Source organism: Lepidothrix coronata, unplaced genomic scaffold (genome assembly GCF_001604755.1).
Source record: "Lepidothrix coronata isolate B3197 unplaced genomic scaffold, Lepidothrix_coronata-1.0 Scaffold8, whole genome shotgun sequence".
In the NCBI taxonomy this organism is placed as follows: Eukaryota; Metazoa; Chordata; class Aves; order Passeriformes; family Pipridae; genus Lepidothrix; species Lepidothrix coronata.
The window spans coordinates 387856-614389 of record NW_016690188.1 but is presented as its reverse complement, the minus strand read 5'-3'; the positions used below and the strand labels follow the sequence as shown (position 1 = coordinate 614389).

General features: G+C 43.3%; 4 protein-coding genes across 24 annotated transcripts in view; 2 read left to right on the top strand and 2 right to left on the bottom strand.

Annotated features, from left to right (window-relative positions):
• The first annotated feature begins 7785 nt into the window (after positions 1 to 7785).
• Positions 7786 to 27965, top strand: TDRD1 (tudor domain containing 1). 4 transcript variants are annotated; one of them, XM_017804227.1, is made up of 21 exons: positions 7786 to 8018; positions 10292 to 10356; positions 10525 to 10672; positions 11061 to 11166; positions 12273 to 12312; positions 13217 to 13265; positions 14788 to 14871; positions 15216 to 15392; positions 16586 to 16693; positions 17205 to 17375; positions 18105 to 18353; positions 19519 to 19641; positions 20915 to 21025; positions 21222 to 21389; positions 22319 to 22564; positions 23084 to 23200; positions 23422 to 23532; positions 24644 to 24811; positions 25147 to 25368; positions 25541 to 25587; positions 27070 to 27965. In XM_017804227.1, the coding sequence occupies exons 2-21, from the start codon at positions 10300 to 10302 to the stop codon at positions 27160 to 27162; spliced, it is 2595 nt and encodes an 864-aa protein (XP_017659716.1). In that variant the 5' UTR covers positions 7786 to 8018; positions 10292 to 10299; the 3' UTR covers positions 27163 to 27965. The 4 variants fall into 4 exon arrangements, with proteins under 4 accessions (XP_017659716.1, XP_017659715.1, XP_017659717.1 ...); XM_017804226.1 differs by having other exon boundaries at positions 21219 to 21389; XM_017804228.1 differs by lacking the exon at positions 23084 to 23200 and having other exon boundaries at positions 21219 to 21389.
• An 8184-nt stretch (positions 27966 to 36149) lies between these two features.
• VWA2 (von Willebrand factor A domain containing 2) lies at positions 36150 to 54040 on the top strand. The gene is made up of 13 exons (XM_017839338.1): positions 36150 to 36198; positions 36822 to 36896; positions 38803 to 38936; positions 40399 to 40508; positions 44599 to 44793; positions 45150 to 45280; positions 45945 to 46077; positions 46726 to 46781; positions 47592 to 47699; positions 48533 to 49114; positions 49430 to 49981; positions 53086 to 53208; positions 53907 to 54040. Exons 1-13 carry the CDS (start codon positions 36150 to 36152, stop codon positions 54038 to 54040), a joined length of 2382 nt encoding a protein of 793 aa, XP_017694827.1.
• A 4301-nt stretch (positions 54041 to 58341) lies between these two features.
• AFAP1L2 (actin filament associated protein 1 like 2) lies at positions 58342 to 129569 on the bottom strand. 5 transcript variants are annotated; one of them, XM_017804189.1, is made up of 20 exons: positions 129428 to 129569; positions 86090 to 86218; positions 85510 to 85587; positions 80875 to 80966; positions 77025 to 77115; positions 73246 to 73329; positions 70783 to 70988; positions 70041 to 70220; positions 69406 to 69495; positions 68532 to 68616; positions 67227 to 67331; positions 66373 to 66584; positions 64582 to 64727; positions 63872 to 63983; positions 62961 to 63200; positions 62695 to 62872; positions 62290 to 62457; positions 61837 to 62018; positions 61085 to 61207; positions 58342 to 60728 (listed from the first exon to the last, which is right to left on the bottom strand). In XM_017804189.1, the coding sequence occupies exons 1-20, from the start codon at positions 129441 to 129443 to the stop codon at positions 60702 to 60704; spliced, it is 2544 nt and encodes an 847-aa protein (XP_017659678.1). In that variant the 5' UTR covers positions 129444 to 129569; the 3' UTR covers positions 58342 to 60701. The 5 variants fall into 5 exon arrangements, with proteins under 5 accessions (XP_017659678.1, XP_017659680.1, XP_017659679.1 ...); XM_017804191.1 differs by having other exon boundaries at positions 62290 to 62454; XM_017804190.1 differs by having other exon boundaries at positions 70783 to 70985.
• Positions 129570 to 150582: 21013 nt separating this feature from the next.
• The window catches only part of ABLIM1 (actin binding LIM protein 1), a 146462-nt gene continuing 70510 nt past the window's right edge, over positions 150583 to 226534 (bottom strand). For 2 of the 14 annotated variants that reach the window (XM_017803807.1, XM_017803760.1), the window contains exons 5-24: positions 221510 to 221636; positions 220262 to 220355; positions 197706 to 197793; positions 193072 to 193130; positions 190614 to 190676; positions 183926 to 184003; positions 181708 to 181863; positions 176966 to 177001; positions 175566 to 175695; positions 166893 to 166997; positions 164602 to 164649; positions 162164 to 162304; positions 160412 to 160503; positions 160182 to 160278; positions 158117 to 158178; positions 157752 to 157812; positions 156785 to 156792; positions 155441 to 155515; positions 152397 to 152477; positions 150583 to 151164 (exon numbers count right to left, since the gene is read on the bottom strand). In XM_017803807.1, coding sequence (XP_017659296.1) covers positions 151051 to 151164; positions 152397 to 152477; positions 155441 to 155515; positions 156785 to 156792; positions 157752 to 157812; positions 158117 to 158178; positions 160182 to 160278; positions 160412 to 160503; positions 162164 to 162304; positions 164602 to 164649; positions 166893 to 166997; positions 175566 to 175695; positions 176966 to 177001; positions 181708 to 181863; positions 183926 to 184003; positions 190614 to 190676; positions 193072 to 193130; positions 197706 to 197793; positions 220262 to 220355; positions 221510 to 221636 — 1715 coding nt within the window. In that variant the 3' untranslated portion in view covers positions 150583 to 151050. Of the gene's footprint in view, positions 151165 to 152396; positions 152478 to 153837; positions 155516 to 156784; positions 156793 to 157751; positions 157813 to 158116; positions 158179 to 160181; positions 160279 to 160411; positions 160504 to 162163; positions 162335 to 164601; positions 164650 to 166892; positions 166998 to 175565; positions 175696 to 176965; positions 177002 to 181707; positions 181864 to 183925; positions 184004 to 190613; positions 190677 to 193071; positions 193131 to 197705; positions 197794 to 220261; positions 220356 to 221509; positions 221637 to 226534 lie in introns of those variants that run through there. The other 12 variants (XM_017803747.1, XM_017803755.1, XM_017803787.1 and 9 more) reach the window with 12 other exon arrangements.

The following is a 226534-nucleotide window of genomic DNA, read 5'->3' as shown; positions in this document are numbered from 1 at the left end:
CACAAGTAAGGACTAATAGAATCTCTTCACCCTTAAGTAAACAGCACCTCATTCTCCAGAACCAACCCCTACACATGACATCAAAACCCTCTGCACCTGCGTGCCACTAAGAGTCAGTCCAGTGATGTTAATAAACGGAGCCCAGCTTCACTTAACACCTGCTGGGACTTCATTCCTTATTCTGACTGGATTTAAAAAAAAAAAAAAAGTGAAAAATTTGCTAGGCATCAAAAACTGCATTTCAGAGATGGGAGCAGCAATTTTTCAGTGGCACACAAAGCTTTTTGGAATCTAGAGCAAGGCATAAATGCCATTCTATTTAATACAAAATAAATTGAAAAAAATACCTTAGCAGACAAGCTGTTAAGTGAAAGCAGTTGTATTTACTATAGCAGCTCAGTTAAAATAAGCACTGGCATCTCTCCTGCAGTAAGTTCTTAAACATAACAATAGAAAAGCAAGTTAAAATCATCGAATAATTCCGGTTGGAAAGGACCTCAGAAACTTACCTAGTACAATCCCCTACTCATAGCAAGCCTAACTTTGATGTTAGATCAGACTGTTCCTTTATTTTGGCTAATTTATTTTTATATACATAAAAAAACCATGCACATACCTGCATATATGAAATCATCACACAACAGTAATGATTTTTTCCGTTCCTACTGTGGATGACCTTGAAAACAGAATGTGCTGCATAACTTTACTTGCAAACATTAATTAGGAGACTTATTTTAGAGCAAGTTATTTTTCTCCATATTCTTTCTAGGTATTTGGAATTTCAGAGCTGCAAATGCAAATTTTAGGCTCCTAGAAAATGCTCCCTTGAAACCTGTCATTTAACCCCAGCCAGCAACTGAGCCCCACACAGCTGCTGGCTCGTGTCCCTCCCCAGCAAGATGGGGGAGAAAACTGGAAGACTCAAACTCGTGGGTTGAGATAAAGACAGTTTAATGTGACAGAAAAGAAAATAATAATTATATTAATAATAATGATGATAAAAGAATTAGAATGTACAAAACCAGTGATGCACAATGCACTTGCTTACCACGCGCTGATCAATGCCCAGAGAGTTCCCAAATAGCAGACCCTGGTCAGCTTTTCCCTCTGTTTATGTACTGAGGATGACACCATTTGGTGTGGAATATCCCTTTGGCCAGCTGGGGTCAGCTGTCCAAGCCATCTCCCTCCCAGCCTCTTGTTCCCTCCCTTCTTGCTGGCAGGGCATGAGAATTTGAAAAGTCCTTGACATAGTGTAAACACTACTTAGAAACAACTAAAAATGTTAGTTTGTTATCAACATTATTTTCGTTGGAAATCCAAAACACAGCTCTGTACCAGCTACTGGGAAGAAAATTAACTCTATCCCAGCCAAAACCTTTTTACAGATCCTTAAAAAGAACAATGGGATTTTAGAGAAAATCAATCTGCAAACTGTTCAGTGCTATCATAACTGTAATTTTTATTTTGGGAAAGATAATACTCCTTCAGGTAACTAAACAAAGTCCTAGCCATCACTTCTAAAGCCGTGAAGGAGTCAGTCATATGCAGGCATATGTCTTTAAGAGCATTATTAAGTTTAGATCATAAATGAAAGTAGGTTGCAGAGACAACTTGTGCCCTCAGCTTTAACCTCCAAATACCATTTTAAAGGCAAATGTCTATCCCTTGCTTTGTTCATAATATGCTGTGCATTCCATCTCATTAAAAAATACAAAAAAGATCAGGTGTGGAATAGGGATAAGTAAAAATTGTCCCTTTTCAGAAAGCAGTGCCATGCAAAACTCACTTGCTAATTGCCATACAGTCCAAATCTAAGCTTAGCTTTCAGAAAGGCTTCTTTGCCTCTCCTGCTCCTGTTCTGCAGCTGAGCCACAAAGTTCACACAGCCCTGCTGCTCTGTAACACAGTCATTTCAGTCCCCAAATGCTTCTTATTTGGTTTTCTAGTTATTTAAAGGCAACTTCAGAGACATCAATGTACTCTGTCCCCGTCCTTCTAAGATCTGCACTTCTGCCTTGCTAAACACTTTGTAGTCTCACTGATGCTAATTGTGTGTGGTTCAGTGTGTTCCACCAGACGGCAGAATTTCAGATGATTTTTACCTTTTATTCTGGACATTTTTTTTTTCAGCAGGATTGAAATCAGGTTAAGAAAATAGAGCCTGGTTAGTGGAGTTCTTTAAAGGCAGGAGAAAAGGGGGTTTTTGTACTCAGCTAGACTCCTCATAGCTCTAGTATCAGAACTGATGTTGACAGTTCTGACTCCTGTAATACCTGTGCTTAGGCCACATTTTCATCTAAAGAGTATTTTATCCCCAGGAGACAGCCACAGATACTTAAGAAATGATAATGACATGTCACAGAGAGAGCCCCTCCCCAAACTGCTTGCGTTCATATTAAATAAGAATGAATTACTGTACCTCTTAATTAGCCAGTCATAGCTGTCATTTGGCATGTACAAATGCTGAGGAAAACAATTCCTGAGTGAGAGAACTAACCATCTGAAAGACAGACAGTCCTACACAAAGACTTCTCTTCTGCTGCAGACAAGCTCTGCATTGCAGAGGCAGAAGCTGAATTTGGCCCACATATTCAAAAGGTTGTAGTTCTAACTTTTGGCTCATGCTTTGTTATGTAAGAAAAAGAAAAGTAAGTGTTCATGTAATTGCTCAAAGTCCAGTTGACGTTTGTCAATTATACAGAGCATTTTTATAGCTATGCCTGCTGAAAGTGCTTACAAACATATGTTGTCTTCTTCAGCTAAAAAAGTGTTTGCAACTCCACTTTAAGGGAAAACAATGAGATGGCTGAAACAGCAGATGAAGAGCCATATCTGGCACTGCCAAGGAGGAGTTGGGAGCACAGTCCAGCTTGTTCAACTCCCATCTTCTGTATTTGTCAGAACACTGGTCTGTTATACTGTAATTACAGATGGCTGACTCGATTCTTACATTTCACATCATGTTAAGATTACATGAAGAGTTATTATTTTCTTCATTAGGAATGACTTTCATTGTCTAACCATTTTATTCTGAGCAAGCACAGTTTGCCAGGGGTTGTCAGGGAGCCCCATCCACAAAGCCCCGGGAACCCCATCTTCCCTCCCTGTGTCAGGTAAGGACAGCACCTCTGCTGAAGCTGCTTGCCACCACTGTTGTGTCTGATCTATGCATGGTAAATCCTAAGCATGCCTGTGATCACTCAAGTGCTCTAAGTTATAACTGGAAAAAACTATTTTCATTATATGTTGCGTGGGCTGTCCTTTGTTCAGCATGTAGCCCAGTGGTGTCCCACCTAATTCCCAGGCACTTAGATCCTACAGCTAATGACACACTGGCACAGTTATTACAGAACCTACATGTAGGATAGCCCGAAGCTCTTGCTAACAACTGCAGGCAAGCTACATCAACATCCTGCAGCTCCTGTGATGTCGCTTCTGATCAGGCTCCATGCTAACAGTACTGTGCTCAGTTACCTCTGACACTCATTTATATTTCACTTTGGAAGGGAGAGCTACCCTGCAGGAAGACATGGATAGGCTGGAGGAATGAGCTAAGAAGAACCTTATGAAATTCAACAAGATCAAGTGTAAGGTCTTGCACCTGGGACAACATAAACCAGGATGCTGCTGTGGCAAAGAAAGCCAACAGGATGTTAGGCTGCATGAACAAGGACATCACCAGCACAGATAGAGAAGTATTTGTCCCACTCAGTGTTTGCCAGGCTACACATGGAATACTGTGTTCAGTTTTGGTCCCTGCTGTACAAAAGAGAGGTAGACAGGCTGGAGAGGGGAAAGAGAAGGGCCACAAAGATGATCAAAGGTCTGAGAAGCTTGCTATAGGAGGAACAGCTGAGAGAAGTGGTTTCTTCTGCCATCAGAAAAGAAGGCTCAGGGGAGACCTTATCCATGTTCCAGTATTTAAAGGGTGGCTACAAAGAAGATGGAGACTCAAGGAGTCCCATGGAAAAGACAAAAGGTAATGGATACCAGTCACTTATGGGGAGATTCCAATTAGATACAAGAGTAAAATGTTTCACAATAAGAATAATCAGGCATTGGAATAATCTCCCCAGGGAAGTGGTAGATTCCCCAACGCTGGACAATTTTAAGATTCACCTGAACAGGGTGCTGGGCCATCTTGTCTAGTGTGCGCTTTTGCCACTAGATGACCAGATGATACTTGTATTCTGGTATTCATAGTATACCTGACCTGGGATTCTACAGTTCTATTATTTTTTTCCATTGCTGCAGCCAGACCTGTTATTTTTCCTTTTTAGAATGAATTTTACTGCTGTCATTTCCTGCCCTTTCTTGTTGCACTATCCTGAGGCATGGAAAGTTCCAAATGACTGACACTTAAAAAACAAAAACAAAACATTGGCCTTAACTGCAAGAAAACTTTGTGCTTATTCACATGCTGATAAAGTTCTGTCTCCAGTGGGATTCTTGACTTGCCTTTTCATCATAATCTGTCAATATACTTCCAGAACAGTCTATAGTGTTAATTAGTGTAATTTCAAAAGACTGTTGTGACTGGCAGCACTGTTTGCTTCAGTAGGCACTGGGGATTGAAATGACCAGCCAGCTAAATGTACTAGAAACATGGATGTTTTAAGCCACAAAGTCTTCTTCTTCTTCTTTTTTTTTTTTTTTTTTTGAGAGAGAGAGAGGGGGAGACAAAGAAAGAGAGAAGTCTGAATGACAGAGTTCTTTTTAGGCATGAGGACTGGTGAGCTAACCTTAGGGACAGAGGAGCAAGGTGCAGGGAGGCAATGAAGGCTGTATGATCATGATTACCCTGTTTCCCAGCAACCTCCCAATGTACAACTGTGCCTACTCTGATATGCAATGCTGGGCAATTTGGCAGATGGATTTCCTGAAATCCCACATAATCCCACCTAATTTCCCCTCTTGCTTTCAGAGCAGCCTCTGACACAGTCAGCTTCTGCTCAGGTTGCAGCTGAGGGCTGGTGGTTCATTGGAGCCCAGAAGAGTCTCTCCTCTGGCTTTGGTAGGTGGTATCTAAACCACCCAGAGAAAACTTAGCAGCCCTTAGATGTGTTCTGCACTTTGAGAATGCTTAGAACAATGGTTTGGCAGACAAGATCCTAGACTTAAACACAGAAGATTTAGACTGAAATGCTGTCATAGCCAGACTCTAAATGTCTTTAAGGCAGAATAGCTGTGCCTCAGTTACTTCTCTGTGAACAGAGATCATTATTCCCTGCTGTACAGAACATGTAAGAATAAAATCCATCACTGATTTTATACACTTTAATAATAAGTACAACAATGTAGGCACTAAAATAGACCAGACTAATTTATTTTTGTTGAAAGTTTAATTGCACAGCACTGGGAACACCTGAGATCATATCGGAGTAGTAGCATAACTGCAGCAGTCTTGAGGATGAAGTATGTTTTCCCATGTAGATAGAAACATGACAATGGGAAACAAAAGTTAAAAGAAGAAAAGGGGAAAACACCTTGTATAGAAAAGAAAGAGGAGAAAGGACAAATGAAAGCAAGGTTGGAAAAAAGGAGATGAAGTAATGTATTTTCTAGGCTGCAAGGCACAATGCAAATATTTTAAAATACAAATGCATCCATTTTATGTATCAAATTTCATCCTTTTGCATAGATCTCACACATTTCTGAATTTGTATGAAATAAGGCTGCCTAACTGATGTCATGAGAGAATTTTCATTTTATCAGAGAAAATACAGCAAGCAGCTGTACACATTGTCTGCTATGGACACCTGGCCTAAGACGTGGGTGTGCCTGCTGCTGGGAAGCACTGAGAGGCCAAGTCAGGAGAAGACCAAGGCTGCTCAGGCACAGAGCTGTGAGTATAACATGAAGGTTTTTCTGATATTAACAGCTAAGGAAAGTGCTGTAGCTCCCTGTAGCTAGTATTTTGTAACTCTTAATTATTCTTTCATCTTTTTGCAGCAGTAAGAGCAGCACACTACAGGGATCACTAAGGAATGCATGGGATTACTGGGACAGGCATGGGTAATGATGGCCATGAAGATGCTCACAGAGCTGGAGCACTTCTGCTATGAAGACAGGCTGAGAGTCTGAGTGTTCATCTTGGAGAAGAGAAGGCTGTGGGAAGACCTTGTACCTAAAGGTACCTAACAGTACAAGAGAGCTGGAGAGGGACTTTTTACAAGGGTATGTAGTGATAGGACAAGGGAGAATGGCTTCAAACTGACAGAGGGCAGATTTACATTACATATTAGTAAGAAATCGTTTCCTGTGAGTGTGGTGAGGCACTGGCCCAGGTTGCCCAGAGAAGTTGTGGATGGCCCATTGTCACTGAAATTGGAGAATAAAACTCCTTAACACCAATGCAGTATTAAGGAGCAGGCATTAGTCTATTACAGCACAGATGTACAGGGGATAACTCAGCCTAAGGTGCACACCTGGCTCAAGATGGTACATATTTATTAGCCAGGGATATACATATTCATCAGAGTACATGTTTCTGAACAATTTGTTACTTTAGAAGGCCACAGAGTCCCTTAACTGGCTTGGGCCGACTTGACTTGTTACCGAGCTCTCACCCTTCATGACATTTCATTAACTGCCACCTTGTAATTTGCAACACCATCCCTAAGGGTGTTCAAGGCCAGGCTGGATGGGGCTCTGAGAAACCTGGTCTACTGGAAGCTGTCCCTGTCCATTCTAGGGGAATTGGAACTAGATGATTTTTAAGGTCCTTTCCAACCCAAATCATTTTACGATACTGTAATACTTCACTGTCCCTCAGCGAATTTTGTTGAAGACAGAGTGAGAAAATTATTGGAGCTTTTGAGTAATAAAATCAAACCCGTCACTTGCCACACACTGGGTGTAATACAATTTATGACTAATGTATTTTTGACCACGGCTCTGACAACCACACCACAGTCCATGTGAAAACCACACAGCCACAGCTACCAGGTCCTGGGACAGGGGACACTGACAAGGAGGCACCAGTTGTGGTGGCCAGCTGAGGGGTCTGACCCAGCACTCTGCTGCAGCAGTAATCTCAGAATCACAGAATCAACTAGGTTGGAAAAGACCTCTGAGATTATTGAGCCCATGACCCAACACCACCCTGTCTACTAAACCACGGCACCAAGTACCACGTCCAGTCTCCTCTTAAACACCTCCGGGGCACTGACTCCACCACCTCCCTGGTCAGCCCATTCCAGTGCCCAATCATTCTCTCTGTGAAGAACTTCTTCCTAATGTCTAACCTAAACCTCCCCTGGTGCAGTTTAAGACTGTATCCTTGTGTCCTACTGCTGGCTGCCTGGGAGAAGAGACCGACCCCACGTGGCTACAACCTCCTGTCAGTGAGTTGTAGAGAGTGATGAGGTCTCCCCTGAAACTCCTCTTCTCCAGGCTAAACAACCCCAGCTCCCCCAGCTGCTCCTCATAGGACTTGTGCTCCAGTCCCTTCACCAGCCTCGTTGCCCTTCTCTGGACCTGCTCCAGCACCTCAGTATCCTTCTTGAACTGAGGGGCCCAGAACTGGACACAGCACTCCAGGTGCGGCCTCACCAGCGCCAAGGACAGGGGATGAATCACTCTCCTGGTCCTCCCGTCCACACAATTCCTGACACAGGCCGGCTGTGCCTCGTGGGCGGCCCCGCATGTGCCGCTATAGGCCCGCGGTGCCCGGGGCTGCTCCGCCCGCCCTGCCCGAGCTGAGATGGCGCCACCGCCGGCTCCCTTCGCGCGCGCGGCACGTGCGGCGCCCCGCCCCGAGAGAGCGCGGGCCCGGCCGGGCGGGGCGGCGGGAGCGGGAGCGGGAGCGGGACCGGGACCGGGACCACACGGCCTGGGACGGGAGCGCCGGGGACCGTCCCTGCGCTCCGGGGGCTGGTACTCCTTCTCCGGCTGCCGTCAGTCCTCGAGTGAGCCACCGCGCCGTCCGCCCACGTGGGGCAGCTCGGGCGGCAGGGAAGCGGCCCGAGGTGTGCGCTGCCCTGAGGAGGAAACCGCGCCGGAGGCGGTCGGAGGTGAGTGCTGCCCTGAGGGGGGCAAAGGGGTCGGAGGCAGCCGAGGATGAGCGCTGCCTCGATGGGGAGAAGAGGGCAGGGGGCGGCCCAGGGGGTTAGTGCTGCCCTGAGTGGGGAGAGGGGCCGGGGCTGTCGGGGGGGAAAGGCGCCGGGCGGCTGCGAGCGGGGCTGGAGGCCGTGGGGCGGGGGTGTCTAATTTTATTCTTAGTTGAATTAGCTTAATTAAAATAGCACCTAACACTGCTGTTCAGGTGCGGAAGTGCATTTCTGGTTGAGTGGGTTGCAGTGTCGCTTCGAAAACTGCTCTGCTTTATCTGCAAGTTCGTTTTAATTTGATTTCACCTATATACTACAGCAAGACTTTTACATTTAAAATAATTATATCGAGTGTTAACGTTTGGAAAGCAGGTGCCAGAAGTTCATCTCAGCAGAGCCCGGTCCGTGGTTCCTCTCAGGCAGCCCGTGTTTGTCCCAGAGCTCCTGGTCATGAGGAACCCAGGAGTGCAGCCTTCCTTTTTATTACTACAAACTTTTTGTACCCAAACTACAGTGAGGTCTCCTCCAGAGAGTCACGTCTCTTGTGGATCCATCGAGCTTCACGTGCAGTTGGTGATGGCCACTCCTGCTTGTAGTGTGTTCCTCTCCTGAAGGAATTTTTGTTGTTTAATCTGCAGTGTTTGTTTATTGTCAAGGTCTGTAACTTAGAAAGCTTTTTGTTGTGCAGACTAAAGAAACAAATGGTAGAGAATGAGCCTTCCAAAATGGATGCTGAAATATGGCTTCAGAACATGACCCAAAAATACTTTAATTCGTGAGCCTGCCTGAATTAATCTTTAAATCCATGCTTTTGCAGTTACCTGGCCCACTGCCGTCTTTGGTCATACTCTGATGTGACATAATGGTGGAACACCTTATCTCCAACATAATGAAGTTGCAGGTGCAGATTTAAGCATCAGTGCCAACTTCCTGTTAAAAGACTTCCAGTTTTGAGTCTGAGTTTTTCATTATCTAACCAAAATCAGTATTTTGTAAGCAAACAATGCGCAATATTTTTTACAAGTGTAGAAACAGTACAGTAGAAAGTTTTAACTGCAGCACAAGTGCAATAAGAGAGACTTTGTCTGAAGCTTAACACAGGTATCTTGACTTTGTTCTTCCGTTATTGTGTATATGCTTGATTATTGATGAACATCATCAGTACGAGTATGGCTTATAAATGCAACTAGCTCCTAATTATCCAAACCTGTGCAGGCTGAAATGCCTTAGATAATTGGGAAAAAAACAGGATAATTGGAGTACTAGGGAATTTGGGACAGATATCCACACTGGGAGTTGGAGTTCCTTCAGCAGTGTTTCTTGCCTCATCAGAGGTACTGTCTGATCCATGTTCTCTTACTCCAAGCTGAGGAGCGGGAAAGGCTTGGTATACAACCATCATGGGTCTGGAGAGTTCATGAAATTTGATTTCATGTTAGGCCAGAGTTCAGGCAAAGTTTACAAGATTAACTTGCTTACAGGTGGGGATAAAAAGGCCACATAAGCTTTATGATGGCTCAGTGGAGACCTCGGGTTAATAGTCCTGCCAGACTGGAACAAGCTCCGAATGGCATGTGTAGCCTACAACTGAAACAAATTCTTTGTGGGCGAATGAGTTGCACACTTATAAAAACAGAGTTCCTAGTGTGTTGGTATGCAGGCTTAGCTGAATGTCTTGTAAGAGTTGTTTCATAGACAAAAAACTCCCGGGAAAGGCTACAAGGTTTATAAGGCACTCACTAGAAAGTCAGAATCTCTTGTTTCGGAGATTTTGTTTCTGAATACTTGCTGATGTGACAAAACTATGCAGAGGTATAACATAGGCCACATTTTCAACAGTAATGAGGAAACTCGTACTGTTTCAGCTACTGTAAAGTTGCCTGTTCTGACTATCGCAAATTATGTAATTTTTTTTTCTTCCTGCTAAACAACTTTAATTGAAGCAAATTCATGGGTGGAGGACATTATGGGCATTATATTGAGTGGTAAGCACAGAACAGTTAAAACTGTTGCTTTAATAATACCACTGATGGTATTATTGAATAAATGTAGTATCAGAGTGAAAACAAGAAGTGACTTCCAGAGTGTGTCATGTTCCTAGCATCCCCATGTGCTCAAATGTGCTGGCAGAATAGTAGGAGTAGCCAAGATCCTTGTTTCTTCCTGCAAATACTCCATAACATAGACATACATTAGTGTTGTTAATCGGATCCCTTTGCAAAAACTTCTGCTTCTAGGAAGTTCCATGGAAGACAGAACTTGTAGAGGAAACTTGACAGCTGCAGCTGATGAAGAAAATACTGTGAGTTATTTCACGCTCCAAGTATTCTGAGCATTTCTGGATAGCAGAAATGATCAGCATATGTGGCTCATTCTAGAACTCTGAAGTTTCGGCTCTTTTTGTTGTCATGTTTTTGTAAATCAGAATACATTTTTCTAGTAAGAATAACTTCAGGTTTTTCTTCCACAGGACTCACATTCTAACTCAATTAATGGGAAGCCAAAGAAATTGCAATGTTTCTCTAAGAATGCTTTTTCTGTTTGCTGTGATGAGAGTCTCTTGAGTTTGTTAGTACCACCCCCTAAAGGTGGGACTTGCCATCATTGTGGTCTGTATGGTAAGTGCCTGTTGTCCTGTAGTCTATGACATACAGTGTATTTGTCAGTGAAAGCGGATCAGGCTTGCTCAGAAGTTTCTTAAAGTGAATGTATATTTTTGACTCTGAGACGCAAATATAGACTATTCAGAACATAGCTGGAGTAGTAGAACTGATAAACAGGAGATGGCATCTCCTTATCAAAAGTGGTGGGGTTTTTGCCTTAAATGTGGAAGTAATTTGGGACATTTTGGCATTAATGTCTAACAGCTGTGTGTGAATACAAATACCTCTTTGTAGGTGCTTAGAATAGTAGTGGAGCTGTTTTGTAAAGCAATTATCTTAACAGCTCTTGTCCATTCCAATATATGTTTCTCTCAGACTTCTCTTTTCTGTCTTTTTTCTTTAGGAACTCTCAGGTGTTCACAATGTATGCAAACATACTATTGCTCTGCAGATTGTCAGAAAAAAGATTGGCCAACACATAGGGTTGTATGTGATCCCATTAAACAGAAGTAAGTTTGTTAAAATAACTGCCATATAATCTGCACAGAAAGACAATATCCCTCCCAAAACAACAGAAATGACCATTGGAAGGCACTGTTACAGTAAAATATGTTGCTTGTTCTTAGGCTAGTACTGCATTATCTTATACCTGACAGAAAACTCAGCTCTGCTGCTTCAGAAGGGTTACTTGAAAGATAGTTTTGGAGTTTTTAAGGCATACTGTAGTGTGATTTAAAACAAAAGCATTAATTTTACCAGGTGAGGATGCAGTAAGGATACCAGTTTGTCTCATGACTTTGTTATTGCTGTTCTTAACATAGGGAAAGGAGAAACAAGACTCTGCTCTCAGCAGTGTCATGGTTAAGGGATTGCAGGTTCTGAGGAGCACCCTTTGAATCTGGCTGTAATGTCAGTGAAATTCCTGGATATTTATCTTTGATGAGCACAGTTGCAATTAGAAGTAGTTGTTTGAGCCAGACCATTCTCTGGTGCTCATTGTTTTTTACCATGCTGGTTTGGATGCTCAATAGATCACTCACTAATCTGTTTCAATTAAAGTAAGCACCATTAGTTTATGACAGAGTACAGATTGACTGGCTGGCTTTGGAACAGCTTAGGGGGTGATCTGAGCATTTTAACTGACAGTCTCTAGCAAGGAGTGATGATTGCAGTTCAGTGAATCTGCAGCCAGGTGTACACAAAGGAGATTGTTTTTTTGGACAAGTTTTGCTGCAGTGATGAATGTGGAGGGGAACATGGGGACAGTCTGGCATGTATGTTACCTGAATATTACTTTTGTATTCTACTGAAATAGCAATTTTTTTTTCAATTTTATAGTTCTTGAGGTTGGCTTGGGATTAAGGTGTTAGCAGAACTCCACAACAGTGTCAGATATCTCAATTTTAATAAAAATCAGTTTGTCAGGAAAAACACACCAGGTGTTGCTTAATAGGGAACTAACATATAGTTCATTTTCTTGGATGAGGAATAAGGGTTGACAAAAAACACATATTACGAACACAGCCTTTTATTTCTATTTGCAAGTAGACTGTATTATTAATGCTACTTGTCAGTCTTTAGTTCTTCAGAATTAACATTTTTTCTTTGATTACAGTGCAAGTAAGAACAAAACCAAGGAGGGAGTTTGTCTTAAGGTATGGAATACAATTTCGACTATATCTTGAATGGATCTGCTGTGAGCGAGATTTAACCTGTACAGGAAAGGAACAAGTTTCTCCTTTTAGAAAGATCAGTGCTTCAAATGAAAAGCATTCAGAAATAGTTACATCTAGAGCCCTTAAAGGCACTGGTATTGTTTGAAAAAGCATATGTGAAAAAGTTAAAAATCAAGACATGCATGATGTTGCTGGAGGAATTATAGAAAGGAAACAGATGTAGTGTGTCCAGTTCAGAAAACTTCTGGTGCTTTGTTTTCTGTATAGATCATGAGGTGATGCTTGAAGCCTTGGCAGTTTATTAGAGAAGTAAATTTAATGTAATATTGAACAGTAACAACTGCAGATAAGCTGTTGTTTCTTTGCTGTACCAGGAATTAAAGATGACACAGTTCTCCTTTGTAATATTTTGAAGCCTCTCTTGATCTTACTTCGAGCCTATGAACTCTTCTGCAGGAGTTGATTTTTTTGTCTTCGTTGTTTCTTGGGATTGTATTTGTGGAAGGGAATAAACATGCATGCCTCCAACTAGTCTCATGTTTGCACTGTACAGAGAACTCCTCTGTCATGTACTCTTTGAAGCTACAGCTGAACAACTGCAGTTTAAACATAACTTATACCTGTTTTAAGTAGAGTAATTCAGCTTCTGTGGATTCTCTTTTTACTTAATTGCCAAATTCTTTAGAAGAGAGTTAAGAAGTTAGTAGAATTGATAGCACTTCAAATCCCAACAGCAGCTTTACCTTTTATAGGGAAGGTGATATTTCTGAAGGCCTCAATTATTTAGTTGCTTAGATAGGGGGCAAACAGTCCTCTACCCATCTTGTTCTAGTTGTAATTCTTTCCAGGCCACTGTTCAGTAACTGTTGTTGATATATTACAGGAGGAAGTGATGTTGAGTTTTGCTGTAGATGTTGTTCTTCCAGAGTCTGGTAAGTACTTAGTTGAGTGTGGGGAAAAAACCCAATACAATTCAGGCTTTTATGTTCACACCCCTCCCCAACACCCTTAAAAGACGAGTGTTTTCTTTTGTTCTCCTTTTGTCACTGTTCCAACTTGCTTTGTTTTACCTTTCCATACAGAGGTATTCTTAAAATGTCAGTGCTCAAAATACCTTGTTAGGCTTAATAACCTTAAATTTTGGTAAGGTTACTTTTCCAGTAGAATAGCAAAAAATTCAGTGGGTTCTAGACTAACTTGTTTATTTTTTTCTTTGTTTTAATAGATGCATGAAAATTTGGTACTGTTTTGTTACTGTATCTCATCCCTTTTTAACTCTTTAAAAATTAAAGTATCATTCTCTAGTTCCACCTAGGATTTTACCAGCTTTTTTATATTTCATACATGCTCACTAAAGTATCCCAAAGAAAGTGCAGTCACTGGATGTTGCTGTATCTAGTTGGAGAACTCTGTAAGAATGTTTGTATTTCTGACTTTGCAAGCCTCAGTGGATAGAAACAAGCCAAGCACCAGACCTTTGAGGAGTCAGAATTCAGATTTTCAGTTGAGCTGGGTGGCTTTGATTGTCAGACAAGATCAATACACACAAGGTGTACCTTTTGTCATTATTTGGAGGGCTGTATTGTTTAGGTTTTCTTCTGCCTGCAGAGCAAGAACAATATAGTGCTGAGAGCACATTCATTTCATTGATCTACAGCCCACAGAAACTTTGAAGGAGTGATGGTCGATCCTCTTAGCTTGCTAAAATTCCTCATGTGCAGGAAGCTTATTCTCTGTGTCACACTCTCTGCAGTCTCTAAAAGGATGGTTCTGCTTAGTCCCATGTATATTCAACTGATTCAGGATTGTGCTGGGCATATTTCCCATTTGATTGCTTTACAGCACACTAATGGCAAAGCAATATATACCTTGCCAACCTTTTGGAGGGAACATCACATAAATATCACTGCATTCTTGAAATGTTCCATGCATTTATCCCATGACTTCACAAGCAACTTAAACACCTGTATTAAGGTTTTCATTTGAAAATAATGATATTGAAAGCTTGGAATACTGTTCTCATGCATCAGAAAAAGAATATGTAATAGCTAAGAAACTCAAGATTTCTTTATAATTCTTAGTAACTCATTATATAATCAGTGTTTTAAATACTGAGGTAAGTTATGAACCTTTGTGTCTGAAAAGCTCTAAGCAGTTTTTCAGTTAACAGTAGTGACTGCAAACAAATGTTGATTGTTACTGCTTTGCTCATTTTATTTTGTCAAACAGTCTTGGAGCTGTGAATGTGTTCAGAAAACTCAAGTAGTTGAGCTACTCTGAAATTACTTTTATTTTGCATTTTAAACATATTAAGTGCTGAGCAAATAAGTCAAACATGCTCACCTTGTGATAAGGATATAGGGGATATAGGTCAGGCTCAGAGCAGAGTTCTGAAATGAAACTAACTGATGGCTGTCTTACATGGTAAATCGCTTTCTCACGTCTGTATTTTAGGCGACTGCCTAAATAAGGTTCCCTTAGAAATGAAGTCTCACTTAATTCCAGAAAGTGATGCCAACGGAGGAGATTCTCCAAGAGGTAAGCAAGCAAATCAAACTAAACTTGGGGAATTTTAGGTCCTCCCATATTGCACCATATTCAAGCTGTTCAGCAGCATCCCCTCACACTTAAAAATATATGCTAGTGAAGCTTCCTTCAGGTCACTAGTGACAGTAGCTCATACACTTCTTAATAGTATAAAATATTAGTGATAATAGTATAAAATTTTTGTGATTATTATGTGAGCATCAGTTTTGTGGATTAGGTGACAGGAGCCTTCAAAGTCTAAAGCGTCAACAAAAAGAATAAACTGTTTCAGTATGTTTATATTTTCAAAGTCATCTAGCTTTTTATCAGCAACCTTTTTTCTTTTTTATGTACAGTGTCAGAAAACCATTCAAAGGGAAGTGAAAAGAAAGTACCTGAAGATGAAGACTCTCTTCACTGTGCTAATTCAGTTGCAAAGTGTGTCTCTTTAAGCATCGGAGACAAATTTTCTGGTGTGGTTTCCCACATTCAAAATCCAGACACCTTCTTCTGTCAGCAGTTGGACAATGCCTGTAAGTGACGTGTTGGGAACAGAATGTAGGATGCCTAATATGGCATTTTTCTCTTCATTAGAAAGTGGCTGGAGGGAGGTGTTGCTGGTCTTGCAGTTTTACCTGAAATAGTGATTCCCTGTAGCTTAAGGCCATGCTTCAGTCAGTTAAGAGCCACAGTATTGTAGAGGATAGTTTTTGGCAGTGTTAGCTGTTAATATCACTTACTAACTGCTCTTGTGTTAATTTGTGGGCAGTCTGAGTAGTGCAAAGTACAAAGGTGATATGGCTTGGATTTTAGCAATCTGAAGTCAATTTGTATCACAAATATTTAGTGTTAAATGTGTTCACTCAGGTGTTCTAGAAATGTGTTTTGAGTTTGTAATTACTTTTTTTACTTCTATAATACTTTGTTATTCCCTTTAACAGTGGAGGGAAGTGTTTCCTTAAGACTGGGTGTGTGGACTGAACGTCTTTGTTATGTAGTATGAGTAGAATATCTGAGTATGATATCTGAGGAAATATCTGAGTATGAGGAGGCCAGGTAATAGTGCTTTGGTGCTTCCTGACAGAGTAAAACCTAAGACTGTGACACTGTAGAGGCCAGAGCGTGAGGCTGCAGGGCCTTCAGGTGCATCTTCCACAATGCCCATAAACAGATGGCTGGGGGACAATGAAAAGCAGAATAAGTTGGTGAGATGTGTCCCTCTCCCAGTGTTGACTGAGCCAGTGGGCTTTTTTCAGCTAAAATGGCTTTGGCAGCTGGATGTGATCTGGTGTATCTCCTGCAGTGGATTTTTCTTTTGTGTATATATGCAGCCTTTTAATTCTGGGTAGTCCAATAGCACAGCATGTCCTTCGGCAAGAAGTGACCTACCTCATCGTCCGCCTGTTGTTTAAAGAGCTGCCTTCCTTATTTCTTTCTGGCACACCTCCACTAACTTGCTTTCAATTTCCACTGGCTTCAGTTTTGTTCCTCTGTTCAAAAACTGGTTTTCTATATTCCTTCTCTTTACTGCTGATTCCTCACACTTGCATGAGGACCCTCTTCAGTCTTACTGATTGAAGAGTTCTAGTCTCTCTCTATTTAAACTCTTTAAATAATCTCCATTAGACTACAAGATGTTCTTCCAGGCTTTGAGGTTAATATTCGTGTACTTTTGTAATAATTGCAAGACAGACTATGTTCCAAAACTTATATATTTTAACATTAGGTCAACTTGCTGAGCTTGAAGTGTCTCTTAATGAATATTGTGGCAGATTTCCCAGTAGTCCATCTTTCCATCCTGCTGTTGGAAGTGTGTGCTGTGCCCAGTTCACAGGTAAAAACAGAGTGAAAATACTAATTCACGTTACTTTAAAATTGCATTCTATAATTATGTTTAAAAACGTTTCACATAGAGTTTATTTTATTTCTGTCTGGTTTTTAGCTGCGGATAATGCTTGGTAATGATTGAAGAAATTATATCTATAAAATACTTATTTAAGAATGACCCTTCATTGAGCAAACTCTTAACACTGGATTTAGATTATTTAGAATAGCTTTTTATGAGGTCACGAAGGAATTTGGGGTTTTGTACATTGCTAAGTATTATCTCCCCATGGCTTATATATATATATACTTGAAATTTCAGATCCCACAAAAGGGACAGAAGAAATGGGATTATATATAATGATGATGCTCTGATAGGCTGCTTCTCAAAACGTTATTTAGCCAACACCTGGTAGTCCCGAATTGTATTGAGACAGATGTATTTTTTATGTCAAAAAAAAATCATTCTGTTCTCAGAATTTACAAGTAAATACATTGAACATCTGTGTCTTCCTTTCTAGAAGACAATCTTTGGTATCGTGCTGCTGTCACAGCATATGCTTCTGAAGATACTGTTTTGGTGGACTATGTGGATTATGGTAATTCTGACTCTGTTCCGCTGATGAAACTTCGTCCTGTGATTCCAGCGTTAATGGACTTGCCAGCTCAAGCCATAAGGTGTTCCTTGGCAGGTAGGAAATAAATTATAAGGTGTTTCAAACTACCTAGAGGCAAAATAAGTGGGATTACATAGCCATCACACCTGTAGTATCTTACATGGAAATATGGGGATGGATGCAGGTTTCAGTAGGCATTATTTCCAGAATTCTTAACTGTAGAGGCATATCTACAAAATGTGACAAATCTATCATAATGTACCTGGTGACTTGAGTTGTATGTCTGGAAAACTGTTATATGAACATGACCATTAGATTTTGCATATGCTTTTGTTCTAAGCACAATCAGTAATTTACTGGATATGTGGAATTCTTAAATCTGTTGTGGTTCTAATACTGCAGGGGAAGGTAGATTTCGTTTTATATTTCCAAATTCAGAGCTGTATTGGTCCCACTCCCCTATGGCAAATCTAGTAAAAGTACTGATAGATTCCTCACCATAGGCTTGTGGAATCTGTGAAGCTGGAAAGGGCATTGACAGTTCCTAGTTCACTTTTCTGTCTCAAGCCAGGATCAATCAATTTATGCTTGTCTTTGTGTAATTTTTAATTATTAAACTAATTAAGAAGTTCAGAATCAAAGTAACTGGTTTTGAAATCTTGTTATGGGCAACAGGAGTAAGGGTGAGTTACCTGGTGTATCTGCTGCTTTATCTGTTGCTTTACATAGCCTTGTTTTGCTTTTCCACACATTGGTGAGACTTGGACTGACCTCAAAACCTTTCCATACTGTGTCACTTTTTAGGTGTGAAGCCACCACTGGGAACTTGGACCTCAGAAGGTACTTCTTTTATGAAAAATCTGGTGAAAGACAAAGTGTTCACAGTAAAAGTAGTAGATAAAGAAGGTTCTACATCTGTGGTGGAGCTTGTGGACGCATCAGTTACTCCGGCGATAAATATATCAAGCCTTCTCATAGAGGAAGGCTGTGCAGCTGAGGAGTCAAGGGTGGCCTTACCAGCAGTCACAATGAGTGATGTTAAGCAAGCAAATGGTGAGTATGAGCATGTCCTGCTGAGCTGGCATTATGTAATCTCCCACTGGAGTGGGTACAGAGAATGCAAGCTCTTTGCTGGTCAGAGCTTTCCAGTCTGGCTCATGACGTGTAGGCTTCACAGCTCAAAGGTTTAGCCATGGCAACTTTGCCATGAAGAAATCGTGTGTCTTATGTGTCTGTGCATACATAACAAAGTTTGAATTGCCTACTTTTGGAAGTTGGTACTGACTCTGGTTAGACAGTTTCTAGTTGGATATGACTAGCTAGTAGCTGCTTGTTCTTATGCCCTTATCCATTAGTGCAAAAAGTATTTTCTCTATTTTCATCTTCATTGTCCTATATTTTACACATAAACCCACCTAACTCACTCCTTGAAAATTTGACAGTAGCCTACAGAGCTTCCAGGCTATGCCTAAATTGCCTTTTTTGCATTTAGTGACCAAAGCTTCTGTCTGAGACATTTGCAAAAGTTATATTGGATTTCTTTGAAATCTGGGGGAAGATTCCTAGCTTCTCTCTTATGAAGCATGTTAAATCCTTCTTTTCCATCCTGTGTCTGGTAAATGTATGTGTTCCCTCCTGATCCATTGGTTCTGAAAACTGGTGGGAAGTCTTTTTGTCAAGTCTATGTTCAAATCCCTTAATTTTGATCTTCCCTGCTAGACACTTTGTGGCCAAGACATGATTATTGTTCAGAAGGCTTTGTTCAGAAGCGTAAGGAATGTTACATAAAATTCAAATGAACAGTAACTCCCGTGGCTGCATCCAAACACATTTTGATATGTTGCCCTCATGTCAGACATGATATTGGGCAGATGAAACAGCATCTCAGCATGACCATTCTCGAAGCTCAAGTTCCCCAGGGACCAAGGTTCCCCAGTGTCCCTCTTGCCTAGGCTGTTGCCACGCAGTCTGTACCTCGTCGTATGATTACTCTTCCCTGTTCATCTGTGGCTCACTCCTTTTGGTAGTGAAGAAATACATTAAGCAACTGGCATGTTCCTCTTACTTGATTTTACTCTGCAAAAAAGGCTCTCACTATAAATAGTCTGTCAGGCTATTTATAACAAGAATTTCAAGGATATGAATGAACATTCAAGATGTATAATTTTTTTCCTGTAAAAACGTCTTTTCATTCTCTCCTTTTCTCTGTCTTCTCTAGAGGACACGATAAACAAAAGAAAATGCAAGTGGGTTAAATTAACTCCTAAGCAAACAGTCAGTGTCACAGTGTGTACAGTGTACTCTCCTGGCGAATTTTATTGCCAGATTTCAAATACCCATGGTAAGTTTATTCTGCTTTTTTTCTTCTAGTTTCTTTGCTTCCTGATTTGTCATTTTTTGTAGTTCTAATGAATTACTGTTTGAAGGGAGCTTATAGCACGAAGGCTTACCTCTGAGTTTTTTATCTAAGAATATGAGTGGAATGGCAAAGAAATTGGATCATGTTATTTAGTGACTCCAGTTTGAAATCTGAAAATGTTGATGGTAAGCAGTTGAATAAAAATCCAAGAATGTAGAGGAAAGTGAAAAGAAGTACCATAACTAGCCAAAGGACATCTAAAATTTTTTTTTCACAGGAGTGGTCAGGCATTGGAATAAGTTGCCCAGGGAGGTGGTGGAGTCTGACTGTGGCACTTGGGGATGTGGTTTAGGCGTGATTATGGCAGTGCTGTGTTGACAGTCGGACTCAGATAATCTTGAAGCTCTCTTCCAGCCCTGATGATTCTGTAAATAAGAGACATGTTCCCTGTGCACAAACAATATTTACCAGAGCTATCCTCTAGTACTCTCTTCTGATTTATAAAAACTTACAAAGAGATGATAACTGTAACATGAAAATGAGTAAATGCAGCTTTTGAGACTTGACTTCCTCTTGGATAAGCTAAAAAATAAAAAGTCTTGGTTCTCTATCAGAAGTCTCTATAAAGGCTTTTTAACCTGCTAGAAAAAGAACATGACAAAAGTCAGTGCTGACGTGGAAGCTAAAGGCATTCAAACAGAAAATACGGGGCAGATCTTAAAAAGTGACAGATGTTTATTCTTTGACTTATCTAGGGATAGTGTAAATTCCTCATGGTTTATAGACTTCAAATGACCAAAATCCTCCCTAAAAGTGATGTGTATAGAGCAGGCTGAAGGTCTCAGTATAAAAAATAAACGAGTAGGGTAAGATCCCATAACTTGTCATATGCACTGGCTGAACTAGGTAGTTTCCATGGTGTTATCTAACTGTAAAATATACTTTAGATTTTACAAGAAAGTGTGGGTTTTTTTGGTTAGCAGGAAGAATTACTGGTCACTTTGTTATCATACTGAACTAATGTGTCAGGAAATACCAGCTGTCTCATCATTTCTTGCTAATAAGCCTGTGTAGTGAGTTAAATAGTTAATTTGGTGTCAACAGTGTCCTCATTTTTTCTTTTTATGAAATTCTAAAATTCACAGAAATCTCCCGTGAAATGTTTTACAAATAAGCTATACAGTGGACAGTATTGATAAAGTTCAAGTCAGCTTATTTAGTTGATCTCATTTTTTTTTTTCTTTCTAATTTTCAGAATTGCGTGCTCTAAACTCACTTAACAAATCCATGTCTGAATACTGTCAGAAAACTCCACCAGATGTTTTCAAGCCTGAGAATGGAGAACCTTGCTGTGCTTTTTTCTCTGGCAAGTAACAGCCTGAAATATTTTTGTTTTTACAGGGTGAACACAAAGAAAAAAAAATTAGCTGATAGTTTTCTATCCGGTACAGAGGATAGAAAAGAATTGGATTTATTTACTGAAAAATGAAAGCTGGTAGACCTACCAAATGTGTGAAGTAATTATTAATTTATTTTTTAAAAAACTTTTTTAAAATTAGAAGATGGTAACTGGTACCGTGCTGTGGTGCAAAACATCACTTCAGGTGGAACTGTTCAAGTGAGCTTTGTGGACTATGGAAATTTTGAGGAAGTACCATTGGATAAAATACGGAAGATCTCACCGTCATTCCTAAAACTTCCATTTCAAGCAATTAAATGCTGGCTCTCAGGTGTGTCTTATGGGTTCTTTCTCTTAGGAGAGCTATTGCATTTAGAGACTTGCTGCTGGGGGGGGAAGGAGGTGATGAAAGCAAATACTGTACAGAATTTTGTTCTTTTGGGGTTTGTTTTGTCTTCCCTGAGCTCCTCCCAGTGCTGTGGAGTGATCTGCATGGACTTCATTTACTGATTTACTGGTCAAAGAGAACTTGTTGTTTAGTTCTGTGTAGTGCTTACTGGCTTTGGGTTGCTGCCTTGAAACACAAGTAAATGTGCTTTTGTGCAACTTTATTACTCAAAATTTTTGCAGGCAAAGGAGCTAACCTGTTTTAATGAAGCAAGTCGGCCTTTCAGTTCTCTGAAATAGGATGTTTCATTTGATTGCTGTAGAGTTTGGCACCATAGTTCTGTTTCTCAGTCTTATAAAAATTCCCTTTCTACAGCAAATCACTCAAAATTCTGCATAGTTATCATTTCTTTCTAATGTAGTCTACTTGGTTTAAAAATGAAAAATGTGGAAACAGGAAAAAGCTCAAACTCACATTTCACTGAAGTGTCTTTTGCTGGTGTCCCCCCCGCCCTTAAAACACTTTGCGGTTTTTCTGCTCTTTTGATAAAAAGGCCATATTATACTAATGTATAAACAGTCTTAGTTGTGTTTTCTGTGCAAAGGCACAAGGATATACTTAATAGAATCACAAAATATAGAAAACAAAACTTGGGAGTCCTGAGGAAATGTGTTCATTTCAAAGAAAGGAGGAATAGGGAGACCACTTAAGAGGATGAAGAGCAATGTGTTTCCCTAAGGTAGTAAAACAGCCTTGATATTTCAAGTTATGCTTTAAAAAAAAAAAAAAAGGCTTTTCTAAAGGAAATTATAATGTTGAAGACAGTCAGCATTACTGAATGGAGATATTTTAACAGTTATTTTACTTCCTAGGTATAAAGCCTCACAATAACAAATGGAATAAAGAAGCTGCAATAAGATTTCATATGTGCACTTCAGGATTAGAGCTTCAAGCCACCGTAACCTCCCTGTCCAGAGATGGGGCAGGTGTGGTGCTTACGGACAATTCCACAGTTCGTCCAAAAGTGATCAATGACATACTAACTTCTGAAAATTTGGCTGTAAAGGAAGTTCTACAAGATAAAAATAACTTTCCAAACAAGTCTGTTGACCAAAAAGGTAATTAAAGGAATGTTAACTTTTAGATTTTCAGTATTGAAGCTTTTGACTGTGATCTTGTTGTTTCGCTGTAGTTTGATGTCAATAACAAACATGTATAGTTTTTGTTATGTTGTCGGTTTTTACAGCTGAACACAAGCTGCCCTGCAGGTGGTATTACAGACAAAAAGAGAAAGATAAAAATTTGTGTCTGTCTTAAATGAATGCTGTTTGACTCTTTGAGAGTTAGAGAATAAGAAATTTTTTATGACTGAAACTTTTCTCATGTTTATTTTCCAATATCTTATTTTTTCTGAGGTGTTTTTTTAACTTTAGCTACTTTTATATGCCAATAGTTTGTGAACAGCAAATTAAGCATCAGTTATCTTGGTTTAGATTTGTCTTCCTGAAGGAAAGACATATAGTTGTCTTTGAAATTCAAAAAGATATTATAAATATCAAATAAAGTAACAGTTACTTATAATATGTATATGCATGGAGGATAGTGGTAACACTTCATTTTCTTACAATTTCTATTAGTAACCTCACTTGGGCACTGGAAGTCATTTAAATTGGCTGTAGGTGAAACCATAATGGTCTTTGTAACAGAAATTGTAAGCCCAGACTTGTTCTACGCTGTACCAGTTCTAAATGAAGGTAAGAAAAAGTGTTCACTGTTCCTAATACCAGTAAGAAGACACTGTTGCAACCTAGTTAATAAAATGAATGCCTATAGTGAACTGGACCATGTGGAAATGTACCTCAGAGAATAGGAAAATATAAAATATGCCAAAGGTGGGATCAGGGGAGCATAAAACTGAAGTATGCTCTTCATTGTACCCAAATGTGTTTAACTACCAAGTGGTTTTTTTCTGTAGTTCAAAAGAAGGAGTATAGGGAGCTGGCTGCACTAGGAACCTATTGCAGATCTTGTAAGAAAGAGCCCTTCCAACCAAAACTGGGTGAAGCTTGTTGTGCCCAGTTTTCAGGTGAGACAATTGTTTGTTCTTGTATTTCCTTGACCAGGGTAAAACAGAGCTTTCATTTTTACTTTAGAAAAAGGAAAAACACCAACTTGAAAGTGCTTACAGATCTCTTAATGGTGTTACAAAGGATAGTCTGGCTGCATCTTCAGGGCAAAGAAACTGCCTGACAGTCAGGGAGAGGAAATAAGGAATAGGTTGTGCCCAACAAAATGTATGGAGCTTTAAGTGGGAAGAAAACTAATTACTGTTTAGATTGCCATGAAAGTCATGGCAGAGCAGTGCAGACCCACTTCTGGATTGTGGGTGCCTGAGTAGTTTTTCACTGTTGCTTTGTGTGAGCGTGGGGCAGTGACACTGGTTATGATCAGCCTTGTTAGGCTAACAAGTTGTCCAGGCTTAGTGACCTCTTAATTCAAGTCAGAAATATTCTTAACAGCGAGGGAATTTTGATTTATTATTTTAGTCTTTCAGAAGAGGGGATACTCTCCTGGTACCTAGCTCACTATTTAAAAAAAAAAAAAAAAAGTGTTGATTCAAATAAATGTTGACTGCATGTGGCTTGTTACAAGCAACCTGGCAAGTGCTGAAAATTAACTTGGGTGCTAGATCAGGTAACAGTTCATGGAAAACAAGATAGATGAATTTTAAAAAATGCGAGAATACAAGAGTACAGAGTATACCTAAGTGTTTGACAGTTGTCTTTAACTTCTGATGATGAGTTGTTGTTACTGCTTGTTGCCTTTCAGGATAATTGAGGAAATGAGATTTTTTTAAGTTTTTTATTTTAGTTATGTTTTGAGAGGGAGTGTGTGTTGAAAAACAAAGGTAAGGAGCTAGAAACAGAGTGTGCAGACATCCTTAAAACAGTCTTGTAGTAAAAATCTTACCTGTACAAGTTGAAGCAATATTCTCAAAGCAAAACTTGTATCTTTATGAATACAGCAGTCAGAAACTATTCCCTTGTTTTGTGAGCCTGCTTCTTGTCAAGTGGTCTTATATATGTGCCAGAGGGTTTAAAAATTTCTGTAGAACTCTATAGATTCTTGTTCTTGGAATAAATTGTGTTTTTAAGATGATACTTCACATGTGACTATTCTTGTCCCAATCTTTTCAGGTAATGGCCGGTGGTACAGAGCTCTTGTTCTAGAAGCTTCCCAGTCTGCAGTGAAAGTACTGTATGCAGACTATGGGAACACAGAAACTTTACCACTTTCAAGGGTGCTGCCAATCAGTGATTCCTTTTTAAAGCTGCCTTTTCAGACAATTAAATGTTCACTTGCAGGTAAAAAAGGTCCCAAAAATAAGCAAAACAAAAACATCCCAAAAAACCCTGACTTGTTTTCTTGAACGTTAGAAATCTGTACCTGTTCTGGTGGTAGAGTTCATTCCTTAATACTGGTAAACAACATGATGATCCCACTGAAACAGTACACTGGTTAACATTGCAAAAGCTGTTTTAGAAAACATGTTTTTAGTTCATTATCTGTAGCATTTAAGCTATTTATACTTGGAAAATTTAGCATCATATTTCCAAAAACATGCATGTAAGATTCAAGTCATATCATAAAGGAATTATTTAGATGACAAACTGGATTGTATTTTTTTTTTTTTTTGCAGGAATAGAGAAAGTTGAGTGGTCTCCACTACTGCTTAACAAGTTGAAAGAAATGGTATTGAAGCAATTTGTCGCAATTACAGTGAAAGGGTTTAACGGAGATGTTAAGTTAGTAACGGTAGAGAAACACTGTGAAAATGGTGATCTGAATGTAGCTGACAAACTTGTAGAGCAAAGTTTGATCAAATCCTGCAGTGCTGAAAACTCACATAGTGAATGTCAAGGTACGTACTCTCACTTAATTACTTCAGTTTACTTATTTTGAAGAACTTGTAAACACATTGGGGTGTCTAAGTAACTTCCTTCTAAAAATCTTGAATTCCACATGTCACCTCTTAATTTGGGAAGCAGTGCCCATGTGTATTTTACTCATTCACTTTGCTTGGGTTTTTGTAGGTAATGGAGGTGAGACCAAATGCTGCTGCACGGAATTAAAAGAGCAAGTAAGATCCAATCCAAGCAATACTTCCTTATGTTTCTAGAGTTTAAAAGAAACCATATGTGGGGAAGCAAATGGGAGTAGGGAGACAGTAGCTAACTGGAACATGGAAGATATGCAAAGTGTATCCTAACACTTTTTTTCAGTTTTCTATAGGTGCTGATAATTAAAGCACCCTGAGACTGAGGGAGGATAGTGTATAGATCACACAGACTTCATTAGTCTGTACTTTGACCCACATATGGTTCTTACTTTATTTTTCTATAGTGTGAAGTCTCAGGAGTGTTACTTTGTTGTCTAAAGATAGTTCTGGTGTTTTGCATCACCTGTGTCATTTGGACAAAGGGCAGCTGGATTTTTTTCAGTAATATGGCTCTGTTTTGCTGTGTACACAACTTGGCAGACAGTTGCATATGTAAGAAAATTCTTAACCATGTGTATTTCAGATAGAGATTAATATTAATATGTGCCACAGTTTCAGTCATGGAGCTAGGCTGAGAATCTGAGTGCAGTAGAAGACTGGAATATGTAACAGGGTTTGCCAGTTGCAAGATTATTTTTTTCCTTTTAGAAAAAATTGAAATGTCTTACAGATATAGCATATTCACATAATTTTTGAAAGTTTTCTGGTTTTAAGCTTTCTCCTTTGCTATTTTAATTTAGGCTACTTATTAAAAGTTTAGAACTTTAGATAAAGTGTAAAAAAAGTACACCAGAAAAGATGCATCGGCCTTTGTCAAAGTGATGTTCTTTGTCAGAGGAATAAGCAAACGTAATTTTAAAGACAGAAACCCCTTTCAAGGGTGTTTCAAACTTTCCTGTCTTCCCCCAACCACAAGGCAGCAAGATGAAAAGCAAAAATGGTATTTTAGAGGTAGGAAAAGAACATTTCTGTTCAAAGTCTCACTGCTTCAGAGTTAGTGTCGTTACTGGGAGTTCACTGGCAGAAAGGCAGTAATGTTCCTCCGTGTAGTTGGTTTCTCTGTCCCATTGTAGGCTGTTGAGCCCCCTTTCCCATTCCCCCTCTGTGTCTCTTTGATCTTCCAGTTTGATCTAGCTAATATGTTTTCTGACTTCAGTTTGATCATCTTCTGTTACACTTCCTTACTGGTTTTGCTCAAAGTCTCATGAGAGATGAAGAGAAGACAGATGATTATATTATAAACTGAAAACATAAGAAAATAGACATGTGTGAATAACCAAATTTAAGATTGTGATCTCAGTCCTGATTTGAGCATTTAATCAATTAGGTTTGGGGAAGCTGCTTCAGCAAAAAAAAAAGTGGGGAAAGGGACACATTGACATGGACAGGGAAAGTCAGCTAAAATTCTGCTGGATTTTCCCCCCTCCAGAAGATTTTACAACAGAAAGGAACCAATATGGGTTTTTGCTGAGTTAGTAGTGTCAGGATCTACCCTGATCTGAAACCAGCAATTAAAAAAACACCAGAATTGTGCATATCTAATTCTTTCTGCTTATTCCATAGCTTAAAAAGCATGAACAGGTCCTGCTCTTCCTTTTAAACAAGTATGGGAATACAGATGGATTCACTGAAATGAAAAATCTGTTGCAGCCTTAAGTCTGACAGGCACCAATTCATTTGTATGTAACCAGTTCCTTTTTTTGGAAGAGGAAGAGCATCCACCAGCTTAAAAAATGAGTCACTTTGTAGAGATTCTGCTGTTTAAGTACCTATATTTATCTGTATGCTTGGGTTGTTATTGTGACATAAGTATGTAACTTGAAGAATTGCAAAGTGGCAAGCTAAAAATTCTATTCTGTTTTTGTTTTATTCTACCATGTCCTGCTAAACTTCTTGCTTTTATTTTCCTGTTGAATGCACAGAAGTTTATGAAATGGCCACTACATTGTAAGTCTGTTTTGTAAACTTGCATTGGAAATTATTGTAATCATAAAGCTTACTTAATTTTGATACCATTAATGTTACTTGAAAAACTGTATCTAACCTTGATTACTCTTCTTTCAGCTTAATTTCTGGTCTCAAGTTTGACAGAATTGTTCTTTATAAACTTCGTTTCAGTATCATTAAAGGTTGAATGTTGTCTTGGACTACATACAGGTAGTTCTCTCTAAAATCAGTAAACACTTTAATGTGCACTGTTCTTTATTTACACCTATGCTATCTATTATGCATCTGTGAATATTGAAGTGAATTGTATTAGAGCTGTTCTGTGTGTAGCAGGATTTCTACCCTATCAAGTTTTCACATCGTAACAGAAAAGACCCATTCTGGGTTATGACAAAAATACTGAGTCAGATTATTAAGATGTTCAGTATTTCTGTAGTTGAGTACCTAGTTGTCCTTTCTGACTAATCTAGGAATGTCACATTACTGTTTGTGGAACCTAATAAACATTTGCTCATGAAACTGCAGTCAGCCTTTTTTGTCCACTTGAACTATATATTTTAAGCTTGCAAACTGGACGAATCTTGAGATTAAGCACTTGTTGTGCAAGTGAAATATTTTTGTTTGAGTTCATGTTTTATTACCCTTAAATTGCCTCAGATTTTTTTCCCTGCCTCTTAGTTTTTGTTGCATCATATTCTTGCAGTAACTAATAATTAGATGAATGCTTGCACTTGGGTTTCTAGAGTTCTGTTTGTGCCCCTGGTTCTGAACCAAAATTGTAGTTGTGTCAAGTGTCCTTTGATCCTGTCATGTAAGCCAGAAATGTTTTGTCCAAAGCTGGACCATCCTGTATTTTAAATTAATTGCTTGGGTAATGCTTTCTTCCTTGGCTTTTATTGTGGGAGCTGCTTTTTGGTGGCAGGTGGGATCTACCCCAGTTCTGTATCCTTTAGCTCCGAATCAGACCTGTGCAGAAGAGAGAACAGCTGGGCAGGGCCTGGGTGCTGCACACACAGCTCCTCTTGTGTCCTTTTCTTGCTGGGGAATTCTTGCATTGCTCAGCTTTCAGGGGTAGGGATTCGTTACAGCATGTGTGAGTGGCACCACGTGTCCTGACAGAGAACAGAAGTGAAAAGCAGGATAAGGAAAGTTGATCTAGGAATGGGATCCTACTTCAGTATAGCTTCTGTTAGTGAAATAATCTTATTATGTGAATTCCACTTTATTCCTAAAAAATGTAGCTATTTATAACTCCAAAGTATTTGAAGTTAACGCTTTTCAAAAAATACTGACTTGCAGAGAGTTTTTGTCTGCTCCTGCGGTTGCACATCTTCACTTACACAACAAAACATCCCCCCAGTTAAACAAAAGACTCCAAACAAACAAACCCACCAAACAGCCAACCAAACAAAACAAAAACAACTCCAAGCAACAAAACATTTTTGAAACAGACCCCCTACATCATTCCTCTAGGTGTAGTATGTGTAAACATAGAACTTTTACTCACCAGTAGAGTGTTTTCTGTGGACAAACAAGCATTAGGAAAAACAGTCTCAAAAAAAAAAAAAAAAAAAAAAAGGAAGTTGAATCCTACGTGAAGCTACTTTAGAGCTGTTAGGAGGCAGAGTAACCCGGAGCCTCTGGCTGTACTTGTGCTCTGTGCTGCTGCCAGGCTTGCTGGCTGTGCTCCACGAGCGCTGACATTCTCAGCTGTGCGAAGTCCGTGTAAATGAGCGGATACAACAGTGTTGCTCTTAAATCTAACCTACGGCAATGTGGGTGTTCCTGGTGCTGCTTCCCCCGCCCCAATTCGAGGTTGCAGGTGGCAGGATGTGATGGATGGGGAGGAGAGGCTGTCACAGCTGAGTATGGTATAAATTCAAGAGGGGAGGAGGCTGTTCGTGAATTCCGTAGGCATACGAGAGCTGCACAGAGTCTGCAGAAAAAAGGTAAAGTGCACCTCGGACAGGCTTTTTTCCCTTATATGCATATATATACATTATTATTTTCCTTTTTTATTTGATAACATCTTAAACCTTACCTTGGAGGGCAGAGCCCGCGTGAGGAGGCAGAGGTGCTGGGGGTTCGCTCGCCCAGCGGGGCCGGGTGGGCTGCAGTCTGCGCCGGCCCTGGGGCGGGGGGCGAGGGCAGCCCCGGCCCGGCCCCTCCGGGCGCCCTGGCGGGGAGCGGAGCCGGGCTGGATCAGGAGGTGATGGAGCCAGGGTGAGCCTTCCCGAGAAGGGCTTGGGCTGGTCCCCAGCGGGGCGGGCCGGTCCCAACAACGAAACCTCTCCGGCCCCTCGGAGGGGTGCGCGGGCAGCGGGATGCGGCCGGCGGGTCGGAGCCCCTGGGCCAGCCGGGGTCAGGGAAGTGGTGGTGGCAGGAGCACTCAAAGGAGCCGGTTGCACAGCTGAGGTCCTGCTCCGGGTCGGGAGGAGCCTGGCCACCGGTGAGCCCCGGCGGGTGTGTGCCTGTGGTCCCGCCCAGGGCACAGCTCTGCCCCTGCGCTCAGTCGCGGGGATTTGGGCAGGCTCCACTGCAACACGTGGTGAATCTGTTCTCTGTAACGAATGAATAGTGCCGTGCTACCTTATTAAAATAACAAAACCCCCCATCACCCAGAAAAGCAGACCCAGCGCACGCTCTAGTGCTTGAATGGATTTGTTTCTAGCTCTTCTAGGGTGCGGCCAGGGGAAAGTGCTGAACCTGCCAGGGCAGGCTTTCCAACAGGTTGTGTCCCATGTCCTTAATAAAAATCTTTCTGCAGAAGACGCAAAACCAACTTGATTAAATCTTGATGATCAAGGAAGGACTAAAGGACCTGGAATTATACAGGTAATATGTTTGGACGTTTGTACTTCATAGAGAAACGAGAGCGGCTGTTGTCTTTGAACACAGCAACAGCAGCTTTTCCTGCTATGGTGCAATGGGTAGAGGAGGACTCAGGCTGGTTCCTAGTTGTGATACAAATTCATGCACCTGTGAGCAAGTCACTTTGTCTCTTCTTACCTTGGTTTCTGTGTATGTTAAAGAGGGATGAAGATGCCTTCCCCAGTGGCCTGGACTGGAAAGAAAATGGAGATGGCTGGACCCTCCTTCCGAGTTATCTGGGAAAATGTGAACAGACATTAAAATGTGACCTAGTAATTGTGAAAATTATTTCATGGGGACTTTTGCTAAGTTGACTTCCACTTTGTTTGTTTATTTTGCATAGTAAAGATGAGGCATTACCGTGAGACAAGTCCCACATATAACCACATTTTCCCACTTCATTCAGAGAGGGCTGTGCTGTACAGGCAGTGTGTGTGCTGAGCCATTCTTCATCTTCTGTGTGCTGAGCTATCGACCACATCATCTCCCGTGTGTGTTTCTAAAGATATCTGGGTCTTCCAGGAAGACTCTAAAAGGAATAAGTAGATGGAATGACTTAAAAAGTAGGTCTTTTTTGACCCTACTGCAGTTTCGGAAACAAACAAAAAAACATGCGGAAGATTCCTATTTTCTAGAGTAGGGCCTTTAGGAAGAGCCCACAGGCTGCTGTTCTGAAAATGCATGCAGGTATCAGTTTGTACATGTTTGTGGGAGTGACACCATGGAGATAATTCCCAGGTTTGTGGTTTGTCTTTGGGGCTCACAGAGATGCAGCAGGAAGATAAGGTGTGCATCAGGGTTAGTTTTGTAAAAGGGGCCAGGTGAGATAACCTCAGCATGTCTCATATTCTGAGAGTTGAATTGAATACCAGAGATGTTCAAAAAGGATGTTTCCTCTCTCCCTTCAGCCTCTGCTTTAGGTAATCACTGCAGCTGACAGGCTTGGAAAAAGTACAGTTCCTCATTTTTGGCAGTATCAAGTGTCTTGGGAAGGGCAGACCAGAATTCTGTTTCCTCGAGAGAGATTCATCACAGCAATCTCCAAGTCGTTACTCCTGCTTGGGGTTATTACGAGGTTTGTCCTTCCAAGCTGGTGCCTGTGGTTCGAGGCTTGACTTCTTCATCTACCAGCTTGATGCTCTTTAGCCAGTAGTTTGATTCTGCTGCAGACAGCAAACCCCTTCAGCACTGCTGGGAACACAGGCAGGGGAGACTCTTGGGACAGCAATACTGACAAGTGAAATAATAATAGAGGTCTTATGTCTTGTAAGATGAGGTGACAAACCTAAGGTCTTCTTGTCCCTCTGGGAAGCTCTTGGACAAAGGCATCTGGTGGTGTGGTGGTACATTTAAGGAATAAAGCAGAGATATGTTGTTTTGCTGATATGCACAAGACAGCTGCCTGCTGCAAGAGCATGGGGAGCATGATCCTCTCCCTCTTGGTTCTTTGGGAACCATTCACACCTGCTTGTGGCATAGGTAGATCAGTAGTTGATCCACTTCAGGTGTGAAAGTTTTTGGCTGATGTAAGGCAGTGCAGGTCAGGCCAGACACCCAGCTGCAGATTCCCTTTCCAGATTTGCACAGCTCCAGGCAGGGGGTGACAAAAATAATTACAGTAATTGCACTGGAACCCATAGCCTTGAATTAGTTCTCAGTAGGTTAAGTTGTCTGTATGCTCTTATAACCTCACTATAAATTAAATTGTTTGGTTGTTTGTTTTCTTATGCTGCCTTTGGTTTGTCCTAAGATACTAAATTTCCCCAGATCCCCATTCCACTTTTCTCAGCCACTCCATAAAACATTTCTTCCCAGCACCCGCACTGGATGCCCGCTGCTGCAAGCAAGTGCAGAGTGCTTGCAGTGCTGAGGCAGCTCTGCCTCCTTTGGGTGGTCTTGCATGTGGCATCCAGCAAAAGATAAAAAAGGTGAGGCATTCATGGAGACACTCCTGCTGCTCTAGCCACAGGCAAAGTCAGTAGCATGAGTTTTTCTGTTAGAACAAACTACACAGTAAGTTTGGCTCAAGCTCTTGGGTCAGAAAAGTGTCTTTTATTCTGTAACTTGTGGGTCACACAGGACCTGATCTGCAGTATGTTGATTTTGAAGTAGCCCCTGTGAGCAGTGCTGCAAGTCTTTTTTATGTACAGGAGCCCTTATTGCACAGACAAAACCAGCCTATCAAATCTCACTTGCTGTAGAACAGGGGGAGAAGAATAAATAAGCTGGTTTTGCAGAGCATCTTATGGAAATTTAATAATGTTTATAGCCTGGAGAAAAACATTGTCAAAACTTTTAGACTGAAATTTGTGATGTTTGTTTTAAGGAGAAGTTAAACATTTCCCTGTTGTCTTCCCCCCTTCAGTTTCAGCTCCCACTGTTAGTTGCCCCCAGTCCTCAGGCCATGCCTGTGGCTGGGCAGAGGGGGTGCCTGGAGCTCCTAAGAGACATGGCGGCCTGCCTCCAAACCTCAGTCAAAAGAATAAAGTACAATTTACATACGGAAAACAAGCTGAAAGAGACTAAAATAGAGGGCAGCAAGATTGGCCTGAACATCAGATGAGCCCACAGCAGGAGGTTGCCCTCTGCAAGCCAGGCTGGTCCTCCCCAGTGGAATGCTGAAAGGTGTAACACCACAGGGTTGTAATGGCAGTGACAGGAGGTCGCTTGGCTTGTTAAGAACATGTCCTAATGAATATGCAGTGTAATCTTTCCTGCTTCCTCCGCTATTGAAGGCGGACAGTTTGAAAAATGAGCTGGAGATACCTTTTGTTGCAAGCCGGGTCTCTGAGAAGAGGTGGTAATTAATTAAAGCATCTGACTGGTAGCTTTAAGTGTCTCCTGCTTATCCCGGTAAAAGAGTAACATTTGCCCCAAAGTGGTGTTTGTGACATTAATGTTCTGGTAAGGGCCTGTAGAAATAGGGTACTTTCATATGGATACACAGAGGATAGCTGCTCGTAGTTGTGTTTCACGTCCAGCAAGTTTAGCAAGGTACATGAGACCAGTTGCAACCCTTTTTTTCCCCCTTTTCTTACAGAGACACCAGTCCCTTCTCAGGCAGGTGCTTGGCTCATTGTAGGTGCAGTTGTGCACCTGCAGGTAGCACAGGTGACCATAGTAGCCCATGGTGCTGGGTTCACTGTGTCTTCAGACCACAGTTTGATTTTGTCTCATCAGTAAGAATAAGCAAGCCTGGATATTTGGCAGATGCTGAAAGACATGTTGGGAAGGTACTTGTCAAGAAGATCTCTTCTCCCCTCTACCTCTCTCTCCGCTCTCGTTTCACTCCTCCAAATAAGGTACGTGTGGTTATACTCTTACTTCGCTTTGCATAAGTTGTCATCATATTTAAATGGCCTGAGTAAGAATCTGGGTACAAAAGTAGGAGTTTTGACTGACTGGCTGTGGTTTGGAAAAGAAAAATAAATTATTTTTGACTCTGTGCTGAGGTAAACATTTTTGAGATTCCCTTCCTTAATGGCCACTAAGATAAACTGAAAAGGACCTTCACTCACCACCCCATCCCCCAGCAAAGCTGCTGTCTAAAGTTGCTGCTGCTAATCCTGGGCTAATGCTGATGTGCAGCAGGTGATGATGAAGCTTTCTTTCAATTCCTGCTGCTGAGAGTCTACCTGGACTGAAAGCAAAGAATTCATCGTGCAGATTAGTTGATTTAAATCTAAGATAAGACCAAGTTGTAGAAACATCTTGACCTGTCAATGTTTTGTATGAAAAGAACCTGAAATCCCCCCCTCACATACACCTGTCACATCTGGTTGCAAGCAGAGGCTTGTCCTCTGTTGGGTGATGTGAGCTCTGGAAATAGCTCCTAGAAGGAATGTCCTTGGGGCGTGGCAAAAGAATGACCTTCCCTCTGTGGCATGTGCCAGGGCTTGGAGCTTCTGGGGGACATAAGGGCTCCCTTGGTGAACTCATGTTTTCTGTTGACCTCCCTTTACTTAACCAAGCTTGGGTTAGTTTGATGAAGTCTGGTGGGGGTGTGAAAGGATGTGATGAAGGGTGATGCTTGTAAAGCACCTGGTACTGCAAGACACAGTGTTACTGTGTTAATAATCCTTGGTGACACTTAATCCCCTCTTCATTGTGGACCTGGGCAGGTAACTGATCATGGCCTGCTGCAGATATCTTACCTTGTCTGATGAGAGGGGTGTGAGGTGCAAGCAGCTGCATGGGCTTAATGAGCCCTTACTCTGAGTGGTGTGTCTGGGATGGGTGCTACAGGTTCCCCTGGCAGAGGGAAGGATCAGAGACTGATGCTCTACTGTAAGACAAGCCCATCACTTCAGGTATCTCTCCCACTCTCCTGAGGAGCTGGCCCAGAAGAGAAGTTTCTGATGCTTAAAGCTCAGCTTGTGTCCTGGGGTTTAAAGTTTTACATATCCCTGGGAGCACACCTGTCTCTTGATAAAGTCTTCCCATCTGTAGAAACACAAGGGATGCTGGCATCCAATCTGAAAAACTGGGGAAACTGAGGAACATTAAATCCAAGGTAAAACAACAAGACAGAAAAAGGATCCATCGCTCAGCTCCTTCCTCTGACTGAATACGTTCCTTTCTGTGCAAGCTAATATAGACAGATGTGTTCAAGGGCGGTGGTGGAAGGTTGGACCGGGACAGGCAGTGTGGAGACCCCATGGGACACCCAGGAGACTATTTGTTGACCCCCACTGCCTTGACTCGTAAGGTTTGCCATATTACACTTCCAAAGAATTGGCACCTGGAGTGATGGGAATGGGCCTATTTCGGTGATTTCCCCAACATGCCTCAGTTTTTCCCATCTGCTTATTAAATATATAATTTGCTGCAGACAAGTCTTTCCTGAGAAAAATCCCCCTCTGTTTTCTTGGAAAAACAATTGGTTAATAGAGCTGGTAATAAAATATGCTCTTATTTGTCTTTAACTACACAAAGAAAATCTGCTTTTGCAATGACAGAGGCAGAAACTCATTGGGAATCCGGTCATGGGTGTTCTAGTGAGTGCTTTTAGTCTGGAGAAAAAATAAATATATGTGTTTGAAACAGAAAGCCAAGGGCTCTGCCAGACAAACTTGGTCTAAATCTGAGCATGCTTGAAAGTGTCACTGAAGTCCTCCAATGATGTGATGGCAGCCTTGCTGATTTCAAAGGAAAAATGAGCAGAAAATTTACTTGCCTGGACAGTTATACATAAAAACATCTCCCCAGAAAGCTGGCCTTTGAAAAATGTAAGGCATGAAAGAGCCTGTGGTTGAATGTTGTTGAAGACCCATGATGAGGACATGCAGCAGTGCTGGCTGAGGCAGAATCCATGGGATGGGTCCCTGCTGTGTCAGGGGACACGGCTCTGCCCTGTGCTCAGTAAACCCCGAGAGTGGATGTGTTCAACTCTCCACCGGCTTCCTGAGGGACACAGAGGCCCTGGTGGGATTCAACTTCGAGAGGAAGGTGCAATGAAGAGGAGGGATATGGAGTAAGGAGAGAAGAGGTCTGGGTGGGCATGGAGGGGAGGAGAGGAGGGCAGGCTAGGCTAGGCAGTCCCTCCCTCCCTCCCCTGCAAAGCCTGCTCTCCCTGCTTGTGATAGTAAAGGAGATGAGTAGGGAGATTTTCTTTTCTATCTTTCCCTCATTTTCATGTTTTGTCCTTTTGTTTCCCACCCTTCTCCCCAGGGCAGGAGTTACTTTTGCCCCTCAGACAAAATGTTTCTGAGCCCATCACCTGAGATGCCCAGCAAGGAGATGATCAGCTGCAGGTAAAGAAACTGGCTTTAGGAACTGGATTCTTATTGCTCTCTTTTTTTTTCCCCCCTCCCAGATTTGACACCATGAGCCTCTTGTCACTTCCATCCATCTGCATTTTCCTGCTTTCCCAAGGTATGTTTAAATTCATCATTTTACATTAGTGGTTTTTGTCTCAGGTGCTTCCCCACCTCTGGCCAGAGTTCTTCATTCTGAAGAATGAGAACCAAGTCAGTGCCCCTCCCGGAGGTTTAGGAATAAACTTCTGAAACATAGTTTCACACAGAAGGAGAGAAAATAATATACCTGGAGAAACAGCTTTTCTGAGAATTCAAACATATGTGACTGATCTGTGGGTGAAGTGTCTAATTGATATGGGAAAAGCTGAAGTTGTTATCATACTAAAAGTGCATAAATTTCTCCAGTGCTTATGACTGAAATCTCAGAAGCCTAAGCTTGGTCTAGCTCTCATTCTTGCACTGTCCCCACACACAGTGAGCATAGGGACTGTCCTGTGTGCTGGAGTCATGTCCTTGGCATTTTTCATCCTTTCTCTGTCCCTGCTAGGAGGAATTTCCTGTCATAGGTAAGCTGCTGTGTCACCAAATTATTTTTTTGCAAATGTGAAAAGTATACAGCAAACCAGAATTTTTGCTATTATAGATTAAAGCAGGTGTGGGTTTTTTTGGGTTTGTTTTTTTTTTTATTTGTAAAGCAGTTTGTAGCGTTCATGGGTGATTATTTGTTTAATCCCACAGTTTTGCTGGTGTTGGGTGTACTAGAAATCCATGTTGACCAGGAGACGGTCGGCAAGATCTCAGCTGCTGTCAAGTGTAAGTTTGCTTTATAAAGCAAGTCCTTTCTACTTCTGTTTTTCTCCTTCCTTTGCTTTTTTTTTTTTTTTTTTTTTTTTTTCATTTGTTGCACCCATTCAGTCCATAAAGTCCCCAGCAATGATCTGGCAAGCACAGCACAGTGGCTGCTCTTCTGGGATGCAACCTACTCTGTTTTTCCCAAATTGGCTATTTGCCAGCTGGCTGGTGTTTCTGTCAGTTCCTTCAGAGCTGACTTCAAGCAATCCTGATTTAGAGAGCTGTGTTTAATTACAGACTTGATCAGACATCCCACGTGGGTAGTTTTTTCAGGCTGTAAAGCCAGCAGCAGTCACGATGCTGTGAGTAGGGGTGACAGAGCTCTGGCTGGCTGGCAAACCATGTTCACCTGCAGCTCCCCGGATGTACTTGCAATCACTGATAAACTGTATTGTATGTTCTCCTGCTAACCATTATTTTCTGTTGGCTGTCACGTGATAAATTACTTTTTTTTCTATGCTGGGAATGCCCTCCAGCCCCATCCTACAGCACCATGTGTTCAGTTCAGATATCCCATCTTGAGGTGCTGTGTTTGGGTATTCCTCACTGCTGCACATCACCACAAGTCTTTGGGTGGGCTGCAGACATCCTACTTACAAGTCCCAGGAAGAAAACTGCATGGCTGCAGCTGGAGCCCCCTCCTTGTACTGCTTGACTCCAGAGCAACCTGAGGAGCATTTCTCCATGCTGAGTCCAGTCCGAGGTGGAGGCACAGCAGATTTCTCTGTGCATGCTTAGGCAGGCAGCTTGGGGCAGGGACAAAAAACTGGGTTCTTGCATCTCCACGTTCAGCCCGGCTCAGAGGACAAGGCTGACAGGCCGGGAAGGCGCTGGAAGAGGGGCTGCGCTCCAGCTTGTCCTCAACACAGTGCTCCAGGGCAAGGCTGGGTGCCCTCTTAGAAGAACCAGTGACCCAGAAGGGAATGCTTTACAACTTTCAATCCCTATAATCTGGTATGAGAAAACCATAATTATAACTTCAGGTTTTGGCTAGCAGAAATGATTTGGAAAAAGTGGTGATAATAAAGAGATTATAATAATGGGGATAGAGTAATGTCACTGGCCAAAATGGTTCAAAGGTTTGGTGTGCTTGCTCTCTGTATTGAGCTTCTGGATTCAGTTTCCCTTGAAGTTGGTTCTGGTAAATGCTGCTGAGGAGACTTTAAAATTTCCATTTAAATGCTTTGAAAATGACTCTTCAGCTTCTGCAAACTGCCATTTATTTATTTATGTCAGTGAAATTATCAAAAGCATAAGCACCTCAGAAACTTGTACTTGGGAGCAGTTGTGTTCATGCAGGCAGGGGTGATACAAGGACACATCTCTGAAGACGAGATAAAAGGCAGATTTTTGTGAGAAGTGTTTCTGTCAGTATCTGGGAGCTGTTCAGAGAGTTCATGTTTAGAAAAATAAGAGCGTGTTTTGAAAGATGTGCTGCAGATGAAACACTTTGGTCTCCAAGGGACTCTGCACTTTGCAAGTGCCTCCTGTGTTCCCATCTGTGCCCTGGGCTGGGAGAGCCTGCAGGTCCCACCAGCACGGCCACCTCTCCCTGCTGCTCACCCCTGCAAGTCCTCACAGCAAGAGCAGCTCTCCCTGCGGTTGGTGATGCTGCTCCCGTGCTTTCACTGAGCTGGGAAACCAGGCTGGGGACCTGGACTCTAAGGTGAAAGCCTGGCAGACTGTGAGAGCTGAGCTGCTGCAGGCCAGAGCATGATTGCCTGTGGGCGATGGGATATCAGCACTGGGCTGCCCCCCTGTCTGCAAGTCCATTTGTCTGTCTGGATTTTCACCTCTTGGCTGTCTACTTTCAGAGAGTGGGACTAACAAAGTGCAGTTTCACAGTGTATATATTTTTTTCTCCCAGTGATGCAGTGCTCTGCTTCCTTAGATGTCCTTTTCCTCTTGGATGGCTCCTACAGCATTGGCAAAGGAAGCTTTGAAAGGTCCAAGCACTTTGCAGGCAAGCTCTGTGATGCTTTGGACATCCATCCAGACAGAGTGAGTGTCAGGAATGTCTCATCTAAGTTTCAAGCAGGTTGGCAATGTGTGGAAAGGCCAGTGGTAACATGCTGAGTGAAATTGCAAAATCCAACCTACCAGCTGTCATGAGGTCAGAGTATTTATCCAAAAGCCAAACAGGCTGCGGTTCCTGGTGTGCATCAGTCCCACAACACTACCCTGGTTGAGGGCCTTGGGGTGGGCTAGGGTGGTGATTGTACTTGATTCCCTGCCAATACCTTTCCAAATAAATGTCGGGTCTTTGGGAAGGTTGTGTCAGAGACATGAGGTCTCTGTGTAGCAGGAAGAGGAACCTGATGCTGGACAGCCTGTGGCTTTGAGGACTCCTGATCCACGTCCGATTCTCCAGAGAGATCTGGGAGCAAGGCAACAGAGGCAGGTCTTGTGTTTGCTCCTGGTTCCCACAGCTGGGATGCTTAGACTTGTACCCAAAAAACCTCCTCCAAATCAGATACCACTGCTGTTCCAGGTCCTACGATCGAAAGCTGCTGCTCTGCCCCTGTTGCAGAGGGGCTTTCAGCTTTGGAAGCTGAAGTCACCATTCCCTTCCATCATTTTTTCACCTAAAAAATCTTTCACCCTTCATGTCTCAGCTAATAGCCACACAGCACAGGAAGCTTTCTGCAGCCTGAACAGTGATGGAAAGGAACCACAATGCATGTGTGAGGCTTTGAGAGATGCTGGGGGGGCTCAGGTTGAAAGGGACATTTACTTCTTGTGGCGCAGACTAAATTGACTAAAAGACTTGCATCTAGGGACCAATTGCGATGTAGGCTTAGGCAAAAGAATGTAAACATTTAATGTTTGAAGATTTAGTGTTGTGTTTTGTCTTGGTTTTTAAATACCATCCTTCCCCTAGTCTTTCACTTAATCCTTGCATAGACTGGACTGAAAATCAGTAACCTTTTTGACTTCAAAGTTGTCACATTCCATAAAACTTCTTGTCAGACTTCAGTGAAATATTCTGGATCTACTGCCCAATACAGACAATTTAGTCCATTTGCATTTTCAACTATAGAAAATGGTTTTAGAGGAAGTAGTAGAAAAGTTATTTGTTTGTGTTGCCTACTGTGCTCAGTGCCAGAGGGAGCTGCTCCTAGTAATGGAAAGATTTCCTGCACAGTGTCTAAATGGGTTGGTATAGAAGGTGTTATTTATAAACTTACTGTCCCTGAGGCTACTAGGATCTAAATATAAATCCTAAGCTGCCTGTAACTGCAGCAAAGGCTCCTGTTGCCTGTAGATGAACTTTCTTGCCTTGTTTATAGTCTGTATAGATAATACTGGGGCTTCTGCTCTATTTTGAGTTCATTTAGAGTGCCAGTGGTTCAACAGGGAAATCAGTTTGCCTCTATACAATTTAGTCTTCCCAAATTTGTAAATTGATCAAAAGAGTAAACTTGCACAGACACCTTTCATAATCTTTAACCTTTTCTTTTAGGTCCGTGTGGGAATGATACAGTTTAGCTCAACTCCCCACCTTGAATTCCCACTGGATTCTTACCTAACCAAACAAGAAGTGAAAGAGAGAATCAAGAGGACTCTGTTCAGGTCAGCTTATTTTACAGCTCTTCTCTTTTTCTGGGCTCTGAATAATTTCTGGATTGAGAGTTTTGTGAGATTCAGACATCTGTTTTGCTGTCCAAACACAATGTGGTGCCCCCTGGGAGGGAGGTGAATGAACACTGTGGTCCATAATCCACAACCTGCTAAAAACATGCAACCTGGTCTGTCTTTGGCAGGGAAAGTTGATAGGGGAGAAAGTTTTCAGAGTCCTACTATAACATGGTAAATTCCAGATTTTTCTGGCCATTTGTGCCAGGCAGTGGGTTACACCCTCCATGGAAAAGCAGGCATGGTGTTCCCTCATGGCCAAGCAAAGGCAGGACAACGTTCTGCTTCATTTTTTGGCGGTTACAGTTTCCTATGTCCTGAGAGGTAGTGACAAATTGCTGGTCTGTAGATATCTGTGCATAAGTGCTTGCTGAATTCAAGAGGATCAGGTTTTCAGATGGAAACCTTTTTTCTTTCTGAATGTTAAGACTTGGATGTCTTCCCATGACCTCAGGAAATAGAGCCAAAAGTTTAAAGAAGCACTGTCCTTACAGCCTCTTAAAATCCAAACTTTTAATCTCAGAGAAATACATTTGGATCTACAAAGGATCTGACAATCACCCCAAAATAAAACTTGTTTTGGTGATAGACAAGGTACTGGTTATGGCCTGTGAGTGTCTATTCTTTTAGCTGATCCGCTTTAGGATTAAAGGTTATATCAGCATTCCTCATGGATGTCTTCTGCTCTCAGAATGATGTACATATTGCAAGTGAATGTGATCACTTTTGCATTTTTCAAGCAAAATCAATTGGCTGGTTTTGCTGTATTTCTTTTGATAAGTTTAGCCAATCAAGAAAACCTCTCGTGTACTGTTACAGGAAAAACTTTCCAGAAAACAAGATACATCCTCCTCTCTGGCTGTTGCTTGAAAGTCTGTGAGAGCAGAGAAAGTGAAGCAGTGTTTGGTGTCTGGCACTGAAATTCCTTCATGACAACAGATGGATGCTGACAGATCAAACAAAAATAATGACCTTGTGCTTGGCTGTTTCATCCAGTTTAAATGAAAAGCTGACATTTTGAAGTAGATAAAATGGTTATGGATGGATTCCAGTTGGCTTCTGAAAAAAAAAAAAAAAGGAGTGTTTGTCATCTTGGTTGAGAGGCTCCTTGATGTGCTTCTGATGAGCCTTTTGGCCAGTGAGGCATTTCCTGACTTCATCCCTGTGCTCCAGGCACAACGCTGACAGCACTTGGAAGGAGACAGCACTGGACTGAAGTGAAGCTTTTGTGATTTATTCAGAGACTGTTGGTCTCTCTCTGTGAATGCTGTCCAAAGAGCTTTGGAATTCATTGGCCAGTTTCAGCCATATTCAGTGGTAATCTCAGAAGCTAAATTTTATATGAATTTATTTCATATAAGTCAGCAGCTTGTTACAGGAGAGAAACCACCTTAGTGCTGTTCCTAAAGAAAAGCAGCAGGAAAAGTCCGGACCTCTTTTGGATTCAGAAAATCCTTATTGGACTAAAGGCTCAAGCATGCTTCCACTGTGTCAAAACCCAGCATACCTCCAAATGCAAATTGATAAGAAATTGAATTTAATGTGTTTTGGTACAGAGACTCTTTATAGACTTTTTCTAATCCTCAGGGCTCATATGGGCACAGTGTACTGAGTTCGTCAAGATTTAGTCATCACACTGACTACACACAATGTGTCTTCCCTCATGCATATCACTTCTCACTGAAATGTCTGATAGATACAGATATCTGGTCAGAAAAAGGCAGATTTGAACGTGCTATGAATACATGGTCACTGAGTATGCTTTGACATGATGGAGTGCAGAGGAAGAAGTACCTCAAGGAAGAAGCTCAAAGCAAAAAGGCCTGGCAGATACTGAATGAAAAAGGTTTCTATGAAAATCAGAGGATAGATGTTAAAATAATGAATTTGGGCATGATGAAATGCTTTTGTAGAACAAGCAAATCAGGAATCAGATGCTGAAGCAAAGGATGGATGTTCAGAAAGCAAATGAGGTGTGTTTGTGTCAATGTCGATGTAGGAGAACATGAATCCTCCAAGGAAGGAGTGACACTTCTGGTTTGGTTTCCCTGGCTCTCTCTGGGTGGCAATAAAAGCAGCCCTAAAGGGCAATCACAGAAAGTGATTTATAGCACAGCTCCTTGGACAGAACTAGAGGGCAGCTGGAAATGTCTCTTTTTTGATCTAGTGGCTGTATTATCACCAGATCTGTGCCATATTCCCAGTGAGCTGGAATCAAATATCCAGTTGAGGATTGCACATTACAGACTGCTTGCGTTATACAGATGGAGAACTAGCAAGAAAGGAAGAGGGAGACTCATGTCCATGCAGGACTTACCCCTTTGAGATAAGCAGAAATTTAGCCCTCCAACAACAAAAAGATGATGCCTTGTAGGCAGGGATTGAAGCTGGCTGAAGAACTTGCAGTGGAGGTTGCCCTCAGTTTTTCCAGGGGATGAAAAGCCTTTACCCAGCGTGTTGTGTTGTAGCAAGGCCTTTGGTGTTGGCTGGGTGGGGAAAAAAGGTGGTTGATGTGAGGCTTGAGTTGGTTGTGTCAGGTGGCCACAGCAGGGCCTGAGGTGCCTGGGCAGTCTGAGGCTCTTATTCTGGGAGGTAGGGAGGGAGTTGGGGCATCTGGGAATGATTTTACCCAGTCACCTTGGGATCCACCTGCATGGCCCACCAAACCTCACCCTGCAAGACAGAGGCGAGACTACCTCCTACCTCCTATCCAAGGTCTCTATCATGTTACTCATGGCTTTTACTTAAATAAAACTTCAGTGTTTGGCTCGAAATGTAATCATTCCTGCCTCAACCTGACAGAGATCATAGTTTTATATATAATTCTGATGACATTTCATGGGACATAGAACATGGAGTCCAGTCTTGACTAGGCATCTCTAACAGTCATTTAATGTTAAATCCTAAAAGCACAGGAGGACAGTCCCTGTCCATGGAGCTCACTAATAAGAATTAACAACTAGAGTAAATGTGCAGCCCATGAAAATAACCATACCCTGTCCTTCCCCTCCTAGATCTCTGTGCATGTATAGCACTCCCTTTTTTTATTCCCTTCTCCTTTATTTTTAGCACCCTCTGCAATGAGGAGCTCCTTGCCAGTTCACATCTAGTATGCCATCACCATGCACCTTGCTGTGCAGACACTGGCCATAGCCCTGCCTGCCTGCAGTCAGCATCCCTTCTCTCGGGTGCACTCTGCTGCCAGAGGGACCTCTCTTGTCCCTCCCCAGGCCTTGTGCCGATGTGCAGCACTACCTCCCAGACAGACAGCCGCAGTATCTACATGCTCAGCAGGGCAATCAGACTCTCAGGTTAAGGAGGCATCCAGGAGTTGGCAAATCTTATTTTTTAATAAAATCAGAAGAAATGAGTGTCAGTATTTCTAAAGCATCTTTGACTGAAGCTGTCCTCTGGCAAACTGTAGCTTATTTTCTACTTATACTGCATTCAAGATTGCTTTTCCTTGGGAGTTATTGCACAGCTGCGAGGCTTGATGTCTGCCCTTTCCTAGTGCTTAGCAGCAGCCCATTTTACCTGCTGATTTATGTCACTGCTGGAATGTGCCCCCTTTGGCACCTGAGTCCTGCTGTGGATTTAGTACTTTGCTACTGAGAGGATTGCTGAGTATTGAACTAATCAGCTTATACCTCAGGAACATTCCCTTCTCCAGGGAATATGGAATTTGCTAAAATATGCCAAAATATGAAGGTACGTGGTTCCTTGCACCACCAGAAACAGCTTTTGTGGGGCCAGGCAAGAGGGATTAGATGGTTTTGTGGAGAAGAACCTGGGATCAGTGCTCAAATCTGCCTCTATTGTCTTTGGTCCAAAATGACATTTAGTTTTCTTCCCTTCAGAGGTCAGCTTGAACACCCCTCTGTCTCTGTGGATGTGTTGTGTGGCAACAAGCAGAAATATGCTACATTTCCCATTACCAGAGGGGGGAAATTTGAAAACCAAATCGTAAACTCAGTAGCAGAAGAGCTTTGATTTCTGCTTTTCTGATTTTTATCTCCTTGCTTTGTAGAGGTGGGAGCACAGAGACAGGTCGGGCTCTGAAGTACATTCTCCGCAAGGGATTCCCTGGTGGCAGAAACTCAAGTGTCCCTGAAGTCCTGATCGTCATTTCAGATGGGAAGTCCCAGGGCAGCACTGCTATGCCTGCACTGGAGGTGAAGGAGAGACACATCACAGTTTTTGCAGTGGGAATCAAGTTTCCAAGGTAGGGAACTTTCCAGAGTGGGAAATGAAGGCGCAGCAGGTCCTAGTGAGTGAGGGGTGGTCTTGGGCTAGATATGAGTTTTGGGAAAAGAAAAGGGGAATTTGCAGATTAACACAGGCATGGAGGAAACACTGCTTTAGTGGCTGATGTAGAAGGAGGACCAGAGTTAGTGAGGGAAGCTTTTCCACTCAGGAGAGCTGTGCTACTGCCTGAGACTAAACAGAGGAGGACCTGGAAAACTATTTGATGAGTGTCATGGTTTTGTGTCAACTTTCTATTTGTTGCACAAGGGTTGGCCTTTGATACACAATTCTTTGGGGGCAGACTAAGCAGTTGAACCCTCCCTTGCCTGGCAGGTGGGAGGAGCTGCACGTGCTGGCCAGTGAGCCCCCCGAGCAGCACCTGCTCTTTGCTGGAGATGCTGATGATGCTGCCAATGGCCTGTACAGTGCCCTGACTGGCTCTGTCTGCAGTACCACTGCTCCAGGTAACCCCTCTCCTGGCTCTACCTTCGTGCCCATGCTTTGAGCTTGGACCATGTCACTGAGTGAGGAAGATGAGGCGGGATCAGGAAGTGTACAGGGGAATTAGCAGGTGTTGCACTTCAAGGTAACCTGCTTCTGGTGCCCAAACTGGATGATGTGCTTGCCAGCTACCTTTTCAAATGCTTCTAAGCTGCAGGACCTTAAATCTTTCTGTCTTGCAGCTCACCTTTGAAAATTACTATATCAGTCCCTGTGTATGTCATGGGGGATAGAGGGATAAATACAATTGTGTGACATTTTCTAATGGACTTGGCTGTGTGTTAAGGGGAAGCACCAGGGGCTTGCTGGAGATAGTAAAAAGATAAAACTAGAGTGGTCCAGAGGTAGAAGAAAATCAAATACATGAATGATAAAGGCAGCAAGGGGTCTGAAAAGCTGTAATTGAATCCTGAACTTAGCAGTGCGAGGTTTATAGCAAAGCAAAGGAGACTGAATAGTGAGCTCCCCAGAAAGTGGGCTAGGCTGGTGAGCTTGTCGACAGAAAATTTCCCTTCTGGGGTCTCATGGAGGCTCTTGGAAGCACTACTTGGTCTGCTGCTGGCAAGTAGTTGAAAATGGTTCTCTTTTCAGGCAATTGATGCTAGTTTGCATTTTTCTTTGCCACAGGCTGTAAAGTTGAATCCCACCCTTGTGAACGCAGGACCCTGGAAACTGTGAAAGAGCTGGCTGGGAACTACGTGTGTTGGAAAGGCTCAAAGCAGCCCAATGCAGTGCAGGCTTCACTGTGCCCCTTCATCAGGTGAGCTGGACACTCACACCTCTGCAAGTGAGTGGGGCTGAGAGAACATGAGAGATACAGTAATGAGGCTGTTGTCTGACCTTAACTCTATACTGGGATGAAGACTGATGCAAACATGGTCTCTAGTTGTAGGAATAGGCTCTGCTCTGACCCCACTGGCTGATCTGAGAAGCAAAGGGTAAGAGGAGGAACTGAGACAAGCAGAAGAAAATTAGCCCAAGATCACCATATATATTATAAATGGAATTTGGATTAGTTTCTGACCTATTGAACCAAGATCTTTTGAAGTTTACATCTCTGTAAATTTCTGTTTACATCTCTGTAGACTGTACTACAGAGGGTTTCTAGGTCCAGCTCCCTGTGCTGGTGCTGGTTCTGTTTTTGGCCACTCAGGCTTTCTTCTTTTCAGAGAAGACCCTTTTTCTTTGCTTGACTGCCCTGGGGGAGCTTAGGAAGGACTTTCCTATGGGGAAGTTCCAGTCACTGTCAGAAAACACTACTTAGAATGGATGTTTTCTTTGAAATACTTGTTTTGAAAAATTGTGTTTTCAAGGGAAAATTTGTTCCATTGAAAACACAGTAAGGTCAACCTTGAACACACCTTGTTAATTTTTCAATTCTTGATGAGTCTTATTCTTCCTGTTTCAGATGGAAGAGAGTCTTGATAAAATACCCATCCAGATGCTTCCGGACTGTATGTCCAGGTGGGACTTTGCCTTTCTAAAATTTTTATTTACGAAGCAGGAAAGAATAAAAAGACAGGGCTTTGCTTTCAATTCTAAAAATTTTGTTCTGAGTGAGAGATTATGATCCTTAGCAAGCAGTTGATAGTTCATCCAGTTTTTTTGTCTCATGAATATCTATGACCAGAGCTCTTCTGGATTAAAATGTCTTCTTGTCATTTCTTCTTCTACTTGAGAAGCCTGTGAATCCTCATCTACTCAAGTGCCTATGGAAGAGGTTTGTGCTTGCAGCGTGCCACTGCTCTCCAGCTAAGGGAGTATGCAGTGATGCCTCCAGCCATCGACCTGCTACCGTGAACAGCATCAGTTTAGCAGGGAACCTGAGCCATGATGATTGCCAGCCTTGTTTGTTGTGGCTGTTGAAATAGCAGTTCTATTTGCAAATTCAGGTGACAGCAGCTTTGTTTTCTTTGTCAGTACAACACTGTTCAAGCAGCAGACCAGACCAACTCATTCACTGCTGCTGTAAATCTGGCAGAGCAGCAGGACCTTTAGTAATTCTGTATTTATATGTATGAAGCTTCAATGGTGTTGTTCCAAAGCAAACAAAGTGAGGTCAGTCTGGTTTGCTTGCCTGCTGGAGAGCCATCCCAAAATGAAATTGCCATCGAGGTGAGGGTACACATGTCCCTGTGTTAGTTCAAACTCTACAGCAAGACGGGCAGAGCTGTGACCCCTTTTCCATTAATGGTGATGCTCACACTGGCAGAGGACGGGAAGGGGCAGGCTCCCTGTTGAGTCCTTGTCTTTCTCTCCCCTGGTCCCGTTTAGACCCTTGTGACTCCCAGCCATGCCAGAATGGTGGCACATGTGTCCCAGAGGGACTGGACAGATACCACTGCCTCTGCCTGGTGGGGTATGGAGGAGATTTCCACTGTGGTAGGTGTGAACTTGTGCTCTCCCTCCTTCCTTCTCAGCTGTGGTGGGCCTTTGTGGTGCCCTTTTGCACTGCCATGGGGATGACTGGGATTGGGCTGCAGTCTTTGGGCTTTTCTCCAGAAGACTGGCTAAGTTTATTCCCGTACTGATTACAATTGTGTCAGGCCCAGTGACTGAGTCCTGCTGTTCAGAAACCACGTGGATATGGAGAGCATCAATACTGACAGTCTCACCCTGGTGTGGCTGCCTTTGGGTGTAAATGGAGGTGCCATGTGATCAGGATAACAGAGAAACTGGGAGAGACACATTGATGTGTCTGTTGGTCCCCTCCCTGCACACACGAGCCCAGGAGGAAGTCCTGGTTTGGGGAGTTCAGTGTAAGGAAGCCAAGAAGGTCCTGTTCATTAGAAAATGCCTTGTACTTACTTTCCCCAGAACCAAGACTCCTACTTCAAAGTGTCTCAGGGTGTTATAGGTGAGAGTTTGGTGCTTGGACTCTCTCCTTTCTTCAGTGTGTGATTGTGTACACTCAGAGTGTTTTGCCCACTGTACTATGAGAGTGAAGTTGTCATTTCTGATTTGAAGTTTGCCACCCAAAAGTTCGTGAATTCCCCCAGACCCCTATAGGGTCTCTAAAGGCTTATGTGGCATCCAACCAAAATAAAGCTCACTCTTGGCACACTTGTCCTGCAGCTCACAACATGACTGGGTTTGGGTTACTGGACACAGTGTCCCTTCTCCACACCACAGGGCTCCCAGCAGGCCCCAGCTGAGGTGCCTGGCATGCTTGTCTTCTTGCCCTGTAAATGACTGATTGCTGTCTCTCTTTCCAGCAGCAAAGCTGAGCCTGGAGTGCGGCGTGGATCTCCTTTTCCTGCTGGACAGCTCAGTGGGGGTCACACTGGAAGGGTTCCTGCGCTACAAGGCTTTCCTCAAGAGATTCCTCCAGGCAGCAATGGGCCAGGACTCGCCAATGAACGTGGGGGTGGCCCAGTACGATGATGATGTCAGAATACCCATTGAATTGGGCCAACACAAGGATACACTCAGTCTCATGAAGAGCATTGATGCTTTGGATTTCAGTGGAGGAAGAACCCTTACAGGCAGAGCCCTGCAGTACATTGCAGAGCACGGTTTTAGGAGCACCCCAGTCTTTGCAGATGTGCAGGATGATCTCCCACGTGTGATTGTCTTGCTCACTGACTCGAAGTCCCAGGATTCAGTGGCAGAAGCCCCTCAGTACATGAAGGATCGAAATCTCTTCTTGATTGGTGTAGGCAGCAGCTTCATGAGAGCAGAGCTGACCAAGGTGACTGGCAATCCACAGCAGACAATTGTCTACTCTGACCCCCAGGACCTATTCAACAGGATCCCAGAGCTGCAGAGAAGAATCTGCAGTGTGGACAATGCTGAAGGTAAGGCTGTGGTATGGGCATTGTGGGATGAGTTTGCTAAGCCATGAAGAGGTGTTCTGAACTCCACTGGGGAAGAGGGAAGGACAGAATGATAATTATCCTTGTTTGGTTTGTGTCAGTCACAGATCCAGGGACTAACTTTCCATGAGTGATTGTTTGTGAGAAATCTCTACCTACTGGTGTGAGAGAGACATAGATCATTCTTCACAGTGCAGTGTTGAATTTTGCCCACAATTTCCTCCCACTGCTTTTTTTTGGTTAGAAAGGAGTACATGTATATTCTGAAAGATACCATGTTTGCACTCTTTTACCCAGGCTGCCAGGCACAGTCTCTTGATTTGACATTTGCTGTGGATGCCTCATCTGGAGTTGGCCTGAAGAACTTTCTGCGTCTGAGGCACTTTGTCAGGAGCAGCTGTTTCCACTTCACCATCAACCGAGATCTCACCCAAATTGCCCTTGTGATCTATGGCAGCAAAGCTCACACTGTGTTTGCTTTGGCCACCCACACAAGCAATTCTGCTGTCCTGCAAGCCATCGACCAGGTGCCTTTCCTTGGGGACTCAGCCTCTGCTGGCAATGCCTTGCTGCATATTTATGGTGACGTGATGACCGTGCAGAAGGGAGCAAGACCTGGTGTCAACAAGGTGGTGGTGCTGCTCACAAATGGGGGTGGACTGGAGGATGCAGCTGCCCCAGCTCAGCAGCTGAGGCACAGCGGCATCTTGGTGTTTGTGGTTGTCGTTGGGGACGCACAGACGGACACACTACTGAGAGTTGCTGGGTCTCCCAGCTACCTGGTCCACATCTCCTCCTATAAAGACCTGCAGTATTACCAAGGCTTTATCATTGAAAGAATCTGTGAAGGTAAGAGAACATCCAGTCCTTACTCTGTATGTTGGTGCCACCAGCTGCTGTTATTGTAGGTTTTCTGATTCTTTACCAAGTGAGCTCGATACTGTCTTTTGCGTTTTGTTGATGGGGAAACTACGACATAGAGATCTGGTGACTGTCCAAAGCAGTCCTACAGGAATGGTAAGCAACTAAGATTCAGTCCAGTGGGTGAGACTGGGCATAGTATGACTGGCTCTTTCTAGCCCTGCTAGATCTAGGTTCTGCTTTCCCTGAAAGAAAAAAAAGTTTGTTCTTTTTCTGATGTTGTTTTAAATCTGTAGAATTTTCTGTGAGTTATTGTACTACCTGTAGTGTTGCTGGGGGGGCTTAATGGCACATGTTTCTGTGCTGGTCCCTGAGTGTCTTGCTCAACAGGTTTGTGACCAGATGTTTCCAAAGTGGTGAATCTGCAACCTCATTACTCCTTTACTCCTTAGTGTCTCACTACTGAAGTTATGGTGTAGGCTTTCAAGAGTTTATATGTGTTGCACAGGATTTAATCTTAAAATCGGGATCTGCCCATTTTGAAGCCTGTGGACTGCTAAACTAGGCCTTCAGACAGCTTGTGATGAATTTTGTTTGCAGGACCAAATCCTTATCTTCAAAGTGGGAGGGAAGGATTTTCAAATATTCATGTAAAAACTCATGTTTGTGGGGGAAAGAAAAAAGAAAAAGGTGTGCTTCCTTCAAAACTTTGAGTCCTGAATGCCAGTCCCCAGCTGGGGAAAAAGAAGAGGCTCTGATACTAAGATTGAAACACTTGCATGCTGAGTGTGAGTGGCTGTGTTTGATGAAAATCAGCTTTTCAGAAAGGACAGCGACCTTCATTTTCACATCTTAATGGTGGTGAAAGTGTTTCTAGTTAAAATGCCATGCTTTGTTTCTCATTCAAAATAGCCCGAGTTTAACATCTAGTTATTTACTTTTGTTATGTTTTAACACGTTCATAAGACCAAAGGAAGAAGAAGAAGTATGTTTTGAGCTTCAGCACAACCAAAGGTCCTTTTCACCTCTGGGAATAGCTGTGTCTCCTTCAGGCTTAGAAAGAAATACAGCACCCTCTCTTTGGGGTGAAGAGCCGATCTCCCAGCAGGCTCTGCAGATGGTTTCTACCTGGAGCTTTTCAAAGGGTTTCTGTTGCAGTGGTACTTTCAGCTATGTTATTATAAAAACAATGTGCTGTACCATGAAATTATCTGAAACACTGCAGATGAAGGGGAAGAGACAGCAAGGTTCAATGAGTCAGGGTAAGAACTTATCATTTCCTGAGACTGAATTACTGCTTTCATTTTATGTGCAGGTAATCACTGTTTGTACTAGATAAGCCCTTCATTCATTCTTCTACTCCCAAGTCCAAGACTCAATAACAGAACCATGGTCTGTGAAAGGACTTAAAAAAATTTATGACTCATGATAAAAGTATTTGAGAAACAGACCCTGCCTCTGGATACCTGGAATATGGTATTTATTCTGAGGCTCAGCTGAGAAGTGTCCAGAAAAAAAGGACCCAGGGTCTAAGAGAAAAGATCCCGAGCATTAAATGTATACAAACCTGATTAATGGAAATAAAAATTCTTGGGATCATCAAAGGTTATAATCCTTGAAGTGCAAGAAGCTTATTTACTCAAATAATATGTTAACGGCAGGCTTGAGTTCAGAGAAAAGGTGTCCTGGTGGAATAGCATTATTCCCCCAGATAAGGGCTGTGAGGTTATGCTGTGGAGCAGCCATGGAGGGATGTGGTGGACACATGACATGTAGAGCAAGCAGCATGGAAAAGTTCTCTGGGGAACAGCAGTGCCTGGAAGATAAGTAGTGTGTCCAAGAGACCTAGCTTTCATTGCCAGTGGCTCTACCCGCCCGATGGAAGTGCTCTACACTGTCGGGTAGGAACCCATCTGAGATGTCCCATGGTGACAAAAATGTTTTTGAACCCAGCTTGGCTCCACATAAAATAAACCAGACCTAAAGATTGAGATGTCTCACGACAGTCAAAAAAAAAAAGAATTTCAATTACAATTTTGGCAGTGTTAGGTGTGGGTTGAGGCTTGATGTGCATGTATCATCATCGTCTGTACAGGGAGAACAAGCACCACGTGTGTTAAGCTGTAGAAAGCCCGCTGACAGATGGGGGATAATAGTTGTATTCTTTCCTTCTTCCCCATTTTCTATTTCCTCTGTGCTCCTCCTACTATGGAGCAAAGGGTAAAGCTAGCAGCTCTACACCACACAGTTGTTCAGCAGAGGAATTTCACACCGCTACCAACACGGTGGTGGTATTGCCAGCAGACTGGAAGCAAATCCCTCTGGGATGCTGCTACTTAATCTAATGTATTGGCAGCAAGGCAGCATGAAACACTGCCAGCCCTGCTGACAGCTGGGCTCTGTTGTGTTAAGAGGGTTGGGAAAGCTGTCACATACTTCATAACAACAGGGCTAATAACTTGGGCTGTGGTTGCAGGCTTCTCTCAAACCTCCTAGAAAAGAAGCCCAGAAATTTTTCCTGTGTTGTTTTCCATTCATGCCAGCCTTGCTTCCCAGCTGACTTCTTGTCCTTGTTCTTCTCTGGTAGAAACTTATATCCTCTCTGGGGCAAGGTGGGGTTTGAACTCCAGTGGCATCTGGGATTATAAACCTCTTGGAGCAGGGCATGTGTCTTGCTCTGCATTGTCAGTGTCTGGATGTGGGGAGCTTAGAAGTGCTCATGTGTTCAGTGCATAGCTCTGAAGATGCTCCATTTTGCTTTTCTGGGATATGCAGCCTAACATGATGTCACTCTTTTAAGCTTTATTAGGAATATTCTCTTCCAGATTACGATATCTAGGAAAGTTTTTCTGTTCTGTAGGTTAAACACAGAGGAGTTTGACACTTGGCACACAGTCCTCTGTATCAAGACAGGGTTGTGAATTTGCACCCTCTGACACGTTAATGTGTTTTTCCAGTCCCATTAGCCCTAGATGGCATTTTTTGATGCCTGGGATATATAGTTGCTTATCAGCACTCCTGATGGATGTGGGTCCTAGCTATTAATACTCTAGATGTGCCTGAGCCTGCTCTTCTCCTTGTGTTTGTTGCAGAAGCAAAAAGCCCCGTGAACCTCTGCAAACCCAACCCCTGCATGAACCAGGGTGTGTGCATCCTGGGGCCTGGGAGCTACCGCTGCGAGTGCCATGGCTGGGAAGGACCCCACTGTGAGAGCAGTAAGGATCAGCAGACAGCAACCACGGCACATGTCATCCCTTCTGAACAGATCCCACACCACCACCTCTCCTTCGAGCTGTTTGGTGCTGATGTGGTCTCCATCAAACAGAAAGTGGAGAGGTTTGGGCTAGTGAGGGGAACAAGGGCTTCTCTCACGAAGCTGTGTCCTGTTTTGTACGTTCACTGAGTTGGCTGCGAGGGGACCCTGAAAAGGTCTAAAAATTTTCATAATCTTCCGCTCTGTTCTGTTCCTCTTTTCCCTCTGCCCTGCTAGAAGAAACAATGTCTCCTAAACTACCCAGGTAGAAAGATCTGGCTCTCTTTTAATGGGAGGGAGCTATTTCTATTGGAGCATGACTCCCTCCCTATTGCTTTCACTGCTCTCCATGGTGCAAAAGCCTCCCCATTGCCTTCCTTCTCTTCAGCAGTGGAGCAATGGCCAGGAGGTTGGGAGTCACTGGCTCCCTAGAGGGGGCCCTGTGCCCACAGGGAGAAGTTCTCAGTTTAAGTGGGTTTCCCTCTTCTCCAGTATTTTGCTTTTTACCTGAGCTCAGCAGTTCTGAATTCCAGCCTGTGACCTCTAACACCTGTCAGCTAAGGCCAAGAGAATGCTTATTTGGTTGTCATGGACTGAGCGTAACCCTATCCCTTGGTCCTAAAGCCCTTATCCCACATCTGTGCTTCTCTTCTGCAACAGGAGTTCTCCGGGGTGATTCTCCAAGATCTCCAGTTCTTCCTCCGCACTCCCATGTGCAGTGGAGTCCAAGGGGCTTGCAGCACTTCTCCAGAGCCTTCTGGCACACTGAAAGGCACCTGGATCAGAGACACTGACACAGATGTGCCGAGTGCTCCAGTTCTCCCTCCAGGAACACTTATTGCCACTCACAGGCACAATCCAGCAAGCCACCACTGTCTTTGGCAGTGATGGAGCTGCTGCAGCACAGGGACTGTGCTGAGGCCATTCCCGGTTCCTGCATTGCACAAACTGGGCTTTCCAGTTCTCTCTTTCTTTTATAATTGAAGTAAATATTTGTGTTTCAGTATTTATTTCTGGAATTTTACATTTTTTCATCCAGGTCCTAGGGCCATGGGATTGGTTTTTTAAACAGATTTTGAGAGATCTTTGTGCTAGTTTCAAAATATGTAGAAGTTTGAGCAATTCTGGAGCTCCTGCTGAAGGGGTATAACACTCCAGGGCAGCCACGTGCTGGAGTGAATGGCTTGTTATATGCAGGAAGACAAAGAAGAGGAAGGAGAACTGATTACAAACCTCTGTTCTGTTTCAGAAGTTGTCCATTCTGCTTTCTTCTCTGAATTTATTTGGAGGGATCGAATATGGTTTATCTTCATGGGTATTTTGTAGCTGCATATTTTTCATAAGAAGAGGTTTTAAAGAGTGTTTAATGATTGATGCAACTCTAAAGCAGAGCTTTGGCACTCAGTGTGTGTTGCTGGGTTTTTAGTAGGTGTGTTGACTGCTTTTCTTTTAGATTTGACCCAGGTCAAATCCCGTTACCTGTGCTGCAAACACACCAAGTAAGGGCAATCCCCCAACCATCTGCAACAAAGGTCTGGTCTGTTTAGGCTCTGGATGGAGCCATGATTTGTACCATCCTTTTGGTCTTGGATCTTGGCCCACGGTTCCCAGTGTTGTGTTCCCGCTGCCTTTCCCATGGTGTCTGTCACATCAGGAGAGCAGGAGCAGGTCTGGAGGAGACTGAGGCAGAGGTAAAAACTGTGGCTGCCAGTGCTCATGAGAATACTGTCTGTTGTTCACAGAAGAAAAATCCCCTCACTCAGATGTCCTGGCCCCATGTTTGAATAGTAGTAACATTAGATGGACAAAGAGAGACACAAATTGCTCTGCAGGTTTGTTGTCAAAAGAAGAATGGTCCGAAAGCACTCTCAGGGATAAAAGCTGGCACTGAGACAGGAGCAGCACTGTCATGCCTTGTGGGAGAAACCAGGCTAGGAGAAAGGAGAATTTCCTTTCTTTTCACTGTCACTTTAGTAGGTTGTCTGTGTCCTAAGGTACAGCAGAATAGAGGCTTAGTTGAAGGACTGACATTTGGGATACAAAGAGAATCTAATCTATTAATGTTACTTAGGCATGGCTGTAGCTCAGCACTGCCTCTGTTGTTAAACTGTCAGTCTTCTCTTCTCGTGGGGAGAATGGGCTAGATCAGACCCTCAGCTGACACCAAAGATGTGGTTTATGTTTTATGGCACAGAGGGGTCTGTGGAGCTGCTATTCAGACTGCTCTGAAAAGTCTCCCCAGCCTCCCTGCACGTCCTATATTGTATGGAGGGTATGAGGGACCCCAGTTCTCACCCCTGCTGTCCTGGGGGGTTTGCAGCTCCCTGGGGGTTTCTCTGCCATTGTTTGTGTAACAGCATGGTTAGTTCTCTCCTCTCAGAGGCATTTGTCCTCTATGGGATCAGTCTGCTCTCTCAAACAACAGCACATTTGCCTTGTCCAGTATGCAGCTCTGGAGCTGGGATGTGCTTACCTGCCCTCGTACCAGTGCCCAAAGCCATTTCCTGCGGGATAGTTTGTACAGTGCTGCTGAGCACTTTGCCCTGTGGTAAATGTGTTGTGATGTAATCTTAGTTTGTGAGTTCTTTATTTTAATGCACAGCTAGTAAGTATGTTTTTGGTGTGTGGGGGCTTTCCTTGGGACAAAGTATGCTCGCTGGGGTCCTGACCCGGTGTTTTTACCATCCTGCTGTTTTAAGCACAGATGCACAAACACCTCTGTAGGATTCAGGAATCACAGACTGCAAAATCTCATGCTGGAGACAACATTTTAATGCTAGATGAGATACATCTAGCCATGTGCATCAGTTTCTCAAGCAGAAATGATATGAAAAATTGGAAACTCATGGAGCAGCTCAGGAAAGCTGGTTTCTAAATCCAGCCCTTGGGCTCTGGTCTGGCTGAGGTCTCAGTACCCAGCAGGCCCCAGGGATCCCCATGTGTCAGGGATCTACAGGTGCTGTGACTTTTCTCCTGAATGTGGCTGATCACTGAAGCCTTGGATGGATCCTCAGATGGATGCTCTGGCAGTGGCAGCGCCCACGAGCTCTCCTTTTTGTATGAGACAAAGCACTTTGCAAGGTAAGAAGGTGGTGGAGCTTTGGAGGAGATGGGATAAGCCAGGCTGATAACAGATTAAGATATATGGGATGGTCTTTGAGAGACCTGCTGATCCCACAGGCAAGCAGGACACCACTGAGCCGTTGTTGGAACTGTTTTTATTTTCTTTTTAAAAATTTGAGTTGAAGATCTTGGCTAATTTCTAGGCCCTTTCTCTTGCAAATTTTAATTAAGAGTAAGTAGGTAAGTGGCTTGGATCTCTGACATGATTCCTTATTAAATTCATTCTCTCAGACTAGCTTTGATTCAATCAGAAATATTTAATGAGACTTCACCTGATGGGAACTCATTCCCTTAAGGCTGGGTCAATGTTTGAGGCTGGCAAGGGCACTGAGGAGGTGGGGTCCCTGCAAAGCCAGCACAAATCCTGTCTGGCATCAGGGCAGTGCAGAGGATGCTGTCTGTGCCAGATCATCATTAGATGTCTGGGCTGCTGTGACTAACAGAGCCATGAATTATTCTCACTCTGTAGGACTGCTGGGTGAGCCTTGGCTGATCACGAGTCATGTGCTGGCTCCAGGAGAGAGCCTGTTTCTCCTTTAAAAAACTGGGATTTAAGTAAGTTTCATGGATGTCACCCCCTTTAGTCCCACCTCCCCTCAGCAAGCAAAATCATGCCAGTTTGGTGGTAAGTAAATGTGTGCGGCACCTGTACTGTAATGGCTGCAGCAGGGAACCTGGGATTTGGATCCCACTGTGCCACCCTCACTGGGTACTGAAGGCCCAGGTCATCCTGCAAGAGGTCTGCTGATGCTCCCCTTAAAGTTAATTGGCTTCTTCAGCTTGGAAAACCCCTGCAATCTTACTCTCTTCAATAGAAATAAATTAATTTGATTCATACCCAGGACAACTTACATAAATGTTCAGGCCAACTTCTCCACCAATATGAGATTTTTTTTTTTCTTCCTTTAAAAACTGGCACTTCTTAGTTGCAAATCAGTGTGCCCACTGGCAATCTTGATGTGCTAATCGGGAACCCCGGGGAGCTCTTATACGGTTGCTCCATGTATCCACAGCAAGAACTGTGGAGGTACTTAAGGGAGAAACTCGCTAAGAAAAATGGTTTGTAGCAGTAGTTTTCCCTCCAGAAGAATATGGGCTTCTGCATGAGACACACTGCAGGCCCCAAGTGGCCTGGCTGCATTGTGTACAGGTGAGAATTACACTGAGAGTGACTAACAAAGCAGTGACTTTATCAGCTGGAGCTCATACCCAGGTGTTCTGAATCAGCCACAGGTGATGGGCAGGGCTGCTGGGGAGGGAGGAACGCAACTGCTGCTGCTGCCGCCCATTGAGTGCACAAAACTAGCCACCCTAAATGGAGTTGTGCTTTGGGGATTCCTGGGCTCAGAGGCTGGCAGGACACTAACAGCCTTCACTGGCAGGTTTGTGTCAGTGGGTGGGCTAGGGGAGACCTTCCCCAGGATTTTGTGCCATAGCTTACAGTGCCTTCCGAAACTTTCTGCAGGAGTGCAACTAGTGGTCGTACAGCCACCAAAAGGTATTTCACAGAGGTGTCTGGTGTCCAAAGACTGGTCTCAACCACCTTCTTTAATAACTTTTTTCCTTCGTTTTCAGCTAAAGCTCATCCTGGTTCTCAGTGACTGCAGCAGGCGCTAAGCCTGCACACAGGTGCTATCTAGTGGCCAGAGGAAGGTAGTGGAAGCATTTTTCACGGCTGGTTCTGTGCAAGACGGCTGTCTACGGAGATACAGGCAGGAATCCATTACATATGTTCATACAAATTGTTGAGGTAACTGCTATTTTTCATTGTGTTAGATCTTTGAAAATTGTTTTGCTTCATGTTGCAATCACAGAGGAATAAATTATTTAAGCTATAGTCCAATGCAGTTGTAGGCTGCATAGCTGAGGAACTTCATAGGAACTAATAGTGTTGGGGTTTGATATACTTGAAATCTGCTGAAAAGTAGAGCAGGGACAAGCCACATTACAAAGAAAAACACTGATAACATAATATACTCAACATTTTATTATAAAACCCTCTAAAGCGCCACTTGATAGGTCACAGTTACAACAAAGGAAATGCCTTGAGTTAGGAAAACAATGGGGAGGCAGAGACATTGTTTAACATATCTTGTTTTGGGGAAGTGTGTTGTTCAGGCCTTGCCTATGTTTACCATCCCCTGATGGAGACATCCCAGCAGGATCACTGAAGCTGACTGGGCTGTGGAGGGGAAAGTGGAGCTGTTCTCCTCCATTGCTGTCTCAGTACCACTGTGAAATGTCTGGACAACTTCTGGAGGATGACAGCGGGTGTATGGTGAGGGCATGGTGCTACATGTATATTTAGTGTGTAGAGAGGGTCTCTTGCCAGTTCATCATGGGTCAAAACAAAGGCTTCATGTGTCTGTGGCCTTCCTGTGCTGTGGAAAGGGAAATCCCCAGGGTCCTGAACTAGAAGATTCAGTGGTTGATTTGTATGAATTTTTCCTACGTGCAAAACCTTTCACGGGGACAACCTGACAGCTGGGGCTGATACAACTACTCCTGAGGTCTGGAATTAGCAATTTCTCCATCTGCACCACAGTGGACACTTTTAAAGTAAAAAAAAACAAACATGTGAGCAAGTTCTCCTTTTTTGCTTCCAGGTACCCTGACCAAGTACTTTGTTGCACCCTGGCTCTATGGCCATGGCCAGCAAGTCCAGAACCCCTTCTGGGCACATTCTCACTCACCCCAGTGCCACCACCAGCTCTAGATGTCACAGCTCTGTGCAACCCCCGGCTGTTTGGCCTTTGTGCGGAGAAGGAACATCCCTTTAGAGGTTATCTCAAGCCTGTCAAAGATTTTCAAGGGTGAGGAAGGTAAAACATTTTTCCTGTCTGCCTTTACCCTGACTCTGGGTGCTGCTCACTGGTGTAGCTACAGGACTCCAGGAAGAACCCAGCCAGGGAACTGGTGCTGCTTTACCTTTGTAGGGTTGGAAAACACTTCCAGCCCTGTACAGCCAACCCAGTTACTGAGCCTCGGCTCCAGGGCTGAAGGACCATTAGAAGAGACAGGCAGAGGTGTCCCCAGGCCATCAGAGATGACAGCAGGCTACAGGGAGGATAGTGTGCACAGATTGGTGCCAACCTGCCCCCCACTTCAAATTTCACTGTCTCTAAGTTTAGCAGTTTCAAATATCCAACATTTTCATTAGAAAGCGTGGCTAGGGCAGAGAGGTGTGGGCTTTGTGGGCCACACTGCCAGGCCCCAGTGTTTAATAATTTGGAAATAAGGGTGATAGCACCAAGATGGCCAGCAGCTCACCAGAGATGTGGCAGTGTAGCCTCACTGCAGGGCAGGCTGCTCAGCCCTGCCTGTGTGGAGGGGCCCCTTCTGCACAGGGATGTCTTCAGCAGATTGTACAGCTGCAGCTCTGTGAGGATCAGAGACCATTACAGCAGGGGCAGGAGGATGGGGACAGCTTTACCTCCCCTCTCCTGGGAAAGGGCAAGCCCTGAAGGATACACTGAGATCCACCTTTCCAAGAAAAGAGCTGAGTAGGCCTTCAAATATGATTTCTCTTTTTTTTTTTTTTTTCCCCCAGACTAAACTCCTCAGGTGATGGAGACCAAGATCTTCAAGAAAATTAACCGAATCTGCTTCGCAGACCTTCTTTGCCCAGAGCTCTTGGTGCTGCCAGTCTGTAACACAACTTACAGCATGAGAAGGTGACCAGCTCAATACTCTGGCAAATCTGCAGCTGGTAGGAGTAAGCAAATGCTGGAATGCACCAGGACACTGATTAAAAGGCCCTGGACAGGCTTCTGTGTGCTTCTCATTTATGTTTCAAGCATTTCTCAGGTGTGGGAATCATCCTTGACTGAAGGCTGGATGAAATGCAGCTGAATGATGACTGGCAGCAAGGCAGGGGAGACTTTAGTTGACTGCAATTTGCTGGGATAGGTTGAAACCCACCAGGGTATAAAGAATAGCAGAGGCCCCTTCTGAACCCACTACAGTCACTAATATAGAAACCTTAATAACTCATTGATAAACCTTCAGAGTAGAAATACACAAAACACCCCTATGTACAGTAACATTCTTGTTTACATCAGCTGGGTTAGGACTTTGATGGAAGGATTGCCACTGGTTGTTATTGTTTTAGCTACGTGATTGGGATTTGTCTGAAAAAGAGCAAGATCATTTGGGATAACTTGTTTTGGCAGCTGTTGAGTCCATTGCTGCATCGGAGGAGTTGGCGCGATGTGGAGGAGGTGCCTGGTGTGTGGTTGTGTTGCACACCCAACCTCCACCTACAGATGGTTGAATCCTCTGGGCCATGCACGGGCAATTCGAGTCTTTAGTCCATCTCTGAAAAACATGCTTCTAACTAGCTCCCTTTTTCTCCCATTCCTGCCAAGGAATAAAGGCAAATTAGTCAAAATGCAAATCTGGCAAGCCACAGTAGCCATGATGCGCACAGGATCAACGTGATCGTCTGGTGCCTCAGTGGTTTTGGCTGCAGGATATCTCTTCATTATAAGTAATACACATATTTATTCATTTAAATTGCAGGCAAAGCAAACCCAGGTGAAAAGACTGGAGGAAAACCAGGCTGATGTGCTCTGAATGGTGCTTGGTCGGGGGGCTTCCCAAGATATGAGACTTCCCACAACCCCCTCCCACCACAGCCCATCTGCTCCACTGCAAGGAGGGAAAAGCAGTGGCTGTCCAAGATGGATTTTTCTCCTGTACAACTGATGTGTTACCTTAGCTTTCTGTAGGACTGTTCCCTTCCCCGTGACCATGACAGATAAAGGCCGGTTTTTTAAAGCCGTTGCTGAGTTGACGGGTGAGTTCTCTGCGCTGTTTGCTGGGCTGGCACTTTTTACCTGAATGTACAATAAAAATCAGAGAGATAATGATGACTACAAATTACTGAGAAAGATTGCTGCCTTTTCCCACTTCTCCCACCATTTCCTAGTTACAGTCTAATCTATGTACTGAGGCACATTGTTTCAGTGACATGCCAATTTCAAAACACCACCAGGATGTGTGTGTGTGGTGTGCTTGGGTGCTGAGGACTCAGGCAGAGGTCCAGAGCAAGGTTCAGGTGGTGAGCATCTCAATTTCATGGGAACCAAGTTCCCAAGAATGAATTTAAATGCCTGTAGCTCCTCCTGCAAAAATCACCCCTTAGCTCAGCTGAGTGCAGAAGGAGCTGCGTCCAGACCTGCACAGTCCTGGAGGGTGTTGCTCAAGGCCAACAAAATTAAGCCACTCTCCTGAGCCCCAACCACCTTTCATGACTCCAACACTGCTGTTACCTCATTAGATGATTATTACATTATGTATGTTATATATAACGTAATACTTAGATAATACATATATGCTATAACTTTATACAAGATTACATATTATAATACTGATTTATTATTAATTATTATTAAGCAGGCTCAGACAGTGTGGCTGCCTAGCTGCCAGAGAGCTGCTGTGCATCCCAGGGGTGCCCCCCACATACCCGTGGGGCTGCATTCTCCAGGTGTGTAGTGTCCACTGCGGTGCCCAGCGTTACTGGGCCAGACTCTGCTTTCTTCAGGTTCTCCTTCACCTCCACCAGGCTCAGCTCCAGGTCCACCCTCTGGCTCTCTTTCCTTTTGCATTCTTCGTCTATCTCCTTCAGCCTCTGCTCCAGGCTCTTGTCTGTGAAAGGAGGAGTATCGTGGTGCCTGCTGGGAACTTGGGGAGCTCATGAGGGGAGGAGGGACCAGGGCATGTCTTGTACATTTTCCTTATGTTTTGCCCTAAGAGAGACTGTGGCAGAGCAAGTTCTGGCTCTAGTGCAACCTGGGCTACATGGTTTGACTCAAAGCACCAAGTTCCCCCTCGCCCTTCTGGTCCCAGGTTCATTGCTCCCCTCTTTCTCTGTGGTCCCTTGGCCCATTTCCACACATCACACCTTGCCCTGCTCTACCTGTGCTGCTCCCAAGCATTTCCTTCAGCTCCCGTCTCTCCTTGCGTAGCTGGGTGAGCTGACCCCGGATTTCATCCTTCTCCTTCTCCAGTCGTTCCTTCTCCTCTGTGAACCGCTTCACCTCTGCCTCCGTCCTGTTCTTGCCCAGCTTGGTTTCCACTGCTGCTGCTGGAAACACAGCACATCAAAACAAACTCAGCCAGGGGGAAAAAAGCAGGAGGGAAAACCTTTTCAGGTGCTTGGAAACAACACACATGAGGGTCTGGAAAGTCAGCAACCAGGAAACTCATCAGCCCCTTGGGCACTGTAAAGCTGCTCTACAGCAGCAGCCAAACCACAGGATACCAACTCCCTCCAAGCCCCTGTTGCTGAGGCACTCCCTGGCCACTTGTGCAGCACACTCACCTGGCAGTGGCATCTTGGGCCGGTGTGCAGGCACCAGCTGGGGGCTGCCCGCTGGCACTGGGCCCGCTGGCACCTCGGGGGCTGGCTGGGGGAAGGCAATGCTCTGCTGCTGGGGCTGGATTTTGACAGCAGGCACTCGTGGCACCGCCTCCTCGGGCTCTGGCTTCTCTGGGTGTTTCTGGGGAGGGGAGATGAAGTGAGATGATGTGGTGGGGGGAGCTGGCTCACTGATTAAGCCTGGCCCTGCACCACAGTTTGGACAGTACCTGCTCCAAGGGCTCCATCGCCTTGGTACAGGGCTTGGCTTCCTTAGTCACGAGGGCTGTCTCAGCTGTGGTCTCAGCAGCAGCCTTGGTGGCAGCCCTTTCCAAAGATGGTGAGCTAAGGGGTGAAGGCTGGCATGACATCCTGCCAGCACAGTGGAGGAAGGACTTTACTGGGGTGAGATCCAGATACACTCTGTCTTGGTCCCCTTCCGATTTGCTCTCATTCTTGGGTACTTCTTCCTGCAAAAGGAGAATGTTCCCCAGAAAAGGGACCATCTGCTGCAATCAGAAGTACAAGAAGCATCTCGCTGCAAAGCAGCGGCATCTCACACAATCTGGAGTATTTTCCAAAAACCTTAGAGAAACTAAAACCCCATTGTCTAATTTATTCCATACAAGGCTTTTTGGTGTACTGAAGAAAAGGCCCCTCCTGCTCTCCTTCTTTAGGTCTCTAATAGTAGCAGCAGCCCCATGCAAGTATCTCACACCACTGTACATCCAGCAACCCCTGCCAGATTCTTTGCCTTTCCTGGGATAACAGTCCCTATTCCAGCATGACCCATCCTTCTTGCCTTTACACACAGGACTTGGTCTTACAGGCAACAAAAAACTCACTATCTATTAAGAAATAATCCATGCTGTTTGCTGACAGAAACTGGGGGATTTTATCCCAGCTTTCTATAGCACCTTCCTGGAAACCGCTTTCCCATTCCCTAGAAACTCCTCTCCAGCATTTGCTTCTGCTCCATTGCAAAAGCCAGGATTTCCCCAGGGTCTGGGAATCCCCTTCGTCACTGTTGGGAAAAACTTCCCCTTTCACTGATGGCGACTCTCCATGGCCAGATGTTTGCCCGTGGTCCCCACAGAGCTCACTGCAGCAGGGCCTGTGCCTGTGGCACTGGACATCTTACCACAGGCAGGTCTGGCAGATCCACGTCATCGTACAGCTCCTCCTGCTGCACCCGGCCCTTGGGCAGGTTGTCAATGTAGGCGTTGGGCTCAGAGTACTTCCTCTGCATGAGGCTGTGAACAGGCAGCAGGACATCCCATCAGGAGGGATCAGACTTGCTGTGTGGCTCTGCAGTGCTGCATTTTGGGACATCTTAGCACAGCAGTCCTGAGGTCTGGGCAGAGCCACACAGACCAGATGCAGGAGATGAGAAGGCAGAGCCATACAAGCAGTGGGATCACTGCTCCTGTTGCCCGTTAAGCAGCGCCCACCCGAGTGGAGCTGCATTTCCCCTCCATGCTTTCCTTTCTCACCCAGCCCTCGGGCACAGCACCCCAGCAGCACAATCACCCTGCCCCAGTGGCGTGGTGAACTGGGGGGCTGCGTGCCCAGAGCCCTGCACCCCCTAGCCAAGCCACCCCACCAACCTGCCTTTGCAAGAGCCACCTGGGCATGTGGCCAAGCTGCAGCTCAGTCTAGATGCACCATGGTAGGACAATAAGTGTTCTTACTGTCACACACTGAGCTTCTAAAGAAAGAGACTGAGCTGTAGCTGTGAATTCACCACCTGTTCCCACAGCAGCCAGCCTCCCACAAATGGACAGACCCCTGCTCAGGCTTGTTTCCCTCTACCAGCCCCATGCAGCCCCCAACCCATTACCGCTGACATACAAGAAGGAATTCTTCGCAGCGCTCACAATGCAGGAAACTCTGTCAGCATCCACATAATCGTAGGTAAATTCCTCTGGGTCTGTTTTCGAACCTGATTCCGACAAGAGAAGGCCCAGCCAGTGGCCCATTTCCTCGGAGGACTTTGCCTATAGGGTGATCAGACAGACATGACAGGCTGCAGCAGCAGTTTCTCTGCACTAACAAGGCTAAGGCTGGCTAAGCCTTGGGTAGGGAAGTAGGCTGGCAGTTCTCTGGGCTTCCAAGGGGAAAGATGAACTGCTGGGTATTTATAATATATCCGAGGCTCCTCTGTGTATGGACTGATTCACAAATTTGGCAGCTATATACGTGCAGCTCTTTGCTTAACTCCTTCCTAAAATTTCTAGTCAGTTTGCATTTACCTTTCACTGGTGATAACTCAGCTGCCTACCAGAGTAACAGAAGTCTCTGGGGCTGGAGATGCTGGCTGGGAACAGCTTTGGGTGCGGGTTTTACTTTGCGCCAGCAGAGTGCAGCAATGGGATTGCCAAAACAGACAGGCAAGGAAACCCAAGCCTGTGAGGTCCTGATGCCAGAGCCTAAACCCCTTCCAGGGCTTTTTGCACAAGGGGATAGGGGAAGTGAATTGTTTAAAGCATCGGAGAGAGTCCCTTGCTTTAAAGTGGTCGAATTCCCAGCTGCGGTGAGCAGTTTGACATTTTGCGACAGGAAGAGTTAAATACTGTGCCTTCAAGTCGGCTCTAGCAAATAGCCACGTGCACCTCCTGGTAGCAGGGGATTCTACCTGAAGCAAGAAGTGGGCTGATGCAGCCACCTTCTGCTTTGATTTGAGGAGTCAGAGCAGTGAGCACAAAGTAAAATTCAGGGTAAGGGAATATACATATATATACTTTCCAAACTGGAAAGCATATTTTAAGCTTTCAATCTGTTTTATTTAGCAGAGACTTCAGTCCCTGGGAAGCCTGCCAGCCAGCCAGTCTGTACATTGAGTCTGACATTGAGTCTGACATCCCAACAAAATACAGATTCTTCCATTCACAAAATGTAAATTTTCTCAGCACCTCTACTTTCACATCTGCAAATGGGCAAAATTTCTCAGATACAGACATACCCTGCACCAGAAGCTAAACAAAAACATCACAGCAAGCCCTCAAAGTCAGTTGTTTAGCTATAAATATTCCACCCACTGAAAAAATACAGGAAATTGCTCACATTGTCCACCTCCTACTATAATCATGCTGTCGTCAGAGAGAACTAAGATTAGAGATAAACAGTCCTGGATGCAGGCAAAGGAAAGTAACAGATGGAGATGAATTCACTTGCACTTTCAGGGTCAGATCCGTGATCAGTTTACTTGGGATCCATGACCCATGGCTTTGGGACTGCATTGTCAAAAGATGAAGTTCTCTGTTCCTCCCAACTACAGACTTAAATCCCTAAAGTGACATTTTTCTTATCTAACATTAACCATCTGGAATGCAGTCTACAGAACTTAAGTATTCAAAGAGAAAGATGGGCGTCTCCAAAGGACCCTTAATCCCATCCTAAGATGAGTGCCCAAGATGAAGGCTGAATGGTCCTCTGGAGGCACCAGCATCAGACACAGCCTGGATTACCAGCTAGATGGGACACACCCTAGGCAACCACAGGCAGATGAACCCAAGTCCCACACTTCAGGTTCTGTTTTGCTGGACTGAGGGCTCCTCTGGAGGACCTCACTGGCATTTAGACCTACTAAGGTACCCAAGCTGATGCCTTAAAGCAGAGCTTTCTTGCACATATACACCCTACCTCCAAAATGACCCGTTCTTCCCCGTTCTGCAGGATGCGGAAGGAGTAAAGATGATCAGGGCTTGGCTCTGGGATAATTTCACAACCTGCCAGACTTAAGGGCTGCTGAGCCAGTTTGCTTCGGTTCTTGTCCTGGTAGAAATGGAGGTGACCATCTTTTATCTGACACCAACGTGACTTCCACTGGCTGTTCACTAGCACATTCAGGTAACCTGCAAGCAAACAGAGCTTACTTAGACATATTTTCCATCCCTCCAGTTGAGAGAACCCAAATTCATTTGTGTGATGTCTAATGGGTAAGTTACGAGACCACTACACAACACAAAGCCACAGGCAAAAATAAAGAGCAAAAGCAGGACAAGCTGTCCTATCCATAGAAAACAGTGTGAAAACCAAAAATATTTTCAAAATGAGACTCTTGAAATTCAGCTTAGGTTTGGAGCAGCAAAGTTGGCTGCAGCGGTTGGACAAAGTTGGTCCTAGGTTGTCAAATACCAGCTGGCCACACAACTCTCTCCCTGCGGACTGCCACAGCCTGGGCTGGTGTCAAGGAAGAGCAGCACAGATGCCCTCCGTGTGCATGTCTCGTATTACCTGCCCTTCCTCTTGGGTCACCCTGCGAGCTATTGCCTGCCCTTGTAAGCCCAACAGTCACCTTAATGTGGAGGAGGCACCACAATCTGCTTGGATTTATTGGCAGGGACCAAGCAGACTGTGGCCTCTTTGCTGCCAACAGCAGGACAGTCTGGCACAGGCATGTTTGAGGAGGATGATGCCTGGTGCTCATCCTGCCCTGCACACTGAGATCCAGCCCTGAGACAGGTCCCTGCAGAGGGGCTCACGCTGCTACTTACTTGAAGTCTCCAAGGATCTCTCTGGGCTATCCATGGAGCTGGACTTTTTCCTCCCGAGGTTCATCAGGTTGCTCAGTTTCAGGCCAGTTGTGCCCTTCTTCTTAACTATCGGAAATGAAAAAGACACATGCGTGGCTTTCCCAGCTCACAGCCATACACACAGCCTGCTGTCCCAGCTGGGTGTCCTGCCCCAAAGCTGCCTGTACTGCTGTCCTGCACCCACAGCACAGACATTCCTTGCAGAGGGCAAACCTGTGACTCAGGGACAGGCTGTAATAGTCCCAAGCCCAGGGAGTCGACGAGCAAGATGCCACCAGTAAGCTCAGTTAGTGATTTGTTGAAGATTCTCATCTAAATTGCTTTAAACTTGGATTAGCTCTGACCAAAGGCCAGTCGCTGCAGGAGCGGTGGGAAGGCTGTTTGCACAGGTCTTGCTGTGCAAATCTCCCTTCACTTTCTTATACTACAAAGAATTGAATTAAAAACCATTAACCATAAACATTTACTGCATTCAGTCTTTTCTTCTATAAAACAGGGATGTAAGGTAGGGAGAGGGAAAATTTACGTCCAAAGAGCCTCTTCAGCATTTTCCTACTGAGCACATCAGTCAGTGTGTGCATAAGGTTCTGTCATCATCAGGGAATCCTGGTAAGACATTGACTTGGATTTTTTTAGTCCAGATTTTCCTTCCCACTATCATAACAAAATGACAAAGTCCAAGCATAGAGGGACTCAGCAGCTGAAGTCCATTTGCTGGGTGACTCCAGTGGGTTCGCAGCATGGATTTATCTCTCTCCGATATAGAGATGGGTCCCACATCTTTCTAATACACCATCTCCTCTTTTGCTGTACTTACCTGCCCCAGCTTAAATTAGAGCTTCACCCTAGTGTGAAGGTGTAAGTCTCCCATTGGAGGCAGCTCAGCATTTCACAAAGGACTCCACGTTTCTCTGCAGACATTTCTGAGGAAAGTCACTTCAGTTGGCAGTTCTGCCATCTCAAACTGTCCCAGAGTGACTTGCTCAGAGACATGTAGAAACTCTGTGGTAGACCAGGTACCACATCCAGGCTTCTCAAGCCCTATCCTGATCCTGAGAAACCTCAACATCCACCTGTTACTTCACTATGAAAAATTAAGTCAAACAATCAAATTGAAATCAAATTCACAGGCAGTGAATGCACACACAGCTTTCACCCTGCATCAGGTCCATTTGAGGTGGCAGTGACAGAAAAAGTTACACAAACCCTTGCCTCATGCAGGGTCAAGGGCCCATTCTCCCTGTCATTCTCAGGGTGAGGTTTTACCATCTTTTGTCTCAGCTGTCTCTGGGTGGCCATCCGTGCTGCTCCCGCTCTCAGAGGCTGCAGAGTATCTCTCGGATACCTCCACCTGTCAACAAACACCAGACACAAGCTCAGCAGATGCACGTGACCCATTCCTCCAGACAGAATGTGCCACAAGGACCTTTTTCCCCTCTCTTACATTACAAGGTCCCACCTTCTCTGTAGCAGATGCTTTCACCCACACATCCCCTGCTGGCTCCCTCTCACTGTGCCCTTCCCACTGTTCCTGAGCTCAGCATGGGCAGATCCAGCACATGCACCCCCCGAGATGGGCTCATCTCTGAGGTGACATGGTGGCACCACTGATGTCACACTTTGGCCTCCTACCCTGCAGCCTGGCTGGTAGGGGCATTTGACAGTAGGGGGCATGGGCAGAGGAACCAGCCAGGTGCCCAAACAGGTCCATTTTGGGTGTGCACCAGAGACTTACAAAAGTTTCTTTCTCCTCCCTCTGTTTTGAAACAAGCTGCTCACAGGGTAGTGTCACCTAAACCTGGACTAGAGATGGCCTAAGCCCTGGTGTCCAAGGGTCTATGTCCCTCCCAAAGCTCTTGGTGAACACAAACATCCCATTGGATGAGATAGCGGCTGCTGCCCTGTATGGTGGAGACCCACATGTTGAGTCAATCTGGGGGGAAAGATATGGCAACAAAATTAAGATTGCAAAGGAAAATTAAGATTGTTCCAATAATGCTCCTTTTCAGCAGCACAGGGGTCTGGTTACACTCATATCAGTCTTTGCTCAGGTAAAATTAGGGCACCTACACTGTTATTTATAGAAGGAACAGGGTTAAAAAGCCTAAGTGCTAGTTCTCTCTGTAGATACAAGAAGTACCTTTGGGAAGCTGAGGCGCTGTGAATCTGGGATGTACTGGTTGCCTTCACTGCCTCCTTCGCACAGCAGACCACTGGTCTCCTGGATTACCTGTGCAGAAGGGGAAGCCATAGCCTGTCAGAGAGCTGCAGGATCTACAGGATCAATACTTCTCCCCCACCCAGCAGCCCGGGAAACCCGTGGTTTACAGTCCCTGCGACCCTGGGGTCTGTCCTGGTGTTGCAGCAGGCAGCCGGCAGGAACTGCTGGATCCAAGTCAGCTGGGAGAGGCTGCCAGCAAAGGCAGCTCCATCGTCTCACTGCTGTCCTGGGCTCCACAAAGGCTCCTTCTGCTGCTGCCTCAGGGGAAGGGCCACCCCTGCCCTAAACCAATTTATGCTGGGCACCCACGCCAGACATCTCCCCCATCATAGCAGCTGTGCTGGGAGGCCCCTACATGGACTCCAGCATGCTGAAGGTGGCAGGGAGCTGCAGGAAGAAGCTATCCCAGGACATGAAAATGAAGTGGATTATTTGTATAAAGGCTTGCAGCGAGGAAGGGAGCCAGAGCTCACAAGGACAGGGCTGAGATAAGCAATGGTCTCCCAGCAAAGCATGGCAACACCAGCAGGGTAAGTCCTGAAAGTGTCACTGACCCTGAGCCACTGCTCTGCCTGGTCTTTACTCTGCAGCCCCAGCACAATGACGTCAGCATTCGTGGGAATGATCTTCAGCTTGTGCTCTTTCTTCTTCACTTGCTTTTCCTTGTGAATGACAGTGCAGCCCAGCAAATTCACGTCCAGTTGAGGGCTGTGGTCTTTGGAGCTCTTGTAGCACTGGGGAAGGAAGATGGGAGGGGGTGAGAGGCAGAGGAGGAGCCTTCGCTCTCACTCACCAGTGTGAACTCAACCCCGTGACTCAGTGCCAACTATATGCATTAAGTACACTGAACACAAAAAGGTCCTATAGCTTTTACAAAGCTGTGTCCTACAAAGTACAGAGACTACATACATATTTATGTACATACATATTTATGTGCATGCACATATAATCTGAAATACCTCTCACCACTAGAGGGTCAAGTATGTGGTCAGTCTGTGGGATAAGCATCCCTTCTGCTTAACCACCTCAAATAGTTTCCCCAAAAGCATCCCTAGGCATTTTGGGGAATTGGAATTTTGGCCACAAATGCACCCTTGTGTCTCCCTCAGCAGTCCCATGCCTACATTCCTTCTGAAAATGGAATGGAATCTCGAGATCTCTGGGACACATTTTTTGAAACACTGCTTCTAGAAGTACTTTGCTTCTGCCAGCTTGTTAACATGGCCTGAGGTGCCACTTCCCTTCCCAGCTCACTCAAACAGATTGTTTTAGGCAGAGAATAGAGGATCTACCCACCAGCAACCTGGTGTCCTTGATAACACACAGCTGTTTTGCCCACTGTCCCAGCCACTTCTTTCTCCACAGGAAGGCACAGATGCGGGCATCCTTCATCAGCTCAATAGTGGCCTCTGTGGATGGCCACTGATGGGTTGCTGACTTGCCTTTGCTGCTCTCTTCTTCATCATAAGATTCATAGGAACTACTAATGGCTTCACCATCTTCTATAACAAAAGCAAAGCTCTATCATTAAATACATTTTTAGAATAACTCTGAGCCTAATGCTTTGCCTCAGCCATGCTCACACATGCAAAAGCTTCCAGTGCAGGGATGTGTCTTTTGAGGCTCTCCTACAGGAGGATAATAAGTAGGAAAGTAACCCTCATAGATTCTTTTTTCTTTCTACCCCAATATGAATTTCATAGCAATATTTTGTGCCTAATAGCCTCCATTAGCAAACGCTCAAAAGACACTTTTCAGTTGACCACAAATTCGAGAACATTCCCTTAGACATTTTCTGATGTTTGCTGCTTCCTTCCCCCCTCCGAAAAGATGCTTTTTACATTTTCCACTTCAAGTCAAACACAGTTTTTAAGGCAACAGCAAACTACAATCAGCCCTTGTCTGTCCTCTGAATGTCAGAAGTACAAATGGTATTTGCAAGGCCATGCAGCAAGCAAGGATCTATTGCATTTGAGATGTCATTCCCCTTTCCTGGGCTAACAGGTCCCTCTCCCTACTCAGCATCTAAGGGACAGCAAGAAGCTTTGAAGTAATACACTGTTGCAGCAGCAATCCATTCTTAAAAGGACTGCTATGTTACTAGGATGAATTGGGATTTTCAATACCCAGATCTAATGTATTGTAGGTTATTGGAGTTTTCAGCTGATCATTGGTACCAGACTCATCAGAAACACTAACTGATGGAGGGGATTTGCAATGCTCTGCTGGCATTTACAGTACAGCTCTTATTCACAAGATAAGCTCACAGAGCAAGATGGTAAGATTTGGGCAGCATCTGTGTAGGGTTTTGCATTCTTGCCCTACCAAACAGCACAGAGGAATATTGTTAAGTTACTCTCACTGGAATTTAATTTTGATTCTCACCATATCTTAATATCTACATAAAAGTAATATTATCAGATTGGTGCAAATTAAAAAGAGGAAAAGCAGTCAGAAAAGAGACAAAGAAAAAGAAACACATTAGGAGCTCCGGTGAAATACATTTCAGTTGGGTTTATTTGTTCTTAAAAGGAACTGAGATGCAGTAACAAAGCTACAGCCCCACTGAAATCTTACTCTATAACATCCCCTAAGTGATCAAAGCTGCATCAATTAAACTTATTAAAAAGCAAATACTCCCTTTCAAAGTCTCTGAATGGAGCACTACTGCCTCACCATCTCCAACTCTCCATCTTTTATGGGAAACCTTTATCCCCTTCCATGCATTCTCACTATGCAGACCTTGTCCACAGGCACCCTGTGCAGAAATTCAGATGAAGTAAAAGTGTTGAGGTTTCTCAACCCTACAAACACCAAGAAGCTGAACCTCTGCACTGTTAGGGACTTTTCCTTATGCAGCAGCAACGATGCCTAAAGGAACCTCATCTTCTAAATCTCCCTCTGTATCAACATGGGGCTATTGCTAACTGCCCCTCTGGCCCCTTTTGGGAGTCTCTGGTGTCCCTCACCGAGGCATAAGGTCCCAGGCTGCCACCTTTCTCCTGGGGAAATGGCAGTTTTCTTCCATGCTCTCAGTGAGAGTCCTGGTTGCTCTTTTGTGCATCAACCACAACCACAAGTGCAGTTCCTCAAGAGATGAGCTCCTCTCTACTTGAAGAACTGCAGTCATTGCTGGCCTGGTGACACTGCTATGGCCTCATGATGGAAAGGCATTTACCAGGATGTGTAACAAGGCAAACTGGGCCAAACTTTGCCTGGGTGACTTGACACAACACTGTTGTTCACTACTAAGGCTCATGCAGTCCCATGTCATCAGTGCAGCCACGATCTTGGGTGTCTTTACCTAAATCCACTTCTCCTTTTCTGTTTGTCTTCCCATGGCCTCCCAGGGAGCAAAATCAATGCCATGATGCAGGAAGCTCCAACCCTCTCATACACCCAAGCTGCCTCTGCCCCAGCAGAGCACCTTCAACTATTCACCAAACAGCTACTCGTCAATACAGCCAGTGTTACCACATATCAGCTCCACATCAGTGACAGAACCAGCGGAATAAGAGCTAGGGAAGTTCTCTTCATTGTCATCCTGAGCACAGGGAAAGCCACAAAAAATAACACCTTGTGTATGTAACAGGCAGGGAGAGGGGACAGGTGGTTACCCTCCATGCAGGTAATAGGCAATGCCAGGGGGAGGTACCTGATAAGCTTTGCTAAAACTGAGTTGTTGGGGATTTTTTGGTGGTGTTTTTGTTGTTGTTGTTGTTAAAAAAAGGCACTTTAGGTTTGGAAAGCATGCCATACCCATTGTTATTGTGGCATAAATAACGCCCTCAGTAACCTGCAACCCTGGCCTGGGTCCAGCTGCAGCAAGCCTACCAAAAAGACCTGCACAATCAAAAGGAAAGAGAAAGGGAGACAAAGAGAAAAAGCCACAGATAAGCAAATGCAGAGAACAAGGGCGTCAATCCGGCTCAGCTCCCGGGCTCCCCTTGGCCAGTGAGGCTGTCCCATCCGTACACAACATATGCAAGGTGAGACTTCAAACAGGGACATTTTCGACCCATCCCCTCAAACAAGGCGATTCCCTTTAAAATTGAATCATTGTCATGGTAATTAAAACCAGCCAGGGCAGAGGAGCTGTTTCAGCCAGAATAATTATTGCTCAGTTGGCAGCCACAGCCGCCCCTTGCGCTTTCACTCTGCTGCTTATCGCACCCTCCAATTATGCAAAGGCAGCGATAACGGTTTAACACATTTCAGCCCAGGAGGGGAGGGAAGGCAGCAGCATCTGCGGGAGCTGTAAAATGAAAAGCAGAGGCGTCCCCAGCGGAGAGGCGGGAATCCTGCTGATGAAAGAGGGACTGCAAGACCCAGCGGACTCGCCTGCCTGCTTCATTCTAATTAATACACCCACAGTTTGTTACAGTGCCTCGCACTCCCACCTCTGATGCTGCAGGAAACCTCTATCTCCTCAGCCCATCTGGAAGCTTGCTTTGATGTCCTTTCTTGGCAGTGACCCCACTTATTTTAGTGGTGTTCCTATTTTTGTTTGATTTCACTACGCCCATTTGTTTGGGGACATATGGGTGTCTTCCAAGGCTCATGCTGTAATACTGTCAAAAACAGTATTGGAGACAGACTTATTACAAGATCATGTAGTGACAGGACAATGGGAAACGGGTTCAAATTGAAAGAGAGCAGATTTAGATTAGATATTAGAAAAAAATTTTTTTACTGTGAGGGTGATAGGGAACTGGAACAGGTTGCCCAGAGAAGCTGTGGATGCCCCACCTCTGGAAGTGTTCAAGGCCAGGCTGGATGGGGCTCTGAGCTATCTGATCTGGAAGGTGTCCTTTTCCACAGCAGGGAACTAGATGATTTTTAAGGTCCCTTCCAACTCAGGCCATTCTATGAAACATCACCAGCAGCTCCCTGGACTGCTGGCCCCTTCCCTATCCAGCCTGTGGGGAAAGGGGTGAGCACAGAGGGCCTGGGGGGTTACTGGGGTCAGGCTTTGGCATCTTTGGCTAGGGCAAACCCATGCATGTTCAGACTGCCTTTTAGCAACAGCAATCACACCAAGGTCCCAAGGCAGTTTCTAGCAATGAGCATCACTCTGTGTAGGACAGGTACAAGGTTCTATCAGCATCTGATTTGTGCTTGCTGAAACAAAGGGCAGGACAGGGACCTGCAGGTTTGCCCATGCACCGTGGGACTTGCAGCCTGATCTCAAGGCAAACTGGGGCACCAGCATCCACCCAGCATCACTGCACAGCCTCCCCTCTGCACAGCACAGCACAGCACAGTTCACCTTCTCCCGAGCCCCCCAGCCTTCTCCTGCCACACACCTGCTGCTCCACATCTTTCCCTGCTCCTTCTGGCTCAGCCCAAGGCACCACCTCAAGCATGAAGCTGCCAAAAAGCAGAGAGACTCTCAGTGACACAATGCTGTCTTCCTTCTCACACAAACCACCTTAAAAACCACCAGCGTTGTAATACACCTGGAGGTTCCTGTGGGAGGGACCTGCTGGGGCCTGCAGAGGGGACCAGTGGCTGAGCAGTCACAGGAGGCAAAGGCACCACACATCTCAGTGGTGAGAGACTGCCTGGAATCCTACATCCCATCTCTGCTGGCTTCACAGGCTCCTATCTACACTTACAGCTGTGACACTGCTCAGTAAAACACTGAGCCCACTGGTACAACAGCAGTTCACAGCAGCCCCAGACTGACCCACTGACACCCACAGCTGCCTCATTTTGAGAGTGCTCCCATCATATGGGCTTTTCTCTCTTTTTGCAGGGCTCTGATTTCCCATTTCCTTAGGCATCTGACTGGCCTAGATTTCAGTGGATGGTGGGTGTATTTGCATCTCTGAGCAGCAGGTTACCAAGCAAAAGCAGAGGTGGAAGCTGTGAGTGTGCTTATCGCTCCTGCCAGCCAAGTCTCTGAACTCAGGGCAAGTTTATGGAGCTGCCTGGATAACATAAGCTGGGTATCCCAGCACATGGATCCATGGCTGTGTCTTTTTATGCCATGGTTCTTAACACATTATCCACTTCCCCAAAGTGCAGCAGGGGAAAAAAACCCCTCCATTTATCTTACAGTGCAGGCAACTGGGACCTCCTGCCATGGGGATGAGGCTGCAGCACCCTGTGCTGCCAAAACTGCAGGAGAGCTTCACCTCCTGTGCCCTGTGCATCACAGCCCTCACCTCAACCAAACAACACAGAGCATTTCAGCAAAACACGTGGCAGAGCTGGGGGGACCTCTCCTCTGCACCCCAGCCATAATGAGCCTGTATCTTTTCTCACCTGAGCTGGGGTCTATCTTCTTGTTCATTGCTGTAATGCAGTTGCAGACAAAATGGGATGGTTCAGTCAAACAAAGATCTTTTTACATCTCTCTTGTTTTGTTTAGCACTGTAACTCCTCATGAGAACAGTGACCCATGCTGAGATATGAGCTGTCCTGGAGTGCAAGGTGCTCACAGGCAGTGAGTGCTGTTCAGATACATCAACCCTCGGCCACTTTAAACAGTGGCACAGCTGGTGCTTCCCTGCCAGGGAGCTTCAAAGCTCAGCGGTGCACACTGGGGCTGGAGAGGACTCGGCTTCTCTCACAAGCAGCTCAGACTCAACAGCTAAGGGTTTAGATCCAAATCTTTTATCCTTAACTCTCACTTCTTTGCTTGCCTCAACTCTCCCCACTCAGCTCTGCCCCATGCCATGCACTCTGCTGCAGACGAGGCTGAGGAGCAGACATCTGCTTCTGCAGCAGAGCGATACAATCTGTCTCATTTGTGCTTAAATGGATTATAAAGCGATGAGAAGATCAGCTCCGCTATCAGATCAGAGGAAGGCAATCTCTCATGAAGGGTGTTCACGAAAAGAAGGATGCAAGAATACATCTTAAAAAGTGAGAATCTGGGAGCTCAGCCTGCATGCAGCTGTCTCCTCCAGAGAGATGGGGAACCTACAGGGGACAGGTGTGGGTGGCACTGCTGAGGACATGGCTGGAGGTGCTGACCCAGGCAGCGAGTGTGTGCAGAGGGAACACACACGCTGCCCCCTCACATGGAGAGTGGCTTTTTAATCCAGTGTAAAGATAGTTAAACTGCCACAAGAGACAGAGCTGAATAAATAGCCAATTATAAAAACGGTTATCACTCCTCACAGACCAACAGAGCCATGGACTTTGAGCCCCAAGGGGACAATTAGAGCACTAGGACATGAATGCAAGCCACCACAGCTTCACCACTCACTTCTGAATTGAAATTTGTGTTTGACTACAGCTTATCTGCCAGAAAAACATCCAAAGAGAACCTGCAATGGTTTTACAGTGATGTTATATTGACCCAAGCATACTACTTACTTCTACAGTAAAGTTAAGATTTGAGTAATTCATTAGTCTTTGCTTTCCAACTAGCATGAGATCTGTAATATCAAGTGTGATGAGCAGCAGAAAAGAAACTTGTCACATAAGCTGCAAGAAACGTCTGTGCTTTCATTTACTCATTCTCATAAACCTCAAGTCCTCCATCTCCCACAAGAACCCCTGCCCCCAAGAGTTTTACGATATACCATTTACAGAGATGTCATATGGCTCAGCCTCTTCATAATATCCCTCTGGGGATTCGATCTTGGGGACTGGAGGTTGTTTTGTTTCGGGAATCTGCAAAACAAATACAGAAAAGAAAAATTATTTAAGGTAAAAACATGTCCTGGAAAACAATGGGGCACTCCTTGTCCTTTGTTTTTTAGCACTCAAGTGCATCCCAGTGGATGAGATCTTTTAGATGTGTACACCAGGATGTGGTACAGTTAGCTCAAATATAAAGAAGTTTTTTGAAATTACTGTATAATTGTGTCATAAATGGTACTTTCTTTCATACTGCTGAAAGCCCTGCAAAGATCAACTCACAGCAGCAATTGCAACCCACTGGCCTTACCATGAACTGGGGCTTCTGCCTGCTGCACTGACCCCCCCTAAACTGCTCATCCTAACTGGAGATGATCCCCTGTGCTATGGATTATTTTATCAGGGAGAACAATTGGTGCAATCTTGGCTTTACACTGAAAGTGCAGCCTGAGCAGTCACTGATCATGACTCCAAGTCTCTGACTGATAGCAAACCAACAGCTAAAAACCTCCCCTTTAGGAACTATATCAGGAGTCTTTAATTGTGCTCTGAACAAAAAATGAAGGAAATGGATAAACAACACTGATGGAAAATAAGCCTTTGAAAAGAGTCCAAGTTCTGGAAAATCCCTGTGGTGCCTGCCAAACCCCTCCCTAAACACAAGCAAGGACTGGCAGGAAAAACAGCGCCTTGATCCTTTAGAAATACCAACACATGAGAAAAAAAAAGTGAAGTTAAGAAATAATCTTTCTACTTTTCAGGTATTTCACATGTTGAACATGAGAGCAGTCTAAGGCAAGATCAATCCATTTGCAGCATGCCAGTATCATCAAATGCAAGTTCAAAGCTGCCCATCCTGCCCTGGACATTTACACCTTCCTGCTGCTGGTGCACAGGAGCAGAAAGGAAGCTTTGAAGGAAAAGGTTTTCTGTCAGCAGCACCCTGGGAAGGGAAGCTGCTGAGCCTGTGGGAGTGAGGAACCCTGACCACACCAAAGTCATGCGTCTCTGCTCCCACATGGGCGAGCTGCCCCTGACTCTGCCAACCTCCCAAACTTCTCTAGTGTTTTGGATCAAAAACTCCTTCTTACGTGGGTCTGCCAGGTGCTGTGAGCAGACTCTGAGCTTGCATTCTGGAGCCACTGCTGGAAAACATCTGCCCTCCAAAGACTTAAAGGTTTAGGAACTTGTCCTAATGTGTTAAATTAGAGAAACAAAAACAAACCCAGTCACTCCAAGCTTTACTTAATCCCTTCCTTGGCCAGGGAATGTGTCTGTAATTGCCATCTGTGGTGGCCTCCTGCATGTAGCCAGCTCACATTCTGCTATGACCATAAACAAATTGCCTACACAAAGAAACACTGTGGGTTTATTTGACACCATCCCACAAGTGTCAGGGAAGGGGTTGCTCTGTTTTGTTTTCTACAGACAACGGAAGCCAACAGGGACTAGGTGGGACTGCACCTTAGCTGCCCCAGAAGCTATTTTTTTCTCTTCTCTTTCTCTAAAAGTGTGGAGTTGTTTTCTCTCTACCTTAAGTCAAAGGGTATATGTTGTATCATTTAACCATGCTGGCCCTTGCAGAACATGTGCCTGTTGCATTATGGCACAATGAGCATGCAAATATAACCACCTTGGGCATCTGCATCCGCCCCGCGTGACTTTCTCTGTGCATGGCTGTGGAAAGCAAAGGAGCTGCTGCAGAAGAGAGGTCACCAGTGTCTGAGCCACAGCCTGCAGAACTCATTGTTTTAAGGTTGCTTTGGGACAAAGCCAAAGAAATTAGTGGGATCCAGCTGGGCCACCCCTGTTGGGTTGGCCATTGACTGCTGATGTCAGTGGACACCAGGGACAATCTGCTGTGCAGAGCTTTATCACCAGATTTCTCCTATGTCTCAAAAGACAAGTGTACACCAACACCACAGGGTGCCTTAGCATCACCAAACCACAGAAAACTCCACAGAGCTAAAACAGATCTAATCTGAATGCCTCTCCTAAGCTCCCAGTTTCTGTGTAAGGAGTTTACTCCCTCCTCCACCTCTGCTCCTGTCCACACTGGAAGCCGCAAATGCAGATAGGGAAAATCCATTTTCCCACAACAGCAATTTCCACACGTTAAAGCTCTCCCCAGCCCTGCTCCTTGAAGGACACTCAGATACCTCTGCTGCCAACAGCTCACTGACACTCAGATGCTCACAGCAAGGAGGTACATGACTGCTGTATCCAAGGAGGGTTAGCTCTAATGGTAAGAAGGTGGGAGAAGGTCATTCCCAGCACAGGTCTGTGAGAAGACAGATGGCTTAGGTACCCTTCTCAGCTGAGGTACCCTTCTCAGCTAAAATCCAGACTATCTTTTTCTAATTCCCTCATTTAACTTCCTGATTGCCCAATCAGAAAGCTGGGCTGCAACAAGCACAAGCAAAATGCCTTCTGCGCACCCGGCTGCTGCTTCCTCAGTTGTGCTTTCCTTCCATCACTCTGCTGTACTCCTGCCCACCACAAAACCCAAAGCCAAACAACGATTCCTGCTCTGGTCACTGCTCCCAGGCAAATCTAGCTCCAGTACTGTATTTCCAGCCAGCTGTGTGGGCAGAGCCCTCAGGGGCTGGAGCAGCTCCCAGCAGGCAACCACACTGCATCCGGGGGTTTGTCAGCTCATCCCATCCTACCCCCTTGCTTTCCCAGATTCTCCAGCTAACTCCAGCTGAGACATAGCCCTCTGGGTAAAAGTCCTGGGGCCTCACCCTGCCCTCCTTCCTGGGAAAGGAGTAGATCCTCCTTTGTGGTTGATGGATGCACCATCCCATCCTCCTCCATGCTTCCCCCTCCTCCCCATACATACTCCCTGCCCTCCTTTCCTTTCACATCCTGAAATCCCAGCTACAGCAATTCCTACATTGCATCAGCTACTGAACAACATCATCCAGGGTCTCAAGGATGACCTGTGCCTCTCTAGGACAGCCAGGCTGGCTGGCTGGCACAGAGACAACATCTCACTGAAGCCTGATGGTGTTTACCTGATTTATAGCTGCCCTACAGAAAAATCCACAGTGCCAGAAACTCCTCCTTGCAGACCTGTGGGCTGTGCAACCAGCATAACATCAGCACTCAATGCAGAGACAGCACCAGGTGCTGCAACTGTAAGCAAACCTCTGGTAATGGCCAAACTGAGGAAGAATCTGCCAGCAAGGGAGATCCTGGTACTTCCCAGGGACCACCCCAGCACCCTGCAGCTGAAGGATTTCTGACTTTTACAAGTTTGTGTCAGCAGTCCAGGCACAGCTGCTTTACCACTCAGGAGATTTCCGAAGCAACAGCCAAGAACCACTGTCACCTTTGTTTCATTGAAAACCTCACTTCTCCTTCTTTGAGCCTGGATTGCCATGCAACGGATATGGGTCTCTCCAGCGGGGAACACAGCCCAATTTTCCCAGTGCTCCTGCACACTCACGGGAAGCTCAAGGCTCCCACAGCTGCCTGCTCCATCTATGCACAAGCCTTGGGAACCACAGGGGTTTCTGGATGGCCAGCCATCCCAGGCCACCAGCCAGCTGCAGCGCCTGCACCAGCCACACACTGACTTGCAGTCTACATAAAGATGGAACATACAGCTGGAAACCCCTAGTTCAATATTTTATTACTATTTTTTAAATAAAGCTCACCAGGACTCTTTGCCTCACTCACTCCCGTGGGCAGAGGTCTCTCCATCCAGCCATGCTGCACAGTGCATGACAACAGTGGAGCGTCAAGGGGTTCAGATCCCCAGGAAAGCAAAGGATGTACAATACTTACCTTGGGAGGGGGAAGGTCTGGCAGGCTCTTCTGAGGAGGTGACAAATGCAGTCCTGAGTCTCCATTGGTCAAGGAGTTTCTCTGATCCAGCACTGCAAGCCAGAATCACAATTATATTGATGACATGTGGCACCTCCCAGCAGAACACTCGCTACCCTGGGCTGTGCTGGAGCAGCGAGGTGCTATTTCAGGAGGAAGCACAGTGACAATTACAGGCAGGGCTGCAGGGCCACCATGTCATTTCAGGCCATAGCCAGGAATGTGACACTAGGAGACCCAGCAAAAGAGCTGACCTCTGGTTTTAGGGCATGTTTTTCCTTCTGTGAAGGCCAGACCCACTGCTGAGACTTTAAAGGGTCTTGAGAAGCAGCATGGGCAGACACTACACAGTATCTGGAAATCCACGGCACTTTCGTCCTTGTTAGCTCTGATCCTTGCTGCTGTGAGCAGACAGATTGGTGACTATCTGCTCCTCTGCTGCCTTTCCCAAAAACTGGACCTAACACCACCCAGCTCCCAGGGCAAATTGCAAAGGTGGCTGTCTAGCTGACTGCACAATGGCTTATAAAAGCCAGCCACAGAGTAATCGCTGCTGAAGAAAGAGCTGCTCTTGAAGCAGCCCAGGCCAAACATGCGAAAAGGCACATGGCAGCACAACTGCTCCAGGCAATCCGTGTCTGCCTCTGGAGGGTCAGATTTTCCAAGCAGCTGAATGCAGAGTGATTCAGTAGCTGGAGTGGCACACTGAAGGCTCAAAAAACTTGTGTTCAGCCCCTCTTCCTCCACCACAGAATCCTTGGGTGGCCTCAAACTTAAGTGCCCAAATCCCACGACCTCTGAGATACTGCAATGCTCGGGAACAAGTGAAGCAAGGCACGAATGGTTGGAAATTTATGGACCTTGAAGGCATTATCTTGTGCAGAGGGAAAGTTCCCTTTTACAGTGTCTGTCGTCAAATACCTTGGAGAAATGAGGCTAAGGTAACCAGATATTGCAAGTCCAGTAAATTAAGTAAGGGAATTAGCTCCAAAATCTGGAGTGAGCTGGTGCTGCAGCTCCCCAGTCACCTGCTGATGCTCCAGCCACATTCCTTGGGCACACACAGAAACCACCAAGACATCACACAGTGCCCAGCAACAGTCAGCACTGTGCTCAGAATATATGAGCAAGAACTTTGCTGCATATTTCTGGCCTTTAAAAATAGAAGCTGAAAACCACATTACTCTGTTCATGGGGCTAGGAAGCCACAATGACAGCTCTGCCCTGCCAGGTTGCAGCCTGCAGCGCCTGGCCTGATGGCACAAAAGTCCAAAACATGTCTCTTGTGACAGATTTCTCCCTTTGATGCTGGTCTCCTGGTCACCAGCACTAGCTGACTTTGATAAGTCATGAGGACATAGAGGTCCACGGACAAACAGACATCATCTCTAAGCAGCTGTTTGCACCCCTCAAGTAGGGCTACTGGATGCCTTGTAAAGTTCACACTAAAGCAGGTGAGACTGTTCAGAGTAAAGCAGGTGAGCCTATGACAACTACTGATCATGGGGAGATCCACCTACCAAAATACCCCATGGTTATACTGGCAGAGTCATACCTGCAGGCTGCTGTTGCAGGTTGTTGGCCTTTTCTCTAAAGGAACAACAACGTGGCACTCTCAGGGCAGACACCTTCCATCAACAGCAGCTGCTGAGGCCATTGCTACTTTTGTAAGCACCAAAAACAAGGTTAAGATTTCTTAAAGCCACAGTGGCTATTCCCCAAAAGGGGATTATCTCAGCACTCATGGTTGTCTACACAGGGAACTTTTTAGGGGCCTATTGAGCAGAGAGAATAAGACAAGTCAACTCGCATCCACCTGTGTCAGGCAGAGCCTCCCCTGCTCAGCTCCAAGGAGGAGAAATCATTGCAGCAGCAAAAAACACTGTCAAATCCTTCACAAGTGGTGTCCATCTGTCCTTGATTCTCCAGAAAACCTAGCAGAAAACCACTGAACCTCACTGTGCCAGGAAAATGCTGTTTGATTTCTGTACCAGCAGTTCCTCCTCCTCCTCCCACCAACCTTAGAGCATGGGATGGAGACCACAGTTTCAGTCCTCACCCTGCTGGAAACCTGCCCACCTCCATGGACACATGCCCATGTACTCCAGCTGAGGAGCAGAGCAGGATGAGACGGAGCTTTGATTTTCAGGCTCTCTGAAAGAAGAACTGCCACTTTAACCTTCATCCTGACAAGACCCCTGGAAGATGTTCCAGGGTTTTCTGCTCTGTGGTGGCAGAGGGCAGCCATTGCTGTGCCCAGTGTATGAGGACAAGCATCCAATGCCTGCCTTCAGTACGGAGAGTCTACGCAGCAAATGCTGTACAGACCCCTTCCTTCTCTGGCTACACATGCCAGCACCACAAATTACAAGCTGTTTCCTTACTGGGATGGGAGGGAAGGAGTATTTTTCCCTAGATGAGCACTAACACTTTGCAAGTGTCCTCTGATAAAGATGTCTCTCTAAAACCTGGAGTTTGGAGAGAATTTAGAAAAGAGAAGGAAAAAGAAAACCCAGCCAAAATCCTGCTAAAATTCACATCTGTACTAACTGTGCTCTCTGTGTGCTTATCTGTGCTCTCTGTTCTTTGTAAAACTGAATGTTACCTGGTATTTGGGCTAAGAGTCCACCACATCAGTCCCACCTCCAAGACTCCTGCCCCATAGTGCTGACTTCCAGGAGATAGCATCTGGCTCAGTGAATAGCCCTGTGGACTTACAGAGTAGAGACTTGCAGTATTTCTCTAGTACATGAGATCAAGTAAATGATGGTGCCTTCATCACCCACAGCAGCAAATTCAATTAATGTGCCACAAAAAGGCACCTTAAAAGCAGTGTTGTGTTCAGCTTAAATCCTTATTGATGAAATTGCAAGCAGATACAGAGAGCAGTCAAATACAGTTTTTGCAGAGATAGCATATTTTGAAGTTTGGAGGTGGGACTTCTGGACCTGATGTACTATCACTTTGGAAAGCACTTCACCCTATGCTGCTAGAGCACACTTGAGCACAGCTACTGTGATGAAGAAACTCTGCAGGGCACAAGAGGTCCTGTTGGCCTCAGCCAGAAAAGTGTTCTCCCCCATCCCATCACAGGCCTTTGATGCACAGACTGGCAGTAGATGAAAAGGGTAAAGGGAGCTGCAGAATCATGGGGAGATCCATATCACATCCCTATCACCAGTGAGCACCAGGGTGCACCTGAACCTGCAGGCACAGACCTTTCCATCCAGTTACAGAGGCAGGATCAGGGTGTACACCCAGCTGCAGCTGTGGCTAAGATCCCACACATGTGTCTTAATGACTTCAGCATTTCCAAATAACTCAGAAATTTTACTTGGAATAGGGAGGTTGTTGAAAACAGAGAAAGAAAGAAGTGCCAGGTCCCACAGGGAGTGATGGAGTGGGCAGGCTCATGGCCTTGATAGGGAAAACTCTGAAATAAAAGAACCTAAACCTAAAAATAAAGTTTCTGAAATTTGCCCTGTGTTTCAGCATGGCGGATGAGTGCAAACCTTGCTTTATCCACCCAAATGAACTTGCATAAAGAGATATTTCTGTTGCTGCTCAACCATTGGGTGCTACTGGGAAGCTGTGTGATCCTGTTATAGAGCATTACAGCATCACCCAAAGGGCCCTGTCTGGAGATCATGCTGGGGCTGCATGTGTAATCTGGGAGGACATCCTGTCTTCAGGGGCATTTGAAGTTAACCCAAATTCAGCTGCAGGTAGTTTAAAGAACAAAACAGAGCAAACAAACAAAAAACCCCACCACAAAGCAACAAAGCCAAAACAACTGCGGAAGTGGACCAATCCCAACTATTGCAGGACCAGCACATCAACAGCAGGCTGCATAGAGGCATCCTTGTCTCACCCCTTTTGATTGGAAACTCTGGGGTAGGACCAGCCTCTAACTAGAAGTGCACTAAGGACATGTGTGTCACTAATAATCACATTCCACACAATTATCAAGAACAACTTTCACGATGAACTTCAAAGAGGAAGAGCATTTTTAGACAATTCTGTTCTTCGCTGCATTACAAATTCAAAACCTGGCTAATCTAAATTGGAAATGAATATTTTATCTAGGTTTAATTTCTTGGCTTGTACACCACGGAACTCTTGCATCCCTGGGAGATGAAGGTACTCTGCCTGTGCAGATGGTGAGGGTGCAAGCTGTGCCCAGGAACTTGCTTCAGTGATGACACAGAGCATCTGGGCCAGAGCAGAGCAACATAGCAAGAAGACACATACTTTTCGAGGTCTCAAAGAGGTGAAGTGACTTGTTTCGTGGCCAAAGAAAGCATGAAGGCTTCTTTAAATATTTCAGCCACTGGAGCTTCAAGCCTTAGAAGGCAACATTTTTATCCCAAAATAACGACCTCCAAAGTGCTACTTCCAGGAATAACCTCACAGTGCTGGCAAGGACCACTATTTTTCCAAGGGAATGTTACAAAAATGGCAGTCCTTCCACACCATCAACTCATCAACTGCACCAGCCCTCAGAGCTGCCAGAGCACCGGCAGAGGAAGGCTCTAACTGCGTGTGCCTTCATCACCCTGCTAGACACGATGCAACCATTAATTTTTAGCTCCCTACCTTTGTCTTGATTGTCTTGGTCACCCTGCTGTTTATGGACTGTCACTTTGTTCATATAAATATACTCCTCATCGCCACCTGCAACCAAAGGGAAAAGTGAACTCTATACCCACACGTTGCTTTTACAGCGCTAAGTTTTTCCACAAAGACAGATGTAAAAAGTGTCTCCACTGAGTACATGTGGGGAGAGAATGTGCAGGAAAAACCCCAAGCAATAATAAAAAGCTGAAAAAAATTAAGTGCTTTATAGTCAGGAAATTCCGTAAGTTAAAATTTCTACTTAAACATTAACTTGGCCAAACAGTACATCCTGTGTATCTTACAAAGTGGATTAAATAAACTTAAGATTTAATATGGAAAACAGAAAGGATCAGGAATCTTGAGAATCCTTTGCTTGTAAAGCTGGACACATAACTATAGTAATTTTACATAAACAATTAGAGGTCACTGCAAAAATAAACTCAGTTTCATTTTCTCCATATCTCTGCTTCCCACCAGCCTCCAAAAAAATGCTGCTCCAAGACCCTGCAGCAATTCTCATGACAGCCCACTGTCCCATCCATGGTTTTCCATGCCATACCACTGGACTTGGTGTAGACTCGCAGAAGGTCAGACAGGAAGCTTTTCTTCACAACAGCAGTGCTGCTCAAGTTCTCCTTGTCCAGTATCCTCAGAAAATCTTCAAGCTCTGTGAGCAGCTGCTCGAGAGCTACAACAGAAACAGAGACAACTTTTGGCAAAGCAGTTGAGTTGTGTGTCAAAAGAGGACATACATTAATTCCATGTGTTCTGAGACTCTTTGCATTTTTCTGCCCAGAAATAATTAATATTTAATTTTCCAGCTTGAGTCCTACCTCTATTTTTGGAAAGAAAGTGGGTCCCAAACTGAAAAAGTCTTCGACTTCCCTTAGTCTGTTCATACATCAGTGAAATCCTATGTAAGTACCTATTCTTCTTCAAATAGGACTTTTTCCTCAAGTGGGAAAACCTGAGGAACTCTGAGCATTTGGGCTGAGATTACATGAAAGCAGCTTGCAAGATCTTGATACCTGCATCATGAGTCCTGGCAAACATCACTCAAGCCTCATTTGGCTTGGGATCTACCAAAGCCCTGCCTTTTGCTTCCTCTTTCTAAGCCTCCTCCTTGCTTGGGAGGGATGGGGCCCTGGGCAACCTGGTCTAGTGAAAGGTGCCCCTGCCGGCAGAAGGGAGGTTGGAACCAGATGATACTTAAGGTCCCTTCCAGCACAAACCAATCTATGATTTTTTGATTCATTCTATGATTATTTCTCTCGCTGTATTGATTTGAAAATGTTTATTATGTGTGTCTTCCAAATAGAGCACAAAAAATTTCCCAAAACCCCCGCATACATAAACCACAATTCAGAAACTTCTCAAGCTATCTTGCTTGGGTAGTGGCCTCACAGATCATTGTACCATGTGGAACTTAAGACAGCAGTATCTCACAGAGCCTCGGGAAACCCTGTTGTACCAAAGACATCCCTGCATACCCGAAACAAGCAGCTGGGACACACCACTCCCCAGCACCAGCAGCTGAGCCAGGCCAATGGGTTTGTTTTCCTCCCAGGGAGGTGCTACACAGCTCTGCCACCAACAAATCACTTCTCTGACAGGGCTCACACTGAAGCAACAGACGTTTAATTGCTTGCTTTTGTTCACACCAAGGTTTATCACGGGCTAATTAGCAGCAGTGGCAGGAGCCTATTCTGAAGAGGAAATAACAGGGTATTATGTGGAGAGAGAGGAAGCACCGGCGCAAGAATGACAGTGTGTGGGAAAAACAGGCCAAACGCAGTGGGGACTGTTCCTCCCCTCTGAAGGCTCCCCTGCTACCCTGCTCCATCGCTCCCTGATGCTGAGGATCTGTGGAGGAGATGGGCAGTGAAGCTTGGGTTTGACACCACCACGCTGCCAGCCAGGAAATGACTCCTCAGCACTCCACCAGGGAATGTGACTTATGGATAACTTAACTGGACAATGCTCCATTCCCTTTACTTACAGCATTTCCACGCTGTATGATCCCATGATACCCCTAAGGGTCACAGTTCACACCAATGAACTAGGAAAGTGTTAATATTTTGGTTTCATAATACAAAACATCTGAGTATCTCTAGCTCAAAGAGCTATCACCCCCAAAGTCACAAAGAACATTTGTTAAAGGACAGGAGATAGCCATCACCTTCTTACTCCCCCATCTCTAGCCACGAGGCAACCTTTCCTTGGGTGAATACAAGTTAGAAAATTGATAAATATAGCACAAATTATACTGTAAAGGTTTATGTTGCTAGACACTAATTGAGAAAACTTGCTATTGCTCTCAAATTGTATTAATCTTCACTAGCTTGACTGTAAAAGTCTAATGACTCTGGATTAATCGATAACAGCTCCAGAGGAACTGACCAACTGGTAGTTACTCACACTTCGTTTCATACCCTCTACACCAAATTAATTCTCTTTGGTCTGATTTAGGATCAGTAGGGAGTGGAAAACACCTGCATCGTGCTGTGTTGACTTGAATGGTTTTGCTAGCTGCTGCTCTGGCCAGAGAAAACAAGCATCACTTCAATAAACAGCAGCTTTTTTCCATAAACTGTGAGGAAACAGGTAGTATTTGCTGACAACAATATTAGATGCCACTGATACAATTAAGCAATGAACTGTGAGATTTGGTGTTAAGTCTACTCATAACTGGCTCCTCTCAAACTCTAGGGTCCCTCTTTCTTTTAAGTTTAAGAAAACCCCACTAGGGGAAGTCACAGCCTTGCTATATTCATCTGCTTCAGTGGCCCACTTCAGAAAATTTAAATTGAGGTCAGTTCCTGCTGGTCAGGCCAGCTGGACAGGACGTTTATGTGTCGGGGTGATATCAGAAGAAACAGCACAAAGAACACCTAACCTGAATTTGAAGTTTCAGAAGCAGGTCAGCTCCCAACATCTGCTCACGTGGATGTCACGACAGTGGGTTTACAGGAAAGGGGGTACAATTCCCATTCCCTCTTCCACCCCCACGACTGCAGAAAATGACTTTATTCTTCTCCCAGGCATCCACAGCTAGAGCACACACAGGGCTGAGTGCTTATGAATAGCACAGCCCATACAGTAGGTTACATTTTCCAACCCACCAAAGCTGAACTCAGGCTTCTAGAGACTCAAAGCAGCTCATTTAGGATGTGATCCTGGGGCCACAGAGGTCAGTGGAAAGACTCTGTCAGCCTTGAATGGATTCAGAGTTCAGGGACTCAAGAGAGATTAATCTTGCTCTTCTGCAGCAAGAAGCAGTATATAAACCATCTGCTCCTATGCAAGTATCTCACTGATCTCAGCTGGACATTCCCAATCCAAACCTGATACCTGCAAAAACAAACCACCACTGACCATTCCTGCTCTTATATCAGAGCTAATAGCACAAGCTAATACTTATCAGACTGATGAATGTGGGAAGTAAGAAGAACTAATACGATGAGGGCCTATAAGATCTTCTGTGCAAGCAAGCATCACAGTAGGTCCCAGCAGGTCAATAGGATAAAAAACAATAGAGAGCCCTTATACATCAAACGATCTCAGGATTTCAAATGCTGGAAGTTACTGACTGATCTCAGCTAAAGACCTATCGTGCTGTGGTGATGATGTATGGAACATGCTCATAGTAAAACCAGGTTGGTGGTTATCCAAAGCAGTCTGAAACAAATGGTTCTCCCTCCGAGCTGCCCTGTTTTGCTCTCCTTATCTTAGTTTAGAAACGAGAGCACATAAAGAGGTAATTCCTGTAGCTAGGTTTGCTCTGCAGGGCAATAGTTGCAGATGCGAGGAACATACTTGCAAAATCAAATGGCTGTGAGCAGCAGGATGAGAGAATCAGAAGTAGATAGAAGCCCAAGTCACAAGGCAGTGCAATTCTTAGAGGTAATTTTGTGAAACCTTTTTCCACAGCTACATCACTCTTCTCAACTCTCATAGCACTTCTTTGTAACTCAAGTAATCTTTCTGGCACCATCTCAAATAAATACATCCATACCATTTGCTAAAATTCATTTTGCTTCATGGAAAACAGGAGATTACCTCTAAGGTTAAGACTGTCAGAAGAATTAAGAGGCTTGGCCAAGGTCACTGTGAATACCTGTACTGAGTCCAATCCTCTCAAGCCCCAGGATATGACATACTCCAATTTCTTACAAAGCATGGCCACAGATCTGGGGTACCATTAGAAATCACAGCACAGCTCATGTCATGTTCTTCTCCATGGCAACAGGCATCAGTAACTGGATAAAACCCATTAGGATTTCACAATGCACATTGGAGAAAGGTGTAGAAGCATCACAGTCACTGGAAAACCTACAATTTGCATCTGCAGTGAGTGGATGATCATCACTGAAAGGAGTGTATTTTAAAGTGTACAGAAATATCACGTCTTTACTGATGTAATAAGGACTTACGGGGGGGTTTACAATCAGAACTACCAACTCCTTCCTCTTGCATGAACTTAACTGGATGATGAGATATGTTCTCCCTCCTTTTACTCCAAGACAATGCAGCCCTTTTTACAGAAACTCCTGGGCTGCCTCTGCCCACTGCAGACTCTCTGGGTTTGAAGTCTGCAACTTTGGTCACAGCAATAAGCAAAGAAATGCTTTAAACACAACTGATCTGTTTCAACAGCAATTCAGTGGCAGTAGGGAGAGCACTTAAAAGGGCTTCTTTTGGCAGGAGTCTATGCCTTTCTTTGCAGACAGAAAAGTCTCTTGCATTGCAGCAGTGTCTGTCCTAGTTCATGAGAAGCTAGAGCCAAGAATGAAGCAGCTTGCAAAGACCTCATTGAGGAAGCACATTCCTTGCAAAAGAGCTGCCAATTTTGCCTGACACCAAGGTCACTGAAAGGTAAATGACCATTAAACTAGATTATAAAAGCCATTCCTACCAATAACCACTGATCTCTGTCATTGTGCTACAATAACAACCTACATCTACATCTAATTACTTCATGTCTTGGCCTTATGAGGAAATGGAAAGACAGGCTCAGAATGAACTTTCATTCAAGTGTTTTAGTAACCACTGGGCAGGATTATGTTAGACCATTTAATCTAAATTCAATTACTTGTTTTATCAAGGTAGAGGGCCCCAGTCATCAGACAAAAAACTGTAATAAGAGACATACTAAAAGACAAACTCTTTTCTCTGCTGAGATGAGAGGTGAAAGATAAGGAGTATCATTTGCTAACAGGAAACTAAGGCATAGAGATATTAAGTGATTAGTCCAAGGATACTAATAATATATGTTCATATTCTTCAGCAGATCAGGAATATGACCTAGCTTTTCTGTGTCCCAGACTGCAGTTCTTGCTCCCAACTCCCCTGTCCTTGGATCCCAAAGTGCTGGGAGATATCCCACCCTCCTGCCCAAAGCAGGATCTGGGTTTGGTGCTTTCAGCTTCACCCTTCCTTTCTAGAAGGGGTTGTGCTAAGCTGCTGGCAAACAGCTCGATTCAGGCACCAAGTAAATACCTGCCGCCTGTGTCATGCCAATCTTTTTGCTTCAAAAACTTCAGAAACTCCCGAGACTGTAAAACTGGTAAAAGGCTGGTTCATGAAGGCCTCAGTCCACAGGAGCAGAGGGGCTCCTGAGGGGTATCTTGAGCGCCCTGCTCATGCCCAGCCTCCCCAGACAGCCTCCACCTTGCAGTACCTCCCACAGCAACCTCTGGGCCCCCATTTCCTGCTGACCAGCCCCGGCTGGCAGCACTGGGATTCCCCAGGGGCTGCTTTGGCAGAAAGCAGTTCCTTTCTAGCCCTGGTTTCTTTTTTTCCTTTGCTGCATAAAATGAATAGGGCAGCTGACGAGCGTGCAGAGAGGACAGGCGGGCACAGAGGCAGCATTCAGGCTGCTGAATAGCAAGTGCTGTCAGAAGAGCAGGAGGACCCAGCCCAGGCCTCCTTGGCTAATTTGGAATCTTACAGTAACAGTTGGGCTTTGCAAGAGGGAAAAGTCACCCACGGTTACAGCTAGAGAAGGCCATTCTCCTCAGCTGTGAGGAAAGGCAGATGTGTGGATGGTGACAGCTGTAACAGCTGGATGACCCCTACACCGGGCCACCTTCCAAAACAGCAAAGCAGATCCTTCCTCAGATGAACCAACTCTCCTCATCCTGCTGGCTTCAGGGTCTTGCAGAGAAAGAAGCAGTGAAGAAAAGGGCACAGCAATGCTTTGGCCCTTCTGCAGCAGTTATGTCTCCTCTGCCCTGCTCTGGGTGCCACAGGCTTTGGGACACACAGGCAATGGAATGCAAGGAAGGACAGGTGGCAAATGGCTCATCCAAATACAGCACTGGGAAGAAGCGATTTCTCTGTTGAACCCAGAAAGCTGCTCCTCTGAGAAACATCCCCTTCACACTGAAACTCCACCAGCTTTCACCCAGGGTGATGAGCAGAATAAAGCAGATGAGTGTAGACTATGGTTTACCACTCTGGTTTTGATCATCAGAAACAATGCTTTACTTCCCACACTTGTCCCTACAATGACTGGAGAGCCTTCCTTCTTCTAGCTTTTCATGGGAAGAGAATAAAAATCCAGCCCACTGTTGTCCAGTTGAAACTCCTCAGTTTTTTTCCCCAACAGACAAATAATTATAACTATGTAAATATTTGTAGAAAAAAGAGATCTCCCCACAGCAAAATGAGAAGTGCTGTGTTTATTGAAGGAAAACCCACAAAAGCCCACTCCAAGCTTCTGGTAAACAATGAACTTTCTCACTGGAGAATCACTGCTAGATTAAACAGAAGGCAAAATTCAGAGTCCCGAGACAAGCTAAAATTCCTCAAAATAACAAAACTGTAGAACTAAAGAACTCCTATCAGAGTTTTCTTAATAAGCCAGACAAGTGTCAGACAGTTACAACCACTGTCACAAAGCTGTCTGACTTTCAGATACAGTGAGTGCTCACAAGGAAAAAAAGAAAGAAAAAGCAAACCCACTCAGACTGCTTCTATTGATGTACCTAAAATCCAGTACCGCCTGGATTCACACTCATGTTGGGAGCATTAGGCTTGTCTTTGTTGCAGAGTATGATTCACAGAAGGAGAGAGGCAAACAATGTGTTTTGTTGGTCGTGGGCTGTGAACTGCGCAGATGAACCCAAGGAGCTCTGCGTGGGCTGCTCTGGAAGTTCGAACAACACTCGTATTGAGAAGTGGCAGTTCTAACCCAGGAACTCTGAACTTTAACAAAACGGCAGCAGAAAATGCACACAAAGCTTTTTTCAGTTAGCTGAGCAAACAACAGACTCCTCTTCCCTCCGCTGGAAGGTGGGAAACGGCATCCAAGAAAAATTAACAAAAAAAAAAAATAAAAAAAGAAGAGAGAAGAGAAGCAGAACATGAAAATTACTGTGTCATAAGGAGTTTTTACTGAGGACTCTTGTAGTTTAGTGCCATATTGCTTTATTATATCATAGAAAGGTTTGGGTTGGAAGGGGCCTTAAAGATCATCTAGTATGCAATGGAGGGTGTATGCATGAAACTTCAATATAGTGATGTCTTTCTTTGCAAAGGGTTTCAGCCTTTCCATGACAGAGCAACTGGTGAGTCACTGGAGGTCTCACACTGCCAAATAAACTTGATGGATGACATCTGAGAGAAGTTGGCATCTCTTCCCTTTGGAGCATGCCATATTAGCGGACTGCCCATCAAACTCAGAAGATCCCCAAAGCTTTACTAGGTTACAAACTGCAGGTCTGTGCTCACGTGCTTAGTGATGTACATAGCATCAGCAAATGGGAACATATCACAGAGTGTCATGGAAAACTGTGCTGGGACCTGGAGTGGATCAGACTGTCACCCTGAGACGTGCTGCATCCTCAGCGTGTGGGGGACTGGGTCACATACCACTTGTGTAACACGTTAACTCCTGCTGGGGCAGAACTGAGCCAGGAAAACATTAGGGAAGCAATTAAAGAAACATCAGTGCAGTAGTCAAGAGATGAAATAATGATCAATCCAAATCAAGATATCTGTCAACTAAAAAAATTTGGACCAAGTCATGCAGGGGAGTATGTTAAAGACAACACTCTTTCTAAGGCAAATATCCCCAAGAGCAGGGCCTGGTGGGCTCTCTTCCCAGTGGGGAGGAAAACAATCCCAACAATTTGTGCAAAGCAGAAATCATGTTTTGCTGCCAAGCCCCAGAGTTGAATCCTACAGTGGTGTGACAGAGAGAGACATGATTTCCTCTGAAGCTTCCAGTATTGATTCTCTTCTGTCTCTGCAGTCTTTTCTGCTGTTTTTTCCCCTTACTCCTTCAGTTTTGAGCTAAGATTGGTGGTTGGTTGGTTTGGGTTTTTTCTGCCTTGTGAGTGTTGCTCTCCTCTCCATCACTCTGTGTGGTTGATTTCACTGGGGGGGGGGAGTGGTGACCACCTGACCTGCAACTTAAAGTACATCCGCTGTTAGCTATCCAAGGTAATGCACAGCTATATCCAGGAACGGGCGACTAAGAGGCGTCTAATCAAATAGAACAGCTGCTTTCAAGAAAAAGAAACATGCAAAAAACTCAAATACATGCCACAAACACATGGGGCTCTACTGCTGGAACACAGAAAAAGAAGGAAACCCAGAGCTGCCCTCTGCCCCAGTGCAGTCTTTGCTCCATGAATGGGGCAACATGTGCTCCCTGGACCTCAGCTCAGGTCTTTGCCAAGGCTCCTGGGTTAAGGAGCATGGTTGTAGGCAAAATGCTATGGTAGACTTTGGGTTATCTGTGTGGTAGACTTTTTCATCACTCTGCATGGCTGCATCTGGAGGAAACATTTCCATCCTTGTCCACATTACAGAACAGCAGCAGAATAGCTGGCACACAACTGTCCTAATGCCTGCCGAGCCTACAGCTACAGGACCCCTCTTTCCCATGGAAAAAGGAAGCCTGGAATACCACATTCCCAAAACAGCGACTGAGAAAATGCAAAGTCCTAACGAGATTAACTATCACAATGATGGTGAACGACAGCCCTGGAATGACACCCTGCAGTTTGTACCACTTCAACACAAATAAAGGAGGTTAACTGCCAAAAATATTTTGAGATGGATTTCTCTCTCTCAGGCAAGACACAAATTAAAGGAAGCTGCCAGATACACATAGGGTTGTGTTGGTTTTTTTAAGAGAGGATAAGCACACACATACACATGCACACACCCTCCTAAGGCCTCATATCAAAGCATTTTCCCACCATTCTCTGTTGATTTAATGGCATCATTTCTCCAACAAACAATAGGAACATAACAGAAGGGGAAAGCAATTATGTTTGAGAAAGCAAAAGCGAGAGCTCTGGGGTCAGAGAGAAAGACAGACACACAGCCCTGGCGTCCCCAGTCTTTTGCTTGCTGTTTCCTCTGCAGCAAGAGCTCTTCAGGCCACAACAGCCAGGGCGGGGCCTCTATGCCTACAGCTGAAAAGCAGAATGACCACACAAGGCTATTTCACTAATGCAGGGGAAGAACAGGTTCTAAAAGGATCCTGAATGTATCAGGATAGGCTGGCAGAGCCTACAGAAATATCATCATTGATTGCTAGATTTCTTTCTTAATAATCTTGCTCAATCCCTTGTCCAAATATTGCACGCAGTCCTTATCCATCCTCTTCAAGGTAATCTGAAAGCCTAAACATCAGGAGGGAGTATCATAAAGCTGAGGTGCTGAGCAGTGTTTTCACATAGCAATGTGCAAACCAAAGACTGTTTTGCCCTGGAAACCCAGTGTATAATCATCAGCAGAGAAATTTGCTAAAAATCCCACAGACAATACTACCCTCCCCCCAAAAAATATCCCCCCCAAAATTCCCCAATCTACAGACATCACCAAAGACCAAAGCTTACACTCATTCCTAACAAGATTCAAAGCAAAGCAGCATCTACTAAACTTCAGTTTAGGGTTAAGAACTGTGGAAGGGTAAGGTTTAGGAATACTACAAAGAGGCCAAATGACAGACCTTCTCCTGCCATGAGTCACCAGTGCTCAGTGAGAACTTCCCAACAGGGCTCCAACATCTGCCAACAAAGGAGGCCACGGCTCCCACCCACCCTCCCACATGCGAGGGGAAGGCATGGCTGCCAGATGACCTGAGGACAGTCTCTACTCTTATATTTAAGAAATGCCACCTTTATTCCTCTCCCACACCTCCAGTATGACATTTCACTGAAGTCAGGGTGGCAGAGCAGCCTCCCAGGAGCAGGCAGCTCCCCTGTTTGCTTTGGATTCCCAAGGCAGCTGGGCACCACGAGCTGTTTCAAGACACGTGTGCCCTGTGGGGAAACACCTTGTCCTAATGTGATGCTCAGAGAAAGAGAGGCTCTGCCCTGCTTCACACCCTAAACATCGCTTTCATTACTCAACAGGTTTTCAAATGGGGTTCAAGTTTTTTGGTACCACTTGTCATCTGTGTTATTAATTGATGTTGCCAGGAAACTCCCAAATATATTTTCTTAGTGGAGGCTCTCTGTCCAATACTCATAAAAACAAGTATTGGTGACCTTGGGAAAAACAAGTGTCACTCATGAGGAGGAGCCTCAGAAGAGAACCTCTCCCAAGCCACCCAATTTAGGCAATGGCTGCACATACATTACTCTGTAAACACAGGTCCCATTCACCACGTGGAAGAAACATGTCCTGCTAAAACACAGGTGACAATACTTGCAGGAAAAATGGTGATAGTTCTCATAAGTCATGAGTGTACTGGGATAAGTTACAGAATACTATGCAAACCAAGGTAAAACCAGGGAAGATAGAGGGTCAGGATGCCAGTGGCCTTGGAGATTACTGGCACTGCAAACCACTAGTGGCACAAGGAGATACAACATGAGCTCCCATTTGTCTCCCTACAGATCCAGGCCCCACCTGGTGTGATGACCACACTCCTGGAATACAGATCAGAGAAGCCATGGACATTTATCCACTGAGATAAACAACTTCTGCAGTGACCTACCTAATGGATGGCTCCTGGTTTGACCCATGGTGACAGACCTGTCCCACTGCATGGGGGACTTTCTTACAAGGTAAGTACCCAAAACACTTCCAAGACTTAGAAATAAACCTTGATTTACCATTAGGGCCACAGGAGAAGCCCCCACCTGCACCCTGACCTTGAGCTCATCTCCAAGCAGCAGCAAGTCAGACTCACGGAGATGTCCAGGGGGAAAGAGGAGGCTCAGGACAAGACAATCATTTTGCACCTCTGCTGCCCTCCCTAGCAGGGCCCAGCAGGAGCCTTGGGGGCTGAGGCACTGGAAAACCAAGACACAGACCAGCATTTCTTTTTTTCCATGTGAACTGGAAAACTTCTCCCTTTCTGTCCTGACTGTGAGGCATGTGAAATGAAAGACAGCTCTCAAAACAGCAAAAAAACTATTTACCGGATAAAAAAGATTTTCTTACTTTGTCTGTCTTGCACTTTGTTTACATGAATGAGAGCCAGTTATCCAGACTGGGAACAATACTCTGAATTAAACCTCTGAAACCCACTACATAAATAGGCCAAAGTATCACTAATCCTAACACAGATTTAAAAGTTAGATCATTATTTTCATTTACCATTTCAGCAGAAAATACGCGACAAGAAACTGCTGATGAACGAGTTCAAGCCTTTTCAGCAGGTTCAGCTTCCTTGGAACTTTTCTAAACGCACTTTTGACTCTTTCATCTCCCTCTTAAGAGACTTTGAAAGCATCCTTGTAGCTTGGCTATAACTTACTCAGCCTGGCATTTCTCTTTTCTCAGCATTACATGCTAATAAACACTTATGTCATCCTTGGTACCCAAGGATCTCATTCATGGAGCAGTGGTTTGGGATCAGCAGCTCATGCCTGGCTCCCTGTGGTTAGGGCAGGCCCCACCATCCTCACTCAAAACCGCAGTGCTGTGTTTTCTATCCAGAAGAGGAACACAATATAGTTTGGCATTGGCACTAATGAATTAGTAACTTTTAATGAGAGTAATAACCTGAAGGAACTCTTTATTTACTTAGTGCTAAGTGCAGCCTGACTAGTTCACCACTCTACCTCCAGTGCTGGAAGCTGTTCTGTCGAGGACATGATTAGCATCTTGCATGAAGGAACTGCCCTCGAGATAGTTTTTTAGCACTCAAAGGCATAAAGAGATGCATATCCTCACCACTGCCTGCCAGCTGGGAGGGAACAGCCAGCCCAGCAGCCCTCCCACTGCAGAGAAAACTGCTGGCCATTCGAATTGCTGATGGCCCAGAGAAAAAGAGGAGGCAGAGACGTTGCTTTGCCTACCTGTTTAGGGAGCAGGACTTCTTGGGCATCACAGGCTGCCACTGCAAACCTCTACTCCACCTTTTGACTCTCCTTCCACCAACTCTGAACTTAAGCTCCAGCCCCAAAGGCAAAGCCAGGGAGACAAAGCCACAGTCTTTCAATCTTCTTGGGTTAGGAAAAAACCAAAGATTGCTTCTGTTGTGGTTTGTTGCAGTTTCATTTGTTTTATTGTTATCTGCTCACCCAGCCTTTCTAAGAAGCAGCCATTCAGATGAAGGAAAGACAAATGACTAGGAAAACACTCCCCATTTTTAGGACTAGGCATATTTTGTTGCAGAAGTCACTGAAAACAATTAAAAATGTGTGTGTGTTTGAGATAAAGTAACAATAATACGGATTTCACTTGTTTGTCTCAGGAAAAGAAAACAGAATGAAAAAAAAGAGGGGGCAGAAGGAGGCTAAATTTCCCAAAGATGGGGCAGTTGCCCTCTCACCCTTACTTCCAAGGTGGGCAGGTGGATTTAGATCCCTCCCCTAACTGAAAGGATTTGAATTCATCTACTCTGGAGGCTGCTTCATCCACTTATGTTGCTACAGAGGGGCATGGGCTTTCCCCCTCAGAGTCCCAACTCAAACAGCAACTGGGATGTAACTGCCATGTGTCTCTTTCTGTTCCACTGAAAAGCTTCTATATATCGTGGTGCCTAGTCCATCACTTGACATTAGTTAAAAAGAAAAACAAACATAATCTTTTATTTGCCCCCAAAACAAGGTTTCTTTCAGGCAGTCACCCCAGAACAGTGATTTCTCTCACACTGACACCAACAGGAGTTTGCTGCCTCCCCACATTTGCCTGGGTGAAAAAATACCTAAGGGGAAAAAGCACTTGGCCTGGCAGCCAGATGGAAAGGGTAGGGAGCAGCAATCAGCTCCATCTCAGCCTTCAGCAGGGACATCTGTTACAGCTGCCTGGGTAAGCTGCTGAGCAGGTCACACACTGCACAAAATGCAGACCAAAAACCACAGGCACAAGAGCTGCCAAGCTCTCAAAGGCTGCTCAAGCATCGAACTCCTCCTTCATGGCATTCAAGAAATGCACAATCTAAATTTCCTCTCCATTTTGAATAACATCATGAAATTTCCATGTGGGACATGCCAACTTATGCTTCTACAAAACCCCCCTCCTGAGGGGCAAGGAAAGTGCAGGAAACTGTTTCAGAGATGTATAAGAGAAATTGGACCTACAGGAACCTCTCAGCAACAAAATAATACATTGCACTTTCCCTACCCATGGTTATCCATCCTTATCTAGAGTTCTGTGCCTGTCTCAGGGCATCACGTCAAATGGGCATTTGAGGCTGGGTGTTGGTATAAAGCAGCAGAAGACAAGTGAAATCCTTGATGCAGGCCAAGACATCTCAATAAGGACCAGTGAGCCCAGCCCCAGCCAGGTGCAGGCAAACCTGGGAAAGGCTTCTGTGCAGTTAAATACTTCAGAGATTTTTCAGAAGTGCACTTTCTTCAATATTTGCCCTTCATCACAGGCAGCCTTTTAGGTCAAAGCACATGACTTCAGCAACAGGGCTGATAACCTAAGCTTTGGCAAAGATACACACCCAGCACTCACTGATGCTCAGACTCTGGTTTCACCAAGACATGTTTTCCCCTTAACAAACTTCACTGCATCCAGACTTCTGCTTCCCACCTCAGTCATCACACTTTTCAAATTTTCTGCCCTATTTGAGGTGCCTGCAGGAACTTGTCTCCTGGCTGACACAAGGCATGCTACCTTTTCTTGCATGAGTCAGCAGGCAGAAACAGGAGAGCTGTTCTTTGTACTTGAAAAAGAATTAAGTGATTTTGAAGCAGGAAAATGTTTTGGACTAGTTAGCTGACCGACAGCGCGAGCGCTGCAGAAGAGGCTGCATTATGAGAAGCAAACTTCAAAGGGAGAAGTGACAAGGCCTGAGTGTTTGTGGTGCCTGAGGAAGTAATTAGAATTTAAAAGGGACACAGATTGGACAAGTACACTAGGCTAAGAAAGATGAACTGCTGCCAAAAAAAGTTTCTTTAGCTTTCCCAGCTCTCTCTAGTTTGTATTAGAAATGCAGTTTCATGAATTTCTGTGTCTCAAAACACTTTTACAGAAAATCCTTGCAGTTGTTGAAAACATGAGAAAGATGCCACTGTCAGAAACTAGATGCCTCCTGCACCCATTTCTCTTTTTGGCTTATTAATAGCTGTCTTGCTTTCATCATTCCCAAAGAGGAGAGGGTTTCTGCAAACCCCTCAGAGATAAGACATTTCTTAGAGGATGATTTTTTGTACATAGCACAGTTTATCTTCCTTCATCACAGGGTTTGGGAGTGTTTTTGAAGCAAAGGCTTCAAAGACTTCAAGAGTTGGTGAACACTGACGTTTGCTCTGCCGGTGAGTGACCTGCCAGGCCAGGAGCACTGCTCCAGCATGAGAAGTGTGATGTTAGAGATCAAACTGCATGCAAAACTCAGTGGTTTCCAGCTGCCAAGGATTATTGCTAAATTTCTGCTGCTGTGAGATCTGTGCTAGGGAGGCTTTGAACTGGTGATTCAAACAAATGTGAGGTTGCAACAGCAAAACTGCAGCTGAAAAAAGCAAAAGTCTGTTCTGGTTTTTCTCAGCAAGCTGAAGTGGCTCACAACAAACTCAACATTTAGCCCCTTCCACCAGGAGGTCTCAACATTTCTGGTAAAGCAAAGGCCAAAGCTAGATCTCTGCAATAAAATCCAAGGACAGAAGAAGTGCAGCTTTGGAGTGAAGCCAAAGTCGGTGTTCCACCAAGGCCATTTCTTCCCAACATCTGTTCTCTACCTGAAGGCATTAATGCCCATTTTCTTGAACCTCTCCCCTATAGTAGAGACTCAACAGTTCATATTCAGACAGTGACTGAGACAACTAAAATGAGTCAACAGCTCTCTGAAGGCAAACAGGGCTTGTGTTGTCTCACCAAGTGCAGGTGAGATGTGGTGAGTCAGGCTGGAGGAATGAGCTCCTGGCACAGCCAGTCCCTCCTGACTGCCCCACTCCCAGCTCAGTGGGTCACTGCAGTTAAGGCTCTCAAGTTCCTTATCTGTCACGTGAGCAGGAAAAAAATTGGTGGAAGTTTGGCAAGCTTAAACAGGCTTCCAGTAACTCTCCGAGCAAGCTCACAGGATGTCATAACACAAAGTATTTACTGAAAGTTGTCTCGGCATTTAAGTGTTCCTTATGGATTTAGTTCAAGCTGTGTTGGATCTCATCTGCTTCAAGCTTGTTGATCCAACCATAATCTCAAAGGAATTAAAGTTTTCACCCTATGTCACTTATGCCCACAGGTCTCATGAGGACTCTCTTTCACAGACTCCTGACTCAGTTTTGAGGGAAACAGAACAATCTTTTGTACAAATGCAGCTACTGCTGAACAAAGGCTCATCACAAGAAGGTATACGAAGGGTGCCACATTTCCAGACACAGTGGCAGATTGGCAAAGGAATGTTGCTATGGAAGTGAAGATACCACTTCAAAATTTGCTCCAGGACATATCAGTGGTACCATCAGCTTGACCCATATGCAAGCAGCCACCTGGGTGTTTGGGCCATGAATCAAAGGCAATTGGAATGCTGCTCCCTGTACTCACCTCTGTAGTCAGTGCCTGGAAATGGGTGTTTCTTAGAGGTGTCAGCTCAACGGGCTGAGCAGGTCTACCTGGACTTTTGGACTGGCACTGGAAGTCGAAAGGTCGCACTTAGAATAAACTGGTTTACTTATAAAAGGAACGTTCCTTTGAGAGCACAGAAATGCTTGGAGGATACATCAGTAGCACTGTATTGCTGTGCAATCACCACAGATATCTACTGGAGCTGTATCTCCATCTCATATAGATCTATGCAGCCCCACTGAAGCCTATCAAAATGTTTTAATTTAAGCACAGAGAAGGATGCTCTTTCATCAGGAAACTCCAGATTTATGCAGGCACAAACAGAAGAAGTTTCCCAATTCACATTAGATCCAGATGTCCAGCTCTGGGGATTCCGAAACACCAGAGAAAAACCAAGATGAAAGCCAAACAAATGCAAGCTGTACTTTACTGAAACGGGAAACCACAAACCACTCCATGGTCAATGGGAAGCCCAAACTTTGGGATTTTGTTTGTTTTGAAGAATTAAAAAAAAGACAAAATCCACCACCTTTCAATAGACAACAACCCCACATGCCAAGTAGAGCTTTTCCCTAGGATGGGAGGGACTGAGGACCAAAACCAAGCTCAGACTGCACAGCATCACAGGCACCTCCTCTGCATACCAGTTCTTCTGGAGCTGCTCTCTCCCATTTTCTCTCATTTAAGCCATTCCCCTACATATACATATACATGCTGCTACTGTTCCTTGGGGTAGGAGCCCCTGCAATACAAAGGCAATGACCTCTGAGGCTCAGAGGCCGGAGACCAGGGTTTCCTGGTCAGTACTGTCACCACAAAGGCTGTTCACACTCAGAAATACCAGCCAGGACCTGAGGAACTTGCACGAAAAATGTTTCTATGCAGCTTCCCATATTAAAAATAAAAAAAACTCAGCAAGCTCCTAATGGGTCAGGATCCAGCAAAACCTTCTACTTGCTGTAAGTGTGAGAGGATACCAGGACCAGACCTTTTCATGCCAGCAGAGCTCCCCTGGGCCAGATTCATCGCTCCAGCGATTCCATCCCAGAGGGGTGCTACAAAGCCCTTATAAGTTCCTGTTAACTGCACTAACAGACTAAGTTTATAGCCCTTTTGCATTAGCTCAAAATCCCAAAGCAGCTGGGAATTACCAATAAATTTGGCCTATGAACTCCAGCTGCATTACTGATAATCTCTTATTCTCACAGTGACAAGAGAAGGATAGAATTGTTCAAATTCATCTCCTATAGAAGCAGTGTTCTTTCCTCCAGTAGAGTGGTCAGTGCTGGCCATGCCAGCCTGTGTCCTGGTGCAGCATCCTGCATGGAAACCTGCTTAGATGCTCAGTGAGGACCCCCACCTGGAGGCACAGCTGGGAATCCCCAAAACAGCCTCTTCCTGCGTGTCACAGCACATCTCAGAAATTACAGCCTGCTGCAAAGAAGTGCTTCCATGGTGTCCTTTTTTCTGCTACAGAAGGAAAAACCTCACTGATGTCCTAAGCTGCCTGCATTCCCTCCCTTCTCCTGCTGCTGACCGTGGTTCTACCAAGCACATCCTACCAAGGTGAGACCCAGCAGCTTCTGCAAGGGGCTTGCCCCCAGGTATTTGCCTTAGGAAACAGCCACTGTGTCCTCAGTCACCTTTCAGAAGGCCCTGTGGACAAAGGTGTCTGTTCCAACCTCCCCTTCATGCAACCCAATTCAGTATGAGCTGCTCCTGCTCTGACTGCTAAGAGTCACAAGGCAACCTTGAACTTCTGTTTGAAAATATTTAGGCAGGATGTCTTGCTGACACATCTGGTTTCCAGAAGGACTTCAGATGGGAGCTGTGCTGGACTAAAACATTTCAGGATGCCCACAGAAAGATGGAAACAAGGAGCCTGGGACAGTCATTCAGCAACAGGAGGACTTGGAGCTAAAGCTGAAGAGCCCCAAGGGAGCCACTCCCATGGCTATCCCTGCTCAGCGGGGTTGTGGATAACTTGAAGCAAAGTCCTCTAGTCCCTGCATGTACCAAGCACAGTAGGAGGTGATGTGAAGGCTGCATTTAATTCATCTATTTCCCCTAATCCATCACTAATAAGCCCATTTTTAGCAACTTGGAAGGGCAGACGTATGAAGTGCTGGTGCAACTGGCCTGTTGATGGCCCTGGTTTAACTCCATCCCTTCATGGTGAACCCTTGCACTCACAACTCACTCTTAGGCAAGTCTGTGATGGGATCTGAGCCTATGTTCAGGCTGGGGGAGGGATGTCTCAGCAGCAAAGCAGGCAGGAGCAGGCAGGAACATGCCTGTGTAGTCAGTCTAAAACCTCCCAAAGCATCCCAACCAGCCATCAGGGAAGAGAGGAACTCCTAAGCTGTATACAGTGCTCATTCCTGACATATTTCATCTTCTAATACAGGCAGGAAGCAGGACCCAAATTTTCAATAGGACAAAAAACCCTTTTCTTTCCCTTGCTACACCAGGTGTGGCTTAGTAGCACCAACCAGGTGAAAAGAATGGGTGGTACCTGCACCAACACAGCCCTCCCTATGCACTTCCCACTCAAACAGGCATCCCTTCTGCAAAAAGGGGAGAGGTGGGTAAGCAGGATGCATTTTGTCTCTTGCTTACCTAATAAAGACATAGACCATAAATTATAGCTGGTTTCCAGGTCCACACTATTGTCCAGCTAACACTAACAAAGGCAAGCAGGCAAACTCAGCACGTACCCAGGAGACCTGGAAACACCCAGCCATTCCCAAAATAGAAGCAACTTGGCAAGTCACAGCTGGAGCATGGCTGGGCCCCCACTCCCAGCACTCTGCTCTCCCAGGCAGCGCTGTAAGCAGTGGGTCAGGAGGTGCATTCCTCTGACAAAAATACTATGAGAAAAAATGACCGAGTGGCAGCACCAGCAAAGTTCCCCGCAGAAGCCACAGGAGCTGCATTGGTCCCCTTCATCTCTGGGATGCTATTGGGACTGAGGGACCCCTGGGAACAGGGCTGCTTCTCATGACATCCCTGCAGAGTGCCTGGCATTGCCTTCAGCCCTTTAGGGATGCTGCAGCCCTCAGAAATTGTGCTGGGATCCTGGTTTCACCAGGAAGAAGGGAGATGTGTAGCAGCACTTATTGTAAAAAAAAAAACAAACCAAAACCACAAAACCACCAAAAAAAGAAAAAAAAAGGCCTGAAATCAGCACAAACTCCAACTGCAATCAGCTCATTGCCATAGGAACAGGTTTAGTGTTATGGCAGCCAGACAACTAGTGTCCTTCTGGTAACCTTGGGAAAATCATCAGCTTTTAATTACAAATCTGGGGGAACATCGGATATTAGAGTTTGCACTGCCACGTTACATCTTGGCTCTGGTTAAGGGTTCCCTTGGCTCCCAAGGTGCTGGAAGACAAACATGTATTTTCTTTTCATTTCAAGATAGCTGAAAGCCACAGACTGAGCAATGATGAGAACTGTATGTGAGGAATAAATGAATAAAACATTCTTAAACAAACAAACAGAAATCCCCTGGCCTTGAACCCCCAACCAGGGGGACCCCGGGGAGCCAGAGAGATGCAGCAGTGGTGGAAACCATTGGGCCAGCAAGCCTGAATCGATACCTGGTGCTCCACAGCAGAGTAGATTTACAGGCAGCAGCAGCAGCCGCCCACCTGTGAAACAGCCAACAGGACACAGGGCTTGGGTCCGCATCTTGGGGTCTCAGCATAGGAAGTTCTGATTCTCAGCATGGCACACAACCCTGACCAGATGGGAGAGTGAGTCTTTACTGAGACACTGCCAACGTGCCCTACAGTCTCCTTCCAGCTGGGGCTGCACTGCTGAGGGACAGGCTCAAGCTCCCCAGGTGCTGCCTGCAAGACCCCACTGTCCCAGACAGCTGCTGTACAACCCCCCAAGTGCAAGGAGCCCATGTCACACTTGCTTTCTATTTCTTGCAAGTGTGCAGATTAATTTTGCCTGGCCACAAGGCACCATGCAGACTTACTGCTTTGACCTCTGGCAGATTTGGGTTGCATCCAGTTAGCAAGCCCTTTTCACAAGCAGGGTTAAGAGCAGGGATTCTTTGGCCTGAGCAGCATGTCCCACAGGTCACACTCGCAGCGGGTGAAGGAGCCCTTTCCTTTATTCACTCACCATTTCCTGCCCATTTGCTTCAGCAGCAAACTTCCTGTTCTCCTAATATGTGTGTGGGATATATGGAGAGGAAAGGAGCAATCCCTCCCCACTGTACTTCTCCTTCACTGTCTCTACTTCCCCATCACACAGTATCAGGATCACAAGCTGTTTCACCCTGCTCCTTCCAGGAAGGGGGAAGCTTTGCAAACACAGTCCTTCTGCTGAGAACCAGCTTTTTCAGGGAAAGCAGGGACAGAACTAACAGCACCCACAAGCGAGGCTGCACATGTAGTTTATACAAGAAATCAATGCAACAGTGCAGGGGAAACTGCCTCCCCTGGGTAAATGGCACCCCCAGGCAACTTTGCTCATTAAGAGGAGATCAGCTGCCAGAGCAGAGGGAAGAAGGAGAGACCCAGCACAATAACCCAAATCTCCCTGCTCTGATTTTGTTATTCCAGGAGGAAGGGGAATGGAAAGGAATGTGAGTAGGCTGCAAAACCACCAGTTAACCCTGAGAGCGCAGGACCAGACTGGGCTCAGCCCGTCTGTGCCACAGCACAGGCTACTCCACTCCAAAGTGGCCCCAGGAGAAGCCCTGGTGCTCCCTCTTGCTTACCCCTTGTGCAAGTGAGATCAAAGTTACATTCCTGCAGGCTGCAGCCACGGCAAGAAGCAGCCAAATTGGCCAGAGCTTACAGGCATCCTCCCCAGCACCTTGGGTGCTGTGGGGTGAGCGCAACCAGCCAGCTCATCTCAGCTGTGAGCACTGCAAATCTGCAAAGCTCTTCCCCTGTGCAAGCCTTTTTTGTGCTTCTGTCCCTACCTTCAGCTCACGTGTGAGGCTTTGCAAGGAAAAAACAAGCAAATTAGCCTAGCAGTTTGATGCCTCCTCAGTGGCAATCCATGTCAGCAAGCAAGCCTGAGGACAGGAACGGAATGTGGGGGGAACCCACCACCTCTGGCCAAGATCTGCCAAGCACCAGTCTCTCCTCCCAGCCCCTGCAGTGCTCCAGTGTTTCTGTTTTATAAATACACATGCAGCGCCAGATGACTCAGCCCGCTGCTTCCCCTCAGGATTTACAGCCGGGATACAGGCAGCGGTGCAAGGGAAGGTGCAGGGAGTGGTTTTACACCATATGAAAACAATGTAATTTGTTTTGCTGGGCACACTCGCACCCTTCAACAGGAACACTCCTGCTGGAGAAGTAAAACCGAGCACAGGAGCCAGTGGCATCCTCCATGAGCAGCTGTGCAAGGCCCCTTGCAAGGTGCAATCCTGCACAAAGCTACAGCAGACACATGGGATCCTGCCTGACCAAGTCTCTCCAGCAACACAGCTGTGGGTGTCAAAGACACTGACTCAATATACTGTAATTTAAAACAAAACTAATCTCTTCAGTTAAAAAAAAGAATCAGTTATCCCAAAGACTTACAGCCCTTCCCTCTCCTCCTGAAAAATCAGAGATTAACAAGCCTTTGGCTAAGGACTGCTTTGCTGGAGGGATGGAAACCTTGACAGTGGTGACACCTAAGGAGTAACAGATGTTCCTTTCCACTAGAAGTCCCTCCTGCCCAGCTGAACTCCAATATGTGTAGAGACCCAATGTGACAATCCTCTGGTGAGGAGCATCCTAGAGACACTTCCAGATCTGTAAAAGTAGAGGGCAGCCAAGGAAGATCAACACAGCAAACACCACACTTGGCTGGGCTGGAGGGCAAACTGGTCAATAGCTCTGCCCACATCAACCACAACTGGTCAGGGGTGGGAGCTCACCTTTTGTTCACAGCAAAGGAATGGAAAACAGCAGCTTGAAGGGCCTGGGAAGTGACTGACCTTCCAAGAGAGACTTCACACTGAACCAACCAAATAAATAAATGAGTGCTTTTTTCCTCCAGCCAAGCAGAACTGCTAATGAAACCACTTTTCTGTATGACACACGTAGCAGTGCTTCGAGGAAATCAGGGAGGCAGTAAATTCATTAGCACAGAAAAGCCTCATCTTCCAGCCCTGACAGCACACTGTCAACACTCAAGATTTGCATCTATAGAATAGCTTTAGAGCCACAAATTCAGAGACACCTGGAGGGTTTCAAAAGCAGATCCAGCGCAATGGGATGGGTGTTCATCCATACAGATCTATCACATGTTATGGGAACACAGGTCCTGCTCCAGGAAGCTAAAAATCCGTTGACTGACACAGATTGTGCCACTATGGAGAAGCATCATAGGATGGCTTGTGTGCTCTTTCCTTTAAAAGTTCCTTCTCTGTTACTGAAGATGTAGAAGCATCTGTTAGGACTGGAGTAATGTACACTCCCTGGACTAATGTATGCTCCATCCCAGATTTCTCACCAATCACATGTATGCTCCATCCCAGATTTCTCACCAATCACAGATATCCATTCACAGGGATTGAGCTGGCAACTGAGAGGTTTCACTGCTCCCATGTGTGAGGTGGGCGGGCACCTCTGGAGACTGTCTAATCCAAGCCCCTCTTTGGAGCAGAGTCAGCTGCAGTACATTACTCAGAGCAACTCATTCCAGTTTCCAACAGCCCTCACAGAGAAAATGGAATTTTCCTGTATTCCAGTTTGTGCCGATTGCCTCTTGTCCTTCCACCAGGTGCCACTGATAAAAGCCTGTCTATCTTCTTTACTCCCCCACACCAGGTGTTCATATATATGGAAGAGATCACCCTGAACTGACTATTCTCAAGGCTGAACAGTCCCAGCTCTCTCAGCCTCCCCTCCTGTAAGAGATGCTCCATTGGCTTCATCATCTTTATGGCCCTTTCCTGACCCAGCTCCAGTGTGTTCACTTCTTTCTTGTACCAGGGAGACCAGCATTGGAGCCACCATTCCTCATGTCCCTCACCAGGGACAAATAAAGGGTTAAAACCACCTCTCTCAACACGCTGGCAACCCTGTGCCTAATGCATCTCCAGAGGCTGCTGGCTTCTTGGCAGAAGGGCACACTGCTGGCTCACATTCAAACTTGGTGTCCACCAGGTCCAACAAGTGTTTTTTTGCAAACATGCTTTCCAGCTGGTTGGCCCCAGCACATACAGGCACCTGGGGTTATCCCTCCCAAAGGGCAGGACTTTGCCCTTCTTTCTTGAACTTCAGGAGATCCCTGTTGGCTCATTCCTTCACGCTAGCAAGGTCCTTCCTAAAAGCAGCACAACCACCTGGTGTATCAACCACTCCTCCCAGTTTGGTGTTATCTACAGAACTGCTAAGGATGTACTCTGCCCCTTCAGCCAGGCCACTAATAAAGGTGTTGAACAGTACTGGTCCCAGTATCAACCCCTGGGGCACTTTACTTGAGACTGGCCTCCAGCTGGATTTCATGTCTCCAGTCACAATCCATTGAGCATGGCAGTTCAACCAGTTTTTGCCTCACCTCACCATCCACTTCTCAAGCTTGCACTTCATCAAGTTGCCTGGGAGGATGTTATGGGAGAGTGTCGAAATTAAGTCAATAAACACCCACTGCTCTCCCTTCATCTAGCAAGCTGGTTACCAGAGTTTTACACACATCAAGACTGTAAGATAAGAGGGTGTAATAAATAAAGCCAACATTTCTCCAAGCTGTCTAATCATCAAAACCCAAACATAAGTAGTAAGGTGTGTCTGGGGTTATTTAGAGCAAGCAACATTGTGTATCTGTGGGTTGTTTGTATTTTTGTTTTAGGATGAAAATATAGAGAGAAGAATACCCATATATCATCAAACAGACAGAACATGGTTCCCTGACCTGTATTTCTGGATGATACCTTAAACCAAACAACAGTTGCAGCAGATAGATACTGTGTGGGCTCATTTTAATCAGCATTCACCTGCATTCAGTTTACAGCAGAAACACTGGCACTGCGTCAAGTTACATCACCCCATTTTGGCAGCATCTGAATGCCTCCCACTAATGCATCACACCTTCTCTCTTGCCCTTTCTTTTCATGGGGTTAGAAGAACATCTTGTTCAGGACTTTTGTATAGTGTATACAAAAATCATACAAATAGGTTGATGTTTCTTTGTTAAAGTCTTGGGCTTTTGGCCTCTTGCCTGAACTTCATCCCAAGAGAACAATTCACTCTACAGCAAAGAAACCCTGATTTGAGCTTCACCAATGGACAGGGTTGCTCCAAGTAGACTGACCTATTACAACCAGAGGAAGGAAGTCAACCTGAAGAACTCTTACTATACTGACAGCACACACAATATTTATCCCACTGTGAAAGCCACACATGAGCAGCTCCTGGCCACAAATAAGAGCAGCTTTGGACAGACAGGATGTGTATGCAGGGCTCTCACAAGATGGCTAAATACAGCTCACACAGCCTTCAGCCATTCCACTCAGGCAAGGGCCTCTCCATACACCCTGAAGGCAGGAGTTCAGGTTGAGTACAAACCACTATCTTTTTCTTATTCAGCCTCAAAATTTAGCCAGTTCTTTACTTATCTACAAGCTCACCCATCCACAGCCCCCTTGGACAATAACACCCCGATCTGGGCACACATTTGAGGTGGACAAGACCACCCCCATGTCTGAGTACCACCACTGCATCCTAAGCCAGAAAACATCCACTGTTTCATCCAGAGACAGGCTTTAAGACTGGGGCAAACATATTTCTTTTCAATTTACGCTTAACAAAATACTTGCTTTACAGCAGTCAAACAAAATACTTCATATAAACTTTTCTCCATGTTGTGGATGAGGAAGAGAGATCAAAAAAGCAAATCAGAATAGTTTACTCAGGGGGGCACTTAAAGAAATTGCATTTGCTAGCACAAAGTCATTTTGACAGAGATCTGTCTGCCTTTCCTGGTTTAACCCAGTCTGCTAGATCTAGAGTCTAATTTCCTTGAAGTCAATGGGAGACTTTCAGTAATACAGTGAGAATTTGGTCCTCAGATTGAAGTAACATAAATTATGTATACTATCAGTCAAAAAATCTAATTTAAGAACCATTTTTTAGGTTGAATATTGTATTCAAACATAAACATTATCACAAAGGTCTTGGAGGGCTTGGACAGCTCCAGCCAACAGGCAGAGCCTAAGAGGTTCTGTGGAAACAGGGACAGTAAATTCCCCAAAATTAGTTTATTTGTTGGCAAAGACAGCACAATTCCCTTCTGATTTATTTCTACTTTGAAAAAGACATTCAACACCTTTCCAGCATTAAGACATTTTCACCCTTAAGTCCAAGAAGGGCTTAGAGCTATTTATGCCCATTTACTGTACATTTCCAAAACAGTGCGGAGTCTTGGCAGGCTTCTCAACCAGCTGTGAGCCTCAAATCCACCAGAATGTGAGGAATAAAATATTTTTCCTCCCAAATTTCTGAGCAGCTGTTTCTCAGGAAAGACAATGGCCAGCTTTCAATGGATCTGCATAGCTGCTGGGCAAGAATTAGGACACAATCACTTTAATATTGCTCACAAATCCAAGGGTGTCTTCACCTCTGTAGCATAATTTTAAGTGATTATTCCATATCATAGAGAATATTTCTTAAGATGAACAGGCTTTCTAGAAATGCAAAAGAAATGTATAAGGAAATGAAAATAAGCCTGTTTGCTCTCTTCATGTCAGAACCCCCTCCATATCCTTTCAGTGAGTTCATTTTTGGAAACATCAAGGTTATTTCACAGACCCATAAACCTTCCAAACAAGGAACCCACAGAGCTAATTAAATTCCTGTGCTCCTCTTTCCTCTTTGGCTACATAGCTTCAGCCCTTCCTTGCACTTGGAATGGTATCCATCCTGAGTTTATGATGAGCCACATCAACTCTCATTCAAAGGAAGATACACACAGCAACAAAAGGGTTTGAGTTGTTCTGTTTTGCGTTTTTTTTTTTTTTTTCTGTATTAGGTTGGCCAGGTGAATCAGCTCAGAAGGTGGTCTGTCAGAGCAGGCACAGAGCAACTAGAAGTGCCTGGTTAGGGGTAGAGCTAAGGGCAGGGACAGCAGCTCCCCTTTCCAGTGACGTGTTCAGCAACTCAGGTCCTCTCCTGTGATGATCCCCTTAGAAGCCTCACTTACTTCATCCGCTCCCTTCAGGCTCTCACTGGACTGGAAACCGTCAAAGGTCAGACCATCCCATCCCTTTTTATTTCATTACTCTCCCCACCTCTGACATCTCTTAATTCGAAGCCACCCACATGCTCAGTTCATGTGACAGCTCCATCCACTAACATTTAACAGCTGACATTTCCCCCTAATTTGTTGATTCAGAAGGCATGTTTTTCTACATAGTAAAACTCAGAATATTGAGCCTATTTCATATGAGGAAAGTCTCTCATGAAGCCCATTGATTCCCAACAGAAGATCCCTTCTAGTTAATATGTGCCTGATACTCATCACTCAAATGCACCTTCAGTAAGTCACAGTCCACTGTCTCAATGTCCAAGGTACCCAGAGCATGAACTTCTTACTAAACCATTACATACTGTGCCTTCCCCATTATTCTTACTTACAAACCAGAAAGAAAACCATCAAACCCCAACCAATCAACCATAAAAATCCCACAAATCCACCACATTCTAGAACCCCCCAAAACCTCATCCTGGCTCTCAAATCAGCAGCAAGGATGCTTGGCTGGATTCTCAGGGCCAGCAAAGTGCCCAATAGCCAGTGGCCAAAGAAGGACTGTTCCCGCTGAACCCAAGGAGCTCTTCCAGGTGGGAGGCTCTGTGGCACCGTGCACTCCTGTGCTGCCAATTCCCTCACGTTGGCCAGAGCACACACGTGCACACCTAGGACTGTGCACTGCTGCCACTCCTTCCCAAGGACAGTCCTCCAGTAACATCAGCTAGAGCCGGCTCACGCCAAGGAGCACACTCTGGTGTTCCCTGCACAGCTGCCAGGCTATTGATGGCTCATTTTCAGGGACAAGCTCCAAGACTGCTGCTGCTGCCAAGCCCTGTCACAACAAAACACCAAGCACAGCACTCTCCCAGGTGCCTCAGCTGCATGTCCTCCTCCAGGACAACTCATGCAGCTCACGCAGGGGCTTTTCTTCTGCTCTGCATCCCTTCCCCACCGCATGCTTAGTCTCACAGGATCACAGTCATGCCATAGGAAGGCCAGGAAGGTCTTTGGACACTTCTGCAATGGTATCAGTGTGCAACATTTCTGGAATTCCCATTCTCTGGGCACAGGAAACACCCCTCTCTCCTGGGGCCAGGTACAGCCCTTTCCAGTCCACAGGTGGGGGTTCACGCTCCTACCTGGGCAGAGCCTTTCCAAGGCTGCCAGGCCACTGTGGCCCCACTTGGAGGGACAGACAGGTAACCTGTAGTGCAAAAGGCTCAGACAGATAGAAAGAAAGGGATAAATTTCACCCCAAACAACCAGTATGAGGTAGGCGTGCATCCCAGGCTCTTACTGTTTGCCATCTCCTACAGATCTTCTAGATTCAGACCCCAAATGAGATTCAGGTTAGTGAAAACCTTATTTACTTCTGCCGGGTTTGGATCAGGCCCCTCCTAGGTAAAAAAACCCAACAGTTAATGGACATGCAGCATACATGGAACTTCCACTCCTATTAGCAGGTCTCTCTGAGACAAAACAATTTTCCATCCATGCATTAAGCCAGTCCAATACTGACATCAGCTCATTTCCATTGATCCTCATTATGTAATAGTGACTTAATTCTCCACAGAATTGAATTTTCCATATGTTTGGATCTTTTGCAGTTGCTACATTACTTCCTTGTTCCCTGCTGAATTTATAATTTATTATCTCTTTGTCCTATACTTAAAATTGTGGCCTTTGCTGCAAGCAGAAATTTCTACAGACTTGTTATGGTTTTCTGATACATTTATGACATCAATTTCCTTCCATCTGAGAGACCTCCATGACAATACTGCAGTATGGACACCGCTACAGATTTCAGGATTGCCACCAATTCTGGAGTGAAGTTACATTTTGTTACAAGATACATTAAGAGCAGCTAATATGGCATCCAAGTTTTTAGGTACATTTGCTTTTATTTATAATTCATAAACATCAATTTTATGAGATCTGGAAGTTGTCCAAAAACCCCAACTGACTGCAACGGTTAAAGTTTTATGGCTGTAGATGAAAATTCTCACTGCATGTGTCCCACCCAATAGACAGAGCTCTCTGTCAAGAAGTAAAACAATCATGATCTCTCAGCAGCTTCACTTGGATAACACTAACACCTTTGGTTCAATCCTTTTGGCTGTTTCCTGGAAAACTGGAGCTCACATTTCCAATCTCTTTGAGAGCGCACACATTTCCAGTGCTACTCACAAGAAAACATTTTTCACATGATGCCACTGGGTAAAGCCATTAACTTTCACACTACTCTTTTATAGTAAAGGCAGTTCCACGCACTCAAGACAGGAGTAAATTGGAGCATGGGAACATCAAAAACACCTCCAGAAACTAGGAGTACACCTGCACTGTCATGCTACAGACTGCTGGAGTTTTATTTGGGTTAGCCAAAACTGCACAACATCTCCACTGACACAATAAGATACAACCCACTTTGTATCCCTGCAATATCCCTTCGCTTCCTTTCCAGATTCATTGAACTTATTTTCCATTTTCTTGCTAATTCTAATGCAAGAAACCTTACAAAACTCTACCAGATCTATTCACATACTTGAAGTTCACAGAAGTACTTCAGGACTTCTGTAGATTAAGGTTTGAGAGATCAATTACAATGTTGATCCAATCTGAGAATACTAGTCAGAGAGCAGGCTAAATTCACCTAACACTTTTTTTCCCATCCTCCTTTCCCATCTTATTTGTATTGACACCCACCTCCCAAATTTCAGGAGTCCAGGCGTAGGCAGTCCTGGTAAAGGAAAGCTCAGATTTCTTGTCAAATCAGCACTTTGTTCAACAAGAACACAAAAGCTGCCCTGGTAAGAAGGAAAGGCTACAGCATCTACAATTGCAAGAGCAGCACCCAGTCCCTGGCAATAAGGAGTCGAGACAAAGCAGGAGGGCTCAGCTTGAACAGCTGAAATGGTGAGGGGGGCTAAGAGCAGCCCTCCTAGTGTCTAGGAGGACACTAAGGAGAAGACCCAGCTCTGTGGACATGATTAGAAACAGGGAGGTGCCAACTGGATATATGGGGAAAAAAATTCTCCATAAAAATTTGTTGTGGCAGGTCTGTCCTCTGAGGTTTTCAAGACCTGACAGGACAAATTCCCAATGAGATGATCTGAATTCAGCATTGGCCCTGCTCTGAGCATGTGGCTGGGGTGGGGACTTTTCCAAGTCCCTTTAGAGTTGAATAGTAAAGCCTCATTAAAAACACATTCAAAAATATCCTATTGAAGAGATTGAGATTTAGGGGAAAGACAATCTAATAGAAGGATCCTCAGGCTGAAGAAGTCTTTTCTGTGGCAGGAGAGCCACTGTCCACAGTAAGACTACTAATAAAAATAAAATTAAAGCAATCATCTGCTCCTCAAGCCTTCATAGAAGGAAATTCCTTCTGCCTCTGCAGGTCTTTGAAAATGATGTTAGTTCCTGGAAATGCATCATCAAAACAAATCATCATAATGGTATGTACGAAGGGAAGCTGGAAGAGGAAGAGAAACATTTGATGATATCTGGGAGCTCTCAGCCCTCTCTGCTGTAGGATGGACAGCAGGTGCCATCTTCCTCCCACACACTCCAGGGTGGGAGAACCTGTGACCCTGTTCCTTTCTCCCTGAGGAAGGGAAGCAATCCATCAGCCCTGCTGCACACCTGCAAGGAGTCAGTCCCTCGTCCCTCACCTGCACACCCTGCCAGAGGCCGGCAGGGCTGCCCTGGCTGTGTCCTCAGCAGCTGCACTGAGCAGAGAGCCCTCCCAGCCACCACAGGGGTGGTCCCGGCTGCCAGCCTGCAGGCCAGCTCAGCACCCCCTAAGCACCTTGTTGCCCTCCAGCCACACTCTTGCCCCTTTCTGTTTGAAAACCTTGAGCTTCTGCCCCATCTCCAAGCACAGTCTCTGCACTCATGTGCGCATAAGCCTGACAAATCACACAGTGATGTCACGGGGGACAGCCACTGCCTGCTGACTGCAGGTGGGCTGTGACACTGAGAGCCAGGGTGGTTTTGGTTTGGGGACAGCACGCAAGGTGGGCAGCTGCATCGTCAGCACATCCCCTGGTACAGACATAACATCTCCATTTCTCACATCACAGCACTGGCTGTTCTTTGGCATCAATCAAAATGGCTTTTTCCTTGCCATGCCAAGAAAGTAAATTGACTCTTCCATTATATATATCCAACACTAATACATGCCCTTATACACCATACCCGTAAGAGTAATAAGACCTCCCAATGCACAAGACCTTGAAATAACTGAGGCAAGTCACTTCACTGGGAATATTTTGCATTTAGATAGGGAGAACACCAGAATATGCACACTTTCCAGACAATGGGATAAACTAGATGGCCTAAAGGATCTTTTCCTCTCTAATTTTGTCACCTCCATACGTGCAAAGCTTGGACCACCTAATCAGACTACTACTTTGTAACAAATTCTGTGACTAGGGCTACAACACAGACAAGGAAAGCCCTTGGACTGGAAGTCCCTGCTCCCAGCCATCACTGAAGGACCTGCACACCCTCAGCATCCTGAGTAAGCCCACTTAACAGTGCTTTGGTACTCAACAGACTGGTTCCTGTCCCCAACACGCTGTTCCTGCTCCCATTGCTGCCCAGACTGTCAGCAAGCCAAACCAGCAGAAGAATAACCTGGTGAAAAGCCAGTAGCTGTCTGCTGGTGAGAAGGAGAACTAATGCCAGAGATGGTGCAGGCAAGGAGCTGAGATTGTGAGGCTGAGGGCTGGGTCATCCTCCTCAGCAGAAATAAACTGTTAATAGCAGGATACTTCACAAGGCAACTGTGCCAAAGAAGTCCCCACCTCCTGCATGCAGTCACCCAAAAGAACTAGGAGACATTCTGAGGCCACCTTCAGGTAGATACCCATTTGTCTGTAGCCTATAGAGCACAGACAGTAGCACAGAACAAAACACAGGTCAGTGGCTGGATAACAAAGCTGCAAAAATAATGAACACCAGTGACACTTTCCTTTCACACCGGGAATTGCCAGCATCTCTCTGTGTCGAGCCAGATGTGTTTCACCACATCCCCGGGGTGCTGGCCACGCCAGCACGGCTCAGGCCGTGCATGTGAGCTGCAGCAGGCGCAGAGACCCAGCCGCAGCCCAGCTGTGTTTATTCTGTCAGCTGCAGTGCCACAAAACACAGCTGCATTGATCAGGGCCCGTCACCTGGCTCCAGATAAAAGCAGCTCAGTAGCAAGATGCTGGCCCATCCCTGCTCTGTGCAACTGGAGCCAACCCAGTGACCAAGCAAGGTCTGGCTGCATCTGCCTTCTCATCCAGAGAGCTGTGAGAGGTGACAAAGGGGATGATGCATTGAGGCAGGGTGAAGAGGGGGCAGCATAGATAGATTATGGAGCCTGACTTGGGGCCAGGAGATCCCAATTTTTATCCTGGCCTGGTCTGAGCTGTGCTGCAGGAAGTCTTTCCCCTTCCTGCTTTGTCCACATTGCCCATTATTCGTATCTTGATAGGAATGATCTTCCCCCACCCCCAGTCCTTTCTGACTTCAGGAAAACTCTTGGCAACCAACATCAGAAGTGGTTTTTTCTCTTTTCAGAGAAGCCTTCACACTTCATTTCAGATGACTTTTTTATGGTTTTCATTTTCACATAATATATACTATGACTGACGTGTCAAAGCCAACATAGCCTAAATCTTCACATTTTATTTCTAAACTCGCTATAAAGAATAGTTTCCTGCTACTGACTGAGTCATCTCCTCTAGATCAAAGCTTCTCCTGCTCTAACTGAAACAAAACAGTTTGGTATTTGACTCTTTCATCTAGAAGCCAGTTCTGTCTGTACTAAGCAGCAACTCCCTTTACATATTCAAAATGGAACATTCTCCTTCCTTCTGTCAGTATGATGGCAAAGCAGGCCTGCACATTTGGGAATAACTGATAAAAAGCAAGTGTATGAATGAGGGAAGGCAATTGTGCAATCAAGGGCTGAAAGAAAATTTGAAATTCCAACCCAGAATCTGGGACAAGTAAACATTCTTAGGAGCATCATTTCATCTGCAGCTGGAGAGGTTTCAGCCTAAAGGGTCAGAGAAGGTGAAGATGGCGTGGATGCATGGGGTCTGTTCTCCACTGCCAGCTCAGCACCAGGGACCTCAGATCTTGCTGGGATGTCCACAGATGATTTGGCTGCATGTCTCCAGTGCAGTAGAGCCTCCTCATCTTTCACAGTCCAAATAACTGTGTCTGGAGCAAGGGTCAGCCGTGTTAGCGCTATTAGCACCCGGAACTGTGAGCGTGGCTGCTTGGCTAAGAAATTCCTCCTCTATCACAAATCAGCTTTCGTTATATTAAATTCAAAGGCATCTTTATCAAGTGCACCAGAAATATGGCTAAGTAATTTCTTAAGTAATGTATCAATAAAAATGGATAAAACTTGCAGTAAACCTAATGTAAATCTTAGATCCAATCTGACCCTTGTGGTCAGCCCATTGTCTATGCTGGAATGACACAAGGAATGAATTTGGCCCTTTCTACCTTGCCTAAATGTGGGCCAAAAGACAATCATGTTCACAGGAAAAACAAGAACATATGCTGGAAACAGAGCATTTCCAACAAAAACCTCAATCAGGCATAGAAACAAAGCAAACTGCAAAGATTTCATAGCTTATCATAGCTTATCAGGAGTGTCAGGGTGAAGTTGTCTGACCAGAGTCACATGTTAGAAGAATACCTTAAAGGAAGCATCGGAGTATCATCCAGACCTACGCATTTCTTAATGGAGACACCGAGCAGCCAAATGATGTACAAACGTGGAATCTGAAAGTCGTACACAACAGTCCGTGGCCCTTATCCTGGTTTTGGGGCAACACTAGTTCCAAAGAAACAGTCAACAGCCTATATTAACTGTGAGGATAGTCTGTTTTATCACCTGCACAGCACTAACAGGACACCAAACAAATTACCTTCAAACCCTCTCACACAACTAACATTCTCTGTGCTCAACACCCAGCTGTGTTCCTGGCGGTCCCTATGGCTTTGGCATTTCTGTGGGAGCTGTAACTGACCACCACAAGAATAAAAGGCTGGCCATAGCTGAAATGGTATCAGCAGCAAATGAAAAAACGCCCAGCACATAAGCTTAGGGGATGTCATTATTTCAGCCAAAGAATTGAAGGAAGGCTGACGAAGCCAGTCCAAAGAAATGAACATGAAATTCCGTGCCGTTTAATACAAAATTTCAGCCAGAGTCAATCTTTGCCTCTGAGTGCTGCCCCTGCAACTCAGGCCATGCTCCAGCTTGGATGGACTCACCAGTGGTGCCAATGTCTGACTGCTGGACATACCTGCTCTCTCCCTTCCTACAGCACCCCAGGTTTGTCAACTCAGCATTGTCCAAAGCTTGCTGCACTTATTTCTAAGTAGTACAATAAACCAAAAGAGCAATGACAGTTTTAAGAGCTCCAGTGAACTATCAGAATTAAAAATAAATCATTCTGTTTCGGGGAATGCTGAGCCTCCTGGGTCTAGAAAGCATTTGTTTCTCTTCTCAGCCAGACATGGGAATTCAGCCTTTAGGATAAAGTATGGGAATTTTGATTGCCATTTCACTTCCCCCCACTCTGCCAACTCCCACTTCAGTTTCCAGAAATAGGTCTCTTCTACACTCAGAGAGCATCTGTTTGAACAACCTACTATGAAAACTACATCCATTGAAGTTAACCAGTGCAGAATGCTAACAGACATGGGCTTAAAGCAACTGCACCCTCGCCCAGGTCTGTTCTGTTTCATATATTGCCAGTTTATGCTGGCTCAGTATAAACCAGTGTAACCCACAGAAATAGATTTGATCAGTATTTTGGCAAATATAGGTGATTAAAGCAAGAGCCTGCTGAGCTGAAGATGTGACAAGCTACCACGATCCAAGTGCTCAGATGACAGACCACATTAACAGAGTCTCAGGAGCTGTGGATCACGATCAGAGAGAGAATTACAACACAGTATCCCAGAAATCAAGAGTATATGTTAGTGTAATTAATATACTTCAAGATTGATTTACTGGTGATTTTTTCTAGAACCAAGCCTTGGAGTTCATATGGACTCAAATGTAAGCCAAACCACACTTGGAGCACTGATAATTTTCTGACACACTTTAATGAGTTACAAGGTCTGTACAGTACTGCATTACAGCAGCCAGCACCTAACAAGTCAATAATTCCTTTCAGCACTTGGAAGTCAACCTAATTTCCAGGAAGTATCATTTCACAAGGGAAACAATTTCAAAGCTCTAGCTACAGCAAATTAAACTGAAGTGGCATCTGGGCAACTAGATAATATCATCAGCTAGCACTGCTCATTAGAGAAAGGTGAGAGACATCGTGCATAGATACCTGTGTATCCTGTAACATGACTAGAGGAGAAAAGATGGAATAAAGTTGAAGCAGTAATGGAAACCTGTGTTTACATAAAATAATACCATGCTTAACTCGAGTAAATAATTTACTAGTGTTGCTTTGCTCAGTTATATGGTAGCTAACTTCTATTTTCCGTCAGTAAGAAGAAACGAGACCTTTTGGTTTTGTTTTGAGGAGAGTGCATCTCCACTGTAAACCTCAGAGAACATTTCTCTTGCTCCTTAACCCATTCAGCCTTGGCCTTGCAACAGGACAGGTCCTTGTTAGCAGAAAATGGATTATATTATTAACTCCTTAGTGTTTTGATTACTTAAGGTATAGACATGATTAGGTAACACTCAATTAGAAATGTCACAAGAAGTCCTCATGTCTTCCTACAGCCAAAGGAGGTATTGCTATAGGTATTGGCGGGTGAAGAAGGCAGAGCACACAAGAGGCTGCTCTGCAGAGATAACTTGTTCCAGAGGTCACTGGAACCGTGACCACACACAGGCTGAGCATGACCAACAACCACATCCAGCTCTGACACTGCTGCTCAGGGAAGCAAGACACAAGTAAGTGTGGAGTACAAATACTGAGGTGGGAGAAAACCAAAACCATCCAAAACTGTCACACACACATTTCACTGGTGACTGTACTGCTTTGGGGCACTTTCAAGTGACCATCTTTCAAAGAGACAGGTGAGGCTGCTGAACTCCAAATGCACTTGCAGGCCCAGCACTGCCTACACTTACAGCCCCAGGCACCAACTGCAACGTGTCCCAGATGAGGTGAACAACCTTCATGGACTGAAAAAATTCAGGAGAAAAAGCACGTAGCCACCAGCAGACTGTAGACCCCTGCAGCAGCTGATGGTGGAGCCAGGACCACCCTGCTCAGTGTGCCCCCAGCTCTTCTGTGGCCTCAGGCTCAGGGAGGAGGGCACCTGGACCACAGAGCAGCCAGGCTTGCCTGCCTTTGCCTGGCACCTCCACAACCTCATGAAGTGTCACATACAGTTTGTCTTTTAGCAAAAAGAGCTGCCTTCACCCACATGCATGAGTACAGGGACCAAACACCTCTCAGGTTGGATGATATGAATGCACATCCCACCCCTCAGCCCAGACAATGACAGTCAGGTAAAGATCTAACTCAGCTGCTTTATAGATTGAGCTCAATTAGTCTGAGCAGTTCTCTTCTTTATCATATTCCAGCAGCTACCAAGATCAGTCAATTCTATAGCAGATGAGGAACGGTACATTACAATCCCAGCTCTCTGCCAGATTCTGCACACTCCAGGGCAATGGAGAAATCTGAAAAGTACAACAATAAAAACAGCAGAAGTTCCCACCATTCGAGACAACGTGGCACATTTTTAGAGACTACAGTAGAACACAAAGGATCCTTGAAGACACTGGATTTATACAAAGGAGACAGGACATGCTCGCCAGCCAAGCAGCTGGGATGAAGCTGCTGATGGGATGGATGGACAGAACAGACGGCCTCCAGCTGTCACAAGCTGCTGCAGAAGTCTGGGTTTGCCACATCTCCACTTTTAAAGGCAGCCCCAATTTCCACTCTTCTGATATTTTGCTACCAGAAGTGGTGGCCACCTAATTGCTGAGACCATGTGTCTGTTACCAGCAGGCACCAAAAAGCATCTCTGCATTCTACTGATTTCAGCTCGTTCACAGCAGGACCACCAGAAGTCAGAGCTGTTTGGCACTGGGGCTGTCTGGACACATACATGGGCTTATTCCAGAGATGACAAACTGACAGTGCTACTGGAAGGCTGTGGGACTGCAGCTGGCTTGCTTGCATTCTTTGGTAGAAGAAAGCTCCACATTTCACACACACTGTTGGAGAGACTTTCAGCTAAAGCCACTAGTGACATTGTGTAAATCTTGTGCAACTCAGGTTCTCTGCGAGCCAGCTCTTTCTTCCCAAGCCTTAATAGTTGTCATACTTTGCATTGACAAATAGCAATGATGAGATCTGCAGAGTGACTTTGGATCAGAGATTTCTTTGCAGATACCTTATCTCTTCTCACAGTAGCCCGCACACACACTTCCCTTCGCCACCTGCCTGAGCTGCCTGCCTGAGAACACACACAGACTCCAGGACAGAGATCCTCTCCTTGCAGCAGACCAAGACTTGCTCCCCATCTAACTCAGTCCAGGAGGGAAGGGCTCAAGCCACAACTTGAGCATGAACTACAAGAATCTCCTGGCTCAGAGCCACCTCTTTCAAAGCACTGCTGCCAAAGTGTTATGCAAACTTCTTCAAAAAGCATCCCAACTGCTTAGTTGCCCACCTCTACACCCCAAACTCAGTGCAAACTCTGGAAAGCCTCATTAATTATTTGCAAGATTTGGAATCTAAAGATACTTTTAAAAAGATTCAGTCTCCTAAGACACAAAAGCAAGTGAAACAACACGTGCATCACACCAGTGATGGGGGTGGCTACTGCTCCTGGTTATCTCTGGAGGAGATCCCAGAAATAAGAAGCCCACAGGCTACACTGCCAGCTAAGACTTGTGGATCCCTATTTCCCAGGCTTTTTCTAAGACTTGTGCTATACTTTTATCCTAAGAGAATACAAAGGGGGAAAAAATCTTCATGCAACACAGAGCACAGTCCACCCAAGGAGGGGAAATACTGGCTTTTATTAAATTGCAAGTGGCCAAGTTATGTTATGCGGGAATTTCAGTCTGATCCCATAATTCTGAGATATTTACTTCTAGATAGAGCTGTTTATAACCAAAGACAATGTTGCCATGCACCAAACCATCCTGAGACTTGCTTTCTATGGAATTTTGCCCAGGAAGAAAGCAATAGGTCAGTGAGGGTGGAGGGAATGTACTTTAGTAAGTCTCAGCCCTTGTCTTTTGAACTTCAGACCAACCCAGCACATCTCCGAGGCCTTCCCTCTACAGCATCCTGCTACACTGTGGGTCCTGCACTGACCTCCACTCCGGCACCCCAGCTCATGGTAGCAATGGGAAGCCAATCTCCCCCCGCAGCAGGAACTATCTTACTCACCTCCTCCAGTGACAGCTGCTCTCCCACCCAGCCTGGCCCACCAGCCCCAAGCCAAACCACTCCCAGTGGTGCCAGACCTGGTTGTTCTCTCTATGGGCTGTGGCCGGAGCAAGAGGCCGGATTTGGACCAAGGGCTCGGAAGGAGCACGTGCAGGCACTGAGCCAGCACTGCTTTGCTGCAGCTTCTCAAAGGGCTTGGCTCCTCTGGCCACCCTTAGCAACTTGTGTTTGTTTTGGAGGATTTTCCCTTCTAAAGCTCTGCTCCCTGGGTTTAAGTGAATTTAGTATTTTTATTTTTTTAAAAAATAAAAACTTTGGGTACTGGGAGATCAGCATCTTCCTACTGAACGCTTCTAAACAGATTTTTCTTTTGTGAACTTTTACAGAAATTCCTCCAGTTCACACAAGGTTTTTAACCAGGCACTGTAGCACACGGCAAGAACTTCCCAAATTTAACCCCTCCTCTTCACATTGCAGCACAGCTCTTGCAATTGAAATGCCTTCTCTCAGCTACTACCAGGGAACTTGCCAGTTCAGTAACACTTCTTCCCTATCCAGACCCACAACAGAACCATATAAGTGGCTCCAGCCCAGAAACAGGCTGTATTGGCACCTCCACTAGCAGCTCTTCGGGGCAAGGCCCTGTCAGACACATCTCTGACCCACTGAGCTGTGCTGACAGGTTGCAGTACAGACTGGACCAGTCTGTCTTGTCTGTTGATCTGAGAGAAAAGCACAAATGACTCAGCTTTTAAGATGAAGTAAACAATAATATGCAGGTCATCAAACTGGCTGTGTGACTGCAGGATCCCAATTTACTTGCTGGGTCTGGATCTGTGCTTCAGCCAGGCAGCTTCAGACAGGAACACCTATGCCCTAGGTGCACATGCTCTACATCGTCTTTAATGACAGGTGCACCCTTTATTTTTGGTTCCCCAAGATGTCCACTACAGCTCTGGGCTCTCTGGTTGCTATTGCCTGAAGATGCACTTCACTGCCTTAGATGAATCCTTCTTTTCCAGATGGTACAGCAAATTAGAGTTTACAAAGACTTCTCAACAGAACAGCATTCCTAATTTCCCTGACCCAGGCAGGATGGTTGCAAGCATAGCACTGACCATTGGTTAAGAAGCTTGGGATTCAGGTCCTGGATTTGCCATAAAACCTTAAGGGATTCAGTTGAGTCACTAAACCCTTCATATATGCTGTATGTTGAGATGGAAACGTTGAGGAGTAAGTACGCAGCTGAGCAGGCATCCAGAACTCAGATTTAAAAGCCTTGTGGTGCTTTGCTGTGCAGACCTGCAGAGCCTGGGTGACATGAGCTTCCGAGTTGCCTGCTTGCCCCCAGTCCATCGTTGCTGCTGGGAGCTGAAAGAGCCAGCAATGTGTCTAAATAAAGCAGTACAAGCATTTTTGCATAGACACTCCCTGTGTTCCTGGGCTGTGGGTGTTCAATGAAAGCAATCAGTGACAACGCACAAACAATAAACTCATTCACACGGTACCTCCGGCCCCAGCCCAGCACGGGACACGGAGCCCATGGCAGGGAGTGGAGAAGGTGTGTGAAGGAAGGGCAGCAAGACTGACTTACACACTAGAAGATACCACAAGAGTAAAGGCTCATGCCCTGCCAGGAGCACTCCAAAAGCAGATGCCCAAAGGCTCAGAGCTTGTGAGCTAGCTTTCATCCTTTTTTTTTTTTTTTTTTTTCAGGAAGAAAGCTTCTCTCCTAGCTTCAGGAGCAGGGCTCTTGGCAATTTTTGGTAGTTATACAGATGGAGCACAGACCCTAGAATAGCAGGGCTACAGGGGTATTGTCTCACTGCTCTTCACTGCATGGATCCCTGCCCCTTACTCACAAGAGATGAAGCAAAACTCAGTGACCATTTTGGGGATAGCAAAAGGAGCACCCCAAACCTGGCATTTACACACACACCCCCAAGGGCCACCACTGCTCATCAAATGGAGCTGAAGCCAGCATCCCTCCAGCCTCATGCCCATCTGCAGTGAGCCTGTCGTGGTGTGGAGAGCCCTAGAGTCTCATTGTGCCCAATACAAATCAGAGCATCCTCATGTGCCTTGTTTAAATAAGAAATGCAGCTGTGCTAGAAGGGACAGAAATACTACACTGGCACAGGTGACAGTGTGTAGGATAGTTTGGAAGGGTGGACATGGCAGATATATAATTGAGTCAGGCTGTGCTTTCAGTTACATAAAAAGGTTTCATGTCCTCAATCCCTGCAGAGTAAATAACTGCACTCTTGCTGCCTATTCCCCAGCAGAATGTGGGGAGTGTGTTCCATTCTCCAAAACCAATCAGGGTCACTCTCACAGAAGTGAGAGTTAGTGTATACTTTACGAGGTTATGCATGACATTAATTTTCATCTGCATTTAAAAGAATGCTCAGCCTGGCAGCTGAAAGTTGTATTGGATTTGGCACAGAGCAGTACATTGCCCTGCTTTCTCCAGTTGCCACACCAAGACAATGAGCTAAACACAACAGCTGTGTGGATGATCAGCTGAGGAGAAACCACATATGTCTGTACAGAGACATGGGATCATGTTCATATGAATCAATCCATTTCCGACTCTGATTAACAGGAGTTTATAAAGGGCCTCAGATTGTTACCAGGCCAGGGCTCATATCTTTTATTCATGTCTTCACTTTGCAGTTTAATCCCAAGCATATCTATCCCTGTACTTGCAATAACTTGTTAAAAAGAACATGTGCCGAAGCCTCAAACAGACTCACCTCCCTTTCCCCTCCCAGTTAAAACATGTCAACTAGCAAGAAAACACTCCTCCTTTCTACCAAATCTCTATTTTAATCCTTATCAACACAAAACTGTTGGCCTCTGTTAAGAAGACCACCTCTCCTCCATGGGCAAACAATGCTCATCTCTGTGGGGGAGCACTGCAAACACTACTGAAGACCCACCGATAAGAGATACGAAACTTGTATCTTTGCTCAACAGAGATAGTAAAACATGAATGCCAAACACCTTTCTTTGAAGAACTGAGCTGCAAGTTGTTCTGATTTCCATTACAAAGCTCTAACACATTAAAAATACAATAATAATCTTACAAATCTCTCAAGGCTCACACCACTTGACATTTTAGACTAACGAGCAAAGCGCTGCATCACAGGGAATCAATCGTGACTGCGGTGACAAGGGGTCGGTCTGAGAGAACTTGAAGGGACGGCAGATAGATAAAGGTGCCACCAACATACCCCTCATCAGTAACAGCGCATTCAGCACATCTTCCCCTCCAGGAGTGTGGAGATGGCTGGTCATGGACCAGCCAGCCATGTCTGACAAGCATGGCAAGGAGTAGGCAAGAAGCCATAGTGCCCCTGTAACAGGGAGCACAAGATGGGACAGCTGCCATATGTAAAGGCAAAGCACATGAGAAGAAAGTGAGAGAACACTTGCAGAAAACAGAGGAGGAGCAAGAGATGAGCAGCTCTGTCTTTGTCACTACACAGCTTTGGGTACAGTGACCGCCCCTACTCACAGCTGCCCTCTGCAGGTCTCCCTCTTGTCCCCTTGGGCTGTTGGGTCTGGTGCTCCTTATGCCTCACATATACTTCCTAATCACAGAGAGAAGGTGGATTTTTAAATAGCATCTTCACCAACAGAAGGCAGTCTTTAGAGTGGCCTGACAGAAAAATCCCTACTGCACGTGAAGATCATCCTTCAGAGCTTAAACAGCCTAACAAGAGTCAAGACACAGTGTCTTCCTGTGCAGCTGGCCTTGCAACCTCATTTGTAGTCACTGGGAAAGGAAGCCCATTCCCAGGAGAGTTTCACAATTCTTCCTTCGCTTCCCACCATGCAAGTCCAACAGCCCAAGCGATTCCCACTCCACTGGTATCACCCTGCCAGCCACCAGACTCAGCTTCCCATCCCACCTGGCCCTGCACACTCCACCTATCCAGATTCCTGTGGCTGCTTCACTTGCCATTGAAATAGGAGAGACAGCTCCTGCACGTGCCGGGTTGGAGTCCAGATTAATGCACATCCCTACCTGTGTTTAAAGGAAAGAAATGCTGCTGTTTTGCTGATGCGTGCAACCCTAATTTCTTAAGTAATAGGAGAGATCTTGCAGTCAAATTCCTGTTCCCCAAACAACAGTCTGTTGTTCATTGCACAACAGCCCTGTTTGAGTCTGTGCACCTCTATCATTACAGGATTTCTCTGCACAAGCACTCTGCCTGGCTCACAGCAAGGATGAAGACTTCCTGAACCATGGCAGCAACGAGTTATTCCCACCAGAACAGACACATATCCCCCTGTGCTTATTAATAACAACTCACTCCTCTGCCTTCTGCACCTGTTCCTCAGGGCTCCCAACTCCTGCATGTTCTCCTCCAGCCCAGCCCTTCCCCTGCACCTCACCAGCCCCAGGTGAGTCCAGTTACACCTCCCACCCACTAACCAACCTGTGGCCACCACCTGTGGCTGCCCCCCAGGGCTGGTGATGCCTTGGTGCCTCATTAACGCCCTCCCTCTCCCATGCTCCCAGACTCGTTACCAGTCACACAAAAAGCACTGGCAAGGCTCCGTGATCAGTTGCGCTCGCTATTCATTACACATGTGCAGAACACATCCCTGCTGCTCTGAGGGAGCAGTGTGCATATTTAGAAAGACAATATACAAAACATAGCTGAATCCTAATGAATCTACTGCTTTACTACTGGAACTGAATGGAATTGTGCAGACCTTGCCAGCAGGAGGAAAAAAAAAAAGACTACACAATATTTGATTTGTAATATAATCTTTAGCATCGCTTTTGCAGTACGTTATTATTGTGCTTATCAGGCCTGTAAAGTATCAATTATAAGGAAGAAAAGGATCAAAATGCAACAGGCAGCACACTGCCAGCCCTGTCTGAATACTGAAGTCAAAAAACCACAGTCCTGGCAAAAATTAACTTTGCACAAATAAAGTCCCCACCAAAGCAAGATTAAGGAACAAGGGCTATTAGTTCAGATGCATCTACTACGTCTAACCAAACCTCCCTGGTTTGATGGTTACAAGTCCAAATGAGGTCAGGCAGGAATACATCTGTTTAGTACCAAGTTCCATACTTAAATGTTCAAGCTCCATGAGGAGAACAGCCGTTACAAGGAGAATCACATTTCCTCTCAACAGGTAAAATTTACTGCAAAGTTACTCAGTGCTACACAAGTGCTGGATCCACCTCCTCCAGGTGACGCTTTTATGCACCAGCAGGAGCAGAAATCACAGAGCACCCACACGCATCTGAGCGCCACCTGCCCGGGCACCTCGCCCCACCTCCTCCCTCCTCAGCTGGCAAGGAGCGCTTAGGTTTGAGAAGTGTCCAAGAGTGCCCATAGCAGCACGGACCCGAGATGCGGCAATCTCAGTGATTGCGACCAAGCGGCATCACAGAGGAAGCGCCAGAGCCATTGATTGTGGGGAAATAAATGGGCTGTGGGTGACAGCCAGCCTTGATGAGACCTGCCAGGGAGAAAGCTGGGAGCTGCTCGCCTACCCTCTCCCTAACCACTAAAACTATTTGCGTTTAGACAACAGGACACTCAATGTCGAGCCTGTTCAGCCTGGGAGGGTGGGAAGTCCGCGAAGATGAGCGGTTTAGGGTGAAAGACGGAGCGGGCAATGTCAGACAACTGAGCGGCTGCAGAAAACGCAACAAGAGGCTGCTTTTAAGTGACAAAAAAAGGGTCCTGATCTGTGAATCGGGTAAAACGCGAAGTTTCTCCACATCTCCCTCCCTCCCTGCCCGGAGCCCGGGACAAGTACGCAGGGACTTCACATCCCCGGGCGGGACCTGCCCGCGCTGCCCCGCACCTTCCCCGCCGCTCCCGCCGCCCGGTCTCACTCGCAGGGACCGCTCCCCCTCCATCCCCCAGCTGACCCCGGCCCCACTTGCGGGGACCTCGATCCCTGGCCCCACTCCCGGAGACTGCCTCCCCCGGGAGCCGGCTCCCGTCCCTACTATCTCTCCGCCTCCTCCTCCTCCTCGTCGGACCTCTCCCTCGTCGCCCGGTCCCACTCTCGGGACAAACCCTCCCCGGCCCCCGGAAACTGCGCTCGGGCTTCACTCGCGGGGACCCCTTTTCCTCGCAGCTGATCCCGGTCCCACTCTCGGGAAGCATCCTCTCGGGAGCTGCCCCCCGCCCGCCACATCCCACCACCGTCGCGGTTTCCCATTCGAGGGAACAACAGTGTCAGTGGGTCTGTCACCTCCCCAGGACCACCACACCTCTCCCCCTCCAGCGTCGTCCCCGCAGGTCCCCAATGCCACCCGGCGGGCCCCGCGGGACACGGACACGCGTGACGCCTCCGTCCCCTCACCTTTGTATTTCTCCATGGGGGTGCAGCGGGGCCGTAGCCCAGCGGCTCCCGAGGGCTCCGGGACACGGCACTGCCTGCGCTCAGCTCCGCTCCGCTCCCGTATCCTCCTGTTCCAGCAGCGCCGGCTCCCCCGGCCGGCCCGGGCCGCCCCGCCCGCGCCGCCGCCCCGCCCCGGAGCCGCGTAGCTGGCCGGGATCGGCGCTCCGGGGTGGGAGCCGATCCTGGGGCTGAGATGGAGAGCTGGCACTGGGGGGTGGACCCTCTCCGTCGGCCGGTCCCGGGGAGCGGAGCCGGGCTGGGGCCGGTGGCAGGAGAGGAGAGCCCCGGGGTGCCGCGCTGAGCCCGTGGGTGGCTCCTGGGGCTCCTCGCTGCTCCCCAGCGCTGTACCCGGGGCGGGGGTGCCCTGCTTGCGCCCCGTGTTCGGGATGGTGTGTGCTCCCGCTGCAGTGGGGCTTTGGGCGCATTCAGAGAAGAGCCCTGGTTACCCCAGGATAGCCGTGTGTGGTCCCGGTCGTTCTCGGTGCCAAGACCCCAGACAGGAGGCTGCCGGGGACCCACCTCCTCGTTGCGCTGGCCTGGCAGGCTGGAAAGTTGGGTTTTCCTTCCGCCTTCCCCGGGGCAGCTGTATCCCAAAGCCAGTGAATTTTCACTCTCCAGCGACTTTATTGAGGATTCCTGGTGGGACCTTCCTCCTGGACAGAGCCGATCTCACAGGAAAATGTTCCTCTCCTTGTGTTCCAGTGACATTTTTGCTGGACTTCCACCATGACAGCCAGACCTAGCATGTCCGAAGTGCACAAAAAATAACACATGGAGAAGTGGGCACCCAGTCTGACCTCAATACAAGGCACAGGTGACAATCTATCATCAGGACAATATTTCAAAGACATTGCAGGGATTTAATGTTTATCTCAATAATCAAAACATTGAAAGTTATGATTGGCAAGGTCTAGGAGGGTTATACGGGAAATTTTCTCTTCAGAATTAAACTGTCACTGTGAGGAAAAGGGAGCCATTCCTGCCTATTACAGGGCCTTTATGGCAAGGTGCCTGACTGGGGTGGGCAGCTCCACCATTCCTGTGGAAAAATATACAAACATTACCTAGAAAATTAACTGCTCTCCTTAGGAGCTGAAAAACAATGAAGCTCTGCATCATTCACCAGAGCTGCATCCACTGGCTCTCTGTGTGAGCATCTCGTCCTCCCTCCACTGGAAGCCAATGGTCACACCAGGGTCACACCAAGATCACGTTGTTAAAATTAATCCTCATCCTGCTGCTTTGACCCCCTTTGGGGTCTGGGCAGAACAGAGCTTGGGCCTGGCTCAGGATTGAAAGTGTGGGCAGGAATGTGGTGGTGTGGCCTGCAATGGAAACAAACCTCTTCCTGCAGAGGGCAGTGGAACAGATGAGTGGGTTTCCCAAAGCTCACAGTCCTTGCACGTGGACTCTGCTATGCAAGCCAGGTTCTTGGCCATCAACCTATGTCTAAAGAGCCTGGAGTACTCAAAAGTGGCAATTTCCACATACCCACCTGAGTCAGATGGTAGGGGGAGCATTATTGTTTCTGTGAGATATCAGGGTCATGGTGTCAGCAAGGAGAGTTAGACAAAGCCAATGAAAGGCTCGCAGAAAAAAAATCTGTATTTCCTAATTTTTGGACCTGTCAGCCCACAGACCATTGACATCTGTGGTCCAATGCAGCCTTGGGAAAGGTTACTGCTGTTTATGTAGAAAAAAACCCAAGCCTCCATCATATGGCTTTTCTTACATTTTCTGAAAATAGCCATAAGCAGTTTCTCTTGGCTCACATGGAGAGTGAGCAGCCAGGCTGGAAGAACGCTGCCCTGCCACTCCTCAGGTCCCCGTGTGCCCCTCCTGCCCCCACCCTCCCAGGCAGTACTTGACAGGGAGTACACTCTGAACAGGATTTGTGTGCCTGGTGGAACTGGAAAGTGACTTGTGCCACACAGGAACTTTCCATAAAAGAACAAAATTAAATATTGCCACTCAAAGAAGCTGAGACTGGAGCATCTCCCAGCTCTTACCAGTACATAACCACCACACAAAGAGACAGGCAAGCCAAACACCTGAACCATCAAAGCCAGCAAGAAGATAAAAGTCTGCAATGATGGGAAAGAAACAGGTTAAATAAATATGTCTGTCATGTAGGAATACTTCTCTCAGAGCACTTTCCAGATACTTCTGGGCTCTAGCTTTTAAAATCTAGCAGGGTAGGCCCTGGTCTTGCAAACCTTTGACGTGTGGCTCTATCTTGAATCAGGTGAGCAGGCATTCTGAACTCAGCAGGAATAATTAAGGATAATACCAGTTAAACAAACTAATTAAAGATGTTTTGAAAGATCAAGGCATCAGATACCTGCGATTCCTGTCTTCAGGATCCAGAGCCTTTACATCCCCTGCTTGTCCCTTCCTTCCCCTCCCATGATAAGGATGCTCTGGAATCCCAGGACTGCCGGTTAGGCCCATGGCAATTGCTGGGCAGGTGACAGTGGGACAAATAGTAATGCCAGAGGAATACAAGTTCTTCCTGTTTGCCCCCTTCCTCTTGGAGTAGGAAGTACCTAAATACTTTAGAGTATTCTTTTTTCAAACAGGCTGTTGTGTTCTGGGGTTTAATAAAACTGGGAAATACTCAGACCCCGATTAGCATGAGGAATTAATATTCCCAGTGTTGGTGCTGAAGTCTAGATGTTTGCCACTGTGCTCAGCTAGAGAAAACACTTGTAAACTGGTTTTCTTGCTGGGGCTTCTTGAAGCCAATAAAATAACAACTATCTACCTGTGCACCCATGTATTCCTTGCTTTTTTCTTGCTTATTGTTAGTGATGCTTATTAGCGATGCTTATTAGTGATGCTTATTATTAGTGATGACTCAGGTGTGACAAGCCTTGAGGGCCAAGCTCATCCTATTCAACTCTTTTTTTTATGCAGCTGACATCCAATCCTTCAGCACAGAGCATCATACTATAGATTACATGGTTTAATGCTTTTTTGCCCTGCATATTCATTCTGTAGTAATAAATAATCTGGCTGCTAGTGAGATTGGCATCTTTGGTTAAAGTTCTCAAGTACCCTGCTGTGTCTTTCAACTGATGTAATTCTGCTTCTCTGGCCTTACATCCTGTCATTTTAGCACTTTTGCTTCCTGTGAAATAGAGAAGGAATCAAGCATAAATTTAGAAGCCTAAACAAAGCCTATAAACAATTATAATAATTTGCTAAATACCTTGTGCAGAAGCATGATACTAATCCTCTCTTTTATCCACAGGTGATGTTAAATGCTTTTCTTTTTCCCTAAATATTGACACTAAGCAGGTGTATATTCCTTCATTAATATTATTGATTTTAAACTTATCTTTTGCATCAGCAAAGTCTTTAATGTCTATATTTAATGTCTTTAATGTCTATTTAAAGTCTTTAAATCTATAATATTACTTTCTTCTCTTTGTTTGCATTTGGCTTGCTTTTCCCCTAGTTTAAGCATGCATTGTTTCACACGGCTCTTCTTTCTCTCTTCCCCATTTTAACAGCTTATCAAAGCTGTTAAAATCTAGTCCAGGAGTTTACTCAGCAAGACCAAGATCAGTCAGAGGTAAAGTGAACTTTCTTTTGTTAAGCTCCTGAAAGATGGGAAGTTGTGTCAAATACTCCATGTGTGCAGGCACCTGGAGGACAGATGGAGAAATAAGATGGCTTGGTAGACAAGAGTTATCAGTGAGATGAGATCAGATCAATGGTGGTGCACCAGTGTCCTCTTTCCTTCCAAATATCATCATCGCAGGTATCCACTTAGATAGGGGTGTAACATCTCTGTGGACAGTTGTGGTCAAGCAGGAATAAAACTATTCCAGAAAGATTTGACCAGAGGTGAGTTTTATGACAGATCTGAGCTGAGACTAAAGCTGAGGTGTATCCCGTAAAACCAAGAAACAAGGAAGCCAAAGGCTTCTTCACTTTAGCATCCCTGGATGCAATGTTGCCATAATCTGAGGGTAGAGAATTCCTTTTGTCCATATGTGGATCCCTCTGAACAGCAATGAAGCCTGTGGATCCAGCTACAGCTGACCCAGCAAACCACACTGCTGTCTCTGAGAGGGAGAAGTCTTTCTCCTCCCCCTGCTTCTGGCCAAATGATCTCTCTCTTCTCAGTATCATTTTCACAGATATTGGACCAACTTCTGTGCTGAAATGATGGAAAACTAAAAATTCTTCTCCCACCTCAGGAGGACAAGTTGTGTTGCAGTAGAGTCAGGCAGGACTGGGACAATACCAGGCAAGCACCTTCAGCTGGATGGAAGGAGGAGACCACCTGAGCATGTCCGAGCAAGCAGGTGAGACCTGGGACACAGCTGGGACTAGATAAGAGTGTTCATCAGTCACAAGCTCAGCTGTCTCCTTGAAAGTCCTCCCTGATCTTCCTTCTAGGTGGGAGCATAGAGCAGACACTGACAGGAGTTCAGGATCTTCATGGCGCTCTCATCAATGTCTTTGAATTCTGATCTGCTGAATCCTGCCTGTCTTACAGATTTTCTGATTTAAGGGATAAAGGGAATAGTTGGTGTTGGAAACTTGAACAGAGTCCTCTGCTTATTCCCCAAGGAGGTTCAAATAGCTGAACTCTGCTAACTGTCCTGATTCATATGATCAAAGACTCAACACTTCATGCTGAAACTGAGCCACCCAGGCCTTGGGAACATGGTGTTCTCTCTGGGGCTGTGATAAATTACATTGCCACGTGGCTTACTGCAGAAACATGTTAAAGGTCCTGGGCTACCTGCTTAGGAGCATGAGGAGCAATCTTTCCCCAGAAGTAACTTTTACGAAGGCTTTATTGAAGACCACACTGGTTCCTTGATGCCAGGAAGGCACGGGGAGCTTGCCAGGGTTCAGTCAGTGAAGATGGGTCACTGGGACAGCATGGTTGTTCCAAGCAAAGCTACTCCCTGGAAAAGGACTGAATACTTTTGAAGAACATGAATCCTTCATCCCAGATAATTTGCAAGTATACTGTCTATGGGTATTTCTTTTGAGGACTTTCTTCTTTCCTGTGAAGTGTTTCATGATTCTAACCATAGAAGAAATGACCAAATTCTCCCCCAGCTGAAGCCGGCCTTACTCAGACCAGTGTTGCTCCACTGACTTCTGTCCAGCCACTTCTGACTTTCACTGATGAAAGGCAAGACAATCAACTCTAACACAAACAAACCCAGAGCTGTTTAGCTGCTCAGCTATACAAAGGCTTCATCACTGATACATTCCAGCAATGTTTTGGATTCTCTCAGACATTAACTGTTTCAAAAGAGCATGGCTGGGAAGAGGGTAGCTGGAGGGAGGGGGGGATTTCCCGTTAAGGACAGCAGGACCAGATGTTTTTTGATGAGCTTCTCTTGGCTTCCCATTCCTTGACATTTCCCTTTCAGATGTGGAGTCCAAACTGCTTGTAGACCAAATTACAGGGAGCCCTAATAGTATGAATTGTTTTCTTTCCCTCAACAGATAGAACACCTTCTTCTGGCCAAAGGATGAGACATGCTGACCAGACAGTGTGCTCAACAGCTACAGCATTTGTTCCTCCTTGAGACATTTCTTCCTTATACTTATTTTCTGCTCCAGACCCTCTACCCCCTCCAGAGAAGCCCCTTAGCTTTCCTTTGACAGTGTTCAATATCAGTTAAAGGAGTCCAAAGCATTACTTGCTCCCCTTCTCTCCAGCCTCACATCAGCAGACCTCATGGGTTATCAATGCACTGTATTACAGCACGTAACACTCACAGGCACCACAGGACATGGCTATCAGCTTCCTAAGAGTCTCTGATACAAATTTCTGACACATAATTAGCCATGTGTGGTGATGCATCTCCCCCTCCCCCTGGGCCTATGAAATGCTCATTAGGCCTTGGCCTTGGTGAAGAGCACCTGGGCTAAGGTCCTCTGGAGCTTGTCAGAAATGTGGTCTGTTCCCAGGAACTTGTGCTGTCTAATGAACTCCTGTTTTTTTTAAAAAACAACCTTGGAAACTTATTTTTCTTGCCTGAATAACAACTCAAGTGAAACGACATTTTTGTTATTGAACTTTCAGAGAAAGTTACTGACCTGAATTGTGGCCAGGATGGAAAATCACTACAAGTAAAGCCAAGTCTTTTGCGACCCTATAAACAGTGGTCCTCAGACACCCTTTGAGCTCTCCTGGACCACATTGGGCTGTGACCAGCACCTCCCTCTGAGTGGGGCCTCTCAGAGCCAGTGAACTCTCATGTTTGCTGTACCTTGAGGAGCATCACCAAATGCTGATAGAGCGTGGGCTGATACCCCCACTCCTCAAGGCTCAACCCTTCATCTGTTGAGAAGATGCAAAGGCATCCAATGTATTTCACTGAATCCGAGGAGACTTTTTTCACAGGTATATACCTTGTACAGTCTCTTTTAAGTCTACGCATGTGAGTGTGAATATGCTATACCAACGTACTAGGAATTTTGCTCTCTTAGATTCTTAAGTACTTCAGATTTGTAAGTAAGTTAGGTCTGTGAGTTACTGTTGTGTTTATAGTAAATTCTATATGAATATTTTGTTAAATTGTTTAACTCGAGCTATTGATTAGGTGCTGTTAAGTTTAAGTGCTGTTACACCTTTAGGACTAAACTGTTGATCAGTTCCGGGGCTAAGTTTGGCAAGGGGGTCCACTCTGAACCTTCTGACTCAATGGAAGGGTCTCCCTTAATCTTTTTTATCCTTACCCCTTCCCCACCTCCCCACCCTAGTCTCCACATTGATAATTTTTAGAGTTGATTTTGGTTTTAGATTGACTGACTTTAGATCCTAGTTTGCTTTTTCTCTGTGTGCATTAACCATCTAGTAAGCAGTAGAATGAACCTTGCCAACGAACTTTAAATGACCTTAAAACACTCATTCATGACACCATGGTACTAGTTTTTGAGGGGATAAGATAGGAAATCATGACTTTCAGCTGAGAAAAATATTAGAAACTTCATCCACACTTATGGAATTCACCAGTAAACCAACACTGAGCAAAATCTCTCCCAAGCTGGAAGAAAAAAAGCTGTGTGGACTATCAAGCTGTCAATTGAGGACTCGCCTCAACAGAGCTGAACTCTTCACACCTTTCAGCACAACTAAAACTTAGCCAGGCAAGAAGAAACTAATTTTATCAAAATATGGGAAAACATTAATTTTTACATCTTGCTACATTTTCACTGGGATTTTTTTAAGTCTCCCTCATCCTCACTGCAAACTGTAGCCTGATGGCAGCTGTGAGCTCACAGAAGGCTATTTATTCTGGCATTTTCCCAAAAAGAGTGGTTTTTCAGTCCACAGCTTTTCTTTAGGCCTAAACCACTTCTACTCAGTCGAAGTTAAGAAGCAGAGTGTCTGTGGTCAGTACTGCTGAAGTGGGCAAAGGGAAAGAACGAGAACCTCTGGTCCACACAAGAGAGCACCAACAAACTGCTGTTTGTTTCAGTGGAGGCTGAGCACTACGGAGGAGTCCAAGTTTCCTTCCCTGCTATTAATATTGGATGTTAGAGTGTGCCAAACTACCTGCCAAAGTGGGATTGACTACCAGGTAATAGGTTTCACCCATGTCAGTTGAGTCTTCCACTTTTTTTTCATTCCTGTGAAAAGAGATTTAATTAAGAGTCAAGAAATCTGCCTCAGTAAATATCAAAAAATGCAGTTTCCCTTTTTGCACGTAGAGCAGTGGAGCTGAATTTCCCCTGCCTTCCCAACTATCATTAAGTATTCTGTTTAAATAGGCCAGCTTCATGCCATCTATAATGAAGTTATAGTGTATTGCTCTGTTATGAATGATGAAGCTGTTGTGTCCTACGGGGAGAAAAATCGCTGTAATCCAACTTTCCTTTTGAAAAGGCCTAATGTATCCACATGAGATCTTCTGGCAGAGACAACTGAGAGAATATAAATAGAAGCTTAAAAGAAGAAGGAGGGGAAGGGGAAAATAACTCCAACAGGGCTGTGTAGCTGAAATTCACAAGTTTAATAGGAAGATGGATGACTGAAGAGCCTGTTCTGTGACACAATTAGGACTTTATGTAGGCCTTTTTCAATTATTTGTAGCTGACAAAATATCACACAAAGGCTATTTCACACTGCAGGCCAGGTGCCCAGAAATGGGCTTTTTGGAGGCGGGAGCAACTGGGAGAGTCGCCCAGGGGCACAGGCCAGTGGGGTCACCACTGGCTAAGTTGGGCAGCAGTGTACATCACCTCACGTACAAGTGGCAGGAGTGAAGAGTGTCCTGCAATGCCTGAGGCCCTATACACCCAAGCCATCATCTCCCAGGGAGCAGAGAGTTGCAGCCACAACAGACGGTGTGGGGTGGGAGGTGACTGCAGAGGTACATATGGTCCATCTGGGATGCACCTTGCTCGTCCTCCCCAGAGACAGACACAGCAAGGGGATGTGTGGGTTTCTGCTTCAGGAAGAGGTTTCTGCTAATAGACAATTCTCAGAACTGAAATTATAACAAGATGTCTTGTCTGGGAGCCTGTTCTGTCCCCTACTCGCTTCTCACTGGCCACCCACCAAATATTATTGTTGTTGTGGCACTTAGTTCTCAGCACAAAGCTACTGTAGTTCAACCACCATGGAACATTTCTTGAAATAACCTGCATGTGTTTGCAGACAGGGTTCACACCTCCAGTGGCTTCAGTGCTGTAGCTTAGGCAGGTGACATAGAACAGAGGAGAGGTGGTGATATGGTGAGCTGCAGAGGCTTTAGTATCTCACTGGAGACTTGCAGAAGATCTTACCAAACCTTCAGACTTCAAGTGTCTTACATTTGTTTTGGTTTACTCCATTCCACAGTGAGCTAACCTAACTAAGGCACTTCAATTCAGGCTGAAAACCCCTGGGGAGGGCAGGGGAAATTATTAGTATATTTAGTTTATTTTAGTTCGGTTAATTTGAGATGAACTTTCCTGGGTATTCCCATAAGGAGAAGAAGTCAAATCCTGAGACCTATAGGGGAGTTAATACTGCTTTGGTGGAACTGTGGTGGGGCAAGGCCAAACCTGTGGGATCAGAGACAGAGAGTCTGCCAGGCAAAGATAAAGCAGAGGTAATGGGTATGTTTGTCCGTATGTAACAATTTGATTGAGAAAAGAAAGACGAGATAAGGGGGACAGGATTTGTGGAGAATGGAGAGTCATGGGAATGTCCCTCCTGGAGGGAAGTGACTCCAGTGGCAAGAGTAGAATGGGGGAGCAGCAAAAGACAGGTATCCTTTGGGCAGTTAGCCCTTACTAGGACAAGATTGCCTCTAGGAATAAGTTCTCCTGAGGGCTCATTCTTGGCTCCAGTCTTCAATGGGCAGTTTACAATTTCATTTGAAGACTCAGGTGGCTCAGTAATGTGGTCACCATGGGGATGGGGCAGAGCCCTCCCTGTGCCCACAGCTGTGGTGATTCAGGGCATTCTTCCACTACAGCCCCCACAGTGCCTCTCTGGCCCTCAGTGGGACTGGGAATGGCCAGGGCTACCTGGCAGGGTAGCAGTGGCTGTGACTTCAGCTTACATGTTGTGGATGTGCGCTGCCAGATGTGCTTTCAAATTATTTAAAAACATGTTGCCACAGAGTGGTAATGCCTTCCCTCATCCCTTCCCTTATGTCAGCACTGACAACAGGTTGGCCGCATGTCGAGGCTGATGGGCTTGCTGATATGACTAAAAGCTCCTCATTTTTTCCTCACAGGGTCAGTTTTTCAGCAAGCTTTTCCCCCCAGTCAGATGGGTGATCTCCCTGCCCTAGTGGTACCTTCATTGTCACTCAAACTGGCCAAACACAGGAAAATTCTCCAGAGGGTCCTCTGTTGGAATTTCTCCCAAGGGAGAAAGAGCACAAATGTAATTTTCAGGAAGCTGAACAATTAGTTAATTACAGAAAAACCAAACTGTGCCAAGAGGTCAGAGCAACATCAGAGCATTGAAGTGTTATGCTCTGGGCTGCCTGAGCACCACGGCACCCCATTTATCATAGATTCACTTATTTGATCCAATAGTTATTGCTCTCAACAGAAGTTTATTTTAAATTACCTGCTATTGTTTCACAAACCTAGCTTGTAAGAGGATTACTTTTTTTTTTTTTTTCTGGAAGGGAATAGTTAGAGGGAACAGCAAAAGCCAAAACATAAAAATAAAACACACACTTTAAAATGATTCAAAATATCAAACATTGGCTTCCCTCCTCCCACAATATCTGTGCTCTTAAATGCATCATTGCAAGGGGAATTATTCATGTAGTCTCATCAATAAATCTTACTTAAGTCCTTTATGTTGCAGTCTTCATTCATCTAGCTGCAACTCCCCTGTAAACGATAATTAGGGTAAGAGCTAACTGAGATACCACAGAGTTTGCTCCTGGCAGTCATTGAACATCCAGAGTATATCAAGGCTGTAAAGTAGGCATTTCTCAGCAGCAGTTCATTCATTGTAAACCCTGATTCAATTATTACCTTGTCTCCTGTTTCACAGCAAACACTTTGGTTCACATAAAGGCTCAGCATTTGTCAATGAATTCCTTGAATGGATTGAGCTGCATTTTGTTTCCTCTGTAGTGTCTAGCCTAAATCCAGAAGAGTCAGCCAAGGGGGAGCCCTGTTTCCCTCTGGCAGCCTTAGTAGGCTAGTCCTGCAGAGAAGTTTAGTTCTATCATCAACTCTTCCCTCTAATAACTGGTGTTATGGGGGCTGGGGTAGCACAAATAATGGAAATAGATAAAAGATCTACTCCAAATGTAGAGACCCTGAGCAGCAAAATCAGCCTCCAAATCTGTCAGTCTGTTCCTGCCAGACCTGCCTCGCCTTTTTCTTCTTCATTGGCTGCCCAGGGACACACTATTAATTTACATCCAGCCCCTTACTCTTGCCAACTGTGAATACCGGGAATTTCATGAAGAAGAGCTTTACTCTGTAGAGACCATCTTCTCCTGACTTATGTCCAAACAATTGCCACAGTTTTAGCAAAGACATTATAATTACCACCAAGTGTGCCTAGCGGGGCTCGGTCCCAGCTTCTGCCCTGAACACTAACATAGCACAGACTGTAGAGCTCTCAGAGCTCAACCTGCTCACCCTCCACCCCCATACCCTTCTTCAGGGTGTGTCTTCCCCAGCCTGACAGGGAAATGGAGACTCTTTAACTTAGCAAAGCCACTTGCAGAGGCAATAATACAAGGACAATGCAAAACTTTTAGAGCTCTTTCCAGTTACCCATCCAGTGTGAGCCTTGGCCCTCTGGCCCACAGACCCTGCCCCTGCGGTTCCCCTCTTGACCAGAGTCTGTTAAGGCAAGTGGCAGAAATAGGCAAAAGCTTCTGGCCACACTTGCTGAAGTATTGTTCAATCAAATGCCTTACCAGGGCTTAACGTGCCTCACAGACTGGAGGGATCCATAGGACACATGTTAACTCCCTCTGGCAAAAACAGACCACAAAGGCTATGAGGGAAACCTGAAGGCTAGAGAATTTCAATGACTTGCCCAAGTTCAGAAAGCTGAAAGCATTGAACTTATGTGTCCTGACTTGCTGTCCAGCCACAAGACAATGAGGAATACCTAAAGGGGAAAAAAAGACATTGGTGTTTCATCCCCTTGCACTTGGGCACAGTCCTGGAGTGAATGGAACAGTGGCATACAGGATAACATGACAGTACAGTGGCTCTCCAAGAAAGGCCTGTCTGCAACTGGCTTCCTTTGCCAGCAGAACAGCCCCCTCTCCAGAAGATGCATGTTGAAGGTGGGATTCAGTCCACCTCCTCCCTTCCCTCTTTCATTCAAGGGCAACAGCTGAAACACTCCTGACTTTGCAAAAATACCTGACTCCAGCAGTGTGAATGTAGAGGGTTTTGGAGACAATGATACCCTTCTTAATTGACTATTTAGTTACCTAAGGTGCAGAGTTACTGCTGGAGGTGAAGGGAGTGCCACCAACTGCCCTTTCTGCCAGGGATTTGAGACTGTGATTTCACGACACACAGAATGCAGTATCACTGGTAGTTTAATGTGTTCTGCTCTGAGTCTTTCTTAAGACCCTGCTGTTCATTTGTGCCCACCCCATTTTTCCTGCCAGCACAACCATTCTGGGAGGCCCCTGCTTAACTCAAAGCAAGGAACTGTCTCAGTTAAAAAAGAATAACCCCCCCAAAACCAACAATGCTATGAAACGAAATAAAAAGTAAAAAAATGTTTTTTTAAGCAGGATCAGTTCCCGAATGTCACTGAGAGCGACCCCACAAGCAGTCATGCTGACATATCTGATGGCAGGAAAAAGCTGTGGGGGCGTGGGAATACCTTAAGCTCGCTGAACAGCCGCCCAGTGCTTTGTCTTATGAAATCACAGCTCGTGGAGAGACTGTGCTGTGCTGTTTTCCTGCTCCCCCTCTCTTCCTTTCCCCCCCGAACCCTTGGGCCCCTATCACTGCCATGACTACATCCAGCCCGGGATGTACATTTTAATCTGCAGTGTGTATATAAAAGAGAGCTGGAAGCACTGGCTGTCTGAGACCCACCTGACCTTTGGATGTACAGCAAACTTCCTGTTCCAGAGCTGCCGGCTCTTTAATCTCCCAGTCTTTAAAAAATAAAAGTGAGCCTATGTGAAAAAATGCTTTGTAATGGGAACTCCTGGAACAACTTTTCTCTCTTGCCCTCTGACTGAGCCATAGAAAACAGTAAATATCTCTCCCAAGAGTCCTTTTTTTACAATAGAAAAATGTCAGGCAAAACTGAAGTTTCATTTCCCAGCCTTGGACTCAGGAGCAGACAGGCACAAAAGCTACAGAAAAATAAAACAGCAAGGGGGAAAAAAACTCCCACTCTTGTTAATTCAGAGTTTGGGGAGAGTTTTGGTGGAGAATAAGAGTCTTTTGGTGGGGAGCAAGTCACACTTGGGAACTGAGTCTCTCTTCTTGCAGGAGGAAGTGGTCTTGGGCTACACTTGACAGCAAATTAGCATTGACATTTGACTTGTTTTGATCTAAGTTATTTACAATGGCATTATCTGTATATTTTTTACATGCTGTGAAGATTCCCATTGCCAGATGCCTTGTGATGGCTGTAGGATGCAGTGCATTCCAGAGTCATTACTCAGGGGTCATAAACCTCGCATAATTCATGGGGAGGAGGGGAGCAGGGAAAAATGGTCTAACAATTAAAAAAAAAAAAAGAAACTCTGGACTTAGATTTCACTGGGCTTGTGATTTTAACTGGAGGGAAATTAAAAACGTGCTTAGGCTGGCTGGCACTGTCACACTGTGGGGCTGACGACTGGAATGGATCCTTGTGAATTTGCTCTACGTGGAAGTGCAGTCACAGTGAAAATATTCCCAATGCTCTGTGCTGGGGGAGGCTGTAATGGAGCAACTGCTCCTTTACACTGCTGGGTCAGTGATCCCCAGCTGGGGATTGCTGCTTAGGATCTCCAGAGCTTGGTCTGGCAGGACACATCCTGGGGCTGGCACTGCACTGTAACTGCTGCTACAGGGAGGGACCCGACACTCAGGTGGTGGATTTTCAAGAGTGCAAATGATTCAAAAGGGAGACTTTGGTTTGGTTTTTTTTTTCCTATGGTTGGGAACTTTCAAGAAAAGTTCCAAGGCCAAATCATAGACCTACACTTGTGTTTTTTTAAGCAGGTACTTCATGGGCAGACCTTCCTTACTTCCTAGAGGTGTGAAGATGCCCAGGGAGGTTAACAAGGAGATGCCCAAGGAACAGCTAACATGGAAGTGCTTGGAGGCTGCAAACTGGTAGGCAGGGAATGGGGTCCTGCTCTGCAGAGCAATGAGGAAACCTTTCCATGACATCTGGCTGTCGAGGGGAAGAGGAAATAAGCAGCATAAAACTTTTTTAAAGAAAAGTCTCAGACTCTGTGTTTGCCCTTCAGATGAACAAGGAGACATTTAAAAACATCCCTGTGTCTTCCTAACTCCCTGGCTGAGGTTTGCCCAGCAGTCCCCACCAGTAACCTGCACAGAAGCATGTGCTGTCAGCCCAGGTTTTCTCACAAGAGACAAAAAATCCTGAAGTTTCTCAGAGCCGATCCTAAAAAGAAGAGGATAGAAAATGGGTTATTATGCCCTCATTCATAGCTGGTCTGACAGCTCCAAGGGCTATGAAGCGCTCAGGCAGGAAATGTCTATAAACATGGAGGAAACAGAGAAAGGAGGGCTACTGGAACACACGTGCCAATCTGCTGAAGTCCATGGGCTATGCCTGCTGAAAATAAGACCATTAAATGTTCAAAGCAAAGGTCATCTCCACCGTGCACGCACAAATTGTCCAGTTCAGGATTAGGGCTCTTCCAGCTATGCCCTGCAGCAAAACAGAGAGCAAAACCCTGTGTTTAAATACTTCACTGGAGGGATGCTTCCACCCTTCACTGAGTTGTATGTCCAGAGTTGTAATAAATGAATCTGATTTTCTGATTTTGACTTGATTTTGTCCCACCCACAGCAAAAATACAATCTCTGGAGTAAGCAATACAAAGAAAGGAAGCATCTAACTGACACCAGGTCATTTTGCTGGATTTATCTCTTCTGCAACTTCCAGCACACTTACAGCAAAAATACAGGTATGGCCTGGGAAGTGAATGGGGCAGATATGAACCTTGCTAAAGGCTAACTTCATGGTGGTGTTGAATTCCTCACCTCTTGCTCTCCAAGCAGGAACCTGAGTCTCCATCTCATCTGAGACTCAGTCCTTAAGCACCCTCAACACATTGAAGTAAAACCCTGGGGAACCTCTACATTTGCTGTGTGAGAGAACCTGTGTAGACTATCAAGGTGGGGCAAGGGCAGGGGTGAGACTCAGAGGGCTGAGGAGTGGAAGAGAAGATGGGGAACATGATATCTGCAGAACACAGATCTTGATGCTGCAGGGGCTTTCTGGAGGCTCAAGGACTGTGCAGGGTGTGTGGCTGCATCACATCCTCTGAGGAGCTGTCTGCCACTATGGTCCGCTGGACACCCAGCTGTTCAGCACATTCACAGGTGTTACAAAACACTCTATTTCCTTGAATGGCATCTTACCCCACCTTCCACACCCAGAATAAGGCTAGGCAGGTTTAAACTCCAGGTAATTAAGCAAACACCTAACTTTAAATACTAACACAGGTAAATATCTTTCCAAGATGTGTCTAACATTTAATATGAATTTGCAAGGATCAAGAAAGGAAACCATTTAGCCTTTGAAGCTGACGTAACAGCATGGTCTAGTTGACCTTATTGATATCTCTGGTCATTTTAAACCACAACTGACAACAATACTAACACTTCTGTGTGGTTTGCAAGAGCATCTATTTCTGGTGGCTTAGTTACGAGAAGCCTTGTGTCAATTTTCAAACCTTTTCTCATAGTTTCACAGAGTTTCACTGTAACTGTTATGTGTCTTGCTTCGGTCATTCATATCTCGCCTCTCTGTTTCTTGAGAGCACACCTGTTTTGGAAGAGGACTTTGATATAACTCTGCAAGATGAAAAAAACCCAAACAAAATAAATGAGGCAACGTGAATCCAGAAATTAAGAATAAAGCTCCAAACTTTATTCATTGACTTGAGTACAACAGTGATGCAGATTACAGTGGCACAGGAGTGTAGTATGTGCTGTTTGCGGTATGACAGTGGAAACATTAATTGTACAGAACAGCAACCCAGCTCAACTTCTCATTATGCATACAAGCAGACTTACTGTGCAGACAAGACATGGATTCACTTTTACAGAGACTCAGAGAGAGAGACAGGTGAATGGAAAACACAGGGACACCTCCCCAAAATGCTGGTTTCTAACATGTGGAGGGAGGAGAAAAGAAAAATAAAATAATAAAAAATCCTATTGCCAAAGTCTACTGATTTAAAGTAAAGAATACCTTTAAAAAATTAGTTTCAGTTTCCAAAGCTTAAAAAAAGCCCCCAGCTGTAAGGCCCCCTTACAGGAAGAGCTGTCCAGACGGACCAAGCCACTTGGACAGGACTGACCTGGGAATGACACACAGAGCTCCTGTGGGTGTGCACGGTGGCCAGAGGCTTTCCTGGCCTGGCCTGCCAGGACAGCCTGGCCCAAGGTGTGCAGGTGCCAGAGAGAGGCTCCACTGCTGTCAGCGGGTTTGCATCTGGGGGGGAAGTGCATTCTGAAGGTGTTCAGTGACAAAAGCCCAGGCAAGTGTCCAGTGGGACCTGTCAAAGCGCCTAAGGGAGCTAGAGACTCAGCCTGGTAAGGCACCGCTGGAATTCCCATAGCTGCTTCTGCTGCTGAAATGCTGCATTTCCTAATGCCCAAGAGGAAGGTCCTGTGGGCCTCAGCTTTGCAAGTCCTGGGAGCAACACTTACATTAACTGTGGTGATCCTGACAGAACAAGTTACTGCTTGCCTTCAGTCATCTCTCTTTCACCTCAAAAAAAGACCACAGTGCACGTGGAAGTATTACCTCTTCACACAGACAAGCATTTCTGAGCAAATCATTAGCAGAAATCTATTTCCCTGTTAGAAGCCCTCTGGGCTACAAATAATTTATTTTGCATACAGGCAACCAACATTAATGGCCAATTACATTCCCACTTCCTGCACTGATGCTCACATTAAAATTAATAATATTCCTGCCAAACGCGGGCATCACATAGCTCCTACCAGCAGAGTCGTCTGACTGAAAACTGTGATAGATTTTTTTTTTGTTGTTTCTTATTTTATTAAGCACAAAAAATGGTGCGTGGGAGAAACCACAAGGCAAAACTCACCAGCCAGAGCAATGCTGCAGCCCACAGCAATAAGGGTGTTTCTACATTAAAGGAGAAAGGCGCATTGTGCTGCTGTCACACTCAGTGCTCAGGAGCTCTCTCTAGCTCTTCATTACACAGCAATGGGGTGAAAACATACCACATGTTGTCAAGACCAGCCCTTGCTATGCATCTACCCTGAAGACTATGCTGAACTCTAGCAGGTGTGTTGACAAGGCCAAAGAGTTTGACAGGGCACGAACTGGACCATGACCTGGGGTTTAACTGAATGGGGAAGGCAGCTGTGGATTCAAGCCCTCAGTGTCTCTCTGGCATGGAAAAATGAGTGGCATTTGGGGACAGATTAGTCAATATTCTTGTTTCCTTGCAAGTGTTTTATTGGATCATCATTATCACTGAGTATTCTTCACTGCTGTAGGTAACTTTCAGGATGTGGACATTCTCCTGCACAAACACATTTCAAAGGAAAGCAATGAATCATGGAGTGAGAAAAAGGGTGGTTTCCATTTGGTCTACTCTAGAAGGCTATGGTCCAAATATGCCAAGATCTCCTCCTAAGTCAGGATGAGCCAAGATAAGTAATTCCATGATGAGTTCAGAGGATGTTCTTATTTTTACCATTCTGGGGCCTAATTTTTCTGTTGTTTGTTCTAACAGCTTCATACCATTAATTTCAGCATAGACGCTCATACGCTGTGAACTCCAAACCTGACTTCCCCACAGTTTGAAACAGGTACTACAGGCTCATACCAGTGTCTTCCTCTAATCCTGCTAAACATCACCCTGCTAAACCCCGGCTTATGCCAGCCCTCCTTCTCAGACCTTTACCCTTCTCTGTCCATTGCTATTACCCTACCAGGAAACACAGGGCTTGTGGAAAAGGATTTCACTTCAAAATGTGTCTAATTTCAGTGTAGCAAAATTTCAGTGTAGCAGTTTTCCAAAAGAGGGTCCTGATGACCTCGCTTGAACAGCAAGACATCTGAACTACTTGGCTCAGAAAAGATTTCCAAGTTGCAACAGGAAAAGGGAAGCAAGCATCTCAGTGCTTGGCCTACAGATTTAGGACTATAGGACTTTGTAAGGAGAAATGACATCTGTCTTGATCGAAGTAAGAGCACTACTGGAGCCACAGGGCCGTCTTGTCCCACATAGAGCTACTGAGGAGTTCCCTGTTCTCCAAGCCTAACCTTTCACAGCACACTGCAGCCATGGCCACAACACATCACAAACCACATTTAATGAACTCCAAATGGGGAGTGTGTGTGTTATATGTGCACCTGTGTTTGAGAACCCACATGTATACATAATTCCATTTTGTACACGTGGTTATTTTGCAATGCTTTGACTGTTCTTTGCTGTTACATTACTCCTAAAGCAGAAAAAAGAAGACAAAAGCAATCAGTTTTCAGTCCTCTTGGTAATGACATTCTGTTGACAGCACTGATGGGATGGGACTTTATCAGAAGCTCAAATGCTTTGCAGGAGATAGAAGAATATAAGCATGTACTTAAGGCATACTCATAGACTCATAGATGGTTTGGGTTGGAAGGGACCTTTAAAGATCATCTAGTCCAACTCTTGACATATCTCAAGAGAAAATCAAAGAGAGGAATTACAAAGAACTGCTACTCGATTGATATTAGGAGAGTGATTAATTGCTTATAAAGAAAATTCTCCCTGGGGCTACATTTCATTTTTATTAGGTGGGAAGACCAGATGAAAGAACAGAAAATGTTGCAGTGACAATCACTAAGAGCCCACTGCAGAAAACACCCCCCCATGTCTGGCTGCAGTGTGGGTTTTGTGGACAGACAAAAATCGCTTGGGGTGTGTCTACATGTAGATGGCTGGGAAGTAACTACAGGCATGAAACTGAAGCTCAGAAAACCCTTCATGTTCTTAATCAGAAATAAAGCAATATTAAGTCTAGTGCAGAGGGCTGTGAACTGACTGACTGCTCCACACCAGTGAGATGTGAACCAGCAGTGGCCAAAAAAATCCAGCTAGAGATGAATTGTTTCAGCAGCATCTAAGCTGGCTTCTCTTCATTCCTTCCCAAGCTTCAATTACAGTTCTAAATTCTCAGCTGATGAGGCAGACACAAATTACCATGTCATTCTTCACAGCCTAGGAGGCTAAATTCTCTTTTCTTCCCAACCTTTTTTTTTTTTTTTTTTTGCATAGGATGCAGAGGTGAGGAAACAACATGGCTTAGTCATTTCTGAAATGACTGGGTAGTCTATTCATATATGTTGTGAGAAGTTCAATAGTAATCTAGAGATGGGGACAGAAAAATGCAGACTGGCAGCTCACATCCTTGAGAGACCAAATTTTCAGATCTAAAAGGTGTATTGTCAAGGTGACTTGGACTAAAAGACCCGTAATGCCTAACAGTTTGAGAGGCAGCAGCTCACATTGTCCACAGGATGTGGGCTGAACAAAATTTGGAGAATTTTAATAATTTAAATGCATTAAAACTCACATGCTCATCTCAAAATTAAGCCACACCTTGCAGGTAACACACTGAATTTCTGAGACCCCACCATTCACAAATTCCCTGACTGTAAAACACTGCTGTTCTGCAATCATATGGATTTGGTTTCAGCAGTCGCTCAAAAATGCATCTGCCAGTGCCCCTAACTAGCACTTCTCAGTGCTCCTCTAAAAAGCTTTCAGATGCATGTTCTGAAAAATAAAGTTAAAACATGTTACATTGATTCTTGCTGCAATCTCAGTACTACCCAGAGAGCTCACTCACTCACAAGTGTGTGTGTCACAGTGTTCACTGGGGAATTCTGTTCAGTGGAGACTGTGGTGCTGGATCTCCATGGTAGGATGTTCTCCAGCTTGTCCCATAGACTCACCATTCCCTCAGCTATAGGGACGTGGAGCAGGTGGTGATCCCTGGTCTCTGTCTCTCATATACTGAATCTCCATCTCAGACTTTATCAAAGGAACCACAGTGATCTGTTGCATCGGGACTTCCTAAACCAGCAAAGAAGAGGCAGGATTTGGGCTGCCCTGCACAGTTCATGGTGAAATGTCATTTGGTGATATAGAGAACTCAACACAGTGATACTGAATCTCACAACTACATGGGACTGTTTCCCCTTCCTAACTTCTGGATTTGAACACCAATGTCTCACAGAACAGAAAATACAAAGGTTCTGATGTCTCCAGTGCCTGAAGTTTCTGCATTAAAAAGGAAACCTTGATATTCTTTGACAGACACAGAACCTAAACGACCCCCTCCCGTATCAGGAGACAGGCTCATTAGTGCAGTATGCATTGGCAGTTAAGCACCACAGAAGAGAAAAAGCTGACCTGGCAGCCACAATGCACTCATTCAATTATTTTGGTGCTCATGTCCTCCTATGTATAGGACTTGCCCAGAAGCAGTTAAGGTATATACAGGCAGTTTTTTAAGCTGCAGCATACTGGAAGAAGACTGAAAGCAATAAGGAGTTCAATGCAGCTCAGAAACTGTCTTGCATGATTACTCTGTCTTCAAAAACCAAGTCAGGCACAAAGGGAAATAAAAATAACCAAGGCTGGAGCTTTGATGCTTCAAGAGAGGAAAAAAAAAAGTCTGTGCCCTCTTTTCCAAGCACAAGTGAAAAACTACATTAACTAAAAAGAGTGCTTGGCCCCATGCACTGTGCCATATCGACAACAGCAACTGCAGTTTAATCAAAAAGCCTCTATTGGCAGAGCGCGGCACCTCGATGGTACCTTTTAATTCACAAACATCCCTCCCTAAGAGGGATGAATTTGCATGTTAGCTTGCAGAGAACCTTCCCTGTCAATGTAAAATCCTGCAACTCCACTGCGGTCTGATGAGCTGTACTAGTAATCACTAGCAGGGAGTTTGTCCCAAAATCTCTGGGTGCAAACCAGGGCACACTTAAAAAACCATTTTCTCACTCTGTCACTCCCACTCCCACCCCCACCCACCCATCTCCTGGAGTAAATTACAAGAAAACTGACTCTTCTCCATCATTCCCGTTACTTAAGTGATCTTAAATTATTCAAAGGACTGGTTACTCTCCAGCCTTATTAATTCAAGCAGAAAGTGTGGAAAAGGGAAGACTGACAACACACACAGCAATTCACTTCTTATATCCTAGCAAATATATACAAGGAATCCATTTTCCAGAAATCCAACTGGTACGTACTGTAAGTGAGCTGAGTGCCCACCGTTGCAGGTTGTTTCACATGAAGAAGATGCCATTGCAAAAGAGTGCCAAGAAACAGCTGGGTGACTTATGTGACCATGTGGATAAGTTACAAGGGGCTTCTCCTTCACTACAGAGCACCTATCTATCTTCCTCTCCGTATATACACACATATATACACACACATACACGCACACACAGAGATAGATGGATAGATATAAATACAGGTGCGCACACGGGCAAACACGCATACATATATATATATTTATATATGTATATTTTCTTTTCCAGTTCTTGGAGTGGTTACAACTACTTTAGTCTACAAGGCATCCTAAGGGCACTTCCTGGCTCTAGCAATAACGTCCATCATATTGTGGAGAGAAGTAAAGGGAGTATCACTGAGGGAGAACAGAACAGTTTTCTATCTTGTATCATATCATGTAACAGGTCAACACCCCTGAAAACTATCGTTGTTTCTGAGCCCAGATTTTTTCTCTCTGTGTTCCAGGAGGGCAAATGTTCATCTTGTTCAGTTGCTGTGTACAGAGGTGCCACTATGTGATTTTCCCTTTTTGGTGGATAAGTAGTTGCTTCCAAACAGTGTGGACTGTATGATACAGCATCCTATGCATCATTTTTTGTTGGTTTGTTTAAAGGGAGATTAAAAGAGTTTTGCTTTTTTCTTCATGTCGTTGCGTCTCCAGAGAGGTAACTTGTCAAACTCCTGTATCGTCATGCCAAATATTTCTTGAAAAACTTCAGGCGCTAAATGACGCTTTAAAAAAAAATAAAATAAAAAAAAAAGGAGAAAAGGCAATGGTCAGTCAAAGCCAAAGAGACACAAGAGGAGGTAGGAGTTCCTTAGGGATTTCATGTTGCTTGTTGCTGGAAAAAACAAGGCTTTTGCAATACATGTGTCCAAGTCCTCATGAACTTGGGTGCCCAATGAATCAATTAAAGTTTTAAGTGTGAGAAGTTTACAAAGGGAATCAGTTGCTGAATAAGCAAGAGACAGAAAAATTATTTGTCTGAAGTCATCCAACAAGCACTGATAGACCAGAGAACAAAACTAGCTCCTGCATGCCCCTGTCCCAGGCTTTAGCAAGTCACCTCTGCTTACATGTGGAAGTCCAAACAGACACTGGGTTTCAGGAGAGCTCTGCAGGAGGGTTGCAGGTTGACATACTACATTCGAAGTTCCGAGAAGGAAGATGTCTGGCCAGACTAACTGTCCAGCACACTACTGCTAGTGAAACATTTTTTGGTGCTGTCTGTCCCGTGCACAAGGTACTTCTTGTCCAGCCACTTCAGAGTTCACTGGATGGAACTAGAATTCCCTGTGGCACTAATGTAATACAGCTTTGAATTCTGACTAGTGATCACATACCTAGTAGTCTAAAAATGGGCATAAACCCAAATTACCCAAATTTTTGTGGCTCCTTCCATTCATCTCCACAGAATATTAACTAACTACAAACGACTTAAACATCCCCAGGATTCCATTGGGCTGCTTAAGTCTTTCTAATCCACAAAGTTGTAAACTATTTTTATTTGTTGGCAGAGATTTAAATTCTTGTATTTCTGGATATCATTCAGTCTAACTAAGTCACAGCACTCATGACTTTTGATCGTCAAGGATGGCTGACACTGACTTTTAGGTAAAAGATGATCCAAGATCGAACAAAGTATTGCTCCATTCCAATATGGCACCTATGACACTTGTGCAATTTTTGGCTTTTAACAAATCCACAAGTATATTATTAAATGCTTGAAAACATAAGGGGTGAGAAGCTCCGTCCATGAGCAGGGAGACAGAGGCGTAGGGCTCCCAGCTCAGCACAGTTAATGGAAATAAGGCTGCTTCCTCCCAATGTCTGATTCCTCTTTCCCTGATTAGTGCTGAGAAATCTTCCCAGTCTAGCCAGGACCCACACTTCAGTGTTTCAGCTGTCACAAACGATAAACAACTTCAGCAGGAAAGAGCATTTAGGAACTTGCTTCTCTTACCTCAAGCCTGGTTCTGTCTACATCTTTTAGTATTTTATTTCGCCCTCTGTTGGTCACCATGAGTATTTCATATGGAAAAATCTGTTAACAATGTATAAAAGGGGGAAAAAGAGATATTTATATTTATAGTCTAAAGCAGAAAGAACAAAATGTGTCTCATTTTCATAAACACACAAACACTTGTTTTCTTTTTCAAAGGAATTAACAGCTTCTTTTTTTCTTATCATTTTTTCCTAACGTTGCATGGAAGACAAGCCCATCTGGACATAGCCAGGGCTTGTTTAGTATTGAACTGCCTCATATTGTGAAGCCACTATGTACTTTTCAACCCCACTCATTTTTATGTTGTATATAATACATCGTCTGGCTTTGGTCAGATAGAGTCCTTTCTAGTCAATACACTTTCTCATCCATCAATGTAAAAATTTATTAAGGTAACTGCATTTGCCGCTCATTGGTCTAATGGTCTAAAGTGTGGACAGCTCTAAGGACAGACAATTAGTGAGCAGACTTTAAAAAAAAAAGTCAAAAGTTCAGATCTCCGAATCAACAAGATATTAATTTGTCAGTGCCACTGCATTCAATAGAATTTATCACATCATTTTCTTCACCTTTTTGGACAGTTAAAGAATTCAAAAAAACTGCCCACTGTGTTTGCTGGCTGTGCCATACACACATGGATTAAAGGAGATACTTTTGTAGACATTTGTCCTAAGCATCTTAATCTGCTTCAGAAGAGTATGTGTCCAGCACATCTCCCATTAACGTTCTCCTTGATTTCCCTTTACATTGCAAAGAATGTCCAGAATTTATACACAGTCAGACATTGGCACATAATCAATTCCTGATTGCATGTTTTACATGCACAGGTTCTTTGAAGTAAAATGTTTACTGTCAGTGGGTCTCAAATCAGCCTAATCCAATAGATACAATGCTGCTTGGAAAGGATTTGGAAAAGCTCAAAATCAGTTTCTGGAATCATCCCTAGCAAATAAAACTCTCTTCTAGGATTTTTCTCCTTGGGCAGACATTTCCATGCCTGGAATGACTTAGGAGAGCTTATGTTCCATCTGCCAGAGCCTCTCTAGAGTCCTTCTCATTGCATGTCTCTGCAGACTGGGAAAGCAGCATTCCCAGACCCCTCATCCAACACCTATTGGGGTCAGTGAAGTTTTTCCGTAAACTTCAGTGGTGACTGGCTCAGCCTTTACTGTCATTTATGGGTCTTGTCTTCCTTGCCCACTGGGAATAGGAGTGAGACCACCAAAACTCTTCTGTAGAAGTAGCTATTATCAAATGTGATTAATTACATTATTTTAACATCAGAAGAAATTCAACCTAACCAATTTTTGTGCAGTACTCAGCAATTAAGTTCATTCCATTGTTAACAATTGTCCCAATGAACTTTTCAAAAATATAATAAATAACATTCAGGCATCAGTGAACACACCACTGAGTTTATTGTAAGTAATAATAACTTAAATAACGTGTGCTTACATACCAATTGTAAGATATGATTCTTATGATATTCTGACATTGTCACAATTGTACAATTAAGTCTATACTTGGAATTACATTGCTTATGTTTGATACTGGAAATGGCTACCATATACAGCATTATAGGAAACTAAAATGTAACTTTTCATATTTAAACAGGCAGAATTTAAGTCAAGATCTACGGTCATAAGTACATTTTATATTTAAATATTCATAAAAAGGCATGTCTCAATCTGGGTTGGCAGGATGCACAAATTCTGTCCTTTCTGGAAAACCATTTGGTGAGATTTGGTCCTTCTTAAGGTTACTAATTTTTGCATGTGTTTCATGCTGACTTTGAGTTAGCTTCTTTTACTTTATCAGGTTTAAGTTACTGTTGGCCCATTGACATGAATAAAAATAGTGCCAATTCACACATGCTGAGGGTCCGGCATCACCTTTATAAACATCAACAGAAAGTGTTCTATTATCTCATCAAAATTGCCATAAATTTTATTATTAATAATACTGACAGAATTTGTCACCCAAAATAACATTCCAAATCACTGGGTGCATCAACAGCAGTGGTGGCTTTAAGAATTTCTATTGCACTGAAAGAGAAATTATTTGGAATAAAAAGTAGTAGCTCGGGAGTTGATAATGTCCCCAGGGTCTTATTTATATAGTATATAAAACCACTTGTAACTATACATTGCTCTGGGGTCTCAGCTTATAAAGCCAGGGTTATTGCCTTGTACAGTTTGTCTGGAGGTGACTCGGAAGCACACGTAGTGATCTGGTTTGCAAAACCAGCTCCTCACTTAACTGTAGAAATTGTGATCCTTGTAAATTTAGCAAAATCATGATTTCATGGAAGGTTCACCAGCAATAAAGAAAGATTTAAAACACAGCTCTGGTTTAATTCCCTCTATGTTATTATGTTCATTTTTGACTCAGGCATCTCTAGACATAGCTGTAAAAGCATTTTAATTTGTATATTACATTATAATTAGCTGACATTGTCTCTTTTTCCAATGAATCTCCTGGAGAGATTCTCATATAGGGAATTCAGCATTATTGACAGGTGGTCAGGCTAACAGTGCCAAGAGCTAAATAACAGATCCAGACAGACATCCAATCAAAGATCCATGTATTTTCCTAACTTTTACATTATGACAGCCTCCACAGTGTGTTGTGAGCCACAGTATTCTGCATCAATTTTCAAACTGGACAGATCTGAGATCTTCCCACTGAGTCTGGCCTGCTGCTTTGGCTAGTGAAAGTCTGAGAGAGAACTGCCTATTGAGCACCTTCAGTATCCTTCAGTTTGTCTCTAGAAAAGCTTCCTTATCCCAGGAAGCGCCCCTGGGCTGCCCTCAGCCTGCCTGAGCACTAACACCTGTTAACAGGCAAAGTCCAGAACAAAGGGAGAGGTTTGGCACATAAGGAGCAGGGACTGAGGTGAGGTAAAGAAAAGTAAGGGAACTAAGACATTTCCCCTATTTTATCTGCATTTCACAGTCAAATCTTCACTGTCTTGAAGGAAAGTGAATAACATCTGCACTTGCCTTTGGCTCCAACATGTTAGGCATAGATACTCCTCTGTCCATTCTCATTCCAGGGACATGACCATCCGGGAGGGACTGCATCAGATACAGGTATACATCAGACACATAGGTTACACACACAGAGGGTAAAGGCACTCAAGTAGTGGTGAAAACAAAGGTGAATTTGCCCTGAGACTTCCTTCAAGTCTTACTACTTGGTCTTATTTTATAGATCATTGCCATGGCTACTACATTGTTACTTCTCTGAGGCTCACAGAGGGATCCTTCAATCCTCTCTGCCACCACAGCCTCCTGTCACTGCCAAGGCTGGTGAGAGCTTCCCACTCACCAGTATCACTTCCCAGCTGGATTTGGGCAACCCAAGAGAGTGGTAGGCCCTTTCCCACCCCAGTGACTAAGTGAAGTTCTTCTCTAGTCAAATACACAGAAACATTAATTCAGATCCTCCCCAACAGCATACAAAGCTCTCTTATACCTCTGGGCTTTCCTTCCTGTCATTTACTGTATCAACTGAGGGATTTTTTTTTTTTGTCTCTACAATGGGAAATTTTTACTATGAACACAAATGGGGATAGGGTAAAAAGGTGCTGGTTTTGACACAGGTACTGTTTCTAAGGAAATAACATTTGGATAACAATACACAGACAACTCTGCTCCTCTCCCATAATCTTATTCTCTTTCCAATCATCATGATTTTGATACGCCATTAACAAAATATCCAAGTAATTAAACTCTTTCTCAAATTGCGATTTCATATTGTGATTGTGCTGAGGAGCCAGTTAGACTCAAACCATTCTGGAAAAAAAACCTGCAGGCAGTATTTGAAGTAAAAAGGTTTCTATTTGCAAGCACACCTCTTTCTGGCTCATCTATGATGGCAGCACTGTAGAAAACTATTGATCAGCCATCTTGTCTGGAGAGCAAATTCCAGGGTAAAAACGAAGAGTTCAAAGCTCCTGCTATGGGAAAAAATTGCCTCCAGGAGAGACTTTCTATATGTCTCTGGGGCCAGTACTAGAGAGGCTGAAAATAAATCCACCCTCACATGTCCAGAGATGACTACTACAGATAACTCATGTATAAACAGACAGTGGATTTTACAGAGCAAGTCACAGAACTGGTGTGAGCTGTCTCAGCCCAGCTCTGGGGAGGTACACAAGGAGGAATCCGAGGCTGTGCCCATTTTTTGGTTGATAAGAATCTACATTGGTGATTATGCTTAAACATGCAGGAAAATCAAAGCTATTGTCTTAAGAAACCCTTCCCTGTAGCAGAAATTCAGACTTGAACAAGTAGATGCTCTAGGTTCTGCTGTCAGTTGATTGATGAAAACCCGTACTCTACCTGGAAATCTGAAAAGCAAAAGAGAAGTCTCATCAGCTTTGGAGTGTGGAAGAACAGGAATCAGTTACAACCTACCAGATAATCCTTCTGTCTTCTGGTCTACCTGATCTTTCCAAAATCCCACCTGATTCTCTAGGGCTAGAAACATCTCTAATTTTAGACTTAGTTTGTAGATTCAAACACTCCAAGTATTTCAGTCCTTTTTATTTTGAGCAGGCTTCTCATTCGGGAAAAGTAGGTCACTTTGGAAATATTAAGAGATCCACAGCCACAATCAAGTGAATAAAGAGACAATAAAAATTCAAATGTGCAGAGCAGGATTCAGCTCAAGTAACTTCTGTCACAAGGTAGCTGTCTAGATTACTCCACAGCCTATTAAGACTCAAGCACCAATAGAAGATGCCTGACCATAGGGTACCTAAGACAGTCAGGATCAATCTCACTTTGGAAAATAGCTCTCTCTCTCTCAAAACATTTCAAAACATTAACTCTCAAAGTTTCATAACTTTCATAAATGTTATTGTCAATTTTTATTAGGCAATGACTGATACCACATCTAGCTCAGTCATAATGAAGATCATGAGCAGCAATGGGGATTAGAAGGCACTATCCTCCTTTCTTCACTGTGGCACATTCTTCAGACTGCATGGTGGATGGTAATTTTCAGAGACAGAAAACACCACGTCAGAACTCAGTTCATATTCCTGATAACACACACATTACTCACTTGCAGTCTGATCCAATGCTAAAGCAGTCCCTTGGCATAAACAAGATCAGTTCCACATAGCAGATTTGGCAGAATAAACCCAATATTTTCTACAGGTATTTGAACTGTTTGAGTTAATTGTCAAATTTACCAGAGGAAGTTAAAAAGTATTGAGCAAATACAAAGTAACCACATCCACAACTTTAAAATAAAACAGCAGAAATGATCCAACACCGTAACAAAAAGGCTCCTCAGCCTTACCTCTAACAGCACCACTCACATCCCCATAACTGTTGTACTGACCAAAATCTGTAGACACTGGCTGTAAAAGGAAAAGAGGGATATGCACATAAATTCACAATTCATGACTTCACAAGCAGGTTGGTATATGGGCAAAATAAATTGCTTTATGTCTTTTATTTCCCTCAGAATTTTCACAACATTTCTTGCATTGGTTTCTTGCTTTTTTAACAATGTCTATGGGAAGGGAAATTAGGTTTTGTCTGACTTCAGCTGGTCTTATAAGAAATATTAATCAACCTGAAAATCCAATACAGTTAATATGGAAATAAATACCATGGATAATTAAAGCCACCTTTCACTTCTCAAAATCACCATTTTCTTACCCTGTGAAGTCCATTTTTTCCATACCCAGGGAGAGAAGAGGTTTTGGAGGCTGAAGCATGTGCTGTTGGATGAGGAAGGGAAACTGTTTTACTGGAAAAATCCCATGGAAACTCAAAAGTTAGAACATTTGAGGAATGAACTAGCATAAAATACACAGTTAAAGTAGTCAAGCAAGTACACAACTGGATACACTGACTTTAAGAAACTACTCTTTCAGCTCAAACTCAACACAAACTTTCACACACTCTCTAAGTTACATGCAGCTTTATTGTGCCATGGTGGCAGATCATCAAAAAAGGGCACTGTGGTTTTGCCAGGTTCAAAATCAAAATATCCTCCACTGGATTGAAAGTAATGCTCAGGGATCAGCCAACAGTGCAAAATAACTTTTTATTCCTTATCTAGATAAAGTTTTACTGTGCAACTTAAGATGGGACCAAGATAAAGTACATAGAGAATCCAAGATCATCAGTATTTGGACAGGTTTCCTGTTAAAGTCTCTCATGCAGGTCCATTCAGTTCCACTCTCCTAAGTGGCACATGTGGTTTATATATCATTATACACTCTGAGCCTTTCATGAATTGAATGAACCTTTCTATTCTTCCTACTCAAAGATTGTTGCACTCATGCTCCCAGTTTCTGCTGCTGCCCAAGCCAAGATGCACATGACCAGCACACTCCATTCTCTCTTATTGACATGCTGCAGCTCACCACTTGTTGCTACAAAGAAGAAAAGGGTGTTAGTTTTGGTCCTGTAACACTGCAGTTGACAGATGTTTGGATACTGACTTCAATAGGAGAACTATGGGAATGGGCAGTGCTAACTGAATTCAAACAAGTTGAGAATTTGGCATTCTAAACAAAAATTATAATTATTGAAATGTCCAGAGTGTGTTTTTAAACATAGATAAAAAAGTGGATAAATATAAAGATTGTTAGCATAGCGATCAATAGCAACTCTACAGTTAATACAGTTCTTTCAGACAAGATCCTCCAAATAAAAAGGCAATTTTTGGTGGTTTTTAATGTTATTTTTACCACAGGAGGGTGGGGAATGTAGAACTTGAGGCACTATTGCTGCCAACAATTAGCAGCTTTGGGAAAGATGCCACCGATTCCACAAAAGGCAGCTGATGGCTGCACTGATTATCCCTGAAAAGAGGGACGGACACAAATAAAGGAGTCCTCCATCCTGTGCTAAGGTTAATAAAGAAATCATAAGCTCTGAGTTGAGCAGGTAGACTCTGGCCCTGCAAAAATTACAGACAGTGAGGGAGAGCCACAGGCATCCTTTCCAAGGCCATCAAGGCAACACACTTATACAACAGGGAACACAAGGAAATCCTGGTCTGCTTGGCAGCTCCTCCAGAGACTCCAAATAGACTCATCTTGTCCCTTCTTGACTCAAAGTACAACTGCAGTGTTACAATGCACAGTGAATGAAATGAGTGAAATAAAATCTCCAAACCCTTCTCTGGAGTCTGAGAAGGCCACAAATGTATATCAAAATGTGGGATGAGGCAAAGATTCTAAGCCACCAATTAATCAAAGTTAACTTTTTTGCTTTTGCTCTGGAACAGAATACAGCCAAATCAAAATGTCGGCCAAGGTCAAAACTCTGGCTGTGTTCAAAATATGCAGCTCTTCTGGTCAATGTTGCTGATTTTCTTTCCCTGGGAGAAGAGACTAAATAGGAAGAGGAACCATCAGTTTAAGCAAAAGGTGTTATTGTACTTGAATAGCCCAGTCTATTAGCACGTATGCTATGTGACAGTCACCAAACACTTTAGTTCACTCCTTATTTATATTAGAACATCTCTCTCCTTAGAATTGCCTGAAAATCCTCAACTTCATATTTCTTCTAATTAAAATCCAGCCATGACACTCCCACCCTCACCAAAACGAGGTAAAGAATTAGGCCACTCTTTCAGGGCAGATCACCACACATACACATATCAAGCAGTCTTCCCAGTTGTCTCTCTTCTGGGACACTGCCTGATATGTGTAAACATGTTGTTTATTATTCACTGTTCATTATTAGCTCTATTGCCTACATTAATTACCTGGAGAATCGTAACGACTGGCAGAAAGGGCTGACCTACCGCGACTCTCCTTTTCCATCTCTTCTTTCAATATTAACTGTCCCAGACCAGAGTTGAGCTATAAATGGCAATTAAAAGATATATCAGTAAAATAAAGATGATCAAGACAGTGGTAGAAATAGCTTACAGAAAACAAAGGGGTCCTTTCTGCAGGATGTTCAGAAATAGCATGAAGACAAATTCATAACCACCTTCATGAGCTGCTCTTCCTGCAGCTGCCGGCGCCTCTGTAGCTCCTCATCATCTTCCTCTCTTCCACTTGATCTGCGTCTCATGTCAGCTCCTGCTTCCATAAAACCACAGTACAGAGACAGCTTTGTGTACCAGTGCAACCACAGCTTGAAGACTTCAATGCCAGTTCAAAGTACTGGTCAGTCTGATTTGCTGAATAAACAAAGCAGTAATTTCTTGCAAAGTCAAAAGACTTTTTCAAAGCTCACTCTTAATAAAACTCACTTGGATAGCCTGCCTTATGGTTATCAGGCTTGCTATAAAAGAAACAAGAGATTAAACTGCACGTGAGCTCCAAACTAAGCAATGGTCCTGGATGCAAAAGCCAAGATTCAATGTAATAGAGAAAAGGAGCTCACATTGCTAGTTCTAGAAAAATGGGGTTTAATAGCACCAGTAACTAGATCAGCGGCTGAAAACTTAAAGCCTGATTTACATTTACACTTTTATCTAGACCCAGAAAAGCAAATCTGAATTAGCATTTCAAATGGAAAATTAAACTACAATACTCTCCTAAATGAATACTCATATTTGAAATAAACAAGGCATTATTTTTAGTCTTAAATGAAGTAAATTAATTTGACCCACTGGATAAAGCTAAAATTAATTAAGACACAGGTGCTTTACCTTTTAGTTCCTTAGCTTTTATTGAATAATTTTTATTTTCTTGAATATTTTTAAGAAATAATCCAATTTGGATGCCAGGACTCTTCCATGAATACATAGAATGTGATATTGTTGCAACCATTTAGACAGCAGCTGTATTTTTTTCTGCACAGGCTATATCTGATATAGTTATTCACCAACCCTATGCTGGACAAACTCAGTGTTTCAAGTATGTAGATGTTTCAAATATACAGATGTTTTATCCCTGTAACTCATGTTTGTCAGGCTGCAATCCTATCTAAAGGACATGTTCAAAAAATTGCTGCTGCATGTGCAGCCCCTTCAGTTGGTCACTGCGCTCTCCCACCCTGTGTCTCCTCTCCCAGCACTTCTCTGAAGATCCCACTGTGATGAAAGCCATACATTCCTTCACAGAAACCTGAAACAAACACCACCTCAGTGCTTCAGACATGTCTTCATGAATGAATCAGGCTAGACAGCTTATTTTATGCTATAGGGTCAATGAAAATTTATAGAGAAAAAAATACAAAGCAAAAAAAAATCTAAAATGATGATGCACATGAATTAAAGAAAAAAAATATGTGTAGTGCTACGACACAGAAGAAAAATACAAAGTCTCTAAAAACAATAACTCTGAAAATCAGGACTTATTTAGTCTGTTAATTGTTCCAATTCAGACATTGTTTCTTGCCATGAAATTAGTCATGTGGTTGGAAGCAATAATATTTTCTGTGGCATAACTACTATTAGCTTAGGACTAAAAGATTAAATAGAATAACTGAAAGAAGTCAGGCTTGTGTGACACACCACATTTTTTAAGCTACTGCACTAGAGTTCACAAAATTTTCCTATGGGCTAATCTGTGTGATCAGTTCCAAAGTCCTTTAGCAAAACCTCTTCTACTCAGCAAAATTCAACAGTTTCAGATTCAGACATTCAGTGGTCTCACCAGAAGAGCTGCACTTCGTGGTGAACATCTGGAGTGGACGCCACCTTTACTACCCATTTTTACAGCTCCACTATTAACCTACTTTGGTTACCAGTACCTTTCAAGCCGCATCGTTGTACCATTTGCTTTTGCATACCTATGGCAGCAAGGGAGGGAGGACCTGGCCAGTGGTCCGTCTCAATCTTTGGTATCTCGTTGGGTGCTGGTGCATGAGCTGCTGGGAACTTGGAGGACTTGATGATATCCTCGGAGGACTTGCTCTGTGCTGCCAAAGCAGCTGCATCTAGATGGCAATCAGGGAACTTAGCTATGTAATAATCTGTATCAATACAAAGGTCTTCCTTACTCTGGCAAAATTTTATACTTTACAAGTAGTTAATTTTCAGAAGTGAACATTTTCATGTTTTGCTATTCTAATTGCAATTTGAAGCAAGGTAATGCCTTTCTCTTGCCAATAGACTGGAGTTGAACCTTCCTCTCCTCCCACATTCCCACCCCCAAAATAACCCCAAATCAGCTTTGGATTTTACTAGGGTTTCACAGTGTAAGAATGATTAGGCAAGAGTGAGAAAATTCAGCCTATGAGTATTCATCAATATCTCTTAAGGACAGCTGATTATTAATGAAGGTGAACCCAGCTTTATGTACTGATCTGTCTTCCCTCTAGGGCAAGAAAACATATAGTTCAGAGGAACAGTACTAATTTTAACACTACTGATGATAATTATTTCCTATATTTCTGTGAAAAGCTGCAAAACAAACAAAAAATAGAAACCTGAAACAAATACATTTAACTAGGGGAATTTTTTTTCTGCTGCATGCTCTTGCTTATAGCATGCAGTAGTAGCAAAAGCAGATGTAAACTTATTAATAAATACTAAACTCCATTCAGATCAACTTGGCAGGGAAAGGCACTTGCAATGCACTGAACCTCATCAATAAAATAGCTCAGCCATGGGCATCCACTTAAGATTCCATTCTAAGCCAAAGTCTCATAAAAGCATGTGAGGATGTGCATTATGGCTTTCACTTCTTGACATTAAAAAGCAAAAAACATCCAATAGGATCCAGTTTACATTAAACCCAGCCTTAACTACCTCTTAAGATGCAAACTGTTAGCTCAAATCACCTTCACTTACATGAAGCTATTGTATCAGAAGCAAGGGTGCTGGACTTTTTTTCCTTTTCTCTTTTTGTTTTAAAAACAGAAAGACACCTGTTAACGAAGTGATGCCCTGTTTGCTCATCCAACACGTTCAGGGTAGTTTAGGAACATCAGTATTAGATATCATTGGTAATTCTGACCAGTTTATGACTGGGAAAATCTAAGCATAATTGCAGGCATGGAGGAAGCTGGTCAGAGTTTACAAAAGCATGACTTCAAACAGTACTTACGTATTAGAATTGGTGATGTCAGAGGTTAAACATTCACATGTTAATGGGAGGTGAGGAGATACATTAAAACCATAAAAATAAACAGAAACAATGTTAAGACTTTTTCCAAAATGAGTATATGGTTTGAAACTTAAAAAAAGAAAGGAAAAAAACTTGATGCAATACCAGAGGAGTGTAATTTGCAATTCCTGACTGCAGAACGGACTTCTGGGTTTTCCTACTCAGCTCAGTTCAATGCCTCTCAGCCAACTGTTCATCTAAACCCGGTAGAACTGCTAATTTGCCACTTAATCCTAAATACACTTCACTGGATAAAAAGTCTGCAAAAGGATGCAAACTCAAGAGTCTTTAAGAAGTGGAGTCATCTGTCTTTCACCACAGTAAATAAAAATCATCTCCTATGCACAGTTTTGTGTTCACAGGAGAAGGGAAGAGTGAACACACTCCATTGTAACGGGACCTTGTCCTGCAGTACTAATGACAGGCAAGGCAGTGGCCTTCTGCCATCACTGGTGTTTCAGATTTGCTATAGCAACCTCTACACCAAAAATTTTAATTTACTAACACTGCTGTCCAACTCAGAACCCAAACCCCTGGAAAAACAAATACAGTGTATCTGAGCTGTCTCACAGGGCCTGAGAATCAAATTAGCCCTGTCAGTGATAAGTGTCACCTATAATACCTTCACTAATTAAATATTCTTATTTGAAGCCACAGATACATTCAGAATTCCAGTCTGATAATAACATCTCCATCTTTGCTGTTGAAGTAAATTATTATACTGCGTCTGTTTAAAGTAAGGAAATTTCAAGAATTCCCTGTCAGAGAAGAGTTTGTTGTTAATGCATTTTAACACGGACCAGTACCTGTATTTTGAAAATATAAATTTAAAGAAGTGAAATATTGAAAGGCATCATAATGCTAAAGAAGCAGCAAAATCCCGGCTAGTGGCAATTTTGCCATTAATATCCACATGGCCAAGATTAAACCATATGATCCAAATGAAACAACATGCTTTAAAACATAACCACTTGGCAGGACATGCAATAACAGCTGTTTCAAACTTCGACTACTAAACTTATGCTTACAAAATAAAAACTGAATGCTTTTCACTAATCTGCACACCTTATAATTTAGTTGACATTCCAGTTTTGAAATAAAAAGGGAAAGATCATTTACCGTGCTGTTTGTAGATGGGCGGTTTCCTGTAAATGTTGACACCTTGATCTGTGATATTAAGACACAGAAAAAAAGGGAATATGAAAACTACTTCGGTTGTAGATAAAGATAACTCCAGCACTAAAACAACACACAGACCAAATCAAGGATGTAAACAAGAAAAAGCCAGAAAGCTATTTCTAGTATTATACAAAATCAGATTATTTAAAGAAAAGAAAATATAAGAACCAGTGAAAAGTCAAAGACATGTGGTATGAAGTCCTTTGGAGCTGATTCTGTAACATGTAGATGCATCAAGTCATGATTTTAACGTGGAATAAGTTAGAGAAGAAATGTAAGCAGACAAGACATTTCAATGGTGAAGATACAAGCCATTTGGGGAATGGCTTTTCCCATTCCCAAATAACTTCTGGGGAAAATTGTGCTTCAGCTCAATTTTCTTTCCAACTGACTGGCTGGATTGAGCAGAGAATGCAGTGAGCCTATGATTCACTTCAACATCCAGAGCACAAAATACCTGCCTAGGACACTGTTTTGAACAGCCACACCTCAGCAAGTCAAAAGGGATGCTTTATGCAATGTTAACTGATATGCTACTAATTCTCAAACCACAAAAACAGATTTCCTTTTTTTTTTTTTCGTAACTTTTTTATGTAAGGCCCACCACATTGTATATCATTTATGTAAATCAGAATAAAAACACTTCCCAGAACTCTAATGCAGTAAATCTACAGCATGTCTAAAAGATACCATATTTTTACAAACAATAATCTAGGACAGGAACCGTTTTGTTCTAAACTACCTTCCCACCCAAGCCAACACTTCATGTATTCAGCACAGCTACAAATAAAAAAGTTAATCCAAAATCAGTGCTACAGTGAAAAACTGTGCCAAAATCTTATTAGAAGACCAAAACAAGCTACTGGGAATTAGAAAATTAACATCAGAAACCCATTTTGCTACTTTGTTCTGCCTGAAAAAAGTTTTCAGTTACAACAGAATGAAAGATGAAAAGGAATTTCAGAAATACATGCGGTGTATCACAGATCCAATTAAACTGCTACAGAAGACAACCTTGCCTTTGGCGTTAAGGAAAGCTAACCCTAAAAATCTATTGAAACAGAGGCAAGTCCTGCTCTGCAGAGCCCTACATCCTTAACTATACAGGCAAACGCATTGCACTCAAGGACACTGTGGTATCTCACACTTGTGTGTGATCTGTTATGGCCACTTGACCAGCAAATAGGTACAAACATCACAAGGGTAGTCATGCAGTGCTTTTGCGCACATCTACACCACAAAGCTCTAAGTGGGACAGGAGCACAGCTCCTTCTGGGGCTGCATCACTCTCCCACCGCGCTCGAGATTATCACAGCTATTCATGCTTCAGCTTACGCAAGTCCAAGTGAGCCAGGTTAGCGTAAGCGTTAAACCAGCCAACCTTAGCCAGGCCAGGTCACGCTGGGGCTGAAGGGAGTGCACACAAACAGTTTATTTGCCAGATTTGAGGAATGGAGGAGGAGCAGTAACCCCTGGCAGCATGGAGGGACACTAGGCTGAAGGGGACCTGAAGAATAACTGGATATAATAAGGCTTTCAGCTAGCACTGATGCAGTCAGATGCATGTCCACAACCCTATGGGGACACAGCCCCATCCCAGATGATCTTCTCAGATGCTGGAATAACTCTGCAGCTCACTTCAAAAAAGAGACTGCCTTTTATAGAGAGGACGTCCTAAGGCATATATATATCCTTGTGGATCTGCAGGTACGCCTGAGGACACCATGCCATTGCACAAAACAAGTAAAGAAACATCCTCACCTGCTTTAAAAAGAAGGAACACTAAACTAGAATTATTGGGTTCAAGACTGAAACAAGTCACAGCAATCTGAATGTACAACATATGTAATGGTTCACCGGCCACTTCTTTTCTGCATGTCAATCAAAACCAACTCCTAAAATTAGCAGAGCTATGCTGGTGCTCAGATGGTGCAACTGGGAGAAAAATCAAGCCCTACGTAGCTCATATACAGCTTACAGGCCAAAACCAGACTCTGAAAACCAAGACATTCTAACAGTGAAACACCTGACCAACAGAACAGGCAAAAATCACAACGAAGCCCCATATTTCTTAAGGCACTACTCCTCTCAGCAAGCCGAGAAGCAGTTCCAAACCCTGAGGGTGAAACCCATGGTAAACAGTGTGAAACGATGGAGACAAGACAGAAGTTACAAAGGCTACATTCTACACTGTGACAGGACACCAAGACACATACAGTGCCAGCTCCTACCTGGAACATGGAAATGTTTAGGGGCCTGAGCGTAAGTTGGAGTGAGAGGGCGACTGTCAGGCCGATAGGGGACAGGGGAGTTCCGACCGCTGGACGGCTCATTGCCTCCAATGAAAAAATGGAGAAAACAAAATGAGAAGAGGGAGAGCAATTAAAAAAAAGAAAAAGAAAAAAAGCAAGCCCAATCACACCCAAACAAAACTGGTGGAATCAAAACTTCCAGGAAGAAAAGAAGTTGAACCAAAAATATAAATACAAACAATAAGGAGAACTGGTAGCCCTGGGTGACTTTTTTTATCTCCCTGATATTCCTGCAGAAACAAAAATTCATGTTCAGGCTGGAGTTGAGGTTTGAGCAGCTCAGACTCATTCTGACGGCATGCAGGCAGGAGCTGTGTGCTCAGAGCTGGTGCTTAGATGGGCAGTGTGGAAAAGAAGAATGGAAGGTTACTTGGCAATCAATTTTTAGTATGGAGATTGATATTTGGAATTCAAAGGCGCAAACATGGAGCATAGTATTAGATATGCAACCGAAAGCAGATAGAAGCAGATGCTGGCAGTTACTACAGTTCACTAAACCAAAAGTGTACAGAAACTAGAAACAGAAAATAGCTGTTAGCTCACTTGGCCCATATCAAAAGGCATAACTGTTCATTACACACTCTTTCACTGGTTTAGAAAAATTCTGATATGCCAAAATAATTTGTAAAGCAATGCACCCCATTTGGTGGCTGCACCCACATTGCTGGTGACACTCCAAATCTCTGTCAATGCCAAAATGGGCTCTGATGACAATTTCACCACTGCTGATTTAGCAAACCTGAATCTAATGCCTAAAAACTTTAGTTCCATTTTGCACATACTGTTTGTTCCACTTGTAGGATTACTCTTACTGGGACTACTTTGCCTCCTAACAATGCACCTCAGCAATCCAACGGCCCTGAAAGTTCCTATGTCTTGCCAGAGCAAGAGGGCTGTTGCAGAACCATGCTGGTTGATCCCCAAGTATCAAGACTTAGCAGCCAGATATCCAAACACATGGTTCTGTGTGTACCTTAAAAGAATGCTGCTGCCTTTTACACTGCCATTCTTCATACTAGGGAGAACCATCCGCATGGGTGCTTATTTTACATGAGTGGGGATGATCACAATAGTGAAAAGTAGGGGAACATCAAATCCCTTCCATTTTTCAAATATGCACAAAGGCTTAGAAAACCATAGGAAAGCAGATTAAGAAAAAAATGGAGTAGGGGGGTGGTGAGAATGATAACAAGTACAGGAGAGCTATAAAACACAAGAAAAAGGAAATTGCAGGCCTCCTTTCACCTACAGGTTTCCTATGTCCTGTTAGACGACCCAAAACCTTGGACTCAGCACATTTCTTATTTATATATTTGGGGTGGGAGATAGGTGTGGGAGCAGAAAAAAAAGAAGTTTTCCTTACAATTTAAACAAAAAATCATCTTTTACTTGAACAGGCATCTGCCAATCTAAAAGGCACCAAAAGGGAGAAAAAAATGCTCTTTACAAACCTTGCTGAAAGAGATGTGCCACAGAGGCCTCTGCCAGTATACAAGTTAGCTCATCTGCATATACGTTTTATAAATTACATGCCCATTTCAGGGGGCTTGGTTGTACAAAATTTTTCCAGAAGAATGCATATGCAAAATTCTATATTTACCACTTTGACATTTCAGCCCTAAAAGACATGATGTTCTTTCAACCACATGACTTGATAGTGGTTTTCTAATTCGGGTGCAGCAATGCTGAGCTTCTGGCCAATTAACAGTAAGTGCTAGATTTACTAACTCTGAAAAGCCGTATGAATGATTAATTAAAACATTTTTGCCATATCTCAATCTATGGTCCGTTACTTAGCAATTCTACTTCTCCAGCCTTTGAGATATTGTGATGGTGAAACACCTCACTTGGTTAAGCTGATTTTACTTATGTCTTTTGCTTGTACTGAGAAATTATGAGTTACTTTTCAGCAAAATCATTATTCTATAAGGCAAAAAAACCCCCATCAATATTGATATAGTCTCAAGATATAGAGACATGTCACTCCGCCTTTCTGCTTCCATTAGCAATTAGTTTGCTCAATGAAAGAGAAGAACAAAAGGGATTTTGTGGACTTGTCACAACGAAGGAGTCACAAATACATTTTACCTGTTGGGAACTGGGAGTCAAAATGTGGGCATGTTCAATTTGCAATACCTCAATCACCAACGCTAAAAATACAGGGAAGAAATCCTTCTTATACCCCTCCCTATTTCAGCTAGATGCAACTAAGTATGCATAAATGTGTGCTGGCTAATCTTGTATCTGGCACACAGATAATTTGTTTAGAGAGAACTGGTAATGCTGTATAATGCATCCAGTACCAGACAATTACTGTGGTACCATCCTGCCATGATGCTCTACAGATGTCTCTGCTGGCTTGTATTTCCTGGGGTTCCCGTGCAGTCTCTCCCTTCCTAATTACTCCTACCAGTAGTGACAAATAACTCTCCTTTACACTTTCTAGGATGGCAGACTCATTACCTCCAACCTCTGCAAGAGGGAATAGTACATCTACTTAGCTTCTCATTAGACCATCCCTGAGGAGACCACTCTCAGAACGAGGCTTAAGTGCTTCAGATGCAGCTGTAAAATTACCCACAGTTTATGGAAGCAGTGCCAACATCTGCAGAGTGTGCATATGCACACAGGCAAGCAGAGCTCCTGGCTGCCTGCACCTGCCTTCCAGGGCCTGCTTGCAGCTTTACATAAAAGTAGGGCCTCTGCATGCCCTGAATTTGGGTTCCTTGCTGTGCCTGCACAGGAAAGCCTCTCTCTTACTGTCTCAGATATACCATAACTACTGTTAACTCCCCAAAGCAACAAGAGCACTCCACCAACACCAACGCAGAAAGAACTAACTCCCACATTCAACATAAAGTTAAATATGCATGTGTGTAGGTTGGGGGGCTTGGAGGTTAAGAGATAACAGAATAAACTTAATATAAAAATCAATCCCTAGAGCACAGAAGCCTCAGAAGTGAAATTTAGAGGCTTTTTTTTTTTCTTTCATTCTCTTTGCTCCATCAGGGAGTTCTTGTTTTCTATAGATCAATTTGTTAAGCAGGTTGCCATAGCAGTCAGGAATATAATTGCTTGCCTATACACTGCACAGTGTAATGCAGGTTCCTGCTGCCTTCTGAAGTGCTCACCACTGGGCTCACTGTGTGATTCACAAGCTCAGTTCACAAAATCAGGACAGAAAACCCACATGCAAACAACACTGAGCCTTCTGTCAGCTTGCAGTATAGTTGCTCTACTTCTCAATAAACATAGGAAAACAAGCTCAAAAATACCTGAAACCCTAAGTCCTATCCAGGTTTTGTCAAATTATCATTCATCATCTTGTCCAGATGTGTAGCTCTTATTTCACACACAAAACTAAAAATCATGGAACAGCCAAAACGGCTGTTTTCCAGAGCAGAACTTTCAGCTGCATCCACAAAACCCTGGAAATGGTTATCATGTACAGAGATTATTTGATTTCAGAAACATGCCTCAGGGAAGGAAAGCAGGAACCTGTGAAAACCAAGGCCCAAATTCACAATAAAGGTGGGTAGATTCCTCACGGGAAGGGTCTGTGAGCAAAGGAATACACAATACTTTGGAGCTCTCTATATGGAAATCTTATGGGAGCTCTGCAATACACTTGAATGCCTTTGAAAAATTCTAGGCATGTGAGATGAAATCCTGGCTCTCAATAAGACTTTTGTCTCTGATTTCAGAAGGGTCAGGGTTTCTTTCATTTGTGGACTTGTTTTGATTCTTTTATAGCAAAGATAGTACTTTATTGAGACAAGACCAAATTCAATGGGGAGTCCAAATCAGATTAGATGAAGTCTAAGCTGATGCATATTACATGCTTTTCCAGCTTGTTCAACATATATGTTCCATCAACAAACTCTCACTAAGACTTTCTGAGGCATATTTAGTCCCTTTCACTCCTCCAGTTTCTTGACTTTTGCCTTTAAGCCTTATGTTGTATGAAAACACACTGAAACCAGTCTAAATGTCTACTTTTCTGGCTTGATTATACAAAATAACACAAGTGAAATGTGTCATATAACACTTAAATTATCATTATGCCATTTGGAAATCACGCCCCTTTACCAAAGCAGTTTAGGCACGATCCATATTTTCTGACTCTTAAAAGAAGAAACCCTAAAACTACAGCTTTATGAGATCTTTCTTACAAACTTACATCAAGTCCACCTTCTTGCTAAAAGTACAAGTGAGAAATGCTGACCAAGTAACAAGGTGACCACATGATGCCTCTTTTTTGAATCACTGCAAATGTATCCATCACATCAAATTAACCCCAAACAGTGCTACTGTCCTCATTTCAGATACATTTACAAGTTCTAATTCCTTATTAGACACAGAAGTGCTACTCCAGGAAAAGAGTGCAGTTCTTCAAACTCTGAAAACAGACACCTAGAATACCCAAGGCAATCCCTTAAAGGTAAGAATATCAGGGAGCTCCATTAGATTCTGGCAGTCAGTGCCAGAATGATCTCCCTTTTCTGCTGCACTGTGCTTCTTTCTCTCAACCAGCTATTTGGCTGCTCTTTCAGTTCAGCCAAGTGAATTACAAGACATGGGTACCTGCTACTTGCCCCTTCTCACATGTACGACATCCTTGGGTGGTGAACACTGTCACAGTGACATGAACTTGAGCTTTCAGGAGCTTTGCCGAGTTATGACACACAAATGATGCTCAGGCCTTCAGAAAATTGTGGATTCTTACAACATCTTCCATGGCATATCTGATAAAAACCATCCCCACCCCTTTGCCTACAGCGCTTGCAATCCCACTTGGCCTTTTGTGCCAATAACTGAGAGAGACACCTGATCTATACACCAGGTAATTTTTTGAAATCTGAAAACAATAAGCATGGATTTTCAATAGTTCTTCTCATTTATCTGTTGAAGAAGCTATTTTCTCAACTGAAAAAGAATGAAAATGCCACTTGAAAGAGTGTGAGCATTAGTTTTTATTTACAGCAAAGAAATGTTGAAATTGCAAGGACTATGAATTAACTGCATGCTGAAATGAGCACTGTATCTATTTTTAAGGGTCCCAATTTTTTTAAGTGAGGCATTTTTTTAATAGTGACATAATAGGAAGGTGGACAGTGCAGATTAACAAAAATCATCTAAGAAAAGGCAAGAATAAAATTAGTAATGGTGATCTGAATGCCTAAAGATGTATGATGTTGAGATCTATTATCATTTCTTGAAAGTTCATGGCAACAACTTTCTTGAAACTGCTTTTGATTATCTCCAATTTATGATTAACTACATTCATCAATGCTGCCAGATTAGAATCTATGTTCAACTTACTCAGCTGCCTCTTTTTGAGTTCTTGAGGTGATATAAGCTTGTGACCTTCTCCCCCAAAAGAAGAGATGGCCCAGTCAGAGTGCTCCAGTAGAAATTAACATAAAAACTACATTCACAGAAAGCAGGAAACAAAACTAAAATCTTATTGAGTTTAAAATTAATTCCTTGAAGGGATACAATAAAAGAGCAATCCTTCTCCAAAACAAATAATGGGAAATAAAAGATTTAGTAAAAGACTAGATCCTTAAATAATGTAAATAATTGCAATGCTACTGCCTTTAGCAGAGCCTGCCAATTCACACTAGTTGAAGAAAGGCCTGGAGATTTTAATTTTACTTTGCTGGTCTCTAATCATTGCCAATGTGGATAATAAAGATTAACTGCATTGTTGCCATTGATATTTATATAACCTTTTTCTTCTCCAAATTTTTAATCACCTTGCTCTCATTCAGGCAATAGTGTAGTCAATTTTTCAATGCATGCTTTAAGAATGTGGAACTAATAATTAAATTTTATATGCTAACTGCTGAAGTGATTGTTATGCACTGCTTTAGAAAGAAGCTAAACTAGGCACATACAGGTTCTAAAGAGCAAATGACAGTGGTTTTCTGTGTATTTCTACCAGGTAAATGCTTGGTGGCTCTTCAACTAGGGCCCTTAGAAATGACATATTTCCTCCAAAAAAGGACATTATGTCTATGCTAACGTAGTTCTAAGTGCAAGGGCACATTTCGAGGCATGCTCAGCTACACAGCCAATGACCACCTTACAGAGATACACCTTATCAGCTTTGCCAGAATGCTAATAAATCTCCAGCCTGGAGGGTACTCCCTGGAGAGGCCTGGCTCCTTACCTTTGACATGGGGGATGAAGTGGTGTCGGAAGGGGGAGTTGGGGCGGGAGTCATGGTGAGAGGAGCTGAGACTGCTCGTGCGCAGGTATGACAAGCGCTGCACACCAGTAGGGAGCAGCTCTGCGGCAGCAGGGAGTCGGGGGGCAGAACACAATGAAAACAAAGAAAAACAATAAGAGAAAGGCAGGGAAGGAGGCTTCAGAGGAAGGGAAAGAAAAAAGGCATTGAACAATTAGGATTCTGAAAAGAAGGAAGGAGAAAAAAAAAAAGGTTAAAGACGTACCAAAGGGTTCATAAATGTTAGACAAAATTACAGGAAGTATTAGAAGAGAGGCTTAGATTTGAACTGCATCACTAATTTTAGCATAACATTATTGGCTTAATGAGCTTCTGATCTATGCCTTGTTACCTGAAAGTAGCTTGCTACCAGCATGCAAACATCACAAACACTGACGCTCAATTAGTTAAGAAAGCAGCTGGTTTGGAAAGTGCCTGACCAAAAAATGTCAGCCAAGAGGCATGCAAGCTGTTTTCTATTGTTTTAAGACATTCCAAAAATGCTGCCAACATCAGCTAGGGCACAGCAGGAGGAAAAGGCTGCAAACTTTTTCAGAGCTTGTATGTAGCACTCAATTTTTGAAGAACCTTATGCTGACAACGTCAATACAGCAGTTCACTTCTCTCTCAAGGGCTAGCTGGGAGCAAAAGAGAAGTTATCGGGGGCCACTGGGTTTATTCAGAGAGAAGTTATTCTTGCAAATAACATGGTGAAAAGAAGTGCCATTAGGAGAAAAAAGGTAAATATACATGTGCTATTATTCAACATGAATAATTATTGTGGGAAAATAATTACTGTAGGAAAATTATTAAAGTAGTATTAGCGATTACCCCAAAGCAGGGTAGAAAACATCAAATGATGAATTTGATAGAATTACTTCTCTGTCATGTGAGGAACAGTACCAGGTGAGTCGAAGATGAGAACATCTGAGCAGAGATAAATTTGAACAAATATCTTCTCAGAAAATCCCTTAGGGTGTGGACTTTTGAAGATTTTATATTTGGATCCAAACTGTGGCTTGAGCCCATTCGCCCATCACAAGAGTTACATCAACAGAGACTGCTTCTGGGGAAGGTCTTTGACTGAACACAGACAGTAAAACTCAATCACAGTAGAGTCTGTAATAGGACCTGGATTTGTTCATATCTCTGATACAACTGATATAAACGGAAAAACCCCCTCAGAATTGTCAGAATCAAGAGACAGAAGTTTGCAGCTTTTTCATGCTTTCAAGTCTCTTTCACTTTCAGTTGTAACGTCATCTTAAAACACAGTCATGTTGTCAGCACCAAGTATCAGACACAATTTGCTTCTGTCCCACCTCCCCTGGGTCCCGTAAATAAGGCATTCACTGACAGACACAATTGGCTGCTTTCAGCCCACCCCCACTAGGAAATGGCTACAGCATTCAAGTTCCACAGTGGTGGCTCTATTATAAATCTTTAATTTTAAAAATGCAGCTCCTATTGCATATGGGCTTTTGGCATCCCAACTGTTCAGCTGTAATCACCAAGGAAGATGAAACCGTGCGATTGTATCACTTAATTTAAAAACAGATTACAAAGATTTAATTCATTACCATACACAATAAAATCAGTCTTGAAGAGTCTTCAATGAATAGCATTTAGCAATACATTTTTACGCTGTTTGGGTGTGGATGAATAGTTCATTTTTATGTCTAGCTTTTATATACACAACCAGTAATTTTGAATGCACTGGGAACCTGAACGACCTGTACATTTTCTAGATTGCACACAGAACTTGCACATCACTGCTAAACCAGAAAATGAAGTCTGTGTTTTCAAGTGTTCCCAGGCAATTGCCTATGGCTTTAATTAAGAAAGATACCTTGTGAACCATGAGTACATGCTTTAAAAAATGACTAGCAATTTGGAACATATGGGTGTTTTGCTGCTGAATATGAGATTCTATGGTGGCACCAAGCTTTAAATGAATTTTTTAGAAGAGAGTAAACCTACATTACTGACTTCTGCATAGTCAAGCCATAATTTTTGCTTCCAATATATGATACTTTTTCCAAATTCCAGAATGAAGTTTGTGATTCACGGCTGCAAATTTTTGCTTGCTTTCAGAAACATACAAATATTTTAAAAATAATTGATTGGAAACGAAACCAGAAGATACATATTTATGACATAAGCAACACTCATAGCCTAGTGCAAAAGACTACGACAGTCAAGAACAAAAAAAACAGGTAGAAAATGAGATATTAAAATACGCAACAATTTTTCAATCCTGAATTTTCACTCCTAAAAGAAACAAGTGCTTCACTGCACCACTAAGTGGCATAATAAAGAAACAATAGTTTTACACATACTTCTAATGCAGTTGCCCTTACCAGGTCTGTGGAAATGCTGAGGGGAGCGTGACATGGTGGGTGTGTAGCTGTGACGACTGTACACTGGAGAATTGATGGAGCCCTGGCTAGTAGACCTGTGAATCATGCGATCCCGGACATCCTGGTAACCCTGCAGAACAGAAGCATTCACTAATAAATGTAAATGCACATTGCACACCTTTAGCAGCACTTAATTTCCACAGATCTGAAGGCATCAGCAGAAGCTACTGAAATAGCAATATCCCTTAAACTTTCAACCTACTTCATTATTACTGCTCTTCAGTGATCTGTTCCAAAGAGTTCAATCCATTTTTATAGTCAAGGACAAAGTTCATTCTTGGACGGTTCCAACTCCACCTGTAATTTCTGTTAAATTCTATATAATCCTAGATTTGCCCACATTCCCTGACTCCACAAGGGAAGCTACAGCCAGAATATGTCTATCCTGCAATGTCCTGCACAAGACACATGAGCTTGCCTTCAGCTGGTTAACCTGGCAGCAAGAATTCAAAAGCTACAGCACAGAGTCTGCCTAAATTTACCATGTGTCACAACTAGCTACATCTATAGGAATTTACTATCCAAATTAGATTCCCCTTGTATCAGAAAACATGACACTTTCTCATATAGCAAAATTCAATTTACTTGGTTTCCTGGGGAAAAAAGCCAGCAAAAGAAAGAAACAAAAAAACCCCCCTCAAAACAAACCCACCCCCCAAAAACCCCACAAAGCAAACCAAACTAGGACAAAAGGGAAAGGACTGATGTTAATGCATGAAGATTTACAAGAAATTTTATAGTCACTTTTTAAACACATAGAAATCAGTACAACTTTTAAGTTGCAAAAAAGCAACACTCTCCACCCTCAAAATGATAATGCATAAGCAATAGTATCTATTGTATCCTGACAAATTACTTCCCAAATGTTTCATGTATTAATTTCATTTTATTATGATATTCAAATTAACTCCTACGCAAAACCAAAACAAACCATAGTTCTGTTTTCTTCAAGACAAAACTGCACATGTTTCAGTAGCAAACATGAGTTATCATTTAGTTGCTTAGAGTAGCATTTTATCTCATGTAAATCATCCAGATCGGAATCCGCCTGTGCCACAGGAAGGAGGAATGTACCAGAAGTGACGCCTGCTGGACAAAGGGCTCTGCTTTACAAACAACAATAGAGGAGGAGTGGCTGCTTCATGTTTTGTACAATCTGTCAATAAGAGCTTAAGTTTCCTTCTTAGAAATAATTTTTGTTAAGTTTCAATATTAGAAAACATGTCTATGTGGCAAACAGAGAGGAATCAGACTGCTAACAAAACCAACACCCGGATTTGCTCAACTGAATAACTGTAATCACAGTAAGAGACTGCCCCCAAAGGTTCCACCAGACTTACTTCTGCAGAAGGGGTAGGTGATAATGTCCTTGGAGACTGCAAAGACATAAAACATAAGGTTATGAAATATCACTGCATGCACTGGGCCAGAAAATGGTAATCTAAACATCGCTGCAGATACTCTGATATATGGCAATGTAAAGTGGCAATGCAGAAATTACTGAGGCCATTCCATCACCAGAATTTGCTTTTTCCACATTGCTCAGGAACTGGTCCATAAATCACTGAAGTTTAAAGTTTCTGGGAGAATCTTTATACGGGTGGTTAATTCAGTCAAGTATCATGCAAGATTGTCTTAGCCATCTAATCACTGTGGTAATTAAAACATAGCTGTGAAGATCAAAATCAGAAAGAGTTATTAATTTAATAACCATGCCTGTTATGAAGAAATCTTTAAAATGGAAATCAAAAGTAAATAAACTTAACTCAGAGCTTTGCATGGAAAATCAAAATACAGAATATCTTTCAGGATGAAGCATGTTTTTCCTCCAACGCACACACTGGCAAAAATGTGCTTCTCCCCAAGGCCTTACATTTCATACTCATGCAAAGGAGCACGTAGTTGTCATCAACATTTCTTTGATATGACCTCCTTTAAATCTCTGTGTTCCTCCATGGTTATGTAAGAACAGACAGGAATTACAAGCAAGTGTATTGAAAGAACTGCACAAAGGCCAGTGGGCAGAAATATGCACAATATTATGAAAAGTTTCTATAACACAGATAGGGAAACTGAGGCAAGAAATACCTTTAGAAATGAGACATATGATTATGCATACACTGATGGTATGAACAAGAATAAAGGCCATGTATAATTACCAGTTATGTGCCCTTTAATCACCAGACAATTTGGAGCTGGAAGATGAGGACTTAATTATTTTCTTTGTGCACAAAACTTCAATATTATTTGTCATAATAAACTGGGCAAGTGATTATGCTTTTAAATAAGACCATAATTATTACAGAATGATATAGTTTTAAGATAGTATCTCGGAAGCAAAACTGCAGATTCTGGTCTAACTACTACAATAATGTACAACAGCAGTAGTGTAAAGCATATGCAGAACTTCTGGTATTAAATATCCAGCTATATATTTTGCATTGAGAGACCATTAAATCTCACAGAGCTGGTGACACTGGGAATGCAAAGTATCCAAACGAGCTACATTTTTTTATTGGATACAAAACATCTCCTTTTCAGCAATTTTCCATAAAGCTTTTAAAGACTGCTTTTGACACTTTCAGTCAAAGCCTTGAATGTCTTCTACATTCTTATTTTCCTAATTCTTATAATCTAACAGCAGCTCTAAAAGCTTTGCTCTACATGAAACGTATCATACACAGTGCTTTGGACCATCATTCTCCACAAAAACCAAGAGCTAATCTAAAACTCTTAATATGAATCAAAAAAGCACATGTTGTGAGGTGCATTCCCACTTTTATCTACTAGTAACTCATGTGTTACTCTAAATAAACAAATTTCCATCACCTGCTGTGGTTACCTAGATGCTAAGGTGATAGCTACAGTAAAAGGTAGTCACAGGAATCTAAGACTGGGAAGGCAGCCTAGAAAGTAGCCTGCTGAATCCATGTATTTTTTCCTTTCATATATTTTTACTCCCTCACTACCTGACATCATCTCGTTGCTTTTTGGGAAATGGAACCACACTCCACAGCCAAGTTACTGTTTATCATGCACAGGTGAGCTGTCATATCTCAAACTCGGAGGCTGCCAAGGAATGTTTGGTTCAGGGTTTATGAAGTCTTTTAAAACCTGGTGTATTGCAGAGTCTACACTATAATCAGTTTGAAATACATTGTGCAGACAGCTGAGAAAAGCAGCTCTTTTCCAGAACAGTAAACCAGTGGAAATACAGAGTGACAACTCCAGATAGGAAAGAGAAAGAAGAGGAAGGGGAATGGGAAGTGGAAGAAGACCCATTCCAACCAAAGACACAGTGAAACCTCTACTGCAACAGGCCCAATGCCCTATTGCTTTGAGATCTGAGGGTCTGCTCTAATACCTGAAGTTGCACAGGTCATTTTGTGCTCCGGGAAGTTTCTACAAACTTTATAGGGGTCCTTCTGTAACAAAAGTTCTCACTGATACCATTTTAACTGTCTTTTAATTGAACTACCAGGTGGAATGCCTTCTCCATTTTGAAGCATCTATCACATTAGAAAAAACTTTTTCTCATTTTATGACAGCTTGTTTACTGAAAGCTGTTACGGACATTCAGTGCTTTCAATAGACAGAATACATGAAATAAAGGACACGGAGCTAAAATGTTCCTTCTCTCTGTCTCTCTGTCTCTCTCTCTCTCTCTCTCCACATATATATGCATGTGTATATATATATATATATACATATATACGCAACAAAGATCAGAGCTGAGAAAAGACTTCAGTACTCATCAGGTTGCTGCTCACAGGGCAGAATAGCAGGACCTGAAGAACTTGAGTATCTGACGGTTTCTGGAAACATTATCACTCCTTTAGGGGCCAGTTTCGCTAGGAAAGATTAATTTGCAAATTTCATTCGTATCTTTTAATCTCGTGCACGCTCGGAGCTCACCCGCGAGGGGGAGCTGTGGGAGAGCGCTGCCTTCCGAGCTCCACAAACATCGGGATTCTCCTGAAAAAGGGACCACGAGTGGGAAACCTGGCAGAGCATTTCCCTGCCATTGCAGTGAGGATGACAGTCTCATGCTGTTTTTTCGCACTTTCTGTGGCTAAAGTATGTCATTGTTTTGTAGCTCATTCCTTATAATTAAGGTTTGTCTCCATCTCTGGATCAACTTTGGTGCCTCTTGCACATTTCCCTTGTACACACAGAAATCTTTCTTAGCTGAGACTGGTGATTTTTTTTTTTTTTTAAATCATGGTGAGGGGCATTTCTAGTGTAGAATAAACTCAGGGTCCCCTTTTATTTAACACCACCACACACCCCCCCTTTGCAAAGAGAATGCAGGTTAAATCACTCAGTCTGCAAATCCCTGCCATGACTAAACATGTCAACTCCTTTGCTTTTTAAAGATAATGGTGACTGAGGTAGATATACCAAGACTGTTGTCACTCGACTATCACAACACAAACACAAGGTAAGGGACCACTCCACCCCAATGGGCTTGTGTTCTCATTAGGGCAAGGGAAGGGAGGAGAAACAGATACAAAGAGGTGAGATAACTTGCCCAAGGTGACAGAAGTCAGCAGTAGCATTGTCTGAAAAACCCAGTTCTTCTGTTTCCAGAACAAATTTCTGTACTCACTAGAAATTAACTGAATTTAATGCTGGTGAAAATATGATACAAGGAAACCCCAAAGGCTTTTGCTTATTCCCAGAACAAGCATAAAAGCAGGCAACTTGCACCATACTGCTTTATCAGCTTCCAACATACTGCTTTGTCAGTAAGGAGCTTCCCTTTAAGGATGAACAAATAGTTCACCTTCTCTGGTGAAATTAGTTCTTCCTCTGTAACTAACAAGAGACTTGTGTTTGTAGTGGGTTTTGTGGAATGGGTCAGGCCTGTTGGAATTGGTCAGAGGTCACCAATGGTGACCACTCAGTGGTTTTGAATCAGGTGCCAGCTGGATACACTACCAACATAAATTGGAGGGGGGAAATTCTGTAATGTTCTGACCCATTAATCTCTTTATTTTATTCCTGAGCTGAATAGTCTCCTGAATTTTCAACTCATGTTATTATTTAAGAAGCTAACCCTATAAAACATTAAAGGACAAAGGAGAAAAACTGAGGGAGCTCTGACCTGCTGGTGAGCAGAACACTGCTAAGAAAGCAGATTATCAGTCACACTGATCTGGGCATCTACAGACCACTGGTGCTTGAATGATTTACTGTAATTCTTTTCTCCTCAGCTCAAATTCATACTCAATTCAGTTACAATCAGTAAAGTCATTGAGACTGCAAGGAGGTAAATCCATTTCCATGTCCACTTAGATTTGCATTCAGGAAGTCTGATTTACAGAAAGATGGTATTACATGACAAAACCTGCTTCAGAGTCTGCACTGGAATCATGTAAATAGTAACTGCAGCTATGGAAATTCACCTGAGAAAACTGGCGACCCTACAGTCTGAAAGATACTTTTAAATACAAATTTAAGAAAATAGAGATACTTTTTCTTATCATTGCATGATACAGGAATCCTTACTAAATATCAGCAGTTTAAAATGTGAGGCAGGTATTTCTATAACACAACTAACCCGCTTTCCCAGGTGGAAGAGCACTTCATCCTGACCCAGTTCAGATTTTATCCAGAATGCCTGGCAAAGTGCTCCGGCAATATATTTCTCTTCAGTATGTGTGAGATAAAGTATCCTGCTGCTCTTAAGTCCTGCTTCTGCCATAGAATATCATGGTATTCCTCACGTTATGTTGTGAATATCAGTGCTCCCCAGCACAACGTGAGGCTTTTGCCCCATGTTTTGGACTTTGCTGTACCCAAAGACTAGGATATCCATGAGAGTTATGAGGATTCACACAGAGACAGCCTGCAAGCCTCCCCCCGCCATTCCTCTGCCAGTGGCTGGTGTTGATTTGGTGTCCAATTGTGCAGTTTCACACACGAGGCATCATCATGAGTGTTCCCATTAACCCCAGACAAAACAGACAAAAAGCACTGTGAACAGCAGCAGCAACAGCATCTAGGAGTGTCAATTAGAAGCGAAGCAGGCTCTGTATATAAAGCACACAGCGGAATGAGTTGCTTGTTGGTTCATTACCTCTCCAAGACTCTGTCTCTCCTGTCTGTCCTCGTAGGCGGAAGTGTAGAATGGCTCATAAGTAATTAGGTCTGGACGTTCAATGTCATAAATAGCCTTGACTTTGGGAATGGCTGCTAAATCCTTGTAATCAAGGATTTCATTGTCTACTTTTGCCTGAAGGTCAAAGACAGAAGATAAATTAACTTACACAAATGCACTGGCAATTTCTGTTTTACACAATTTATGATTTTGTGTATTTGTTGTCACACTGTTTCTATGGAAAACTCTTTTTGGCGCTCTACATGCAAAGTGAATGCTTCTTGTTCTTCTCCAGCAAGCCTCCTCTGCAACAGTTCACACTGTTTTCTTGGTTTAGGGAAGAAAGAACATGGCATATATAGTTCTATATACAAAAGTTTCTTATCCCCAGTAGTGAGCTGAAAACTTCAGCTCTGCAAATGATTAATTTTTTGGCCTCAGGCAAGTATTGTCACCTTTCTGCTCTTGTTTTCCCACATGTAAAATGGTGATAACATCGATTTAGTTTGCAGATTACAGAGATTACAAGGGGATTCCATGCTGAAGACCACAGACAGGTATTCAACTTATAGCTGTGCACACAAGAGGAAACAGAACTTATTAAAAGGAAATAAAGAGACAAGGAGGACTGTGAGGACTGGGTATCCAAAATCCCAAATGAAATTATTAAATTGCACTCATCACTCATCCTATACCCAAGCTTCTGACTAAGACATCCACTGCTGACCAACTGCATGGTTCTGGCATCAACTATTTTTTGCACTAAGACTGCAAGGAACTCTTGACTAGTTAAAAAATGGAAGTAGGAAATCAGTTCCAAAGTAAGATACATACACTAGAAGGAGCTAGAAAGAGGCCTCATATTTAGTTTAGAGAGCTAATATCTTTCCCTATAAAAAGATTTCTAAAAAATATCATCATACATTTTTACCTACCTTACAAAAGAAGGATACTCAAATTGTTTTTCAACACTTCTACTAGATATTTTATTTATTCATAGTGGGCTGCATAACAAAACTCACTCAATTCTGTTCTTTCTGAGTACTAGAGCCTAGAATTTTCAGATTGACATGCATTTGCCTTTCCAAGTTCTCTAACAACCACTGGTCTTTGTGGTTCTTAAGCAGTGCCATAAACTAGAAACAGTTTTTCTTAGAGAAACAAGGTTTGAAATAGCTGGGAAATTCACTGTCTAAAAAATAGCCTCAAATCTGTTTAGCTTTTACTTACCAGATATAAACCAACACCTTAAACAAATGTAACCATAAAATATGTAGGTAAATTAACATATGTTATTTCTGTAGTATTTCTACCACAGTCTGTTAATGAGACACAAATATGTCTGGATATTCTTAATCCAAAATAAACAACTACAGATATTTTTTGCAGACCCCGGTCTAAGCCACCATGTTGCCCTACAGACTGATTTTGAGCAGCAGTTCAATTTCATAAACGCTACAGTTTATGAAGTTGATATTACCAGCAGAATGGCAGTTCTCCAGGACATGCTCTGTGTTTTGATACCTGCAGTGTGAACACCTTTCACACATCAGCTAATTTTTGTGGTTGTTGAAATGCACAGAAGAACCAGAGTTGAACTCAAACTCAGGACTTGAGATTTGTAATTTTGGTGATTTTTCTGCATTATTATACATGCCACTGATACGTTTCTGTGTCTTACATTACATTTTCACCCATATAGTTTCAAGGTTATCTATAAAATCAGTGATTCAGCATTATGATTAGTTACAATTTTGATCTTAAATTCAAAACACCCTTCTTTTCACAACCAAAACATCCGACTTCTGAAACAGAAGGTATTGGATCAATCAGGCTTCTTTCAGTGTAGCTGACCCTCCTCCCGACATCCTGCAAGTGCAGACAGCAGATCTCTCAAAAACTGTGTATCAAAGTGCACAGATCTCCTCACATAACCCTTACAAAGCCAAATGACCCATCTGCCTTCTGTCCCCCTTCACATCATGAAGTGACTTCAAGAGATTTACTGTATCTTTCCAAGGGAAATGTGACCTGGAAAAGGCCTACTCTGCCCTCGAAGTCCTACAATTATAAAAGCTACATGGAGAAATAATGATTTTACCACTAGAATAAAGGCACTGGCATCAGTGTAACAGTGATTCATTTCAGTGTGAGTATTTCATGGGCGAGCAGCCTATTCCTCAGAAGGAATACTTACATAGATAGTGTGGCCTGGAGAGCCAGGTATACTGGAACCTGGTCTGGAATAAATGCTTTCTGATGACGTTCTTGTAGGCTGAAAAACAAAAAGTAACTTTTGAAAGCAACCTGAAGCCATCAACATTGGTAATTTTGAGTTTAAATTAAGAAATCTGCACACATCTTGAAATTAACTGAATTTAGGAAAAAATGTCAACACAAATGCAAGCATTCTGGCAAATTTCACAATCTTGTGAGGCAAGTGGGCTTTTTTTTTTTTTTTTTGGTAGGGGAAGGAGTGCTGTGAGAGGGGAAAGAGGTTTTCTAAATCAAACAATGTAAAAGACTAGACTGACAATAATAAAGAACAAAATCAAACAACACCTGCCAGAGACACTGCAGGAGCCAAAGTACCATCCAGGATAGTCCTGCTGGTCATTTTAGCAAAACGTTAGTTCACAAACCACTAGAGGTATCAGCAGTTCAGCAGACAAAATTGTTGTGAGGAGCACAGCACACACATTATCACTTTCCAGGTGTTCAATCAATGGATTTCCATTATGAATACAGAACTGAATGCAGTCCTTCTAAGTAGAAGGACCTGAAATCCTTTGCTTGGCACTGTTCCCTATATCTGCAGCACCATCAGGATGCAGTAGGGAAGTCAAACTGCTGGTTGAAATTCCATGATTCCTCATACTGCAAAAGTCATGATGTTTAATGACAACATCTGAAATTCATGAGAACAGTCCCACCCCTACAGAGCGAGTGCTATTATGTTTAGTAGATTTTCCAACACTTTGTCAGATCTAAACAGACACTGATGCCCTGGGGGAAGTTCTGTGAGAGGAGAAAACTTATCACCAAGATGAGGGGATCCTGAAAGCCTGATAAATTTGAAAAACATCTATTTGATCAAAAGTCACTCTGGCTATTGTGGCAATTACTCCTAAACTTGGCACACAGCAGACACACAAAGGTAGTCAACCATATCCCACTTGCAACTGAGAAACCATAAACAATTTTCGCTCCCTAAGTGGCTGCAAAGAATCAAATCCCATCAAAAAGCAGTGCGTCAGCAGATGACTCTGATGACACCAGTGCACTGGGATACTTCAAAGTCACTTGAAATTAAACCCTGGTAAACAGTCCTTATGTCATCAGCTTGTGACATTGAACTAAGGGACCTCCAGGCACACACTGAAGAGAAACAAGGCTTGACAGCCTGGCTCACTGATTTTATATAGGAAATACCGGAGTGAACACAAAAAGGCTACCGGATCTTTCTTATCTCTAAGCATACATTTCCTGAAAGGATTTTTCAATTGACCTCAGAGACTTTCTACTTTTAATTTCATAGCCAGGAAATCTATTGGAACCATCCGTAAATGAAATGTTGAAGACTGATTGTGGATCAGACAGCAGGCTTTCTCTGACTTCATTTGTGGAAATGAAATCACCACACTCAGGGAGCACCAGAGGAATAAAAGGCTTTGAGTATGTGCCACCAAAACCCGTGAAGATTAAGATCAAACAGAAAGCAGATGTGGCTGTGGACTGATAAAGTCACAAATACTCTCCAGAGCACATCTGAGAACACTTTCTCAGATGGACCTTTACATGTTTCTTTTCTCTCTGTAGCTGCAAATTCCTACATCTCAAAAGGGAACAGAAATTTTTCAGCTGCCCTTAAGCTCCTCCCATGATGCAATCAAACAAAAAAATCCAACAACAACCACTTGTTTCATGGAAATGTTACAAGAATTAAGCTGGAAAATCTGGCTGGTGTTGGGAAACACTTTACTCCCCCTTCCATTCTTCCATTTCGCTCTGTCTGAGTGGAGACACATGTAGCATTTTGCTGCAGTTGCTATGGAAAACAATTGTTTTCATTACAACAGAGGGAACAGTATTAAGTACTTGAGGTACTGTTAGGGGTGTCTCTGTTACCTTTGGCTTTTGGCAGACATACTTTAAGAGTTTTGTCTGCTCAATTCTCCATGCTGTAGGAAAACAAGTCTTAGAGGCAGTTATGGCTTCTTCCCATTTGGCAGGCCCTTTGGATCTTTTGTAATTGCTTCAAAAAACGAGAAATTCTCAGCCCTCAGCCCACCTCCTTAGTCTCACCTCAGTGTCACTGCTAAAAATCTTTTCATTTAAGGAAAATTCACTTGCATTTATCACTTCAGTGAATTTATTAAAAAAAGTTAAGACATCTTAAGAAGATAGTGTCAGCCATATCCTGTTAACAGCTTTCTTAGGTGCTCTTAACCCTGGAGTATAGGAGCAGTTGTCAGATGGACCTGCATGTTGTCGCACCTGTTCCTCATTTCCTCACTGTGTTTCTGCTCCAAGTTCCTCATTACCATTCCATTAATAAGGCCATGAGCCAGATATGACACCCTTTAAACCAGTTTTCTATTTTATGTAATTCTTTCTGTGTACATCAATTTTACCTTCCATCTTCTGCAAAGCTCCACACAGCCTGGGCAGGATGCCATCCTGCCATCCACTGCCTGAGCACACGCTGCTCCTTTCCTGAGGAGCTGAATCCAAGCAGACCTGGAACTCTGAGGTTCCTCTCTTAGCTCCCAGTCCTTTATCTTGCTTACATTTATAACATACCCTCAAAGACAGTGCATGAAAAAGGACTTCTATATCTACACTCACCCCTCCTGCCTCACTTTGCCCTGTTTCTTGTTTTGAATTACACAGGCTGTTTCCATCACAGATGGCTGTTTCCTACTCTGCTGCTTCCCATATGGAATGGGAATCCTTCACAGCTTTTGCACTTTCCCCTAAAGACAACTGCATTGCACTTAAAAACATTTATGCTGCTTGCCTTAACAAACATACACTAAAGATTCCTTGATAAAAGCTGTTCCTCTGGCATAATTTTAGTTGCTATGGTTGGCTCCCCTCCTAAGAGACCTGTAATAGCCCCTGACTGAAAATCTGTGACCGGGTATGGCTTTTATTAAATTGAACATTACATTTTCATCAGCATTTGAGAATCCCTGACCCTGTGTAACACCACTGTGACTTTTTACATTAAACAGCTGGCAAGAGACACGCTAGAGGTCAAGTTCTGTGTTGATGTAACTGCAGTAGGGTGTAAGTTCCACTGTAGAGGGGAGCTGATCAGAGCACAGGTAAATAACAGGAATAGTGGCTAGCCCTTATGTAACCTTTAACATTGGAGATGTGGAGATAACATGTGAGCTTGTCTTGCACACATTAGTGGAAAAAAACAGGTAAAGAAGAAGGAAACAATCTTTAATATGAACACAATAATTTAGAGGTATTTACTTCCATCACAGTAGCCTTCACTTGTTCTACACTCCCAGCAACCAAACAAGTTAAGCTGCCTTACTCCTTCTATAAACAGATCTGGAACATTTTTTGTATCATTGTTCTTTTTCTTGAAGGAAACAAAGTAGAGCTTTTCATAATGCCATCTTTGTGCAGAGAAATTTCAAGAAAAATTCTATTAAGAACTAAACTTTAATTTTTCTTTTCTTGTGGTACATGGCCTTTCTCCACTTTTTCTGACAGTAGAAGAGTCATCACTTTTTTTCTTTCATCTTCCACGCAAACGGATGTAACAGTAGTAAATATATCAGTATGGGATGTCTGTACCAAATACAGAAACTCTATGAAGTATATGAAAAAAAACAATAGAAATTCAGTCAACAAAAAGTCATGCATGTCATTAAAGGAGCCAAAGGAAAAAAACAGATCACAAAGCATCTAAAGTATCTACAAGACTACTCAATATTTCCCACTTTATCATAGAGTTCTTATTTTTGTTTTTGTTCTTCGTTTCATGCATTTGACTTCAATGTAGAAGTTCTTTACCAGTTCCATTTGCAGACTGGCAGAGGTAATACCAACTGTCATGCTCATCCTCTTACGCTCACTGTGAATTGAGTGCTCAATTATCATATCACCCATGCATATGCCCCAAATTGATAAACTTGATATTTTAATATTGGACTGCAAAGCTTAAGATGTTCATCTGGATTTACCTCTGTTTGTCATGTCATCATGCATGGTGCACCATGTAAATAACTTCTAAAAAAAAAAAAAGAAAAATAAAGAATCGAGCCTAGAGCCATTCACATCATCCAAATGCTGCTACAATGTGGTGGCTCTGGCATTCTGAAGTACAGATGTTCAGCATCATGCTCTATAAAAACTTACAGGTGCAGGCAACCAGATCAAAACTGATCCCAAGAACATCTGGTCAAGTGGATGCACTACTGCTTAACAAAGGCATCGTCCCCATTTACAGTACCTGCCTTAATTTTTTGATAGAGTTCATTATGCAAGGCGGTGATAATAGCTGCAGAAGAATGAATATGTTTTCACTTAATAACACTTAACATTATAGCTTCAGCAAATTCTCTAAACCTCAGAAGCTACTTTAAGTGAAGCATGTTTGTAAATAAGCTATTAGAAGTTTAGGATGGAATATCTTCTATTTGGCCGACACGACTTTGCAACACCAAGGGATTTGGGATTTCTCAGTACAACACTTGTTACTCTGACTACCTGCTTCATCAATTGCAAGGTTTTGTAGTTATTTAGGACTTGGAACCAGAGTTCACAAAACATAGGCTTCCTACAGATTTCAGTAATTTCCAGTGGCTGTGTACAAGACCAAGAAAGCCCCTCAGTGTCAGAGCATTCACTGCGCCTGTCTGCTATTTAACTGTACCCTCCTCCTTACAAGGGTGTATCCTTCAAATGCGTGCATTTCTTATTTCTCTGCACTATATATGCATCAAGACAAAACCAGTGAATGGGTTTAGTTCAAACTCACACAAACACAGATATTAATATGTTACAACTAATTTTTCTTTCCTTTTTAGGCACTAACACCAGAGAGGAGAATGAATTTTCAGCACGTAATCACTGCAGGTATGTTGGTACCAAACAAACTTTTACAAGACTACTCATGCAAACTTAGCCTTCATCAAGAGTCAGTTAAGAACAAGACAGGAAAGAACAAGAAAATAAAGTGGGAAGTCCAGAACATAATGAATTCAACACAAGCTTCTCAGGAAATTCACAGGCTTTCACCCTACCATTTTCAAACTACAATCTTCGTGTAGATTCAAACCTTTGGCCCACCTTTATAGTAACAGCAATGATACTATCTTTGTGTCTACTCTGCAGAACCCTTGAGGCCAAATTCTCCCTTGAGTTACACTTTGTAGAATCCACACATAAATCTAAACAGAATTTAGTACTGCCCAAATTTACACAAGAGGATATTCATCTGACCCTAAGCTATTTGTATCCAACACAGTCTACAAAGCAAGGAAGAGAACATTCCTTTATTTTGACGTGGGCTGCCCCTATTTTGCCTTGCATATTTTTCTAATACATTGGATAGGATTTGGTTTCTTAATCCTAAGGTTCCTGGATTTCAGCACTGGAAACTCAGGCTCGTGCATGCTAAGCTGAATGCAAAAGCCACTACACTAGCCTAAAAGATGAGTGAAATGGTCCCACAGTTTGCTGTTCTTAGACTCCAACATTCAATTCCATAAAGCCTAGGACTGAAGAGACGTTGCTCTCTTAAGAGCACGGATAACACAGGCTGTATTTTCTTGATACACAGATCTGTAGCTAGCAGAGAGTAATATTCAAGAGTAGTTAAGCGACTAAACTACTGGGCAGGACAGAGAGTACAGGGCTTGCATTAACCCCCATTTAATCACAGTATTGGATCCAACCACCTAAGACCATCCTGCAGACTGGATCTATCACACGCATCCTGCCCTGGCTGACATGTGACCACATCTACTTTGCAATTAGAGATGTGAAGGCCACATGAACTGACACAATGGAAATCCAGTGGCATGGACTCTCTCAGCCTGTCTGCCCACTGCCAGCCTGTGCTAAGTCCATACCAGAGCATTCTGACTTCATCACCAGGTGAAAACTACCTCAGGCACACCTGCATGCAGCACAGCCACACATCCCCTACAGCAGACACACCTAATAAATAAGCACTGCCCTGAAGGAGAAGAAATGGAAGTGGGTGGTGTCTGTAAGTGCAAAGCAAACACAACAAAGTCTGAAAGTAGAAAGCTATTCCAGAATCAAGAGGACAGGGAAGACCTTGCAACTGAGATGTGCGCCAGATTAGAGAGAGGCAAATGCTCTCAGGCAGCACATGGAATATGCCCAAACCTGGAATTTTGTAAATATTTTCTCAACAAAGTATTCATGTGTGTTTGGTCGATACATATAAAAAAGGAACTGATTTAACTAATGGGATTTTTTTTTCCTAAAAACATAAGTAATTGTTCATGGAAAACAATTTCTTTTTAACCATCGCTTTAAAGTCAGATGCTTTTCACCATTTTCATTTGCTTCATATTTGCACTCTGATTTTTTGTTTCATGAGAAAAAACTTTCTGGAATACTGGAAGACCAATACTACAGCCCCCAAAAGCTCATCTGAACCTAAAAAAAATAAGTTAATTTTAAGCATTTCATTCAACAAAAAATGTGAGCATTAACAAGCAACACTGAAACAAGTGATGCAAAATACAGCGTCAGTGCCCATGGTGGCAAGTGATAGCAGGAAAGCTGTGTGGCAGGACTAGTAGCAAGTGCAGCAAATGACAATAATGAAGAATCTTCTCAGTAAAGAAGATCATTATCAACACTATGAAAACACAACAGCAAACCTCTGCAGAGCGTGGCCTGCGCAGAACCAGACTCTTTGGATAAAAGAACTCAGATGAGGAATGCTGTCATGAAACACAAAAGGGAAAAATGAGTGAAAAGGAAAGCAGTTTCCCCAGTTCAGTGGTTAAGCTCTTTTTTCAATCAAGTTACTAATATCTACTTGCGTTATAGTATCCGTGTTACTTACTGATCACTGCAGAATCATGAACAGCCAGACAGTTTTAAATAAACACCTAAACGATATACATTATGGTTGTTCTGTTTTCTGTTTGTTTTGGCTTTGTAATATTCCACAAGTATCCATGGGGGGAAGATCTAAAGCAACCTCTGCTTTAATGAACTCCCTTTCAGATCTTGACCAGCTAGAATGATGATTAGTTTAGATCACAATTCAGTCACTAAAAGAAAACAGAACTTGCTGAAAACTTCTGAAGTTACTTCAGTGATAAAAGGGCTTTTTGGTTTGTTTTGTTTTGTTCCATAGGGAAAGGAAACCCAGCAAGCAAATAGGCAATGGCACTGGCTTTTTGCAGAACCACCAGAAAATCTAGGCCTAACCCTGAAAGTGGCTATTTGTCAACTCAAAAAACAGGTTCCAATTCTCACATTAGGTCTAAATGTATGTCATAAGAAACTGAAATTCAATTAAAATACAATTCCTAATTTAGTGCTGACATGCTCAAATAGCACATAGTTCCCCCAGTTTTGTTTGTTTCTGTACCTACCTGTTTGCTACTTCCTTCATTTGGGTCAATAGAATGAAGCATGTGTCAAAGTCATCAAAGTGAATTCCAACTAATTTTAAAGTATCTGACTTTGCACCAGAGTAGACAACCTGTGATGTAGTGTTGAAGCTAAAAATGCTCCATCTCTCAGCCAGCTTCAGTATGATGCATTTGTCAATGCCTTTTAAAGACATATTAAACCTCTGCATAGAATCTCTCACTCAGGAACAAGGAAACCTAGGATAGCTGTACTGTAACATTTCTCAGATGTTCCCTCAATACACCTTCTTCCGCTTCACTTTATCTTCCTGCAAGAACTCACTTAAAAAAAGCCTTGCAGGTAAATTAATTAATTTACTTCATTCACTTCAATTAAAATTAGCTGAGAGGGAAGAATACTGATGTGTTAGAATATGTGACAGAAAAAAGGAAAATACTTGAGGAGGACTATGGCCACTTCCATGGGGAATGGAAGTAAACCAACTGATTTGTAAGGTCCAGCTGGAGAAGGTTTGCAAGGGCTGCAGTGTGGTCAGGAGTGCTTTGATAAGACTCCTGGGTCCGAGTGAAAGGAAGGTATTGTACCCCAACCATTTACCACAAAGCACAAGTGTTCTCACACTTAAGCATGGCCAAAACACTGTCAAATTTACATTCAAATTGTTAAATGAGGAAGAAAATCCAGTCTGGCATAATTTTCCATTTTCTTATGAAAAGTCAGCACAGAACAATGTGTGAATGCTGGATGGCACCTGCATTGATGTTAGGCCATTCTAGACAACATACCCATGAAGGGTCAATTATACTTTTGCCCACAATAATATGGACTCTGCACAAGAAGAATTTACCTGCACATTACCTACAATCATAATAAATTCTCTGCGGGGAATGTTCTACAGACCAGTGTACTGGAATAAATGCTAAAGAAATGAATGAAACCCACAGAGAATACAACCCACAGGACACTGTAGGTATCTCCACACCAGTACCTCTTAGTTTCCCTGTCTGAAAGACATTTTATTCACATGGAGTCTCTAATTCTCACATCCTGACAAATTAGCAAAATTCAAGGGACCAACTGAGATATCAAAAAGAGTAAATTGTCCAGAAGATGAATTAGTGAATAAGGGCTTAGAATTGCCTGGTGCACACAAAAAGCCAGGCTCTAGCATTCATCAGTGCAGCATTATTGTCAGGATTTGATCCAGAAAGTTTGTCTGGATATGCTGAAGTGACTCCAAGGGTAACTGTGGCTCTTCTTGGCATTCAAATTAGGATCACTTCAGCTTGAGGTTTACTTGTATGGCAAAGGAAGAAGAGTTCATCTTGTCTAAATGCTACAAATAACCACTCAGAACAGGGGATAACTATAAAGCAATTACACAGATGTGCAAACCCACTAAAATATATGGTAGCATTTGCCCTGTTCATATCTTCTCCTTAAGAGTCTCTCTCACAACAACTGAGATATGAAATGAAGTGTCTTAGATACTTTGCCACGTCTGTATGTCAGTAAATGACACTATCTTTAAGGCAGTGCACTGAGACAGGTATGTGAAGGTGGTAAGCCTAAAAATCAGAGCAATACCTCTGAAGTGCCTCCACTGTATATTCTGCCAGAGTTGTGACAGCTATGTGAAAAAAACATGGAAAAAGTCACTCTTTTAAAAACAACATTCAATTATCGTGTGTGCAAAATGTATGGTGTGTCATTGCCATGAATTCAGCTTACCCGGAGCTTATCTTCTGTCTTAGTGGATTGCTTACAGTCGGGATGCCAGACAGTGGAACCTGAGGGAGGAAAGAAACCCATCTTTATTCAGAGCAAAGCAGATGACTTCTGGTTATGATAAGTCAGTTATGAAAGCAAATCACTTCATGGCATCAGGTGGTGAATCTGTATGAACTATGCGAGTAATTCACATTAAAGTCTAGTTTTTGAGAAATACAAGTGAAACTAAAAGATATTCAAATCCCTGGCATATCTACAGCGGCCTTGTCCTGGGGCTGCCAAAGCACTTTGCACACATTCTTAATTAAAACTCAAGCAGTCTCAAGTAGCAAGAGAGTCAGCGAGCACCAGCTGGAGGAACAGAAAGACAGAGAGTTCCTTTGGCAGGATGGAGACTAAGAGCAAAGGAACTGGGCCATGGTTACTTGATCTGTTCTCCCCTAATGTCCTACACCACATGTAAAAAGGAAATTCTGACTCTAAGTCCATGAGCAGTCGGTGTCATATTCAGTTACTGTAAAGTATCACTCAGATTACTTCTTCCCTGCACTTATGCAAAATGAAAAGCAAAATTAGAAAATTCACAACACAGCAGAGTCAGGGCTGTCTACAGGGCTGTTGAGGCCAGTAAGGCAGGTGGTACAAAGCAGCATGTGAAAGAGCCTCTCCCCAGATTCCAGCACACTGCATATGCCATTGGCACAGACATCACTCCTACTCCCTTGCTCTGCAAGGTCAGTGGCACGTGTGGCTCTGGTATTTCCAGCTATACATCCTACTAAAAAAGTCAGGGCCTCTGCCGTTTGTTTCCCAAAATATGGGATTCTTTCATGCTGTAAAAATGGAAATATACGGCTGTTCCCGAGGGCAGAGCAATGTCAGGGGCAAGGAGCATTTTCATCCCATTTCAGTTCTCCTTTGGAACAGAGTATAAAATGTGGTCACTGCTGGGAAGCTGCTGGTAGGTATCAGCCAAGTTGAAACGGAGCAAAAGCTAATGCTGGTTTTTAACACTGACTGCATCTGCAGTCAAATTCATACTTCACTCCAGTCACCACAAAGCCAACACAGAGCCTTGAACTATCTGCAGGGAGGAACATCACCTCTTCACTCTGTCCACAGACAAACCAAACAGAGCAGTCCAGGTCTCCTGCTGGTGACTATTAGCTCAAGTGCAGCCAGAGGAAACCCCACCCTCAGAGCCCAGGGGAGGTATGGGTCAGGGCCCCTGGAAATTTTGTTCTAATGAACCCTTACATGGCGTGGTACAGAAGTAAAGACCAGCGGGAGTCATTTCATTTCCCAGCACTACACAACATAATCATCATCAGGAGACAGGAGAGAACGCTGTGACTCTGGATCAAGGGCTGAGATGTTTGGCTTTGAGTCCAAGCCGAGGAAGAAGAAACTGTGCGTTTGGCAGGGGGAAACCATCAGTCAACAGGGAGAAGCGTACCAACAGCCTTCTCTGTAAACAAACAGCAGCCTCAGAGCCAGGGCCCCACAGCGCCTGCCAGATCAGGAGACAGGCGTGCCCTGTCCACTCAGGAGGAAGAGAGTTCATGTTGTAAGTCCGTATCATGTTATAAGAAGTGATCTGAGTAACACTTTACTGAACATGACACTTATTGCTCAAGGATGAGCTAAGATTCAGAAGGTTTAGGTTCAACTCTCAAATCCAGCTTTGAGCTTCTTTCCTGTGTGGCACTGAGAAAAATGATCCCTATTCCTCTGTGCCTCACTGTTACGTTAAGAGTTGGAGTTGATGATCTTAGAGGGCTTTCCAATTTTAATGATTCTATGATTCTTTCCTATTAAACTATCCCCAGTATCAAAGAAAAAGCTGTCACTGCATTTTGGGCAGTATTTATCACGAACTGGCCCAATTACAGGGACACCCCAGGAGAATGCTGCAGCTGCTGAAAGTGAACAAGAAATGCAAGTCTGGATGTCATTTTCATGGTGAAATTTAGCTAATGGTTGTGAGTTTTCTTCCACAAAATGATAAGAGATTTGGAAGATGTGAAATTTAAAAACTCAAATCAGATAGAGCAGGTTAGGAAACTAAATGTAAGTATTTTTCATGATCTATTCATCCAAACATGCCAATCTATTTTGAAATGCTTGGAATGGTGCAGATTCTCAAGCTGCATCGCTCCTCTTTTTTTTCTACCAGAAATAGTTCAGCAAATTGTACTTATTCCCATTCTTAATATATGTTTGTTTGCTCACTTGGCAAAGACCAACTTGTTCATTTATTGTTATTTATAGCATGTTCATTTATTCAGCTTTTTACTTTGCATGTACCATTATTTCAACATCAGCATCCCTCTAAATACTGGGCAACATCCTAAGCTCAGCAACAGCCTTCTGGGCAGTCCATATAATAATATAATAATGTATTACCAGGTAGTCAACGGGAAAGAGAAAGTTTCTGGTGCTGCTTCTTTCTCATTTTTTGTGTGTTGGAGAAGTGCCAAGTCAGAGTGCTTCTGACTTGTTCAAACTATCCTTAACATAGAAAGCCCCAAGATAGACAGCTTGGTTTTCCATGTTCTCCTTTTGCATGTTTCCCACACATTTCTAATAGAAGTTTCTACCACAATCCTGCCAGGCTCCTCTATTCTACAAAGCAAATACCAGCAACAGTGCTTTCATGTCCTGGGGAAAGGACAATTAGAAGTGAGATGGAAGCTGCGTACTTTTATGTATTTTATCAAGAATGTGATTTTAGTTATAGCTTCACTGTTGTGGCATTGTTATTTTTAATTCAGAGAAATGCTTGGAATGCTGTTATTCTGCACCCTAGAGTAAATTATTTGGATGGAGTCAAGATATACATTTCAGCTGAGAGCTCTGCACAGGAAAGGCTTTTGGGTCCTCACACTTAAAAGTACGCTCAATTCAGCAAGGAAAGCCTTGGCAGGACAGTCTGGAGCACACTCAGAGATAACACTATTTAGTCAGAAAACAGCTTGTGAACAATAAAGCAATTTGGGCTGCTCCTCCCCTGAGACAGAGTGACCACAAAGAACACTGATTCACAATCACAGAGAGAGAGATACAGCTAAAAAGAGAAAAACAGCAGATGAGGCAGCCAGGTTTCTCTCCTCTCCCCTAGCACCTAAACTTGGACAGGACAAAGTCTAGCCTAGTTTAAGTAGAAGCAATGCCTTCTGTCTTGGTTTGACCTGTAGAAACTTACCCCAGAGCCTGCCCAATCAACCTGAACTCCCATTCTCTGCTACATTCGGACAAATGGCATCAGTCGCAAACAGTTGTTATCAATAACAGCAAAGGATGAACTGATGCTCACCTCAAACTCTGCCTGTACTTTATCACACCATGATGTAAGGAAATTAAGAAGATTACCGGTTGCCAGATGCTGTAACTGCTGCTTTCAAATTAGTCTTTTCAATTTGCCATTAGAAAGCAGTACTTCCTACCCAGCCCTCTTGCAGCCTCTCCTTGCTCCTGCAATGCAGAGCTGCTACACAACTTGACATCCAGTTCTGTGCACAGCTGGAATAAGATGACTAAGGTAAAAGGTCAGTGAGAGATGAGAGAGACGGACTACAAGGGAGGGCAAACTACAAAATAAAACAAGTTAGCTTCAAAGGAATTCCTTAACAATATTATCTTATTTTGGAACTCCTCCAGAAGGAATCTCTCCTCAGGATTTCAAGAGATGGCTGCATTCACACACTCATAATTTTTTCACTATTTTTCTACAGTCCTTTTCAGGTAGAGCAAACAAGTTTTCTAACATAAGTGCAGTATACAAAACCCAAGCATGTATCTCCCTTTTTCACTTTGATTTCTGGTTTACATAAATTCCTCTACCAACATTAATTAATACTACAGCAAGTAATAATAATAACTGTAGCTTAATACTTAATGGGCTACATTCTCCAAGAGTAGGTGGAATTCAGATCAAGGCTACTTTTCAATCAAGGAAAAGATCAAATTCATTTTTATGTGAAAAGATCATGAAAAAAACAAGCTTGGCAATACCTGGGAGTGTGAGACTGTTAACAAGAAAGAGGAGATGGAAATTAACATTCAAAAAAGAAGTGACTGTAGAAAGACAAAAATAAAGTACACAGGAATAAAAAAAGGGACATGACCAGATAGAAGGGCAAATATGATTAAGAACCGGAGGAGATACTCTGTCAATGTGCATGAGGAATGAGACCTACATGGTTCAAAACAAACTCACTGCAGCCTCTGGAAATTTTTCTTTTGCCTTTTAAAGTTTGGAGTGTGGTCCAGAAGAGCACAGAAACAGACCAGAAGAAATCAGAGGAAACCCCTTCACTTCCTCTGGTATCTCCTATACCAGTGTGGGTGCTGAGCCATCCACGGCATGTGAAATGCTGAGGCAGCCTAATAAGTTTCATTTTTGCTACACAGCTTTAGCAAACACAGTCTGCCTCAGCTGGGGTGCAGAGTCACTGCAAAGCCACAGTTATGACCACCTAATAGACCAAAAGGGTTTCAAGTGAAAAAGTATGACAACATGACTTTATTCCTCTTTGGCCATATTACATGGAGATTGTTTATAAACTCCTGAGGTCTGTGGTAGAAAAATTCCAAAGTCTGATTTTCCTGTTTTGGAATGGAGACATCCTTACCTTGCAGATACATTTCTTCTCCTTCTGTGAACATTTGGTTGCACCTGCTGCATCGTGCACAGCTTGGATGATAATGCTTGTCACCTGCCTAAAGAAAAACAAAAAAGGGACATGAGGGACAAACGCATTGCACTGCTTTGTGACAGACCACTATTTGCAAACAGACCATTGTCCTTTTTCTTCCAGTTCACCTGTTATGCTACAACATTGCCCTCATGATGTGACAATAGTGATCAGAATGTAAGCTTTGCCATACTGCTTCAGCCCTGAGGTCTGTCCTGTCCTCAGCAGAGGCCAGCAGCAACTATGTGGGAAAAAAGACTGTAAGAAACAAGACAATACAGAAGAGCCCTTCCTCTTCACACCTTCCTATTCAAGTAATCAGTAGCTTAAAGTCTTCCTGGCTAGGGGCTACATCAGAATGTATCTGTTTTCCATGATTTGACAAACATCTTTTTAAATCTTCATCTCTCTAAGAGTCCAAGGCAATGGATGTCACACTGCAGTGAGATACTTGTGTAAACCTGCTGCCTTCTCATTTTGTCAAACAGCACGTTTTCTCAACTGCTCCATTGTTACAGAAGAATTTAGACAATGAATGATTTTTCAACCTGCCATTTAATTCTTTGGCCTTCTTCCCAATACTGCTGATATGGCATTAATGGAGAGAGGTTTCTAGAGCCACTTCTGGGACTATTAACTTGATTCACAGATGCCTGACTCCAGAAGCTACACTAACACAGAGAGCTTGAGCTGAATTTGAACTACTTTATAAAGATGCTAAATACCCTAGATCCTGTTACCCAAATCCAAATCCACTGAGTCATTCATTCTCTTAAATACATTGACACCCATAATAGGCAAAGCTGATCAGATTTCAGGACTATAGGGACAGGAAAAATCAAGGCCCAAATATTAATGTGAATTCTTTTCCTTAGGAGACCAAAGCAATCAGTGCACTGGCTTCCTCTCATCAGAAACTAAGCACACAAGGTCCACATCAGACTTTTTAATTGAAAAACAATTAATCCTACAAATAATTAATAGTGAGAAGTAATGCATTCTAAAAGGTTTTAAAAATTGTACCTGACTTTCCAAACAAGTTAACCTCAAATCCTTTTTCACAAGGATTCACAGAATATTCCCTATCAACTGAGCTGTGATTTGAAAAACATATCTGTTTACTCTATAGCTGACTTGTTAAATGTCATCAAAACCATTTCCTACCTCATTATACTTAGGACTATAATATTACTAAATTCAACCTTTCGTTATGTCTATTGAGATGAATAACGACATATTTTTGGTTCACGTCTGACATTGATTATAAAGGCTTACTATTTAAAAGTATTTATATGAGAGGATGAAGTGTATGGGTTTAAGTACCTGACAGCTACCAGAAAACCAACTCTACCACCCACCCCTTCTATAGGAAAAGCCACACCATTTAATTTTAATTTAACAATTCCCATTCAGGAATTTCAACAATACAAGGCCAGAGAAGAGGGCTCAGTGTGCTGTTAGTTTAGCCATACATTTCACTGTTCAGTTGCAAAAAACTTCTCTTACTCAGATCCTGCCTCTGTTGTTGATTCCTGCTTCTTAGGGGCAAAATCCACCAAATAGGGAGACTAATGTGATTTAGGGTTTTTTGCACAGCATATTTAGAGCTACCAGACAAAAAAAGGTCTCTGATAAAAGGGAGAATGAAAAGTCACTACAAAATATGCCTACACGAGGAAGAAAAGCTAATGAGGGAGAACTGATGTTTGACTTGAAGCAACAAACCCAATATTGAACTGAGAGAGAAAAACACAGTTAATGCTCATTCTCTTTTTTTAATTTTCATTACTGGCTGTCCTCTTCATCTCTCACTCTCTCTAGCAATTATTTAACCTCTGAGCCATCCCATTAGTTTCATTCAAGACTGGAATTTAAGAAAAAGAAAATTAAGAATGTCCAAATGTATCTGAAACGTAACACTGGCATCAAACAACAACTATTCTGATCTTGAGTGCAAACATGCAACAAACAGCTACGTTATACATATATATATAAAAATAGCTGTGGATATACATACATACGTACATATATATTTATATATATATATATATATATGCCACTTCGGGCTGTGAATATTGAAGAGGATTCAAAGATAGACCTCCAGTTCAGATAACTCATCACTCAGCAGATACAGACACCCTCTTCCGGATTTTCTGCCTCACGCAAACAATATTGCATGTACAGAGGAACAACAACTCTATCTGTGTTTGGCAAAAAAAAATAATCCTAACTTTTGAGCATTCCTGAAGTTCTTCAGCAGAGTGAGGCCCACAGAGTTCCTTGTTATGAGTGATTTTAGACTTATTTGATTTAAAGATGATGGCAAATCTGATGTCTTGGGAACTGCTCCCAGTTAATGAGATATAAAAAATTCCCAAGAAGGCTGAATCACTGCCAAAAAGGATATTCTCCAAAGAGGAAGACAATAATTGAAAACAGATTTGAAATAATAAAACAGGAATCTTCTGGGGAGGGGGGCCTCTGACTGGGTCATGAAACAAAAGAATATCTCTGCAGCATAACTGTGTCACTTAACAGAGCTCAAATTTTAGTAGGTACATGGCTTTTTCTGAAATAAAATTTGTACTTTCTCTAAAGATATTCAGCAGGGTAGCTAAGGAGCTACACAGTCTGAACTGGAAGAGTACGGGGTCTGTTATGTTATTTTAAATTAACCTTTGAGATATCCTGTCTGGGATGGGATTGTGTTCTGTGAGATGCTTACCAAATTCCCAGACATGAAGGACCGAAACTTTCCATTGTCAGATGAAGCAGATTTTATAAAGATATAATTCTCTGCCAAGTACCCTGATGCTCAACTAAGGCAATGTAGTTTTAAGAAGGGTAGTTATGATCCAGTAGAGATATCTATAGTAGAGAGGACCATGGCATGTGGACAAAGAAAATCACACATTCACACAGGCACAGTTTCAGCTTCTGTTCTTCCAGCCTGGCCTTTCAGGTGTGGTGGTTTGGGTTTGAGTTTCTTTTGACTTTTTGTTTCCTTGGCTTTGTTTGTATGTCTTTTTTTAGAAACAAGGCCATGTTGCACCTATGTTTTAAACAAATGATGCATCTCTTTTTTATAAGCAGAAGGTGCCAATCCTTTGGGTTTTCCATAACTGCTCTGACAGTCATATCACAGGCTTCTGAGCTTCCTGCTCCTTGTTTTGGAGTCAATTCATACTAATTTTGATAAGTTACTTCTACTATCGTGATCCATACTTTGTCCTAAAAGAGTCTGTATCCAGCCCATCTAGTGCCAAAATTGAGTCTTTCACTTGTCATTATCATATGATAAACATTCCACTTACTTTTCTTCTAACCAAAAAGTTTTTTATGAGGATCTTTTAAGAAAGGGAGCCTGGATTCAAGTACTCATCTGTTAATTGCTACAAGCAGTTTACACGGTTTTAAAGCTATTATATATCCTATTAAACTACTTATAGGATAAACAAATCCAGAATTCATCACATTATTATGTGTAGAACTGTGGCCTCTCTGAAGACTTTTTTCCTGGAAAAACCTCTTATATTAAATGATGTACATCTGCCATCTCTTCAAAGCAGGCAGAGATCAATTTCAAGTTTATCGGGTCTGAAACAACTGGCCAAATTTTAGCCCAGTGTGAGTGATGACTGAACACCACACCCCAGATAACACAACCCTGCGAAGTCTCAGTGCTAACACACCCTGCACTGGAGAGGTTTGTGGGGAGTTACACACCACAGCTGCTGCAGATGTTGTTAAGCACTTCCAAAACAGTTTCATGAGTTTTCAGCCTCAGTAATGTTTCTACAATTCATGAGTGGGAGCCTTTCTACAGTGAATATCCACTGGAAAACATTCTGAATCTCAACTAACTCAGGACTAATCTTGCTATGCCTGACTTGCTGTGATCATCTGGGAAAATGGTTGCTACAAATCAGTAATTTATAATGTATTAGGAAAACCTTTTGGATCTACAAGGCAATGAAATATTCACACTTTTTAGACATCTGCCTTTGCCCTTTTAGGGCTACTAAACCTTCATTAAGTATGCCCAGTGTTCAGCTTCCTGTAATGTTATGCTGCTGTGCTCTGAATTATAATATTTGCATCGCAATCCTCACGGCAGTAACAGGTGACATAAATTAAGTGCACATCTGCCCCAAGCATTCTTCAGCCAAGGTGCAAGAGAGTTAAAGATACTTGCCTAGCTCTCCTCACCCCTTCTCAAGTTCACATCCAGAAATCTTTTGCAGTTAGCTGTGCTATACAGCCACTAGGTATTGATTTACCATACTGTTTACGATCCCATCTGAACTATTCCAGATTTGGTTGAGGTTTTCAGGGCTATACAAACCATCAAGCACAAACTGTGACCCACGCCTTAGAGGACTGTCCCTAAACTAAGATTGAGCAAGCTAAATTAATTGCTGTAAATACTTTGATTTTGCATAGCTAGAAGTGCTAAAACCAACCACGATAATACTGAATATTTTTACTGTCCCTTTGCATACAAATTCTTAAATGGAATTGAATGAATTGACAGCAATTTATTGTCAAGTGAAATATTAAACTTGTATGTTGCTGTCACTGCTTATAAAGTCTTTGTTAAATCACCTGGCACTTGAATTAGCCCTAGAAGCAAAGAACATCAGTTATCAATTTATAACAATATACAAGCTCTTCTGACTTTCCTATTTATCTTCTACCCACACTGACAAATCTAAAATAGGTTCTCAGATTAAATCCCATTTGTACACAGTAGACAGAAAAATTAGATTTAAAAAAAGTAGTAGTATGTACTCATTTACCAAACATTTACAGAGCCTTAGACTTGCAGAATGAAGGAACAGTAGCCAAAGGTATACTGTAAGAATAATTATGAATGTACCTGTATGGATGCTAAATTTGAGTAACCCCATGGCTAAATTTGAGTATTTTTCCAAGGTTCTGCAAGTCTCACTGATTGGTGACTGACCACCAATATATGAGTTTTATTTATTTTCTATATACTACTAAATATATATACTATATGCAATATGCACATTACATGCATGTTCATGCAAATAAAATAGCTTCAACACTAGATAGTATTAAGGTTGTATTCATCCTCATAATTTCAAGACTTACAATGAAATCAAGTCTGCAGCAACACTGAGCTTCAGTCTCCCAAATTACAAAGCAGATTAAAAAACATTCAGTGTCATATATACACTTTGGAGAAACACTACCAAGGAAAACCATTACAGAAATTTATTCCTCCTGACCAGTCCTAAGAATAAAACCATGTAACCACCTCTCTAAGGCTTATGAATGACAGCTGGAGGTTCAGTAAACCAGGATTCATGGATGATGAGCTACACAGGGCAGCTAGGTGTGCATATTCTGCAGAGGTCATGTCACAAGTAACGAGCAAAAGTACAAGCTCTATTATCTATTATAACAATACCAAGACCTATAATAATAGTTGATATTGAGAAACCAAATTTTTCGTTGATCACCTTTTGAAACTCAGCAGCTTTAAATTTTCAGCCTTTTTCCAGCATGCTATTCTCCTAAATGACTGCAAGTTGGACATACAAGCCCTCCTTAGCTGATTGAACCATTTTAAAAGCCTCTGTGTACTGTTTACAGAGGGCTTTGAAGGCTCTCTCTAATGGGAGGGGTAATGACCCTGCACAGTTGTGTGGAGTGAGAAAGGTTGCACAACACAGCCACTGCCTTACACCCTGCCTGCATCTCAGCTTAAGAGACCTCTTGCTGGGAGGTATTTGAAGCACCAGTTGAACATCAGGCACTGAGCTCCTGTACAAGCCCTTCTAACACTGCTGATGCTCCAACCTCTTCACAACACGCACAACACTCTTTTGCCTTCACGCTGCGGACCTGCTGAAGTCAGCAATGTACTGTCACTCATAGGTGTCACAAAAGGCAGTGGTGGGTATTGCAGGAATTATTCCAACTCAGGAGCTGCAATTAAAGCTGTAGACAAGCTGACACAACATGCCGCAAAAACCCAGCAGAAAAAGTACCTGCATTGAGCTCACATGCAGCATTAACCCCATGGCAATAGTACTTCAAAAGCCAGGGACTGTATTTTCTGAGTCCAACCCCTCTGCCCCCACTTCCCACAAGATTACCTTTTATTCTCTGACTGCCTGTAAAGCTATAGTCTGATTAAATAAATGTTTTCCTCTTTGGTGAATGTGAGAGTTTAAGATTTCCTATTACTCATGACTTCAGTTCTGTCCTTCCTTCCAGAACAACAGTGAACAAGAGCCAGAGAGAACAATAACAAGAATCCCACTAGGAGACCTCACATGCCAGTGGGTCTGGTAGAGGAAGAACTAATCACCAACAGACATGTTCTGCTGGCCAAAGGACACAATTAAGTGCATATTTGTTGTGTTACATTTGCACAGCTGCACTCGCTCACTCTCCTTTCAAAGATACCTTAGCAGTCACTGACAGCAGTCAACCTGACAAACAGCTACTAAACATGTACAAAGCTTTAATTTTCTAATACTAATTAAATACTACAAAAACTATTACGTAGTTGAAAGAGTACATATAAGAGCAAAAGCAGTCCCCTCTTTGCTTTTTTTTTTAATTTTTATGAACAGGTATAATAGGCCCGTTTGATGAACAAACCTATTCAAATATTTATTTCTACTATGATTCTGAGGAGAATGACCTGATTTCTTAACTCTCTTAAGGACTAAGGAGCAGCACAAAGAATAATTCAGACTCATCTTTTAAACCCCTTAAGGAATGTCATGAATTGTAAAACAGGAACTGTGGCAGTAGCCTACCATTTTCCAGTGAAGCTTTATTTTAATTACTTGCAGAGGTCACAGAACCTTCGACCCTGTTTGATGTTCAGTGTAACATCAAATTCCATTGTTTCCTTCTCTGCAGGCTTCTGTGATCTCACAAGCGGCTGGAACAGCATAAACACTCTGAAGACCAAAATTTGCTTCTAATAACATCCTGACCCAAACTGTCCACTCATTTTTCCCAGGCTCTTATCTGTTTAGCAAGTCACTACAAATATCTGTGCTCAGATACAAAAATAAAAGTGCAGCTCTTCTGCTTCCAAAAGATTTCAGAATCTACCATAATGTTCTCTACTACTACCGAAGGAAGGAAAGTGTAATAAAATTGAAAAAAATCTATTAAAAAAAAATTCTTTTTTAATATGTATCTTTAAAATTAGGACCTTCTAAAGCTGTTTTTTTACACTACTGTCACAACATCTCAATAGAAACAGCTCTCAGGACAGCCTCTGCCTCATTTCAACCCGAGAGAGGATGGAGCAGCAGGAAGCAGAGCTCACACTGGCAGTTCCCAAGCTGATGGAGCTGCAACACACCAGACTGGGGCAAAGTGGGAAATGGAGCGTGAGGCCGTGACTGTAAATCTGAATGACAACATGCCTGCAAGAGACATGGAAGACCCTCAGAGCCTTGCACTGATTGCTGTGCTGCCTTGGGTAAGACAAAACAGCAGCTGCCCTGCTGTTATGAACACTTGCACTGTTAATTCATGCTCAGTTTCTGATTTTATACAAAAATACTTCCCAGCATTCCAACAGTGACCACCAGTGTCATGCTAGTATGTTCCTTAATGGATGGACTGTAATAAACTTTGAAACTTATTAGTGTTAATTCCATAGGCACACGATATTGTCATACACATTAGCTGCTGCTAATAGCAATGCAATTATTCACTGCACGGAATACAGTTTCTCTTTATAACAAAGATGTGAGTAATGATTCAGGCTCAATCCCCAACTGTGCGACTGCTCTACTGTCATGAAGAAACAGTCCTTATGACAGCTGAATATCAATTGGACTTACTTTAGTAAGAGCCCAGCAGTTACTTATGACTGCACTGTCAGCTCTGCTTTGAGTTCTTACTTTCCTGCAACACCCAAAGTTGAGCAAATTGCACACACAGGTGAAAGGTTTAACTATCAATTATGGTCTTTATGGAGCTGTTCATTCTGTCTTTATGGGGCAAATCCACCTATTGCTACACATAGGGCCAAAGTTAAGAATTTGTTACCTATACAGCAGCAGGAGGTCAGTAAAAAGAATTCCATCAACTAAGAAATGTACCCACTATAGCACAAAGTGACTGGTTAGAATTCTGTGGGCACTACAGAGGAGCAAAGCAATACCAATTTATTACCTATTGCCAGGATTTTTAACAACATCTCTGTTAGGATCTTCAGTTAGATTTATGCACAGAGAAACCTGATCCTACTAACTGAACATGTAGTTAATCAGAAACAATCCAGAAGAAATATATGTACTACATTTTATTAAGTTCCATTCTAATCTAATTACAATATAAATCCGTGAATTTATTGCTTTGATTACCTTTATTTTAGGTACATATGACGGCAAGATCCAGCACCCACCATATAATTTTCTTTTAAAGCCTGTTTATTGCAAAGATTATTTTTTTAATTTTGAAACTCCTCAACAGCAAGTATCTGACAAGGTCTGACACAAATCCCTCCTCTATTTCTTCACAATGCTGGAATAGGTCCAGTTCATAATTACAGGTGTGGACTTTCTATACCTTTTGTAATCTTTAAACTTCACAAACATTCGATAACTAAACATTCCTTTAACCTGTATACATTCTGTCCAGCATGATTTCTGCCATGAAAAGATACTTCAGAAAGTGAAGGACCTGATTACAGCCACATTCATATTGTTGGATTAGTCTGTCATTAGAATGATCCAGCAAAGCTACTTTACAGTACCTTCACCATAGTGCCAAGGGCCTTTTCAAACAGCCTAATACTGGAATAGCTGAGATTTTGTCTCCACCAGCCAGCAAAACACCTGTGCTGGCTCCCAAGAGTTCTGTGTAGGAGTGCTGAGCTGCACAGCTGAGCGACCAGCCTCTGCAGCACAGTGTTAAAGCCCTTCCAGACACAGCTTCCAGACTGCTGAAAGCAGAGCAAAGCCCTTAGCCTGGTTTGCTGCTGAGTGTTAGTTCAATGGCAAGTCAAGGGACTGCAGGGAGTCCTGTGAATGGATTATGTACTGGATGCACAAAAGAGGCAATCTTCCACAACACCAGGAATCTCCCACTTTCCGAGTTGTCTTCATGCTTTCTTTCATTGGCTGATAACAGGACCGGTGAGTTATCAGGAATATGAGTTCAAGAGTGAGGCATAACTTTGTTTCTTCTTTTAACTCTCTGCATGAAGTGACTGTTAGTCCCTCAACCAGTTCCTCTGGCTGGGCTTCTAACACAGAGCTTGATATATGTGCATGAGCAGATCTCATTAACTGCAGCTGTATTTGTAGTGATGCAACAGGAGCTCCAAAACCATGGGAAGGAACTTGAACAACTATTACTAGTCTTTCAAGGTATTACTAGTTTATTTCGTTAGAAAGAACCTTCTCAGTCAGTAGAACTATAGCTGACTTCACCTTGCTGAAATTTAGCTAGAGAAGTCAGTAACAAACCTCCTCTATATCTTAAAAAAAGCCAAAACAACAGAAGTATACAATAAATCAGAAAGTTTTGCACCTGACAGCAGGTAATAAACACTAGACCTCATTCTAACATAACAAACTTTTCACCAATTCTAAATATTAGCAATTATCTCCACTCTGATCATGATTTGTTTGTGTATACAGACAAACAGAAATAAAGAGCAGTGTTGGATATTCATATATAATTATTCATGCATGTGGAATTTGAAAAAAACCTAGATCTTAAAGTAACCATAAAAGGAAAAACCCAACAATTTTTAAGACACCCTGCTGAATGTCCCAAATTCTGTGTTCTAAAATAGAAACAAAAAAATTATCATAGTCCATATGTCTGATCCACAGAAAAATCATAAGAAATGTGATAATACTAAATGAAAAAAAAAAGGTAATGACTAATTTGTTAAATTAGAAATAAATATAACAAATAAGAAATCTAAATTTACCAAAGAAATTCTTAGGAACAGTATATTTAAAGATAATAAAAATCTTTATTAAAACATGATGTGAAAAACCCCCAAAACCCCACGGATCAGGCTAAGATTCCATGAGAGCTGTAGATGAAAAATGATGAAAGACAACACAGAAAAGGCAAGAGCATTCAGGACATGTATCTTTAGGGTCTGTATTTGATGATGCCAAAAGATATATATTTTCCTGTTTGATAATGTTTATTGAGCAAGATTTTTTTAAAATGGTGTTTGCCATGAGTCCAGATTTACAAATTAGGAGACCTGAATAATTTGAACTCAAAGAGTCTCAAGAAAACTATAGCTAGACAGTTCTCTGACAGATGGCTCTGCTAGCAGGGGAGACTCTGCTGAGCCAGATACCTCAGCACTTACTTCCTTCCACCCACAGCATGAGGTACTGCTGGCCAAGACTAGAATAAAAAAACCTTTCCTGGTAAGTCTGCTGATGACTCAAAGGCAACGCTTGTTTAAGGTATCTAAACCAAGCAAGTATGTTTTAGTAGTCGTACGTAAAATGCCTGCAAACCAAGAAAGCAGGACCCTGTGAGACTGAGGGCCCTGTTGTGGGCAACAGCAACTGATAGAGGCCACTGGGGAAAACTGTTAATACCCTTCCAGAAAATGCTCTCAGAGTACCTGAAAGGGCTGGGTCTTTTAATGTATCATTTAATGTATACAAAGAATATGAAAGAAAAGCAGAAAAACAGTTTTGCTTTTGACTACAGATACTGCAACATCACCATTGCAACATCAGTTGTGAGTGCGTATGGGGGGATTTACAGGAGAGAGTTCAGTGGAGAACCATCAACACAACGTGAGCCTGGGTCCTGAAGGACTCAGAGTCAAATCATTATTCAGGGAAAGGCTTCAGAGGTGACTAGATCACAGTGACAGGCGATTAAAAGCAGAGAAGGGAGGTAATAGCAGGAAAGAGCATGAGCTTTTCAATCCCATTGAAAACAGTGACATCATCAAAAAGCTGAAATTAGATGAATTTAACCTCAAAATAAGGTGAAGTTTCTAGAAATCAAGGGTAATTTAAGCAGCAAGAGGGAAAACTTTTGGCCTTATAATCACTCTGCAGCCTTCATGATAGGATAACTTACCAAAGGATAAGCTTTAATTTGGTTTCTAGGGAAAAGTGCTACAATTTTGAAAAGATAAGGTCAAGCAAGATGACTTCAGCAGTGCTTCTGACCTTTATCTATTACAATGGGCATTACAGAGAGAGAAGCTTTTACACATACATCAGGCACCTCCTAGGGAGCACGGGTTACACTGGAAAAATTTCCAATTGAGTTAAATCAGTTCACTGAGACCTGTCCTGGCTAAGCAGCAAAATTCCTGCTCTAGCAGGGGCTTTGTGGCTACAAGGCAGCTTTGGTTGATCTGGTTTGTGGTTCACTGAGACAGTTCAAGTGCAGGGCCAGAAGTTCTGGGGTTGGATATGCTATATTAGCACCAAAATTGCTACTGACCCTGATAGCCCAGCACTGTGACAGGGCTCTGTGGTATGGGGAAGGTTGGGAAAAGAGCCCAATGTGACACTAGACAAAACTCTTGCTAACCAATTGAGTGGGAAAGTGCAAAGCACTTTCTAATTGGTTAAGCAAGTGAGACCTTGGGGATTAAGCAACTCACTCTGAATCAAACTAATGCTTGCAGCAGAGCCAAGCAGAGAACTCAAATTCTTAGACTCCCAGCCCGGCTAGACCTCCATGTAGCACAGCACTAGATCTAAACAACTGTTGCCAATTTTCTTGTTCATCTAACGCAGAATTGTCTTTCCACTTGTCTGTCAGAGGGATGTTTCAGGATCTGTGCAAGACTTGGCATGCAATTTAGCAAAGTTTGGGCTCCATTTTGATATCTGCACTCACTTCAGAGGGAGTGTCCCAAAAACAACAGAGAAATAAAAGTTGCAAGGGCCAAAGGAGGGGAGAAAGGAACTAAGCATGAGGTCAGACACAGTACATCCACAGCAAATAACCGGAGAACAGAAAACAAAAGTAGCCTGTAAGAAACAAAGTAGACATGCAACACTCAATTTATGCTAGTTTGTACATGGTAGACTCACAGATTATTCTAACAGGGGAACATCTTATGTGTGAATTGGGCAGGGGATATTTTTCCCATTAGTGACTAGAGCCCTTGTAGCAAACTGATCCTATTCTAAGTAGTCTGCTCTGGTAATGCTTTAAAAAGTCTACAGGACAAGTTTTATCCCTAATTAATTGCAGTGCTACCTGCTACCTTTGGAAACCTCTTCCAACAACAGGTCACAACAAACAGCAGATGACAACCTAGGAAAGGGACAGATTTTCTTTAAATATTTTTCTTCCCAGTCACTCCAGAGTCAGTTATGAGCCTGGATTTGACTACATCCAGACACTGCTCAGGAATCCTCATTTTGTAATTCTGGCCGAAGAGTTTACGTTACACTAAATCTAAATGGAAAAAACAAAGGTCATCAAGGTAACCAGTGGATAGGTAGTGCAGAAAAATACTTGCTTCTTTTTCAAACAGAACAACTTTGAATACATATCAGACCACCAACACATGCTATACTAAAAGCAGAGTCTTTTCTTTTTGGCAGAAGTCCTTTTTTTTGTCCTATTTGTCAGTCTTCTAATTGCTGATACACGTGATTTCCCATTACGGCTGCAAAACTACACAAGTACATTTTTGAATCCTTGCTAGCATGAATATCCCATCAGAGTATGTTCTTCAGAGCCAAGACCCAGGGATTTTTCTCCCTATTCTGTCTTCTTCAGCTCCATATAAAAATCAAGATTTCTAGTTACCACAGAAAAAAACTATTCCAACATTATTACTGTAGTGATGACCAGGAAAGAGCTGATGGACATAAAGCAAAAATGGATATATAACAATATTTGGTGCCATTTGGTTTTCAACTGAGTAAAGGGTCTCCATGATTTTGCCTAAGGAGCAGTAGTTCAAGAGTGATGGTGAGATATATCTTCTTAAAGTTTTTTACTGCCTCAGTTTTTACTCTCCTCATTGCTAGGAAAAAAAGCATTTTCCAGCCAAGATGCAACTACTCTACAGAAGTAAAGTACTATTCTAAAGTAGTACTCTAAGCAACAGTAAATCCATCTTCATGCATAAAAAAAAAATCTCTCTCCAAATCCTACTTGTAAAACTCAATTTCTTACCATTTTAACTTATATTCAAATGATTTATGACACTCATTTCAGTGACCTCTGCAAACCACAAAAAATCCCAGGCTAATTTCACAGACAGTTTAAATGCTGGAGTTACTGTGTTACTGGTGACGAAAAGGTGCATCTCTTGCTGTGTGCTATTTTTCCCTCTTAAAAAGAGGGCTTTGTAATAAATGTCATTCATCCCAGGTATCTATCCAAAGAACTATTAGACCTGGATGATCTTCTAATGTAGCATGAACAAGTAATTAAAATCTACCCACCTTGTGCTCCAGGTGGTCATTTCAAACATTTAATCACCCATAAAATACTCATTTGATTGTATTTCTTCATCTGTAAAACACCTGGTCAGCAAAGACAGGTGTTAATTCTGTGGACTTCAAAGTCCCTGCAGATTCCAAACATATCTTTGGGGTTTGTATTTGTTTTTCTTTCTTTTTTTTGTTTTTGTTTTCTTCCCCAGGAAAGCACCCTAACGAAGCAGATAAAAGAGGGAAGGGACTGACTCCTCACAGAGCGCACGCTGGGCACAATACCAGGATGTAGCCTGTTACAAGCAGGTGACAGCTACAGACTTGCCCCAACAGGCTCTTCTCCACTTCTCAAGTTTCAAACATGTTATTGCTGCATTCTTCCCTACAATTACTTTTCATGGGAGATAGTCTAAGTCCTATCCTGGTCTTCTAAAAGTCAGTCGCAAACTCTTCACTCATAGGAAAACTTAAAGCAGGACTTAAAAATGACAAATCACAATCCTGCAAAAAGAACGAAAGGTAACTGGCTGAAATAATTTTACATTGCTGCAGAGTGCAATGTCACATTCCCCCATCACCACATCCCAACTGCCAGTGAGACTATGATGCTGGAGAAAATTCTGGTTTTAGTCTAAATTCTTTGGTGCAGGGATCATTATTAGTTTTATATCTCTGTTGTGGGTGATTGTGGCAGGTAGCACCAGCACAATGCAAAGTTTTAGAAGATGGGCAGCGAAGCAATGTGGACTACTAAATAAAAATAGAGTATTATATTTTCCCTGAAGTAGTCTGATCCAAGAGCAGAACAAGATGTGTTCTGCAGTGACAACCAAGCAACTCTTAATACAGCTACGTAACATGAACAATAAATTCATCCAGGTAAGTTACTCTTCTAAAAACTGGTATATGTTCTGTGCAACTTTAAGACATGATAAAGCTACTTGTTTCAAGTGTCTGTTGTGTGTTACTGGAATATATGCAATGGTTATATATCACAAATGCTGTTTATGGTGGCAAGAAACTTTATGCTACTATAAATGACGCTACTGAAATGTAATTTTTAAAGAATTTTGATCAATCTGCTGAAGTTTTTCAGTAATGTTTAGTGCAAGAAACACACCAGAGAATATATAAATCAGAAAGGTAGACACTAATGATGCTTTGCTAGGAAATACAGATCATAATCAGCAACACTGTGGTCACAAAAGCAATTTATAGAGATAAGGGATAATTTTATAAGCACCTGCAAGATTTCACAAATCCCTTTGTGGCAATAAGGAAGCTTTAATAGGTTATTTTTTCAAATTACTTGTTACAACCTGCTCTTATTATTCACCATCTCTACATCCTCTTAACATTCCTCCCCTTTCTACTGATGTTCAAATTGACTGAAGGATGGTTTCCAAACCACTGCTGAGAAGTTAATGCCTTGTGATTATGCTGCCATAGCAACTAAACTTCTGTTAGGGCTCTGTCAACTTCAGATACTCTTTTGTCATCTGTATATATGAGGTCTTTCCCAACTACAGATACCTCTCCTGCCAAATACAATGTTTTGATGGAGGTGGAGGGGAAAAATCACAAAAAAATCCTGTTAGATTTTTATATCAAGTGACTTACGTTATTTTTCTGGAAGTATATTTATTCTAGATTTTTGATCCTGTGCATGGTGTGGTGTTCTTGGCAATTACAGTAGCATATTTTTCATCAGGAAAGGGTAGTCTAAAATGAAGTTAAATCTATGCTGCTACTCAGCTACACAGACAACCTGCCTGAACCACTCACCCATACCTGAGTTATTATTAAACATTTCCCCATTTTTATGCAAACAAACCCCACATCAGATAAAAAAAAACCAAAAAATCAGCTTTCTACATTGACTGATAAAACACCCTTCTCAGCAAACAGGCAGGGAAACTGGAAACATACACTAACCTAATTTTTATGCAACAGGTCTGCAAAGTGATTAAAAAAGCCAGGAAACTATATCAAGAATTCTTTAAGAGAGAGGATCGTGTTGTTTCTCCATACACCAGCAATCAGTTGCAATCAGAAACGTCCCAAGCTCTGTGCTTTTCTCCTCTCTTCCTGATATTTAAAAAACATATAAGCCGCACTCTCTTTATCTAATTTTAAAAAAATCCTTCTGGTGCACAGGAACAAAAGTACAAGTACCCTATTATGATCCCACTGGCTGCTATTCAGTCACATCACAAAGCTGCACTCCCCTCTCCTCCCCCCAGAAAGCCATGACCCCTTCCAGTTTGTATCCAATTTCACAGGAAGGCGTTTACCTTCTGACAATAATTTTTCAATCCAAGTCCATTCCCTCCTCAGCCCAGTGGGCAGAATTCCTCCACCTCCGTTCAGAGTCGAGCCCCAGCAGAGCGCGGTGCAGCTGGTGTGCGTGCTCACCGAACCAGCTCACAGAGAAGTGCCTGTAGCTGCACCCAGTCCTGAGCCTCACTCCTCCTCTGCTCCCACTCAGCCTCTCCTGCACACACCCACCAAAACAAGCAAATAACCCTCCCTGCGTGTTAAACCCACTCAGGCAGCAACTCGGCCATCCCATTCTGAAAAAGGAAAAGGGGGAAGAACACCAGCCCAGGCAGGGGCAGGACCATTTCTCATCACTTTTGTGTGTCACTATTTGATGTCAACATAGTTTAGAACATTTTTCCCTTGGGGAGAGGCATCTGCTGAGTATGAACTCAGTGCTCTCTTTCTCTAGAAGTTATTAAATATTACTTCCACAGCTTCTGAAGAATTTATACAGCCTCCTGAGTGTTAATATTGTTTTGTCAGAAACAGTTACAGTGAGATTGTATTCTAGCGCAATTCAGACTAAGGCAGGCAGGGTGCTGAGGCCACTTCTCACACTGGTACATGTATCATATCCTGTTTGCACATTTTGGAGCGAGATCACGCTTCAGATACACTCTAGGAACATTTTATGAGTTTTCAATGGGCCCTGTGCATTGACCCTATCTGATCTCTCACAGGTAGTTTCCACAATTGAAAAGGTCCCTGTGCTCTGCAGTAAATGCTGACTAAGAGGGCAAATGACCACAGCACGTGCTTCTGCTTTTTCTTATCATTTACCTGGGATGTTCAAGCAACATGGTCGTTTTCTCATTTATTCTAACAGCAGTAAAATTAAACACAAACAAAGCAAATCACAGAACTAACAAAACATGCATTAAGCTCCGCTGCTGCTTCTCATATGCTTTGTGGCTTTTCCCCCTGGATTATTACAGTGTGTGAGGATGACAATGGATAACAATGAGGATGACAACCAGGAGATACAGGTTGCAAGCAAAGTCTCTCCCAAGTCTATAAGACACCCAAACCAGTAGTGCTATGAAAACAGAATGGTAATACATTCTTCAGGGATATTATTTTACTACAGCTTAAACATACCACCAAACTTGTTTGGATCCATCCTATCAACAGTCTTTGTTCAGTTCATTAATTGCTTCACTTATAAAAGCGTTTAGAATTTTTGTTCACATCAACCTGTATTACCAGTACAGGTTGCATCATTAAAATCCAGTAAATGACATATTTTGTGATACTTCCTGCATAACTGCTATGAAAACAGCCTTGCTAAATGCTTCATTCAGCAGAAGAATATATGCTAGTCTTTCATTTAACCTTTCTGAATGGAATTGAAATTAATCTCTGTTTGTTTTAAGAGATTCTCTGCATAGCTCCTCTATCTAGAAAGTGTTCTAAGAACCCAGACCAGATGCATGACTGTACTGAGGTACCTAACTAAATACTGTCCTCTTTGCAAAGAAGGTGAGCTATGAGCCTAAGTCTTCCTAAAATAGACGACTTAAACATACAGGCTACTGAGTTTCCTTGAAAGCCAATCAACTGAAGCATCTGAATGCTAATACTCACATGAGCAAAGCTGCTAGTATGGGTAAGTGTTGCCAGAAAGCAACAGTTGAACAACATAGGCAGGCATGGTTCAAATAAATCATTTACAGTTCGTATGGGAACCAGCAAGGTTGTTCTGCCATCTGCCATTTATTTATTTATTTGGAAACAGACTCGTTCACATGGTAAGAATAAACAGAAACTTCTATGAATCCCTCGCAGCACAGGTTTCTAAATCTAGCTCTGAAAACAACACTTGAAGAAACTGATAGGCACTTCTGGCTCACATGCTTTGCTTCTTAAATATGGATACAATTTTCTTAGACAAATGTAGCAGTTTTTGCCATTTGTTTGGTTTTTCCCTCCCACATTTATTGTTATTTCCTTCTAACTTCAGAAGTCAAGGTGTCTCAGAATTGACATCTTTCAGAGTTAGTTACAGCACAGATGAGGCATCTCAAAATTCTGGTAATTAAAGTAACAGTATCTACAAGTACTAAACCTCCTTCATGTTAAGTACCACATCTTAAATTACTACTCCTCTTTAAAATCAGGAGAAGCTCAGCATAAATTACAGTGTCACAAACATAGAACTCGACCTTGCTGGCTGAAATCAAGGGAACCTCCTGGTGCCCTGGCATTTCTCTTTTCAGGTCCATCTGTGAAAATGGCACTGTGCCACTGCTTACACGGTGAGGTGCAAGTTTCAACAGTGCACAGGAAGCAAACCCAGGGCAGGCAGCAGCCCCTCAGACCAGGAACTAGAGCTATGAACAGCTAGGAGAAATTACGCAATGGCTTTTTCTTTGCCAATTAATATTAAGTAGGTAGTATTATAAAAATAAATGGGTAATGTAGCAAGATGGTTGAGGGATTTGAGAGCAGATATATACATCTCTGTCTCTAGATTATGAGATCAAATCCTGTTCATATCAGTTACAGCCAAAAAAAAGTGAAAATTGTAAGACCTCAATCTTATTCTCAAATTTTCTATTTGATTTCATGCAAAACATCTACCTGTTTCTGGCCTCATGTCTTTGTTCTGCAGAACTAAAAGAATTCTACTTAGAAGTTTTGTAAAACACTTTAGATAAACAAAGATGAAATCATGGATATAGGCATGATCCACCATTTTTTTAAGTCAATGGGAAGCTTTTCAATGATTTAAATTATTTTGAATTAAGCCCTGGAGGAATAGTTATATTGTGCATGAAAACTACATTAGACAAAAATTATTTAGGCCAACATCTTTCAAATTGCTAAATACACGCTGAAGTTTACTTAGATTTGTGGAGTTGCACATCTACACAGAAATTTGCAGGATTATGGTTAGATAGACATCTTTCAAAGGGCAAGCCCGGAAGCTACGAAAGCCAAAGCTTAGTGAAAAGTATGTGTAGAAGTCCTCACTCTCACTATGCATTACTGCCTGCTAAAAATGTTTTTCACCAGTTAATGGGAAATGAGTAATTTTTCATAACTAAAGATTCCTTTCTGATGGAGAAATCCAAGGAAGAACACTGATCTCTGTTGCCTTGACAACATTTCCTGAAACACTCAAGTATTAAAGTATCCAGTATGCTCAAGAAAGTTGCAATATCTATTTCTCATTGGACGCTTACCACATTTATTGTGTTGCCATGCTCTTATCTGTCGTCTATGACTATTTGTCACAGAAAGTTACGTGCCAAGTATTACATCAGAAATATCTGAGCTGACTCAAATGCACATGTTATTTTTCTTGTGTATTTTCATGGCTATTGAAAGTTGTTAGATCTATGTCCTAGAGAAAAAAAAAAAAGCATTCTTCCATGATTTGTGGATATTAGCAAAATAATAATACCTCTTTCTAGTAATGCAGTTCTTAACTGAGCAGAGGGATCACCTCTACAGAGTGGCTGGAGGGAGTCAATCCTCTCAAGGCTTGAATCTAAAGGTTTGAGCCCAAACCTTGGCCTTTTTGACAGGCTTTGCTGAGGTGCTGACCAGGGGCACAGCACAGCTGCTCCTGAGATGAAGACTCTTAGGTCCACATCAGGAGTGTGTATCTCTCTTGCTGGCTGCTCATTGTAGGAGACTGAAAGCCTGATTTTTCAGAAGTGCTAAAGATATACTGAGGGACAAAATGAGCAGGAGATGCAAGTCTGAAGTGTTTCAAAAATCTCAACTTCTCTTTAAATTAAAAAGAAGTAGTATTTTACCAGTAAAATAGACAGCACCACCCTCTGTGAATCCATAGCTAAGTTTCATGCTTTCATTTTCCTTCAGTTTTTCTACAGGCTGTCTTAGATGTAATAAGAATAAGCAGAAAATAAAGCCGCACTACAAATGCTTGCTGCTAATCACTTCTGATCCATTAGAGGGAAGTTTGTACAATGTACCAGATATTTCCCTCCAATCTCTTCTAATCATTTCTTTGGATGAACTTGATGAGACAGTATACTCTGCTTCTGATATAATGAATTATTTTATTGACAAAATTGAATATACTGATCAATATATTTACTGCAGGACATTTACTACAACTATTTTTATTATGAAAGGCAAAATACAAAGTGTTTTAAGTTTTTTTCTTACTGCATGTTAGTAGGTATAACTTGGGCTGGGCAGTCATAACCTCTACATAGACAATTCCTATAAATGTACTACTTCACACCTAGAATGTGGTTTCCTTCCCAATAGGGAAACAGCAGGACGAGAGACAACCTGCATGATATAAATCACCAAAAATCCTCAAATTTGCCAAAGGAACATTGCCAAAGAAAACAAAGAGGGAAGACAGTAATCCTGTCTGGGATTCTCAGTCTTCATCTAAATTAAAACTTCGGGAGCACTGAAAGGCTGTGGGTGATTTCCTGTACAGGATAAGGAGATTGTTAATTGTCCTGCCTCAAACAGGACTGCAGCCCTCTCTGAACTGTGGCATCCTGTTCTGTGAACTATCTTCTGTGGCCCCGTGGCTGCTTCTGATCCCTCATCTCCATTATTACCAGAGGATTTATGTCATGCTCTGACCCCATCCTTTAGACTAACTTTTTTTGCCCAAAGGGGACACATGTGCTGACACAGGATTTTCTCATGCTAAGTTTTGATTTATTTTAGTCCTATTTAGAGGCATTAATCCTGCCCCTTTGGAACTGTGCATCTCTGATAGTCATGAGCCAAGAAACTAGCCTACAGTTCTGATAAACTCCTCTGATTATTGAATGTTAGCTGTCTTCTAAACTTTCAAGCACCACTTAAGGACATAAAGTATTTGGATGTCTCTCCTGCATCTGCATTCCCTAGTGATACCTGGAGAACACTAATCATGGACTATCCAGGCTGCTAATACATACTGTAATGCAGTTAAGCCAAAGTCTGAATAGCCTCCCTGAACACACAGCACTAATTCTTTTGGTGAAAATTTCTAAGGACTTGGCCAATCTACACGTTTCAGACAGCAGTCAGCTTTCAAGAGCTGCAAGGTCTTAGAGGAGTTTGGGCTTAGTTACATACTGAGAACCACTGCTGCCCTCTGCTGCAGTATTTTGGGTTATGTCTCTGATAATCGGTGAAAGCCACAAATATTCAAATAAAATTTCTAGTCTAAACAGAACCTATGTTTCCACCGGAAATAATGTTTCCATTATTGACAGGATCATTCAAAGGGTCTATTTCTAATTCATCAGCAAATTCTGATTCTGCAGGGACTATGTCAAATGGAAAAATCTTTATCTTTTTTTATCTGATTTTGACTCTTAGAACAGGGAGACACAAGAAGTTGGACATGTTTCATTGCTGCAGCAAAATGTTGTCTCATCTTCTGCTAATAAACAGTCATCAGAAGAGTAAGAACTATGGAGTGAGAAACTAAGATTGGGGCCAAAATGACTGCATCAAAGTTCTGCCCAGGACACAATATCTCTGAAAACCCGAACTTTAGCTTAGAGTATCATGGACAGCCAAGTTCTAGCTCAGTTGAACTAATCTTTCCTTTAATTCTTAATCTATCCAGTTCTGATGATCCCCTCAAAGATCTAGCTTTCTTCCTCACTGATGCTATGAAGAGTAACACCAGTGCAACCTTGCCATATTCACATCTACTACACAAAGGGCTCCAGATAGAAATAGCTTATTTTTTCCCAGCTTTCCACAGACTCCAATAATATTCTCTTTTATAATTTCCATCTCCATGCCTCTCAATAGGTTGCATTGCTTGTAGGTTAGAGCACCTATCTTAAAATAAAACACTTAAAATAATTTTAGAATTCTTTCTAAATTATTCTATGTTTCCCAGTCTCACAAATCCAATTACTTCTCTCTTGCAGTGCTTTCTGCACTGGAATGCAACTATGGTGTCACCAATACATAACACTAAATTGCAAAATCATCAGCAGACAGGAATAAATAAACAGATGGTAGCAGACCAGAAGAAGAAAGCCAGAAACATGTCTTCCTACTCAAGAGAAAACTCAGGCTGTTCTCAATAATTATCTGTATGGGTCTCCAAAGGGATTGGATACACATTGCAAAGAAGGCAGACTAAGACTCTGGCTACTGAAAGAACTGTACTTCCTTCTAGTATCATCATCATGGCTGGGCTTCGTGAACGAAGATTTGGGAAAGGTCTCTACCCACGTTTGTCACACGCAGTGACAAATGCACCAGGTGTCCACACATGTTCTGAGTATCTCATTGGTGGCCAGTTAACATTTAGGACTCCAAATAAGAGTCAACAAAAGAAGTGGTTCAGGTGGCTTCTGCCTTCTCATTTCTGAACATATAATTTACCTCTCCAGCACATTTCTCCCTCTCACCTTCTCTTCATCATTCAGATCATGTGTAAACTTCATGTTGCAAGCTTCAGGTTACTTATGGTTGCCAAATACGTTTCCAGTTCTCAAATTATTCCTATAAATATATCATATCTGACACAGAATAAAGCAGTGCAATTTGATCTGCAGACTTTGCAGATCACCATGAAAATAAAAAATTAGAAACCAAAGATCCACAGAAACTAGTGCAAGTAATTCTATATCACATACTTTTCCTGATGACTGCAAAACTAAACCACTCTCAAAATAAGCAACTTTGCTCTAAAATCAGCTGAAAAACCTTTCCTATGAGAATTTTTGTATTCTCTGCAGTTGCATGAGGACATAATGGGACATGGCCCAATTCTTAGACTCTAGTTTACAAAACACCTACCTCTAGGACTTTCCCAGTAATGAACTGGTGACATGCTTCACACTTGACTCCAAAAAGCACTTGGTAGTCCTTTTCACAATAAGGAGCACCATCTCTGAAAAAGAAAATCCACAAATTACAAACAACCTTTTAATAAACTGCTTACAGGGTAACTTACACTCTTCCTTTGTCTTCAGTCTGGAACTCCTACACACAGCAACAGGCAAATGGAGAGAGTTCAAGAGAAACAGTTTGTATTAGAAGAAAAAAAAAAATCTTTCTCACTAGTGTCTCTTAGAATTATTCCTTAAATTCCCATCAAGAAAAGACATCCAGTACAAACCACTAAAATAAATCTCATTATTTAGAGCAGACCCTCTACACCTACAGGTGCAATTATAGGGAATCAGTGGGACTATGTCTGTGGGGATGAGAGGAGATCACAGTCTTTATCATAGGCAGGTAGTTTTTGTTCAGAAAAAAAATAATCTTTGGTAGTTTGCAAGGCTATAAGCCTGCTTTTAAGTGTAAGGTCATGTAGTTTTTTAGTATGAACATGGAACATTAAGTAAAAGTGGAAACACTAGTCAGCCTAGGAGTATTTCTCAGATGCCAAATTTTTTTTTGAGAAATTACAAACACTACTTTTTATTAAATAGTATACACAGCTGAATGGCAGGTTTGTCAAACATATATTGTTTTCTTATTTCTTCTCTTGTTATATGCTTGAAGGGGGGGAAAGAGACTGTATCTTCATTCCCTCTATTTTATTATTATACCACTTTTCCCCACTCTCTTTCTCTGTACTTTCTTCTGCTCAAAACCCCTTTCATTAGTTTCTTATATGGAGACGAGAAATACAGTGTCAGGTCAATCACACCATCAAGGTTACTCTATTTTCTAGCAAAGGTAAGAAGTGGACAGGTTCCTACTTTTTTTCCTCAAAATCACATGTTGAAAAGCAAAATGGCACAACACTTTATCTGGTGAATACAGAAAACATATGCAGCAATCCACCTAATCCTCTGCAGGAACATGGAGATATACCTCCTTTCATACCGGTTTAAAATACAGACTGCTATTATTCAGCATCACCTTTCAGTTCCACTTGGTAGTTTACTTTCCCAACTCAGCTCTCACTGAAAACAAAGATTTTGATGCATATGGAAAGAAGGTCAAAACAGGATTCCAAAAGCTGAACTTTGTTGCAAGCTCTTCTTTGTTTGCAGCTCGTGCCACAAGTTCAGAAGAGGTGCAGAGGTTACTCACTTGCTGATGTATTCCCCGGTTAGGACCTTCCCACAGGCCTTGCACTTAAAGCACCCCAGGTGCCACTGCTTATCCAGAGCTAGCAATGCTTGCCCATTTTTTATGTCTCTTCCACAGCCAGCACAATCTGTAAATAAACAAACAGATGCATTTGTTGTCAGCTACTTGGTTCATTAACCCTCATTAACCACCCACCCAGCACAACACTTGGTAACCAAAGGGGAGAACTACACAGCAAACGTACATCTTTCTTTCCTCAAACTCTTCCTAGGTTCTGTATAAAGATTCAGTCATACTCAGTAGAAGAGGGAAAGTATCTCTTCTGTCTTTCATGCTGTTTATGGTTCAAAGACTGCCTGGCAAGCACTGTACGGACTTTAGATTTTGTTAGGAACAAACTACAAAAATCATTACTGCAAAAAATTCCTATCTTCTAAAGCAATCTGTTTGTCATTTTGCTTTTACCAAGATCCTGACTGCTGAATGGGGGCCGAGCAAGTACCACCAGGATGCTGCATGTCCCCGTGTGGTGGCAGCAGAGCCCCGCGTGTCCGCCCAGCTCAGGGGCGGTGGCACATCTCAGCCAGGAACAGAGGAGAGACCTTTTTCCAGGGAGGACCCAAGGCACGGGTGACAGCCATATGACAGCAGTGAAGGCTGCATGGAAGGGCATATTGTCTTCCACCTGCAGGTGTGGGTAACTGAAGTTCTCATGATCTCTAATAGGCATAAGGACTCTTGTTCAGGAATTTTGGTACTACCCCGGTAGTCAACACTCAGTTTTCACTGCGATTCTGAAGGACTCTGATGGTAGAATGCAAACCTGAAGCCAGGAGCACTGAATGCCCTCTGTCCCAGAGGATGTCACAATATCTCATGTTACATGAGAAATCTCTGGCTCAGCCCCAAGCTTCCATTCCTTTCTACTCAAATGTAAAATACTCAGAGATTTCCTGTTAAGCGGCAATCCAGCACATGGTAAGATTGGAAGAGACTGATGTAGCAGACAGCACTGAACTGCAAGGGTTGTGCTACAGCTTCTGTGCCCAGCCTCAGGGGACAGAGGGACTGAGGGAGGGGAAGGCCTGGAAGCCCAGTGAAGCAGAAAGGGAATGCCCATCAGCTGAGGCACACATGGAAGCCACACAGGAGACAGCCTGGAACAAGGGATTTTCCATATTTTATTATCCCTAAAGTCAGTGTTCCTTTGGTTAATCTAAGGTTAATTCTGCATGCCTGAAATATCAACAAATGGCAACGAATGGAGACAAATAGAACAGAACCTTTAAAGCCCAGGCAGGAGGGAAAAGATCATCCTGACTCCACTGGCTCAAGCTGACTGAACAGGTACAGCCTGAAAACCTTCATCTCCTCATGGATTTATGGCCCAGGCAACTCCATGCCTTGAAAAAGGGCAAGTCTAAGTTTTTTTTTTTTATTATCACAACTTGTAAAGAGAGGAGAGTCAGTCCTTTTGACTACAGGGCCTGACTTTTGTTTGTTGGATAATGGGCCAAGAGAGCCCCAAATATTTGCTGCACATTCCTGCTATCCAGGTCATCATTTGCAGCATGTCCCTCTTTCTATCAGCATTTTTTTTCTTCTCAAATCCCTTAAAAAAAGAAGGGAAGGGGACTAAGCACCGTGGTATCTCGTGATAAAATGCAAGTCACAGACTTGTTGACATGACTTGGACTTGAAAAGCAACCCTGAGAGGTCCTAATACCAGGACTTTTCTCTAGAGGACATATGTTACAAATTGAAATCATGAAATGACAAGGAGTGACACCATGTAATGGATCCCTCTGCTCTGCCGTGACAGCTCAAGGCTCCATGCCATCCTGTAATGACAGCAAAGGCTGGAACAGGTCACTAAGGGAGGCTCTGGAATTTCCAGCATAGGGGTGAGGAAGGGACAAACACGTGTCAGGGTGGCTTTGGTACACTGCTCTTGGCTTTGGTTTTGGGAGGATACTACATGACCTCTCAAGGTCCATTCCAGCCCACATTTTCTTATGCTAAATCTAAAGCATGCACCGTGTCTTCAACTGTGACAACAAATGAGATCTTTTCTCAGTCTCAGGGGGTGCTGAACTGCAGTTTTAAAAACAGCACCCATTTCTCAGCTTCCAAGCACTAGTGCTTTTTCCTAGTATGCCAGCTTCCACAGCCCTGACCTGGGGTCCTGCCAAACTGTGATACACTCCCTGTTACATATTCCCTCAAAAAATCTGCTGTATTGTCCATGCTTTTTTTCATTTTTATCCAAAAAGCTTCCGTGAAGCTGAAATTTCTCAGAAATGGAATCAATAAAGAGATTTTTAAAGCACTTCATTTTGTTTCTAACTGAATTTCTGAGGCAGTGAGAATAGAAAAACTGCCTTACGCAAAAGGTCTACCTAGTCCAGTATCTTGATCTTTAGTGATGCCAAAACCATTTACATGGAGGAAGTAGGGACCTATGAAGTACCTTTGCTTAATTGCTTCTTTGTAAGCCAAAGGCACAGTAAGTCTGAGCACCAGACTTAATCTTGTGCTCATGTTTAATACAAGGGTTTGGTAACATCCTTTTATTATTCTTTAGCAACAATGACATCTACTTACTCTTTCTGGGTTCCTTGAAGTGTTTTGCAAAAGAAAATTAACATAATTTCCATTCTGCTAATATGACAGACACATTGAATGTCTAGAATCAAAGTAAACTAATAGCCCATTTCTGTCGTATTAGGCTGAGATGGCTTTTAAATAAACCTGATCTTAATTCTGGCAAAACTGTTGGGTATATACATGAAAAGCTAGCAATTATCATTATCTCCTAAAATAGAAAGGAAATAGGGCTGGGCTGGGCTAAGAAAAGACCATTTGTTCATCCAAATTCTACAAATAAATGCTATTATGATCTCAGGCCTGCATGAGGCACATTTAAGCCTTTGGCTGGATGTCATCAGCACACAGTGCATGCAGGCAGGATCTCAGTATCACATTCAGCACAATCTGCATCAGTCTAACCTATAACCAGCACATGCTGCAAATAAAAAGGCCATGAGGTAAAAATAGTGGTCCCCAACCATATGCCAGAGCAGACTAAAAAAATCTGAAAACCCGTCCTGAAATTTTGTACAATGGTTCCCACCATGGTTCTCTCTGGTGCCATAACTGGGTCTAACAGACTGCACCCCTTGACCCTGAGCTTTCTTATGTTTTCTTTTTGCCATATAAACTGGATTCTTCCCTACTCCCATTCCCTGCAAATCCCTGTATTCAGCTGTGCCGAGATAACGAAGAGGAGGAGGTGGAAAGTGCAGAGTACTGGTTAAAATGCAGAGTGAGCAGCACAGCTCCTCTATGCACTTATATCTCTGTCATATTTGATGTGTCCAGGTACAAAAGCAAATGCCTGGACAAAATGGCTGTGGTGTGGAATCAGCCAGCCCAAAAGCATGGAAAAGTAGGGGGACCGGGTACGGCACTATAATATGATGAATGATTAAGATTGCCACCCTCCAAGCACCTTAAGTGGCCTCACTAAAAAGATGCAGGCCAGGGCGAGCTGCCACCCATGACACCTTGTTTGTAAAGATATGAGAAAATGGGTTTCCCTTTTTAGCATCTGCATCACCCCAGACATCCAGGAGTGAAGCATCCTGCACAGCAACCCATTCGTCACTGTCTAAATTAAGCAGTGGATTGTCTGCCTTTGCCTCCCTCCCCTGCTCTCAGCCAATAGTGCACAGGTGGGCTCAGAGCTGACACAGCTGGATTAACCCTCAGCACACAGCATAGGGTTTTACCCGCTCCCATTTGGATAGTTTTTCAAAATTTAATAGCAAATGTATCTTTATCCCATATTCTCTGCTCACCCCATATAATTTATGAAAGAGAAATCACCTCTACCTGTTTTGTCCTAACGAACATGGTTATGCAAAGTCACGTGAATGATTTCACCAACTCTGCTCCACGCAGGCTTAGCCCTGTGAACAGAGCTAATAGCAGTCTGACTTAATGATGAATAATTGAGTCACCAAAAAGTTCCTTGCAATCCTCATGACCATTAGTAGCACATGTCTAGATAAAGGTTGAAGCTGCCACAACCCCTACGAGTCACTGGTATTTTGTACTCATTACACTCCTTTTGTAACTATTTCCCCTCCCTATAAAACACAAATACATTAATTTTATAAAGATAACACCACTAGGCTTCTGCTCTGAAACAGGTAAAGCAGGGCAGAATTGGGGGGGATTTTTATTATTATTTTAATTTTTAAAAGGAACGACAAGTTTTCATTAGAGTTATACATAAGTACATTGCCAAACCTGGCTGGACCTAGAGCAAGTGATTTGGAAATGATGAAAGAGGCAAATATTATCACTGGAGTCAAGGTCAAGAAATCTCTAATTATAAATAGCTCCTAATCACCTTGAAAAACAACTTATATCCCAGTAATTCTTCTGTGGCAATTTGAAGGTTGTGCAATTATAATTTCTCACAGCGGTAGGAAGACCAGAGTTTTTCCTCAGTCACCCTTTAACCACAGATCAGGCAATGCCTTCTAAAGCCTTGTTTTAAAATTAAAAGGTTTGATGATATCATGCAGGCTTTTCCAGATCATCAAGATATTTCTGTCAAAGCTAAAAATACAAACTCACTACGTTTACAGTATGATAAATGTTTTCAAAGTTTAAAGCATAACCATTTAGACATCAGGACAGTGATGAGTTCTGGAAATCAGAGAAGGACACACATATATTGGGAATTTTACATGCAGGATTTAAATCTGAGTATGTAACTCAATAAATCTGCTGCCAACCCCCTCCTCTTTGCCAGTGCAAGGATGGGAAATGTTTTTCAGACAAATTCACTACAACCCTTTTGCTGAAGGCAAAACAAACCCATGCGAGCAGCCTTGTACTCATGAAATCTAACAATAAGAGGCTGGGTGCATACAATGGAGGGAAATAAATTTCCCATGGGAAATGGAGTATAGCTTTGACAGTTTATTATAAATGGCAAGTTGGGAAAAACTG

Excerpts from the sequence above, each read along its gene's own strand:
- TDRD1 (XM_017804226.1), top strand. The coding sequence starts at position 10,300 with ATGGAAGACAGAACTTGTAGAGGAAACTTGACAGCTGCAGCTGATGAA. Across the intron at positions 22,565-23,083 it reads CAAGTCTGTTGACCAAAAAG|TAACCTCACTTGGGCACTGG; the intron begins GTAATTAAAGGA and ends AATTTCTATTAG. Across the intron at positions 23,533-24,643 it reads TTGTTGTGCCCAGTTTTCAG|GTAATGGCCGGTGGTACAGA; the intron begins GTGAGACAATTG and ends CAATCTTTTCAG.
- VWA2 (XM_017839338.1), top strand. The coding sequence starts at position 36,150 with ATGAGCCTCTTGTCACTTCCATCCATCTGCATTTTCCTGCTTTCCCAA. Across the intron at positions 46,782-47,591 it reads CTTCCGGACTGTATGTCCAG|ACCCTTGTGACTCCCAGCCA; the intron begins GTGGGACTTTGC and ends GGTCCCGTTTAG. Across the intron at positions 49,982-53,085 it reads CATTGAAAGAATCTGTGAAG|AAGCAAAAAGCCCCGTGAAC; the intron begins GTAAGAGAACAT and ends TGTTTGTTGCAG.
- AFAP1L2 (XM_017804189.1), bottom strand. Across the intron at positions 67,332-68,531 it reads GACAGCTGAGACAAAAGATG|TTAAGAAGAAGGGCACAACT; the intron begins GTAAAACCTCAC and ends CATTTCCGATAG. Across the intron at positions 60,729-61,084 it reads CAGTCCTACAGAAAGCTAAG|GAATGGGAGAAAAAGGGAGC; the intron begins GTAACACATCAG and ends ATTCCTTGGCAG.